This window comes from Podarcis raffonei, chromosome 7 (assembly GCF_027172205.1).
Source record: "Podarcis raffonei isolate rPodRaf1 chromosome 7, rPodRaf1.pri, whole genome shotgun sequence".
NCBI lineage: Eukaryota > Metazoa > Chordata > Lepidosauria > Squamata > Lacertidae > Podarcis > Podarcis raffonei.
Genome location: NC_070608.1, coordinates 1,707,521 through 1,967,225, shown reverse-complemented (window position 1 = coordinate 1,967,225; position 259,705 = coordinate 1,707,521). Strand labels below are relative to the sequence as shown.

The following is a 259,705-nucleotide window of genomic DNA, read 5'->3' as shown; positions in this document are numbered from 1 at the left end:
ACACTGACAAACTGGAACGTGTCCAGAGGAGGGCAACCAAAATGGTCAAAGGCCTGGAAACGATGCCTTATGAGGAACGGCTAAGGGAGCTGGGCATGTTTAGCCTGGAGAAGAGGAGGTTAAGGGGTGATATGATAGCCATGTTCAAATATATAAAAGGATGTCACATAGAGGAGGGAGAAAGGTTGTTTTCTGCTGCTCCAGAGAAGCGGACACGGAGCAATGGATCCAAACTGCAGGAAAGAAGATTCCACCTAAACATTAGGAAGAACTTCCTGACAGTAAGAGCTGTTCGACAGTGGAATTTGCTGCCAAGGAGTGTGGTGGAGTCTCCTTCTTTGGAGGTCTTTAAGCAGAGGCTTGACAACCATATGTCAGGAGTGCTCTGGTGGTGTTTCCTGCTTGGCAGGGGGTTGGACTCGATGGCCCTTGTGGTCTCTTCCAACTCTATGATTCTATGATTCTATGAGAAGAGAGAGTGCAGAAGCAGAGAAGAAAAGGGGTCAATACATAAAGGGGGATTATTATTTTATTATTATTATTATTACATCATCATTATTATTATAATAAAAATTATTGTAACATTATTATAAAATTATTATAACATTATTATTATAACATTATTATTGTTATAAAAATATTATTATAACATTATTATAATTATAAAAAAATTAAGGTTTCATATATATGGGATTTTACTTTCTTGGGCTCCATGATCACTGCAGATGGTGACAGCAGCCACAAAATTAAAAGACGCCTGCTCCTTGGGAGAAAAGCAATGACAAACCTAGACAGCATCTCAAAAAGCAGAGACATCACCTTGTCATCAAAGGTCCGTATAGTTAAAGCTATAGTTTTCCCAGTAGTGATGTATGGAAGTGAGAGCTGGACCATAAAGAAGGCTGATCGCCAAAGAATTGATGCTTTTGAATTCTGGTGCTGGAGGAGACACTTGAGAGTCCCATGGACTGCAAGAAGATCAAACTGATCCATTCTGAAGGAAATGAGCCCTGAGTGCTCCCTGGAAGGACAGATCCTGAAGCTGAGGCTCCAGTACTTTGGCCACCTCATGAGAAGAGAAGACTCCCTGGAAAAGACCCTGATTGTTGGGAACGATCGAGGGCACAAGGAGAAGAGGATGAGATGGTGGGACGGTGTTCTTGAAGCTACCAGCATGAGTTTGACCAAACTGCGGGAGGCAGTGGAAGACAGGAATGCCTGGCGTGCTCTGGTCCAACAATATATAATAAATGTTCATAAATGTACCAAGCAAACACGTACATAAATATATAAAACGCACGTCTGGAGCAGCACAGGAAGACAGTCCTGAAACCATTTTGACTCCCAAAACTGACCAAATGTTTCTCTGCAAGGAAGGAGGGGGTGAGGGAACCTTCCCACTGTCTCAGGAATTAAGTGATTACCATCTCAAAGGAATAGCCAGACTACCTGGAAAGGCAATCAGATAAGGCATTATCAGATTACCTGGCAGACAGGAAAAACAACATTCAAATTTCTGTTGTAGACCACCTTTTCTGTGATGTAGGTATGATGTTTCTGGGGATGGTCTTGGACTGCAGGGTAGGCAATTTAAAATGTCTATATAAGGGCAGGCACAACTTGGTTCTGGGTCCTCCTCCTTTCCTGTGTGTGAGGGGAGCACCCTGTTGCAACAGTTCAATAAAGATCAGGCTTACTAGCTGCTTTGCTTCTCAATGATCTCTGGTTGGCCTCTGTTATTTTCTCTGACCAATGGAGACCCTGCAAAGGACTCTATAAGGGCTCTTGGACACCCCATAAGCGAATAAGGGCAGATTTTGTTTACAACATTATTTAATCAATACAGGACATAGCATTTTACACTGATATACACCTAGTGGCCAAAACTGAGGAAACCTTTTGGGAAAAGTGTATTTCCGAGGTTTGATGGTTCATAACACCACTGTTAAGTTGTGGGCGAACATAGCAGACGACACAGCGATTTCTCCAAAGCAGCTCTTTATTTTGTTTTGCTTTTTTAAAAGATATTTATTAGGATTTTTAGAAAACAAGACAAAAATATCGTAACAAGAAAAAACATACAAAAAGGAATCAATAAAAAAGAAAATACAAAAAGGACAAAATACATAACAAAAATGCACAACAAACACACACAAAAAATAATTAAAAGCAAATCAATTTTTCAGATTTTTAGAATTCTCCTTAACTTGTTTCTCTGACCTCACACCTCCCCTTTTTGTATTCCCAATCACATCATTAATTCAGCAAATCCTTACCCTTCTTCTTTAAATTTAACTCAGTATTTCAACAAATTACACCTTTATACTTTCATCCATTATCAAACCATTTTTACGTATTCTTACTGGTCTTATTACTAAGTCCACTTAGGTCCAGTCCAACATCTTTTTAACATTCATTAATTTTACAATATTTCTGCAAATAGTCTTTAAATTTCTTCCAATCTTCTTCCACCGACTCTTCTCCCTGGTCACGGATTCTGCCAGTCATTTCCGCCAACTCCATATAGTCCATCACAAAGCAGCTCTTTATTTTGTAAGCTGGCAGAACTGAACAGCAAACAGCTCAGCCGGCCTGCTTTTATAGGCAGCCGGCTGTCAACATTGTAGCAACAACAACCCAGGGTTTCCTGCCTAAAATAACTGACGTGGACCTGAGTGAAAACTATCTACAGTATCCCTCTGCTGGCCCAGGGTGAAACTTCAGTACATAACAACCACTACATTCTTCATTAAATTATCTTTCCATTGATATATACTGTAATTTTATGGTTTTTTTTATTTTTTTAAAGTGGTGTTATGAGCCATCAAACCTCGGAAATGCTTTCTCCAAAAGGTTTCCACAATTTTGTCCACTAGTGTAAGCAGGGCATTTCCTTCAGCCAGAACTCACCAGAACTCAGTTCCAGCACCTCTCAGGTGGGTGCCAGGGCCATTCTAAGAGAACGAGGGAGGTGTTCGTGGTAAGTTCTGGCACCTTTTTTTCTACAAAGGTAGCACTGGATATAAGGGACAATTCTGTTACATACAGGGCAAGTGGCAACCCTAGCAGGGCCTTCACTGCAGCGGCTCCCAAATTGTGGAACGCCCTCCCTGCAGAAGTGTGCCTGGCACTGTATAACTTACAGTATAAGGGATGCAGGTGGCCCTGTGATCCAAACCACAGAGCCTCTTGAGCTTGCAGATTGCAAGGAGAGCGGTTCAAATTCCTGCAAAGGGATGAGCTCCCATTGCTCTGTCCCAGCACCTGCCAACCTTGCAGTTCGAAAGCACACCAGTGCAAGTAGATAAATAGATACTGCAGCAGCCGGAAGGTAAACGGCATTTCCGTGTGCTGTGCCACTCATCATGGTGTACTTTTGTGCCAGAAGTGGTTTAGTCATGCTGGCCACATGACCCGGAAAGCTGTCTGTGGACAAACGCCAGCCTGAAGCGAGATGAGCACTACACCCCACAGTCAAGTTTGACTGGCCTTAACCGTCCAGGGGTCCTTTACCTTTGGCCTATCTCTCAACATCCAAAAAACCAAAGTGCTGCACCAACAAGTACTAAATAACCCCTCTGTAGTGCCACAAATCCAACTCAATGGTGTAACATTGATAAATGTTGATCACTTCTCCTAACTGGGCAGTTATCTTTCTACAAGGGCCGACATTGATGCCGAAATCCAGCATCGCCTGAGCTCTGCAAGTGTGGCTTTCTCCCGACTGAAGTGGAGAGTGTTTGAGGACCGGGACATTCGCAGGGAAACCAAAATGCTTGTTTACAAAGTTATTGTACTACCAACCTTAGTGTATGCTTGTGAAACATGGACCACTTACAAACGCCATCTCCAACTCCTCGAAAGATTCCATCAATGGTGTTTCCGGAAAATTTTACACATCACTTGGGAAGTGTAAGTGATGTGTAATAGCGAACTAATGCCAGTGTACTGGAAGAAGCAAATATCACCACTGTTGAAGCAATGATTCTTCAACATCAATTTCGTTGGACTGGTCATGTTGTGCGGATGCCTGATTATTGTCTTCCAAAGCAACTGCTCTATTCCAAACTTAAAAATGGAAAGCGCAATGCTGGTCGTCAACAAAAGAGGTTCAAAGACTGTCTCAGGGCAAATCTTTAAAAATGTAGTATAAACACCAACAATTGGGAAACACTGGCCTGCAAGCGCTCCAGTTGGAGAACAGCCTTTGCCAAAGGTGTCATGGGCTTTGAAGACACTCGAACTTCAGGACACAAGGGAGAAACGTGCTAAGAGGAAGGCACACTTGGCAAACCCTCACCATGATCACCTCCTGCACAGAAACCCATGTCCCCACTGTGGAAGGACGTGTGGGTCCAGGATTGGCCTCCACAGTCACTTATGGACTAATTATTAAAACCGTGTTTATGGAAGACAATCTTACTCGGCTACGAGGGATCGCCACAGAAGAAGAATGATGAAGGTATTGCCCTGGCTTGAGGTGTATGTATTTAGGACCCACTTTATGGTTGTAAGTTGTTATACAGTGGTACCTCAGGTTACATATGCTTCAGGTTCCAGACTCCACTAACCCAGAAATAGTGCTTCAGGTTAAGAGCTTTGCTTCAGGATGAGAACAGAAATTGTGCTCTGGCGGCGCAGCGGCAGCAGGAGGCTCCATTAGCTAAAGTGGTGCTTCAGGTCAAGAACAGTTTCAGGTTAAGAACGGACCTCCAGAACGAATTAAGTACTTAACCCGAGGTACCACTGTAAATTGTTTTCAATACAGTTGTACCTCATGTTACGTCCGCTTCATGTTATGTTCTTTCAGTTTATGTCCTGCGGCAACCCGAAAGTACCGGAAAGGGTTATTTCCGGGTTTCGCCGCTCATGCATGCGCAGAAGCGCAAAAGGATGTCACGCACATGCGCAGAAGTGGCGAATTGCAACTCGCGCGTGTGCAGACATGCCGCTGCGGGTTGCACTCTTTTCATGTTGTGAACGGGCCTCCAGAATGGATCCCGTTTGCAACCAGAGGTACCACTGTATTGTGTTTTAATGCTGTAACCTGGCCTGGGCCCTTAGGGTGAAGGGCAGGGGAAGAAACAAACAAATCGTGATGTGATGACAATGGCGTGTACACTCCCCTTGCAGTTAGAAATGAGTTGTGTGTCTCCCAGTTTAGCCTCTAGGCTTGGCGTCCATCATAAATATCTGCCCAGGGGCTTCTTCTCCCCTGGGACCCTCCCCTCCACAGCCGCAAGCTCTTTCCCAGATCCAAACGTGCATTGCAAGGCAAGGAATGAGAAACGCTTAAAACGCACAGATTTTTATTTACCATTGACAAGACAGGAAACAGTAGGTTCCACACAAAGGAGCTACATCGGTCACCCATCGGTCTACCACAGCCTGCGTGACAGTTGCAGTGCCCAGAATCAGGGCAGAGAGATCCCTATACCTGGATTCTGGACAGCACTTTATGGATCTGGGGGCAGAACGACGGCACGGCTCCCAGATAAAACTCTTCGGAAAGAAGATGATGTTGAGAAGGAGAAAAGGGAGGGTTTGGCTGGGCTACTTCGCTGGACTCCAGGCACCAAATTTGCAGCAGCAAGGGAAAAGGACCAGAGTGTTGGTTTCTGTTTCCCTCACTGAGCTGCAGCTGGTAGTCTTCACAAGACTATGTTTTCATTCCACAGTTCAGTTACTGTTGGGTTCCCACGGGAAAGGGAGACTGGATGGTTTCACTGGTTTCCTGTTTCTTTGTTCTGTCGTTTCTTTGTTGGGAGTTACTCTCTGCTCTCACAGAGGCAAGATGTACATTTGTGTGTTCTCGGTATAGCTTAGAAATAAAGATAGCAATGTAGCACTAAACCTGCTTTATCCTTTCGTTTGCGGACTGGGATTAAACTCTGCTGGGCTCAAGGCAAGATGAGCCATATCAGCTCAAGGGCCGGAGCTGAATAAACTAACACACAGTGCATGTGTGGAGTCCTTGCCACTGAATTATCTACAGGCCAACCTCAGACATATTGGAAGGGGGAGAGGCAGGTCTTCCAATCAAAAGGCGCATTTTCCAGCTTGATTTGAGATCCAGCAGCACCTCTCTTTCAAAACCCAGCAGATGAGTTTTTGAAGGAAGGCGAGAAAGGGACGACACTTTCTTTCACCCCAAGGGCAAACAGTTGGGCCAGCTCTTCAAACATGAGATAGAAATTGAGCCATAGAATGATTGCGGAATTCGGCAGCAATAATATTATTGGCACAAAATGGAAGCAAGAAGAATTACCGACGAAAGAAGAATGGTGGATGAAATTAATGGACTATGCAGAATTAGATAAATTAACAGGAAGGATTCGAAACCTGCAGGACCAGAGATTCTTAGAAGACTGGAGTAAAGACTTGAAGTATTTGAAAAGCAATTGTGATAAACAGATGACGCTAGTAGGACTGCAAGAAGTTCTGTAAGGAGGATTATGTGAAATATTGCAAGGAAGACTATGAAGAGAATTATTAGTTAATGATAATTAAAAGTAAAAGAGAAACTAAGAAATGCAGAACAAGTGATAAAGAACGGAAAATCTTCAGAGGTTGTTGATGGAAGTCTAAAATATTGTATAAGATGTTATCTTAAATGACTGTTGGAAATGATATATTAAAAAATGAATAAAAATGTATGTGTATATATATATGTGTGTGTGTGTGTGTGTGTATAAATAAAAAGAAAGATTGTGAAATTCATTGGTGGACTTGAGTACTATGGCACCTGTCAGGCTTCAAGGAATCCCCTCCCCCCCCCCCGTGGCAGTAGATAAGCAGAACAAAGGAAAAGGAGTCTTACTACCAGTTAGAAACTTTAATAATCACAGCGAGAGAACGAAGAACCCATCTCCTAGAAATGGTGGTGCTCCCAATTAAGACTCCCACTGCCTTGCGTCCTTATTGTAATCTGAGCCTGTCCCCTCTGTGCTTTCTGTTTTGCCACTTTCTCAGCTCTTCTTGACCTTGGGGAAAGCGGAGGAATGCTTCCCAGAGACAGTGAATCTGTTAACCCTCTCTCCCCCAGTGTTTCTTCTCCTAGCTGTTCCCCATCCAGTATTTCCCAGCTTCTGCCTTCTGAACTATGTCCCTCTACAAACCACTGTTCCAAATCTATACTGTCATCATGCTCCTGGGAAGATTCAGTGTCTGGAGCAGGGGGAGGGGGGACTTCCACCATTCCTCCTCAGTGCAGCCCTCCGCATGGTCCCCGACAACACCCTGTGCGAGGCCAACATTTGACACCCCAGCCCTCTCACTGCCTTCCCAAAGGTGGGTAAGGAGACACCAGACTTTGGAAAGGAGGTGCAAGGGCTCTGGCAGAGTCCCAGAGCCCTTCCAGCTCCTTCCCAAAGCTGGGAAAGCACTAACTAGGCTTTTGGAAGGAGGCGGAAGGACTCTAAGCCACTGCCAGAGCCTCATGCGTCCTTCCCAAAGCCAAGCACCTCGGCTCAGCACCCAGTGTGGGTGCCCCACAAGCATAGCCCTGCAGAATTATTACACCTGATTTTGCTAAGCTGGAGCCGCTCTAGCTGTTCTGGACTACAATTCCCATCAGGCCCAGCCAGCTTGTGTCCTGCCCAGAGGGCTGTCTTAATATAAGTCATGCTAGTCTTTCCAGGGTCCCAAGCAGAGAAGCATCTTCCTTTTGTGGCCTCGCCAGCTAAGATGCTTTTAACAGGACACGCCAGGGACGAACCCCTGGTCTCTCACCCCTAAACTAGCAGCCTTCCTTCCCTTGATTTACCCAGCTAGGACTAGCTTTTGGTTTCTGAATTGGTCCCTTATTATTCACACCAGCGGTCAGACCAGTTGGGCACTGGCCCCAGAGACTCAGAAGGCCCCCTTCACTGGCCCTACGACCATTCCCTTGCCCACCCTCAGGGGGCATTGTGTTTCAAGTAAAGACGGCAAGTGGCCATCGTAGATGGGAACCAAGCCTAGCTGGAATTCTGCTATCTGCCCACCATCTAGACTCGGGTTGCGTAGACAGGTAAATAAACCATATATCGTAGAGACGCCACAGTCTCTGCTGTGCCCCATTTCCAAAGGAAGATCAAGCACACCTGCAACCCCTGGAAACGCGCACCGTTCGGAGATTGGGGTGGCGTGTCGAAATGCAATAAATAGGAGGAGAGGGAGAGGGGAGCCGTTGTGTGGGCATCGTTCAAGGCCATGCTGTGGGCATGGGTGGCAAAGAAAGTCCCCAGTCTTTGATTTTGAGGATTATGACAGCCGGGCCTTTGTCTGCCCACTCTCTAGTCTCTGGCGAAGGACAGCCCGGACCTCGCCACACCTGCAGGCAAGCGAGAGGTGCCCGGCTGCGCTCAAAGTGTGATTCTGTCCTCAAAGATGGAAAGCACCAGCAGGATGCCCCAGCCAGCCAAGAGTCCCACGTTTTGCAGGGCAAAGAGGAGCCATGGACGCTTATCTTTCACGTTCATCAGGGCCGGGAGCTGCGAACCAGAGCAGAGAGGGGAGATTAGCGAGCACCACAGAATGGGTCCCACAATCCCAGTCTCCTTGTGCCCCTGATTTCAGTCTAATTCTTTAACCCACCCCTTTCCCTTCCTCAGGAATTTGCCCGCAGAACACATTCATGCCTGCTGTTATGTACTGAGTTGAATAGGATCCAAACTGCAGCAGTCTGATTGGTCCTAGAACAATAGGATTCAGAATGCAGCAGTCTGATTGGTCCTAGAACAATGCAGCAGTATGATTGGTTGGCAGGAACTACCCAATCATGCTCCAGATAGAAGTGAATCCACAACCTGATTGGCTTACAGTAGAATTCCGGAATTAGCCAATCATGTGCAGTCCATTGTGTAAATAATGTATATAAAGCAGATACTTTGAGGGGACTTTCATTCATTCCTCCTCACCACTATGAGCTGAATAAAGAGCATGAAATCACTTCACGACTCTGAGTATATTTCACTGGCGACGAAGGTGGGATTCCGCTGAGCTGACTGCCACACGCAGCACCGCCACCTGCCGCACCGCTGCCTCGCACCGTGTATCCAGGCTTCAGCTCCGGGACACAAGGAACTCAGAATGGTAACCGACAACAGCTTCTCGCCATTCAACCCAGCATCTGGAGACTGGGAAGCGTACGCCTCCCGTTTCACCTTCCTCCTAGAAGCCAAAGGGGTCACCGACGAAGAAGACGCCAAGAAGAGGGCGATATTCTTCAGCGTCTGCGGAGAGGAGACGTTTGAAATCGCCCGGGCTCTCCTTGCGCCTGAAGACGTCGCTACTGTTCCATACAAAACAATAATGGAACAGCTGAAGGGGCACTTTTCGCCGCAGCCCTCAGTGGTGGCTCGTCGAAATGCCTTCTACGCAAAGCGGCAAGCCCCTGGGGAAACCATAACTGGGTTTGTGACCTCTCTCCGCCAAGCCGCCCGGTTCTGCAACTTCTCAGAGCTGGAGAACATGCTTCGTGACCGCCTCGTCGGTGGCCTGAAGGATGAGAAGCTGCAACGACGCCTCTACGCTAAGAAGGACCTAACGTTCCAGGTCGCTCTGGAGGAGGCCCTGGCAACGGAAGCTGCCGAGAGGTCGACGCAAGAGGCACGGCCGAGCCAGCTGTCCCAACCGAGGGTCCACCACGAAGACCTCAACGACGACTCAGGATCCGACAGGGAGGAGGTGCACCGAGTACAGCAGCGCACTCAAGCAGCCCACATACCACAGCTGCCTCGACGAGAAGGAGGGAACTGCGCAAGCTGTGGAGAAAGTCACGAGAGGAGGACCTGCCGTTTCCGCAACGCAGAGTGCAGGCAGTGCAGAAAATTGGGACACATCGCCCGGGTGTGTCGGGCTCGGCCCACCCGACGCCAGGCATCAGATGACCAATCCAAGAGCCCCAGGTCCCGGGGCCCAACGCACCAAGGCAACTCGACAGAGCTCACGGACTTCCAGGTATACCAGTTGCCCCACCCCAACGTAGAGAAAATTTATGTTGACGTACAGATAGAGGGGGCCCCATGCCGCATGGAGCTTGACACGGGTTCAACTCTATCCATAATCTCGGCAAGGACCTTAAGGAAACTGTGTCCTACTGGGGGTCCCAAACTCAGGCCGGCCCCATTCACCCTCCGGGACTTCCAAAAACGTAAGGTCCCCACAATGGGGGTGGGGACCTTCAGGGTGCAATACCGAGGGCGGACGCGGCAACTGGACTTGCTTGTGGTCAAGGGCCCCTACATTAGCTTACTGGGATTGGCATGGTTTGGACCACTGGGGCTAGCCGTCACCGGGGTGAACCACACTAGTTTACAAGTGGACGTGGACGCCATATGCAAGGAATTTCCGGGGGTTTTCGATGGGAAATTGGGACAGTATACGGGCCCCCCCATTGCTCTACAGCTTGACCCCGCAGTACGACCGGTCAGGCTCAAGGCCCGCCGGGTCCCGTTCGCCCTGAAACCCCGTATAGACGAGGAATTGGACCGGCTCGTGGAGCAAGGAGTGCTGGAGCCGGTGCCTAATGCCCCCTGGGAAACCCCAATCGTCACGCCCGTCAAGCCTAATGGTTCAGTCCGCATCTGCGCAGACTACAAATGTACCATAAACAAGGCCCTCACGGCCCATGCATACCCAGTGCCAGTGGTCAGCCATGTTCTTGCCACCCTGGCTGGGTCGAAAATTTTTGGCAAGCTGGACTTGGCCCAAGCATATCAACAGCTGCCAGTAGATGAGGCCACAGCAGAGGCACAGACGATTGTGACGCACAGAGGAGCATTCAGGGTAAAGCGGCTGCAATTCGGTGTCAGCGTGGCACCAGGCATATTCCAGAATCTAATGGACTCTCTACTTAAAGGGATTCCTGGCGTCACCCCCTTCTTCGATGATGTGTTGATTGCCGGGCCCACACCAGAGGAGTTTGAGGACCGCCTCCGCACCGTTCTGCACCGTTTCCAGACGGCGGGTCTCAAGGTGAAGCGGGAAAAATGTCTACTAGGAGTGCCTCAGGTGGACTTTCTGGGATTTATGGTGGACGCAGAAGGGGTCCACCCGACTGGGGACAAGGTACGGGCCATTTGTGATGCCCCAGCGCCCAAGAACAAGACTGAACTTCAGGCCTTCTTGGGACTATTGAACTTTTACCATTCCTTCCTTCCCCATAAGGCGGCGGTAGCAGAGCCCCTACACAGACTCCTGGACAAGCGGGCCCCTTGGGTGTGGGGCCAGCGCCAGGAGGCCGCATTCCAGGCAGTCAAGGACTTGCTTGTCTCAAACTCGGTCTTGGCACACTTCGACGAGAGGCTGCCGGTGGTGCTAGCATGCGATGCCTCGCCCTATGGAATTGGCGCTGTCCTGGGACACCAACTCCCGGATGGAAGAGAGGTACCGGTGGCATACTTTTCCCAGACACTCAACGCAACCGAGCGGAACTACTCGCAAATCGACAAGGAGGGTCTGGCAATCGTGAAGGGAGTAAAAAAATTCCATGATTTCTTGTACGGGCGGCCCTTCACCGTGGTGACTGACCACAAGCCGTTGCTTGGCTTATTTGCCCCTGAAAAGCAGACCCCCCAAGTGCTGTCTCCTCGCGTCCTCAGGTGGTCAATTTTCCTTGCCAGCTACCAGTATGCACTGATTCACCGTCCGGGGAAGGCGATGGGCCATGCGGACGCCCTCAGCAGGCTACCACTACCGGAAACAGGCCCCGACCCAGCACCTGCACAAGAGGTTATGAGCCTGGAGCTGCTTCCCGACCGCCCCATTCAGGCACAAGAAGTTGCACACCATTCCAAGAAAGATAGGGTCATCTCCCGGGTCCTGGACTGGGTGTGGAGGGGATGGCCCAGCAGCAGCCCCGGGCCAGAATTCGCCGGCTACACAACCCGCAAACATGAACTGTCGGCCCACAAGGGGTGCCTGTTATGGGGAAGCAGGGTCGTTGTTCCCCAGCCCCTCCGCAAAAGGGTCCTCACAGCCCTACACGAGACACACCCAGGGGTAGTAAGAATGAAGGCCCTTGCCAGGAGTTATGTGTGGTGGCCGGGGATCGACGGAGAGATAGAGGCCTGGGTCAAACACTGCCAGGCCTGCCAAGAATCCCGCCCAGATCCCCCAAGGGCCCCAGTCCAGTCCTGGGAGTCCGCCCGAGCACCATGGTCACGCCTGCATGTGGACTTCGCTGGCCCCTTTCAGGGGAAAACATTCTTCATAGTGGTGGACTCCTACACCAAATGGCTGGAAGTCGCACTGGTACCGTCCACTTCTACGTCCGCAGCCATCCGGGTACTACGCAGGCTGTTTGCAACCCACGGGCTCCCTGACACTCTCGTCTCAGACAACGGGACTGCATTTACGTCAGGAGAATTCCAAACCTTCACAGCGCAGAACGCCATCCGCCACATCCGTTCGGCGCCATTCCATCCTGCCACCAATGGCCAAGCAGAACGCATGGTGCGGACCACCAAGGACACCCTTCGCCGCATGACGCAAGGGGATTGGGAGTACCGCCTTGCCACATTCCTTCTAGCACAGCACAGCACCCCCAGCTCAACAACTGGCCGGAGCCCCGCCGAACTACTAATGGGTCGGCGCCTTGCAATCAGATTGGACCGCATTCACCCCGATAGAGCTCAGGATGAGGTAGTGGTGGGGGAAGGCAGGAACCCCCGGACCTTCGAGGCCCAGGACCCAGTGTACGCAAAGAATTTTGGGGCAGGCCCAACATGGGTACCCGCCACAGTCACCAGGGTCACTGGCCCCGTGTCGTACGAGGTGCTAACAGATGGGGGGCAATGCTGGCGCCGCCACTGCGACCAGATACGGCGACGATTCCCGGGAGAAAACCAGGAGGAGGAAAGGTCAGAGGAGTCCCAAGGGAACAGAGGGGCAGTGAGGCCCATAGAGCACGAGGGGCCAGCAGGAGAGGCAGAATCAGTAAATACAGAGAGGACCTGCGAGGCCGAAAGGACACCGGAACCAGAACCACGACTGAGCGAGCCGGTTGCGCCAGACCAAATAGCCCCATCACAGCCAGCATCCTTGGAACACGAGCCAGAACCTGAACCCCGGACCAGGGAACACCCCAGGCCGCAACGCACACGTAGGCCGCCAGCGTACCTCGAGGACTATGAATGCGACCTCCCGGGCAGGACTGGAACTTAGAGGGGAGGGGTGTTATGTACTGAGTTGAATAGGATCCAAACTGCAGCAGTCTGATTGGTCCTAGAACAATAGGATTCAGAATGCAGCAGTCTGATTGGTCCTAGAACAATGCAGCAGTATGATTGGTTGGCAGGAACTACCCAATCATGCTCCAGATAGAAGTGAATCCACAACCTGATTGGCTTACAGTAGAATTCCGGAATTAGCCAATCATGTGCAGTCCATTGTGTAAATAATGTATATAAAGCAGATACTTTGAGGGGACTTTCATTCATTCCTCCTCACCACTATGAGCTGAATAAAGAGCATGAAATCACTTCGCGACTCTGAGTATATTTCACCTGCCATCTATTGTTGGTGTACATCAGAGACAGTGTGGTGCAGTGGTTAGGGCATCATACTAAGACCCAGGAGACCAAGGTTCAAATCCACGCCTGGCCATCACAAAGCTCCCTGAGCCAGCCACTGCCTCTCAGCCTTACCTCCCTCGCAGGGCTGTTGTTGTGGGGATTAATTAAGATGGGAGGAAGAACCTTGTACGATACTGTACACTCCTTGGAAGAGAAGGTGAGATATAAACCAGGCAGAGGGCCTTCTCGGTGGTGGCACTCGCCCTGTGGAATGCCCTCCCATCAGATATCAAGGAAATAAACACCTATCTGACTTTTAGAAGACATCTGAAGGCAGCCCTGTTTAGGGCTCAGGGCAGCTAACACCAGGTATAAAAACAATTGATTAAAATACAACTTAAAAACAAGATTAAAGTACAACATTAAAACGCAGCCTCATTTCAGTAGAAACTCAAATCAAATCAAACCCTGCTCTTCCAGACCATTCGGGGTGCCGACTCGTCCTCAGGATTGTGGGTGCCCGCCGCCACAACGCGGATGTGTGATGGCACACGCGCTACATGCGGGCTTGTAACAGCGCACGTCAGCGTTGCGGCGGTCGATGGCAGCGGCTCCTCTTCTTCCTCCTCTCCACAGCCAGTGGAGGGGCTTGGACTCGGAGGCAGAGAGACTCGGGTTCTGTGTCTGTGCGTCCCCCAACCCCGGAAAAGGGTGGCTGGCTGTGGAAGGTGGAGCTGGACCGCTTCTCTCTCAGAGGCAGCACTGCTGCCGGCTGACTTGGCAACATTGACTTTGTGGTACCCGGACCCCAAAATTATATTCTTGTGGGTGCCCAAGCACCCATGGCTTCCTGGAGTTGACTCATATGACACCATTTGTAATTTTACATGCTTCTCTCATTTCCCCACTTACACGTGTTTCCCCTAAACTAGTAAAGGTAAAGGGGCCCCTGACCATTAGGTCCAGTCGTGGGCGCTCACCTCGCTTTATTGGCCGAGGGAGCCGATGTACAGCTTCCAGGTGATGTGGCCAGCATGACTAAGCCGCTTCTGGAGAACCATAGCAGCGCACGGAAACGCCGTTTACCTTCCCACCGGAACGGTACCTATTTACAGTCATACCTTGGGTTGAAGTCGCTTCAGGTTAAGCCTTTTTGGGTTGTGCTCCATGGCGACCCGGAAGTAACGGAGCACGTTACTTCCGGGTTTTGCCGCTCGCACACGCACAGAGCTCAAAATGACGTCACACGCAGAAGTGGCAAATCACGACTCGCAGATGCGCGGACGTGGGTTGAGTTCGCTTCAGGATGCAAACGGGGTTCCGAAACGGATCCTGTTCGCATCCAGAGGTATCACTGTATCTACTTGCACTGGTGTGCTTTCAAACTGCTAGGTTGGCAGGAGCGGGGACCGAGCAACAGGAGCTCACCCCGTCGCAGGGATTCGAACCGCCGACCTTCTGATCGGCAAGTCCTAGGCTCTGTGGTATAATAATAATAATAAGGTGGGAGAATGGTAAGAAAAGGAGAACAACTGCCAGGGGTAGAACTCTCCCTACTTACCATATCGCACAGGGCCACGTAGAGGAAGAGGCCAGTGGCCACGGTGAAAATCCAGGCCTCAAACTCTTCTCCCGTGGACACAGAAAGCGCGATGTAGAGGCCAATGAAGGCTGTGAGGGCGCTGAGGAAGTTGAGCAGCAACGCCCACTTGACGCTCAGCCCGGCGTGGAGTAGGGCGGCAAAGTCCCCTGCAAAGGTGGGAGGAAGATGGTCATTCATTAGCTGAGATTCCTGCATTGCAGGAGGCTGGACTAGATGATGTCGGGGTTCCCCTCTACGTCTATAATTCCATGATTCTACTAGGAGTGGCGGCAGTCGGCCAGGTATCACGCAGCCCGAAGGAGACACCCCGTCCCTATCATTTGGGGATGGAGGGGAAGCACCTGCCTTCAGATCCCTGCTTGGAAGCTGCCCAGGATCTACCTGCTAGGCAACACTGCCTTATCAGGAGCTTGCCAAGAAAAAAAGCACACCAAGAACTTTGGCCAATATAAATTTCAGTATTGGGAGTGGTCCCTACTCGCAAGTCAATAGTCAATTGTAACAAAAACTGATCCATTCAAAAGTATGTATTCTGACAAGGATTACAAACTCAAATAGTTTATACAGTGGTACCTCGGGTTACATACTCTTCAGGTTACATACGCTTCAGGTTACATACGCTTCAGGTTACAGACTCCGCTAACCCAGAAATAGTGCTTCAGGTTAAGAACTTTGCTTCAGGATGAGAACAGAAATCGTGCTCCGGCGGCGCGGCGACAGTGGGAGGCCCCATTATCCAAAGTGGTGCTTCAGGTTAAGAACAGTTTCAGGTTAAGTACAGACCGCTGGAACGAATTAAGTACTTAACCTGAGGTTGTATTGGCCTGAGTTCTTGGTGTGCTTTTTTCTTGGTATATTTAATAACAATAACTCCTACTTATTAATCAGGAGCTTGCAGCAGCCCACTCTGAGCGCTTGCCCTGTCGAACGGAAAAGCAAAATTGCGGCGTAGTTTTGCCACCATGCAGCATATCCTGGCTCAGCCTTCCCCATCCTGGTGCCCCTCAGATGCTGCGGTTCCTATGATCCACAGGCCGGCATAGCCAAAGGCACTAAGGCTGATGGGAGTTATAGTACAACATATATGGAGGGCGCCAGGATGGGAAAGACTGAGCACCCTGATCTCACAATGGCCAAGCAGATGCCCCAACGGGAAACCAGCGATCAGGATTCGAACACAAGACCCCTCTCCCCCTCCCTGGGGTTTCCAGCAACTGGGATTCAGAATTCATCCAAGTTGGCGGCCATCCCCGCCTCCAGTGGCGGGGAGTTCCACAGTTTAACGATGTGTTGTGTGAAGGACTTCCTTTTCATCTGCCCGCTGTCTTCCTCCAGTGCACAAAATTAAATAAACCCCAACCCTGCCTTCAGTGCCATGCAATGCCCAGCCCCTCCTTCCTCCTCACCGAGCTCGTGGGGCAGTTCGTGGCACAAGACAGCCAGCGAGGTGGCCAGACCCGTCTTCCAAGAAGAGGAGAAGGCGGCGCCAACGGCCAGTCCATCGGCGAAGTTGTGGATGGCGTCTCCGATGGTGATCATGTACGGCAGCATCCTCAGCTCTGCGGAAGGAGAAATGGGAGACATCAGAACCTCAGAATAATAGTAGTAATAATAATAATAATAATAATAATAATAATAATAATAATAATAGTAATGACATAGGTGTGGGGGTTTTCTGTACATGTCCAGGATCATTTCTTATGACTACCAGATGCCTGGACATGGATGTAGGTGGGTGTAGCCAATGCACACTGGGATCACAGTTCTGCAGCGTCACCACTTTGTCAACCAAGTGCTTGCATCTAGACACCGTAATAATAATAATAATAATAATAATAATAATAATTTATTATTTGTACCCCACCCATCTGGCTGAGCCTCCCCAGGCACTCTGGACTGCTTCCAACAAAGATTAAATATACATTAAAATATCCCACATTAAAAACTTCCCTTAACAGGGCTGCCTTCAGATAGCTTCTAAATGTCAGGTAGTTGTTTATTTCCTTGACATCTGGTGGGAGGGCGTTCCACAGGGCGGGTGCCACTACCGAGAAGGCCCTCTGCCTGGTTCCCTGCAGCTTCACTTCTCGTAGCGAGGGAACCGCCAGAAGGCCCCCAGCGCTGGACCTCAGTGTCCGGGCAGAACGATGGGGGTGGAGACGCTCCTTCAGGTATACTGGGACACAGAAGAGCTTCTGGGATCAGGCCAGTGGCTCTATCTAAGTCCAGCATCCTGTCCACCCAGTGGCCAAAAGGACCTAGGAATCTAGGCTGCCTCTGCACCTGGAGGTTCTATAAGAACATAGGAGCCTTGTTGCCGGCTCAGGCCAATGGTTCACCTAGTCCAGAAACCTGACCTCATAGCAGGACCTGAGAACAACAGTATTTTCTAACGGTTGTTCCCGGTTATCTGGTACTCAAGAGATAGACTGCCCCTGGGCATGGAGGTTCTGCTATGACAACAGACCTCCGTAATAGACCTGTTCTGACAGTGGCCAAACAGATGTCCCATCTGGGGAACCTGCCAGCAGGATTCATGCGCAAGAACCTTCCTGTGGTTCCCAGCAACTGGGATTAAGAAGCGTTACTCTGACAAATGGAAGCACTATGCTCCATCAAAAGCATAATGCTCCACACATTTGCCTAATTCAGCCAGCTAGCCCTGGGGTATTATCTAATGCTTATTTTCCTTAAACTGACTTCTGAATTTTGAATTTTATTGTTACAGTGGTACCTCGGCTTAAGTACTTAATTCATTCCGGAGGTCCGTTCTTAACCTGAAACTGTTCTTAACCTGAAGCACCAATTTAGCTAATGGGGCCTCCTGCTGCCGCTGCACCGCCAGAGCACGATTTCTGTTCTCATCCTGAAGCAAAGTTCTTAACCCGAAGTACTATTTCTGGGTTAGCGGAGTCTGTAACCGGAAGCGTATGTAACCCAAGGTACCACTGTATTCATGTTTTTATACTGTATTTTATGCTGCTTTTACAATTAAGTGTTTGAAATTTGTTGTTAGCCGCCCTGAGCCCAGTTTTTGAACCAGGAAGGGTGGGGTATAAATAAAAACATTATTATTATTATAATTCCCTTCTGGAGCCGTCCAAGTCGGTGGCCCTCACTGCCTCCTGCGGGTTCCATAGCTCAGCTCCGCGGAAATAAAGGCTTCCTTTTGTGTGTCCTCACCCCCTGCAGGACGCACAAAGAGCAGTGTGTGCGAAACACAAGCCCTGAAACCCTTTGCATGTTTCCTTCCCAGCTGGCAGCCTTCAGGCCCTGCGCCCTGCTGGAGGCGACATGTGCCAGAGGCAGCCTCTGGGAAGCAGGCAGAGAGAAATTCTACTTGAGCTGTCAGTGACCCTTCCCAAGCCGCCCTCCCTCCATGCTGGGGGATTCAGCCCGTAACACAATGCGCCGTTTGTTCTGAAAACGAAAGGGAACAGTGGCAGGAGTGGCCCAGTGGCCTAATGGATAAGGCATCAGCCTCCGGAGCTGGGGATTGTGGGTTCAAGTCCCACCTGGGTCGGCTAGCTAGCTTCTTTTGTTTTAAGAGAATTCTTTTTTCCCCTCCGAAAGGAGGGAATTTGCAGACAGGAAACCTCAGATATCGGAAATTAGGAGGAGGGTTAAATTAAGGTGGGAAGCTGGGCAGGTTTTGAGCGCCAATTCAGACAGCTTCTTGGCTTGAGGGGAACCAAAGGTGTGTCCGGGAAGCGAGGTCCCAGGTTTGGACACATGATTTGGGCCCATAGCTGTCAACTTTTCCCTTTTCTTGCGAGGAATCCTATTCGGAATAAGGGAATTTCCCTTAAAAAAAGGGACACGTTGACAGCTATGTTTGGGCCCCATCAGAAAGTGGCTGACAATCTAGGACAGCTCTCCTCATCCTGGTACCCTCCAGATGTTTTGGACGGCATCTGACAGGAGTTGTGGTCCAAAACATCTGGAAGGCACCAGGTTGGGGGAGACTGATTTAGGAAACAACAGAGATTTGCTTGCGTTGCAGAGTGATGGCGTTTCCAGCCCTCGAGACCGGCTTCATCAAAAAGGCTGGATACGAACCCCAAGAGATCTCACTGATGGAAAACTCATATAAACCCTACAGACTCTTGGAGTGGGGTATCGTTTTAGGGTTTGCGTTGGGGGTCAAGATTCCATTTTGCAGATGTTCGTTTTGCTGCTCTTGGGATCAATTCCCTGTGCCTTGATTTTTAGATCTTCTTATGACATGCGGGGATTGTTTGATTTCATCGTGCCCACTCTGACACATCGCTTAGGACTGCTTTGGTTACAGTTTTGTACTTGCGCAAATATTTCTGTGTCCGTAAGCTGCCTTGAGCGTGGTTTTAACTATGGAAAGGCGACATGCAAGTGAACGATTGTGATCATGGTTTTGCTCAGAGCAGGTCTTTTGTTTCATTATTACAACGGTTCCGTTTTTATAATTGTATTTCTGGTTGTTATAACCTGCCCTGGTGCATGGAAATGTTAGAAATCACAATCGTTTAATCAAAGCAGCTTCTTGAGGTTATGTTGTGAACCGTCCTGAGATTTACGGGTAAAGGGCGGTATACCAGTTTAATAAATAATAATAATAAGAAGAATAAATGCTGGACGTGTCAAGGAGAATCCCATCTGGTTGCTGGACAGGACATTGCTGTGCTCACCTCGACTGAGGGTCTCTTTCTTCCGCATCCGGCTGAAATCTGCCTCCTCAGCAGTCACCTATTAAGAAAGAACAGGCAGGTAGAAAAAGAGAATGTGAGATAGGCACAGCCTGCGTTCCACTTTGGGGCCACACAAAAAAGGCCCTGCTTTCTGTTCATTTTCTGAGCCCTCCATTTTATTAGTACAGCGGTACCTCTGGTTGCGAATGGGATCTGTTCCAGAGCCCCGTTCGCAACCTGAGCAGAACGCAACCCGCGTCTGCGCGGGTAGCGATTTGTCGCTTCTGCAAATGCGCATGGCATCATTTTGAGCGTCTGCGCATGCGCTAGCGGTGAAACCCGGAAGTAACCCTTTCCGGTACTTCTGGATCGCTGCGGGATGCAACCTGAAAAGGCTCAACCTGAAGCAAACGCAACACAAGGTATGACTGTAGTAGTATTAATTAAATTTAAAGAATCACCTACATACGAAAGCGCTAGGCAACTCATAGAATCGAAGAATTGCAAAGCTGGAAGGGACCCCAAGGGCCATTGAGTCCAACCCCCTGCAATGCAGGAATCTCAGCTAAATATTCTCTGATAGATGGCCATCCAACCTCTGCTTAAACACCTGCAATGAATCATAGAATTGGATCCCAATGGTCATCTAGTCCAACCCCTTGCAGTGCAGGAACCAAAGCCTGATCTAGACAATTTTGCTCCCCCTCGGAACTCAGCAAGGAGTTTGGGGATGAAGCTCAGAACTGACTGGCGCCCCCTGCTGTTGGGCTCCCTGCCGCCTGCCCTACCAATGGCTGCCAGTCACCAGGCAAGAGGCATTTCTGCACAGCCAGGTTTCAACATAATAAGCAGGTGCTTCCCTCAAAACAGAAGAGGCTTGTGGTGTAATGGTTAGAATGTTGGACTATAGACCTGGGAGACCAGGGTTCAAAGCCCCACTCAGCCAGTTGCTGGCCCTCATCCCAACCTACCTCACAGAGTTGTTGTGAGGGGGAAAATGGGGAGGGGAGAAACCATGTACAACATTTTGAGCTCCTTGGGTGGACAGGTGGAATATGAATGTGAGAAATTCTGCATCAGAGGGGGCTGGACTAGATGAGCCTTGGGGTCCCTTCCAATTCTGTGATAATAAATTTAAATTAAATTAAAAGATGAGTAACACAGTTCCACGTCCTCGCCTCCCCAAATAAATCATAACGTTTTCAAAAGGTTGGTGTAGTTTCCCCCCAGGTTGTTTTTTTTTTAAAGCATACATTAAAGAAGCAAACCTTGGGGGGAAAACTTCTCTCCTGTTTTGGAAACAGAACAACAGAGCGATCGTACTCTCAAGCTGATTTTAGAGGCCAAAATCACTACCCATTTTTGCTTTAGACTTTGGGTCACTGTTGCTTGTTTTTTCAATCAATCTTTATTATGGTCCAGAGACCCAACAAATCGTTACAAAGCAATGCACAATTCAGACAGCCTACCTCCAGGTTAAACAAGCATTTTGTTCAGACTTAAAGATAGGGATCGTTGGTTCTTGCAACCACCGATAAAAACTTTGCTACTGCTAACGTTCTAGCATTTGTCTGGACTTCCAATAGGAACCTGACATAGTGAGCCTCTGATTTTTCCGGGAAAGGTAATATCAGTTCAGCCCTGGCTTGCTCGTATTTCGCACAGTGCAGCAAAATATGTTTTATAGAATCAATGTCTTGAGCATCGATGTTTTTTATACTTCATTTCAATTTCAAATCTTCGAGGGGTGTGTGTGCATGCCCCACTGACTCAGACTGCTGATTCCTTCCACTTAAAAAAATAAAATAAAAATTAATGTGGGAATTAAGCAGCAGGAGCTTAACCCAACAGGGAGGCAGTGTGGAGCAGTGGAATAGGCTCCTGCCTTGCATGCTGAACGTCCCTGGTTCAATCCCTGACCTCTCCAGTTAAGAAGGCTCTCAGGTGGCGGGCGATAGGGAAAATACCCTTCCCTGCCAGAAAACCTGGGAGAGCAGCTGCCAGTCCGAGAAGACAATAATGGGCTCGATGCACCAATAGTCTGGCGCAGTGCGAGGCATTTTTCACATAGCCACATATTTCTTCCTGCACATCTTTATTCCACCTTCCACCATTAGGTGGGGCTGGAAGATAATGCTTGGGTTCTGGATAAAGGCATGGCACAGAACTGGGCGAAAGAGGAAGGCAGAAATTTATTTTTTGCGGCTGACTTTTTCTCTTGCTTTTTGCCGGAGATCACTCACAGCTCCTGGAATGCCGGGCTACGGGTGGAAACAGCTCTCTGCTCATCTCTGGGTATCTCAGAGTTCAGTGGCTCATCAAGACTTAACGTGAGTCAACAGTGTGATGCAGCAGCAAAAAAGGAAAAGGGTGGTGTGATAGGAATTTTGAGGTCTTAGATATATGTTCAATGTTCATAAGTGTACCAACCAAGCATGTACACAGATCAGCACAGGAAGACCGACCTGGAACCATTTTTGATTCCCAAACTGACCAAATGTTTTCTCTGCAAGGTCAAAGGAAAATGGAAAAGCCTCCCCATTTTCTTTTCCTTCACAAATCCTGTCTTAAGGGTATGTCTGTGTTTGAATAGCCTGTGACCTGACTCAGGAACTAAGTATTTATCATTACAAAAGACTGGCCAGGCTCCCCAGGGTATCCAATCAAGTAAGCATTAACAGGTAACCTGCCAGACAAAAGATAAACAACACACTCAGATTTCTGCTGTAGACTGCCCTTCCGTTATGTAGGTATGATGTCTCTGCGGGTGGTGGTCTTGAGCTACACCCCTTTTTGGGGATGAAAACGTCAAATCTTCACCAAGGCCAGCTATCCAGACTGGTCCTACGTGGGCCAGAAAAAAGCTAGGGAAGTCCCCAAATCGGAGTTCCATCACAGAAGGAGAAAGGAAAGATGGGGAGGGGATCAAGTTGATTCCAAGCCAAAGGCCAGGCGGAACAACTCTGTCTTACAGGCCCTGCGGAAAGAAATCAGATCCCACAGAGCCCTGGTCTCATGAGACAGAGCGTTCCACCAGGCCAGGGCCAGTGTTGAAAAGGCCCTGGCTCAGGTTGAAGCTAATCTAACTTCCTTAGGGCCCGGGACCACTAGGGTGTTGCTATTTATGGACCTCTAGAGGCTAGAAGGCTGATTGCCGAAGAATTGATGCTTTTGAATTATGGTGCTGGAGGAGACTCTTGAGAGTGCCATTGACTGCAAGAAGATCAAACCTCTCCATTCTGAAGGAAATCAGCCCTGAGTGCTCACTGAAGCTGAGACTCCAATACTTTGGCCACCTCATGAGAAGAGAAGACTCCCTGGAAAAGACCCTGATGTAGGGAAAGATGGAGGGCACAAGGAGAAGGGGACGACAGAGGACGAGATGGTGGGACATTGTTCTCGAAGCCACAAACATGAGTCTGACCAAACTGCGGGAGGCAGTGGAAGACAGAAGTGCCTGGCGTGTTCTGGTCCATGAGGTCACGAAGAGTCGGACACGACTAAACGACTGAACAACAAAGAGGCTAGGACTCCAACCAGGGGCTTCAAGTTGCAGGAGATGCCAACTTCATCAGGAAGAACTTTCTGATGCTAAGAGCTGTTTGACAGGGGAACAGACTCCTTTGGAAGTTGGGCTCTCCTTCCTTGGGGGTTTTTAAGCAGAGGTTTGGTGACCATTGGTCAGGGATGCTTTAGCTGAGATTAATGTGTTGCAGGGGGTTGAACCAGATGACCCTCGGGGTCCCTTCTAACTCTAGGATTCTAAGTATCCATGAGGACATTTCTCCTGGGTTAAAGGAACAGCCTTCATCTATACAACAGTGCAGTGTCGGGCAAGCTAGCACCTTCCAGATGTTTTGCACTACCTCTTCCATCAGCCCCTGCCCAAACATCTGGAGGGCATCAACTTGGCCAAAGCTGCTGAAATATACTTAGAGTCGAGAGTGGATGTCATGCTCTTTATTCAGCTCAGAGTAGTGAGGAATGGAAGTTCCTCCGAAATGTCTGCTTTATATACATTATTTACACAATGGGCCCCACATGATTGGCTAATTCTGGGATTCTCCTGTAGGCCAATCAGGTTGCGGATTCACTTCCACCTGGGGTTGGATTGGGTGGCTCCTGCAGACCAATTAGACTACTGCATTCTGGATCCTATTGTTCTAGGACCAATCAGACTGCTGCATTCTGGATCCTATTGTTCTAGGGCCAATCAGACTGCTGCATTCTGAATCCTATTGTTCTAGGACCAATCAGACTGCTGCATTCTGGATCCTATTGTTCTAGGACCAATCAGACTGCTGCATTTTGGATCCTATTCAACTCAGTACATAACAGCTGCCATGCAGACACTTATTTTTCTTGGGGTTCTTTTCCAGGACCTTGAGTAATCTTTGCTTAGCCTCTGACTCAACCCAGAAATGCACAAAACAACCCAGAGAGACTGAGGGCATCTCAGCAGCCAGGATGCCAATATCAGGTGGAGGCACGCAGGGCAGACCACTCACCAGGTCAGCGTGAGAAGCACCTTTCTCCTGCTTCCTCCTCTTCATCTCGTCTTGGTAGAGCTGCAGGGACATGCCGTGGTCGCACTGGTGCCCTGTGCTGTGCTCCTGGAGGCGGGAGATACAAGGGAACATGACATCCGGTTGGACCCGTGCAGTTGCTAGGCAACCCAGCAGGAGTTCAATCCCTGCTAATTTATAATTTGGCAGAATATTTGGATTATTTGATATGTAACGCGGGTGGCGCTGTGGGTTAAACCACAGAGCCTAGAACTTGCCAATCAGAAGGTCGGCGGTTCGAATCCCCACAACGGGGTGAGCTCCCATTGCTCGGTCCCTGCTCCTGCTAACCTAGCAGTTCGAAAGCACCTCAAAGTGCAAGTAGATAAATAGGTACCGCTCCGGCAAGAAGGTAAACGGCGTTTCCGTGCGCTGCTCTGGTTCACCAGAAGCGGCTTAGTCCTGCTGGCCACATGACCCGGAAGCTGTATGCCGGCTCCCTCGGCCAATAAAGCGAGATGAGTGCCACAACCCCAGAGTCGGTCACAACTGGACCTAATGGTCAGGGGTCCCTTTACCCTTTACCTATATGTATAATTTGGAATATTTAATGTGATTTGATTGGATTGTTAAAATGGAAAACTTAATAAAAATGATTTATTAAAAAAAAGGAGTTCAATCCCTGCTCATCAGCCGATGAGCAGGAAGTTAAATCTTGCTTTCTGCAGGGATCAAGTAGGCACCCCAGTTCTCCACAGGATTGAATCCCGCTCATCAGCTGACATCACCCACCCATCAGGGTTATGTCAGCTGGCGGAGAGGTCAGCAATTTATTTATTTTTAAAGGACTCGCTGGCCACATTGGGTCAATACTGCAGTGGCGGAACCTGGGCTCTCAAATTTCAGCGGCACCCTGTGCAACGCTAAAATCCCACCCCCCAACATCTTGCACTCTGTTCTACAGCAATCTTCTGGTGCCCCCTGCAGCAAGGCGCACAGTGCGGCTGCTCTGGTTGTGCTACCCAAAAAATGCCTCTGCAGATGGGCCTGCAAGCCAGAGGCTCCCCACTTCTGTGTCAGGTTACGGAGAAAGAATGTGTTACAAGCTCCTTTTGGCCCTGGATTCAGGGGTAAGCAAACTTTTGCAGCAGGGGGCCGGTCCACTGTCCCTCAGACCTTGTGGGGGGCCAGACTATATTTTGAAAAAAAAAATAACGAACAAATTCCTATGCCCCACAAATAACCCAGAGATGAATTTTAAATAAAAGCACACATTCTACTCATGTAAAAACACGCTGATTCCCGGACCGTCCGTGGACCAGATTGAGATGGCGAATGGGCCGCATCCGGCCCCCGGGCCTTAGTTTGCCCACCCATGATTTAGGGCATTGTGGGCGGTGCCGAGCAGAATGGGTGCCCAACTGAGACGATCCATAAATGAGAAGATCCATTTGTGGGTGCCAGATTTTGGCCTCGCTCAGGGTGCCATATTCCCCGTGATTGCCAAAGTCTGCCCCTGCCCTTTTCCGTTCCTCCTCCCCTCTGCTGCCAACAGCTAGCAGCCGATAAACGACCAACGCACCTCGTCGTCATCCGAGTGCCCCAGGAGGATGAAGAACTTTTCGAGGAGGAAGAAGAGGTAGAGCCCTCCCAGCACGGCCAGTAGCTTCCACAGGACGTTGTGGCCCTCGGCTCCGTGGGGGTCGTGGGAGTGGCCCTCGCCGTGGGAGTGAGAATGGAGACCCAGGAACTGCGGGCAGGAGAGCGGAGGCACAGATTGATTTGGGGCGCAGGGCAGAAGCTTCTGAAGACCACACATCCCTGCCTTCGAAACATGCCGGACTACAACTCCCATCCACACCAGCACCCATTGTGGCCATGCGATGTTGTCAGGAGAGCTGCCATGGTGGCTGATGGGAGTTGTAGTATAGCACCGGGTCTAGGGCACCAGATTGGGAAAGGTTGAATTGCAAAAGGAGGGAATTTTTTTATCACATGTGGTGGACGTGTAGTAAGGTAAAAGCTCACTGGCAAATGATATATAATCAGTCAAAGAAAATGTTTAAAAGTACATTTGTGGAAAAACCAGAGGCATTTCTGTTAGGTATAATAAGGAATGAGATCCTGAAGACAGATACAAAACTGTTTATGTATGAGACAACAGCAGCAAGAACTCTTTTAGCCCCAAAATGGAACCAATGGGAAATTCCATCTTTAGAGGAGTGGCAGACGAAGATGATGGACTATGCAGAATCGGCGAGGCTGGCCGGGAAAATTGGAAACCAGCGTGATCAAACTTTCCAAAAAGACAAGTAAATTTTTCAATATCTGAAGGACAATTGCAAACAATTAACAACGCTAGCAGGGCTGCCGTAAGAAAACTTGCAATGTTAAGGATTTGTACCTTTTTATGTTTATTTAAAAATTTGTGATTAACGGAAGGAGTGAAAAGCACCGTATTTTTCGCTCCATTAGACGCACCTGACCATAAGACGCACCTAGTTTTTAGAGGAGGAAAGGGGGAAAGCCCCGTTTTTTGAGGATCAGCTCACAGTTCTGCAGCTTCTTTAGGAAAGGAAAGGGAGCCGTTTGTATAATTTCCAGACAGATAATCTAATCAGCCAGTCACATGTCGCTCGGGAAACAAATGGCCTCCATCTGCAGAACATTCATCAATGGGGGCCTGGGCAAGGGGGTGGAAAGGGAGCCAGCGATCGACCACACATTCGCTCCATAAGACGCACAGACATTTCCCCTTACTTTTTAGGAGGGAAAAAAGGGCGTCTTATGGAGCGAAAAATACGGTAAATGGGATAATTTACAAATGCTATGAGGTAATAATGAATTATAGAAACCATGAGACCGGAGGGATGGAAGTTGAAGCTCAATTGAGCAGATATGTAATGAGTATAAAGGTGATAAAATCGAAACTTAATAAATATTATTTATAAGGGAAAGGTTGGATGCGCACACCTGCAAATAGATGCCAGCACACCTGCAAATGGATGCCAGCACACCTAGAGGCACACCTGCCCAGAGAGTGCAGCCTCAGCACAAACCAGAAACAGCCCCACCCGCCATGTGAACTGACCGTGGGGATGAGGTGCAGCATGGCATCCCCAGTGAGGGATCCCACCGCCAGGCTGACGAAGAGCTGGATCACGTACTGGTAGGCACTGATGCAGGTGGTGCAGAGGAGGACCACGATGCCAAACAGGGCACACAGGCAGATCAGCAGGGTCGCCAGAGAGCCGTAGATGTATTCTGGAAGAGGGGCAATGAGGAGTGGCGGGGAAAGAGTTAAACATTTCAGAAGATGACATCGTACGTTTCTGGGCACAATTCTTTTTTTATATATATAATTTTTTTATTAAATTTTTCCATAATATCTCCAATCAGACTGTAAACTCTTTCAGTATGCAATAACAGCAGCGAGAATATTGATGGCCCAAAAATGGAAACAAGAAGAACTACCGACTTTGGAAGAATGGAGAACAAAACTAACTGACTATGCAGAACTGGATAAATTAACTGGAAAAATCAGACTTCAAAGAGACCAGAAGTTCCTAGAGGACTGGGGAAAATTTAGAGAATATTTGAAAACTGTATGTGAGGAACAAACAACGCTAGTGTGTTTTAAAGAAGCTTTGTGAAATAATAAGGAATATTGCAAGAATGTAAATGAGGATAGAAAAATTTTACTTAAAGGCGATATTATAATTAAGGAATGTGAAGATAGAAATTTATCTACGGATGATTGTCAGAGGAGTTGAAGGAGGTTCAATAAGTTAAAATATGTGATTTGGAAAATTGTATGATTGGAGACGTTTCCGGGCACAATTCAAAGTGTTGGTGCTGACCTTTAAAGCCCTAAACAGCCTCAAAGGCCCAGTATACCTGAAGGAGCATCTCCACCCCTATCGTCCAGCCCGGACACTGAGGTCCAGCACCGAGGGCCTTCTGGCGGTTCCCTCCCTGAGAGAAGCAAGGTTACAGGGAACCAGGCAGAGGGCCTACTTGGTAGTGGCACCTGCCATCGAGAACCCACTCCTCCTCCATGAATTTGTGGCTATCCAAGTTGTGGCCGTTGTGGGAGGGAGTTCCACAGTCTTAACTATGCACTGTGTTAAGAAATGCTTTCTTTTATTCATCCCGAAGTGCGCAAGCAAGACCAGGACTCTCCCTGCTTGCAATTCCCAGTTGCTGGAGGTAGAGCAGAGCCATTGTGGAAGTGGAATATATTTTAGCCCCTTCCATGGCATGGCTCTCTCGACAGCTGTCAGTTACTGGGCGTCCTACACAGAAGCAGCCTTAGGACCTCAAGCCCAGACCTTTAACTGGACAGGTTCCTACAGGACTCAGCAATTTGTTTTCTAATCGGCTTAAGAGACCAGTTCCTTTTTAAGGGTGCGTGGACTCACTCTGCGCAGTGGTGAGCCGCCCGTCGTCAGGGGCGTTCCGGGGGGCAGAGCAGGCTTTGCTCAGCTGTTGCTGCACCAGCGCTGGGCTCACGCGGCTGAAATCAGGGCCGGAGATTCCTGCGCTTTCATCGATCCCGTAAATCTCAAACAGGTCACTGGGGCTGAGGCAGACCTGGAAATAAAGACATGCCCCCCAGATGAGTGAGCCACAAGGAGATGCCAAGGAGACTAGGGTTGCCAGTTCTTCAGATGCCTCGTTCTGCCCGGACACTGAGGTCCATCTCCCGAGGGCCTTCTGGCGGTTCCCTCCCTGTGAGAAGCCAAGTTACAGGGAACCAGGCAGAGGGCCTTCTCGGTGGTGGCGCCCGCCCTGTGGAACGCCCTCCCATCGGATGTCAAAGAGAAAAACAACTACCGGACTTTTAGAAGACACCTGAAGGCAACCCTGTTTAGGGAAGCTTTTAATGTTTAATAGGTTATTGTCTCTTATTTTAATGTTCTGTTGAAAGCTGCCCAGAGTGGCTGGGGAAACCCAGCCAGATGGGCGGGGTATAAATAATATTTTTTAAAAAAATTATTATTATTATTATTATTATTATTATTATTATTATTATTATTATTATTATTATTAATGGCCCCTATCACCATGCCTTTCGCATCCATTTGATCTGTAGCCATTGGAACCAGGTGATTCCTGTTATGTGTTCCATGGTCTGTTTACCTACCCATGGTCTGGAACAAGATTCTGAGCTCCTGTGTTCTGATTCGATATGTCCAATCACAGAACAGTTCAGGATTTGGGCCTCTGCCATTGGCCCTTGAACTCTGAGTCATGATTCGCAGCTTGGAAGTTTAGACCGCCAATCACATTGGGAGTGGGAGTGGCCCAGGCTTTCAGGAACGTATATAAGCAGTTGCTTTGCCCCTGTTTCCCAGTTATGTAGTTCAATAAAGGTTCTTGCTGTTATCTCTGTGCCTTGCTTTGTGAGACCCACCTACACTTCAATTCTAGAACCATAGAATTGGTTGGAAGGGACCCAAGAGGTCATCCAGCCCAGCCCCCCGCAATGCAGGAATTCTGTCACGCTTGACACATCAAAGAGGTTCCCTTGCTAATTTCTACAGGTCATCTGGCCTTGAATGGCACAGGAGCAGGCCAGACGAGCTTTTTCCCCCTGGTCAGATGGCAATGCTAATGGACAGACACACAAATGCACACAGACCCCTCGCCGCTGCCTGACAAAAACCAAGCTAGAATCAGAGTCCTGTTCTCCGTTTCTTGTCTAAGCGCTGACGAAACACATGGAGTGGGAAAAGAATTTCATCATCTGCCTCTGGGCTCTGCCCTTCATGAGAAAATCACCTGTTCCCAACATCACCTGATGCATGAAGGGCAAAGAAACACCCCTCTCCCCCTCCACACCATGTGGAAATTAATTTGGTTTTTATTTAAAAGCCTTCTTGTGCCAGCTTTCATCACGTCAGACGTTCATCAGACTTTTAAGTCAAATTCTCCTTTCCCTTGTGGAACATGAAGAGAAGGAGGGAGCCCTGGATCAGGGATGGGAAACGAACAAGCAACATGATTATGGTTGCTATCTAGCAGATCCATACGTGCCAACTCCCTGGGTGCCCAGGCACCCACACAATTCCCCATGAAGAGGCCAGGCATCCATAAATTTTGTTGCCAGGGCCATACACAGCATGGCACCCACAGATCCGGGCACCCATGGTTCCAGGGCCAAGCTGGCACTCCTGAGCAGATCCTACCAAGTGGTCTCTTTCTTTAGATGTTTGTGATGGGACAGAAAACACTCCTCACCAAGGAACACCAAGAAGACTGGAAGAAATTTAAAGACTATATTTATTATAAATATTGTAATATTCAAGATATGTAACCACTTGAAAGAAACAATTAGGCCTAGGATTAAAATGGAATTAAATTTATAAATAAGAAAATGTACGATAAGGAAAGCCATGTAATATGATTAGGACTGTGATATGGTCTTTTGAAACTCTGATATTGGAAACTGCTACATATAATTACTAAGAAATTCGGATGGAAGAGATTCGAGGAAGTCAAATACTATGTTTATGAAGATGGATGGTACTTAATTTTAATTAATTAAGTGGTAATTTGTATGTATCTTTTTTCTTTTTTCCTCCTATTTTTTGTTTGTCTTTATTATTGTTAATCTTTTCTTTTTTTACTATGTTTATCTACTGAAAATAATAAATATTAAGTGGGGGAGGGGAACGCTCCTCACCGTATCCCAGACGTTCGCGTCCTGCTCTCCCGTTCCAGGCAGACTCCGCCTTCGCCGGGCCACATTCTTCTCCGTTCGGTTTGCAAGGTGGTCCATTTCATCGCCATGGTGGTGGTCAGTGTCATTGCCGTGGTGATGGTCCTCGTGACCTTCATGGTCACCATGATCGTGAGGGTGATGGTCTTCGTGACCCTCATGGTCACCATGATCATGAGGGTGATTGTGCGTGGTGCCCTCGTGCGCATGGTCGTGGTGGCTGCCAAGCACGTGGCCGTCGTGAGGGTGCTCGTGCCCAGGTTCCCCGTGGTCGTGTCCTGCGTGGGACGCCTCAGGACCCACTTTGAGCTGCTCCATCAGTCTGGTCAAGCCTGTTGCAAACACAGAAGGGGCACTGATCTCACCAGATGCCCTCAGGATCTCTGCCAGGCGGATTTACCACCAACCCAACTCCTTGAGCTCTTTGCACGCTCTCTATCAAAGACTTACGGAGCTGGTGGCAGCAGCAGCACCAGCCGCCAAAGACTTTCAGGTTCATAGCCTTCAGCTGAGATCCTAACCCCCGCTTACCTGGGAATAAGGCCCATTGAATTCAACAGGACTTATTTCTTGGTGGACATGGATTAGAGAGACTGCGCTGTTAATTTCTCAATAGCACTCTCACAGAGTCCTCAGCTGAGTTTTTGGCATTTGCCTGTTGCATTTTGTAGCTACGCCACACCCAGGTGTATTTCCAAAGATGGATTGTAACTCACTCTACGTGGGGCTGCCCTTGAGACTGACCCAGAAACTCCAGCGGGTGCAGAATGCTGCGGCGAGACTCCTCACGGGGTCCTTGCCGCAGGATCACATTCACTCAGTGCTATACCAGCTGCACTGGCTCCCAGTGGAGTACAGGATCAGGTTTAAGGTGCTGGTTTCAACCTTTAAAGCCCTATACGGCCTAGGACCCTCGTACCTACGGGACCGCCTCTCTTGGTATGTCCCACGGAGGACCTTACGGTCTTCAAACAAAAACATCTTGGAGGTCCCGGGCCACAAGAAGGTTAGGCTGGCCTCAACCAGAGCCAGGGCTTTTTCGGCCGTGGCCCCGATCTGGTGGAACGCTCTGTCCCAAGAGACTAGGGCCCTGCGGGACTTGACATCTTCTGCAGGGCCTGCAAGACAGAGCTGTTCCACCAGGCCTTTGGCCAAGGCACAGTCTGACCCTCTCCTTTGGCAATTCTTCACAGAACTCGAGCCCAATGGTTGCCATGAATTTGATTTGAACTGATTTTAGAATGAATTGATTTTAGAATGCTGTATTATTTTACTGTTGTTAGCCGCTCTGAGCCCGGCTTCGGCTGGGGAGCGCGGGATATAAATTTTTTATTTTTATTATTATTAATTATTATTATTATATAACTAACCCATGAAACTCGCTGCCACAAGCTGATGTGGTGGCCACTAACCAAAGGACTCTAACCAAGGGCTTAAAGGGGCAAGGAAGGAGATTCCAACTAAATGAATAATATTATTATATTATTATAGGTGCAGGTGGCAGAGCTCATGTCACCCTCCCCCTTCCCTGTCCCCCCCCCCTTTTCCAAGGACTCCAGGAGTAAACTTTAGCGCAGGAGTCAGCAAAATTTTTCAGCAGGGGCCCGGTCCACTGTCCCTCAGACACACACGTCCTTCTCAACCCCAACCCAGTGCTGGTGAAATCTCCCAACACAGGGGGTTGGACTAGATGGTCCTCAAGGTCCCTTTGAACTCACAAATTCTGTGACTCTGTGATAAGGCAGATGGCTCATCCTCAACAGACACAGAAGCAGGAAAGTCTCGGAGCAAACCTTCTGTCTGTCTCAGGACCAAATAGACTCCCCTCCCTGCCGAAACCCTTGCCCACTGCCTTCCTCTCCCAGCACCACATTCCCCAACAGCGGGATGAAATGAGGCTGCTGCGCGCTTCTGCAAGCATGGCACAGAGTTTGAAAAAGCTGCAGAAGAAGACAAGAAGCTGAAGACTCAACCAACAGATCAAGAAATGCTGGATATCTACAGCTGTTACAGACTGTCCTGGGATGCTTGATTTCAAAGTCAAGGCCAAGTGGGACGCCTGGAATTCCTTGAAAGAAATGTCCAAAGAAGATGCAATGAAAGCATATATCTAAAAAGTGGAAGAGCTGAAGGAAAAAATATGGAATGCAATAAACCCCTTTCCTGCATGCCTTAAAATGGAATCGTGCATTACTCTACTAACTTAAACTGTGTTACACAGTTTGGCAGTGCCAAGACTTGATGCCACCTTCTATACTTAATAGCTGTGTAAATTTACTGTGTAAATTTACTAAAAGGGACGCGGGTGGAGCTGTGGGTTAAACCACAGCCTAGGGCTTGCCGATCAGAAGGTCGGCGGTTCGAATCCCCGCGACGGGGATAGCTCCCGGTGCTCGGTCCCAGCTCCTGCCAACCTAGCAGTTCGAAAGCACGTCAAAGTGCAAGTAGATACCGGTAAATAGGTACCGCTCTGGTGGGAAGGTAAACGGTGTTTCCGTGTGCTGCTCTGGTTCACCAGAAGCGGCTTAGTCATGCTGGCCACATGACTCGGAAGCTGTACGCCAGCTCCCTTGGCCAATAAAGCGAGATGAGCGCCGCAACCCCAGAGTCAGCCACAACTGGACCTAATGTTCAGGGGTCCCTTTACCTTTACCTAAATTTACTTCTAATGGTTTGCATAATAAACACTATCAAATTCAAAAAACAAACAAACAAAAACAGTGGGATGAAATTACCTGCCAAGGTGAGATTGTGGGTCTTGTTGCCGTAGAGCCCAAAGATGTACTCCACAAAGTAGTGCTCAGGGGGGAGGGCATGGAAGCAGCCCCCTGCCAGGGCATGGTAGGCAACGGCTGCCAGCACCCGCCCAGCAGGCTCCGAGGTTACTCGATTGGAGATCCGTGCACTGCTCTCCAGGATCTGGTCCACTCCTGCGCAGGGCTGGGAAGGAGAGGAGAGCAGGTCAGGCGACAGGCTGAGCCTCTGAGGCTGCTCAGCCAAGCAATTTATTTCACAGGATCCTAGAATTTTAGAGCTGCAAGGGACCCCCAGGGGGCATCTAGTCCAACCCGCTGCAAAGCAGGAATCACAGCTACGTATTTGTGCTTTATTTTGTAAGCCACCCTGACAGCCATGGCTGCAGAATGTCTAGAGATGTACTTAATTTAATGGCGAGACAGAGGAATAACAGAGGGTGGCAGTGGAGGAGAGAAGGACGTGAAAATGGAATGGAAGTGTGGGAATTTAGCGATGGGAGCAATAAGAAAAGCCTGTGTGTCTTGAGGCTTTTCTGTCTTAGCAATGAGGACTAGAAAGTTGGCCTTGTCGTATTTAACTAGCTTTTAACTGCTCCCACCTAGAACTTTATCAAGTTCGGTCTTCTTCCCCTACCTTGCTAACAAAGGCTAGGTGATTAACAGTAGAGAAGATCAGAGTTGCCAGCTCTCCCCTCCTTAATTATAGTGTGACAGACAGATATCCAACAGGTAAAACTTTACCCCATCAGGAAAAGCTTTCGCTGTCTAATTTCTATGCCACTGTGCAGCTCTCACAAGCACAGGAGGCAAGGAGGTAATGGCAGGGCAAGGAGAATGCTAGCATTTTAATTACGGTTTTCCTTTAACAGGCATCACCATTTATCAGGAAATTCGTCTTGGCAGCATCTCTCAAAAACATTTGACCTGGCCAGGTGAGAGTTGTAATCCAAAACACCTGAAACTCAACAACGTGGGGAAGACTGGTCTGTACATTAAGCTACACATGAATGATAAACTTATTAAAATTTTACAGTGTACAGAGAAATGTTTTGCTCTGTATCACAACCCTAGAACTCACGGACACCCCATGAAATGGAATATTGTCCGATTCAGGGCAGACGAAAGGAAGGCCTTTGTCCCACTGCACCCAGTTAACCTGTGGAACTCCCTGCCACAGTAGGCAGGGATGTCCACCAATCTAGATGGTTTTAAAAGAGGGTCAGAAAAATTCATGGAGGAGGAGGGCTATCAATGGCTCCACAGTTGAGAGGCAGCAATGCTCCTGAATCCCAGTTTCTGGAAACCCCAGGAGGGGAGAGTTGCCCTAGTGTTCGAATTCTGCTTGCTGGTTTCCCATCGGGTGATCTGGTTGGCCACTGTGAGAACAGGAGGCTGGGCTGGACACGCTGATGTTGGATTTTTCAGCTACTTTAAAAAGAGGCTGCATTTTAAATTGCATTTTGACCTGTGTTTTAAATTTCCCCCCCTTTCCTCCCCCCTCTATTTCCCCCCTATTATGTTTTTGTTGTTTTTGTTGTTTTTGTTGTTTAGTCGTGTCTGACTCTTCGTGACCCCCTGGACCAGAGCATGCCAGGGCCTCCTGTCTTCCACTGCCTCCCGCAGTTTGGTCAAACTCATGCTGGTAGCTTTGAGAACACTGTCCAACCGTCTCGTCCTCTGTCGTCCCCTTCTCCTTGTGCCCTCCATCTTTCCCAACATCAGGGTCTTTTCCAGGGAGTCTTCTCTTCTCATGAGGTAGCCAAAGTCTTGGAACCTCAGCTTCAGGATCTGTCCCTCCAGTGAGCACTCAGGGCTGATTTCCTTCAGAATGGAGAGGTTTGATCTTCTTGCAGTCCATGGGACTCTCAAGAGTCTCCTCCAGCACCAGAATTCAAAAGCATCCATTCTTCGGTGATCAGTCTTCTTTATGGTCCAGCTCTCACTTCCATACATCACTACTGGGAAAATAATAGTTGAATTATACGGACCTTTGTTGGCCAGGTGATGTCTCTGCTTTTTAAGATGCGGTCTAGGTTTGTCATTGCTTTTCTCCCAAGAAGCAGGCATCTTTTAATTTCGTGACTGCTGTCACCATCTGCAGTGATCATGTTTTTACTGTGATTTTATTGGTGTTAGCCGCCCTGAGCCTGGCACTGGCCGGGGAGGACGGGGTATAAACAAAATTTATTATTGCTATTACTATTATTATTATTCCAGAAGGCTCCTCCTTCTGTTCTTAATCCAGAATTGGGATGGGAGTAAATCCTGCCAGCAGATCCTTTCCCAGGCGTCACCTCTCTTACCTCATTTCTTTCATTCTCCTGGATGTTTCTCTGAACGGCCCCCATCAGCTCGGCCACCTTCTCTCGATCAGGCCCAGCGGGAGGATTCCCCTCTACGAATTCGCTCTGCAAAGTGCGGACCTTGACCACCCAGTCTCCGTCCGCCACTGCCCGGCAAGCTGCCATGGGGTCAGTGAGGTAGTAGACCAGGCCAGCGGAGAACGGCAACAGCTCTGAGGATGTGAGGTTGGCATCACTGGGAGTTTTTCTCTTTGTGAGTGTAAAAATATCCGAAGCAGAGAGACACTGGAAGGGGGAAAGAGAGAGAGAGAGAGAGAGGAGGGGGACAGTTTGTTATTTTTGCACAGATTTTTATGGTTTTCATTATTTGAATTTTTACTATTTCGGTCCCAGACTAGTTCCAGCCCACTTACAATATCAAGGAATTCATAAAACACGATAGGGATACATTTGAATTTGCAATTAGGTATAACCGGGACAATACAGATATAGCAACAGTTAAAAACATATAAATTAAAACTTAGTCACTAACATATAACCTAAAATTATCATTTAAAACCTTAATCATGATGATAGCATAGCTTGTTCCCTAAGTTTTCTGGCAATCGCACAGAATTTGGCTACCCTTAACATGATCTCAGGATCCTTGTCCTCTACCAGGGATTTTAGACATTGAAGTTCAGATTCATTTGGAGATTTGGTTTTCATTATTGTCTTTTTAAAAAATAAACCCTATGGTGTTTGTTCATTTTTCCTTTGCAAGCTGCCCAAATGATTCTGTTGATGGGTGGATACATTTAATAATAAATAAACGACATCTGACGCAGAGTGCTGTGTAGCTCCGAAACTTGCACACGCTGACATGAAAATAAAAGGACTTTTTGAAAGTAAAGCGGCCTCGAAGCTTTGTGGCTCCTCTGAAACTTCTGGAGGGCACCTGGTTGGGGAAGGCTGGATCAGGCCAAAGATCCATTGCACCTAGCGTTCTGTTTCCTGCAGCTATCAGCTGGATCAGGGCCTCCGAGATGCAGGGGAGAGAACATTAATAAAAGTGAACTTCTCGGGTGTTATCAGCAGAAGATAAGAGGTGAATGACTCACGTGGGATTTGAACCCAGCTCTGACTAGGCTGCTCAGAATGCAACTAGATGGGTCTGGATAGCAAGGGCTAAGACAAACCATGGAGTCCTTGCCTTTTGCCCTGGTGCTGATAAAGGATTGCTGAGCTGTTTGCAAAGCCTGGATAGGTAGTTTAGGAAGTCGCCAGTTGTTTGAAGCTATTCTGTCAGGTCTGGTTGGGGCCAGATGACATGAAACCCAGCCAGATGGGCGGGGTATAAATAAATTATTATTATTATTATTATTATTATTAGAGGCAGAGGCACCCCCTTTCCTCTTTTTAATTTGTTGCTGTTGTTTAGTCGTTTAGTCATGTCCGCCTCTTCGTGGCCCCCTGGACCAGAGCACGCCAGGCCCTCCTGTGTTCCACTCCCTCCTGCAGTTTGGTCAAACTCATGCTAGTAGCTTCGAGAACACTGTCCAACCATCTCATCCTCCGTCATCCCCTTCTCCTTGTGCCCTCCATCTTTCCCAACATCAGGGTCTTTTCCAGGGAGTCTTCTCTTCTCATGAGGTAGCCAAAGTCTTGGAGCCTCAGCTTCAGGATCTGTCCTTCCAGTGAGCACTCAGGGCTGATTTCCTTCAGAATGGAGAGGTTGGATCTTCTTGCAGTCCATGGGACTCTCAAGAGTCTCCTCCAGCACCAGAATTCAAAAGCATCCATTCTTCGGCGATCAGCCTTCTTTATGGTCCAGCTCTCACTTCCATACATCACTACTGGGAAAACCAGAGCTTGAACTATACCTTTTTAATTTAGGACAAGAAAAATCCAGACCCAGAAAACTCTGATCCCAGATGCCAGTGAAGTGTAGGTGGGTTCCCACAAGGCAGGGCACAGCAGTAACAGCAAGAACCTTTATTGAACTACGTAACTGGGAAACAGGGGCAAAACAACTGCTTATATACATTTCTGAAAGCCTGGGCCACTCCCACTCCCAATGTGATTGGCTATCGAAACTTCCAAGCTGCGAATCACGAGTTCAAGGGCCAATGGCAGAGGCCCAAATCCTGAAATGTTCTGCGATTGGACATATCAGATCAGAACACAGGAGCTCAGAATCCTTAGTCCAGACCATGGGTAGGCAAACTAAGACCCGGGCGCTGGATCTGGCCCAATTGCCTTCTAAATCCAGCCTGCGAATGGTCCATGAATCAGAGTACAGTGGTACCTCTGGTTGCGAACGGGATCCATTTCCCCCCCCTGATTGAATAAGTCAGGTGAGTGCAGGAATGCAGGAATTCAGTCACTCTTGACACGGCAAAGAGGTTGCCTTGCTAATTTCTACAGGTCAGCTGGCCGTGAATGGCATAGGAGCAGGCCAAACCTGGTCAGATGGCAATCCTAAGGCAGGCATCCCCGACCTTCGGCACTCCAGATGTTTTGGCCTACAACTCCCATGATCCCTAGCTAACAGGACCAGTGGTCAAGGATGATGGGAATTGTAGTCCAAAACATCTGGAGGGCCGAAGGTTTGGGATGCCTGCCCTAGGGGGATCTTGTTGCTTTTGATTATTACCCATTGAGGATTTATTCTTGAAAGAGGTGGAATGTAGCTATGTTCCAAATAAATTCGACCTGTGCAGGTTTTCTGCTACCCGCCTCGCTGCAGTATCGCTGCGCCGGCCGAAACTGCTATAGCTCTATTGTTCCAGGAATGAAATGCCTTCCTCCCTAAGGCAAGCATGCCTCGATTTGTGCCAAAGTGAATGGCACCCCAGGGGAAGGTGTGCATGATCACACCTGGAGCCTGACATTCTCGCCTGTGTACTCCCGAGCGTGACGCTGGCAGAGAGTACAAAGAGTCATTCTCTCTGTGTCTCTCGCAACCTGGCACACGTTCAACTTACGTCTGGGTGCCGGCATGTCTCCTCTGCTCTGTGAAATACGAGGCAGCAGGAAAAAATACCTCTTTGCACAGTGCGGGGTTGAACTGTGGAACTCTCTGCCACAGGAGGCAGCGATGGTTGACAACTTGGGAGGGCTTAAAAAGAGGGGTAGACAAATTCACGGGAGAGAAGACCTATCTATGGCATTTTTGTTAGGGATTTTAGGACAAGACCTGTCAAGGAAAACAAATAATTTATTCATGTATGCCACAACAGCGGCAAGAGTCTTGATAGCACAAGGATGGAAGAATGAAGAAACCCCGACAAAGGAACAGCAGCAAGAGAAGTTGATGAGCTATGCAGAATTGGCTAAACTGACGTACAAACTGCGAGATGAGGACAACTGTGACTTCAAGGAAGAATGGGAACTTTTTACAAAGTATTTAAAAAGACAACAAAATGAATTGGACTCCTTGGCAGGTTTTGAGTAAACATACACAAATTTAGTGCTTGGTAACATGGTAGATAGATAATATAAGGATGGAAATAATTTTATAATATGCAGAGAGCGACATGGGTTGAGAAATCAGAGAGAGGAGTTGAGGAATGTCTCGGTGGGGTTTGATGGGGAATGGGAAAAAAGGGGAGGAAATAATGAATACGATATGTTTTGATATATTGTTATGTTGAAATTGTTAATTATTTTTTTTAAAGATCCTGCTTACTGGTGTCCCACAGGCATCTGCTTGGCCCCTGGGAGAACAGGATGTTGCACTAGATGGGCCAGTGGCCTCATCCTGCACGTTCTGCTGATGTTCGCCAAGCAAACAGAAACACATAGTTCTTCAATGAGTCTCCCCACAGCCTGCGCCCAGCAGAATAGGAATTAAAAGGGGAATCTGCAAAAAAATATGGCTCTGCTGGGAGGGATGTCTGGAGGTTAGCATGGTCCATCCTAGCAGTATGTCTGCATCTGGAAATAAGATGCGGAGGTGACCGACAAGGGCGTAGGGAGGGGGGGTGCAGTGGAGACGGTCCGCCCCAGGTGCCATCCCAGAGGGGGGGTGACAACCCCCCCCGGGCGGATCGCACCGCCTTGCCGCTCCGGATGTAGGAGCGGCTAGCTGAGCCACTGGTGACAGAGGAGAAGAGCCTGCAGGATCAGGCCAGCTGCCCATTTAGTCCATTTGATGAGGAGGAACAGGATAGAGACAGCGCGGCAGAGTGATTAGAGCGTAGGACTTAATGTGCTTCACAGGGTTGTTGTGAGGGTGAATGGGAAGGGGGAGGATATTGTAACAACAACAATTTATTATTTGTACCCCGCCCATCTGGCTGGGTTTCCCCAGCCACTCTGGGTGGCTTCCAACAAAGATCAAAAATATATTAGAATGTCACACATTAAAAACTTCCCTAAACAGGGCTGTCTTCAGATGTCTTCTAAATGTCTGGTAGTTTTTCTCTTTGACATCTGGTGGGAGGGCGTTCCATAGGGTGGGTGCCACCACTGAGAAGGCCCTCTGCCTGGTTCCCTGTAGCTTTGCTTCTTGCAGTGAGGGAACCGCCAGAAGGCCCTCGGAGCTGGACCTCAGTGTCTGGGCAGAATGATGGGGGCGGAGACGCTCCCTCAGGTATACGGGACCGAGGCTGTTTAGGGCTTTAAAGGTCAGCACCAACCAGTGGCGTAGCGTGGGGGGTGCCAGGGGTGCCGGCCGCACCGGGCGCAACATCTGGGGGGGGCGCGAGTCCAGAGGGAAGGGACAAGTTCCTTCCTCCGCCGGGCTCCCCGCCACCACCGCCAGCCTTGCGCCCTAGCGCGCGCCCACCCCACCCCCCGCCGCCGCCGCTGCGGCTGCGCTCCACTCACTGCTCGCAGGAGGAGCAGCCGCTGCAGCAGCGGCTTCTAAGGCGAGAAGGGAGAAGTTCCCCAGAGGAGCTCGAGAGACCGTCCCGCCCCCACCAGCCCCCGGGCCTTGGGAAGCTGCGCTGCCGTCGAGGGGCTGCCCTGGAGGTCCCCAGCTGATCTTCCGGGGCAGCGGACGGGGCAAGGCGGCCGGAGCTCGGCGGAGGCCTTTTGTCTGGCTGCTCCACGTGTCTGCTGCCTCCTGCAAAAGGCCGGCAGGTCCTGCGAGACGGTTTGAGGTGCACCCCCCCCCCACGGGCCTTCGCCTCGCCTCGTTTTTCGCGCGAGCGGAGCTCGACGGGGCGCCCGCGGCGGAGGATCGTTGGACGAGCGGTTCCCACCTGCCGAGCTCTGCTTCGTCCACGCCTACCTAGCCTGCGTGTTTTGCTGTTAGGACTCTACCGCTCTGTGCACGTGGAAGGTGGGAGGCTGGCGATGGCGATTAGCCACCATGGCTGCGCTCTGCCTCCACAGCTGGAGGGAGGAATGCTGCTGAATAACAGTTGCAGAAAATCACGAGTGGGCGGGTGGTGGAGAGGGCCCTGGGGCTCACATCCCGCTTGCGGGTTTCCCACAGGCATCTAGGGGTCCACTAGTACAAATTACATTCATTTCCCTTCTGACACAGCCTCTCGGTTCTCACTCGGGGTCAAACTCTCAGTTCACCCCGAAATGCCTCACCAGGAGAAGAGTTCCTGGAAGCTGCGGACTTCAAGTCTCCCTCTGGACTTGCTTTTTATGGTTAGGCCTAAGGCAGATGGTACTTGCTGGGGTGCCCACAGTTGTGTCCCCTTCAGCTGCATTCCCCATTCCCATTTCCAGGTACAGCAGGTTTGTTGAGTTTTCCAGGGGGCCCAGAGGATGAGGAAAGCCCCCCTCCTTCACACACAGCTCTTTCTTCACCCTCTGCCCTCTCCTCCTCCATCTTAGATGCTGACTGCTGCTGCGATACCTTTTTATTGTTCTTTCCTTTCTTTCAGCTTGCCCACAGCATCCGCTTGCTACTAGCGTACACAGACACCCCCTTTGAAGATAAGTTTTACAGCTGTGGAGAAGGTGCGTATTGCTAAGCTTAGAACGTACCAAGCTCCTCTTAGTCAGAGTACTAAACACTTTTTAAAAGTTACTGCTTTATTAATAGTTTCCTGGTGGGGCAGAGCAGTGGCGTAGCGTGGGGGGTGCAGGGGGGGCGGCCGCACCGGGCGCAACATCTGGGGGTTAGGGTTAGGGGGCGCAAATCCACGGGTTAGGGGGCGCAAATTACTTGCCTTGCCCCGGGTGCTGACAACCCACGCTACGCCACTGGCACCAACACTTTGAATTGTGCTCAGAAACGTCTTGGGAGCCAATGTAGGTCTTTCAAGACCGGTGTTATGTGATCTCGGCGGCCACTCCCAGTCACCAGTCTAGCTGCCACATTCTGGATTAGTTATAGTTTCCGGGTCACCTTCAAAGGTAGCCCCATGTAGAGCGCATTGCAGTAGTCCAAGCGAGGGATAACTAGAGCATGCACCACTCTGGCGAGACAGTACGCTGGCAGGGAGGGTCTCACCCTGTGTACCAGATGGAGCTGGTAGACAGCTACCCTGGACACAGAACTGACCTGCGCCTCCATGGACAGCTGTGAGTCCAAAATGACTCCCAGGCTGCGCACCTGCTCCTTCAGGGGCACAGTTACCCCATTCAGGACCAGGGAGTCCTCCACACCCGCCCACCCCATCCCCCCAAAACAGTACTTCTGTCTTGTGCCCAAAGGTGGGGTTGTTGCTGGCACCTGTCTGTCTCAAGAGACAATGGAGTGTGCCTCCGGGGGTGTGACCTCCCTGGCATCTAAGCCTGGGCAGTGTGTCTGGAAGTCCTGGGCTGCCCAGGTGACAAGACATGCCCCTCCCTAGCTTTGCTGATCCAAAGGAAAGCGGAACAAGACATTTGAGACCAGCTTGGGTGCAAGAGTTGGCGGACGGAGGCATTCAAGGCACCATCCAACCGCCTTAGGGACTCCCCTCTGGATTTGTGGAGGGTGCCTTCTTTGCAACAGAAGGTTGCTGGGCTCTGGCTCCAGCTGAGCCTCCTGGAGGGTAACTAAGACAACCCAAACAGCTGAGGCCCTTTCATCCTTCTTTTGCAAAGGAACAGATCAAACGGGAAAGGAAGGGCCAGGGCATTTGAATCCTTTTGATGCGCAGGAGATGCAAAATAAATGCCTTTTAAAAATGGGCACCGCCCTAAACAGTTGCCTCCTCCTCCTTGATCCTGTTCCTAAACTAATCATCATCATAAAGGAATTTTCACACAGCCTCTGGGGTTTACCTGAGGGGGCCACACGGGTTTTTGCATTTGCTTCTAACAGGTGAAGAATTTCTGGTGAATGGAGGCTTGGGGTGGGAACAGAAGTGGGAAGAAGACAGAGCTGGTCATTGAGGGCAGGATGCAACCAAACGTTATGTGCAAGCCATAGGTGTAGCCAAGGGGGGGTCAGGGAGAGGCAGCAGCCCCCCTCCCCAGATCAAGTAAAACAATAGGAATACTCAACTAACTGCCCAACCACATCGGTTCTGCCCCCTAACACAAGTCCTGTCCCCCAAAAGAATCCTGACTGAGAGGGGATACAATAGCCATCATCAAATATCTGAAGGTCTGCCACATGAGAGATGGAGCAAGCTTGTTCTCTTTGAGGGCAGGATCTGAACCAACAGATTCAAATGGCAAAAAATGAGATTAACTAAACATTAGGAAGAGCTTTCTGACGGTAAGAGCTGTTCAATAGTAGAATGCTACGGAGTCCACCAGAAGGTGGTGGACTCACCTTCATTGAAGGTTGGAAAGCCATCTATCGTGGATGCTTTAGTTGAGATCCCTGCATTGAAGTGGGTAGGGCTAGACCCGCAGGTTCCCAACTGTACAATTCAATTATTCTATTATCTCCGCTTCCCTGTTTTCAAAGGCTGGCTCTGTGAAAATCTGGATCCTGGGGGTTCGGACTTGGTCATTCTGAGGTCAAGCAATGCAATGGTGGTTGGTTTCTTAAGAAACAGTCTTGGGTCTCCTTTCTGCTTGGAAGCTGTCACTTTTGATGGGCTAATGCCGTTTACTTCAACTCATTGATAGGAACAATCTGTGGCCATTCAAGGAAATGGACTTTGCGCATGATCAGAGATGTGCTTGTCCAGGATAGTAGCTGGGCCCAAAGTCTAACTTACATTCCAGAGATATCTGGGAGGAGAACATGGAGGAAATCCATGCTTTCCTAGTCCCTACTTTTCTCTAGGCTTAACCTTCCCAGAGGGATGCTGGTGGTGCTGTGGGTTAAACCACAGAGCCTAGGACTTGCTGATCAGAAGGTCAGCGGTTCGAATCCCCACGACGGGGTGAGCTCCTGTTACTCGGTCCCTGCTCCTGCCAACCTAGCAGTTCAAGAGCACGCCAGTGCAAGTAGATAAATAGGTCCCGCTCTGGCGGGAAGGGAAACGGCGTTTCCGTGCGCTGCTCTGTTTCGCCAGAAGCGGCTTAGTCCTGCTGGCCACATGACCCGGAAGCTGGACGCCGGCTCCCTCGGCCAATAAAGCAAGATGAGCGCCACAACCCCAGAGTTGGCCACAACTGGACCTAATGGTCAGGGGTCCTTTTACCTTTAGTGTGATGTAGTGGTTAAGAGCAGTAGATTCGTAATCTGGTGAACCGGGTTCGATTCCCCGCTCCTCCACATGCAGCTGCTGGGTGACCTTGGGCCAGTCACACTTCTTTGAAGTCTATCAGCCCCACTCACCTCACAGAGTGTTTGTTGTGGGGGAGGAAGGGAAAGGAGATTGTTAGCCGCTTTGAGACTCCGTAGGGTAGTGATAAAGCGGGATATCAAATCCAAACTCTTCTTCTTTACCTTTTTAACGTTCCCAGGGTCAGTTCCTCTGCAAGAATCTCTAAGAAGCTAAACAGCCTCTCAGATGTTTTGGACTATTGCTTCCATCATGTTCTGGCTGTCGGTGATGAGAGTTGTAGCGCTAAACATCTGGAAGGTGCCAGGTTGGGCAGGGGGCAGGCTGGTTCATGCCAAAAAAAGGTGAAGCTCAACTTCTCCACTCTGCTGGCTGCGGTGGTGTCTGAGGTGAAACACAACCGCCAAGCCTTTTTTGCAGGTTGAACATGATGCAGCAAAGTGGCTCCAGCAGAAAAAGAAACAGAAGTCCTTTGCACTGACCACATCATGGGGTGAAAGCTTCGAAGATGGAAGGAGCTAGGGAGAGCCTGACTGCTGGATCAGGTGAAAGCTCATCCACTGCGCTCACTGTGCTGGGCCCGGGGGTAACCCGAGTAACGCAGTCCAGGTCCAGTCCCGAATCCAAGGGTTTCACGAGGAGTCAGTCTGACAGGGCCAAGGCAGGAAACCAAGCTAGGTCAGGCACAGGATCACAGGCAGGTTCTAGCAAACAGCAATGTTGCTCCCGCAACCTGGGGCAGAGTCCGACAGCCTTTTATCTTTGTCGGGGCCAGTCCTGATCCCCCAGCGACTCACCTCCCTGTTTCGGCCAAAGGCGAGCACTCCTCCTGTGAATACTCAGGTCTCTCCTTCTCTCAGACCTCAGTCTCTGCAGCTCTGGAGATGTCGGTGGGTTACTAGACCCAGGGGCCCCCTCAGCCTCCCCTGACCCAACTGGTAGTGGAGCAGCTGTAAGTGATGGCCCAGCTAGAGGCAACGAGGTCATCCCCGCATCTGGAGCCAGGGCAGGCTCAGGGCCCTGACTTGGCCCACCTGGTGCTTGTTGCAGGGGAACCTGTGCAGACTGGGGCTCTTCAGGATCAGGCCCCAGACTTGGTTCAGCTACCGCCTGAGGCAAAGGATCCAGTGTGGACTGAGACTCCTCTGGCTCCGAGTCTGAGCCCGAGTCCCAGGCCATCACACTCACAGTGGCCAACCAGATGTCTGTGGGAAACCCAGAATCAGGATTCGAACACAACAGCCCTCTCTGCTCCTGCAGTTTCCAGCAACTGGCATTTGCAAGCATTGCTGCCACCAGCTGTGCAAGTAGAGCCTAGCCATTCTGGCTAGTAGTCCTCAATGGCCCTCTCTTCCTCCATGAATTTGTCCAGTCTTCTTTTAAAGCCATCCAAGTTAACAGCCATCACTGCCTCTTGTGGCAGGGAGTTCCACAGTTTAACTCTGTGTTGCCTCAAGAAGGACTTTCTTTTATCTGTCCAGATAAAAGGACCCTGCACAGTCCTTTGACCCTGTGAAATCTCCAGCTTCTATTGCCATCTGCGTATCGGCTATTAACTCTTTGCTGCCCACAGCCCTTGGGGAAGGGGGCCCTACTTGGCTTAAATCTGCAACGTAGCCTCTCCCCCTTCTTCAAACTCTGGATGTGGCCATTAGCTTTGCGGCCGAACCTTGCCCCAGCGGAGGTTGCCAACTGTTATTCTGACAGGGCTCTTGTTCTCTGAGCTAATAGCTGCAGTACAGGCAGAAATGTAGCAGATTATGTTTTAACTGGTGGGGAAATTAAGTGCGGGGAAATGCAGTGCAGTGTTTCCTCTGCATCGCTTCAGCCTGACGTGAAACTCTTAAAGCCCACAGAAGCAGTGGAAGTGAAAACTTTGGCAACCGTAGCTGCAGCCGAGATCCTGTTAACCAAGAGATTGACTGCAATCGTTAACCAATGCATTTTAGTATAAAAGAAGGTGTTTGATTAAGGCAGTGAGCTGTAGCCTTCCTTGGAGGTTTTTCCAGCAGAGACTGGAAATGGATTCTCCAACTGCAATTCCTGCATCACAGCGGGGTTGGACTAGATGATCGCCAGAAGTCCCTTCCAGCTTTGCAACTCTGCAATTCCATGATGATGAGGATACTTTGGGCTAAATTCTTTGGTCCAGCCAGGAGACACGGACATCGCCAAGGCAGCTCCTGTTGGCCCCGGTGAGCTCTTAACATTTTCGCATTTCGTTCTTTGCTTGGTGCTTTCCCCAGAGACACTGCGCAAAATGGGTGAGCACGAATAACAAAACATCTGTTTTTTAAAAATACCTTGTTTTTTGTCTAAAGCTATGATCTGGTGCCAGGGCAGGAGAACAGGGATTCACCCAGGAAGGGTTGTGACTAAGGGGCAGGAGGCCTGAGGGTTCAACCCCTGATTGCATCTCCCAACAGGGCTGGAAGAGTTCCCTGCCTGAAACTCTAGCAGACAACCCATTTCCTAATCTACTGGGAGGAATGGGGCCAGCCTGTGGTCTGGAAGTCTGTTAATAACTGACTGGATTCCAGGTGAGGCTGGAGGACCATTGAGAATTCTTACAAATATTGCCTAGCAAACTGTTCCAGGAATGTGAGACACGTCCTTCAGTTGACCAGCTGCCGAGGAGAGGCGTCTGGGCACGGGCAGCTGGGCGTTGCATCCTTTGCTGAAATCTCCTCATCTGCCCCATGGTTTTCCTGCATTGCGGGGGGTTGGACTAGATGACCCTTGTGGTCCCTTCTAAGTCTAAAATTCTACGACCCATTGATCCGAGTTCAGGAGCACCTGCTGTTCCTTCAGCTGATACTGTTTGCAATTTCTTACTACTTCTTTTTTGGAAAAAGCCCTTTCATTCATTTAAGAGCACGCCTGTGCCTGGGCTGTCAGCTGTTCTGTTAGACCAGCTTTCTCCAAAATCAGATTCTGGTCGCAATCCATCTGGACTGAGCACCACCCTGCGATTATGCTCTTATTAGAGAGCCCCATGCCCCCACCCTCACTTTACACATAACCTTATGAAAACAGACGATGAAGATAACTACACCTTTACCCTCTTTTTAAGACATGTTCTATGGCTTTGCATTGCATGGAGCCCACAGCGAAAAGTTGAAGGGATCCCTTCTCCTTCCTCAGGGATGTAGGAAGGCAACTCTCCCTATCTGCCAACAGTTTGCAGGCGAGAATGGGCCCCGCGTCAAACAACCTCATTGCAGGGGGTTGGACTAGATGGCCTCTGGTGGACCCCCATCCAGCTCTAGGATTCTATGCCCTTCCTGCCACACCAAGGATCATCGCCAGCCCTCATCCCCTGCAATTCAAGGGGATGGCTTCCCCCCAAGTTCCCTGAGAACTGGGGTGTTGGGAACTGTAGCAGAAAACTATAGTTCCCAGGATTCCTGGAGGAGGGAGCAAGTCATGTGCGCTTTAATATATGGTGTGGATCTGCTGGCAGCCATGTCTGTTCACATCAGCCTGGTTTCCACTGGTTTTAAAGCTGAAAGTTTTCTTTGGCTCTCTAGATCCATGATACAGCTGGGGAGAAAAACCTCCATTGTCCTGCAACCTGTTATTAAGTGGTTCAAAGTGAGTCTTGCCAGCAGGTGAAATAACATGCTAGGTGTTGCTGCGGCGCCTTAAAAGTCCACGCACGGGCATTTTACATGTCTCGCCATTCCTGGCAAAATGCACCCCCCCCAACACAGTTCAGAGGCAGAAGGGAAAGACAATTGGAGAAACTTGCAACTGTGAAGTGTCCCAGTGCTGTGCAGGGGGTTAAAATGTGGGAGAGACTGGGGTTCGAATCCCCACTGAGCCAGGGAGCTCATTACGGTGGCCTTGGAGGCCAGTCGCTGCCTCTCTCAGCCTAACCTACCTCCAGTGCCGGATTTACGTATAAGCTAAACAAGCTATAGCTTAGGGCCCCAAACAATTTAAATAAAAAACAAAACTGGATGTACATTTCCAAAATATAAGATAAAAAAATAAAAATAAAACCTACATACAGCAACAGTGTTTTGTGTTGTGTAGGCTCCTATTTGTGATGTGCAAATGAGAGCCAGTGTGGTGTAGTGGTTAAGAGTGGTAGTCTCGTAACCTGGGGAACCGGGTTCGTGTCTCCACTCCTCCACATGCAGCTGCTGGGTGACCTTGGGCCAGTCACACTTCTTTGAAGTCTCTCAGCCCCACTCACCTCACAGAGTGTTTGTTGTGGGGGAGGAAGGGAAAGGAGATTGTTAGCCGCTTTGAGACTCCTGAAGGGGAGTGAAAGGCGGGATATCAAATCCAAACTCTTCTTTACGATACCTATCAGGTCCATCAATTACCATATAACATATATTCAACACAAAAAACAGCAACAGTTTGTTGTTGACAAAGGACAGCTGGACATAGAAAGGGCCCCATTACCTTCAGTAGCTTAGAGCCTCATCAAACGTAAATCTGGCCCTGGCTACCTCACAGGGCTGTTGAGAAGGGGAAGGGAGCCCTATGCACTGCTTTGAGTTTCTGGGATAAAAGGTGGGATATCAATGCAATGCAATGCAATGCAATGCAATGCAATGCAATGCAATGCAATGCAATGCAATGCAATGCAATGCATCAATCAATCAATCAATCAATCAATCACAACCGTAAGATTGAACCCAGCACCCCGCAAAGACCAGTTAAAGCAGGAGAGAGAAAGGGGTTTTCCATGTGGCTAATAGGAACGGGATTTCTCCCTGGGTGCCTCCTTTTCCCACCCCTCCTCCCATTCTGCACCCAAAGCGAGCGAGGCCGGCGGCATCCCGTCCAGGCTGCCTGCCTCATCCTTCGGACCTTTGAACCCCGGCTGGAGTTTGACCCAGGCGAGCGGGAGAAGACTGCACACCTGCCGCCATCCTCTTTACCTTTTCACACGGCACTGCCGGGCACTGCACACGACCCACCGCAATATTTAACAGGGACTCCAGGGTGCCCTGGGGCAGAGCGCCTTCCTCGCCCGACGCCAGGAGAGTCCGCAGCTCCACCAGGGCCGGGTCCAGGCTGGCATCCTCCGTGCTGGGCCCTGGCATCGCCATCCCTGGCAGACAGAGCAGGACGACGACGACGGAGGCCGTCCAGGGGAGAGGTGTCATGGCTGGGTTGGCAAGGCTGTCTTCTGGAGACTGGCAGGTGTGCCTGCTGCTGGCTGGCTGCTTCTCCAAGACAGGCTTTGGGGCAGGTGCCCAGGTGCTGTAGACTCTCGGCTGCCCCGCTCCGCCGCTTGCGATGATTGGCTCAGGGTGAGATTGCCTCAGGTTAACCATTCCACAGAACCTGTCCAGCTACGCAGATCCCTCACCTTGATAGAGGGGCAGGTCTTGGCAAGCAGAGAGGCAGAGGCGGCAGACCCTGGCTAATCCGAGCTCCTGGGTCACCAGGAAAAGAGACGAGCAGCCAAGGCTCCAGCCAGGGAGGAAATGAGCCAGCTTCAGCCTCCAGCTTCTTGCCCAACCGTCCTCATGAGCTCACCCACCCAACGTCCCCCTTTGGGGTGGAAGGGATCCTCCGCTGTTACCTCATCCAGGCCACAAGCGTGAGGATGAGGAAGGAGGGAGCGAAGGCGTTTGGTGGGTCTTTTCACAACTGGCGCTCAGAAGATCCCCTTTCAGCCCAGAATGAGTCATTTTTTGTGTGTGTCAAACAGTTTGAAAGGCTCCTGGCTGGGTTCCAGGACAGAGGGACATCTAAAGTGTGTGATTTTCTTTTTCTTTTTGGGGGGTGTGAGTGTTTGGTTTGTGTGTGGATGTGTGTTTTTGTTGGGCTTTCTGTAAACATTAAAAGCTTTCCGGAGGATTAGTATTCCACAGCACATAATGAAAACAGAGTTTTGTGGCACCTTAAGGACTGACAAATTCATTACAGTGGTTCCTCGGGTTACAGACGCTTCAGGTTACAGACGCCACTACCCCAGAAATAGTACCTCAGGTTAAGAACTTTGCTTCAGGATGAGAACAGAAGCAGGCGGCCTCAGGTTAAGAACAGTTTCAGGTTAAGAACGGACCTCCGGAACGAATTAAGTTCTTAACCGGAGGTACCACTGTACAGTATCAGCTTTCGTGAGCCCACAAAAGCTTATGCCACAACCAGAGTGCCTTTAAGGCATCACAAAACTGTTGTTTGTTGTGCTAAGAGAGAGGGAAAATATCCTCACCAGAAGAAGACACTCAGCACATGAACTGAGTTAGTTTGCCTTTAGATCCTTTAAAAACACACAGACACGCAATCGGGGTAGGGAGTGCTTTGCACATGCTCATAGGGTATTGGCTCAGTGCCAGATTTTTTTTTCCAATACGAGAAGGTGCAACGTCATACGGGAAATTTTAAAAGGGTAATTGTTTAAACCTCAAACGCAACATTTCAGGTGGTGTAGGTTTCTCATCTGCAGGGGCTGCCAAAAAGGGAGAGATTGAGACATTGCTCAGGAAATAATAACAACAATAATAATTTATTATTTATACCCCGTCCATCTGGCTGGGTTTCCCCAGCCACTCTGGGCGGCTTCCAACAAAACATTAAAATACAGTAATGCATCAGACATTAAAAGCTTCCCTAAACAGGGCTGCCTTCAGATGTCTTCTAAAAGTCTGGTAGTTGTTGTTCTCTTTGACATCTGGTGGGAGGGCGTTCCACAGGGCAGGCGCCACCACCGAGAAGGCCCTCTGCCTGGTTCCCTGCCTCAAGGCACTGAGCAGGAGACAGCGCCTAAACTAGGAGCAAAGGGTGACTTTGAAGAAGTGGGCACCCAGCAGGATTCCACAAGTGCCCTTGGGGTCCCTCTCCTGCCTTGGGAACCCACTATTAAAAGCAGCCAAACAGCTGGTGCTTTAGAAATAAGAAATTATGTCTGGTTATGGCATTACGAGGAACAGTTATGCACCTGCCAATCTGCCTCTCCCTCTCCCATCATTCCAGCTTTGTTCTTCCTCCAAGCCCTCGGGGACTGAGCGCCCGGCATTCCTGCTCCGCCTAGCTTGCTCTAACCCCTAGAGGCCACAACCCTCTTTCCAGATGCTGGGAATGAAACTCAGCCATGCTGACGCATCTCCTTGCTCTTTCGCCACACCCCTGTTTTGCGGTCCTAAAGAGGACCCAGGAATGTCAAGGGCCAATTTCCTTGACTTTCAGGAGCATAAACAGCACATTCCTTGGTCACCCAGGGCATGTCCCTCCGGCTGAAGTATCCAGACAGGCAGCACAGAAGCAATAGGTAGGGTGTGAGAGAGTCAGTGCTGCCTAGTGGTTAGAATGCTGGATTAGGACCCCGGAGAGACTGGGGTTCGAATCCCCACTTGATCATGAAGCTCACTGGGTGACCTCAGGCCAGTCGCTGCCTCTCAGGTTAGCCTACCTCACAGGGTTGTCGTGGACTTTATGTTGTTCTCCTGCTTCTCACAACAACCCTGTGTGGTATGCTAGCCTGAGAGGCAGCGACTGGCCCAGGGATTTACCTGGCAGAAATCACAGGTGTGTGTCTTCACCTGCCTCCCTCTCCGGGGATATCAACACAGACTCCTATTTCACCTTAAAGACTCATGCGTTTTATCACAGCATAAGCTTTCCTGGACTGATGCTTGAAGTGTTATCCTGAGTTTCAGATATATTCGCTTTGGGAAGAGGGCATTGCGAGCAGGCAGGTCAGAGGGAATGAAAAGCAGATAAGAGCAGAGATAGAGTTAGTTGCGTAAGCAACAGGGGCAATACACAAAACATTAGTTGTTGGTTACGCAGACATCCTGGCATTGGAAAGCCAATTAGCACAGGTAGTGTGATTTCTTTTATATATATAAAAAAGACCCTATTGTTCTGATCCATTGCGCAAGTGGTAGCACTGAATAGGGATAATTATAGCATTTTTTCTTAAAAAGCAAGAGTAGCTGAGCTGGTTTGCAGGGCTGGGGAGGGGAATCTCAAAAAGTAAAACCTTCATTAGGGCTTGCCAGAAAGTCAACAAAACGTGGCAAGCTTCTGAGTGCAGCAGAAGTCTTCAAGAAGGTGGTATGATAGACATGTTCAAATATCTGAAGGGCAATAATAATAATAATAATAATAATAATAATTTTTTTAAAAAAAATTATTTATACCCCACCCTTCCTGGTTCAGAAAACCGGACTTGGGGCGGCTAACAACAAATTCAAAACACTTAATTGATGCAACAAAAACAACATAAAATACAGTATAAAACGTGAATAACAATAAATTCAGAATTAAAAAATCAATTTAGGGGGGAAATCCATCCAATAAACATTAGATGACCACCAGGGCTAGCTGGCTAAATTAGTCCTATTTGGGCCAGCGAGGAGACCATGGGAGAATTAGCTGTGGGATCCCAGAGCGGGTAATCTTCATAAAAAGGGGAGAGGGAGGAAAGGAAGGGGAATAAAAGATCAGACTAAGTTCAAATTGAAACCAGGCAGAATAGCTCTGTCTTACAGGCCATGCGGAAGGTAGTTAAATCCTGCAGGGCCCTAGTTTCATGGGACAGAGCATTCCACCAGGTCGGAGCCATCACTGAGAAGGCCCTGGCTCTGGTGGAGGATAATCTAACTTCCTTAGGGCCCGGGACTGAAAGTTGTTCCAATGGATTTAAATGACAAGGAAGTAGATTCCGACTATAGCAGGAAGAACTTTCCAACGGCAAGGGCTGTCAGACATTGCAGCTGGCTCCATTAGAAGATGGTGGACTATCCTTCCTTGGAGATTTTTAAACAGAGGCTGGGCGGCCATCTGTCCGGGGTTCTTTAGCGGTGATTCCTTCATTGCAGGGAGGTTGGACTAGATACCCCTTGCTGGTCCCTTCCAACTCTTTGGGGTCTTGTGAGTCAATGGATCGGAACTTGAGTATGCAGAACTTCAGGGAAATTCAACAATTTTGCAAAATCTTCCTGGGCATTACTATATATATATATATAGAATCACCTGTAGCAATTGTTTTACTGGTTCCACTCCACCCCCTGTGTGTGAGAGAGAAACGATTTCCCATGCACCTCCGCTTTCTGTTTATGTTTCAACGTCTATTTTCTTGTTTGATAAAGGCTTGAAGCTAAAATCTTTTCCAAGCCAAGAACTGAATGAGTCAGCATGGTGTAGCGGTTGAGCAGACTAGGAAGACACGAGTTCAGGTTTCACTTCTTCCAGGAACTTGCTGGATGGCCTAAGTCATGCTCCTGAGATTTCTCAGTCCCTCCCAACCCTACAGTTATTTTCTCAGCTTCCTTGTAAATGTGACTGGGCTTGTTTATTCATTCATTTAGAATCACAGATTGTAGAGTTGGAAGGGACCCTGAGGGTCATCTAGTCCAACCCCCTGCAATGCAGGGATCTCAGCTAAAGCAGCCATGACAGATGGCCATCCAACCTCTGCTTAAAAACCCCCAGGGAAGGAGAGTCCATCGCCTTCTCAGGATGTCCGTTCCACTGTCGAACAGCTCCTACAGTCAGAAAGTTATCTCCTTTCTTGTAACTTGAAGCCACTGGTTTGAGTTCTACCCTCCGGAGCAAGGGAAAACAGGCTTGCTCCATGCAGCAGCCTTTTGAGATATTTGGCTCTCCTAGCATCTTAAAAAGCAGAGACACCACCTTGCCAACAAAGGTCTGTATAGTTCAAGCTATGGTTTTCCCAGTAGTGATGTATGGAAGTGAGAGCTGGACCATAAAGAAGGCTGATCACCGAAGAATGGATGCTTTTGAATTCTGGTGCTGGAGGAGACACTTGAGAGTCCCATGGACTGCAAGAAGATCAAACCTCTCCATTCTGAAGGAAATCAGCCCTGAGTGCTCACTGGAAGGACAGATCCTGAAGCTGAGGCTCCAAGACTTTGGCCACCTCATGAGAAGAGAAGACTCCCTGGAAAAGACCCTGATGTTGGGAAAGATGGAGGGCACAAGGAGAAGGGGACGACGGAGGACGAGATGGTTGGACAGGGTTCTTGAAGCTACCAGCATGAGTTTGACCAAACTGCGGGAGGCAGTGGGAGACAGGAGTGAGTGCCTGGCATGCTCTGGTCCACGAAAAGTCAGACACGACTAAGCGACTAAACAACAACAACAACAACAACAACATCTCCTCTCAACCTCTTCTTTTCCAGGCTAAACATACCCAGTTCCTTCAACCATTCCTCATAAGGCAGGCACCCCCAACCTCCTGCCTTATGGCCTACAACTCCCATGATCCTTAGCTAACAGGACCAGTGGTCAGGGATGATGGGAATTGTAGCCCAAAACACCTGGAGGGCCAAAGGTTGGGGATGCCTGTCATAAGGCTTGGTTTCCAATTCCAGACCTTTCATCATCCTGGTTTCCCTCCTCCGCACACATCCAGCTTTCTGTGTTTACCGGATAGCTCAGTTGGTAGAGCAGCAGACCCTTGATCTCATCTCAGGGTTGTGGGTTCAAGCCCTACGTCGAGCAAAAGATTCCTGCTTTGCAGGGGATTGGAATAAATGACCCTTGTCATGGTCCCTTCCAAATTACAGTTCTATGATTCTAAAAGATGAGGATTTGGCAAGTACACTGACTTCATTTATATTCCACCTTTCAGCCAAGGGACTCATGGCAGCATTCATTCATTCATTCAGTCAGTTTTATTGCAGATAGCCAAGGGCTGCCGCAATGTACACAGAATCATTTAACAATTAAAAGAAAATATGCTGGATTAAGAAAAAAACTTACATCATTTATATTATAAAGACATTACCTACTCTAAAAAGAGCTATAAAAGTACCTTAATATACAGGTTAAGACATTAAACAATAAAATTTATAGGCTAAAATCATCACATAGCCACAAATATATTAAAAAATAATGTTAATTAATACAATGTGCAATTATATTAGGAATTTGGTGACAAAGATAGAATATAGCTTGATGTAGATAGGGTCAAATAAATTCATCTCCTTTACAGTTGGTGGCTATCTTGGCTATATAATTTGCTCTAATTTTCCTAGTGGCAGTTGCAAAGAGTGCTACACGCCAGGTCACATATCTGTGTCTGCAAGGAGATATAAAATCATTATATAAGGGGCAGCGCAAGATATAATGCATAAGGTCCTCTACTTCAGGACATCCCCTAATGCAAACACGTTCGTTTGTTGGTATGCAGCATTCATTAAATCAGAGATGGAAGGGACCCAAAGGTCATCCATTCCAACCCCCTGCAGCCCATTTCTCTTGTCCTCCATTTTATCCTCACAAGAACTCTGCAAAGTAGGTTAGGACTAAGAGGTGATGACTGGCCCAAGGTCACCCAGGAAAGCTTCATCGCTCACTGGAGATTCGAACCCTGGTCTCCCAGGACCTAGTCTGATGCTCTAACCACTACATCACATTGTCTCTCCAGCATCTGAGAATGTTCTGAAAGTGCTGTGTAACTGCTCAGGTTATAAATAGCTCCTAACGTACCAGCACAACAAAACAGGGTAATGGAACATTAAATACATGCAGATCCGGCAAAAGCTTTGGGGGATTACTGTAGAACCTCTTTCATCAGGTGCAAAACAAGAAACCACCATGAAAGCAGATTACACCATTATAAATCTGCGAGTCTTTGAGCCACAGGAATCTCTGTAGTTTTTGCTGCTCCCCTGCACACCTTCAAACTTACAGAAGAACCTGCAAGGTTGTTGGTTTTTAATTATCATTTTGACGCAAATTATAACCCTGGAACTTTGCCGCTATGCACTGATCTCACAGAAATCCTCCCTGACAATCTTGCTGTGTACAAAGAATGTCTTCTTTTCCTCTGCGGTTTAGGTTTGTGATGCTTAATGAGCAGAGCGATGTGGCCAAGACAAACAGCAAACAGAGATAGACAATCCATTCTGGTTTGGTAGCTGCAATCCTGGCTCCACACCCTTAAAGTTAATAACCGGAGGCTCACTTGGAGCAACAAGTCCCGCTTGCTCCAGGATTAGCCCACTCCTAGGGGCTCAGCTGTGCTAAGGGCTAACCAAGCAAGGCCTTAAGCCCCAGGTGGAAGGAGAATTGTCGTCCCAGCCTCCCTGCTTTGACTCTGTCGAGATGGCAAGGGGAATCAGTCATAAAAAGCAGAGACATCACCTTGCCGACAAAGGTCCGTATAGTTCAAGCCATGGTTTTCCCAGTAGTGGTGTATGGAAGTGAGAGCTGGACCATCAAGAAGGCTGGTCGCCGAAGAATGGATGCTTTTGAATTCTGGTGCTGGAGGAGACTCTTGAGAGTCCCATGGACTGCAAGAAGATCAAACCTCTCCATTCTGAAGGAAATCAGCCCTGAGTGCTCACTGGAAGGACAGATCCTGAAGCTGAGGCTCCAAGACTTTGGCCACCTCATGAGAAGAGAAGACTCCCTGGAAAAGACCCTGATGTTGGGAAAGATGGAGGGCACAAGGAGAAGGGGACGACAGAGGACGGAATGGTGGGACAGTGTTCTCGAAGCTACCATCATGAGTTTGACCAAACTGTGGGAGGCAGTGGAAGACAGGAGGGCCTGGCGTGCTCTGGTCCAGGGGGTCACGAAGAGTCAGACACGACTAAACGACTAAACAACAACAACATCACCCTTTCAATTTGACAGCTCATGAAGTTATCTAGCTTTAAAAATAATATAAAATCAACTCCTTTGCCAGTTTCTCCATTCCAAAGCTATTTTCCCCTTGAAAGGGACTCCAGGAAGTTCCCATAGGTGACAATTGCTGAGCTGATTGTTGGCCAAGGAAAGCCTAATTCCATCACCAAACTTGCCAAGGGGCCAGACATGCAAAGGAAGTTCTCTTGTACTTTGGGTGGTGGGACTTCAGAAGTGTTTGCCTATGCTAATCTTATACCTGAGTCTTGCCCTTCCATGTCTGCTTATACTAAACTTGTACCAAGGCCTTGTCTGGACATGTTTGCTAAAGTTAAACTAGTGTAACCCCTGTCTACCCCTCCCCTTTTGTGACATGTCAGTGATGTATCAATGATGCTGTATGAACTGTATTCTGGGATATGGTGGGAAAGTTTTAAAAGTCCTTGTCACCCCATCCTCAGGGTTCAAAATTCCTCTTTGAACCTGTTGCGCAACAAACTTGGGTCTACAGTTATTTGCTCCGGTTGGTGGCTGGACTCCTTCCTTTATTCCGCAGGGACCCGTGGGCTCTGCCCGACCAGCTGGGTGACTGAGCAGCCTCACACTTAGATTTTTCCGTAACAACACAGAGGAGAGGTCTATTGATGGCCATTAGCCCCCTATGCTCTGCCACCAGAGTCAGAGGTTGTATACCGGTATGTTTCTGAATGCCATTCGCTGGAAACGGTTGCCAAACTTTGGCACCAGTTTGGAGTGGACAGCGTTGGGTTTTGGGGCAATAGCTATGACCGTAGGTTTGAGCAGCAATTGCTCAGTTTGCAGGACGCTGCGGAATGTGGAGTTTTAACAGAAAAACAGTACAAAACAACTGCAACTGTTTGGCACTGGTTTGGAGGGGCCCCCAAATTTGAGGAGTTCATAGTTAACGTTGAGTACGAACCCCACATTTGATGTATCAATTGATCAGTTTTGTGGGGTGCTGCAAAACACAGGGTTTTCGCAGCAAAATGCTGCAAACAAAACAAAACAAAACAAAAACCCCACCTGCAAAACTTTGGACTGGGTTTAGAGAGGATCTCAGATTTTGGGGTTCGTAGTTAATTTTCTTGAAATAACCTCTCTTGTGATCGAATCACTGCCTCTCAGCCCAACTGACCTCACAGGGTTGTTGTGAGATTGGAAAGGAGAAGTGTGGACACCAACTTCCTTAGAGGAAGGGAGGATGTAAGTCATGAGAGATACTAACCCATTTCCTTAAAAGAATATATTAAACTCATTGACCCCTGCCCAATTTAAAATCTAAATAAAACCAGTATTATTGTTATTTTTAAGCTGCATGTTAAAACCTCTTTCTCTCTCTTCTACTCTGGGTGGGGTGGGGGACTAATTTCCCCACCCAGAGCAAAGTGTTCTGCTGCTGCTGCCATGCCTCTCCTCCTCCTTTTCCCCTGACCTTTGTCACGCACCTTTTAAGTTAACTTCAATATTTGCCCACTTTCTTTTCACTTGCTTCTCTGCTCCCATTCATGGAAAGGAACCTGAGCTCTTTCGACATAGAAAGGGCCCCTGGGATTGCGTCATCCTGGGTGGGGGGTTCCCCAGCGACTTCACTCCCGCCAGCTTCCTCATAGCTGGGATGCCTCAGGCCATACGGACCCAGAGGAGGAAGAACAGGATGTGTACCTGGGTGTCTGTATGGTGAGTGAGCAGATGGCAAAATCTGGGCACCGCTGGGTTCTCGAGGGCAGAGAGAGCCTGCCTAAAGTCTTTCTGCCTCTTTCATAACGCTATGGACACGCAACGAAACTGAATGCTGGAAGATTCAGGACGGGAGGCGGGGAAATGTAATTTGTTGCGCAATGCATAGTTAAACTGTGGAACTCACTGCCAAAGGAAGCAGTGATAGCCGTCAACTTGGGATGACTTTAATAGAGAAAAGTGGATAGAGAAAAATTTTCCTTCCTCTCTCATAACACAAGAACTCATGGGCATCCAATGAATTTGAATGCTGGGAAGATTGGGGACAGTTAAACTACACGGCGCCTCGTTAACCTGTGGAACTCCCTCCCACAGGAAGCAGCGATGGCCACCAATTTGAATGGCTTTAAAAGAGGGTTGGACAATTTCACAAACAGTAAGAGCTGTTAACAGTGGAACAGTCTCCCTCTCGTTCCTCAGAGGTTTTTAAGCAGAGGTTGGATGGCCATCTGTCAGGAATGCTTTCGCTGAGATTCCTGCATCGCAGGGGGTTGGACTAGATCAGGCACCTGCAAACTTAGCCCTCCAGATGTTTTGGGACTATAACTCCCATCATTCTTGACCACCGGTCCTGTTAGCTAGGGATGATGGGAGTTGTAGTCCCAAAACATCTGGAGGGCCGAGTTTGGGGGTGCCTGTTTGGGTCCCTTCCAACTCTAAGATTCAATGAGGAGAGGGCTATTGATGGCTACTAGCCAGGATGACAGGATGCGGGTGGCGCTGTGGGTTAAACCACAGAGCCTAGGACTTGCCGATCAGAAGGTTGGCGGTTTGAATCCCCGCGACGGGGTGAGCTCCCGTTGCTCGGTCCCTGCTCCTGCCAACCTAGCAGTTTGAAAGCACCTCAAAGTGCAAGTAGATACATAGGTACCGCCGGCTCCCCTGGCCAATAAAGCAAGATGAGTGCAGCAACCCCAGAGTCAGCCACGACCGGACCTAATGGTCAGGGGTCCCTTTACATTTACCTTTAGCCAGGATGACAATGTTTTGCCTTCATGGCTGGAGGCAGAAGGCTTCTGAATCCCAAGTCCTGGAAGCCACAGAAAGGGAGAGGGCCCTTGTATTAAAATCCTGCTTGTTGGTTTCTCACAGATTCTGGTTGGCCACTGTGAGAAGAGGATTCAGGTTTCGATGGGCCACTGGCCTGATCCAGTAATCTCTTCTGATGTTATTGCCAGCGTCAAGCATGAAGGTAAAGGTAAAGGGACCCCTGACCATTAGGTCCACCTGTGGCCGACTCTGGAGTTGCGGTGCTCATCTCGCTTTATTGGCCGAGGGAGCCGGCGTACAGCTTCTGGGTCATGTGGCCAGCAGGACTTAGCCGATTCTGGTGAACCAGAGCAGCACACGGAAACACCGTTTACCTTCCCGCTGGAGTGGTACCTATTTATCTGCTTGCACTTTGACGTGCTTTCGAACTGCTAGGTTGGCAGGAGATCACCTGCTCCCCATCTGCCCACTCAGCCGCTTCAAATGGTGTGGGAACTGGCCCTTTTACAGCTGCCACATGGTATCTGGATGGCGTTTGTAAGAACCTCCTCTTTTAGTGAGGCAGCATCTTTGGAACTCCCTGCTTCTTGACCCTAGGCAGGAGCCTTCACCACAGTCTTTCTGGCACCTGCTAAAAATATTTTTGTTGAGACGAGCCTTCCCAGATGCTTAGAAACCTGGTGCCAGTTTTAATCTGTCCCCAGCCTACTGTTGCCTTTACTTTCCTGAAAGTTTCACATTATGGTGTATTCATGGTGCTGGAGGAGACTCTTGAGTGTCCCATGGACTGCAAGAAGATCAAATTGATCCATTCTTAAGGAAATCAGCCCTGAGTGCCCCGTGGAAGGAAAGATCCTGAAGCTGAGGCTCCAAGACTTTGGCCACCTCATGAGAAGACTCCCTGGAAAAGACCCTGATGTTGGGAAAGATGGAGGGCACAAGGAGAAGGGGATGACAGAGGACGAGATGGTTGGACAGTGTTCTCAAAGCTACCAACATGAGTTTGACCAAACTGCGGGAGGCAGTGGAAAACAGAAGTGCCTGGCGTGCTCTGGTCCATGGGGTCACGAAGAGTCGGACACGACTAAATGACTAAACAACAACAACAACATCTGTATTTCTTGAACTTTTTCGTAAACTGCTTTGAGGGGGGGTGTTGTTGTTTGCAATCAAGCAGGGTATAATTTTTACAAAATAATGGAAATCCTATGGGTGTCGGCGGCTATACTGTCAATGTCACTGTGGCCTCGATTGGCAGCTGTCTCCTGCCCTGGTTGTGGGTATTCCAGAGTCCTCTGAGACCGGCTACTCTCCAAAGGAATGAGCTGGATTCTGCGGTCTCCCTTTGGTCTGATCCAGCAGCAGCTGAGTTCTTTTGACATTCTTAATGGCGACAGAAAGTTCCTGGAAAGCTTGTTTAGAGCTGCTGAGATCAGAGTGCGGACAGGCAAACCGAAGTCTAATACCTTGTCTTCATGCCAACTTCTCCCCTGCCTTGTGTGAGATATGATGAGGAAGATTGCAGGTTATATAAGAAGTTTCGGCTTGAATCACCTCTGAACTGTAGTCTTTGGCTGACCTCCAGAAGTTCTCCTTGGCTGGTGTGAGGTCAAGGAGCAAATTGTCCCTCTTCCTGCAGTGTTCCCAGATATCACCCTTCTCCAAATTACTGGAAGCGATGAAGATGTGGCCCCGGTGTGTGGCAGCCATGAAAAAGGCAAATTCCCATGCTAGGGATAATTAGGAAAGGAACTGAAAATAAAATATCATGATGACCTTATACAAATCTAGGGTGCAGTTGGAGTACTGTGTACAATTTCATTCGCCTCGCCTCAAAAGGGATATTGCATAGTTGGAAATAAATAATAATAATAATTTATTATTTCTACCCCGCCATCTGGTTGGGTTTCCCCAGCAACTCTGGGCAGCTTCCAACAAAATATTAAAATACAGTAATGCATCAAACATTAAAAGCTTCCCTGAACAGGGCTGCCTTCAGATGTCTTCTAAAAGTCTGGTAGTTGTTTTTCTCTTTGACATCTGGTGGGAGGGTGTTCCACAGGGCGGGTGCCACCACCGAGAAGGCCCTCTGCCTGGTTTCCTGTAGCTTTGCTTCTCGCAGTGAGGGAACTGCCAGAAGGCCCTCGGCACTGGACCTCAGTGTCTGGGCAGAACGATGGAGGTGGTTACGCTCCTTCAGAAAAGGAAAGCTTCAGAAAATGAGCAAGGGGATGGAGTGACTCCCCTCTGAAGAAAGGCTGCAGCATTTGAGACTTTTTAGTTTAGAGAAAAGTCAAGCAAGAGGCAACATGGTAGACATTTATATAATTATGAGTTGCATAGGGAAAGTGGATAGAGAAAAGTTTTTCATAACACAAGAACTCGTGGACATCCAATGAATTTGAATGCTCGGAAAATTTGGGACAGTTAAACTACACGGCGCCTCGTTAACCTTTGGAACTCCCTCCCACAGGAAGCAGTGATGGCCACCAATTTGAATGGCTTTAAAAGAGGATGAGAAAAATTCATGGAGGAGGAGAGAGCTATCAATGGCTCCTAGCCAGGATGGCGCTGCTCTGCCTCCACAGCTGGGGGGTAGCAATGCTTCTGAATCCTGGAGACCCCAGGAGGGGAGAATTGTTTGAGTCCTGCTTGCAGGTTTCTCTTTGTGGGATCTGGTCAACCCCTGTGAGAACAGGGTGCTGGACTGATCCAACAGGCTCTTCTGATGTTCTTACAAATCTCTAGAGAAGTTTCTGGTATCTCAGATAAGGAATTCTCAGCAGCGATTCTTGCTAAACCTTTCTCCTGCCTTTCCCCTGGCTAAAACTTCCATGCCATTCACTTAAAGTACATGGCTTCCCCGAAAGAATCCTGGGAACTGTAGTTTATCCCTCACAGAGCTACAGCTCTCGGCACCCTTAACAACCTATATGTCATGGTCCGGTTCATGGGCGACCGAAGTCCTGGCAGGGGATGTCAGGACCGGAGGCAAGATGGCAGGGTGAGAGCAGGAACGGGAGTCCAGAAACCAGGAGTCAGGAGCCAAGAGTCCGAGGGTCAGAGAGCCAGGAGTCAAGAAGCCAGGGGTCCGAGAATCAAGAAGCAGGGAGTCACGAAGTCAGCGGTCCGAGGATCAAGAAGCAAGGAGTCAAGAAGCCAAGGTTCAAGGATCAGGAAGCAAGAAGCCAAACACAGAAAGGCAGGGAAAATGTTGCTGTGGCAAAGAGCCGAAGGGAAATGCTGACCTTATATCCCTTCCCGGCTCTTGCCACCAGGTGCAATGAGTTACCAATTGGCCTCACCTGTGAGGTTGCACCTTGCCTTTTCATAACAAACTTAGGAAGGCCCCAGTCCTGCAGAGTCCTATTGGTCACAGGGCCTGGCTCCTGCACGGACACCTGACACTATAGCTGCTGGGTTTCTTTGGGGAAAGCAATGTGCCTTAAATATAGGGTGCGGCTGTGGTGTGGCCTGAAGGAATGGCCCCCTGTTGACCGTTCATTCTTCTCCATGCAATCTTCTTTTCCATGCATCCATTAATACCGGTAGCCCAGCTGATAAACTGCACAGCCCATCCATCACCAGGACATGTTGTTACCTCCCTGGGCTCAGCTAGGTCTGGCCTGGGTGGCAACGGGCACATGTGCCCTGGCACAGACACACAACTCAAAGCTGCTGCTGCTGCTGCCACCGCCAGAAGCAGCCAGAACATTGCCCCACTGGTGCTCACGGTCTCCAGATTACGCTGTGAGATGAAGCCAACAGCTTCGGCAGCGTTGGCAAGCGGATGCAGGATTCCTAGAGACAGTGACTTGCGGGAAGTTTCGGGACAGATAAAAGGAAGCATTTCTCCTAGCAGCGCATGTTTAAACTGAGGAACTCCCTGCCACAGGAGGCCGGGATGGCCTCCAACCCAGATGGCTTTAAAAGAGGATGAGAGAAATTCATGGAGGAGAAATATTGAGAATTGTCGGTAGGAATGTGGAAATATCTAAATTAATGGTTCTTATTAGCCTGAGTAGCACCGAGTTTGAAACAAAATGGGTAAATTTGATGGTAATTGCAGCCAGACAGGTTATAGCGAGTAATCGGGAAAATGCAGAAGAGCTAGGGGTGAACCAATGCAGGGAAAAACTGAAAAAATATTATAACCTTAGAATATCTAACTGTGAAGATATACAAAACGAAAGGGTTTAAGTTCAGTGAGAAGGAGGAGGATTGGTTTGAGAAGATATTGAATTATTTGAGCAAGTTTGAACAATTTGGGGCAATTAAAATGCTAAAAGTTAAATAAACCTTGTGGAGGGAGGAGTGTTAATGTATATAGAATTGTACATATGGTTGATTTGAATATGTTATTATCATGTATACCCAATGTATCAGCCACCTGGAGGGTTTCACTGTTTGTGTTTCGGTTGTTGGTAAAATAATAATAATAATAATAATAATAATAATAATAATAATAATAATTATTCATGGAGGAGGAGAGGGCTACTGATGGCTCCTAGACAGGATGGTTCTGCTCTGTCTCCAAAGTTGGAAGTAGCAAGGCTTCTGAATATCAGTTGCTGGAAGCTGCAGGAGGGAAGAGGGCTCGTTTTCAAATCCTGCTTGTGGGTTTCCAGTTGCCCACTGTGAGAACAGGGCACTGGCCTGATCCAGCAGGCTCTTCTTTGCCCTGACGTGCTTCCTGCACCTTATTGCCTCTCTCCTTCCCCAGGTGGGAGCCCTTTGCCTGCTGCCTGCCCCCCATTATCAGCTGTTGACGCCAGACTTTGGAAGAAGCACCGATAACACACCTCGTAAATGCAGTCATGGGGCTCAGACTTTACCAGTTGGTGGAGTTCAGTTGGCAGTCACCTGGGTGCAAAGATACCAGGAGCGTGGAATAAACAAACGGCACGGTCTGAGGCTCAGCGGGTACCTAGTGCACGAAGTTCAGCCTCTCTGAGCAGATTAGATGCACAGCTTGTTGCTGTTTAGTCGTATCCGACTCTTCGTGACCCCCTGGACCAGAGCACTCCAGGCATTCCTGTCTTCCACTGCCTCCCGCAGTTTGGTCAAACTCATGCTGGTAGCTTCAAGAACACTGTCCCACCATCTCGTCCTCTGTCGTCCCCTTCTCCTTGTGCCCTCCATCTTTCCCAACATCAGGGTCTTTTCCAGGGAGTCTTCTCTTCTCATGAGGTGGCCAAAGTCTTGGAGCCTCAGCTTCAGGATCTGTCCTTCCAGTGAGCCCTCAGGGCTGATTTCCTTCAGAATGGAGAGGTTGGATCTTCTTGCAGTCCATGGGACTCTCAAGTGTCTCCTCCAGCACCAGAATTCAAAAGTGTTATGTACTGAGTTGAATAGGATCCAAACTGCAGCAGTCTGATTGGTCCTAGAACAATAGGATCCAAAAGGCAGCAGTCTGATTGGTCCTAGAACAATAGGATTCAGAATGCAGCAGTCTGATTGGTCCTAGAACAATGCAGCAGCATGATTGGTTGGCAGGAACTACCCAATCATGCTCCAGATAGAAGTGAATCCACAACCTGATTGGCTTACAGTAGAATTCCGGAATTAGCCAATCATGTGCAGCCCATTGTGTAAATAATGTATATAAAGCAGATACTTTGAGGGGACTTTCATTCATTCCTCCTCACCACTATGAGCTGAATAAAGAGCATGAAATCACTTCACGACTCTGAGTATATTTCACTGGCGACGAGGATGGGATCCCGCTGAGCTGACTGCCACACACAGCACCGCAGCACCGCCACCTGCCGCACCGCTGCCTCGCACCGTGTATCCAGGCTTCAGCTCCGGGACACAAGGAACTCAGAATGGCAACCGACAACAGCTTCTCGCCATTCAACCCAGCATCTGGAGACTGGGAAGCGTACGCCTCCCGTTTCACCTTCCTCCTAGAAGCCAAAGGGGTCACCGACGAAGAAGACGCCAAGAAGAGGGCGATATTCTTCAGCGTCTGCGGAGAGGAGACGTTTGAAATCGCCCGGGCTCTCCTTGCGCCTGAAGACGTCGCTACTGTTCCATACAAAACAATAATGGAACAGCTGAAGGGGCACTTTTCGCCGCAGCCCTCAGTGGTGGCTCGTCGAAATGCCTTCTACGCAAAGCGGCAAGCCCCTGGGGAAACCATAACTGGGTTTGTGACCTCTCTCCGCCAAGCCGCCCGGTTCTGCAACTTCTCAGAGCTGGAGAACATGCTTCGTGACCGCCTCGTCGGTGGCCTGAAGGATGAGAAGCTGCAACGACGCCTCTACGCTAAGAAGGACCTAACGTTCCAGGTCGCTCTGGAGGAGGCCCTGGCAACGGAAGCTGCCGAGAGGTCGACGCAAGAGGCACGGCCGAGCCAGCTGTCCCAACCGAGGGTCCACCACGAAGACCTCACCGACGACTCAGGATCCGACAGGGAGGAGGTGCACCGAGTACAGCAGCGCACTCAAGCAGCCCACATACCACAGCTGCCTCGACGAGAAGGAGGGAGCTGCGCAAGCTGTGGAGAAAGTCACGAGAGGAGGACCTGCCGTTTCCGCAACGCAGAGTGCAGGCAGTGCAGAAAATTGGGACACATCGCCCGGGTGTGTCGGGCTCGGCCCACCCGACGCCAGGCATCAGATGACCAATCCAAGAGCCCCAGGTCCCGGGGCCCAACGCACCAAGGCAACTCGACAGAGCTCACGGAATTCCAGGTATACCAGTTGCCCCACCCCAACGTAGAGAAAATTTATGTTGACGTACAGATAGAGGGGGCCCCATGCCGCATGGAGCTTGACACGGGTTCAACTCTATCCATAATCTCGGCAAGGACCTTAAGGAAACTGTGTCCTACTGGGGGTCCCAAACTCAGGCCGGCCCCATTCACCCTCCGGGACTTCCAAAAACGTAAGGTCCCCACAATGGGGGTGGGGACCTTCAGGGTACAATACCGAGGGCGGACGCGGCAACTGGACTTGCTTGTGGTCAAGGGCCCCTACATTAGCTTACTGGGATTGGCATGGTTTGGACCACTGGGGCTAGCCGTCACCGGGGTGAACCACACTAGCTTACAAGTGGACGTGGACGCAATATGCAAGGAATTTCCGGGGGTTTTCGATGGGAAATTGGGACAGTATACGGGCCCCCCCATTGCTCTACAGCTTGACCCCGCAGTACGACCGGTCAGGCTCAAGGCCCGCCGGGTCCCGTTCGCCCTGAAACCCCGTATAGACGAGGAATTGGACCGGCTCGTGGAGCAAGGAGTGCTGGAGCCGGTGCCTAATGCCCCCTGGGAAACCCCAATCGTCACGCCCGTCAAGCCTAATGGTTCAGTCCGCATCTGCGCAGACTACAAATGTACCATAAACAAGGCCCTCACGGCCCATGCATACCCAGTGCCAGTGGTCAGCCATGTTCTTGCCACCCTGGCTGGGTCGAAAATTTTTGGCAAGCTGGACTTGGCCCAAGCATATCAACAGCTGCCAGTAGATGAGGCCACAGCAGAGGCACAGACGATTGTGACGCACAGAGGAGCATTCAGGGTAAAGCGGCTGCAATTCGGTGTCAGCGTGGCACCAGGCATATTCCAGAATCTAATGGACTCTCTACTTAAAGGGATTCCTGGCGTCACCCCCTTCTTCGATGATGTGTTGATTGCCGGGCCCACACCAGAGGAGTTTGAGGACCGCCTCCGCACCGTTCTGCACCGTTTCCAGACGGCGGGTCTCAAGGTGAAGCGGGAAAAATGTCTACTAGGAGTGCCTCAGGTGGACTTTCTGGGATTTATGGTGGACGCAGAAGGGGTCCACCCGACTGGGGACAAGGTACGGGCCATTTGTGATGCCCCAGCGCCCAAGAACAAGACTGAACTTCAGGCCTTCTTGGGACTATTGAACTTTTACCATTCCTTCCTTCCCCACAAGGCGGCGGTAGCAGAGCCCCTACACAGACTCCTGGACAAGCGGGCCCCTTGGGTGTGGGGCCAGCGCCAGGAGGCCGCATTCCAGGCAGTCAAGGACTTGCTTGTCTCAAACTCGGTCTTGGCACACTTCGACGAGAGGCTGCCGGTGGTGCTAGCATGCGATGCCTCGCCCTATGGAATTGGCGCTGTCCTGGGACACCAACTCCCAGATGGAAGAGAGGTACCGGTGGCATACTTTTCCCAGACACTCAACGCAACCGAGCGGAACTACTCGCAAATCGACAAGGAGGGTCTGGCAATCGTGAAGGGAGTAAAAAAATTCCATGATTTCTTGTACGGGCGGCCCTTCACCGTGGTGACTGACCACAAGCCGTTGCTTGGCTTATTTGCCCCTGAAAAGCAGACCCCCCAAGTGCTGTCTCCTCGCGTCCTCAGGTGGTCAATTTTCCTTGCCAGCTACCAGTATGCACTGATTCACCGTCCGGGGAAGGCGATGGGCCATGCGGATGCCCTCAGCAGGCTACCACTACCGGAAACAGGCCCCGACCCAGCACCTGCACAAGAGGTTATGAGCCTGGAGCTGCTTCCCGACCGCCCCATTCAGGCACAAGAAGTTGCACACCATTCCAAGAAAGATAGGGTCATCTCCCGGGTCCTGGACTGGGTGTGGAGGGGATGGCCCAGCAGCAGCCCCGGGCCAGAATTCGCCGGCTACACAACCCGCAAACATGAACTGTCGGCCCACAAGGGGTGCCTGTTATGGGGAAGCAGGGTCATTGTTCCCCAGCCCCTCCGCAAAAGGGTCCTCACAGCCCTACACGAGACACACCCAGGGGTAGTAAGAATGAAGGCCCTTGCCAGGAGTTATGTGTGGTGGCCGGGGATCGACGGAGAGATAGAGGCCTGGGTCAAACACTGCCAGGCCTGCCAAGAATCCCGCCCAGATCCCCCAAGGGCCCCAGTCCAGTCCTGGGAGTCCGCCCGAGCACCATGGTCACGCCTGCATGTGGACTTCGCTGGCCCCTTTCAGGGGAAAACATTCTTCATAGTGGTGGACTCCTACACCAAATGGCTGGAAGTCGCACTGGTACCGTCCACTTCTACGTCCGCAGCCATCCGGGTACTACGCAGGCTGTTTGCAACCCACGGGCTCCCTGACACTCTCGTCTCAGACAACGGGACTGCATTTACGTCAGGAGAATTCCAAACCTTCACAGCGCAGAACGCCATCCGCCACATCCGTTCGGCGCCATTCCATCCTGCCACCAATGGCCAAGCAGAACGCATGGTGCGGACCACCAAGGACACCCTTCGCCGCATGACGCAAGGGGATTGGGAGTACCGCCTTGCCACATTCCTTCTAGCACAGCACAGCACCCCCAGCTCAACGACTGGCCGGAGCCCCGCTGAACTACTAATGGGTCGGCGCCTTGCAATCAGATTGGACCGCATTCACCCCGATAGAGCTCAGGATGAGGTAGTGGTGGGGGAAGGCAGGAACCCCCGGACCTTCGAGGCCCAGGACCCAGTGTACGCAAAGAATTTTGGGGCAGGCCCAGCATGGGTACCCGCCACAGTCACCAGGGTCACTGGCCCCGTGTCGTATGAGGTGCTAACAGATGGGGGGCAATGCTGGCGCCGCCACTGCGACCAGATACGGCGACGATTCCCGGGAGAAAACCAGGAGGAGGAAAGGTCAGAGGAGTCCCAAGGGAACAGAGGGGCAGTGAGGCCCATAGAGCACGAGGGGCCAGCAGGAGAGGCAGAATCAGTAAATACAGAGAGGACCTGCGAGGCCGAAAGGACACCGGAACCAGAACCACGACTGAGCGAGCCGGTTGCGCCAGACCAAATAGCCCCATCACAGCCAGCATCCTTGGAACACGAGCCAGAACCTGGACCCCGGACCAGGGAACACCCCAGGCCGCAACGCACACGTAGGCCGCCAGCGTACCTCGAGGACTATGAATGCGACCTCCCGGGCAGGACTGGAACTTAGAGGGGAGGGGTGTTATGTACTGAGTTGAATAGGATCCAAACTGCAGCAGTCTGATTGGTCCTAGAACAATAGGATCCAAAAGGCAGCAGTCTGATTGGTCCTAGAACAATAGGATTCAGAATGCAGCAGTCTGATTGGTCCTAGAACAATGCAGCAGCATGATTGGTTGGCAGGAACTACCCAATCATGCTCCAGATAGAAGTGAATCCACAACCTGATTGGCTTACAGTAGAATTCCGGAATTAGCCAATCATGTGCAGCCCATTGTGTAAATAATGTATATAAAGCAGATACTTTGAGGGGACTTTCATTCATTCCTCCTCACCACTATGAGCTGAATAAAGAGCATGAAATCACTTCACGACTCTGAGTATATTTCAAAAAGCATCAATTCTTCTGCGATCAGCCTTCTTTACGGTCCAGCTCTCACTTCCATACATCACTGCTGGGAAAACCATAGCTTGAACTATACGGACCTTTGTTGGCAAGGTGATGTCTCTGCTTTTTAAGATGCTGATGCACAGCAGTCCAGTTTTTAAAATCATCTATCCTTTCAGGGAGTATTCCTAACTGCCCTCTTTCTCCATCCGCAAAGCCCAGTAGGGCTTTTCAGTAGCGCCACATCTGTGCAACAGCCAGGACAGAAGGCAGAGGTGGCACACAGAGATCTCTTTGCTACCGCTGGCAGATTCCACTTCTGCCCACTGGTGAAAGGCAAAGAGAAGCCTGCAGGTCAATGCCAACTCCCACCCAGCCATCCAGCCCAAAACAAAGAAGGTTGGCTTAGTTTGCTGGTTAATTAAGCCTGCTGGTTAATTAATTAATTTCAACAGGGGCAAATGCATGGTTCTACACTTACGCAGGAATAACCAGATGCTTCTTTGGCAATCCCTCGTAGCTGAGTGTTTTCCATAAACACGGTCTTAACAATGAGTCCATAAGTGACTGTGGAGGCCAATTCTGGATCCACACCTCCTTCCACAGTGGGGACATTGCTTTCCGAGTGGGAGTTGGTCCTGGTGTGGATTTCCCAAGCATGCCTTCCTCTCGGCACGTTTCTCCCTTGCATCCTGAGTTTGAGTGTCTTCAAAGCCCATGACACCTTTGGTAAAGGCTGTTCTCCAACTGGAGTGCTCGCAGGCCAGTGTTTCCCAGTTGTCAGTGTTTAAATTACATTTTTTTAGATTTGCCTTGAGACAGTCTTTAAACCTCCTTTGTTGACCACCAGCATTACACTTTCCATTTTTAAGTTCAGAATAAAGTAGTTGCTTTGGAAGACGATAATCAGGCATCCGCACAACGTGACCAGTCTAACGAAGTTGATGATGAAGAATCATTGCTTCAACACTGGTGATATTTGCTTTTTCCAGTACACTGGCATTAGTTCGCCTGTCTTCCCAAGTGATGTGTAAAATTTTTTGGAGACACAGTTGATGGAATCTTTCGAGGAGTTGGAGATGGCGTTTGTAAGTGATCCATGTTCCACAAGCATACAGTAAGGTTGGTAGTACAATAGATTTGTAAACAAGCATTTTGGTTTCCCTGCGAATGTCCCGGTCCTCAAACACTCTCCATTTAAATCGCGAGAAAGCCGCACTCGCAGAGCTCAGGCGATGCTGGATTTCGGCATCAATGTTGGCCCTTGTGGAAAGATAACTGCCTAGGTAGGAGAAGTGATTGACATTTTCCAATGTTACACCATTGAGTTGGATTTGTGGCACTGCAGATGCACAACTGACTTGGCAACAGTACATGTGAAAAGGATCTAGGCATCTTGGTGGACCACAAGCTAAACATGAGTCAAGAGTGTGATGCGGCAGCAAAAGTAGCTAATGCTATTCTAGGCTGCATCAACAGAAGTCTAGTGTCCAGATCAAAGGAAGTACGGTAATTGTACTGATCTAACCTGCCTTGGTCAGATCACAGCTGGAATACTGTGTCCAGTTCTGGGTGCCACAATTTAAGAAAGATGTTGTGCAAAGGAGGGTGTGCAAAGGAGGGTGACCAAAATGTCCAAGGGTCCGAAAACCAAGCCTTATGAGGAATGCTTGAGGGACATAGCTGTCAACTTTCAGATTTGAAAATAAGGGATCAGCATCCTCGCCTGTCCTGGGGACAGTCTATGGGATATCTAACAATCCGGGATAGCAGTGGGAAGCAGCAGGAATAAGGGAATTTCCCACAAAAAAAGGAAAGGTTGACAGCTATGTTGAGGGAGTTGGGCATGGAGAAGAAAATACTGAGAGGTGATATACATCCATCCATAATCGTTTTATCCATGAGAGGCAAACTAAGGCCCGGGGGGCTGGATCCGGCCCAATCGCCTTCTAAATCCAGCCCGCGGATGGTTAAGGAATCAGCGTGTTTTTACATATGTAGAATGTGTGCTTTTATTTAAAATGCACCTCTGGGTTATTTGTGGGGCATAGGAATTCATTCATTCCCCCCCCAAATATAGTCTGCCCTCCCCACAAGGTCTGACCGGCCCCCTGCTGAAAAAGTTTGCTGACTCCTGTATTATCTGTATGCTGCCTTTCCATAGTTCAAACTATGTTCAAGGTGTCTTGCAAAACGAACAAAATTACTAATTCCAAACGTAACAAAAGCAGTCTTGAACAATAAATAAAACATCAAGAAGTACACATGCAAAGTAAATCATAAGCTCTAAAATAAAGATACAAATAAGTAATTTGTATTACTTATTTCCCCCCCCCCCCCAAACAATACCCCAGCCCAAGCAGCCTCGGCTTCTGCAGCTGGAGTCAATCAGGGACCCATTCTTTCAGCCCAAGTGGGAAATGATTGTGCTGCCTGCATGCTGAGTAGAGCCCTTGGCTCTTTTAACATGCTCTTGAGAAACCAAAGCAGCTCTGCTTTCTGAGATTTCCAAATGCAAGGCAACTCCGGGCCTATATAAGTCTTAAAGAGCTCCTTCGCCATCTGGTGGACACTACCTGATGTGACCACTTCGGTCGGTTTGATTAGTACAGTGGTACCTTGGGTTACATACGCTTCAGGTTACATATGCTTCACGTTACAGACTCTGCTAACCCAGAAACAGTACCTTGGGTTAAGAACTTTGCTTCAGGATGAGAACAGAAATCGTGCTCTGGTGGTGCGGTGGCAGTGGGAGGCCCCATTAGCTAAAGTGGTGCTTCAGGTTAAGAACAGTTTCACGTTAAGAACGGACCTCCGGAACGAATTAAGTACTTAACCCGAGGTACCACTGTATTGTATTCACAATAGCAGTTAATACATTTCTGGATGACAATGAACACGTCTGCTACAATGTCTGAAGCCAGAGGTCCATGTTCAAAGATGCATCACACTTGCCACATTTTGTTTCTGCTTTTCTTTTTCAGAAGAGATTTCCTCCAAAGGACCGAATCTCAAGTTCTCAGTGCAAACGCCTTACATTTCCAACAGGTTGCCATACTTACTGCCAGGCATTGTTGATGGGAAGCTTGGCTTCTATTTTCCACCATGTGATAAACTGCAAGAGAAAAAAGAAAGTCGTCACTTGGTGCAGCTGATGCTATTAACAGGCTTACAACTACCGTATTTTTTGCTCTATAAGACTCACTTTTTCCCTCCTGAAAAGTAAGGGGAAATGTGTGTGCGTCTTATGGAGCGAATGCAGGCTGCGCAGCTATCCCAGAAGCCAGAACAGCAAGAGGAATCACTGCTTTCGCAGCGCAGTGATCCGTCTTGCTGTTCTGGCTTCTGAGATTCAGAATATTTTTTTTCTTGTTTTCCTCCTCTAAGAACTAGGTGTGTCTTGTGGTCTGGTGCGTCTTATAAAGCGAAAAATACGGTAACTCCCGCTGAACAGTCAAGAGAGAAGATCCCATTGAAGACATGGAGCTAAGCGGTCAGCACCCAGAGACAACCCATCCAGCCCCTAGTCCTGTTCACAAGCAGTGTCAGATTTACATAGAAGCTAAACAAGCTATAGCTTAGGGACCCACTCTCTTGGCCCCCCCCCAAAAAAATTCACTGTTAATATACTTCTTCTTAACTGTATTTCAGTTCCACAATGACTTAGATAAAATACATATTAGGTGATGTCTCTGCTTTTTAAGATGCTGTCTAGGTTTGTCATTGCTTTCCTCCCAAGAATCAGTCGTCTTTTAATTTTGTGGTTGCTGTCACCATCTGCAGTGATCTTGGAGCCCAAGAAAGTAAAATCTCTCACTGCCTCCATTTCTTCCCCTTCTGTTTGCCAGGAGGTGATGGGCCCAGTGGCCATGATCTTCGTTTTTTTGATGTTGAGCTTCAAACACTGTCCCACCATCTCGTTCTCTGTCATCCCCTTCTCCTCGCGCCCTCCATCTTTCCCAACATCAGGGTCTTTTCCAGGGAGTCTTCTCTTCTCATGAGGTGGCCAAAGTCTTGGAGCCTCAGCTTCAGGATCTGTCCTTCCAGTGAGCACTCAGGGCTTCAGAATGGAGAGGTTGGATCTTCTTGCAGTCCATGGGACTCTCAAGAGTCTCCTCAAGCTTAATTGTATTTCAGTTCAACAACTACTTTATTAAAATACATGTTACGTGCAAATGGCTTGAGATACCTATGAGGTCCATAAATGACGATATACTATCTATTCAAGCCAAAAAACAGGGGCAATTTGCTGCTGACGAAGGACAGCTGGACCCATAGAAAGGGCCCCATTCCCTTCAGGCGCTGAGGACCTCGTCAAGCCTCAATCCGGCCCTGCGGCTGGCCTACCTCACAGGCTTGTTGTGAGGGCAGAAACGTTCCTGCGCATGCGTGAGAGCTCCTTGGGAATAGAAATGCACAAGCAAGTAAACTGATAAATCCATATGAGGGGGGAGCGCGGCGGGGTCGGTCTAGATGACCCTGGTCGGCGCCGAACCCCTTTGCGCGAACGCGGCGCTGAGGCGAGGGACTACAGCGCCCACAATGCACCGCGCGCCGCGGCCGAGCCTCGCGAAGGGCCGGAAAGGCGGGCCAAGATGTTCTCAGTGCAAACGCCTTACATTTCCAACAGGTTGCCATACTTACTGCCAGGCATTATTGATGGGAAGCTTGGCTTCTATTTTCCACCATGTGATAAACTGCAAGAGAAAAAAGAAAGTCGTCACTTGGTGCAGCTGATGCTATTAACAGGCTTACAACTACCGTATTTTTTGCTCTATAAGACTCACTTTTTCCCTCCTGAAAAGTAAGGGGAAATGTGTGTGCGTCTTATGGAGCGAATGCAGGCTGCGCAGCTATCCCAGAAGCCAGAACAGCAAGAGGAATCACTGCTTTCGCAGCGCAGTGATCCGTCTTGCTGTTCTGGCTTCTGAGATTCAGAATATTTTTTTTCTTGTTTTCCTCCTCTAAGAACTAGGTGTGTCTTGTGGTCTGGTGCGTCTTATAAAGCGAAAAATACGGTAACTCCCGCTGAACAGTCAAGAGAGAAGATCCCATTGAAGACATGGAGCTAAGCGGTCAGCACCCAGAGACAACCCATCCAGCCCCTAGTCCTGTTCACAAGCAGTGTCAGATTTACATAGAAGCTAAACAAGCTATAGCTTAGGGACCCACTCTCTTGGCCCCCCCCCAAAAAAATTCACTGTTAATATACTTCTTCTTAACTGTATTTCAGTTCCACAATGACTTAGATAAAATACATATTAGGTGATGTCTCTGCTTTTTAAGATGCTGTCTAGGTTTGTCATTGCTTTCCTCCCAAGAATCAGTCGTCTTTTAATTTTGTGGTTGCTGTCACCATCTGCAGTGATCTTGGAGCCCAAGAAAGTAAAATCTCTCACTGCCTCCATTTCTTCCCCTTCTGTTTGCCAGGAGGTGATGGGCCCAGTGGCCATGATCTTCGTTTTTTTGATGTTGAGCTTCAAACACTGTCCCACCATCTCGTTCTCTGTCATCCCCTTCTCCTCGCGCCCTCCATCTTTCCCAACATCAGGGTCTTTTCCAGGGAGTCTTCTCTTCTCATGAGGTGGCCAAAGTCTTGGAGCCTCAGCTTCAGGATCTGTCCTTCCAGTGAGCACTCAGGGCTTCAGAATGGAGAGGTTGGATCTTCTTGCAGTCCATGGGACTCTCAAGAGTCTCCTCAAGCTTAATTGTATTTCAGTTCAACAACTACTTTATTAAAATACATGTTACGTGCAAATGGCTTGAGATACCTATGAGGTCCATAAATGACGATATACTATCTATTCAAGCCAAAAAACAGGGGCAATTTGCTGCTGACGAAGGACAGCTGGACCCATAGAAAGGGCCCCATTCCCTTCAGGCGCTGAGGACCTCGTCAAGCCTCAATCCGGCCCTGCGGCTGGCCTACCTCACAGGCTTGTTGTGAGGGCAGAAACGTTCCTGCGCATGCGTGAGAGCTCCTTGGGAATAGAAATGCACAAGCAAGTAAACTGATAAATCCATATGAGGGGGGAGCGCGGCGGGGTCGGTCTAGATGACCCTGGTCGGCGCCGAACCCCTTTGCGCGAACGCGGCGCTGAGGCGAGGGACTACAGCGCCCACAATGCACCGCGCGCCGCGGCCGAGCCTCGCGAAGGGCCGGAAAGGCGGGCCAAGATGTTCTCAGTGCAAACGCCTTACATTTCCAACAGGTTGCCATACTTACTGCCAGGCATTATTGATGGGAAGCTTGGCTTCTATTTTCCACCATGTGATAAACTGCAAGAGAAAAAAGAAAGTCGTCACTTGGTGCAGCTGATGCTATTAACAGGCTTACAACTACCGTATTTTTTGCTCTATAAGACTCACTTTTTCCCTCCTGAAAAGTAAGGGGAAATGTGTGTGCGTCTTATGGAGCGAATGCAGGCTGCGCAGCTATCCCAGAAGCCAGAACAGCAAGAGGAATCACTGCTTTCGCAGCGCAGTGATCCGTCTTGCTGTTCTGGCTTCTGAGATTCAGAATATTTTTTTTCTTGTTTTCCTCCTCTAAGAACTAGGTGTGTCTTGTGGTCTGGTGCGTCTTATAAAGCGAAAAATACGGTAACTCCCGCTGAACAGTCAAGAGAGAAGATCCCATTGAAGACATGGAGCTAAGCGGTCAGCACCCAGAGACAACCCATCCAGCCCCTAGTCCTGTTCACAAGCAGTGTCAGATTTACATAGAAGCTAAACAAGCTATAGCTTAGGGACCCACTCTCTTGGCCCCCCCCCAAAAAAATTCACTGTTAATATACTTCTTCTTAACTGTATTTCAGTTCCACAATGACTTAGATAAAATACATATTAGGTGATGTCTCTGCTTTTTAAGATGCTGTCTAGGTTTGTCATTGCTTTCCTCCCAAGAATCAGTCGTCTTTTAATTTTGTGGTTGCTGTCACCATCTGCAGTGATCTTGGAGCCCAAGAAAGTAAAATCTCTCACTGCCTCCATTTCTTCCCCTTCTGTTTGCCAGGAGGTGATGGGCCCAGTGGCCATGATCTTCGTTTTTTTGATGTTGAGCTTCAAACACTGTCCCACCATCTCGTTCTCTGTCATCCCCTTCTCCTCGCGCCCTCCATCTTTCCCAACATCAGGGTCTTTTCCAGGGAGTCTTCTCTTCTCATGAGGTGGCCAAAGTCTTGGAGCCTCAGCTTCAGGATCTGTCCTTCCAGTGAGCACTCAGGGCTTCAGAATGGAGAGGTTGGATCTTCTTGCAGTCCATGGGACTCTCAAGAGTCTCCTCAAGCTTAATTGTATTTCAGTTCAACAACTACTTTATTAAAATACATGTTACGTGCAAATGGCTTGAGATACCTATGAGGTCCATAAATGACGATATACTATCTATTCAAGCCAAAAAACAGGGGCAATTTGCTGCTGACGAAGGACAGCTGGACCCATAGAAAGGGCCCCATTCCCTTCAGGCGCTGAGGACCTCGTCAAGCCTCAATCCGGCCCTGCGGCTGGCCTACCTCACAGGCTTGTTGTGAGGGCAGAAACGTTCCTGCGCATGCGTGAGAGCTCCTTGGGAATAGAAATGCACAAGCAAGTAAACTGAGAAATACATATGAGGGGGGGAGCGCGGCGGGGTCGGTCTAGATGACCCTGGTCGGCGTCGGACCCCTTTGCGCGAAGGCGGCGCTGAGGCGAGGGACTACAGCGCCCACAATGCACCGCGCGCCGCGGCCGAGCCTCGCGAAGGGCCGGAAAGGCGGGCCAAGATGGCGGCGGCGCCTGCTCTGAGGCGGAGGCCCCGGCGGTGAGTCCTGCCCTGGGGGGGGGCGGCGGGAGGGGAAGAAATATTACCCTTATTATCGCTATTATCGTCATTATTTATTAAATTCCCGCCCCTTCCCTGTGAGGGATTGCGGGGGCTGGGGTCTTTCCCTCCCCCCTCTCCCCCCAAAAGATACTCCTTTCCCCCCATTCGCTTTGGGGTTGAGGGGGGCGCCCCATGGAGCTCAAAGTCCAAAGGCAGGCAGCCCCCCCGGGACACGCTTCTCTGCCCGTGTTCACACACACACACACACACACACACACCGGGGGGTGGACTAGATGTCCCTTGGGGGTCCCTTCATGGCCCTCCTGCCCCCCCTCAGTTCCATTATTGTATCCTGTGAGAGGCCTTGATCGGGGGGGGGGACATGCGCACTTCCTCGTTTTTTAAGGGTATGTGTGAGAGTTTTTCTTTTTAAATAATAATAATAATAATAATAATAATAATAAAATTTATTCTTTATACCCCGCCCACCTGGCTGGGATTCTCCAGCCACTCTGGTCAGCTTCCATTTTTTTTAGATCCAATTTATTAATTTTATAATAACCAAAAAAGATCACAATCAAAAATTTAAATCATTCGTCTTCATTGACTCCCCTCCACTCCCCCTCCTGGTTCCATTGTTTTATACTTATTCATGCGCGTTCGTCAAATCTTATATTCTTAGCTGTCCAATTTTACAGCCTTGTTCATGTTGCCACAAGTGACCTTTAGAAGTTTCATGTAAAAGCCTATACACAAGGCTTGCAAAGTATGCTTTAAACATCTCCCCCCTTTTTAAAAAAGAATCAGTGTCCTTTTTCTTTTTTTGGGTTTCCAGTGATCTAGTATGTCCTGCATATGGTTGCCATTAATTTGATTCTGAATTGATTTTAGAATGTATTTCAATTAACAGATTGTGATTTTATGTAATTTGTGTTACTTTTACTGTTGTTAGCTGCTCTGAGCCCGGCTTCGCCTGGGGAGAGCGGGATATAAATAAAAATTGATTACTATATTATTATTATAGTTCATTAATTTGTTTTGCCAATTCTCTTTTTCTTCTCTGTGAGTTTTTCTGATGGGGGGAGTGTTGAGTTTTTGTATCTGAGCCCCCCTTCCTCCTTCCCCCTATCTGCCTTTCTCTCCCCCCCAACAAGTTGGGGTGTAAACCTGCTTGTCAGTAGAACCATTGCCTCCCACCCCCCAAAATGGGGTTATTGTTTCTTTCCAGAAAGCGTTTCTTGGAGGTGTCTAAGCCATCTGCCCTGGATGCTTTCATTGAGATTCCTGCAAAGATGCTAGAATATTTAGAACTTGCGAAAATGACTGGGAGAATAAGAGGAGACTCAAATCAGGAAGTCAGTCAAGATAAGACAATATTCAAAGAATATCTTCAAAAGTACAGTCGAACCTCCGTTTACGTAACCCTCTGGTTACGTAAACTTTGGGATTCACGCGTGGCAAACCTGGAAGTATTTTACCAGGTTTCGCTGTGCGTGCATGCGCAGAAGCCGTCTGCGCATGCGCAGATGTGGTCCTCAGGTTGCGGAAACCTCGGGATCTGACCGGAACGGATCCTGCCCGCAACTGGAGCTACCACTGTACTGTGATAATGCAAAGCTCCTGACAAATTTTGATTGAATCTTGAAATATAAGGAAATTACAAAAGTCAAAATTTTCCTGATAAGTAATGGGAAAATAATAACGATGAAGTGTGTATAGAACAATAAGATGTAATAAGTGCAATGAGGTGAATCTGAAGTTACAGTGTGTGTTATGTTAAATGTGTAATGTTGTTAGTTAGTCTTTATGGGCTGCTTAGGTGTGGTTTTTTTGGGGGGGTCTATATTCGATGTAAATTGTTTTGCAAAAAAGAAAAAGAAAATAAAGAGAGATTCTTGCATTGCAGGGGGTTGGGATGGATGACCCCATGGGGTCCCTTCTGACTCCACGATTCCGTGATTCTGCCAGCATCTGCTTGCTTTGTTTCAGTTTTAAAAGCTCCCCCGCTGCCTATCGGTTAAAAACTCCCAAGTGGAGAAGTTGGGGCAGCCCTTGTCCTCCCCCCAGGTTCTCTGCAGAGGGAAGTGTGAGGCAAAGAAGGAATGCTCCAACTTCTTCTTGCCCCCCACTTCCTGCTCTCTTGTGGCAACTCAAGAGCCTGGGCGTGCTACCCTCCTCTGCTGTTAGAATGGCAAAGTTGGAAGGGAAGGGTTCCCCATAGGCCATCTAGTCCAACCCCCTGCAATGCAGGCGAAACAGATGACCACCCAACTTAGGCTTAAAAACACCCCACTGCTTTCCAAAAACACAGGCTTCTGTGTCTACACTGAAGGGGTGGCTTGGTATTGCTAAGGGAACCTGGTGAGCAAAACCCAGCAAGGCAGAGTGCCCTTGGTTGTAGGCAATGGCAGTAGTAAGGCAGGGCAAAAATCACACCTGGCTTTTCAGGATATTGCTAGAGAGAACAGCTGGCCGTGAATTACAAGAAAACCAAAGTCATGGTTTTCTCAAGAAACTATAGGGTCCCTGCATGGTAAAGGTAAAGGTACCCCTGCCCGTACAGGCCAGTTGTGTCCGACTCTAGGGTTGTACGCTCATCTCACTTAAGAGGCCGGGAGCCAGCGCTGTCCGAAGACACTTCCAGGTCACGTGGCCAGCGTGACGAAGCTGCTCTGGCGAGCCAGCACCAGCGCAGCACACAGAAACGCTGTTTACCTTCCCGCTATAAAGCGGTACCTATTTATCTACTTGCACTTAGGGGTGCTTTCGAACTGCTAGGTGGGCAGGAGCTGGGACCGAAAGACGGGAGCTCACCCCGCCGCGGGGATTCGAACCGCCGACCATACGATCGGCAAGTCCTAGGCGCTGAGGTTTTACCCACAGCGCCACCCGCGTCCCTGGGTGCATGGTGCGTGTACAACCAACTAATTGAGCAGGTCAAAGTTTTCAAATATGCTGGCCTTATTTTCCAGTCTACGGAGTCACAGGGAGCACACCAGAAATGTGCAAAAGAAAAAGCGCCCCAAAGCGCCAAAATTCTGACATGCTTTTTCTGCACAAAAGGTGGTAAACATATACCATCAGTCCTGGAAGTGTTCCAGGCTGAACCCCCAGCACAGCTATGATATGGGGCTGAGGTTTGGACAGGCATTCACCTTGGATCTTGATTCAAAACCCTGAAATGTGTTTTATATAACTGACTTTTTATTTCTATTCTTTGTATATCTTCTTGTTGCTTTATTGCTATGGCTGATGGCTGACGCAAATAAAGATTCATTCAATCACATCTCGCCCAGTCTCCCACTCCTGCTCTACCTTAAGATTTGCCAGCCTCACAAGAACTTCGTGACTTTGGCTAGCTCAGCTAGCCTCGAGTTCTTGCATATCTGTGTATGAGATGGCGCCCATTTCACAGATGACACAGTAACCTCTTCTGTGCTCTGCGTTGAATTGATTCAGACCTTGTCTTTAGGCACTAGTGAGTGAGTGGAGGGGCAGAAGGCTTCTTCCATCCTCTGCGTCCCATATGGAAGCCTAAAGGGGTGCCTTCAAACAGAAGCCCCAACCTCTACACTCGGGGCTGCTAGAGGGGAGGCTGGGCTCTCCATCCCTCCTCTGATAATCTCCCAGCTCACTAGTAACTTTGCAAACTTTTTTGTAAAGTTTTTTCATTTCATTTTATAATGTATCTCTTCTTTTTTGGCGATCCCTCGTAGCCGAGTAAGATTGTCTTCCATAAACACTGTTTTAACAATGAGTCTCTAAGTGATTGGAGGCCAATTCTGGATCCACACGTCCTTCCACAGTGGGGACATTGGTTTCCGGGCAGGAGTTGATCACGCTGTGGATTTGCCAAGCGTGCCTTCCTCTTAGCACGTCTCTCCCTTGCGTCCTGAGTTCGAGTGTCTTCTAAGCCTGTGACACCTTTGGTAAAGGCTGTTCTCCATTTGGAGCGCTCACAGGCCAGTGTTTCCCAGTTGTTGGTGTTTATACTACACTTTTTTAACGGAGAGAACAATTGTAACTGCAGATGAAAATTAAAAGAAGAAAAGCAAAAATCTACAATAGGCATGCAGAATGAGTACAATTCTTCTTCGTTTCATTTCTATACAGCTTTGTAGAAAAAAATCTCAATGTGGTTTACAGCCCATTAAAACATCAAATAACCCAGAATAAGACAAATTCATGCTTTGAGGAAAACCTTGCAGATCCTTCTCTAAGTGACATTTTGCTTTCCCCTTATTTATTTACCTGCTTCATTTATATAGTTGCCCCATAGCAGAAGTACTCTAGGAAGCCAGTGTTAAAATAATGACATCCAAGTAAAGACTATCAAAGTTATCAGATTATGAATATTTGTGGACATATTGACAAGACTGCTGAATAAAAGCCCATCCTCTTACCTCTCTTTAGCTACTTGGATTGTTGGTGAGAGACAGCTGAGAGGTAACTAAATACCTTTATTCAGGCTTACGGAACAATTTCCTATTGTTGCTTCACTATAGAATTCTTCTCAGCCAAGACGGTTTCTTTAGGTCCTAAGGAACAGGTATTTATTGCCTATAATCCACAATACGCTCTCAGCTTTTTTAAAAACTGCAGCTGCCAGTATCAGTGTATCCTGGTGGAGTTTAACAGAGCAGGATGTTGCTCAGGGTTTTTCTCTGGGGACTGTGCTACGACTGAAGTGACCCCAAGGGACCCCTCACCTCTGGTGCATCGCCAGGCAAGTGCTGTCGCTGCGTGTTTGTACAAGACTGCCAAAGTGTACAAATAGCTTTCTGCATTAAGTTTTCCGCATTAAGTTATCAGTGATACACTTTTCTAAAACATTTGGGGGTCCTTTAGCTGACCAAAATGGCATTTATCTCATTTCAAAGCTGTGGTTGAAATTGGTTGCCCAGATCCCTAGAAATGTGATCTTCATTTCTAGAATCATTTGAAATGTTCTGCCCTGAGCACAGGTAGCTCTTTGGAGGTTAAAATAGTTCTAAATTGTCGTGATTTCCCCCCACCTTCTAAACTGGAAAACGCTCCGGGGTTTGTTGGCACTGTAATCACAGCAGAGGCAAATGACAGTTCTGCCGTGTTGCGAATGAGGCTGGATCTAGGGCTGTGCCCTTGGCTGCATAATTCTGTGCCGTCCTTCCTCTCTGAGGAACAGCGCACTAAGATGCTGTGTGTCCTGCCAAGGTGGGTCTCTCTCTCTTTGTATCAGTGACAAGGCGTGGAGGGACAGGGGCTGCTTTGTTCTCCTTGGGGTGATTGTCAGGACTTTGGCACAGCTTTGGGTGACAGTGCGGGTACTTCGTAGCGTTGGCTGGTGGTGATTCTAGGATTTTGTGAGATAAAATGATGGCACGGAGTGACAGTTTCTCTGATGGTGTAGTGGGAAGGTCATCGCAGGATGCGGTTTTTGCCTCTAGAAAAAATTGTGCAAGGCAGGAAGGATTTTTAAAAAAATCTACCTTGAACAGTTCTAGGAAAATATCATTGGGAATTTCTAGCTGGGCATTTCAGAACTTTTTTTCCACAAAGAAAAGAACATGTGCTTATGGAACAAAGAATAAACCAGCCTTTTTTGAGCATAGTGTTGGAAATCTCTGTTACTGAAAAGGATGCAGTGATCCAAAGTCAGCTTTGATGAAGAAACATTAAAGTAAGGTATTCCTCCCCCCACCCAAGACTTTATTATTATTGCAAGCTGCCATTAATTTTCACTTTTACAGCTCCCACAATGAATATTTTAAATATTGCTGTTCTTTCTCTCCCTTTTCTCTATTCACATGATGTCTTGAAAAGAAAATGTATTTTGAGGATTTTTCCCCCCTGAAAAGGTGGCATGGGTGCACTGTTTAAATTGGGGCATTTAAACAAAAACATATTTTTTAATTCAGTGAAGGTTGTGATTAAAAGTCAGATAAGGCAAAAACAAAACCATAATTGGATGGAAAGCCAGTTAAACGCATGGCTGCTATATACAGATTGCTCTGTATTCTACATATGAGGTGATGCAGATGGCATGGCCTTTCCTAAAATAACATAGTTTTGTCTTGTAGCAAGTAGAGTGGAAAGTGTAGTTTTCCAGTCAGCTATCTGTCTGGGTAGATAGCAGATTGCACCTCTGTAATAATGAATATGTAGAGAAACCATATTTCCCCCCATGCTTGCTGTTAAGACAGTTTTGTAAGCCTGTTATGTAAGGTTACGGTGGCACTGGGATGAATCCTGGCCTCCAGAGTCCCAACTCCAACTGTCCATTAGTCCGTGCGATTTAGATACTGTCTCTGAGTGAAGAAGGGGGATTGGCGACAAGCTTTCCTGGGTACCATATGATGCACCCGTGCGTTAAGGGCTATGAACTGTTTGCTTCCCTTCTGACTGTTTCTTTTATAATATTTTTTATTAAACAATTTTTATATTAATACAAACAAAACATACATAAACAAGCAACAAACAATAACAGAACAAAAAACAAGTACCATTTCATGTCCTAATTTCTTAAACCTTACTTCCTCGACTTCCTCTTGCTTCCCGTTTCTGTATTCCAAGTTCTTATAATTATTCAGCGAATCTTCCCTTATTTTACTATAGATTTATGTTAATCATCCTTATTCTCTTTGTCTTAACCATTACTAATAGCCTTCTGACTGTTTCATTCAGTTAGTTCTTGTCTGTCACTCTGCAGTAAAAAAATAAATATATGTTGGGGTCACCAGAGCAGCAAAATCCTCACAGTTGCTGCAGATTCCAACCTTTTGATCCCAAAACTTCATATTTAGTTGCTCTGTAAGAAACATTCGTAGACTAAAGGAGGGCAGGTGTAGCTTGAATGCAGATGTAGTTTAAATGCTCCAGAACATGAGTACCTGACGAGGGAGTCTGCCGCATCGTGCCCATGTCGTGGGAAACATGAGCCCCAGGTAGTGGAGCATTTGACTGGATTTTAGATCATCAGAACAACTGCTTGTAACATACTCTAGTACAAGGTGCCCTATGGCCTAGATGCTGCTGAGCCATAAAATCCCTAATCTACTTCAGTCCATCTGAGTATCAGTTCTAGGATTCTCAAGCAGAAGCTCCCAGAAATTAACAGCTCAAGTTATTAGCTATTGCGTGAATATTTAAATCTTCTGCTTCCTACCCATGTGGTTGCATGTCCTTCTCACATGTTTTCGTTTTGTTTTGCCTGCAAAATAAATCTTTGAAAGGCCAGCAGTAGATGAAACACCACGAAATACTCCCCATCCGGTTTCTTTATGTCTCAGCCTAACTTACTTAGCAGGGTTGATGTGAGGATAAAATTATACAATTCATTGTACGCTGCCCTGTCAGATCCTTGGAAAAAGAGAACACACATTTGATAATGTTATTTTGCTACTAGTAATAGAACTTGTTGTAAGGCAGGTTTTGTTTAATGCACCTTAGTGTATTGTCTGTCCTTCACAGTCTGCTCCATTTCCACATTGCTCCATCCCACTTATTTTTGTGCAAGGCAAGATGTGGCCTCAGAGATACCCAACTGCATTTTCTAACCTCTGTCAGAGCAGCAATATTTTAAAAGAAATGTTTTAACTCTGCCTTTTATGTTTGGGGCAATCAGCAACAGCACATGGTCAAGCTAGCTAACTCATTTTACATATGTTCATGGGTTTTTTTTTGACCTTTGAGGTGTGCCAGTCATTAAGATTGAATTTTGATTATGGTATGGCCAATCACGAAATCAGAGGTATTAATTAAAGCCATGCTGCTCATAGACAGACAGCAGAAGTGTACCTACAAAAGCCAGGGAAGCTGTTACATAATTGACACCACCCACAGACATAGTTTCGCTTCCTCTGTTGTGTTCCTTTGCTTCTGTACGCGTGCCTTCTTCCCACAGTTGTGCAAAGAGGCATTTATCTTTTCGGTTTTGCCTCAAAGGGCAAAAAAGGCATGAACGTACATAAAATGAGCTAGCTAGCATGACCATGTGCTGTTGCTGATTGCCCCAAACATCAAGGCAGAGTTAAAATATTTCTTTAAAATATTGCTGCTCTGACAGACGGAAAATGCAGGTGGGTATCTCTCAGTCCGTCCATCCCCTGCCTACCTGAGCACTGTACAAGATCACATTAAGAAAGGAATGTCAGAGGGGATGCATGTTGATTGTGAGGGATGCAGAAAAAATAGTTCCTGTATAGAAAACTAGAGCATAATTCACTTCAGAGTTCTGCGCAAACTCCCCTGTGGCTATCAGGAGCTTCAGAAAAGCTGTGGCTGTGCCCTTGCTCAGCTCTTTTCCATTTCATTGTGCAGAGAAGGGAAGCATCCAGTTGAAGTGCATCCTATTTCTCGACTTGAAAGCTTCCCCAAGGCAAGATTTAGAAAGGTTTGCACCACTGAAATCTGGCACGTATGCCGTTGCTCCAAACCTGAAACTAAAATGTATTAATAACCAAATTTAATAGTGTTAAGCTTAATAATTAACATTAAAAAGGTAAAGGTACCCCTGACCATTAGGTTCAGTCACAGACGACTTTAGGGTTGCGGCGCTCATCTCGCTTTACTGGCCGAGGGAGCCGGCATTTGTCCGCAGACAGCTTCCGGGTCATGTGGCCAGCATGACTAAGCCGCTTCTGGCGCAACAGAGCAGTGCACGGAAACACCATTTACCTTCCCACCGGAGCGGTACCTATTTATCTACTTGCACTTTGACATGCTTTGGAACTGCTAGGTGGGCAGGAGCTGGGACCGAGCAACGGGAGCTCACCCCGTCGCAGGGATTCGAACCACCAACCTTCTGATCGGCAAGCCCTAGGCTCTGTGGTTTAACCCACAGTGCCACCTGCATCCCATAACTAACATTATTGGGCCTTATATCTAGGAGTTGGACGGTGGTACCCTAAACATGAGCAGTTTCTCTTTTCTAATAGAGTGGAGCCTGTTTAAGACTTCTGCCGCCTACCCTGTGATCTTGGACATGTTTACTTGGGAAGAGAATGCTATTAAATCCAGTGGGAGTTGCTCTCATGTAATTGTGTATCGGACTCCGCCTTTCGAAAGGTCTGGAGGCACATGGCACAGCTTCTTTGGAAGCTAAGCAGATTTGGCCCTGCGCACAGCCTGAGTGGAAAGACAGCCTGGCAGCCTGAGGGGAGCTGCTCTGAGCTCCTCCAAGACAGAAAGGGGCATCAGTGTAAGATCTGAATATTAACTCCTGGATGATCAGAGAGGGCCTCTTCTCCAGGTTCCCCATCACCCGGGGGCAGTAGTTGGTTGTCTGGGAAAAGGGCATTTTTAGCAGGGACATCCCAATTTTGAAATGCTCTCCCAATAGAGGATTTCTCCAGTGCCTACTCTGATGTCTTTCTGGAGCTGGGCAAAGAATTTTATATTTTCCCAGGTTTTTAGCTCTTGCTGATCTGTTTTGTTTTGGCCTTCATTTTATATCTTCATGCTGCTTTGAAAGATCTGCCTTGTTTCTGAATGTGAATTCTGATTGATGTATTTTATCAAAGTAATTGTGGAACTGAAATACAATTAAGAAGAAGTATATTAATAGTGAATTTGCAGGGGGGCAAGAGAGTGGGGCCCTAAGCTATAGCTTGTTTAGCTTATATGTAAATCCAGCACTGCTTGTGAACAGGGCTAGGGGCTGGATGGGTTGTCTCTGGGCGCTGACCGCTTAGCTCCATGTCTTCAATGGGATCTTCTCTCTTGACTGTTAAGCGGGAGTTAGTTGTAAGCCTGTTAATAGCATCAGCTGCACCAAGTGACGACTTTCTTTTTTCTCTTGCAGTTTATCACATGGTGGAAAATAGAAGCCAAGCTTCCCATCAACAATGCCTGGCAGTAAGTATGGCAACCTGTTGGAAATGTAAGGCGTTTGCACTGAGAATTTGAGATTCGGTCCTTCGGAGGAAATCTCTTCTGAAAAAGAAAAGCAGAAACAAAATGTGGCAAGTGTGATGCATCTTTGAACGTGGAGCTCTGGCTTCAGACGTTGTAGCAGACCTGTTCAATTCTATCCAGAAATTCATTTCTTCGAAATTAACTGCTATTGTGAATAAGCCTAGCAGTTAGAGGGCTTGAGTCTTAAGCTGCTAGGCAAATGTAGCAGTCAAAGTGGAACTCCCTCCAGTGCAGAGCAAAAACTGCTATTTAAATACTTAGCAGAAAATAAAATGGACACTTATCGGTAAAATCTGGCTAACTCTTTTTTTTATCAAGACATTCATAATAGAGAGGTCAAGAAATAAATATTCCCACAATTGAAACGAAAGCTTGATGAAGGAAATAACTGGTGCGCAGTTAGTACTGAGGTTCACAATCATGCAGTCTTTAGATGTGGCTGCTATAATTAAAACATACACAGAAATGGGAAATCCATTGTAATACCAGTAATTACTGGCCAAGATGGGCAAGTAGCTCAGCTACTTGTATTCTTGTGCTTCTTTATTTTCTTGTATGCCTGGGTATATCTCCCTTTAAAAATAATTTTTAAAAATCAGTCTTTATCTCTGTTTAAAAAAACATTTTAAAATTTTTAAGTTATTCAGAAGCTCCGGTCTGGGGGAGAAATGGGTTATCTCTCTTTAAAAGACAGACCGTTCATTTTCAAGTGTGGTGCCCCTTTTTAAAACACCTAGTTCAGTGACTTAGAAACATCAATACTTTTCTATTCAGATATTTCTAAGATGCTTTGTGTGTGAGAAGCCTTGATCCTTCTTGCAGAACTAGTGAAATACAATGGCCTTTGATTTCAATATTTTTTCATACTTTTGTGTGTGCACATGAGTACCACAACCTTTCCTTCTGTAGCTGGCATTGTGTCTTGGCTGTCTTTGACAATGGATTAGAAAGAGAGAGAGAGATCCTTTTAAAGTACGCTTTTCAAGTGTGAACAATGTATTCCTTTTATTGAGTGCAGCAGTTGATCAGCATCACTCAGGCTAGGAAGAGAAGGAGCTCTTTCAACATAACAAACAGCAACATGACATTGGCTATACAGCAGATGCAACATTGCAGAAGAAATGTTCTGTACTTCTGGAGCGTTGGCGGGCTGCTAAAGTGAATGTCAAGCTTAACGCTAATAGCATTTGGAGGTTGCTTGCATGGCTGTGGTGAGCTCTTTGCTTTCACTAAAATTGTATCAAAAATGATCTTCAAATAGATTTAGTTATTTATTTGCTGCTTATGTTCATACTCTTGCCTTCCTCCAAATGGAGCCAGGGAGGCTAACAGCAATTTAAACCATTCAAAACCATTTTCTCTCTCTATCTCACTCTCTCTCACACACACACACGAACACACACACACACGTATGTGTGTGTGTATATAAAAAGTAATAATTAAACAATTCAAACACTGAAGACAGCATCGGTTCATAAAGTACCCTCTCTTGATACACTGTACAATTAGGCACCAAATGCTAGCAAAACTAAATGTGGTTTTAGGCGATGTCACCAATAAGGGAGAGAATCTGATCACAGCTTTGTTCCATAAGAAGGGGCCTTAACTGAGAAGGCCCTGCTCGGCACCACCTCCCGGTAAACCTTGGCCATTGGTGACACTGAGCAGAGCCTTCCCAGCAGATCTCAAAACCTAGGCTGGGGAACAGTAAGGGAGAACCTCTTTTAAGTACCGAGGTCATATAGGATTTAGTATCCTGGAACCAATACCTTGAATTGGTTCTGGTGGCCAATAGGCAGACAGTGCAGAGTTCAGTGTATCAGCATTTTGCACTTATTGCAGCCTCTGGACCATCTTCAAGGGCAGCCCTATGTGTAGTACATTGCAGTAGTCCATTTTTTTAAAAAACGTGTAAGATGAGCATTCAGCCTAGGTCTCTTGGTTCAGGAGTATTGAAAGCCTGTGAATGCAACAAAGCAGTACATTACTGGTCTCAACTACAATAGGTTGTAGTAATAATCATGATGGAACCAGAGGAGGAGAAAGGTGGTTGTTGTTGTTTAGTCGTGCCTGACTCTTTGTGACCCCATGGACCAGAGAACGCCAAGCCCTCCTGTCTTCCACTGCCTCCCGCAGTTTGGTCAAACTCATGCTGATCGCTTCGAGAACACTGTCCCACCATCTCATCCTCCGTCGTCCCCTTCTCCTTGTGCCCTCCATCTTTCCCAACATCAGGGTCTTTTCCAGGGAGTCTTCTCTTCTCATGAGGTGGCCAAAGTCTTGGAGCCTCAGCTTCAGGATCTGTCCTTCCAGTGAGCACTCAGGGCTGATTTCCTTCAGAATGGAGAGGTTGGATCTTCTTGCAGTCCATGGGACTCTCAAGAGTCTCCTCCAGCACCATAATTCAAAAGCATCAATTCTTCGGCGATCAGCCTTCTTTATGGTCCAGCTCTCACTTCCATACATCACTAATGGGAAAACCATAGCTTTAACTATACGGACCTTTGTCGGCAAGGTGATGTCTCTGCTTTTTAAGATGCTGTGGCCCCAACTCATGATTCTTTGTGGGTGTCTGAGGCCCCACAGTTCAAAAACATCCCCAAATGCCAGTATATTTTAATCATGTTTTTTACTGGCTGCTCTATTCTGCAAGGCTACTCAGTTGTTACAACTTTTCATAGTGTCATTGTTTTGGAAGAGACCTGGGGGTTTGTCTAGTCCAACTCCCTGCTCAAAGCTAGGTCTGCAATGCAGAATGCAACTATAGCATCTGTGACCCATGGCTGCCCAGCTTCTGTTTAAATACTGCCAGCAAAGGGGGTTGGACTAGATGACCCTTGGGCTCTACAATTCCAACTCTACAATTCTATGAGTCTTAAGAGCCTCACACTGCCCCAGATGGCCTGTTCTTCTTCTGCTATATAGGTCTTAGCATTTAAAAGTCTCTCCTAATGTTCAGCTTCCCCATAGTTTTTATTCATTGGTTCTAGGCTTGTTCTCTGGAGCAACAGAGAGCAAGTCTGCTCCCTTCAGATACCTGAAGGTTTCTATCATGCCATCCCTTAATCTTACGTTCATCAAGAGAGCGATCTCAGGTATCTGAAAGGTTATCGTACAGAAGCTGCTGCAGCAGCAGGCTGCTATCTAGCCCGGAGCGCTATTTGATGCCTGTCCTGCTAGCAGCATTAAACAGCCAGCCCTCTGTACCAATGTGGGTGGCTGGGTTACAGTGTGTACCCGTTTGAATGACATATACAGTGGTACCTCGGGTTAAGTACTTAATTCGTTCTGCAGGTTCATTCTTAACCTGAAACTGTTCTTAACCTGAAGCACCACTTTAGCTAATGGGGCCTCCTGCCGCTGCTGGAGCACAATTTCTGTTCTCATCCTGAAGCAAAGTTCTTAACCCAAGGTACTATTTCTGGGTCAGCGGAGTCTGTAACCTGAAGCGTATGTAACCCGAGGTACCACTGTATTTCTGCACAGAACTGTATTAGCTTTATTTCTGCAAATGTTAATGCAGTTTTTTTATGGGTAGCATTTTGAGAGAGTTTGTTTTCTTTCTTTTACCCTACACTTACCCAGCTGTAAATAATAGGCTAAGCTTCTTATTAGGACAATGTCCTTCCAAAGGACAATGGAGAAATGTCCTTTCTCCATCTGTGCGTCTCATTACAAGGTGGCCAGGCTTAGTTACATGCATGTCAGGTGCACTGACCCCGGCCGTGTGGGGCCAGACGCTCTCTTTCATTTCCAGAGCTTGGCATTGTCGGTGCAATTGGATACGCGGCGTTCTCATGTGCAGGGTCCCTTGGCGCTTCTGTCACGTGCAGGGATAGCTAGATAAGTGTGTGCTGCCTGTTCCTGAATTTGACATTGCCGAGCCCGGGCAGGAGAGAGCCGGGGCTGCTAAAGAAAGGTGCAACTGCAGAACTGCCAGGAGGGAACAGGATGAAGACCTATGTGGCAGTTCCTGTGGCTGAGCAAGATAAGTCCTATGACTACAATCCTGAATGGGAACCAGGCCCGTGCGTGTGCCTTGGTAGGTGAATTTTTCAGAGCGCCTTCTCTCCCCCCTCCCTCCCTCACCCCTGTTCCGTTATTTTGCTGAGAAGGAGCATTGCTTTCTCTTGAAAGTTTGAAAAACATCTGTATACTCAAACCGTCCTCTTTCTCTTCTTAATATCTTCAGTGCATGCAGTTTGAGCAAACCCACTGGATTATTTCATAGTTGAAAGGGGGGGCAGTGTGAAAGGAGATGTTAACATGAGCCTCTTGTTCAAACGTGGAGTAAACTGTGCTGTTGATTTTACTGCAGATATAATTTCAAGCTGATTTTTGCTTGTTTCCCTACACATGTCTCCCCAGACACATATTCTCCAGGTAGATAAGTCTGTTCTTACTGTGTGGACCAGTTGCTGGCATGTACCATAACTGTATACACTTAACGTTGGCGTTGCTGCCTCCTTGCATGGTAGCATAGTGGTTTTCTTGGTTTGATCGAGTGTAACTGTGTGCTGAAATCTTGGAAATTTGACCAGTTGGAAGCTAATATTGCTTGCCCCATATTAGAGCGAAGGAATCATAGAATCATAGAGTTGGAAGAGACCACAAGGGCCATCGAGTCCAACCCCCTGCCAAGCAGGAAACACCATCAGAGCACTCCTGACATATGGTTGTCAAGCCTCTGCTTAAAGACCTCCAAAGAAGGAGACTCCACCACACTCCTTGGCAGCAAATTCCACTGTCAAACAGCTCTTACTGTCAGGAAGTTCTTCCTAATGTTTAGGTGGAATCTTCTTTCTTGTAGTTTGGATCCATTGCTCCGTGTCCGCTTCTCTGGAGCAGCAGAAAACAGCCTTTCTCCCTCCTCTATGTGACATCCTTTTATATATTTGAACATGGCTATCATATCACCCCTTAACCTCCTCTTCTCCAGGCTAAACATGCCCAGCTCCCTTAGCCGTTCCTCATAAGGCATCGTTTCCAGGCCTTTGACCATTTTGGTTGCCCTCCTCTGGACACGTTCCAGTTTGTCAGTGTCCTTCTTGAACTGTGGTGCCCAGAACTGGACACAGTACTCCAGGTGAGGTCTGACCAGAGCAGAATACAGTGGCACTATTACTTCCCTTGATCTAGATGCTATACTCCAATTGATGCAGCCCAGAATTGCATTGGCTTTTTTAGCTGCCGCGTCACACTGTTGGCTCATGTCAAGTTTGTGGTCAACCAAGACTCCTAGATCCTTTTCACATGTACTGCTCTCAGGAAGGAATTTGCAAAGGGGGAGAGGGAAGGCAACTGCATTCAGGAAAGGACAAATGTGCACTTTAAAATTAACATTTCTGAATTATTGAGTGGAGTGTTCTAGATCAGGGAACCTCAGGCCAGAGGTGGCCCTCCTAACCTTTCTGACTGGCCTTTGGAATGCTCCCCAGTGCTTTTGAGTTCCATAACTTGGGATCTGCCACAGAGAAGGCCCTGGCCTGCCTCCCTGCCAAATCAAACAGATCCTGAGCTTCTTTGATGGATTTTGCAAGCTGAACCTCTGCAGTCAGAAGTGAGCATGACTGAGCTCAGTGCAGCCTCTTCTCAAGAAACTCTGCATTGGGTTGCAGCCGTACTGATCCTAATGAATTGGTATTTTGCAAGGACAACCAACAGACTGTCCCTCCACATGTTCTTGGACTACAGCTCCTATCCTCTCTCACCACTATAGTAGTAGTAGTAGTAGTAGTAGTAGTAGTAATAATAATAATAATAATAATAATAATAATAATAATAATTTTATTTATACCCTGTCCACCTGGCTGAGTTTCCTCAGCCACTCTGGGCGGCTTCCAATCGAGTGTTAAAAACAATACAATAAATATTAAAAACTTTCCTAAACAGGGCTGCCTTCAGATGTCTTTTAAAGATAAGATAGCTGCTTATTTCCTTCACATCTGAAGGAAATAGGGTGGGCACCACTACCAAGAAGGCCCTCTGTCTGGTTCCCTGTAACCTCACTTCTCGCAGGGATGGAACTGCCAGAAGGCCCTTGGAGCTGGATCTCAGTGTCCGGGCTGAATGATGGGGGTGGAGACGCTCCTTCAGATATACTGGACTGAGGCCATTTAGGGCTTTCAAGGTCAGCACCAACACTTTGAATTGTGCTCGGAAACGTACTGGGAGCCAATGCAGATCTCTCAGGACCGGTGTAATGTGGTCCCGGTAGCCACTCCCAGTCACCAGTCTAGCTGCCGCATTCTGGATTAATTGCAGTTTCTAGGTCACCTTCAAAGGTAGCCCCACATAGAGTGCATTGCAGTAGCCCAAGTGGGAGATAACTAGTGTTGGCTGGGGATGATGGGAGCTGTAGTCTACCACCATCAGGAAGGCACCACGCTGGGTTCCTCTGCTAGATGCTGCTGCTGCAGGTCAGTGTAGCTGCTGTGTTTTTGGACTCTCTTTGGGAATGTGGCTGTGGCCACTTCCGTGATGAGCTCCTGCCCTTCAGAATTGACCACTGTGCCATTGGTGATCAGTTCAAAGAACGCAGACGTTAGATATTAAAATGCTGTTACCTTGGGCCCAAGCGTGTATCTTTGGCTGTTTTCATGCAAGTCCACCCATATATTCAAGAATCTCTACAATCAGTTCAAGGGATCACAGACTAGAGTCTGGCTCTGGCTCCAGGCTTTGAATGTAGCTTGCCAGGGAAAGATCTCTTTACAGATGAGTCCTGAGCAGGCTTTACACAGATGGATTCCAACTTGGGAGAAAGGAGGGATGTGGATATATTAACATAATGATGATGTGAGACCCATAGAGTTCTGTAGAGCTTACTCCCAGGTGCTGCAGCCTTAAGTTCAATTCAGCTGCTTTTTCTTTGTGCAGATCTTTCCCTCGCATATTCATATAAAAAGAGGAAATGAATATCTTGCATTTTTTCCTTCTGGTGAATTGGATACACTTTCTACCCATCTTTCCAAACTGAGTGTGGTTTTGGGAGCATGTGAAACCACTCCTTTGATTTCAAAGGATGTCCCCAAATTTTGTGTATGCTTCAGATCTCCTTGCTGTGCTTTGATTTTGTGTTTTTATCTTGTACTTTTATGCTGTGAACCACCCTGAGATCTACAGAGGAAGGGCAGAATGCAAATTTAATAAAAATAAATAAATAAATTTTGTGCACAAGCTAATAACTTCTGTATGTGGGGGTGTGTTGGGGGTGCATGCACACACTGCTTTTTTTACAGCAGAGACTTGATAATTGAAACACGTACATAATTATGTGTGGGCTTAAAAGTCACCACATCTATAAGCATCTTAAAGTCCATTGTGTGCCAAGCTGTATCTCGTGATCTAAAACTGGCTTAAAGCTGCACGGCTTCCCCCCCAGTGGTCATGATCTGAAAACAGGCATAGGCAAACTCGGTCCTCCAGATGTTTTTGGACTACAACTCCCATCATCCCTAGCTAACAGGACCAATGGTCAGGGATGATGGGAATTGTAGTCTCAAAACATCTGGAGGGCGAGTTTGCCTGTGCCTGATCTAGGATGACTCTGGAGAGGAGCCAGTTTTCACTGCTGCCCTTCATTCAGCTTGTGCATCCAGTTGCTGTTTTCCCCACTATTAAAACCATTGTTAAAATTATTGAAGCTACCTACGTCTGTGGGACACTTTCTCACAAAAGTGCGCATGTACCTGAGCCTGCGAATTGTGGATGTGGGTGTCATTGCGAGTGGTGATTCCATTCTGAAAAAAAGGGGTCCCACCTCCACAGAGTTTGGTTCTCATTTGCAGTTCTTGTTTTTTGCAGGAGTCTGCTGCTGCTGTGCTGCCTTGCGCCCCCGTTACAAGCGCCTGGTAGATAACATATTCCCCGAAGATCCAAAAGTAAGCGAGCTCTTGCAGTCTGTGTTTTAATTTGGGGTGGGAGATGGGGTTGTAGGGAGTTTTCGTGTTCAGGCAATTTTTTTTTTAATTTGTAGCTTTTGTTTAAAGATGTTAACTTGGTAAGGTTGGCCAGCTGGCCACTTCAACATTGTGAAATCACCCAGGTTGTGATGCTAAGTAAGATAGCTCTAGTTGTGGGTATGGATATAGCTGCACACGTTGTAGGAGTTTCACACAATTTAGTTTAAAATGTATGCTTTGCTTAGACTAGCCTCATAAGTCTCATAAAATCAACTGCAGTAAATATCAGTTTGTACAATACAAACCACTTAAATTTATCTTTAAAGTTGTTTCCTTGAACTCTCTCTCACCTGTGCAGGATGGCCTTGTCAAAGCAGATATGGAGAAACTCACCTTCTATGCTGTCTCTGCTCCCGAGAAGCTTGATCGGATCGGTGCGTATTTAGCAGAGAGGCTGAGCAGAGATGTTGTCAGACACCGCTGTGGGTAAGACTTCTGCTGACACCCACTTCAAATCTTGCTTCTCATTCCCCCCTCCCCCCAGTACTGGCCTCCTTTCCTGTGGCAAATGAGAATCACCCCAAGCAAGGAGGCTGTGTGATGTTTGTAAATGGGAAGAGGGTGGGTTCTTTCCCCCTCCCCACTTTTGGGCTTTCAGTGTGCCACAGAATATCAATAGCAGATAATATCTGTGCAGGCCAGCTGGTAGAGAAGTTTGTGAGCTACCGTGCCAGGGGGCTTTCCTAGCAGGCCTGTGCTCACCTTTCTGCATGCAGGTATGTCTTCATTGCCATGGAAGCCCTAGACCAGCTGCTCATGGCTTGCCATTCTCAAAGCATCAAGCCGTTTGTGGAGAGCTTCCTTCACATGGTGGCCAAGCTTCTGGAGTCCGGAGAGCCGAGGCTGCAAGTCCTGGGAACCAACTCGGTGAGTGAACGCTCCTTGGGTCCCCCACTTGGTTCTCCTACTGTCTGGAGTCAGTTTAGTTGCCCTGGCATGGCCTTTGGGGAGCCACACAGAGGATATGGCTAGGAAGAGGCACAGAGGAATGCAGTTACTTCCAAACCCCTGGTCGTGTGACCAAGCTGAAAAGGTTTAAGGTCAGTGAGAAAGAGGAGGATTAGTTTGAGAAGATATTGAATTATTTGAGTAGGTTTGAACAATTTGGGGCGATTAAAGTGTTAAAAGTTAAATAAACCTTGTGGACGGAGGAGTGTTAAGGTATATAGAAGTGTACATAGGGTTAATTTGAATATGTTGTCGTTATTGAATATGTATATTATTGAATATTGTATACCCAATGTATCAGCTGCCTGGGGGGGTTTCACTGTTTGTGTTTTGGTAGTTGGTAAAAATAAAATTAAATTTATTTTTTTAAAAAAAATCGTTTCCCTGGTGTGGCCTTTGGGGAGCTGCACAGAGGATATGGCTAGGAAGAGGCAGAGAGGAACGCAGTTACTTCCAAACCCCTGGTCGTGTGACCAAGCTGCAAGGCTGCATACCTTCTTCCCTGGTTATGATTCTGACTAGCCACAAGTCGTCCCTGAGCCTCCCCTGACTGCATACCATGAAATGGATTGTGCCCCTCTTAAAAATGAAGTGGGTGATTACTGGAGACAGAGCCTTTTCTGTGGTGGCTCCTCACTTTTGGCAGATCTTCCCTTCGAGGCCCCCTCTCTCATTTAGGCACCAGGCAAAAACATTTCTGTTTCCTCCAACTTTAAAGAACTGCTAACGTAAGCATCCTTTAATTTAGGGGTGGATTGCTTTCGCCCTCAGTTTTAATCTGGCTATTTAGTTTTGTTTTGATTTACCGTACAGTTTGTATACATGGTTGTTGTTGCTATTTTCAGTGTTCCTTTTGGTTTCCTATTACTATACTACCCTGGGAACATAAATCTGTGCTGAAGGTATGGGATATAAATTTAAAAATATTGGTGGGATAATGGTGGGTTCTTAAGCATAGAAGGGGGAATAAGAAACCTCCCAAACATCTGGTGGATTAAGGCAGGACCTGATCAATGACTCTCTCAGAGACACAAGAAACCCTTCCCTCTGGCCATGGTTCTTGTGGAAGGTGTGAGTTGGCTACTTAGAAAGCCTGCTGGAGATGTGGGTTTCCCTTTGACTAGCCTAGTACCTAGAGGACTGAGAAGAAGACCCTTTTCTTCCTGCTCATCTGATGCTCCATTAATATTCTTTGCTTGCTTGTCTTTGAGATTTTTCTGTGCCACCTGACAGGGCTAGAAATCCACTCTTTATATTTCTCCAGCAGATCTGTGCAAGCCTTTAAATAGAAGCTTAGCTTGCCCTTTATCTTCCAAGTGAAAGGTATTCTGTTCCCTCGTCATCACTGCTGCATTAGTGATGAGCCCTGAGTGCCTTCTGCTTTTGCACTCTCGACTGTCCTGCCTCTGATACCGTTTCACAGTAACAGAATCCAGTCTCCAAAGTGTAGGAGTGTATTGCAGCAAGCCTAGGAGTAGCTGAAACGGAGTCAAGAAAGTTTTGAGAGTCAGGCCTGGTCCGAGGATAGGGACACCCAACAGCAAAGTAAACAGGACCGATATGAGGATAAGGGTCTTGTGAGCCCAGGTTGGTTCAGCTCAAGTGCTGTATCAGGGATGCTCCAGGTCTGCCTTGGGTTACTTTTATGCACCGTATTTTTCGCTCTAGAAGACGCACCAGACCACAAGACGCACCTAGTTTTGGGAGGAGGAAAACAAGAAAAAAAATATTCTGAATCTCAGAAGCCAGAACAGCAAGAGAGATCGCTGCGCAGTGAAAGCAGCGATCCCTCTTGCTGTTCTGGCTTCTGGGATAGCTGCGCAGCCTGCATTCGCTCCATAAGACGCACACACATTTCCCCTTACTTTTTAGAAGGGAAAAAGTGAGTCTTATAGAGCAAAAAATACAGTATTTAAAATATTTACATCCTCTTTCAATTTCAACAAAATGTACAAGGAGCTTCCAAAACAACACAAAACCTCATTTAAAATTCAGTAAAACCAACATACCAAATCAATAACACAGCAGAATAGAGCCTAAAACAGCAAAGGTGCTACAAACAAACCAGTAGCTTTTAAAAAATAGACCATGCTACTTATTTAAAGCCTGGGTGCACAGAAGTGATTCGCTTCTAAACTGTGCCCAGGGAACGTGTCTGAAGAGGCTACTTCATAGCTAGAGGTGCAACCACAAGAATTGCCCCATTGCTAAGTGCCTGAGCTCCAGAGGTGAGGCAACTAGAGAAGGGTCCCCAAAGAAGAGAAGAACTACAGCGGTACCTCGGGTTAAGTACTTAATTCGTTCCGGAGGTCCGTTCTTAACCTGAAACTGTTCTTAGCCTTAAGCACCACTTTAGCTAATGGGGCCTCCTGCTGCCACTGCGCCGCCGGAGCACGATTTCTGTTCTCAGCGTGAAGCAAAGTTCTTAACCCGAGGCAATATTTCTGGGTTAGCGGAGTCTGGAGTCTGCAACCTGAAGCATATGTAACCCGAGGTTCCACTGTACTGGGTAGCATCCCAACATTTGCCCTAGCATACTAGATTCAGCAGCAGCAGGCTATCAAGTTACTAACCTGGTGGTTGTTTTAGAAAGTGAAGCTTGCAAGACATACTCCCTGTTGCATACTATTTACCAGGTCCTGGAGCGTTTCTAGAGAGTTGTCCTGATGTGGTAAAAATACCAGGTCTTGCCACATTGGAAGAAAAGTTTGCCAGAGGGAAAAGACCTGGGGAATTTTAAAGACAAGCGGCTGGCTGCCTTGCTCTGTGGGATTGAGATCTGTGCCTTTTGCTGCCGGTGCCCTGAAGGTTTGGGATGTAGGAAGAGAGGATTGCCCTCCTGGAAAGCCTTGCACCTGACCTCTTTCCCCACCAGAGAAAGAGGATGATGATGATGATAATAATAATATAGGGATAGCCAGTCAGAAATGCTTAGAAAAAAGACGGATGAATAACAGAAATGATTTTGCTGTGTTTCCACCCACTGCATACAATAAACTATGAATGGTGCTGCTTTCTGGATAATTTCAACTGTAGTCGGGGATTGGAGCATTTTGGGGCTGGGTGATGCCAACTTTCTGATTGCTTTGAAGCTGTACTGAATCCTCTCCGTTTCTCCTTCCTCTTCTGCAGTTTGTCAAATTTGCAAACATTGAGGAGGACACGCCTTCCTATCACCGCCGCTATGACTTCTTTGTGTCTCGCTTCAGTGGCATGTGTCACTCCTGCCACACTGACCCGGAAATACGGAACGAGTAAGTAACAATATGCGGCGAAGGGATGGGAGCACTTTCCGGTACCTGCTCCCTAAATTACCAGGCTACTGAGAATATCTGCGATGGCAAAGCCCAGCATCTTCTCCCATTCATGCTCTGCCAAGAACCGTCAATGGAGTTTAATTGATGTGCCCTTTTCAGAGAGTATCGAGTCTTTCTGCTGAGGCTTGCCGGAGAAGCCTCTGCCAAACCAAAATGCTCTTGTAGCTTAAACCGAGTACCCAAGAGTCCATGAAGCTCAATACACAAATGATAGTCATCTGAGATGGGCTGTTACCCTAGGGGTGGGGGCAAACATAAGTAAATAATAACCTGAGCCACTTTGCTCTGGAAAATGTATTCATCATGTTTTTGTCTCTTTGAGCATTGAACTGTTGGAGAGAACATTCTGCCAGCTGGAAGCAAAAGGGGATATGGAGAGTGCTGGTGGACTGGGCTGTTGTTGCTTTTTTGTAAGAACAAATGCTGTTTGATTGTTTAAATGCATATTCATAAACCAGCACTTTAAAGAAACACATAAGGTGGCTGGGGCACTAGAAGAAGGGCAGGAAGGATAAAACTGACATAGAAAACTGCTTTCCTTGCCAGGGGCAGGTATGCCCATCATTCGTTGAATGAGGTTAGGGTGAAACTGGGCGAAAAAAGAGAAAAAGTCATGCTGGCTCCTGTCTTTATATGCTTGAGTCTGGTCCGTGATGTCCTCCTCATGTGTCTTCATCAAATATATATGCCTGCATAGAGATATTTGCTCCTGGGTCTCAGTAATCAGATTGGCTAGCCCTGCTGCCTTTGGGCTTAAGCTCTGGGCTTTCCATCTTCCACAGAACTGTAGAGTTGGAAGGGACTCAAACCCCCTGCAGTGCAGGGATCACAGCTAAAATGCAGGGATCCTGCAGCTTTCCCTTCTATGAAAATGCCATTGTTTCTTGTGCCAGGATCCGAATTGCTGGAATCAGGGGCATCCAGGGGGTGGTTCGCAAAACCGTAAACGACGAGCTCCGAGCCACCATATGGGAGCCTCAGCATATGGACAAGATTGTTCCCTCGCTGCTTTATAATATGCAGAAGATTGAAGATGTCGACAGGTATGCCCGTCTCTTGAGGGGGGGGCTGGGCCCTTTGCTGGCCCTGAGGACAAGGAGAGGGGTTGGGTGTGGGCAGGAGGTGCTGTGGCTGCATCTTCTGTCATGGCAGTGAAGCACAATGTCAAAGCCTGGCAACCCTGTCCAAGTGTGTGTGTGCCTGTTTTTGCAGCCGGATTGGCCCACCCTCCTCTCCAACAGGAGGCGATAAAGAGGAGAACCCAGCTGTGCTGGCTGAGAATTGCTTCAGGGAGCTGCTGGGCCGCGCCACCTATGGGAACATGAATAATGCTGTGAGACCAGTCTTTGCGTAAGCATCTGTTTACTTATGTACTTCACTGCATTTTTACCCTGCCCTTCCTCCCTAAGGAGCCCAGGGCGGCAATGCTAATGTTAAATGTAAAGTAATAATGTAATGTTACAGCAATACAGCAACAATCAAAACATATTCAAAAACAATTAAGAGCAACCACATACACCTGCAGCTTGTAATTTCAAGGTTGGCAGGAACAGTATCTTTCAGCCATCAAATGCCTGAGTAAAGAGAAATGTTTTTACCTTTCCCCGGAATGTTAATGCCGAGGATGACAGGAGCACCACACCAGGGAGGGCTTTTCACAAATGAGGAACCACCACTGAGAAGGCCCTGCCATGGGTCAGTGCCAACTGGGCAAAAGCCAATGGCAGCAGCAGCAGCACCAACAGGCTCTCTCCTGCTGATCTTAGGGCCCGAGAGGGTTGTGCTGGAAATTTCCAGAATCCTCTAAGCGTTTCCTGGGGCAGGCAATGCCTTTGAAATAGTTGGCAAAACTCCCTCAAGGCTGGCTGTGGCTGCTGAAAAGTCCCTAGAACACTTTGTTTCCCTCAGCTGTTCTGATCTTCCATATTGCTATATAACCAGTGCTTTTTTTTCTAGGAGTACACGGGTACGCATACCCCTAAACATTTTGTGAATCTAATAAGTTTGGCCTCATTGAGGGGTAATATTTCAATATGAGTAGGAAAATGAGAATACCTCTCAACATTTTTTAAAAAGAAAACAAGCACTGTATATACCGCCTCCCCTGGTATGCCCTGCAGAGGACTTTAAGGTCCATGAATAATCATACTTTAGAGGTCCAGGGCCCTAAGGAAGTCAAATTATCCTCCACCAGGGCCAGGGCCTTCTCAGTGATGGCTCCGACCTGGTGGAATGCTCTGTCCCATGAGACCAGGGCCCTGCAGGATTTAACTTCCTTCCACAGGGCCTGGCTTTCAATTTGAACTTAGCCTGATCTTTTATTCCCCTTCCTTTCCTCCCTCTCCCCTTTTTATGAAGATTACCTGCTCTGGGGTCCCACAGCTAATTCTCCCCTGGTCTCCTCGCTGGCCCAAATAGGACTAATTTAGCCAGCTAGCCCTGGTGATCATCTAATGTTTATTGGATGGATTTCCCCCCTAAATTGATTTTTAATTCTTAATTTATTGTTATTCATATTTTATACTGTATTTCATGCTGTTTTTTGTTGCATCAATTAAGTGTTTTAAATTTGTTGTTAACTACCCTAAGCCCGGTTTTCTGAACCGGGAAGGGCGGGGTATTAATAAAAATTATTATTGTTATTATAATTATAATTATTATTTATTACTATATAACTGTCTGTGTCCCATGAGCCAAAAGCCAATCCTGAAGATGTACTTAACCAAAAGAACAAAAAGCAGCTTGGTGTAGTGGGCAGAGTACGGACTTTGACTGTGTCCAGTCCTCATTTAGGTTGGCTCTGAGCAGGTTGCTTAACCTGCTTTCCTGGATTAATATCAGGATAAAAATAGGATGGCCCTGTGTGTGCAGGATACAATACATATCCAAATAAAATCCCCCCACATTCAGCTTCAATAAGCGATGCTGTATGTGATGATATGGGATCGCCCCCTTCCTGCCTGTGCTCCTCAATTTGAATACATCAAGTTTTGCTTGCTCATCATCCTTGCTGGTTGAAATTCCAGCCAGCAAGCCAGATGGTGCAGCGACATTTGGTACAGCCATTTGCTGCTTAATACTCCTTGCATCCGCACAGCGGAGGACGGAGGATGCTCTGGAACAGCCAGTGGCTGTTGTGCTTCCGTGCTTTTCTTGGGCTGAGGACTTATGTGGCAGGAGCCCTTTCTTCATGGATAGAATGGGGAAGCAACAGCAAAGAGAGGGAAGAGGGCGGAGATGGAAGAGAAAGCTTTGTGGTTGAAAGAGGAGCCTACCTTCCAAGTCACCATCTTTAAAATCCCTGGCATGCAAGTAATGATCTGGAGGTTACTCATCAGCCAGAAGTCCTTACATAGTTTGACATTCAACAATCTCCTTTGCTTACATCAGTTACAAAGGGCAAATAGTTTGTGATTTGCCCCTTCTGATTTGCAGCCTCAATCCTTTCTTGGTCACTTTGTAGGAATATTTTGAAGGGGGAACCTGCAGTTTACATAATCATTCACTCCTCATAGCTCTTACACTAAGCACATGTTTTGTATTTGGACATCTGTACAAAAATGCTGGGACGTGGGTGGCGCTGTGGGTTAAACCACAGAGCCTAGGACTTGCTGATCAGAAGGCCGGAGGTTCGAATCCCTGCGACGGAGTGAGCTCCCATTGTTCGGTCCCTGCTCCTGCCAACCTAGCAGTTCGGAAGCACATAAAAGTTCAAGTAGATAAATAGGTACTGCTTCGGCGGGAAGTTAAACGGCGTTTCCGTGCGCTGCTCTGGTTTGCCAGAAGCAGCTTAGTCATGCTGGCCACATGACCTGGAAGCTGTACGCCAGCTCTTTCAGCCAATAAAGCGAGATGAGTGCCGCAACCCCAAAGTTGGCCACGACTGGACCTAATGGTCAGGGGTCCCCTTTACCTTTTTACAAAAATGCACCTGGAGAAGCATCCCTAAAAGTTCACCCCTCATTCCAGAATGCCCCAATTCCTTTAAATACAGTGGTTGCTTATGCCAGCTGCTGCTTCTTAGAGTAATGCGACAGCCAAACTAGGATTTGACATCCGAACAAGCCCATTGTTAAATGTTGAAATTGCTACAGGTGCTTAATAATGGTTTGTTTTTAACAGACATTTAGACCATCACAGACTGTGGGACCCCAATGAATTTGCTGTCCACTGCTTCAAAATCATCATGTACTCCATACAGGTATGTTTACCCTGTACCTATTTCATAGTCAGTCAACAATAATCCATTAAGACAAAGGAGGAAGTTAGGGCTGGAACCAGCAGACGCCCCTCTGGTTTTTCGCAGGGTCAGGCTTCTGCAACATTGGAGGGTCCATCATAATCGTTTCAGGGGTGTTCATGCTGGAGAATTTATCATTAGCATCTGGTTTCTGCCGTTTAACTCTCTTCTCTCAAGTTCCTGATACATATTTTGTAGTGTTGTTGAAGGTAATATGTCTTGAGTATCCTCTCATGGTGTGGCAGGTTAAAAAATAGTTTCTGTTCTAGCAGGGTTTTCTGTTGACTGTTTTTTCTGTCCCTCCATCTGTATGTTTAGTTTTATTTAACAGGATTTATATACCCCTTAATCTTCAAAATCTCTAAGCAGTTTACATAGTATTTGTTGTTGTTGTTTAGTCGTTTAGTTGTGTCCGCCTCTTCGTGACCCCCTGGACCAGAGCACGCCAGGCCCTCCTGTCTTCCACTGCCTCCCGCAGTTTGGTCAAACTCATGTTTGTAGCTTTGAGAACGCTGTCCCACCATCTCATCCTCTGTCGTCCCCTTCTCCTTGCGCCCTCCATCTTTCCCAACATAGTATTTAAAATACATAAATTGAAGGCAGCCCTGTTTAGGGAAGCTTTTAATGTTTGATGTATTACAGTATTTTAATATTTTTTTGGAAGCCGCCCAGAGTGGCTGGGGAAGCCCAGCCAGATGGGCGGGGTATAAATAATAATAATAATAATAATAATAATAATAATAATAATAATAATTATTATTATTATTATTATTATTATTATTTATAAATTACACACCCATTCACCTCCCCTGCCCTCTCTGTTTTTTAGTTTGATAGATATATCTGTTTTGCTTGTATCTGTTTTCAGTTATTTTTTAATTTATAGGTTGATTGTGAGCTACTCTAAGTGCCTCATACTGGGGTGGAGAGCTGGGATAAAATGTATTCAATATCGACAAAATTGAACTCACTGTAGGTGCCAGGTTTTAGGGAAATGCTGTTCGGAAACAGAAGGATAGATGAAAACATCCTAAAGATATTTGTTCTCTGCTGGACTGAAAATTAGTAGAGTTTGCTGTGAGGAGGAATTCCTTCCATCTGTTTTGAAATTCAAGCTCCCTTTACTGTGAAATTTAATTTCGTTCTTTCTGTTCCATCAAATTCGTCTTCAAAACCCACAGCGCCTTTTCTGGACCTCCAATGAATATTTTGTGTACCCTCCCCCCTTTGTGCTCTTTATTCTTCAAACTCTGTCATCTCCCACTTTTATTCAAACGCCTCTTTAGAGTGTAATACAGCCTGGCTTATCCACCGGGTTCTCTGAAGCACCCAACTCCGGTGGTGTGCAAATGTGCCTTGGTATTATCAGTTAGAACGGTCAGCTCTGGAGCCATAGCTGTAATTTTGAAGGGCTATAACGAGCTTTTGCTGTTTCCTTCCCCTTCCCAGGCGCAGTATTCTCATCATGTGATACAGGAAATCCTGGGGCACCTTGATTGCTGCAAACGAGACTCTCCCCGAGTTCGAGCCGGTATCATCCAGGTCCTTTTGGAGGCAGTGGCCATTGCTGCTAAAGGATCCATTGGTGAGACCGGCTAATTCAGGATGGCTTAAAAACCTGGTAGTTTTTGGAAGGGCTAGTTGGTTATGGAAATGTGGAATAGATAGTGTCATGTCTAATGCTGGTTTCCCTCCTCATATATCTACTTTCCCCCCGGTAGAAGAACAGTAGATTATTGGAGTTACTGGTTTTCCCCCCTTGTTTTTATTATGTATTTTGTGTTTTTGACTTGTATTTTAATGCTGTCCACTGCCCTGAGAATATAGATGAAGGGTGGTATACTACTACTACTACTACTACTACTATTACTATTATTAATTTATTTTATTTTTATCATTTTGTTATATTAAATATCATATTCTCAGAATCTCCTTTTGACAGCCTTGGGGCATGTGTGCTAAAGTTAATTTATCCCTTTCAAAGAGCTGTGACCGGAAGTAGCTGCAGTAAACAGAGGTGTGACCCAGCGTGCAAGGACTAATTACTGCTAATTGGTCTGCAGATAAAATGCAGGATCTGTAGGCGCAGAGAGAGAGAGAGAGAGAGAGAGAGAGAGAGAGAGAGAGAGAAGGCAAGTGGAAGTAGACCTGGCAGGAAGCCTCAGGCTCTCAGAGCAAAGGCAGGAGTCTCAGTGCGATCGTGAAGCAGGAGGGACAAGTGGTCCTTGGGGAAGAGGGTGAGCGAATGCCAGGATATTTTTGTGTGCGATAAATGGAGTCTCAGGAAGGGAGTCCTTGCGATGGAGCTTGGTGTCAAACTCACCACGTGGAAGATGTGGGGGCCACAGGATACCCAGATGGTAAGGATGTCCATGTTGCAGAAGAGGCACCCTGTGGATTCTCCTCGTTGTCTTTCCGTTGTTGACTTCTACACGTTGTTTTTTCCGGTTGGTGGGTGTTTTTAATTCAGCTTTTTCCAAAACGGAAACTTGGCGTGATAGCTTGCTGGTTTGTTGGTCTTCTTTTGACTCTGGTGCTCGCTTGTTGCGACAAACTGCTTTTGTTGTTTGATTTTTGTTGTTGCTCTGGAGTCTGAACTTAATGAGGAGTAAGAGGTGCAGAGTGTCCTCATTCTAAAGCCCTGGAACCTCTTGGCCAGACATCACGTTTTGCTCCACATGTGGGTGCTGGCATCTTTATCATGGAATTTGTACTTTGAAACATGCATGGGGCGGATTTAGGGATGTGCAAGCGGTGCGCACACACTGGGCACTGAGCCAAGGGCGCAGGGTTTTGGGAAGGGGGCACGAGGTTCTGACAGGGTCCTAAAGTCCTCCCACTTCCTTCCCAAACCTTGTTAGTGCTTTCCCAGCTTTTGGGGAGGAGATGAGAGGTCTCTAGGACCGTGTCAGAGCTTCGTGCCTCTTTCCCAAAGCACCTGCAACTTGTTTACCTCGATTTAGGAGGGCAGTGGGGGGGGCTTGGTAGGAGGGAAGGAGTCAGATTTTGGCCTTGCACAGGACACCAAGTCTGCCGCTGGATGCACGCATTTTAGAAACCCTCACCAAATCTGAAGGCAGTTCCTCCTGGCAGCTGGGTTCGCCTCATAGCCCCATCATAAAAGGTAAAGGGACCCCTGACCATTAGGTCCAGTCGTGGCTGACTCTGGGGTTGCGGCGCTCATCTTGATTTATTGGCTGAGGGAGCCGGTGTACAGCTTCTGGGTCATGTGGCCAGCATGACTAAGCCGCTTCTGGAGAGCCAGAGTAGCGCATGGAAACGCCATTTACCTTCCCGCCGGAGTGGTACCTATTTATCTACTTGCACTTTGACGTGCTTTCGAAGTGCTAGGTTGGCAGGAGCAGGGACCGGGCAACGGGAGCTCACCCCGTCACGGGGATTCGAACCGCCGACCTTCTGATCGGCAAGTCCTAGGCTCTGTGGTTTAACCCACAGCGCTACCCGCGTCCCTTTATAGCCCCATCATAGCTCAGTGGTAAAGGGGGGGGCCTCTGGCTTTGCATGCAGAAGGTCCCAGGTTCAATCTTCAGTGGCATTTCCAGTTGCAAAAAAGATTAGGAGACCAGGGGAAAACACACACTTTCAGGCCATCTCTCAACCCCACCCCATCTCAAAGCAAGACCCTCAACTAGGCTGGCCACCGCTGAGCTGTGTAGATAAGGAGCCTGGCCTGGTCTACAGCAGAGGGAAATGTGTTGGATTGCATCTTGAGGCTGGATACTGTTTGTGCTCCCTGATCACAACTGTCTGCATCCTGGCCCAGTTAAGAAGAGAGCGGTGGCCTCACACACGAAGCGGAACGCTGTGGGTATACAGGCATGTGTAGAGGGGCTCACAGACACCTGTTAGAACATGATAAAGGGTGTTTTTCAAATACTGCTGCAGACAAGATTTTATACTGTCATGGATGCTTTCATTGAGATTCCTGCATTGCAGGAATCTAGTCCAATGGGGTTGGACTAGAGGACCTTCAGGGTCCCTTCCAACTATGATTCTATACTCTGATAGGGAAGCTGCACATAGATATTGATGTCAGGAAAAACATCAAAACATTTTCCTGATGTTTGGGAGCCTGTCATGCAGTTCTTATATTTCGCTGGAAGTGGCCAAGAGTGGGCGGGGTATCATCATCATCATCATGTTCTGTATATGGACTTTATGTATTTCTCAGTTTTTATTATATTATTCGTGGTTATTTTATTGTTAACTGCCCTTGGATATTTGGAAAATAACTAGATCGCTTTTGCTTCTGACTTCCAGTTTTGTGAAAGTTCCCTGTCCTTGAAAAACGAGATTCCGGCTGATGTGTTTGTCGTCTTTTGCACAGGCCCAACTGTCCTGGAGGTGTTTAACACGCTGCTGAAGCACCTGAGCTTGAGTGTGGATTTTGAACTGGGCCAAGACTCTGATGGCAAAGGTAGCCTCAATAGCCGCACAAAGGAGAGCGATGAGAAGATCGTCCAGAATGCCATCATTCAAACTATTGGTGAGTCAGTCAGATATTCCCCCTTAGGTGGGTGTATGCTAGCAAAAAATTGAAATCCTGTGTTGCATTTTTTTGGGGGGAAGCTTCATGATGGAGCTGAGCTTTTGAACCCAGGTCCTCACCACAAGGACTGTAGCTTACGACACCAGCCACCACACTGGTTTCATCTTGCAAAGTGCTTAGAAGGACTTTCTACCAAGATGGGACGCAGTTCAGTGCTTCTGTTCAGTTTCGAGAAATTGGGTCATTTCACCTTGGGAATAACAGACATTTGTGGGGCTCAGAATAAACCTAGCCTTTCTAAGAGACCTCTCAGAAGAAAACCACAAGGGGAGCTGGCCTGGTCTGGGTGATCTTTCTCAGCTTATTAAACCAGCTCCTCTCCTCCTCCCCAGCCGTGTGCTGGCTTCAGTGCTTCATTTGTGGGGGTTTTTAAAGCCAGAGCTGCCTGTTACATCCAAACCAGGAAATTCAGGCCTAATGACTGTCTAAATGTCAAGATTAACTAACATTTAAAGCAGAATTTCTCGGTTTGGACATCAGGGAACACTGGAATGAAGTGCTCTGAGGCCCACACGGGAGGGGAGGAATGCTTGGGCCAGACTCTCATTCCCAGCTTCATAAACTGGGGGAGATTGTCCAAACCAGACAGTGACTCAGATTTGTTAACACAAGGCAGCCGTTATTTCAGAAGATCTGGTGGGAGGAAGACGGTGATGTGGACCCAATTTAATCCTTGAATTCTCAGGCCTTCTCTGTTTTATGAACAGATGGCCCAGCGTTGCCTCATCCTTCCCTTTTCCGTTCCGTAGGTTTCTTTGGCAGCAACCTCCCAGATTACCAGCGCTCCGAAATAATGATGTTCGTTATGGGGAAGGTCCCTGTGTTTGGGTCAGCATCTCAGACTGTGGACACCAGCCAGCTGGGGTTTGTACTTTTCCTCTTGCCTGTTCCAGAACTCTGGTGGTTCTTAAAACTGTGGCCTGCCTTTTGCGCTTCCTGCTGTCTTTGCAATTCCACTGGCTTTGAGGGAAGACGATCCCTTGGTGAACCCTTAGCTATAAATAAAAAACAATTAAGCACCTGCAATTGATCATTTTCCCCAGTACACACATACTAAGTATTTGTTTCAGGTGTGGGAATGAGGATTATGGTTGATCCAAAGTCCTCCCAGGAAAAAATAATTCCGAAAGCAGGGAGAGAGGTGGCACTGCGTAGCCATCAGGTCTGGGAGTTCCAGACTCCAGGGGTGGCTGCCTGCAGAAGGAGAATGTGTGAGATTGCTTAAGATAGGAGGTGATCTGAGGGTGACAGAATCGGATGAGCATGGCTCACAAGCCCATGAGGTCTTAGTTCACTGAGGATTGTCTCTGGTCCTGCCTTTCCCGACAGGCTTCCTGCAGAATTGCCCCAAGAACCAGAACAGTCATGCAGGAATGGTGAAGGAGGTCTTAGGGAGTTTGCAAGATGCATGCCCATAAGTCATTCTTGCCCTTACTTGTTGCCTCTGGTCATTTTCTGACTCCTTCCCATGGCATGTGTCAGCAGCAGCCCTGAGTTTGCACGTGTGACTTATCAGTTGGTCCGTGTGTATCTCAGTGCTAGTATGGCAGGAATGGCCCTTCAGGGCATTCTGTCACTCCAGGTATCAGCGGGCAGGAAGTGGTTGCCAGTAGTGAATCATAGCAGGAGATTAAAAATGGGATATTATGCCTGCCGTAATGAACTTAGCTGGAATGTAAGCAGAAGGCATCTGGGACATGCCTCTCCTCTCTTGGAGTTGACTCCTGGAATGCCATCCGGCAGGGAATTACAAAAAACGTTGCTGCTCGCAATGTTCTTTGCCAGTCTGTTCTGTATGCCTCTGGGTGTGGTGTGCGTTGCTTGAGAGATGGGTCTGGTAGAGTGTTTGCCACAGAGTTATGGGGACTTGCCCAAACTAAGTAGCCGGCTGTGGCTCTGGCTGGAAACAACAGCAGAGGTGCAGCTTGCACTCAAAACATGCACAGTTCTAGTGCGTGAGCTGGATCACGGAGCCATATTGATCTAAAGTACAGCTCTTTTCTGCTCCCATCCAGGGATTTGGGAACCAGGAGGATTCAGATCATGTTGCTGCGGTCTTTGCTTATGGTAAGTCTGATAATGGCTCCGCAGAGGAGTATGGTGTGTGTGTGTGTGTGTGTGTGTGTGAGAGAGAGAGAGAGAGAGAGAGAGAGAGAGATGTGTCTGTTTTCATTGGGACACACGGTCTCTAGGCTTTTGTCATGGAGTAGGATGCATGGATAAGTTAAAATATTTCGATTTCATTTCAGCTGTGGGTGAGAACTCTTGTTTTTATTATTTATCTATTACCCGCTCTTCACCCAGAATTCCCAGGGTGGGTTGCAGTACCGAAACGCAACATTAAAAACAACTTTAAAATGAGGTGGGTCCTAAAAACGGCAGGTGGTGCTGTGGTCTAAACCACTGAGCCTCTTGGGCTTGCCAATCAGAAGGTTGGTGGTTTGAATCCCTGCGACGGGGTGAGCTCCCGTTGTTCGGTCCCTGCTCCTGCCAACCTAGCAGTTCGAAATCACACCAAAAAGTGCAAGTAGATAAATAGGTACTGCTCCGGCAAGAAGGTAAACAGCATTTCTGTGTGCTGCTCTGGTTTCGGTGTTCCGTTGCGCCAGAAGCGTCTTAGTCATGCTGGCCACATGACCTGGAAAAACTGTCTGTGGACAAACGCCAGCTCCCTCGGCCTGTAAAGTGAGATGAGCGCCACAATCCCAGAGTCGTTTGTGACTGAACTGGACTGAACTGTCAGGGGTCCTTTACCTTTTTAGTTAAGAGTAGAATCTCTCCCACCAACTGCCCCACAGCTAAATTCACCATCTTGTGGGGCATCTTGGGCCAACATGAGGAAGCATGTCCACATGGCCAGTCAGTCACCGAAACTGAGGGCCGGGTCACACAGAGCAGATTTCCAGGTCATGCGAGACGTTGAACAGGTGGTGAGAAGGCACCTGCTAGTTGTGCTCCCATACTCTTCCACAAGTGCAGCTCACCTGTGGGCCTTCTTCTCTTGTTGGATCGCAGCTCCCTTCAGCCCTGACTGTGGGCCACACTAGGTGGAGCTGTTGGGAATAGAAGAAGAGAAGAGTTTGGATTTGATATCCTGCTTTATCACTACCCGAAGGAGTCTCAAAGCGGCTAACATTCTCCTTTCCCTTCCTCCCCCACAACAAACACTCTGTGAGGTGAGTGGGCTGAGAGACTTCAGAGAAGTGTGACGAGCCCAAGGTCACCCAGCAGCTGCATGTGGAGGAGCGGGGAAGTGAACCCAGTTCACCAGATTACGAGTCCACTGCTCTTAACCACTACACCACACTGGCTCATCCAAGATCCAAGATCAGTTGCAAGAGTGTTGCAGGGTAGCCGCCTCTGCCCTGCTGTTGATTGACGGATTATATTTCTATGCCGCTTTTCATTCACATAAATCACAAAGCAGCTCTCAAGCAATAAATAACAATAACATAATAGAAAATCATATCGAATAATTAGCAAATAATCAGTAAAGCAATAGCAATCTATAAAACACTATTAACAAAACAACTTTTTTAAAAAACCAAACAGCGTAATTGCAACAAAAGTCATGCTATGTGTAAACAGCAAAATATGATCCATCCTTAGGTATCTGGATTCACTGTGCAAACTGCTTAGGTATATTTGAACTGCTGCTGCTATTCTGAATATTGTGGATGAGCAAGAACTGCGTCAGTAACACTTGCTGTGTCTTGAACCCCTTGTCAGGTCACCTCGGGGTACAATGCCAAAAGCATCATGACTGTTCTCTCAGCCCCGTTCCTGGATCCCCTGCTGTCCTCTTCGCTCACGGAAGACAGCGAGCTCCGGCAGCTGGTTCTGGAAATACTACACAATCTTATTGACCGGCACGACAACAGAGCAAAGCTCAGAGGAATAAGGTAGGACACCAGGGGGGGGGTGAAACCAAGCAGAAATGCCACTTTGCGTTAAACAGCCTCAGGAAAATGCGGTGATGATCGGCGCAGTTGCCTCAAAATTAACCTGTGAAATGGTTTTGCTGTATATAAACTAGGGCTGCAGTATTTTGACAAAAAGGTGCCTCTGAGATTGCAAATCCTACCTTGAGAGTTATTTCCCTGTTTGCATGTATCGTCAGAAGGCAAGTAATTGTCTTTAGAACTTGTTCCTTTTCATGTGCAGATGCAAATTAATTGATTTAATCAAATCATCAGCTGATGCTTACACAGTGAATCAGTGAAGAGTTCTTTTAATTAGGTGTTAGACCTAACAGGGGGTTCCCACTGCCTCGCTTTCTCTTGTGCTCCTTCCAGAAAAAATATGGAGAGTCACAACAAGAGGGGCATTTCAGGAGTGCTTCCCCAGGGGAACTTGACAGGCAATTGCAATTAACATCTTTTCAGCTCCTTGCAAAGATTTTTGTTTTTGCTCAGGCTATTGAGCGTTGATACTTCAGCTCTTCTGCTGGAGCATTTTTCAGTTGGCTAACTTTACAGTGATCATGCTTATGATGATGTGATGTTTCTAACTTTTCCAGCATGACTACTTTTGTGGTTCTTTGTTTTAACTTCTGTGCATTTTTGTTTTTGAATTATAAGTCACTTTGAGACATTTTTTGTTTAAGGGGAATAATAATAATAATAATAATAATAATAATAATAATAGCAGCAACACAAATGCATGCAATCTCACTAAGTGTCATGTTGTATTAGCAATCTGTGTTCTATTCTGTATTGCTTTTGGTAAACATAGTTTCTTCCGTCTTCTTCCTTTGAAGAGGACAAATTCTAGAGTTGTGCCAGAATTTTTCATATAGGTATTTTCTTAAATGAACGCTTGAGTATGTGACAAAAGAGAGATGATCAGAGTTGTTCATGACCCACCCTATTCCCGTGACTATAACTTGTTTTAAACTGTTTTTAATATTAAAATTTAAATTGCTGTAACCTGTCCTGGGTCCTTATGGTTCTGAGCGGGTAAGAAATGGAAATAATAAGTTGATGATGATAAATTGTGAATTCTCTGGAATTGAACACAAACTTGGAAAAGATGGGGGGGGGAATTATAACTTGCATCTTCGTCTCAACACACAATGATGATAATATGTTTAGGGTTTTTTGAAATTAAGAATTGTGTATTTGTTCCATATCTAGAATAATACCTGATGTGTCTGATCTGAAGATAAAGCGAGACAAAATTTCGCGGCAAGATGTGAGCTTCATGAAGAAGGTAATTGCAAGAAGCAGGAAGCTTTTCCTTTGCTGAGTTCCTTCTGCATCCCTTAAAATACGTTGTCATTCTCTCACTGATTTGCTCTTACCTTCGAAAAATCCTCCCTACCTGCTGCGTTTCCTGAGATTTCCCTCTCCTTCGCAGCACGGCCAGCAGCTGTACAGGCACGTTTACATGGGCTGCAAAGAAGTCGACAACGTGCATAAGAACTTTGAGCTGCTCTACACGTCTCTTGCTCTGATAACGATTGAACTCGCCAACGAAGAGGTGGTGACCGACCTCATCCGCCTGGCCATTGCCTTGCAGGTATGTGCGGCAGGAAGAGATAATAATAATAATAATTTATTATTTGTACCCTGCCCATCTGGCTGGGTTTCTCCAGCCACTCTGGGCGGCTTCCAACAAAGATTAAAAATACATTAAAATGTCACACATTAAAAACTTCCCTGCCTTCAGATGTCTTCTAAAATCCCAGGGGGGGTGTACTTTGGCTGGAAACACGAGTTGTGCACGATCCAGAAATGTCTTCAAGCAGGTGTGTCGGTGCCTTTCAATGTTCTCCCTCTCCTTCCCCCCACCTTAAAGGATACTGCCATCCTGAACGAGGATAACCTGCCAATGTCTCACCGCTGCAGCATCATGGCGCTGGTCGCCGCGTACCTCAACTTCCTGAGTCAGATGATCGCAGTGCCTGCCTTCTGCCAGCACATCAGCAAGGTGCGCAGTTGTGCCTTCCTTCCGTCTTCCTACCCTGGGATGACCAGTTTCCGCATTCTTGGGGGGCATCTTATTTCTGGGAGAAGGGGCAGCAGAAAATGTGGCTTTTCTTGTTCTTTGGAGTTTTAATTTTGTACACTTCCCTGGAATTAATCTGATGGACAGGAAGTACAGTGGTACCTCAGGTTAAGAACTTAATTCGTTCCGGAGGTCTGTTCTTAACCTGAAATTGTTCTTAACCTGAAGCACCACTTTAGCTAATGGGGCCTCCTGCTGCCGCTGTGCCGCCGCTGCATGATTTCTGTTCTCATCCTGAAGCAAAGTTCTTAACCTGAAGCACTATTTCTGGGTTAGCGGAGTCTGTAACCTGAAGCGTATGTAACCTGAAGCATATGTAACCCGAGGTACCACTGTATATAGATATTTTGAATGAACGAATATTAATATGCTTGCTGCATAATACAGCCCCTTCATAATACTGCATAAAGCTCTGTAAGAGAGTTGGCCCCATCAAGTGATGATCACATTGTTGTGGATCACATTCATGTGTAGAGGCTTGCCTGCTCCCTTCGTCTCTTGCAACACTTTCCCCCCTTCCTGTCAGCAGACACCTCAGGACCTTTCTGTCTTTCTCTTTAGGTTCCCACCTGATCAAACCTCCTTTTAAATCCTTCACAGGGAAGAAAGGCCATCAAGCTGTTCAACGTGCAAATTGAAAATTGCACCTTGACAAATTTGCATGTTTGATGATTTTTTCTTCCCCCTGAAGGATCATGTTCCTGCTTGTTGATAGTCCTGTAACCCGTCTTCCAGTGCATCCAGCAAAATCAGCTTTTTGCGAACTGTTAATGATCTCCCTGCAGAGAGAAACGAATCTGCCTCTGCAGTTCAGATTTTGTTCTTTTCTGCGGATGGTTTAATTTTATTTTTTTGTGCTTTTTAGGTCATTGAAACCAGAACTGTGGAAGCACCGTACTTTTTGCCAGAAACCATATTCAGAGACAAGTGCAGGTAAATGTTGCATGTTTTGTTAGTAGTGGAAATTTTGCATTGTGGCCAGTTGGTTGACTTTTGCAACAAGATGAGGGAAATTTAATACCTAAAGTGAACACTGAGTCTCCATGTTAATTTGCTGTTTCCAGTGCCTGAGTAATAATAATAATAATAATAATAATAATAATAATAATAATAATAATAATAATAATAAATTATTATTTATTTATACCCTGCCCACTCTGGGCAGCTCCCAACAGAATTAAAAGCACAATAGAACATCAAACATTAAAAACTTCCCTAAACAGGGCTTCCTTGAGTGGTTTCCTAATTTATTTATTCTCTCTTGCTACATTCAAATGATGTGATAGCTTGAAAAGCATACAGTGTGAAGTGGTTTAAAATTTGCTTATGACAAATTTGTTAAATTTGTTTATGACAATGTTGATTGATTGGAGGGGGAGGGGACGGAATATTGTGAAGAGAGGAATGGGGTTAGTTGGAGGAGGGCATGGCTGGCTGGCTGGCACTCTGAGCGTTCCCCTCCTTCCGATCCCCTGAGCTGCACATCCCACTTGCGCCTTCTTAATTTCTTGCCTGAACTCCTGCACTTTTGCTCTCGACAGTCTCCCCAAAGCCTTAGACAAGGACGACAAGAACTTGTTTTTCCTGACTCACAAGATTGCGGAATCCTTGGGCGGCAGCGGATACAGCGTGGAGAGGCTCTCTGTGCCTTACGTGCCCCAGGTGACAGGTGAGCGGTTGCGCAGTTCTGATTGTGGCGCCTGCTCGTTCATCATGCTTGTGTCTCACGTCCGGCTGGTCACCTGCCTCTTGCCGTGAGCATCAAATAGGGGTGCAGGCAGAACTCCAATTTCTGGAGGAGTAAATGTGGTTTGTTTTTTCTTTTGCTTCTGGAGCTTTTCACACTCTTAACAATCACAGAGTGTTGTACAGAGTCAGATCTATGGTCCATAGGACTAAGTCTCCCTACACGGACTGGCAGCAGCTCTCTAGGGTTTCCGGCAGGTTTCCCCCCCTAACTTTACCGGAGATGCTCAGAATTGAGCCTGGGACCATCTTCTTCCAGCCCTTCCTTGAAACCTGGTGCAACTGCCTTATCTTTTCAAAGTGATAGTTAAGAAATATGAAGTTACATCTATTGCAAGGCCGCCATCCACTTGTGGGATAATGCCATGAGGAGCCAGTGTGGTGCAGAAGTGCCGGACTAGGACCTGGGAGGCCAGGGTTTGAATCCCCACTCAGCCGTGAAACTCACTGGGTGGCCTTTGGGGTCCATCACTGCCTCTTAGCCCAATCTACCTCACAGGGTTACTCTGAGGATTAAATGAGGAGGGGGAGAGTCATCTACATGCCACCTGGAGCTCTTTGAAAAGGAGGAATAGAAATTCAATAAAACAACAACAGCAGCAGCAGCAGCAGCAACAAAATTTATTATTTATACCCTACCCATCTGGCTGAGCTTCCCCAGCCACTCTGGGTGGCTCCCAAAAGAACATTAAAAACATGATAAAAGATCAAACATTAAAAATTTCCCTAAACAGGGCTGCCTTCAGATGTCTTCTAAAAGTCAGATAGTTGTTTATTTCTTTGACATCTGATGGGAGGGTGTTCCACAGGGCGGGCACCACTACCAAGAAGGCCCTCTGCCTGGTTCCCTGTAACCTCACTTTGCGCAGTGAGGGAACTGCCAGAAGGCCCTTGGAGCTGGACCTCAGTGTCAGGGCAGAACGAAGGGGGTGAAGACGCTCCTTCAGGTAAACTGGGCCGAGGCCGCTTAGGGCTTTCAAGGCCAGCACCAACACTTTGAATTGTGCTCGGAAATGTACCGGGAGCCATGCTGTCAGAATCCTCTCCCCCTCATCCTTCCTTGTTCCGGGGGCCTTTCCTTTCCTCTGTCCTGCACAACTTGTCCCCTTGGATTAGTAATTGCAGGTGCCCAGATTGTGATTTAGATGGGTGCTTGACGATGGACAAGGGGGTCTGCCTCCCATCTAGGTCAGTGGTGTGAACTTTCCAAGGGGTCCCCTGGTACAGCTGGGCGCGGGGGGGTGGGGTTCTCTTCTGTAGGATGCCTTGCAGGCCAGAGCAGTAACTCTTTGGCCTCTTGTGACCACCACCCTTCCTGTCCCAGCCATCTGTCACATCCGTGGCTGCCACTCAAATTATTTTAAAACTTGACCCTGAGATGCACCGTAACTGCCACTAAATGGTCACTAAATAAAACTACATGTTAGCTTTGTCAGAATGTAGAAAATGGCGAAGAAGTCAGTAAGCTCAATGGGCTGTCTTCAATGTTAGTCCTGCCCAGAGTTGACCCATTGAAATGAATGGATTTAGCTAAAGTAGGTCCATTTATTTTAATGAGTACTCTCAGTAGAACTTAGTTGGCTACTGTTTCAGAAGGGGCCCTTCCTCCTCCTCCACAACGAAAAAAAGGCTCTTTCTAAATTTTATTTTGGATTGTCCGTGTCTGCAGATGAAGACCGGCTGTCCCGAAGGAAGAGTATTGTGGATACTGTATCTATTCAGGTGGACATCCTCCCTGGCAATGGCACAGAAGACAAGGTGAGTTTATTCTCTGCCAGGTTGTGCGATGAGTCTTAAAGGAACTTCTCCCTTGCCCCTCTCATTTTAGAAAGAGGGCAGAATAATTTTGTGCTGTCCGTGATTTAGAGTCTTGCTCCTGAGGCTATGTTGACAATGCAAATGTTCTGTGGTTGGTGTCATTCTTACATTTAATTTCTTTGACCTCACAACTGTTTGAACAACCCTCTACTTCAGAATTTTAGACCCCTGACAAGTAAAATTCTTGTTCTGGTGATATGCAGTTTTTAATTTTTAATCTCAGCTGCTCAACTTCCTACTCTCTGTCACACACCCCCAACACCCAGACTTGCCACCAAATAATGACTACCTATAAACAAGCTGATCTGTTCCAAATTTTGCAGAAAGTCACGAGTCAACAAGAACAAAGAATTGCATCCCCCACCCCCAAATGGTTCAGTTGCTTATGTGGTTTAAACAAATATCTGATCTTTTCTCCAGGTTAACACGGAGGAAATTACCTTTGAAGCACTGAAGAAAGCTATAGGTGAGATTGCCCTCAGTTCCCTGTGAAGCTAGCTTTCTCCCTGCATTCCCCTCCAGCAGGCATTGGCCCTTACCAGACAGCCTATGATTTGAAATTAAGAAAAGATCTTCGTCTAGCATTTTGTAAGGAAGATTCTCTGATTGCAACAGCCGCCTGCTGCAATTACTTGAGTGCTTTCGGTGTTATCAGAGATTCCTGTTGAATCATGTCAGGCAACGTGAAGGTGTGAAAATATCGTTACACATTTGATACCATAAGGAGAGTCCTGCTAGGTGAAACCAAGGATCTCTCTAGTGCAGCATATTGTGTCCCACAGACCTGAGCCCAGCAGAGCTCGCCCCACTCAGATCACCCAGAACCGGCATTCAGGGTCATCTAGTCAAAACCTCTGCAATGCAGGAATCTTCTTGCCCCAACATGGGACTCGAACTCTCAACCCTAAGCTGAAAAGTCTCTTGCTCTACTGACTGAGCTACCAAGGCGGCCATGCCTGTCCTGAACCTTCAGCTTCATTAGGCAACCCTGTTGGGTTCCAATGTTTTGCGAAATAAGACAGTATGAAATCGCTTTGGAAAGACCAATATCTTAGATTCTGACTTGGACCACTTTCATCTCTCATAATAAACATCTTTACTCAAAACTTTCCTAGTAAATACATGCATGCAAGTGCCTCAAAACCACAACATTTATTCAAAGAGCATGAAGTGCGTAGGATGGAATTCTAGGTGCCCACTGAAGAATCTCTCACAAAATTGAACTTGAGTGACAAAAGCCTTTTGGCAGGTGCTGATAAGCTTACCCCTGAAGGAAGCCTGCACAGTTTGTTGCCCACCCTGTCAAATGCAGCCCATGACTCGCCACACACTGTGGCCCAACAAGTGCTTGACAGAAGCCCTGGTTTTGCAGTCCTAGCCAAGCAGGAGAACTAGGAAGTTCAGGAATCCCCGATGGGCTGTGCTCAGCTGGATTGCCATGTATTTTGTACATATTTTCCTGTTGTGAACCACCTTGAGATCTTTGGATGAAGGGCGGTATACAAATTTAATAAACAACAATAATTGCTTATGTGTTGTGCTAGTCTTCCCTAAAGAGTCTCTGGCAGTTACTCCATTTCTCTCTTTCCCTTGCCAAAGATAACACTGGTCTTGAAGAGCAAGAGAAGGAGAAGAGGCGCCTGGTGATTGAGAAGTTCCAGAAAGCTCCCTTTGAAGAGATTGCAGCCCAGTGTGAAACCAAGGTGAGCCCAGGGATCGGGATCTTGCTGTGTGAGCCATAAGGAAATCTGTAGAAGAGGAGCAATCTTGGAGTACGAAAACCTTTTAGGAGTAAAGGGCTTGGAACAGACTTCCTACCTAAAATCTGCTAGATGACCTTGGCTATTACACCAGGTGTCAGGCTTGAGGGAATCTGATCCCTCCCACGGTGTCAGCCAAGAAGCAGATAAACAAGAAGAGTTCTTACCAAGTGGTTTATTCAGTATTCACAGAGAGAGAAGAAGGAATGTGGTCTCTCTTAGATAATGGCGTTGCTCCAAGTAAAGTCCCACCCTCTCAGTCCCTCCTATTCTACGTCATCCCTGTGCCGGCTGGAAACCAAATGGTTTCCAGAGAGTGGTAGGGGATGTTTTATCCCATGTTGATGGCCTTTCAGCTGATTCCCTGGTGACCCGTTGGAATGCGGAGTTAACCAAGGCTATTGACTGTCTGGCTCCAAAGTGCCCTCTCCGATTGCATGGAGTCCGGACAGCCCCGTGGGTTTTCCGCGGAGCTGAGGGCGATGAAATAATCGCTGAGACGGCTAGAGCACTGGTGGCGGAAAACTCATTCTGAATCTGACCGAACACAGGTTAGAGCTCAATGTCGAGCCTACCAAGTGGCGACAGCAACGGCAACGAGGACCTTCTTCACCGCCTCCATTGCATCTGCAGAAAACAGCAGCAGGAGAACTCTTTCATTAAGAGTTCATTAATAATAATAATAAAGTTATTATTTATACCCTGCCCATCTGGCTGGGTTTCCCCAGCCACTCTGGGCCAGCTCCCAACAGAACATTAAAAACACGATAAAAAAATCAAACGTTAAAGTCTTTCTGCCTCTTGAGGTTTCTGTTCTACTACCCTCAATGCATGCTGGGTCCTTGGGGACAGGTAGGAATACTTTCTAAAGACCCTGAGTCTGTCAACTGTCTCTCCCCAGCTGCTTCTTCCTGCTGCTCTCCCAATATTTCCCAGCTTCTCCCCTCTGCAGCCTCGGAACTATGACCTTCTGCAAACCACTGCTCTAAATCTATACTGTCCGCCTCTTCTTGGGAAGGTTCAGGAAGAGAGGGTGGCAGCCCCCACCATTCCTCCTCAGTCCAGTCCCTGACACCAGACTTTTCTGTGGTGCTGTAAGATCTGGGGGAGGAGGGCTTTGAGAGGTGGCCTGGACCAAAATTCACTCTGAACCATCTCACCTGTCATTGAAACAGGGTGTCTGGTCCCTGCAAGAGAATTGTGGCCCACAAATTTGTGGCCTACATGAGGGCAGGGTGGGGCTCTATGCTGGTTTCCTTTCTGGCTGGCTGTAGCGTTCCCATAGCAAGGAAGGATTGGACTCTGATTAGTAAAATACACACGAGGCTTGACCAGCAAGACTCTGGGAGGGGTGCGTATAATAATAATTCCTTTCCACTCCTCGGCCCAGGTCGTTTTATTCACAAAAGAGCTTTTTACACAGTGTTCGTAAGAACCAATCAGATTTCCTCTGAGCATTTCAAAATCCCCACATGGGACAAAGTCAGATCAGAGAAATTCTTTTAACTACAAAGAAACTATTTCCTACTTGAGCATGCATATGTAGTTCAGAGTAAATAAAAGAGGAAGCAAGGAGGAATGCTTTTAGGAAACCCCGGAGGTCATAAACAGGCAAGGAAAGAGTATGTACTATCTCCTTGTGAACTCTCTTCCTACCTAAGGATTAAACTACATCAAAGCTGCATACTATCTTTATGGCTCAGGATGCCCGATAAAGCAACTGGCCTGTGTTTCAGAATGCTTATACGTGCCTGTCAGGCGTAGAGAAAGCAAATGGCAGAGGTGGAGAGGCCTGTGGGATTCGATCAGAAACTATTGTCAGTGAATCAAACCCAGTCAACGCAATGCTTTCATTGCGGACACAATGGCTTGCTTCATTTTTCATAATTCCTCATAGCAATCCCACCTCACCCCTACAGCTGGCTAAACTGGAAGCATCCAGAGGGCAGAACACAAACTCCCCATTAAAAGTTCAGCAAACGCATTGCGAGACAGTTTGGCCCCTGCTTGGCCAAGTGCTTGTATGTGTGCCTGAGCTCTTTCTTTCCTGGGCTCTGTGGCCTGGAATGACACAAAACCCCGTTTTCTCCCCTGGAAAATCCCAGGCTCCAGAAAGGGAAGCAGATGGTGCAACACTCCTGCACAGAATACTTTCCGATAAGTGTCTGTTTTCTCCCTGCAGGCAAACCTCCTCCACGACCGGCTTGCTCAGATCTTGGAGCTCACCATTCGGTAAGGGAAATGGCCGGGGCTGGAGGTGGGGAAGGGGTCCTATCCTGGAGACACGGGGGGGGGGGTTGTGGTAGTAACCAGTGTTGGGCATAGTGTTTCTGTGGCCAAAGGTGCCGACCTGTCTCTGAGTGGTAAGGAAATAAAGCTACAGGCACACAGCAGCTTCCCATAAGCGTTACATAAGCTCTGGTTATCTGTCACTTGGACTACTGCCATGCGCTCTATCATGCGCTCTATCTAAAGAAGATTCCACCTAAACATTAGGAAGAACTTCCTGACAGTAAGAGCTGTTCGACAGTGGAATTTGCTGCCAAGGAGTGTGGTGGAGTCTCCTTCTTTGGAGGTCTTTAAGCAGAGGCTTGACAACCATATGTCAGGAGTGCTCTGATGGTGTTTCCTGCTTGGCAGGGGGTTGGACTCGATGGCCCTTGTGGTCTATTCCAACTCTATGATTCTATGGGGTTACCTTTGAAGGTGACCCAGAAACTACAACTAATCCAGAATGTGGCAGCTAGACTGGTGACTGGGAGTGGCCACCAAGACCACATAACACCAGTCTTGAAAGACCTACATGGGCTCCCAGTACATATCCAAGCACAATTCAAAGTGTTGGTGCTGACCTTGAAAGCCCTAAACGGCCTTGGCCCAGTAGATTTGAAGGAGCGTCTCCACTCCCATCGTTCTACCCGGACACTGAGGACCAGCTCTGGGGGTTCCCTCCCTGAGAGAAGCCAAGTTACAGGGAACCAGGCAGAGGGCCTTCTTGGTGGTGGTGCCTGCCCTGTGGAATGCCCTCCCATCAGATGTGAAGGAAATAAGCAGCTATCTTATCTTTAAAAGACAACTGAAGGCATCCCTGTTTAGGGATTTAGGGAAGCTTTTAATGTTTGATGCATTACTGTATTTTAATATTTTGTTGAAAGCTGCCCAGAGTGTGGCTGGGGTATAAATAATAATAATAATAATAATAATAATAATAATAATAATAATAATAATAAATTACTATTACTACACTTTCTCGGGTAATCAGCTCCTGCAAGGGAGGGCCTCCATGATTGGGACCCCTGATTTGTCACTAGCTGGCACACGCCAGTGCTGTCCTCCTAGGCAGCTCCTCATGTTACTCTGGTGCCAGGCTTGCTGCAGGAGCACTGCGCTGCCAGAGAAATGTGGGAAGCCCAGAACCACATGATTGACATCTCCTCCCCATCATGGGGAACTGGGTGAACAGAGGAGTGGCTGCCCCAGCATGCCTTGGGGCTCCTTGCAGTTGAAAATGGCTCCTACCATTATGGACCAGAAAATAATTTGAATGGGTGATATGAATGGCGTAGTCTCCCTGGATATGGACAGAACCATAAAGAGGATGTACCTCCGCTTACATATCCCTCTGGATACGTAAACTTCGGGATGCTAACACGGCAAAACCAGAAGTATTTTTTCCGGGTTTCGCCGCGCACACATGCGCAGAAACGCTTTATGCGCCGTGCGCATGCGCAGAAACGCTAAATCGCGCCATGTGCAGAAGCGGTCCTCCAGTTGCAAATTCCTCGGGATGTGGCCGGACCTCCAGAATGGACCTTGTTCGCAACCGGAGGTACCACTGTAGATGGATAATGGTAAAAGATGCAGCAAATTTAAACTTAAACATGGAATCCATGGAGGGAGGGAGGAAGTCCAAAGGTTCAAAAGAACCTTGTATTTTAATGTTTGAAATGGTTGTGTTTTATATGTATAAAATTATCAAAAACCCTATATAAAAAAGAAAATGGCTCCTACAGCGCCAAACCGACTTGACATGGAAGATTCACACTCTCCATTTACTCTACTAAAACAAAAACCATGACCAGTGAGATTTGTCCCCATCCCTTCTTCTCTCTTTATGATCTTTAGGAAGCAGGCCTGAAACTCATCTGGTTCACTCAGCTTTTGTGTCTTGAGCTAATTGGGTCCATGTTGGGTTCTTTGGGTCTGTGTCTTGCCACAGTTCCCTTACGGTCCTGTTGTGTTGCTTTGTTGAATTGCTTTATGGATTGCTAGCTGCCTCGGGGATCAGTTTGACAGAAAGGCAGGATAGGCAATTCAAAAATAAGTAAGGCAAGGAGAATATCTCACAAGAGAGCCTTTCTTGATCTGGCTCTGTGTCCTGAGAAGGCTGGTGTTCTCCACTAAACTGATTCTATTTTTTTAATTATTATGATTAGTTGCAAACACATAAATACATCAAATATACATAAATACATACATATACATAAATAAAACTAAAAAGAGAAATAGAGAATATAAAAAGACGAAACAGAACAAAGAATAAAAAACAGAAAAGTAAATAACAAATTTCAAAAAGAAAATAATAAATATAAACATTTTCATTTCAACTTTTACATAGGGAGTTCAAGCCATTTTTAAAACAGCTTCAGCTTGGCTCCTTAATTCATATCTTGACTTCCCGCTATCGATGAACGTACTTAGGAAGTCATTCCCCCCCCCCCAGATAACTGTATTCAAATGGTAAATCTTGGAGAGACAGTCTGACTGATAGTCATGAAACCGATTCTGATAGCTGAGACGAGACAAAACATGCTGTGAGATCTTAACCCTCTTTTAATGTCTCCTTTGCAGCCCTCCTCCCAGCCCTTCTGGGACGCTGACCATCACGGCTGGACACACCCACTATCAATCCGTTCCGGTCTATGAGATGAAGTTTCCAGATCTTTGTGTGTATTAAAGAGTCTTCTGGCCTCTGCTGGGCATTATTTCACATTCAGAGCATGTTGTGTAGAGTTCCAGACGAGCCTCGAGCTCAGCCTTGCCTCTTCCCTCTATCACATTTTAATAGAGCTTTCAGACATAGCCCTGGACTGGGGGCCGTTGGGCTGGTGCCCACATCACAAGTTTCTTACCCTGATCATTCTGCTCTTGAAGTTAAATCTCTCCTTTTCAGAGTAATTCACACTCTCTTTTTTTCCTCTCTTTGGCGTAAAAAGAAAAATGTTTACAAGTGTAATACGGTCTCTTTTGCCAAATCGTTTTGTGTTTTGGAGAATTTTAGACTAGGAGCTACAGGCTCTGTGGCATCTGCACTGTCTCGATGTCGTAGGATTAACTGGCAAACTCTTTGCTGGCTTGTTTACTCTTTGGCTTCTTTCAGCACAAGAACCTCGGCACCTTAAGCAATGCTGGGTAGACACGTTGCTAGTCGTAATCCCATAATACTAAACCACAGGCCTGGGGGTGACCCCTTGCCCCTTCTCCAATCACAGCAGCAGATCTGAATGTACCATGCCTTCCTTGTGGTTCTTTGCACATGTGATTTCCCACATCACAAGCCTTGCTGTGGCAAAGAAATGCCTCTTTCTGTACAAGCACCAAAACCTTGAAATATTTTTGATGTCTTAAATGTGTCTAGTTCATGCCCTGTGCTTTTTGGGGGGAAACATATTTTTCTGTGTTGCTTTTAGAGTACCTAAACGAGACAAATAGATACATAGACATATATATATTTGGTATATAGCGTAAGAGATTAAGGGCATTTTCAAATGGTAAATAGTTTTTTGTTTTTGTTTTTTAACTCATTCTGTTTGAAATTGAAAAAGAGAAGCTGGTTATTCCTTGAAATATTTCTGTAGTATAGTGGTATAGCCTTTTAGTGATATTTTGTCAACTGAAAGAGAAAAAACAAAATGCATGGATGGAGCTTCCTGGAGAGGTTAGAATTTTTATTGCGTGCTTCCCCTCCCCTCCATGAGAAGTCGTTGCATTTTAAAAATGCACCAACTTCCATCTGCTGTAACTTCATTGCTACGTTTTCCTCCAAGGATAAAAAGTGTGAGACATTTGGCTCCCTTGGCCTTTATATCCCTGCATGCAGGGAGGAGCACTTAACACCCATCACAAAAGAAACAGGCCAGATTTTCTTATGCCCAACTCACAATTTCAGTTTTGTTGAAAAAGCTGAAAGACATCTGCGCTGCCCGATTGCGCCGCTCAGTGTGAAAACAACAGCTTGGGGCTTGGCCAGATCAGCATTTGAGCATAAAATTGGGAAGGTGTGGAGAGAGGTTAGCTTGACGGTGTACCAAACGCTGTTTTCGTTTTGCTTTTTAAAAAAACGAAGTGGGAGAGGGCAGGGTCTTCCCTACCAGCTTTTTTAGTTTGTCAATCTTGGGAAGCACTCGCCGGGCTCAGGCAGGTAACCAAGCCCTTCTTTTCAGTTTGACAGCGCAATCACAGCTCTTAGCGGATGACGAAACAGCCTCTTTCGTACAGCATTCCCCTGTGATTGCAGCTGCTCCACCCTTCCGCCCTGCTCAGACCACAGGCGCCAGCGCCCCTCATAGCACGTGGTGCCGTTTTCTTGACGCCCTTAGCTTCCACTTTTTGGTTTTGGAAGGTAAGATGTCTTGGCGTCTGATGTCATCAGAGTGGTGTCTTATTTGAAGACGAAAGTTAATCTGACGTCAGTGCGCACACTGAGATCATGCACGCTGCTGCTTTTTTTTCTATCGTGTGACTGCTTTTGTACAAATATATATAAAAATATAAAAATAACAGAATGCTGTTTTGATTTGCACTCATGCAGTCGGTGGATCGAGGTGCTAAACACACCCAGCCGCTTCTCCTATCAGCTCTGCATGCAACAGATGCCTTGCACCTCATGTCATATTTGCTTTGAAGCCTCACCTGAGTTGTTTTCACCTGCCTGCCTTTGGTGTGTTGCCTAGTGGGCGTCTGCATTCCCCAAAGCAATGTTGCTCTTGCTCAGCATTTAACAGGGGAGGGGGAGAAGCAAGCAAGAGCATTGATCTTTTGAGGCTGGGCTAGCTGCAGATGCAGAACAGCTGCCATGCTGGGTCCAAAATGTTCATTCCACTGTGAATTGTACAGGCCTGGGAAAGCAGTGTCTTAGGCACTGCAGTGCCTTGGTCACTGAGACGGGACGGATGGTTAAGACAACTATCGCTAATTTTGTAACGGTTCCTTTTAAGTCAATGAACTTTGGAGAGTGTAAGACACAAAGGCCATGATGTGCTTGACCAGCTGTGCTTGTGGGAACAGTTTGGCACTGTTCAGATGTTTGCCACTGCTGGCATTTGTTCGTATTCTACCTTGCACCTTGGCGTTTCAGCTGACGACGTGTAAAAGAATGTTTAGCATTTCATAGCAATTTAGATTTAAGGTGTAAACGAAAGCTGTTATAACGGAGGACGGTCAAGAGAACAACCGAATTGTCTATTTTACTGATGCTTGGATATATATTCTGCGCACTCTGTAATGAGCCATTTGACTAAATGTAAGAACACTGTGATAATACTGTGCAATCCACATGTAAGCAATAAAATAAACCAAGTAAGTGCAAGCAAGGCTTTATTTTTCTTTCCCATGTGTTTAATTGGTTTGTGGATAATTGGGTCACTTTGGGGTGCAAATATAAGCTTTTTTTGCATGTATCACAAAGTGCAATAAACTTAAGGTAAAGGTAAAGGAACTCCTGACCATTAGGTCCAGTCGTGACTGACTCTGGGGTTGCGGCGCTCATCTCGCTTTATTGGCCGAGGGAGCCGGCGTACAGCTTCCGGGTCATGTGGCCAGCATGACGAAGCCGCTTCTGGCGAACCAGAGCAGCGCACGGAAACGCCGTTTACCTTCCCGCCAGAGTGGTACCTATTGATCTACTTGCACTTTGACGTGCTTTCGAAGTGCTAGGTTGGCAGGAGCAGGGACCGAGCAACAGGAGCTCACCCCGTCGCGGGGATTCGAACCGCCGACCTTCTAATCGGCAAGCCCTAGGCTCTGTGGTTTAACCCACAGTGCCACCCGTGTCCCTGTCTTACATGGAGGCAATAAGGTGAAACAACTGCCTCAAAAGCATACGAGGCAAAAAAACAATTTTGGAAACCTTGGAAGGACTGTAGCTGAGGGGCAGGGAACATAATAATAGCCCTCTCCTCCTCCATGAATTTGCCCAATCTTGTGGGAGGGAGTTCCAGTGTTTAATTCTGCCCTGTATGAAGGACTTCCTTTTATCCGAAACAAACAAACAAAATTCCTTCCAGTAGCACCTTATAGAGACCAACTAAGTTTGTTATTGGTATTGGAACTTTTTCTAGTCACTTTCTACATATCAAGCATAGTTTTAAGAACTTCTGTCATTCAGTGCCAAATGCTGCAGCCTTCCTTTATGATGCAGTCATTCCATCCCCCGGAACAGAGGCCAAAAGTTACTGAGCTGCTTTTTTTTTTGCCCAAAGTTGATGTCTTTTTTGGGCAAACTAATGCCGTTTTTGAGCTATTTGTATGTGTTACAGGAATTCTAAGGTCTCATATATATAAATCATATGTATGTATGTATGTATTTGCCTTGTAGATTTATGAACATAAGTATATAAACCACGTCTGAAATAGTAGAAGAGAACAATCCTGAATCCATTTTGACTCTTCCAGCCACCTCAAAAATTCTCTGCTGTGGGAAGGAAAAGCTCCCCATTGTCTCTTTGCTCACAAATCCTGTCTTAAGGGTGTATTGTGTATGAATAGGGTGAGCCTGTGACCTGGATTCTGGAAGTAAGTATTTAGCTTCTCAAAAGGAATAGCCAGGCTGCCCAGGTAAAGCAATCAGTGACCATTATCAGGTATCCTGGCAGACAGGATTTCTGCTGTAGACTGCCTCCTTCAGTGATGTATGTATGATGTTTTGGGGGTGGTCTTGAACTACAGGATGGGCAATTTCAAAAGTCTATATAAGGGCTTGCGCACCATTGTTCAGGGCTCTCCCTCCTGCGTGTGGTGAGAGGACCCTGTTGCAACAGTTAATAAAGATCAGGCTTGCTTGCCACTTTGCTTCTCAATATTCTCTGGCTAGCCTCTGTTATTTTCTCCTACCGATAGGGAACCCACTTAAGGACTCTATACGGGCTCTGGAATACCCCATAAGCATAGCTGGCAACTTTTCCCTTTTCTTGCGAGGAATCCTATTTGGAATAAGGGAATTTCCCTTAAAAAAAGGGAAACGTTGACAGCTATGCCCATATGGGAAAGGGAGCGGTATTTTTCTTATAACATGGAAAATTGGATCATATCATCATTATCCACTTTACCGCCTGTCAACTTCCTTCCCTCCCGCCTCATAGCTTTCAAAATTACCCTTTATATCATTGCATTTGTACGTTTTCCAGTTCTAATTACACTCATTACAAAATGGCTCAAAATTTAAATAAAAACAGAAAGGTAGAAAATTTCTCATTACGAGTCTTCAGACACCCCTGCTAGTGATGTCGATTGCTTACAGTAAACTTTCAAATGTCGTATAAATTTACTCCAGGCCTTTTGGAATGCTTGATCACATTTAACAGATTTCCAGGGATCCTGTATGCCCGGGAAAATCCGGACACATGGCAACCCGCCTCCTGGGTCATTGGGGCGACTCTTTTTTCCCTTGAGCCTCTTCCCCTTCTGCATTGCAACATCCCATTTGAGCGAGTCGTTCAGAACCATACGCCCAAAAGCTGCCCTTGGCATGGAATGGGCGTTGGCGCCCTAGTCAGCTTCCTTCCCCGCCATCCCTAATAATAATAATAATAATAATAATAATAATAATAATAATAAATTATTATTTATACCCTGCCCATCTGGCTGGGCTTCCCCAGCCACTCTGGGCGGCTTCCAAAAAAATATTAAAATACTGTAATACATCAAACATTAAAAGCTTCCCTGAACAGGGCTGCCTTCAGATGTCTTCTAAAAGTCTGGAAGAAGTTGTTCTCTTTGACATCTGGTGGGAGGGCGTTCCACCACCGAGAAGGCCCTCTGCCTGGTTCCCTGTAACTTGGCTTCTCGCAGGGAGGGAACCGCCAGAAGGCCCTCAGAGCTGGACCTCAGTGTCCGGGCAGAACGATGGGGGTGGAGACGCTCCTTCAGATATACTGGGCCAAGGCCGTTTAGGGCTTTAAAGGTCAGCACCAACACTTTGAATTGGGCTCAGAAACGTACTGGGAGCCAATGTAGGTCTTTCAAGACCGGTGTTATATGGTCTCGGCGGCTGCCCCCAGTCACCAGTCTAGCTGCCACATTCTGGATTAGTTGTAGTTTCCAGGTCACCTTCAAAGGTAGCCCCACGTAGAGCGCATTGCAGTAGTCCAAGCGGGAGATAACTAGAGCATGCACCACTCTGGCGAGACAGTCTGTGGGCAGGGAGGGTCTCATCCTGCGTAGCAGATGGAGCTGATAAACAGCTGCCCTGGACACAGAATTGACCTGAGCTTCCATGGACAGCTGTGAGTCCAAAATGACTCCCAGGCTGCGCACCTGGTCCTTCAGGGGCACAGTTACCCCATTCAAGACCAGGGAATCCCCCACACCAACCCGCTCCCTGTCCCCCAAAAACAGTACTTCTGTCTTGTCAGGATTCAATCTCAATCTGTTAGCCGCCATCCATCCTCCAACCGCCTCCAGACACTCACACAGGACCTTCACTGCCTTCACTGGTTCTGATTTGAAAGAGAGGTAGAGCTGGGTATCATATCAATAGCAGAGACGAGCCTCGCCCGCAGCGAACCCGGAACCACCACGTGCGTGCGAGAGCTCTAGCCGTCATAGATCTATAGCCCGAAACGCGCTCTGGGGCCGCCAGGCCTGACTAAACGATTGCCGAGCCCCGCAGAGGGAAGGGAGCGCGCCGAGCTATCGATCGGAGGCGGGGCGCCATTTTCCCGGAAGTGGGGAAGGAAACAAAGCAGCCGGAGCCGGGTAAGGCCTTGAGCTTCTGTGGGGGGCAGCCCTTGACGGGGGGGGGCGAGGTTTGAGGGAGAGGGCGCTGGGGGGGCTGGTCCTCGGGGGGCCCTTGTGGGGATGCGGCCCCCGCCCGCCTCTCTCTTATTTGGGGAGGGGGGCGCCATTGCTCTTTCAGACCTGGGGGGGGGGAGTGGGTCCCGTGGACGCCCCCCCTCAGCTGGGGCAGCTTCCCCCACGGCCAGGACGCCCCTTGGCTCTCCGTGGGTCCGTCAGTCAGGATCCCCCCCCTCCATCCCTTCTCCTCTCTCTTCCCTCCTGCCTGCCTGCCTCCCTCACAGGGTTGTTGTTGCTGCTGGGGGGGCAGAGCTGGCCTGGTCTTGTGATAGGAATTTTATGGTCTTAGATATATGGTAATGTTCATAACTGCACATACATAGATCAACACAGGAAGACCAACCTGGAACCATTTTGATTCCTAAACTGACCAAATGTTTTCTCTGCAAGGTCAAACTGGAAAAGTCTCCCCATTGTCTCTTTCCTCACAAATCCTGTCTTAAGGACACATTTAAGATATGAATAAGGTGTGAGCCTGTGACCTGGCCCAGGAAATAAGTATTTTACCACTACAAAAGAATGGCCAGGCTCCCCAAGAAATCCAATCAAGTAACTTGCCAGACAGGAGATAAACTGTGACAGGAGAAAAACAACATTTAAATTTCTGTGATGTAGGTGGGATGTATCTGAGGGGTGGTCTTAGGTTACACCCCTTCTGTGATGTATGTGTAATGTTTCTGGGGGTGGTCTTGATCTAGAGGATGGGAATTTCAAAAGTCTTTATAAGCCCTTGCACAGCATTTTTGGGGGTCCTCTTCCCCTCCTGCGTGTGAGGGGAGCACCCTGTTGCAACAGATCAATAAAGATCAAGCTTACTAGCTGCTTTGCTTCTCAATATTCTCTGGTTGGCCTCTGTTATTTTCTCCTACCAATAGGGAACCTATGTAAGGACTCTATATGGGCTCTTGGATACCCCATAAGGGAAAAGGGCATATTTTTATTTACAACAGTCTGAATCACCTCTAATAATAATAATAATAATAATAATAATAATAATAATCATCATCTTATTTATACCCCGCCCTCCCCGGCCAGAGCCGGGCTCAGGTAAAATTACAGTAAAAACATAATGGGGACCACGACCCAATTTAAAATACAGGTTAAAATGCAGCCTTATTTTAAAAGTAGCCCATAGATATAATAATATATAAGATGAATAATAATAGTAATAGTAATATATTTATACCCCGCCCATCTGGTTGGGTTTCCCCAGCCACTGTGTGTGGCTTTCAACTGAATATTAAAAACAACACAGCATTGAATATTAAAAACTTCCCTCAACAGGGCCGCCTTCAGTTGTCTTTTAAAAGTAAAATAGTTGTTTATTGCCTTGACATCCGTGGACGCCCCCCCCCCCCAGCTGGGGCAGTTTCCCCCACCGCCAGGACGCCCCTGGGCTCTCCGTGGGTCCGTCATCCGTCCGCCAGTCAATGGGCCAGCCAGAATGCGCCCCCCCTCCATCCCTTCTCCTCTCTCTTCCCTCCTGCCTGCCTGCCTCCCTCACAGGGTTGTTGCTGCTGCTGCTGCTGCTGCTGCTGGGGGGGGGCGGAGTTGTTAACCAAAATACAAATAATGGCAAAAGAAAAAGAAGCTTCAGAATGAAAATGAAATCTCTCAAACAATATCAAATTACTTGCCATTCTTACTAAACCTTTCTAATCGATGTAGTCAAAAAGTCTTCAGGAATGCCAAATGTTTTGTCACGTTTGCTCTCTTCAAATGCAAACTTCCGTTTCGCCCAAGATTTTGCTGCAAAGATATTATCAGTCCATCTGTTGGCTGCTTCCTTATTTTATTTATTTATTTATTTGCTTGCTTGACGGATTTCTTCAACAATATCTGGATCACGTTCTTTGTATTTATCTATTTCTGCCTTTAATTGGTCTCTCTTCTGACAAAGGGCAGTAAGTTCCTTTATGAGTGCCGCACGTTCTGCAGTGTCTTGGCGCCCAATTTTTGATTTCTCAATGGTTTCTTGTAAGCTTTTTTTTCTTTTGGCTATATTTTGAGAACTGATTCTGCAGTTCCTCCAGTTTAGGCTTTCTTGCATGAAGAGCTTTACTTGGAAAAGCCCAAAAATAATTTGAAGTCCCAATCCTGTCCGTGTCCACCATGCTATCATCGACTAAGCTCTGTAAGACCTCCTTCACCGACCTAGCAGTGTTTCAAAAAACATTTCCATCATCCGTATTCTCTTCTCTTCAACACTCAGCCCCCTTTTCTTTGACATGTCTCTTCATTCCCTCCCCGGATGGCGGGAATTTGAGTTTGAGGGGTGAAAGACGCGGACGCTGCTCCGCCCCCTCTCTCCCTGGAGAACTGGCCTGGTCTGAATCACCTCAATTAATAATAATAATAATAAATTTTATTTATACACCAGCCGGAGCCGGGCTCAGGGCTGCTAACACCAGTAAAATTACAGCATAATAGGAAAGACAGCAACCCCAATTTAAAATACAGGTTAAAATGTAATTTAAAATGCAGCCTCATTTTAAAAGTAGCCCATAGATATAATAATATATACGGAATAATAATAATAATAATAATAATAATAATAATAATAATAATAATTATACCCCACCCATCTGGCTGGGTTTCCCCAGCCACTTGGAATACAAAATCAGCAAATGAACAAATGTGGAGGGAGGTTTAGTTGTGACTTCTTACCTGCTCTTATCACAGGCACCTTGCGTGTTGGAACTTTGGATCTCAGCTGCGGACCTCGGAGGAAGAATGTTTCATGGAATCCCAGCTGCCCCTGGGATGGGAGGTGAGTCCAGTCCTGCTTTTGAGCTAATTCTGGGGTGGCCAGAGCAAATGCAGGGACTTCTTGGACCTTGAGTTCTTGATATGCAGGGGTTTTTGTGTGTGTGTGAAGTGTTTTTATATATTTCATTATAAAAATATGTATCAATCGCCCCTTCACATATAATATCAAGGCAGTGTACAGCAAAATGTGTCAGTGTGATAAAATATTAAATACCATCAATATGAGATACAGTGGACGCTTGGGTTGCGAACGTGATCCATGCGGGAGGCACGTTTGCAACCCGCAGTGCCGTGTCTGCGCATGCGCGGGTTGTGATTCGGCGCTTCTGCACATGCGCAAAGCACGATTTAGCACTTCTGCGCATGTGCGACCGCCGAAACCCGGAAGTAACCCATTCCGGTACTTCCGGGTTTCGGCGGGTCTGTAGCCCAAGAAAACGCAACCTGAAGCAGCTGTAACCCGAAGTATGAGTGTAATCCTAAAAGGGACTTGCGCAACCTGAAAGAATTTATAAACAGCTGAATAGGTGTGTTGGCATAAGATCCTGAAGAGATGCCTAAAAATAATTGGCAAGGATTCTGTGTATATAACCTGTGTGTCAGGCATGGTGTCTCCAAACCCCACTGATCTTGAGCTCCACTTCCAAATTCTTTTGTGTTCTGGCATAAGGCAAGGAGGAGAGGGCAATCTGTGGCTGTTAACCACGATGGTTATACTCTGCCTCCAAAGTCAGAGGCAGTTGCTGGAAACCGCAGGAGGGCAGAGGCTCTTGTGCTCAAATCCTGCTTGTGGGTTTCCTGGAGAACTTTTCTCATGTTCATGGCAGCAGTTTGGGAGCAAGCCGGTCTCATGTATTTCCACCTTTTTGTTTTTCAGCCCCAGCGAATAAGCCGGAACTATACGAGGCAAGTGATGCTGTTTCCCTTGTGGCTTAGTGGCAAGAAACTCCTTTCAAATGAGGCACAGGGAGTGGGTTGGGGAGGGGGAGTTGCAGTATTGCGGGGAATTTCAGGCACTCCCCAGATTGCAGGACTGCCAGCCAGAGCGCTCCTGATTTGGGCAGGACTCCCCTGGCGAACTACCCTCGCTGCTCCTTACAAGGGCATTTGGGGGCCTCCTAGACTTGAAGGTCCCCGATGCCCCAACTCTTCTCTCGTGTGGTGCAAAGATTTGGTGGATCCAATGTCACTCTCCTTTCCCTTGCAGGAAGTAAAGTTATACAAGAACGCCCGGGAGCGAGAGAAGTGAGTACTTGCCCCAATTATACCCAGCTCTAGTGTGTGTCGTTGCAAAGGACATGCTCAGTGATGGCTCAGGCCACACCTCTGTTCAACTCCTGCTCTGATTACCTGCTCTGAGTCCCCATAGCTAATTCTCCCCTGGCCTCCTCGCTGTCCCAAGTAGGACCAGCTAGCCATGGGGATTAGGTAAAGGTAAAGGGACCCCTGACCATTAGATCCAGTCGCGGCCGACTCTGGGGTTGCGGCGCTCATCTCGCTTTATTGGCCGAGGGAGCCGGCGTACAGCTTCTGGGTCATGTGGCCAGCATGACTAAGTCGCTTCTGGCGAACCAGAGCAGCGCACGGAAACGCCGTTTACCTTCCCGCCAGAGCGGTACCTATTGATCTACTTGCACTTTGACATGCTTTTGAGCTGCTGGGTTGGCAGGAGCGGGAACCGAGCAACGGGAGCTCGCTCCATCGCCAGGATTCGAACCGCTGACCTTCTGATCAGCAAGTCCTAGGCTTTGTGGTTTAACCCACAGCACCACCCGCGTCCCATCAGCCCTCGGGATTATCTAATGCTTATTTCCTCTAAATTGATTTCTGAATTTTATTGTTATTCATGTTTTTATACTGTATTTTATGCTGTTTTTACAATTGAAGTGTTTTTTTCATTGTTGTAAGCCACCCTGAGCCCGGTTTTTGAACCAGGAAGGGCGGGGTATAAATAAATATTTATTATTATTTATTATTATTAACTCTCTCTGCCTGGGAAGGGGCTTGATTGACAGGAAGGGGGAGCGACTTTTGGAGATTCCGCAGTCGTGGGAGTGGTCTGAGGGGCTGAGTCTTCTTTAGGAAAGCAGTTCATAAGATATCAAATTCTGCATTAATTGCTGTTGGGAAGGATTTGGAAAGTAGGGTGGAATGCACCATCTATTAATCATCCTTCCTCTTACTCACTTGAGTAAGTTGGGTGTCTAGTTTAGCAGAGTTAAAATATGCTATTCTGTGCTGCATTAGCACTGGAACTTTGGAGAGAGCTGTGGAGCTTTCTCTAATTATCCAGGATGCCTTGGGAATCCTGCCTTGTTTAGTCCTCTGAATAAAATAACAACACAGAAGTCTGTAGCATAAGAGCATATAAATATTGTTTCCCGACATAAAATTGCAGACTTGATTCAGGTAGAAAATAGCAGTGAAATAAGGCGGGCAAAATATATAGTGGAATCTCGGAAGTTGAACATAATCCATTCCGGAAGGACGTTCGACTTCCGAAATGTTCGAACTCCGAGGTGTAGCTTCTGATTGGCTGACAGCTAGGCTGTTTGCAGATCAGAAGCTGCGTCAGATGTTTGGGTTCCAAGGAACGTTTGAAAACTGGGACACCGGCATCCGGGAGCCGAAACATTCCAAAATGGAGGTGTTTGGGAACCAAGGTTTGACTGTATTACAAAATTACAAAATACATGGTTTAGGTCAAAGATGGGGTTTGTGCTTTGGGGGAGCACAGATCCTGCATCCTTTCCCTATGGCTGCATAATGAGAGAGTTTTCCTCAGGTGGGAGGAAGTGACGAGGATTGTTTTCCTATTGTTATCCTTTCCGCCTGGGCAAGCAGAGGATGTGACCTCACACAGAGTGCCCTCTAGGAATTTACAGGGAGCGCCATGTGTCTTAACCCTTTGCTCCCCTAGCAACTGTGGAATTTTATATTTTGAGTGCCGTGTATTACCCCACAAATGCAGGAACCCTTGTCTGATGTGAGAGGTCCGCGTGCCCCTATGCCCCCCCCAAGGCTCCTGGCCTCTGTCAGAGTCTCTTTTCTCAGAGGGAAACGGGTCAGGGTGCAGCTGGACCTCCCTAATTGACTTGTTTAACTTTGCTTCAGATACGACAACATGGCTGAGCTGTTTGCTGTGGTGAAGACGATGCAGGCTCTGGAAAAAGCCTACATCAAGGACTGTGTCACCCCCAACGAGTGAGTTGACAGGCACCTGGAGGGATCTGAGGCAATGCCACTCTGGGTTCAGAGAATTGCCGGGGAGGAAGGGCCACAGAGGGCCACCTGATTCAACCCCCTGCAATGCAGCTCCCTCAAGAGATCTGTAAAAGGGGAGAAGAGATCTGGGGCAGCATTGCTTAATTCAGGAGTGGAGCAGGGCAGCGTCAGTCATGGGCAGCTGTTAAGTTTGTGGGTCGTAAATCCTTTGACCCACCGAGTCCGCTGCAACGGCACTGCAATAAATCTGAACTTATTGCCACTCCGACAAACTTCAGTGGCGCCCACACGCTGCCACTCTTCTCAGTTGCCGGATAATAGCAGAGTTCACATGCAGCGTAAAATGGCTTGTCTGTGGCGACGTGGTGTCTTCAATAACTCGGCCCGACACCAGTGCTTCTAATCTAACACTATTTAGAAGCACAACAAACAGAAAAGAAAACCTACAGAATCTAGCTGCATGTTCGCAGCTTTCTGCCTCTAACAAAAATGAAACTACCTTGCTCACATTCTCAGACTGCTCTCTGCAGCTCCCAGAGAGCATAAGGTAAAGGGACCCCTGACCATTAGGTCCAGTCGTGGCCGACTCTGGGGTTGCGGTGCTTATCTCGCTTTACTGGCTGAGGGAGCCGGCGTACAGCTTCCGGGTCATGCGGCCAGCAGGACTAAGCCGCTTCTGGCGAACCAGAGCAGTGCACGGAAACGCCGTTTACCTTCCCGCCGGAGCGGTACCTATTTATCTACTTGCACTTTGACGTGCTTTCGAACTGCTAGGTTGGCAGGAGCAGGGACCGAGCAACGGGAGCTCACCCCGTCGCGGGGATTTGAACTGCCGACCTTCTGATCGGCAAGTCCTAGGCTCTGTGGTTTAGACCACAGCGCCACCTGCGTCCCCCAGAGAGCATAGATCAAAGGAAAATGCCCGGGTCATGTGAGCCATGCACCCAGTGAATAAGAAAGCTTCCTGTCCAGAACCACCACCACAGCAGCTGTGGAGAAAAAGGGGCAGGGCTAACGGTGGATTCCATGTGGCCCCCTGTCCTTCCAGGTACACTGCAGCTTGCTCCCGCCTCCTAGTCCAGTACAAGGCAGCCTTCAAGCAGGTCCAAGGCCCGGAAATCAACTCCATCGATGACTTTTGCCGTAAATTTCGGGTAAGCAGTCGATGCTGAAGGGGGACGTTTGCATGGGCGGCATTGAGCGGGGAGTGGTGTCCTCTGGTCCCAGCTGTGCAGCCAGATTCTCATCCCTGGGTGCAAAACCTCTGCTCCTCCACCCCAGAGTGCAGATGAAGCGGCTTTTTCCAGCTCCTGACCCGCCTAGCTGTCCTCAAGGGGATCGAGACCATGGCTGTGGGAGCCTGAGGGGATCCCTGTGGAAAGTTGTGGCTGATCTGTTTCCCTCCTTTGAGCGTCCCTGTTTCCTTTCTTCCGTAGCTCGATTGCCCGCTGGCCATGGAGAGGATCAAGGAAGACCGGCCGATTACCATCAAGGACGACAAGGGCAACCTCAACCGCTGCATTGCAGACATCGTGTCGGTAGGTGGGCGGGGGGAGGGAGGGACGACCTGGAGCAGAAAGGCGTCTCTTGGGGGTCCTTCTGCCTGATGCTTCATGGACCCGAACTGAAGGGTAATCCTCATAGAACTCTAGCCCAATGGTTGCCATTAATTTGGTTATGAATTGATTTTAGAATGAATTGATTTTAGAATGTCTTTCAGTTAATTATTCAATTGTGATTTTATGTAAACTGTGTTACTTTTACTGTTAGCTGCTCTGAGCCTAGCTTCGGCTGGGGAGGGCGGGATATAAATAAAATTTTATTATTTTATTATTATTATTATTATTATTATTATTATTATTTTCCCCTTGCAGCTCTTTATCACAGTGATGGACAAGCTGCGCTTGGAGATCCGGGCAATGGATGAGGTGAGTGAGAGGAGGGGTGCTTCTACCCAAAGTCGCTGCCCTCCACAGGCCAAGGTTGGTCAGGGTGCTGCTGTGAGCACCCTCCTCCCTGCTGGTTTGTTATGGGGTGTTAGATACTGCATGCTTTCCAGCCAAACTACGGGCACAGATTTCGTTGTGAAATGGGCAGCAGTTGATAGGATCCTGTCTCTAGGTATAATCACAATGACGGTGTCCCCAAAAGCAGTGTATAAATCTTACGAAATACTCCCTACATGTTCACAGCTATCAGTGTCTGGTACCATCCTCTCCCTGCCTTTTGACACTTGAGATGAGTGTTTTTAGGACATATTTCTGTAATTTTGCTTTCACCCACCCTTAGGACCTTGCTTATTTATTTCATTTCGTTTATAAAAAACATTTATATCCCACTAAAGAATAAAAATATACCCAGAGGCGGTTTACAACATTAAAAGGATAAAAGCCATGCACAAAAAGTGAGTCCATGTCAGGGGAAAAGCTGGGGTATATATATATAATAATAATGAAGTGGTGTTTTTTTTAAAGCACCAATAAACCGTGGTGGAAGGATGAACTCTTAAATGGCTGCATTGACCTGGCAGAATAGAACAGTTTTCAGGCATTTGAAAGTTGGCACAGAAGGCACCTTGGGATGAAGGGAGGGGAAGAAATTGTCATAATAGCGATGCTAGTAGGCAGTTGCAGGATCAGAAGCATTATGTCCCTAAGGGATGCTGGATTAGAGAGGTCTTTGGCCTGATCCAGCGCAGGGCTCTGTCTATATCCTCTCCTTCATTGGATGGCCCTCTGTCAGCAATTCTTCAGTTTAGATTCCTGCATTGCAGTGGGCTCCACTAGATGACTCCAGATGACTCCTGGGGCCCCTTCTGCCATCCTGATTCCATGGTTTGAAGCCCGTTTTTCACAATTTCCCTATACGCTTAGCCAGCATGAAAATTGCTTGGTGTCCTGAGATCAGCAACTGCACCTGCCTGAGGCCAAGACACTTCCTTGAGTGCTTTGTGGCTTGGGAGAGATGGCGGGAGGTTGACCAAGGAAGGCTGCCAAGTGACCTTCCCTCTCCTTCTCCTCAGATCCAGCCTGACCTCCGAGAATTGATGGAGACCATGAACCGCATGAGCCACTTGCCCCCGGACTTCGAGGGGCGGCAGAAAGTGAACCAGTGGTAAGCATTTTCCCCATAGAATTAGGAACTCTGGTTTCTCTCCTCTTACCCTTTTCGATTATTCTAAAATGAAATGGTTGTCTGGTGGGGTAAAAAAGGGACCCAGACCATTAGGTCCAGTTGTGACCGACTCTGTGGTTGTGGCACTCATCTCGCTTTATTGGCCGAGGGAGCCGGTGTACAGCTTCCGGGTCATGTGGCCAGCATGAATAAGCCGCTTCTGGCGAACCAGAGCAGTGCACGGAAACGCCGTTTACCTTCCCGCCAGAGCGGTACCTATTTATCTACTTGCACTTTGACGTGCTTTCGAACTGCTAGGTTGGCAGGAGCAGGGACCGAGCAACGGGAGCTCACCCCGTCACGGGGATTCGAACCGCCGACCTTCTGATCGGCAAGCCCTAGGCTCTGTGGTTTAACCCACAGCACCACCCGTGTCTGGTGGGGAGACTGCAGCAAAGGCAGCGCCTCAAAGCTGTAGCTTTTCCATCCCAGGTGGGTTGGTGGAAACGCCTGAGGCCTTTCCGTGCGGCTTCCAAACCTCCCCCAGCCTGAGCTCACTTTTCCGCTTGGAACAGGGAAGAGGCCAGAGCCATCTGCCTCTCTTATGGCCCGACAGAGGCATTTCCCAGAAGAGGCTTCTCTTTCCTCCCCCCGGTATATTGTGGAGTCGCGAGGAGGAAGGCAGGATGAGAGGGGAAGAGACAAGATGCCCCTTCTCTCCCTCTTGCTCATTCCGCTCTAGCGCTTGATGCCTCTTGCTCTCATTCTAGGCTGCAAACCCTGAGCGGCATGTCGGCTTCGGACGAACTGGACGACTCTCAAGTGCGTCAGATGCTCTTTGACTTGGAGTCTGCTTACAATGCCTTCAATCGCTTCCTGCACTCGTGAGGAGGACGGGCTTTGGGCCTCGTCGACAGAGGCCACATCATGCGGTTATAGAGCCATTGTGCCAGGAATGAAAATGTACATTCCTCCCATTGTCCCTCTGAATGCGAGGACTCAAGTTTCCCCTCCTTTGGGGTGGGAAAAAGAAACTCCCTCTTGTTAATGTTAAGTTCCATGGCTCTCCTGTTTTCTCATTCATTGCATTGTATAGTATTTGTGTCCACTTCTCTAAGGGGGTGGGGAGGGAGTCTAATAATGCACCACGGAAGGCGGCAAACAACTGACAGCTAACTCTCTTTGCCACCTGAAGGGGGTCAGTGGTGGGGCAGGTAATGCCTCTGTGGTGCTTGTATTTATTTGAGTGTTGCTTTTGCCTCAGAGAGGCAGACTCTAGCAGTCTGAAGCAAATAAAAAGTCTTTCTACCTTCACAAATGGTGGCCTTATTTCTTTGATTCAGAGGGCTCTTTTTTCACCCAGAGGTGACTCCAATACTCCTCTAAAAATTGGGACTTATTTCCCTGGTCCCGTATCCCAAATGAGCTTTCAGAAATCAGCAGCTTCTGACTTCTTTCCGTAGCACAAAGCTCAAAACACACAAGGCCTGGACAGCTTCCCCACCCCTGTGGCTCCACTGCCTGCCCATTCGAGACCAGCAACAAAGACACAGGACAGACAAAACGAGGGACGACACAGCATCTTTGTGTTGCGAGGCATTCAATAAATATTGGAAATCACATCACAGAACTGCTGGGCAGCGCAAGCGGGGAGAGAGCAGAAGACCCTTAGAGCAGGACAAAGGCAGCCGCTTTTTCCATACCAATAATCCTTTTTCTCAGCCACCACACCAAACTCAGAATATAATTCAGAATGGGAGTTTTGAGTTGGTCCTGTTGGAGCTCTGGATGCACCTGTGTCGGGCAGGTGTCTAGTCCCACCCTAAGCAGTGTAATGCCAAGCTATCTCCCTTGAGAGAGAGGACAGACACCCCTCGCTTTCATCTGGTCCATCAGCGGCCCTGGACCATGCCAGCTTACAGGAGCCCAGGAGCTGCCTTTTTAAGTCCACGGCCGCACTGAGCACCGCGATCCCAGACTGCTGGAGCCTGTGAAGTGTTCCAGAGGCGGCTTCATGGGTGAGGCCAACAGCACATGGAGAAGCATCGTGTCCTACAGGCAGTGGCAGAAGAGTTTGTGATGCCGTGTGACTGAGTGGAGGGAGGTGCCCGGCGGGCCACGCCACAGCTCCGCCACGTCCCGCTGGTCACTCCTGCTCAGGTGGCGAGTGCAGAGCTGCAGCTGAGAGACGTTCGCAGAGAGCTTTGTCCATGTCACGCTGTCCAGCGGCCCCCTCACAGAGCAGCCTAGGGAAGGAAGGAAGGAAGGAGAAGGACTGGAGGACCCTCCTTGGTCCAGAATGCAGCAGCTAGACAGGTGACTGGGAGTGGCTGCCGAGACCATATAACCCAGTCCTACATGGGCTCCCAGTACATTTCCAGGCACAATTCAAAGCATTGGTGCTGACCATGAAAGGCCTAAATGGCTTCGGTCCAGTATACCCGAAGGAGCATCTCCACCCCCATTGTTCTGCCCGGACACTGAGGTCTAGCTCCCAGGGCCTTCTGGCAGTTACAGGAAACCAGGGAGAAAGCCTTTTTGGTAGTGGCGCCCGCCCTGTGGAACGCCCTCCCACCAGATGTCAAAGAGATAAACAACTATCTGACTTTTAGAAGACATCTGAAGGCAGCCCTGTTTAGGGAAGTTTTTAATATTTGATATTTTAATCGTGTTTTAAATAGTCTGTTGGGAGCCGCCCAAAGTGGCTGGGGAAGCCCAGCCAGATGGGCGGAGTATTAATAATAATAATAATAAATTATTTATACCCCAATCAATACAGCATTAAATATTAAAAACTTCCCTAAACAGGGCTGCCTTCAGATGTCTTTTAAAGATAAGATAGCTACTTATTTCCTTCACATCTGGTGGGAGGGCATTCCATAGGGCAAGTGCCACCACCGAGAAGGCCCTCTGCCTGGTTCCCTGTAACTTGGCTTCTCGCAATGAGGGAACCACCAGAAGGCCCTCAGAGCTGGACCTCAGTGTCTGGGCAGAATGATGGGGGTAGAGACGCTCCTTCAGGTATACTGGGCCGAGGCCGTTTAGGGCTTTAAAGGTCAGCACCAACACTTTGAATTGTGATCAGAAATGTACTGGGAGCCAATGCCGATCTCTCAGGATATTATTATTATTATTATTATTATTATTATTATTATTATTATTACTTTGAAAACTGGGCTCTCAGACTACAACAGTCCAGCCACATCCCACAACTATGGCTCAGGTTCCTGAAGTTTTAGCTTTAGGATGCACTGAGGTGAAGCTCAGATTACTTAGCCTGCCCTTCATCAAAACAAAGATCCTCCTGCTTTTTCCCTGATCACACCCTAGTTTTCCGCATTCTAATTCCCTTTAGACAAAATAAATTTTGCTTTTGGTTTATTGGACTGATGTCAAGAGGGGTGCATGAGAAAACCACAGGATTGCAGGCAAAACAACAGACCGAGGCTAATCCAGCTGGGCCACCCAGAATCCATTGCCCTTCAGCAGTTCTGGAGGGGAGGGGCAGTCAGGGGCGGCCGATAAAAAATGGCTCCAGCACTCACCAGCCAAGCTGAGGAACTGGAGGCCCCGATTCCTTTCCTCGAGGGCAAGTAGCAGCGTCCGAAGACCAACAATGCCGATTTCAGGATTTGCTGACAAATCCAGCGAGACTAAAGGCAGGCAGGTAGGGAGGTGGCTGGAGAAAGAGAACCAATGTCAGGAATGGATGGATCTGGTTGCATTCTGCTCATCTGCGCTGAATAAGTACAGAATTGCGGAGTTGGAAGGGACTCCCAAAGGTCATCAAGTCCTACCCCCTGCGAGGCAGGAACCAGTTATCTATGAGAAAAAGTGGGAGACTAGGAAGCCAGACTCTGGAACCTCCAGGGGCCACAGAATCACAGCTAAGGAATCTCTTGATGGCCATTTAAAAACCACCACCTTCCAAAATGTCAAAACAGCTCCTCCTGTCAGAAACGAGAGCTTCCTCAATCAAACCACACCTGGGAAATGTTTTGCTCAGAGTACCAAAAATGGAGGTGAGGAGCCCTTTGCCGCTGTCAAGAATGCCCAGAGATATGGCCAAGGTTGACCCTCCCCACTGTGGAAGACACCCACCCCCTGCCAAAGGATTCAAAAAAGCACAGGACCCACATTCCCTCCACCCACCTAGCCAGCTCCGCAACAGCGTCATCGTTGAGGTGATTCCCAGAGAGAGCCAGGTGGTTGAGAGCACAGCCTTCCTGCACAGAGAAGAACGAAGATTCAGAATGCGGAAAATTAAGGCCTGCGAGTGTCTGGATCTTCTCCAAGACCTAGTCGGGTGGGGAAACTCAAAACGTGTCCCATCATTTCCTCACACAGTGGAGAAGCCAGGACAGGGGTCAGCAAACTTTTTCAGCAGGGTGTTGGTCCACTGTCCCTCAGACATTATCAGGGGCCGGACTATATTGGACGGGGGGGGGGGGGGAATGAACGAATTCCTATGCCCCAAAGATAACCCAGAGATGCATTTTAAATAAAAGCACACATTCTACTTGTGTAAAAACACCAGGCAGGCCCCACAAATAACCCAGAGATGCATTTTAAATAAAAGCACACAGTTTACTCATGTAAAAGCATGCTGATTCCCGGACCATCTGTGGGCCGGATTGAGAAAGCGAATGGGCCGGATCTGGCCCCTGGGCCTTAGTTTGCCTGCCGATGGTCTAAACCAGGGGTCAGCAAACTTTTTCAGCCGTGGTCCGGTCCACTGTCCCTCAGACCATGTGGTGGGCCGGACTATATTTTGAAGAAGAAGAAAATGAACGAATTCCTATGCCCCACAAATAACCCAGAGATGCATTTTAAATAAAAAGACACATTCTACTCATGTAAAAACATGCTGATTCCTGAACCATCCGTGGGCCGGATTGAGAAGGCGATTGGGCCGGATCCAGCCCCCGGGCCTTAGTTTGCCTACCCATGAGCCAGGCCTTCCTCCTCCCCTGTCTTTCACCAGAGCACAACGGGTCATCTGGCTGGGCTGAAGGCCTGAGGTCCCCCAGGACGCTCGCCTCCCTGCTGGCACCTGATCAACGTACCTGCGCCAGGTACCTGGCCACGGCGTCCTGCAGAGGCTGCTGGTCCCCTGGCCTGGCGCCCACGGAGCTGATGTCCAGGTGGGTGAGATTCTCGGAGGGCAGGCTCTTCAGGAGCAGCTCCAGGGCAGAGGAGCCCAGGGCGTTGTGGGAGACGGTCAGCCGCCTGAGGTGCACGGCTTCTGAGGGGAGAGAGCGCAGGAGGAGTTGGCAGAAGTCGGAGAAAGCAATACAGGTGGAAGGGACCCGTGCGGCCATCTGGTCCGATGCCCCGTGATGCAGGGACCACAAGAAAACAAAGTGGGAGGTAGCAGGAACCTCCAAGGGCCGCAGGAAGAAAACACAGTGGCTTCATTTCGACAGGAAAACACCACACATTGTCATGTTCCGTCCCCAGAAGAGAGACACTCAGGAATGCCCTCACACAAATCAGCTGAGCACAGTTTGCTTATGTATAGAAGCATTTCCATCCTAGCATTTCACAGAATATTCTGACTGCTGTACAATGTCATCGTATTTTTTGCTCCTTAAGACGCACCTAGTTTTTAGAGGGGGAAAGCAAGAAAAATATATATTCTGCGCAGAGCATGTAAGCGGCTCTCGCTTCTCTTGCTTTAAAGCAAGCAAAGTGAGAGCCGCTTACATGGCTTCTGTTCCGCTTTGCACAGCTCTCACTTGGCTTGCCCATCCTTCCTCCTGCCTCGCTGTAAAGTGCGGCAATGCCAGAGCAAGAGAAGGAGGAGGAGACACTGGGACAGGTGCTTTGCTTGCTTTACAGCGAGGCGGGAGGAGGGATGGGCAAGCAAAGAGAGAGCTGTGCAAAGCGGGACAGAAGCCATGTAAGCGGCTCTCGCTTTGCTTGCTCCTGTCTGTCCCTCCTCTCACTTTGCTGGGAAACCAGCAGAGCAAGAGTGATAGCTGTGCAGCGCCTCTTGTCCTGCTGGCTTCCCAGCAAAGTGGGATGAGGGACGAAAGGGAGCCCTTACACGGAGCCCCTTCCGTCCCTCGGAGGCAGCCTGTCTGTCCCTTCTACCTGCTGGGGGGAAAGCCAGCAAGAGCCACACACACGCTCCGCGTGGCTCTTTAAAGGGAGAGGCACCCACCTGCATTCGCTCCATAAGACACACACACACATTTCCCCTTACTTTTTAGGAGGAAAACAGTGCATCTTATGGAGCAAAGAACACGGTAAAACAGAAAGTGCTTAAAAAATAAAAATACAGATAAGGTGACCGGCTCATCGAAAATAAAATAAGGGCTGCAAAGGTCTTCAAGCACAAAAAGGCTCTGAGCCACATCTTGTGGGACACCCGTGTGTGTGTGTGTGTGTGTGTGTGTGTGTGTGTGCGCATCATATTGTTTGGGTAAGTGTAATGTTCAGTTCCCAGCAAATCTGTCTGCCCCTCCATCTCCAATATTTATTTATTATTTATTTTTGCATTTACATCCTACTTTTTTCTCCAAGGTGCTCAAAGCAGCACCTTTTAGGGATTTGAACCCTAAAAGTCCCTAGCAGAGAGGAATGGTCAAATTAAGCTGTTGGATTATGCTGAAATTGCAAACTGATTGGAAGACTCAGGAACCAAGGAGACCTGAACTTCAATGAAGAATGGGGAAATTTTATAATTTATCTAGGAGATAAACACATGATAGCACTAGCAGGATTTTTATAACACTTGTAATGTAACAAATATTATGGACAAGACGGAAAGATATAAAATGGGGATTGTGGGGAAATATGCAGTTAAAAAGGTGTACAGTGGGAAGTCCAGAGATTTGTAGAAATCCTCATAGAACTCTAGCCCAATAGTTGCCATTAATTTGATTCTGAATTGATTTTAGAATGAATTGATTTTAGAATGCGGTGTTTACTTTTACTGTTGTTAGCCACTCTGAGCCCGACTTTGGCTGAGGAGGGCGGAATATGAGTAAAATTATTTTTTTATTATTATCATTGTATCATTATTATTATTATTAGTATTATGTAATTTGGATTGTTATGAATTAATATTTGTAAAACCAAATAAAAATTATTATGAAAAGAGTCCAACACTCTTAAGGACTACATCCTATAGGCCAACAGAATTAACTGTGCAAAGCCAAGGCAGATCAGACTTGCTTAACTCATCCTGATCTCCCTCGCGGTCCCTTCCAACCTGACCGTTCTACGAAATCTAGCTCTACTGGACCTGATCCCTGCTGACAGCCGACGCTCTTTCCTGCTCCTCTTACCTTTCAGGGCATTGGCCAGCAGGAGGCGGTAGTGCTGCAGGAAGGCGGTGGTGAAGCCGCAGGCTTGCAGCCGGAGCGTGCTCAGGACCGGGCAGGCCTGGACCAGGGAGGCAAGGGGCTGGGTGCTGCCGTCCCCCAAGGGGTTCAGGCTGAGGTCCAGCTCCTCCAGGTTCTGAAACGACAAGGGGTGTGGGTTCGAGTGGGACAGTGGCAGAGGGAGGGCTAATAATAATAATAATAATAATAATAATAATTTATTATTTATACCCTGCCCAACTGGCTGGATTTCTCCAGCCACTCTGGGCGGCTTCCAACAGAATATTAAAATACAATAACCTGTTGTATTGTATTGTTAAAATACAAGCCACTTGTCATCAGATTGAGGGCAGAAAGAAGGAGTTAGAACCCCGAGATGGGATGTCTCACACAGGACCTGAAAGGTCTGCATGAATCTCAGCTTCCTATTTTTAAAATAGCAACAACAATAGCAATAGCAATAGTAATAATAATAATAATAATAATAATAATAATAATAATAATACAGTTGTACCTTGGATCTCAAATGCTCCCGAACAATCAAAACCAGGAATTGAGTGTTCCCGAAATTTTTTCGGAAGCTGAATGTCCAGCTTGGCTTCCAATTGGCTGCAGGACACTCCAAGTGGAAGCTGCGCCTTGGAATGCATTCTGTTCGAGAACCAAGGTACAAGTGTACTTTTATCATTTCTATGCCCCACATCTGCCTGGGTTGCCCCAGACACTCTGGGCAGCTTCCAGCAAAATAGAAAAACACAACGAGACATCGCACATTAAAAACTTCCCAATACAGGGCTGCCTTCAGATGTCTTCTAAAAGCCATATATTTGTTTATCTTACCAGGCTTCTAGTCCTCATGGTGCAAGCGTGGCATTTGCACATGGAGATGGCTCCTCCGCTCATCGAGCGAAGATCTGAAGCCTTGTGGAACTCCCAAGCCCGAAAACCTTTGCCCACCCTCTTCCCATCGTCGTTTGGGCTCCATCCTTGGCCACACTTCGACATCTTGCCCCCCCCAAGAACCACAGCCCTTCCAGGTAGGACAGGGCACCCTCCCGCTTCCCAGCTCCTCTGCCGCCCCTACCTGGAAGGTGACGGAGCCGGCAAGTCCTGCGGTCAGCCTGCGCAGCCCCTGGGGGCCCAGCCGGTTGGCCGAGAGGTCCAGCGCCTCCAGGCCAGGGAGGGTGGCAACGGTGGCCAGCAGCTCTTCCGCCGAGTCGTCGCCCAGGCCTGCCCCGGGGAGGCACAGGCGCCGGATGGAGGTCTGTAGCTTGAGGGCACGGAGGAGAGGCGTCAGGTGGAGGCGGCGCAGGGCCAGGCCCGGGACGTGGAAGGACGGACCCGATTCCTGGCACTCCAGCAGCTGCAGGAGCAAGCGGTGCTCCCCTGCCAGCCGGGGGGAGAGAGAGACACACACACACACACAGGGCACCAGGCTTCAGTCAAGGCAAAAGACTCACAAACCAAGCCTTCAGTGTCATTGGGCCAGTCCTGCGGAACTCCCCGCCACTAGAGATTCGGCAGGCCTGCTGAAATCATTTCTATTCTGCCAGGCCTGTGAAGGCAATTTGGAATGCAGCCGTTCACAATGGTTAACCGACATCTGATTTCTTTATGGTTTTAATGTATGGTTCGGAACTGGTCTGTGACCGTAATAATAAAATGCAATTCAATTCAGTGTATGGTTTTATGCTTCTATTGCTATAAGCAGCTTTGATAGGGGTTTTTTAAAGAAATGATATAGCAGTATGCAGATATTTTTACAGATGCAGAATAGCTCAGTGGGTAAAGCATGAGACTCCTAATCTCCCTGCGTCGTGGGTTCGAGCCCCATGCTGGGCAAAAGATTCCTGCCTTGCAGGGGGTTGGACTAGATGACTCTCGGGGTCCCTTCCAACGCTACAATTTTGTGGAAAAGCCAGCATAGCCGTCACAGCAACTGGCTTACGGAAAAGGGGAAGGTTCCTCTTTGAAAGCCCTTTGGGAAGCAGCCCCTTCTCTGAGCCCAACAGGACAGAAGGCGCTGCATCTGAACTGGGTCAGAGCAGCATCAGCAAGATGCCCGCAGCCTCCTGAGGACACCCCCCCCCAGAACCCATCTGCCAAGAGAGGCAAGCTCTGAAGGACGCGGGGGGGCTCAGCGACACCAGGCCCCTCCGCAGGGGAACTTGGGCTTACCCACAGCCAGGCTCTGGCAGGCCTTGCGGTACCTCTCCACAAGGGGCGGCAGGTCCCAGGACTGCACTTCGGCCAAGACCTGCCGGGGGGGGGGGGGAGAGAGAGAGAGAGGTGTCAGCAGGGGGGGGGGGTCAGCTGGGGCCCAAGGAAGGTGGAACTCCAATGGGAACACCTTTCCTTTTATTTTTATATATATATATATAAAGGTAAAGGGACCTCTGACCGTTAGGTCCAGTCGCGGACAACTCTGGGGTTGCGGCGCTCATCTCGCTTTACTGGCCGCAGGAGCCTGCGTTTGTCCGCAGACAGTTTTTGTGGCCAGACAGGTCATGTGGCCAGCATGACTAAGCCGCTTCTGGCGAACCAGAGCAGCGCATGGAAACGCCGTTTACCTTCCCGCCGGAGCAGTACCTATTTATCTACTTGCACTTTGATGTGCTTTCGAACTGCTAGGTTGGCAGGAGCAGGGACTGAGCAATGGGAGCTCACCCTGTCGCGGGGATTCGAACTGCCGACCTTCTGATCAGCAAGTCCTAGGCTCTGTGGTTTAACCCACAGCGCCACCCGTGTCCACGTGTATGTGTGTGTATGTGTGTGTGTGTGTGTGTGTGTGTGTGTGTGTGTATTATTAAATTTTATATTTTACAATTTATAGTGCTCATTTATCCTTAAGGTATCAATGACTTCCCTTCTTCTCTTTCCAACGGTTCATTTTGCATATCATAAATCCCTGTGTATTGTTACAAAAACTATACCATTCAGTATTCCATTACTCCATCCATCTAAACTTATTTACACTGTTGAATGTATCTCAACGCTGCCAACGTTTCCAGCTGTACACAATTATTTCCCATATATTCAATAAACGTTTTCCAAACATTCCATTGTTGTGCCCGTAACCTCGGTTTAAGGTGCCATTTAGCTCCTGGCTTTCATATCTCAGTTTCTCAGGGGAGATATTAACCTGCTTCCTTGCCATCAAAACCTACAAACGCCTCAAAACAGCCCTTAACAAGAGCACAGGAATCTGGCTCCTGCAAAATCCGACCACTGGGCAATGCCCTTCAGTGCTGCCCACACTGACAAGCAGCTGCTCCCCAGGATTCCTGGCAGAAGTCTCACCTCGTCCTCCGTGGAAGATTAAACTGAGGACATTGTGCCTGCAAAATGGGTACTCTGCTCCCCTGTCACCCCCCAGACAGACTCCCCTGCCCTCAGCTGGCAGCGACCGCGCACCTCTTCGTTGCTCTGCAAAACATCCACGATGCAGTCCTGGGGGGCCAGGAGGGCCCCCTCCTTCTTCAGGGTCAGGCGTGGCAGGAGCCCGCAGGTCTGGTAGTAGCGCTGGGAGGCCTGATCCGCCAGCCAGGACACAGGGCGACTCTCGCTGCAAGGAAGGAGGAGAGGGGCTGCAGTAGGAAGACACCCCCCCTTCCCTATATTCCTGGGGGGGGGCATATAGTGGGAGGCTCTGAAAAGCCCCACCTCCGGCAAGGATTTAGTCTCCTGCCATGCAGCTCTCATCCAAGCAGTGCAGAGGGAAATATTATTTGGGGGTGGTTTGAGGACAGCAGAAATATCCCACCCCCTGCCTCCCCAATTACAGATGTTTCCAGGGCCGGATTTAGGTTTGATGAGGCCCCCAGCTCTTGAAGGTAATGGGGCCCTTTATACCGTATGTCCAGCTGTCCTGTGTCAACAACAAATTGTCACTATTTTTTGTGTTGAATATATGCTATATTTATGGACCTAATAGGTATCTAAAGCCATTTGCGTATCACAAAACATGTATTTTATGAAAGCAGTTGTTGAACTGAAATACAGTCATACCTCGGGTTACAGCTGCTTCAGGTTGCGTTTTTTTGGGTTGCGGACTGCCGAAATCCGGAAGTACTGGAACGGGTTACTTCCGGGTTTCGGAGGTCGCGCATGCGCAGAAGTGCTAGATCACGCTTTGCGCATAAGTGCCAAATCGCAACACAGACGCAGGTTGCGAACGCTGTGAGTTGCAAATGTGCATCCCGCACGGATCACGTTCGCAAACTGATCGTCCACTGTACAATTAAGAAAAAGTATATTAATATTATTATTAATTTTTTTCATTTACTTTTTTGGGGGGCCCCCAAGAGAGTGGGGCCCTAAGCTATAGTTTGTTTAGCTTATACGTAAATCTGGCACTGGACGCTTCCCACGGTGCTCATGTGGAGAGTTTTGAAGCTGCTTCCACAAAGACAAGGTCTGGCTTAGACCCAGAGCTCCGATTGGGCAGCTCAGCGAGGGAGGAAAGGGCCAAGGAAGCCCTGGCTCTCTCACCTGTGGGGCACGGGGATGAGGAAGACGTTGTCTTGCACCCGAACTCGCACCCGGATCGGGGGTGGGGGAGCAGGGAGCTGCAGAGAACAGGGGAGGAGAAAGAGAATGAATTATATTATTACTGTCACAGACCAGTTCCGGCTCACTTACAATATCAGGAAAATCATAAAACACAACCAGAATACATTGAATTGCAACTGAGTATAACAGAGACAATTCAGGTACAGCAGCAGTTAAAAACATATATTAAATCTTGATCACTAAAATATAACCTAAAATTGTCATTTAAAACCCTAATCATTTTGGTAGTACAGCTTGTTCCCGAAGTTTTAGGGCAGTCGCACAGAATTTGGCCACCCATGGTATGATCTCTAGATCCTCGTCCTCTACCAATTGTTTTAGACATTGACATTCAGACCCATTTGGAGATTTTTGTATAACAGGAGCAATAAATACGGAGCGCATATCCCTGGAGAAATGGCAGTGTAACAAGACATGAGAGACAGTTTCTGCCTTCATCAAGCCGCAGAGTAACCAAACGGGTTACTTCCGGGTTTCAGCGCTTTGTGCATGCACAGAAGCGCCAACTCGCGACCTGCACGTGCACAGATGCGGCACTGTGGGTTGCGAACGTGCCTCCCGCACGGATCACGTTTGCAACCTGAGTGTACACTGTAATGGTGTTATGACAGCGGCAGCTTTATTCTCCATTCTCGAAGGAATGGAATTGGCCTTTTCACAGCAAATTGCAACTTCTCCCAGCAGCTGAGTCGCTCTGCTCTGCGGTGAACAATGCAGAAAGGAGCAGTTGGGAAGCCAGATTCCGTGTCAGACGCAGGAACGGCCATAGAGAGGGAAGGAGGATGGGCCCGATCCCAGAGGAGTGCTGGCCTCTCACGGCCCAGGGAAGCGAGCCAGTTTCTCACAGTGCCACTGCAAAATGAGCATGCCAGAAAGGAACCAAGCCAGACCCGCTTCCCTCCCCACCCCTGGAAACTCACATGTGTTGGTGCCGAGGGGGGGCTCTCCCCACGCCCAGGGGTTCCCCCATTGACGTGGCTGCTGCCCCCTGCCCCGTGGGGGATGCTGGCATCTGCCGCACACTCTGGGTTCTCCGCCGCCACCACGCCGGCCCCTCGGAGTCGTCCCAGTGGAGTCCTGTCGACAATATGGGTGAGGCGACTCTGCCGGACCCTCCTCCTCCTCTTCTTGGTGGCCTCGGGGGGCTGGCGGGGAAAGCCCCCGTCACTCTCGCCCCCCAGGCTCTCCTCCGACTCGGTCCCAGACTCGTTTACTGGGCTGTGGCGGCTCCTTTTGCGGGAGGCGAGATTCTGCCCCAGGTCGTCTTCCAGCCAGTCGTCTCCTACGTACTCCTCTGGGGGGATCAGGGCGGGCCCAGCGGAAGACTTGGGGCGTTCAGGGCTGGGCAGGGGACAGGGCTTGGCTCTGCCCACCCCGCGAATGGCAGCCCGGTACTCGGCCGGGGCAGCTAGCCTGGCCTCCCGCTCTAGGTCCTGGCCAAAGAGACGCTGCCTCTTCTTGACCGGCCTCAAGGGACTGATGGCGTTGTCCTCCTCAGCCTCCCTCCAGCTCCTCTGGGGACTGGGGGACTTTGGGGCAGGATCCAGAGGGCAGGGGGCCTGCGGGGACTCGGAGAGCTCTGCGTCAAACAGCTGGCTGGCCGGCGGCTCTTGGGGAGGCTGAGCCTTGGAGCCTGGAGAGGCAAAAGCAAAGGCGTCAAGTTCACAGCCTTCTAAGGGAAAATCTTATGAAAATGTACTATAGATGGTACTTGGCCCCTGTAAAACTAGCAAAAATAAATAAATCATATAATAACAAGTGCTGGAGATGTAAGGAACAGAGAGGAACATACTACCGTATGTGGCGGTCCTGTCTAGAGATACAAAGATTTTGGAATATGATTTATGAAGAGATAAAAAGGTAAAGGGACCCCTGACCATTAGGTCCAGTCGCGGACGACTCTGGGGTTGCGGCGCTCATCTCGCTTTATTGGTGCTGTGGGTTAAACCACAGAGCCTAGGGCTTGCCGATCAGAAGTTCGGCGGTTCGAATCCCCGCGACGGGGTGAGCTCCCGTTGCTCAGTCCCTGCTCCTGCCAACCTAGCAGTTCGAAAGTACGTCAAAGTGCAAGTAGATAAAGAGGTACCGCTCCAGCGGGAAGGTAAACGGTGTTTCCGTGCGCTGCTCTGGTTCGCCAGAAGCGGCTTAGTCCTGCTGGCCACATGACCCGGAAGCTGTACGCCGGCTCCCTCGGCCAACAAAGCGAGATGAGCGGCCAACCCCAGAGTTAGTCACCGCTGGACCTAATGGTCAGGGGTCCCTTCACCTTTACCTATTATTATTAAGCAAACGGCCCCTTGAGGGTGTCCCCAGGAGCAGGCCCCACACCCCTTGAGCCTCAGGAACGAAGCACAGACTCACCTTGCTCTGCCAGGGCTCTCCTGAGCAGCCCCTCCATGGCCTGGCAGTGCTGGCGTGTCTCTCGGTCAAGATCCCTGCCGTAGAGATGCACCCATGCCTGGAGGGTGCCCAGCGGGGTCAGGCCCTGACAACAGAAACGCAGGGAGGGTTGGCCCCAGCAGAAACAGGAGCCCAGCCAGAAACCTCTCGCCACCTCTGGGCTGCACCCATGAAGCCCGGTGGGCTTGCCACCCCCTTCCCTGTAGCGGGAGCAGACCCTGAAGCTGCCAGGATGCCAAGCGGCCAATGCAAGGCCACTCTCCCTAAGCCAAGGGGAAGGGGAGCTGTGAGGAGGCAGGGGCCTGTTAGAAACGTGGGTCTGCACACTTCCTCTGAAGGAGAGGTTTTTAGCCTGGGGTTACTCCAGGGTCCTTTGCTGTCACTTGAGGCTCAGGTGGCCTCAGTGGCCCGGAGTGCCTTCCATCAGCTTCGGCTGGTGGCCCAGCTACGCCCCTATCCGGACAGGGATAGCCTAACTACTGTTGTCTATGCTCTGGTGCCCTCAAGGTTAGATTACTGCAATGCGTTCTACGTAGGGCTGCCTCTGAAGACGGTTCGGAAACTTCAGCTGGTGCAGAATTCAGCGGCCAGGTAGCTCACTGGAGAAAGACGTTTTAAGCATATTACACCGAACCTGGTCTGACTGCACTGGCTACCAATTAGTTTCCGGGCCCACTTCAAAGTGCTGGTTTTGACCTATAAAGCCTTAAACGGCTCAGGACCGCAATACCTCAAGAACCGCCTCCTTCCATATGAACCTACCCAGACCCTGAGATCATCTTCTGAGGCCCTTCTTTGTGTGCCTCCTCCTTGAGAGGTCAAGAGGGTGGCAACACGAAAACGGGGCCTTCTCTGCAGTGGCTCCCCGTCTGTGGAATGCTCTTCCCGGGGAAGTTTGCCTGGCGCCTTCATTATACACCTTTAAGCACCAGGCAAAAACATTCCTTTTTAACCAGGCCTTTGGTTGATTTGATCGACATCCTATGCCCTTTTAAAATGTGTGTGGGGGGGTGTTTTGGGGGGGTGTTATTGATTGTTGTTTTTGTTCTGATTATATATATTGTGATCTTTTCTGTGAACCACCCTGAGACCTCCGGGTATAGGGCGCTAAATTCAATAAATAATAATAATAGGCTGTGCACTGCAGGTTAACCCTGTGCCCCCCAACCTGCAACATTGGGGGGGCACGAGATGGGGGGGCTGGGCTTCAAACAAGACGGTGCATGTATCCTGGATGCAGGAGGTGGCCTTTGGGCCCTCGATACCCTGACCCCCTCAAGAATTAGGGTTCCCCTGAAGAGAGCTCCAGTAGGAGACAAGGAAGTGAGGAGGAGGGGGGGAGGGAGGGATGGAAGCAGCTCAGGGAGGCTGCTCAGTAAGCCTTCCTGAGAAGGCAATGCCCACAATTTCAAAACTTGGGATTTGTCAAATGCTGCCCCCCTCCAAAAACTTTGAAGGCAGAAACCACGACACCAGTAGGAAAGGGCTGGAGCCCCACCCCAAACAAGGCAGCCCTGTTCAGGGAAGTTTTTAACGTGTGATATCTTACTGTATTTTTGGTTTTTATGGAAGCCGCCCAGAGTGGCTGGGGAGGCCCAGCCAGATGGGCGGGGTATAAATAATAAATTATTATTATTATTATTATTATTATTATTATTATTATTATTATACCAGGAGGAAGGGCATCGCTGGAAGAGAGGCAGTGTGAACCACATATTTATACAACATCAACCAATAAAGTTTTCTGTGGTTCTTTTAATTGTCTTTTTTTGCCACTTTTCGACCTTTTCGAGGTGACGAATCCCTTTTCTTCTTCTTTTCTTTTTTGTGATTAATTTTGTTTTACTTACCTTTACTGTATCATTGTATTTTAAACTAATAAAGATTTATTAAGGGGAAAAAAGGAAGAGAGGCAGTGTGGCGCAGTGGTTAGTGATGGGTATACAGGCAATGAATAAACTGCCCCGGTGCCTCACCTTGGCATTCCGCAGCACCACAGACGCACCCCTGTGGATCAAGAGCTCAGCCACGTCGAAGTGGCCGCAGTTGAGGGCGTCGTGCAAGGGGGTGATGCCCTCACATCCAGGCCCCCCCGGGTCGTCAATGGCGGCATTGTGGTCCAGAAGAAAACGCACAATCTCTGGAGGAAGAGGCGAGGGGGTGGTCATGTCCAGCGCAGCCCCAACTCCGCCGTCAAGGGGAAAGGTTCCTGGGCGCAGAGCACCCGCTTTCCGCCCCCCCCCCAGGAAGCCCCTTCCCCTGTCCCAGCACTTACCCAGATGGCCGTGGTTGCAAGCCTCGTGCAGGGGGGTCCAGCCGCAGTAATCTCGAGGGTTGATAGGGTGACCCTGAGGCAGAGCGGAGAAACGTACGGATACTCAGGGGGTCAGAAGTTGGCCGGGGCCTCTTCCTTCGCATCGCACCCGGCACCTGCTCCCCGCTTCCCTCTCTCCAAAAGGGGGGGGAGGAGCCTCGCATGCCCCATGTGACAAAAAGAGAGGGAAGAAGTTTCTACAGACAAAGGAGCTGAACCCCATGGGCCTGAGCCAGGATCTGGGGAAAGCTAGTGGCAGGGACCAGATCACAAGAGCTTGCCCTGATTCTGTCTGAGGGCATCCCCATACGATACAATAATCTTTCTTGTCATTGTCCCATACAGAACAACGAAACTGACAAAATCTACACCAGACATTCAAAATCCAACAAGCAAACTATCCCAGCCTGGTTAGCCCCCTAAAAAGTCAGACACCCCATAATTAAATACAATATATTCCCACAGAGACTACCTTAAAGGTAAAGGGACCCCTGACCATTAGGTCCAGTCGCGGGCGCTCATCTCGCTTTACTGGCCGAGGGAGCCGGCGTACCGCTTCCAGGTCATGTGGCCAGCATGACTAAGCCGCTTCTGGCGAACCAGAGCAGCGCACAGAAACGCAGCTTACCTTCCCGCCAGAGTGGTACCTATTTATCTACTTGCACTTTGATGTGCTTTCGAACTGCTAGGTTGGCAGGAGCAGGGACCGAGCAACGGGAGCTCACCCCATCACGGGGATTTGAACCGCTGACCTTCTGATCGGCAAGTCCTAGGCTCTCTGGTTTAACCCACAGCGCCACCCGTGTCCCTTGCACTACCGGGGTGTGCACTATTCCACACAGCACCACCGCAGTCCCTGCCCGCTTTCCCTTTATTATGTCCAGCCAACCCGCCCCAGCAGCTCACCTTCTTCACACAGAACTGCACCTGGCGCAGGTTCCCGTCTATGCAGGCGCGGTGCAGCAAAGTCTCCCCACGCTCGTTCCGCTGGTTCCACTGGGAGGAGGGAGATGCAACAGAGGAATACCTGAAGGAGTAGACCTGAAGGAGCCTCTCCACCCCCATCGTTCTGCCCAGACACTGAGGTCCAGCTCCAAGGGCCTTCTGGCAGTTCCCTCCCTACGAGAAGCGAGGTTACAGGGAACCAGGCAGAGGGCCTTCTCGGTGGTGGCTCCTGCCCTGTGGAACGTCCTCCCATCAGATATCAAGGAAATAAACAACTATCTGACTTTTAGAAGGCATCTGAAGGCAGCCCTGTTCAGGGAAGTTTTTAATGTTTGATGTTTTATCGTGATTTTAATATTCTGTTGGAATCCACCCAGAGTGGCTGGGGAAACCCAGCCAGATGGGAGGGTATTAATAATAATAATAATAATAATAATAATAATGAAATCAGTAACTTTCCCCCAACTACCCACCCCAATTTCCAAGACAGTGAAGCCAAAGGGAGAAGATGTACGTCTGACTGTGTTTTTATATTTTGCTGGAAGGTGCCCAGAGTGGCTGGGGGAACACAGTCAGATGGGCAGGAGACAAGTATTCTAATATTTCCAATAACTGGCTTGCTGACACCAGTCCCCTCGGGAGGATCACCTGCTTAGTTTATTCACTTGCTGACTACAAAGCATTTCTAAACCTCTTCATATTTAAAAATCTCTAAGCGGCATGCAAAAATGATGAAAGCAGGTACACAGTATCTGGTGAAACAGGATTATAAAAACAAGAATCCCATGACAACAGGCTTCGATCTTAGGGGATCAGGGAAAGCAAAAAGAGGCGTCTTCACAAGACGTCTGAAGCAACTGATGGATGATGCTTCAGGTAAGGCAAGAGAGAAAGGAATCCCACAGGGAAGAGGCAATGGCAAAAAGGCCTGCTTCCAGCTTCCTGCCCTGAAATATTCTGTTTTATGATTATGATTGTTATTTATTACCTGCCCTTCAACCTGGGGTCCCCGGGTGGGTTACAACAATTTAAAATTACAACATTAAAAACTATTTTTTTAAAAAAACTAACAATTGCAAAAAAGAATTACAGCCGATAACAGCAGTAGCTTCTAATAAAAAGTAACAGACGTCCGTGCAATTGCTTATATTAGATTTACCGTATTTTTCGCTACATAAGACACACTTTTTTTCCTCCTAAAAAGTAAGGGGAAATGTCTGTGCGTCTTATGGAGCGAATGCGTGGTCCCTGGAGCCGAATTGCCCAGGGGAGAAAAGCAGATTGTGCTTTTATTTTAAGAAAGAGGGAAGGGGGCGTTGAAACAAAGCCCCTGAGCAGCTGATCAGCAAGCGATCGGGAGGGAGATAAGGGACACTAGCGACAAAGGAGGCTGCCTGGGAGTGGGGAGGTAAAAGCCCATGGATCCTCAGGATTTTTGCATTGTGTCACCCCAAATTCACCATCAGATCACATAGCATGTCCATGGCTACAGCCTGCACCCAAAAAATCACGCACTCACTGTTTCATGGGTCCGCAATGGGGCAAAAACATGGTTACAAAGCACAGATCCACATGGATCCTCAGGAATTTTGCATTGGGCTGCCCCAAACTCACCGTCAAATCACATATCTGAGGCCACAGCATGAACCACACAAATCATACATCCACTGTTTGGTTCAGAATATTTTTTTTCTTGTTCTCCTCCTCTAAAAACTAGGTGCGTCTTATGGAGCGAAAAATATGGTAGATGTCCAGCAACTGGCATGCAGCAGCATCGCTTCTTCCAACTCTGGAGGGAGGGCAGAGGCCCCTGGCCATGGCCAGCTCTCTCCTCCCCCATGAAATGGTCCAATCCTCTTTTAAAACCCACCCAAGTTGGTGGCCATCCCTGCATTCTGTGGGAGCGAGCGCCACAGTTCAACTACGCCCTGACCTCTGGGCATCAGAGTTAGCTAGCCCCATGGAGCTGAGTGGACTGGGGCCCTTGTATACCTTGTTGAGCCTGCGCCGTCCAGGGACCGTCTTGTTGTAGCCCTCCAGGTCGTCCTCTCCGCCTGGAAGAGAGGGGAGAGTCCCAGAGTCACCGTCCCTGAAGCAAACCATGCCGTCCACCAAGAAATGTACATCGCCAAAGCAACACCGGTCTCCTGTTTGCCCTGGACAGCCAGCAGACAAAAGGTCCCCTACCCCAGCCTATCATAGCTACCAGCAACAAGTCTATCCATTTCACACACACAAAAAAACCTTTTAACAAGCCAGTCCACTGGCAATGAGTTCCACAGGCTGTGACGCATGTGCCAAGCACTTCCATCCATTTGCCTTAAGTCCTTCCCCATTCAAGGCATAGGTTTAGGAGAGAATGATTTTTGATTGTACAGTGAACCCTCCAAATACAGTACGAACTTAATTCTTCCTGGGGGTCCGTATTTACCCCAAAAAGTCTGTATCCAGAGGCACCGCTTCTGTGCACATGCGTGGCATAATAGAGTGCTTCTGCGCACGCGACGAAACCCGGAAGCATACACTTCCGGGTTTGCCACATTCGCAACCCAAAATTATGTTACCCGAAGGTAACACCGTTTACCTTCCCGCCAGAGCGGTACCTATTTATCTACTTGCACTTTGATGTGCTTTCAAACTGCTAGGTTGGCAGGAGCAGGGAATGAGCAACAGGAGCTCACCCCGTCGCGGAGATTCAAACCGCTGACCTTCTGATTGGCAAGCCCTAGGCTCTGTGGTTTAACCCACAGCACCACCTGCATCCGTAACCCGAGGTACCACTGTATGTATAGACCACCCTTCCCTGCAAGGAGCTCCACATGATTCTCTCCCCCGCCCCAATTTTCTCCTCACGACAACCCTGTGAGGTAGGTTCGGCTGACAGGCAGGGACTGGCCCGATGTCACCCAGTGAGTTGCATGGCTGAGTGGGGATTTGAACCCCAGTCTCACGAGCCGTAGTCCAACACTGTAACCAACACACGCCATTACCCACTGGTAGCTCCACCCTGAATGCACCCTGACAGAAAGGAACAGTGCTCAGCTGGGGCCCCTTCTCCAGACCCTGTGCTCTGAGGAAGCCAGGCTGGGAGCGGAGAGGCCCAACACAGCCGCCCCAAACTTCTCCAGGGCTCATCGAGGGAGAGAAATGCAAGCATCACCCATAAGCCTCCTCCCAGTATACCTGAAGGAGCGTCTCCACTCGCATCATTCCCACCCTGTGAGAAGCCAAGTTACAAGGAACCAGGCAGAGGGCCTTCTCGGTGGTGGCGCCTGCCCTGTGGAACGCCCTCCCGTCAGATGTCAAAGAGAAAAACAACTACCAGACTTTTAGAAGACATCTGAAGGCAGCCCTGTTTAGGGAAGTTTTTAATGTGTGACATTTTAATGTACAGTGGTACCTCTGGATGTGAACGGGATCCGTTCCGGAGCCCCGTCCGCATACTGAAGCGAATGCAACCCGCATCTGCGCTGGTCGTGATTCGCCGCTTCTGCGCGTGACGTCATTTTTAGTATCTGCACATGCGGCGAAACCCGGAAGTAACACGTCCCGTTACTTCCAGGTCGCCGCGGAGCGCAACCCAAAAATGCTCAACCTGAAGAAAATTTAACCCGAGGTATGACTGTATTTTTAATCTTTGTTGGAAGCTGCCCAGAGTGGTTAGGTAAACCCAGCCAGATGGGTGGGGTACAAATAATAAATTATTATTATTATTATTCTCCCATAAGCCATGTGGGCAACCCCAAGCTTTGCTCCCACTCCCTCCCAGGAAGCGCCCTTTGCTCCCACAATTTCCTCGTCTCTCACCGCTATCGGAGAGCTCCAGGTCGCTCTCTTCCAAGGGCTCACTGCCCTGGGCCTCCTCCTCTTCGTCCTCTTCCTCACTGATCTCCCCATTTGAGCGCCAGCCCCGGGAGCCACAGAGGTCCTGCAGCCTGGCTTGGGTGTTCGACGCCTCGGGGCGACCGCACCTCTGCTGGCAGGCGTGGAAGTGGCGCAAGACCTGGCGCTGAGAAGCATTTGTTTGGGGGTTAAAAACAAGAGTTTGATCCAGCCTCTAATCTCACTTTTAGTTTTCAGGGTAAGAAGCAACGACAGGCATTCAAATGTTTGTGTCCAGGCTTGCTGATGTTGCTTGAAGTCAACCCATTTCTAACCAGCCCTCAAAGACTCTCTTTGAGGCAGTGGAGAGTCAGTCTGGAAACCAAATTTACAGCTGGAAGGGACCCTGAGGGTCATCTAGTCCAACCCCCTGCAATGCAGGAATCTCAGCTCAAGAATCCATCAAATCTCTTCTTTAAAACAGCCAATGTACATCTACCAACCACCAGGGGTGTCCATTCTGCTGTCAAACAGCTGTTACCATCAAAAAGTTCTTCCTAATGGTTAGTCTGAACCTCCTTTATCATTTGAATCCATTGGTTCAGGTCTTACTCTCCAGAGAATGAGAAAATAAGCTTGCTCTACCATCCGTGCGGCAGACCCTCAGATATTTGAAGATGGCTCTCTTATCTCCTCTCCTTCTCCTCTTTTCTAGGCTAAACATACTCAGCTCCTTCAACCTCATCAGGCTTGGTTTCCAGACCCTTGACCATCTTGGTCTCCCTCCTCTGCACACCTTCCAACTTATCAATATCCTTCTCAAAATAGGCTGCCCAGAACTGGACACAGAACTCTACTTTCCCAAGAACAATTGGGAACACACTTTAAGGCTCCCTCCTGTTCGTTGACATATCACATCGGGTGTGAGACAGGGGAGCTAGCTTCAGGGGAAAGCAGGTGAGCGAGATTTAGGGGGAAACCGTCTCCTAGGTCAAACCAGGACCTAACTAGGCTTGCACACTGAAGGCTCCTGACAACAAGACCAGAGAGAACAGTGAGATTGTTTCCTTCTCATAGGCACCAATGGCCCACTCTGCAGAAAATTGAATTGCTGCTCCCCTGTGGAATCAGATCTGTCACTCTCCTCCCTGCCTATAATTAAATACTATTAATAATAATAATTATTATTAAATTTGTATACCGCCCTTCATCTGTAAATCTCAGGGCAGTTCACAACACAAAGATACAATATAAAAAGAACAAAATTTAGATAGCAATGAACAATAAATATTATCTGGGTAGCTTATAAACAAGAAACCATTTTTTAAAAATAATACAGTATGTAGTATTTAAAATAAATGACAAGCATTTTTAAAAATTGCCAATTTCTCCCTCTTTACTGGCATAAATGGTTTAAAAGATTAAAACTATGCTAGGCCGTAGACACCCAAGATTAGCTAAAAGTGCAATTAAAAAGCCGGGTAAATACAAGGGTGATCTTCACCCTTGTAATCTTCTCACTGGAAATTGTTTCTTGTCTTGCTACCACTCCTATGAAGTTTTGCTGATTGGCGTTTTACTTTTGTACAGTGACGTCTATTTAAATCCGTCCACAAACAGCATTGGAAACATAGGCTAAGCTAAATAAATAAGTATTGCCTCCATTTATGGGAAAACTGATAGGTTGACCCAGTGCCTCTTGAAACATATGGCTAAGCCTCATGTTATGATGCTATCCTACAACAAGCTGTGATGGGAACGCCAGCACTTTCCTCCATTCCCAGGTTTCTGATTGGATGGGGATGCGTGGGAAAATTGTCCTTGCCATGTTGCAGGATATGATAAACTATCACATAGTTGTTGCATGGATGCTATTACAACTCAGTGTATGAATACTACGAAGGATCCACGCTAATACCTTTAGTATTGTGGCGTCATCCAAACCCCACTGCCGGCCTCACCTGCAGCTTGGCGTCGCAGGCCTCCTCTGCGTAGGAGAGAGCCGTCTGGAAACATCTCTGCAGCTCTTCGTAGCTCTCCTTGGCCTCCTCCTTGGAGACAGCGATGTTCAGCCACGTCTTCCCCTCCTGGCCATGGAAAGAGCAAGCTGAGTTCCAGGAGCCGTCTGGCTTATCCGCCCACCAGTTCAGCAAGTTTATCTATTTATTTTGGAGCATTTGTACCCCGCTCTTCAGCCACAAAGGCTCCCAGAGCAGCTTAAAGGTAAAGGGACCCCTGACCATTAGGTCCAGTCATGGCGGACTCTGGGGTTGCGGTGCTCATCTCGCTTTACTGGCCGAGGGAGCCAGCGTACAGCTTGCGGGTCATGTGGCCAGCAGGACTAAGCCGCTTCTGGCGAACCAGAGCAGCGCATGGAAACGCCGTTTACCTTCCCGCTGGAGCGGTACCTATTTATCTACTTGCACTTTGACGTGCTTTCGAACTGTTAGGTTGGCAGGAGCAGGGACCGAGCAACGGGAGCTCACCCCATCGCGGGGATTCAAACTGCCAACCTTCTGATCGGTAAGTCCTAGGCTCTGTGGTTTAACCCACAGCGACACCTGTGTCCCTCATAGCAGCTTACACACCATCAAAAGAAATTAGCCCCTATCCACAGGCTTACAAACACTTTTAAAAAACAAAAATCGCACGACACGCAAGGAGAAAGGGACAAGGAGGGAAGAGGAAAAACGAAAGTCAAAAATTCAGACGCCAGTTTCTAAACAGCTGTTCCTACAATGCCCAGCCGGCATGGATCAGGAGCAGGGAATGTTTGTTTGGCATCCAAGTAGGAGAAGTCCTGAACAGCCTCGCTTGGCCCCATCCTCGCCCTGCTCCTAGCCTGCCGTCCTTACCTCCAGAGGGTTCCCCTTCCGCAGGGTCAGTTCGGCCTGGTAGTGTTTTATGGCCTGGGCATGGTCCTTCAGGTCTCCAAACGTAGCGGCCAAGGAAACATGGATCACAGCCAGCTCTTGGTCTGGGCGCTTCAGAGACCGAGCATGGCACAGCTGGGAAGGAAAAAGACAAGCCCAAACTGCCGTGGCAAAGAGGCCCAGGGCACCCCGCAGCCCATCACTGACCTTGAAAGCCCGAAACGGCCTCCGTCCTGTATACCTGAAGGAGCGTCTCCACCCCCATCGTTCAGCCCAGACACTGAGGTCCAGCTCCGAGAACCTTCTGGCGGTTCTATCATTGCGAGAAGTGAGGTTACAGGGAACCAGACAGAGGGCCTTCTCAGTAGTGGCGCCCGCCCTGTGGAACGCCCTCCCTTCAGATGTGAAATAAATAAGCAGCTATCTTATCTTTAAAGACATCTGAAGGCAGCCCTGTTTAGGGAGGTTTTTAATATTTAATGCTGTGTCGTTTTTAACATTCAATTGGAAGCCGCCCAGAGTGGCTGGGGAAACTCAGCCAGATGGGCGAGGTATAAATAGGTAAAGGTAAAGGGACCCCTGAGAATTAGGTCCAGTCGTGACCGACTCTGGGATTGCAGCGCTCATCTCACTTTATTGGCCAAGGGAGCCAGCGTACAGCTTCCGGGTCATGTGGCCAGCATGACTAAGCCACTTCTGGCGAACCTGAGCAGCGCACGGAAACGCCGTTTACCTTCCCGCTGGAGTGGTTCCTATTTATCTATTTGAACTTTGACATGCTTTCGAACTGCTAGGTTGGCAGGAGCAGGGACCGAGAAACGGGAGCTCACCCCTTCACAGGGATTCGAACCACCGACCTTCTGATTGGCAAGTCCTAGGCTCTGTGGTTTAACCCACAGCGCCACCTGCGTCCCATAATAATAATTGCAAGCCTGTGCCAGAGCTCTGGGAGCCCTCAAATGCCAAGTCCGTCCAGCTGGCAGCTCTACAACCTCTCCTCTTCCAGGTCCTCGCCCCAAGGCCACCCTTAGCCCCAGGAGGTGCCTCACCTGCTTCTCGTAGGCCTCCAGAGACCGGCGATAATCCCCCGCCTTGGAGAACAGATCGCCCAGCTGCTCGCAAAGCCCTAGGGCTTCTCGCAGGCTGCCGGCTGCCTCTGCTTCTTCCAGCTCCTGCTGCAGGCGGCTCACTTTTGTGGCTGCCAAAGAGAAAGAGAGAGCCACGAGCTGTGAGGTCATGTGCGCCCGGGTGCCTGGGCCCAGGGGAAGCCCCCAAGGGAGCGGCGTTGCCACTCACCGTAGCGCAGGCTGCGGCAAACACTCTCCCGCTGCGGCGGCTGCTGGGAGCCCAGGCGATAGGCTTTCTTCAGGGAGCGCTTGGCTGCCACAAAGTCCCCGAGGCTCAGCAGGACCTGTGGGGGAAGACGGAGGGTCAAGCGGGGAAGTTGCTGGGGGTGGCCGAGCTCACTCTCGAGAGAGGTCACCCAGGAGTGTAGCAATCAGATGGGATTACTATGAGGAATTATAAAATATGCACCAAACCATTGTGTCCGCAATGAAAGCATTGCATTGACTGGGTTTGATTCATTGACCATAACTTCTGATCAAATCCCACAAGCCTCTCCTCTGCATCTCTGGCCATTTTCTCTGCTGTTCATTATCTACGCCTGACAGGCACGTATAAGCATTCTGAAACACAGGCCAGTTGCTTCACAGGGCATCCTCAGTACATAAAGTTAATAGGTTACTTTAATGTAGTTTGTTAATCTTTAGATAGAACTTAAGGGCCAGGAAGAGAGTTCACAAGGAGATGGTAAATACTACCCATCCCTCCTCTCCTGTTTATACTACCCATCCTTCTGTGGCGTTCCCAAAGCAAAGGAAGGATTGAACTCTGATTAATAAGAATACACACAGAGGCTGGAAGCAGCAAGACTCTGGGAAGGGTGCGTACAATAATCTCTGTCTCTCCACCCCTCGGCCCAGGTCGTTTTATTCACAAAAGAACTTTTTACACAATGTTCGTAAGAACCAATCAGATTTCCTCTGAGCATTTCAAAAAACCCCACGTGGGGACAAAGTTAAAGATTCAAACTACAAAGAGCTAATTTCCTATTTGAGCATGCATATGTAATTCAGAGTAAATAAAAGAGGAAGCAAGGAGGAATGTTTTTAGGAAACTCCGGAGGTCATAAACAGGAGTAAAAAGAAGAGGACGGAAGGATGGCAAGGAGATAGGTAACTTTATCACCTTCCTGTGAAACTATCTCCAGGCCCTAAGATTAACAAAATCAAGGAAGGGTACATCAAAGAAACTGCCTACTATCTTTTATGGCCTAGGATGCCTGATGCAGCAACTGGCCTGTGTGCGTGACTTGTCAAACAAGAGATATAGGACAGGGATGCAGAGGCGTGGATTGATCAAAAATCATATCAAAATGGCTTAAACCCAGTCAACACAATTACTCCATATTTGTTATAATTCCTCATAGCTATCCCACTTAATCACTACATCCTTCCTCTCCTGCTTATTTCTGTTTATGACCTCTGGAGTTTCCTAAAAGCATTCCTCCTTGCTTCCTTTTTATTTACTCTGGACTACTATGCACGCTCAAGTAGGAAATAGTTTCTTTGTAGTTTTAACTTTAACTTTAATGTGTTAAGTTCATGCAAATTGGCTCATCAATAGAGACATATGCAAATTACTTGTTGACATCTGGCTCCAAATACAGTTATTGTCATGATACTCAACTTTGATTCTCACTGCTCTTAGCGCTCCTTTTTCACACAGAGTAGATTCTGTATGTACATAATTGGGAAAGCCAGAATAATAGACATGAGCAAGGTTTTATACGAATGCCTTCCTGTGTCATCGTGCATTGTACCATTGGAATTGTTGGAAGAGGGACCCCAAAGTTCATCTAGTCCAGCCCCCTGCAGTGCAGGAAACATGAGTTCAGCCCTCAAATGATTCACAAATATGATTCAGGGGCAGAAAGGTGTTATTGGATTGTTTTTATTTTATATATTTTGTGGTTTTGTATTTTGCTTTTGTGCTGTGACCCACCCTGAGACCTCCGGGTATAGGGCAGTATATAAATTCAATTCGTAATAATAATAATAAAATGGAAGATATAAACCATGTGGCTTCTGCACCAATAATTCACAGTCCATGTTAAAAGGATGGAGGAGAGAAGAGGCTGAGGACGAGATTCTGTGCTTGCAAGAAAGAAGAAATTGAGGGCATAGCACTGCTCCAAACAGGTGCCAGGAGGAGACTGGGGACACCTCATCCCACTAACATGAGAATTAATGGGAACCACCTTTGGAGAATGGATCTGATGCAATTCAACCAGGTAGGAGCATCTCACACACAGAACCCTGTCTAACCCTGGCACTCACCCCCACCACTCAAAAACCCCGGTAACGGTCGTCTTTTAGACGGACAACTCGCACCGCGTCGCCGTTTCCCTTCGCAGACAAACCGGAAGCCCAATGGGAACCATCTTTGGAGAATGGATCGGATGCGATTCAACCAGGTTGGAGCATCTCACGCACAGAAGCTGCACACAGCCGCTTCCCCAGGCATCACACGCACCCCCATCCAGGCCACCGCAGTCCCTGTCCCCAGGCCAGAGGAGCTGGAAAGGTGCCTGCCCCACCTCTGCCCCCCTCACCTGGGCAATGCTCGCACAACACTCGCTCTCCATGTACTTCTCCTTCATCTTGCAGGCGCATTCCCGCGCCCTCTCCAGGCAGCGCATGGCCTTCGAGTGCTCCCCTTCCCGCAGGTGGATGTTGCCCAGGTTGAAGTATGCCCGGTAGAGGTCTTCGTGCAGCTGAGTCTGCCTGAAAGAGGAGAAAAAGAAAGCCTTTGACAGCTGCCCAACAGCTGCTTTGGACTACAGCTCCCATCAGGCCCAGGCAGCACAGTCACATGACGCGGGGAGATAGCGAAAGCACAGCACATGTGCTGACGGGGGCGGGTGGGAGATTACCAGTGTGTAGCCGATCAGTTCAACTCCTCTTAGCTAGGAGGAAAGACAGCTTGTGAAATTAGCAGGGAGATGTTTGGCAGGGAGAACGGACGTCCAATAAATATACAGAGAGGAAAGTTTTCTAATTCAGCACCAGGAACATAAAGAGCCTGCTGGATCGGGCCAATGTCCCATCTAGTCCAGCATCCTGCTCTCACAGGGGCCAACCGGACGCCTTTGGGAAACCTGCAGGCAAGATTTGAACACAAGAGCCCTCTCCCCTTATGTGGCTGCCAGCAGCTGGTGCTCAGAAGCAGAGCTGACTTGAAAGTTCTCTCCTCCATAAACTTGCCCATTCCTCTTTTAAAGCCAGCCAAACCTCACTGCAAGAGTAAGTTTCATAGTTTAGCTACATGTTGCATGGCTCTGCAAAACGCCCACATGACAGGGCCCTACACTTTTTTGTTTTTTGGGGACAGGAGGCGGGCAGGTGTGGCAGACTCCCTGGTCCTGAATGGGGTAACTGTGCCCCTGAAGGACCAGGTGCTCAGCCTGGGAGTCATTTTGGACTCACAGCTGTCCATGGAGGCGCAGGTCAATTCTGTGTCCAGGGCAGCTGTTTATCAGCTCCATCTGGTCCACAGGATGAGACCCTACCTGCCCGCAGACTGTCTTGCCAGATTGGTGCATGCTCTGGTTATCTCCCGCTTGGACTACTGCAATGTGCTCTACGTGGGGCTACCTTTGAAGGTGACCCGGAAACTACAACTAATCCAGAGTGCAGCAGCTAGACTGGTGACTGGGAGCGGCCGCCGAGACCACGTAACACCGGTCTTGAAAGACCTACATTGGCTCCCAGTACATTTCCAAGCACAATTCAAAGTGTTGGTGCTGACCTTTAAAGCCCTAAACGGCATCGGCCCAGTGTATCTGAAGGAGTGTCTCCACCCCAATCGCTCTGCCCAGACACTGAGGTCCAGCGCCAAGGACCTTCTGACAGTTCCCTCATTGAGAGAAGCCAAGTTTCAGGGAACCAGGCAGAGGGCCTTCTCGGTGGTGGCTCCTGCCCTGTGGAACGCCCTCCCACCAAATGCCAAAGAGATAAACAACTACCAGACTTTTAGAAGACATCTGAAGGCAGCCCTGTTTAGGGAAGCTTTTAATGTTTAACAGAACACTGTATTTTAATACTTTGTTGGAAGCCACCCAGAGTGGCTGGGGAAATAAGATGGGAGGGGTATAAATAATAAATTCTATTCTATTCTACATAAAGGTCAGGGGGAGGAGGAGAGCCCTAAAGCCCACAAGGCGCAGCCCAGCCCTTACTCAGAGATGTAGATGCTCTTTTTGATGTAGTAGGCATGCTTGGCCGGGTTCTTCAGGCTGTCGTAGACCAAGCCCAGGTTCAGGTAGAGTCGCGCCCTCATCTCGCTGGCCTCCCGCTGTGGCACTTCCCCTGTGAGAAGGACGCAGCCTGCCTTTACCCCTTGCAGGTCGCAACCCGTACACAATCCTCCTCCCAGGGGCCGAGAGCGTGGCCCTTCGTTCAGCTCACAGCACCCGCTGTTTCAGCATCCGCCAAGGCAACCTGAAGGCCCGAATTCTCAGCAGAGAGAGTCTCAGGATCAGGCTCTCTCTCAGCTCCCTTCCCGCCTCTGCCAGAGGTACCTTCCAGCTGCTCCTCCAACACCTGTAGACTCTTCATGAAGGCCACCTCCGCCTCCTGCAGGGCCTCGCTCGAGGGGTCACTTTCTGCCATGAACATGTACGTGCGGCCAATAGTGGCCCAGGCCCTCTGCTGCTCAATGGGGTTGCAGAGGGAGCGGGCCAGATCCAGGTGGCGGCGCTGGTGCTGGAGAGAGGAACACAGAGGGGAGGGTCAAGGCCAGGTCCCCCGGCAGCATCCATCCCCAGTCCCACGAGAGAACTGGAAGGGCCTCAGAATAATGCTTTTCCTTCTCCTGGTCCAGGCCCCCACCTCCAAAGCAACAAAGGAGTTGGGAATGTTTTTCAACCCAAGGGCCACATTCCCTTCTGGACAACCTTTCGGGGGCCATGTGCCAAGTGGGCAGGGCCAGAGGCCAAAGTGGGTGGAGCCATTCATGCTCATGTTACCTTTGTACTGTAGCTTAATTGCTACACACACTCATGCATTCCTCTCTATCCTGCATCCAGGAAGCAAGAAACTCAGAGGAACGCAGCAAAGGGATTGATTTACTGTTGCAATAGTTTATGGCTTATCAATAGCAAGGTCCCTGTGGTGAAATACAGATGAGACGTCCTGTGACTGTGGAGCAAAATCATTTGGGGCTTTTATTTTTAAAACTGAACTTCACCTGTAAATCTCAGGGTAGTTCACAATATAAAAACACAGTATAAAAACACAAGTACGTACATAAGTTTATCTGATTTGTGTCCTTTGTTCGGATCTACAGACCTCCATACAGTGGACGCTCGGGTCGCGAACGTGATCCGTGCGGGATGCGCGTTCAGAACCCGCAGCAATGCATCTGCACACGTGCGGGTTGCGATTCGGCACTTCTACACAAGCTCAAACCGCAATTTAGCACTTCTGCACATGCGCGACCGCCGAAACCTGGAAGTAACCCTTTCTGGTTTCAGGTTTCAGCAGTCTGTAACCCAAAAAAACGCAACCTGAAGCATCTGTAACCCAAGGTATGACTGTACAGTCATACCTCGGGTTGAATATGCTTCATGTTGAGTGCGTTTGAGTTGCACTCTGCGGCAACCCAGAAGTAACGGAGCGTGTTACTTTCGGGTTTTGCCGCTTGCGCATACGCTCAAAATGACGTCATGCGCAGAAGCGGCGAAAAGTGACGCGTACATGCGCAGACATGCCGTCACTAGTTATGTTTGCTTCTGGATGCGAACGGGGCTCCGGAATGGTTCCTGTTCCCATCCTGAGGTACCACTATATAGTGTCATGTGATCAACAGGATTTCAAATTTAGGATACTTTGTAGTTTGTTGAACTGAAAAATCTTTTTAAAAAAAAACAAACAAAAGCTCATACCAATAACAAACTTAGTTGGTCTCTAAGGTGCTACTGGAAGGAATTTTTGTTTGTTTGTTTCCACTATGGCAGACCAACACGGCTACCTACCTGTAACTTGAAAAATCTTTGGCACAGTTTGATTATAAATAACAGTTTCAAAGTAGTTCTTGAAGGAAGCACCACTTTAAGTGATTTTATTTGTCAAAACCGGGGGGCTTAAAGCGGCGATTTCTGGAAAGAGCTTCCACCCTCCGGACCCCCACCCCCTCCAGCCCTCGCACCTTCAGTGCTGCTTCATAGCTCTCCAGCTCAGCCAGGCACTCCCCAATTTTCCGGTGGGCCACAGCACAGCCGATGGCATCGTCAACACTCTCCAAGAGACGCAGCTCCTGCCGGTGCTCCTCCAAAGCCTCCTCAAAGCGCCCTGCCAGGACAGAAGGGTCAGCGGTGGGCCTTAGACGGCAGGAAAAGCAAGTGCCAGGAGCATGCTATTGCGCCAAGGGGGTGGAGGGAGAAAAACGCATTTCACCAGTGCTTTTCTCCCCTAGGTGCGCCAGAGCAGCTTGGGGGCTTGCTCAACTGAGCGCCGGGAGTCTTCTGCACCTCAGCTGAGCAGCTTAAGGGACTACCACCTACCGTATTTTTTGCCCCATAGGGTGCACCGCCCCATAGGGCGCACCTAGTTTTTTGGGGGGGGGAAATAAAGGAAAAAAAATTCTTTCCCCCCGCCCCGGCACAGGGCTTGCGCGGGGGAAGCCTGAGCTTCTCCTGACTCCAGCCCCCAGAACAGCCTGCTATGCGCAAGCCTAGGGAGCCGCGCCGGTCTCCCCAGCCTTACGGAGAGCTGCATGAAGCCCGGGCGCGCTCTTAGGTGCGCCCCAGGCTTCGGAATGCAGGCAGCTCTGCGCAACCCTTGGGAGACCGGCGGTGTGCACCGACCCCTCTCGCTCTCCAGACTTCAGTGAAAGTCTGCATTCGCCCCTTAGGACACACACACATTTCCCCTTCATTTTTGGAGGGGGAAAAGTGTGTCCTATAGGGTGAAAAATACGGTACTTAAAGTAGCTGTTGAAAGCTATTTCGAAGTCTGGAAGCCTGTACAGGAGGACACTCACCATGACGGGCCAAGATTCCTCCCAGCTGGTTACAGAGGGCTGCTTCCTCCTTCAGGTCCCCCTTCCGCTGGGCTTTCTCCTTGTCCTTCTGGAGCTCTGAAGGACAGCAGCAGCAGCAGAAGACCCATTAGTCTCGTCCCCACGGTTAGAAAACATGGATATTTACTGTGTTAATCAAATGCAAGAAGGGCTTTTACACTCGCCAGAAGCTAAGCTCTGCCCTCGCCGGTCCTGGAAGGAGCCTTTAAAAAAGTCCCATATGCTCAGAGACTTTGCGCCTGTTCATTGGGGGAGAGAGGAAGCCCAGAGCACTTGTTCTTTAGATGTCCCCTTTATGAGGAGGCAGCGCTGAGGGCCTTCTGGCGGTTCCCTCATTGCGAGAAGTGAGGCTACAGGGAACCAGGCAGAGGGCCTTCTCGGTAGTGGCGCCCGCCCTGTGGAACGCCCTCCCACCAGATGTCAAAGCGATAAACAACTACCTGACATTCAGAAGACATCTTAAGGCAGCCCTGTTCAGGGAAGTTTTTAACGTGTGATATTTTACTGTATTTTTGGTTTTTATGGAAGCCGCCCAGAGTGGCTGGGGAGGCCCAGCCAGATGGGCGGGGTATAAATAATAAATTATTATTATTATTATTATTATTATTATTATTATTATTATTATTATTATTATTATGTAGTGAGACCATTGATCCCCTGCTGGTGAGGCTCGGTGACCTCCCGGAAAAGCAAAAATTTGACCTTTTCCTGTTAGGCAAAGATCATAAGATGACCCGGATGGTCGCCAGATTCTGTGTACAGATCTGTAGGCGCAGACCAGCCCCCTGACCCAAACTAGCTTGTTAAGAAAATCCCCAAACTCTGTTCCATGGGTGACTCTGGGTCATCTCTCTGTGGTAGAGGACGAGATGGTGGGACAGTGTTCTCGAAGCTACCACCATGAGTTTGACCAAACTGCGGGAGGCAGGGGAAGACAGGAGTGCCTGGCGTGCTCTGGTCCAGGGGGTCACAAAGAGTCGGACATGACTAAACAACTACAGATAAACCCTTGGTTTACCCCAGGCATAGGCAAACTCGGCCCTCCAGATGTTTTCGGACTACAAGTCCCATGATGCCTAGCTAACAGGACCAGTGGTCAGGGATGATGGGAATTGTAGTCCCAAAACATCTGGAGGGCCAAGTTTGCCTATACCTGGTTTACCCCCTCTGATGGTGGTGAAGGGGGGGGGGCAGACTTAAAAATGAGTTAAATTATGCAAGCTCCCACTTCTTACCCCCCCCTGTAATCCAACCCTCCTCTCCCCCCAAATCCCTCCCCCCCCCAGGTAACACTCTCCCTCCCTCAACCCCTCCAGGCAGGGGTGCCCACTTGAATAAAATGGGGGGGTTCTAGTTAAAACCTGCCCCACATAATCAATCGCATGACGTGGTGCCCCCCGACTTAAATGGAAATGCCCATAAACTTGGGGGGTGTCCTTGAATATTATATTGGGGGGCGAAGGACCCCCTGAGTTGGCCCCTCCCCCTCTCCCCTTCAGGCAACTCTCTCCCTCCCCAACCCCTTCAGGCAGTTGGGGGGGATTCCTGTTAAGCCCTGCGCTGCATAATTGATCACATGACAGGGCGCACCCCCATGCCCATCAACTGGGGGGTCTCGAATATTTTATGACGGGGGAAAGGCCCCCTGAGTTGGCCCCTCCCCCTCTCCCCAGGACGCCCCCTCCCCCTTCAGGTAACTCCCTCCCAACCCCTCCCGGCAGAGGTGAATAAACGTGAATAAAATGGGGGGTTTCCCCAGTTAAGCCCCCCCCACATAATCGATCACATGACTTGACGCACCCCCCCATTCCCTCCCCCAACCCCATTCCCATCAACTGCAGGGTCTCGAGTATTTTAGGAGGTGGGGCGAAAACCTCCCCCCCCCCACGTTCAGGTAACTCCTCCCCTCCCCCCACCCCTCCAGGCAGGGGGGCCAACTTGAATAATATGGGGGGGTTTCCCAAGTTAAGCGGCCCCCCCGCATAATCGATCACATGACGTGGAACACCCCCCCATGCCCATCAATGGGGGGGTCCCAAATATTTTATGAGGGGGCGAAGACCCCCCTGGGCCCCCTGAGTTGGCCCCTCCCCTCTCCCCGGGACGCCCCCTCCCCCCTTCAGGTAACTCCTCCCCTCCCCCCACCCCTCCAGGCAGGGGGGCCAACTTGAATAATATGGGGGGGGTTCCCAAGTTAAGCGGCCCCCCCGCATAATCGATCACATGACGTGGAACACCCCCCATGCCCATCAATTGGGGGGGTCCCAAATATTTTATGAGGGGGCGAAGACCCCCCCGGGCCCCCTGAGTTGGCCCCTCCCCCTCTCCCCGGGACGCCCCCTCCCCCCTTCAGGTAACTCCCTCCCCCCCCCACCCCTCCCGGCAGGGGGCCAACTTGAATAAAATGGGGGGGGGTTCCCCCAGTTAAGCCCCGCCCCGCATAATCGACCACATGACGTGGCGCACACAGCCATGCCTGCGGGGGGAGTTCCCTAATATTTTATGAGGGGGCGAAGACCCCCCGGGCCCCCTGAGTTGGCCCCTCCCCTCCCCCTTCAGGTAACTCCTTCCCTCCCCTCACCCCTCCCGGCAGGGGGGCCAACGTGAATAATATGGGGGGGTTTCCCAAGTTAAGCGGCCCCCCCGCATAATCGACCACATGACGTGGCGCCCCCCCCTGCCCATCAACTGGGGGGGTCCCGAATATTTTATGAGGGGGGCCAAGAGCCCCCTGAGTTGGCCCCTCCCCCTCTCCCCGGGACGCCCCCTCCCCCCTTCAGGTAACTCCTTCCCTCCCCCCACCCCTCCCGGCAGGGGGGCCAACGTGAATAAAATGGGGGGGTTCCCCCCAGTTAAGCCCCGCCCCGCATAATCGACCACATGACGTGGCGCACACAGCCATGCCTGGGGGGGTCCCTAATATTTTATGAGGGGGCGAAGACCCCCCCGGGCCCCCTGAGTTGGCCCCTCCCCTCCCCCTTCAGGTACCTCCCTCCCTCCCCTCACCCCTCCCGGCAGGGGGGCCAACTTGAATAAAATAGGGGGGGTTCCCTCAGTTAAGCCCCGCCCAGCATAATCGACCACATGACGTGGCGCCCCCCTGCCCATCAACTGGGGGGGCCCCGAATATTTTATGAGGGGGGCCAAGACCCCCCTGAGTTGGCCCCTCCCCCTCAACGCCCCCCTCCCCCACTCACGGCGGATCTCTCGGTCCCGCGCGCCCCCCATGGCCGCCGCCGCCGCCTCCTCTTCCTCGTCTCTCTCTTCCCTTCCGCGCCAAACTCCCGCGCGCCCGGAGGGCTCCCCTGATTGGCCGGGCCCTGGCGCGCTCCCATTGGCCGAGCGCCGCTCAACCGCGCGCCGCTTCCTCCTCTTCTTGGCCACGCCCCAAAGAGGCGGAGCCCGCTCAGCTGCTGCTGCTGGCTCCGCCCCCCCGATGCTCCTCGGACGCCTGGCTCTCCTGCCTGATTTCCCAGAAGGGGGCATGGGGGGGGGTTGCTGGTTACGAGCTGCCCCAGGGCCGGATTGGGGTTGGATGAGGCCCTAAGCCAGGGATCAGCAAACTATTTCACCAGGGGGCCAATCCACTGTCCCTCAGACCTTATGGGGGGCCGGACTATATTTGGGGGGGGGGAATGAACGAATTCCTATGCCCCACAAATAACCCAGAGATGCATTTTAAATAAAAGCACACATTCTACTCATGTAAAAACACGCTGATTCCCGGACGGTATGTCCAGCTGTCCTTTGTCAACAACAAATGGTCGCTGTTTTTGTGTTGAATATATGCTATACCAGGCACCCCCAAACGTGGCCCTCCAGATGTTTTGGGACTACAATTCCCATCATCCCTGACCACTGGTCCTGTTAGCTAGGGATGATGGGAGTTGTAGTCCCAAAACCGCTGGAGGGCCAAGTTTGCCTGTGCTATACAGTGGTACCTCAGGTTACAGACGCTTCAGGATACAGACTCCGCTAACCCAGAAATAATACCTTCGGTTAAGAACTTTGCTTCAGGATGAGCTAAAGTGGTGCTTCAGGTTAAGAACAGTTTCAGGTTAAGAACGGACCTCCAGAACTCCAGTTCTTAACCCGAGGTACCACTGTGCAGTAATTTATGGACCTAAAGCCATTTGCACATGCAGAATGTAGGCACCCTACCTATACATAAATGAGCAAACCAGTGATATTTTGGGGAGCAGGCTAGCAGGCAGGACTCATTACTTACGGTACATCACAGGAGCCTACACAACACAAAACACTATTGCTGTATGTAGATTTTATTTTATTTGTTTTTTATCTTATATTTTGGAAATGTACATTCAGTGTTTGTTTTTTCTTTAAAAAATTTGGGGGGCCCCCCAAGAGAGTGGGACCCTAAGCTATAGCTTGTTTAGCTTATACGTAAATCCAGCACTGAGCTGCCCTCTGGGACTTGGCTTGTGGGGAGAAATCTCCATAGCAAGTAAGCAGACTCCAAGCATGGCAGAAGGGCCCAGGGGTTAGATCCTGACATTCTGAAGGCATCGGAAGGCAGCCCTGTTCAGGGAAGTTTTTAATGTGTGACATTTTAATGTATTTTTAATCTTTGTTGGAAGCCGCCCAGAGTGGCTAGAGAAACCCAGCCAGATGGGCAGGGTACAAATAAATTATTATTATTATTATTATTATTATTATTATTATTATTATCCCCGCCCAACCAGAAAGCAAGGCAGGGTGGACTGGTGAGCAGCCGGTCTGTTTCTCAGTCTGGCCTACCTCGCAGGGTCGGCATGAAGATGGAACAAGGTTCTGTGCACAGCCAGGGATGGACCTGCCTTCCTTGGAATTCCAGCAGGCAGCAGGGAGAGAGATGGAGCACAGCTGGGAAAACACCCTCCCCCTTTATTAACTTTGCTAAAGGTGGAGTTGGATGAGCAGCAAAGACAGATCCAGCTCTAGTCTGCTCTACAGGGACAGCTGCCCCGCTTCTGCCTTACTCTGCTGCCCTTTTGCAGCTGGAAGTCTCTTAAGGGCATGCTGGGACATGTAGTCCTGCTAAAGCGTAGGCACCCCGTGGAGACAGAGTGGTCAGTTTCTTCTATCAAGCGCTGCTGAGCAAGCGCTATGGGGCAAGCTCAGTGACAGCAACTGAAGCCCTTTGGCTGCCGACACTTGGGATCTGAATGTAGTGCTTTCGGTATGGAGAGGGCGAGAGATGCCACACGTCCTGATGAATCATAGAATTATAGAGTTGGAATAGACCACAAGGGTCTTCGAGTCCAACCCCCTGCCAAGCAGGAAACACCATCAGAGCACTCCTGACATATGGTTGTCAAGCCTCTGCTTAAAGACCTCCAAAAAAGGAGACTCCACCACACTCGCCTCCAACAAAAAGCGGACAGTCCTCGTGGAAGCTGCGCAGGGCCATCAACTGCAAAAAGTGCTTCGTATTGTGTTGCAAGGCTTAGGACAAGGAGCGTGGCTTAAGGCTATGGTGTGAGATTCAGAGCAGGGAGGTTTGTAGCTGTTTCTGAACCTCTTCTTCACTGGACCAGTGAAGACCAGGCCACTGACCCACCCAATATCCTGTTCTCGCAGTGGCCCATCAGAAACCCTCAAGAAGCATCTAAGCTCAAGAGCCCTCTCCCCTCCTGTGACTTTCAGATTCACAAGCATCGCTGCCTCCAGCCATCTTTGTGTTCTTATTTCTATTATGAATTTTGTGTTTTCATATTGCAATTTTTTGTTATGAACTGCCCCGAAATCAGTGGACAAAGTATAGTCTACAAATTTAATAATTGTAATAAATAATAATAATAATCCTGGTTGGTAGCCATTGACGGCCCTCTACTTCATAAATTTGCCTTATCCTCTTTTATAGCCATCTAGGCTGGTGGCAGGGACACGGGTGGCACTGTGGGTTAAACCACAGAGCCTAGGGCTTGCCGATCAGATGGTCGGCAGTTCAAATCCCTGCAACAGGGTGAGCTCCCGTTGCTCGGTCCCTGCTCCTGCCAACCTAGCAGTTTGAAAGCACGCCAGTGCAAGTAGATAAATAGGTACCGCTCCGGCGAGAAGGTAAACGGCGTTTCCGTGCACTGCTCTGGTTCACCAGAAGCGGCTTAGTCATGCTGGCCACATGACCCAGAAGCTGTACGCCGGCTCCCTCGGCCAAGAAAGCGAGATGAGCGCCACAACCCAAGTCAGCCACGACTGGACCTAATGGTCAGGGGTCCCTTTACCTTTACCTTTAGGCTGGTGGCAACTCAGTATGCTTTGCTGTGGCTGGACTGGATTGCACCCAGGGAGATAATGGAACAATTGCCAGCATTGAGCTATATAAACAAAGTCTTCATGCAGAGGTTTGCCAGGTAGTCAGGGCTGCAAATCAATCACTCAATCCACCTTTATCCATGTTTATTCAGAAGTCCCACTGTGCTCAGATTACTCCCACATCAGTGTACATACAATCACAGCCTGCATTTATCAAGGGCATAAAGCCCCTTTCCTAAGGGAGAAAGCTATAGAGGTTGGGGCATTTTGTTTGGCGAAAAGGAGAAGGGAACCTAGGTTAGAAACCTGAACATATCCACCTGCTTAAAAGCCCTACTGAACTTGGATGGACTAGTGAACAAGCGTAGGATTCTGATGCAGAGATGCTAAAATTATGAAGGTTGGGGAATGTTATTAAGTTATATTCCACCTTCTTGCCAAAATGGCTTCTCTGCAGAATAGAAAGGGTTGTTCCCTTTCATTCTGTCACTCACGCGCAATTCAAAATAGAGGTTATCCAATGAAACTGACAGGCAGCAGATTCAGGAAATGCCTCCTTCACCTAATGCAGAATTAGTTTGTGGAATCTGGTGAGTGCTGGACAATTCCTACGCCATTTTCAGCTGAGCAGCAATGAATACCACATACCTGTTACCTGATCGTGTCAGGTTACGGCAGCAGGGAAAACTTGGACCATTGCAACTCTGTTCTCTTTTAACATAAGGCTGGTTAACAAATGTTCTGGTGGGCTGAATGTGTGGAGACATACAAACAGGTCTAACCATCACACTGTTTAGACCTTTAACCTCCCTCTCCAAATTGTCCATCACCTCTCTAAGTACCATATTTTTCGCTCTATAGGGCGCACCTGACCATAGGGCGCACCTAGTTTTCAGAGGGGGAAACTCGGCCAGTCAGTCCCTTCTCCCTCCTTGGGGAAAAGCCCCCAAGAGCGGCGCGCTCTTTAAAGGCTGCACGGCTCCTGCGGGCTTTTCTACGAGGTGGGGGAATTCCCCCACTTCATAGAAAAGCCCGCAGAAGCCGTGCAGCCTTTAAAGAGCGCACGGTTTTTGTGGGAGGTGGGGGGAAGCGCTGCTCTCCCCCACTGCCAGCCTCAAAACCAGGTCGGGGAGCCGCGCGAAGGTGTCGCGCGCCTTCCCGCTGCCCCCCGAGCCTGTGGGGCTGGCGGTGGGGGGAAGCGCTGCTTTCCCCCACCGCCAGCCTCAAAGACCAGACTCTCCTGGCTTCAGCGAAAGCAACGCGAAACCTCCGGAGTGCAGGCTTTGGAGGCTTCACGTTGCTATCGCTGAAGCCAGGGAGCCTGCATTTGCTCCATAAGACGCACACACACTTCTCCTTAATTTTTGGAGGGGGAAAAGTGTGTCCTATAGAGCGAAAAATAGTACTACTGCCTCTGGGGACTCTGAGGTCTCGCAGCTAGCAGGCACCATCGTAGTTCCCTCTAATGGCAAGCTCAGGTGGCTGAGTACAAACACGTGTGGGGCTGCTAAAAAAACCCCACCCAGTTGGTATCAACACACCCAGGTGAATTCTGAGGGATGCAGAAGGACAAATCACTTTAAAAAAAACGAAAGAGGGGTACCCCTTTCCCACTTTTTTTTAAAAAAAAGCTCAATTAGAACAGAACCTGCTTACTGGTTCCCAGAAGCCACAGAATGCCGAGTGCTGGGTGGAAAAGAAAAAGCAGGAAAGGTTGAATTGGCCGTTTTAAGGTACGTCTTGCTCAGTGGAGTCATAAAATTGTAGAGTTGGAAGGGACCCAAAATGTCTAGTCCAACCCCGTTTTTGCAGGTCCCTTGTTCTCTGCATGTGTTTGAAGGCGATTTACGCCAGGTGCCATACATCCTAGAGCAACCTTTCTCAACCTGTGGGTCCCCAGATGTTGACTACAACTCCCATCACCCCTAGCTAGCAAGGTCAGAGCTCAGGGATGATGGGAGTTGTAGTCCAACATCTGGGGACCCACAGGTTGAGAACCGCTGTCCTAGAGGAAGCTGCCTTGACTCAAGTCAGCAGTGGTCTACTGAGTAGCCCAATGTTGTTTCTTGTCTGGCACCAACCTTCCAAGTTGATTTCCACTGCTAAGAGGTTTGCTCTCCTGATGCACCTCCCCTCAGAACCCTCCATGCATTATTCCCAATATCCTGGCTGGGCGCTTCTGCTCGGTGAGCCTCACTCACCCCAGAAGGGGGAGAGAAGAGTCTTGCAAGGTGAGTCTATTCCCTGCGCTTCGCTTTCAACCTCCAAAAAGTTGCAGGCGAGGAATTTGAGTGAGCTTGGGATAACCAAACATGGGAGTTTTTTCCACTAACAGGGCATCTTGTTTGTGTAAAACAGCAAGTTTAAATACAGAGAAGTATTTGCTGACCACCATCCTTATATGTTCCCTTCCCAAGATTTCAAACCACCCACTTTTGAGTCTGGGCCACTTTAAAAAAAATATATATTGATGAACACTGGCCAGGGGATGTAAAGGTAAAGGGACCCCTGACCATTAGGTCCAGTTGTGACCGACTCTGGGGTTGCGGCGCTCATCTCACTTTACTGGCTGAGGGAGCTGGTGTGCAGCTTCCGGTTCATGTGGCCAGCATGACTAAGCCGAGCAGTGCACGGAAATGCCGTTTAACTTCCTGCTGGAGCGGTACCTATTTATCTACTTGCACTTCATGCTTTCAAACTGCTAGGTTGGCAGGAGCAGGGACTGAGCAACGGGAGCTCACCCCGTTGCGGGGATTCGAACCGCCGACCTTCTGATCGGCAAGTCCTAGGCTCTGCGGTTTAACCCACAGCGCCACCCGCGTCCAAGGGATGTACAGACCCTGAATTAATGCAGAATTAATTCCTGCATTGCAGGGGCTGGACTAGATGACCCCTGGGAACTCTTCCAACTCTACAGTTATATTTTTCTAATTTAAAAAAAAAATTAAATTTTTCTATTTTTCTATCACAAGTGTGAGAATTCCTCCCAAACATGCCGCTTTCAGCCACACTTGTAAACTGTCCTGTTATTTGAAAGAATTGCACACGGCAAGAAGGGAATTTCCTCTATTCCGCCGTCCAGGCCCCAATCCTTCCCCATACATGGGTGACCTTGCAGCAGTGAAGTTCATTTTTTACGACACATCTGAGGACAGAAGCTGTCATGCAGCCGCTGACGGTACACAGCAGGTGCATCATCTCCTTTTCTAAAAAGGCAGCATAAAGCAAAGCAGGGAGGGAAGAGTAGAGGGGAAAACATCTGCCGGGCAAGCTGAGGAGCCCAAGGTCAGCTCCTGGCATAGTGTCACTGCGAGTCCAGGAGTGAGCGGACTCAATCTTCATGTGCTGAAGAGATGGTATAGCAGCTCTAAGCATTCGTCCCAGTGAAACCCGTGTCGAATGTTACAATATGGTATGTGCAAGATCTTGTCAGCACGAGATCAAGTGCATCCGTCTGGGGAAGTGTGCATATGCAGAGGAATGCATATATAATAAGAATAATAATAAATTAACAATTCTTATTCACCCTCAATGTTCAACTCCTGGTGCGATGTTGGCTGGGACAAAACGTCTGCAGCAAAGAGCCAACTTTGACCTCCCAAAGCACTTTCTCAAAAGGTTATCCTCCTCGCCTTGCCTCCCTCTTTGAAATCTTTGCTCCAAACAATCCAGCCAGTTAGTGAATGGAACAACTCAACTATTGAAGATAAAAAAGGAGTGTTATTTGCAGTCTATTTACAGTGCCCAGTAGTCGTCTGGGGGATGGGCCTTATTGTTTTTTGTTCTTGTTTTCATCACATATTTTGTGCTTTTGTATTGTCTTTTTATGTTGTAAACCACTCTGAGATCTGCAGATGAAGGGCGGTATATGAATTTAACAAATAGTCTGCCGCTTTGAATGGGGTCACTGCCTTCTAATAAAGTTAAAATAACCCGTTGCTTCATAAAGTTTGGCAAAGCAGCTAACGATTACTTTATTATTTCAGCCAGGACAGTTGCCCAGCAGGCTGCACAGGGACGGTTTTTCCTAAGTGGCCACATACAGTGGAATTTCAGACCTGATCACAAGTGGAAGAGCGTTGACACAACCCATGCCAAAGCCCTGGGACCATAGCAAGATCAAGACTTACAGAAGAACTCACATGGATAGTGGGTTGCATGCCTGCCATGGACACGGCCAGCCCACACCTGCTTGCCCATGCTCATACAACAGGCATAGGCAAACTCGGCCCTCCAGATGTTCAGGGACTACAACTCCCATCATCCCTAGCTAACAGGACCAGGGATGATGGGAGTTGTAGTCCCAAAAAATCTGGAGGGCTGAGTTTGCCTATGCCTGACATACCACCCCTCTTGCTGCAGCGGGTTTGCAACTTCCTGGCTAGACTACTGCATCCCTCTCTGCATGAAGGCACCCTCCATTATAGAGGGCAGAAACAGGGCATTTGGCATAGCACACAACCCTTCCTTGTATGAATTTTAATGCTGTGATTGAAAAGAGGGAGGGGTAAAAGGATGCTGGCTACTTTTGTGCTGAAATACTTGAGACGAAGTATTGAGGTCCTGAAGGTGAAGCGTTTGGGGTTAGGAAAGAGGCCTCAGGGGGAATTGCTGCAGAAACTGCTGCCCATTTGGTGTGGACAACTGTGGTCTAACGTTCTGCTTACACCGCCAGCCTTCTCAGTGAGCAGGAGTTCAGAAAACCTATTTCCAGATAGCGAGAGCTTCTCCTATGGTGGTTAAGCTTTGGGATATGAGCTGCATGCCGCATGCAATAAGCACAGGCCCCTGTTCACCCTTTGGAAGGGACCGTGCTCACCCCAGTCCCGAGTTCAGTTCCGTCTTGGTAAAGAAGCCACGCTTGGGTCAAGCACACACACATACACAGACAGCCATGGGTTGGCAATACTTTTTTTTTTTTTGTTTCGTTTAAACTACATTACATACAGAAACTTCAAACAAACGCAGACCAGATAAAGGAACAAAAGAAATCATTCCCAACAACATTTAAAACCGTCCCTCATTTTTTAAAAAGCCATTTCGGTATCATGTGTAGTGCTCGCAAAAATGGGGAACGACACAAGGTGGGACGGGCGGCAGCGGCAGAAGCTTATGGCCAGGTGCCCCCAAAGCTGTTATGCTGGAGCAGCTGCAGCCCCCTGCTGTGGCCCCTGCCCCACATCTCCTTGGCCAGCCCGCAGGGTGGAGAGATGGAGGGGGTGATGACAGAAGTGGCAGCCTTCCGTTATACAAGCACCTGGAGACTGACACTGCCCTTCCCACTTTCTTCTGGTTTCAAGCTGGAGCTTCCAGTTGGATTCCAAGGTCCAACAGAGAACCCCTCTTTCTTTCTTTCTCTCTCTCTCTCTTTCTCCACAAAAAAAGAAGAAGAAAAGATCAACAGGAACACAAATAATGAAAAATCAGGCCAAGTACAACGGACATACCATCTTGCAAACAAACCATTAGTTTTCTTTTAAATTATTTTAATTCTACATTCGCTAGTTAAATAAATTACCCACAGTGAATACTGTAAGGAGGTTTGTGGTCTGCCAGTCCTTCAGGCCCTGGCATGGATAAGCATGCTACAATCTTTAGGCGTCTAGCACAGAACTAGACAGATAAGGCTCAGCTACCAAGTAGAAGTTGGACAGAGTCCCGTAGTGAGGACAGGGCAACCAGGAGGAGGAGGAGGAGGAGGTGGTGGTGAGGCAGGGAGGATGAGAATGAAAGCAGGGAAACAAAAATGCTGGCAGTGGCAAGCCTGGCAGGGAGATATGTCCAAGGAGAACCCCAATCACACAAATGGTTCCCAGCAGAAGACCAGAAAGTCTTAACACGCTTCTCATGTCAAGCCCTGGGAAGACTTCCTCAGCTTCCACTTTCAAAGTGCTTGTCCTTCACTACATACAGACTCTTGGGGTGGCCACAGTTGCTCTCTTCATTTCAGGGGAGGGAGAGCTCTGTAGCCAATTCCATCCCTCGCTTGGCTCTCAGGGAGAATTAACCACTGCCACGATGCGATCATGCCTAAACAATAGCCTCTCAAGAAACAAGGAGGGTCCCTTCTGTCCCATGAGCCACTGCTGTTCCGACACATTGCCCCCTCCCCCCCAGAAATACTGGAGAAGTCAGAAGCTTGGCAAATAGATAATAGATTCTTGCAATAACCGTTGGGAGGGGGAAGAACTGCCTTCAATTATACAGGATAAAGGGAAATGATGTCTACCCATAAACCGCTCCCAATGGGTAACTTCCAAGTTAGCTCTTTGCCACTGGCTAGACTGAGATGATCAGCCACTAACTGTCTTAGCAGAGGAATCTGCTGGGGAAGGAAGAATGTGGCACCTGGTCTCTTTTTAGGAGGTAGATGCCAAATGTATTGAAGTGTCTGGATGGGAGAACTCACACCCAAGATACCCCAACTCTGGAAAGGAGCCGAGAGGTACAACTACCAGGCTACAGCTTGTTTGCAGCACAATTCAACTGCACTTCATTAAAGTTACTACATCACAAATTCCTATAGACCTCCGCTCCAGTCGTCAGTAGCCAACTCTGTCTCCTCTAGTCCTAACTAGAGCAAAGGGTCTCTTTTTTTAAAAAAAAGCAGCAACAGGAGACATACAGATGACCCAGTAGAAAAAGTCCACACATGGAAGACTCCATGGGTAGCATTCAACTAAGTTTTAGAAGAGACCCACTGAAATTAAAGGACATAACTAGGTTAGACCTATTAATTTAAACAGGTCTGCTCCAAATAAAACAAATTTGAATACCATCCTATGGGAGGACTGCCCAATCCTCAATCTCTCAAGTGCATTCTGAAAATATTGACAGGTGTTCTCTGGTAGGATCCAAAGGGAGGGAGTGGAAGAGGCTCCACTCGGTTTGCCATGTTCTGAATCTCAAGGATCAAGCCCATTTCGCTTCCCACACCCAAGTGGGATGCCAAGCAAACCCCCTCTTTCCACCGGTGTTCCTCCAGACACTTCCATCTTTTGGGAGAGAGGTACAGTACTGCCTATTGGACAAGATGGTTCACAATCTCATCTTCCTTCACTTCCCATCCCCAGGATTGTGTTCCGTTTCTTACCAGAGGGGTCTGAAGTCCTGCTAAGAACACCTTCCTCCTAACCACCACGGTAGCTCTTCCAACATCCGACCAGTAAGCGCTACTCCCAAAGATGCTCTTGCATCCAAGTTACATGACTGCATGCCAAACATCAGGGTCTGGGAAGCTCTGGACATAGGCATCATCAGCACTTTTATTTTCCATTGCTAGCCTCTGTGGGAACTGATGTTGCCTTTTCAATCTACATGAGGACGAGGTCTGAGTTTTCCTACGGCCTTCCAGAGACGGGCTGCAGGAAAGGCAGGCCCATTGAAAGCATTCCTTCTTCTGCAGTTTCCTAGTATATCACTTCTACTCATAAGTTAAGGTTAATGCTGAAGCCAGTCCCTGGAAGCATGACGAGCAGATTTCTAACCTCTGCATTAGTGTATACATAAGCTCCTTCTACAAGTAAAACTTTTGGTGTGTGCATTTATTTCCAGAGCAACCACAGTACACGAGTAAAGTAGGGAAGAACTATTTCAAGTCTAGACCTGCTCCAGTTTAAGGATTAAGTGATGTGCAAATTCTGGCTATTATTTAGAGGCCGCAGTCTTGAAATCTGCTCCACAATAAAAGGATCCATGAGCTTTAGTTCCCTGCCATCCACGTCAGGACAAACTGCAAGTTTCCTCAATCCACATGTTCTGCACTCGAGTCCAGAGACAGCCTCTTCGTTCCAAATACCTGAGAAAGTGCTCAGTGCTGGTTTGCATTCCCAAATACAAGGAAGACAGTTGCATGCACACACAGGCATCTAAGGGGCAGTCTTGTTCCAAGTGTTTTGAGCAAGTGTGCTGCCCTTCACAGACCATTTCAAAGGCTGATCTTGCAGGCTGCCAATTCTCAAAAGCGCCCATTACAAGAAGTTGCCTGGAAGGGGGGCTTTAGCATGCAGCCTGCTTTGTGGAGATCTTAAGAGCTAGTTCCTGGTTCAGAGTCCTTGCAATTAAAACACCTTAGGGCAAGAGAGACATAATTTTGGCTTTGGCAACCCTCAACTGGTAAAACAAAAACAAAAACCCTGCCTAGTTGGTCAGTAATTCCTAATCACCAGCTAAAACAAACAAACAAGCCACAGCTGTATGCATGTCTGAAAAGCTCTTCCTCTGAAGCTCACAACTGTTTCAGATATTCCATATATCCCACCCATGCTGTTCAGGAAAGAAATTCTGCCTTCACATTCCCATCAGACAGGACTGATATAATATGGGGCAACTCCTTTGCTGAACAGTTTAACATGCCATCAGCTGGAACATCCTGCTAAACAGCTTGCCAACCTTCAGTTCTCGTTATCCCTGGGCACTTTGCTTTTTCTAAACACATGCTAAGACATTCTCCTACTCTGGGACTCCCAAGAGCATGTGGCCTGCTAAAATGAATGTGGCCCAGGCAGTCACCAGGAGCTTTTGCTGCCCTGCCAGGACAAACACAAGACAGGTGTCTACATACCTGGCATGGCACAGTGTGCAGCTGGTGGGCCGCACATAGCTTGGTGGGTCACAGTGACAACAGACCAGCCTACTCCTGGGACATCGCAGACTAATTCCCCACATTTCTAAAAACGCTTCTTTGACTATCACCTGCCACCACTATGACCAGGAGGCTGAAGGGAGAAAGGAGGACATTAAAACTGGGGGGGGATGGGGACTGCTTTGCTACCCTTTTAACAGCAATAAGTCCCAAGGAGGACAGCACCTGCAGCAAATTCTCACGTTTTAAAAAACATACCTGATCCAATTAGTCCATATAAAGCATACATTGCCACCAAAAGTAGCTTCCTTTAAATAAAAAAATGGCATGAGGATGAGGGGGAAGGAGTCAAAAGGAGAGGGAAGAAAATCATCTTGGATGTGCAACGTAACCTATTAGTTCCTCATGATACAGTCTTCATCCACCACCAATTCCCCCCACCCCAGTTAAAAATATGTTTAAGAGCATCAAGCAAAATATCCCTGTAGATCTCGTTGAAATTTGGTGAACGGCCACGCTATCCTCATCCATATATCTATATATATATATATTACATACATAAAATCACATTGTAAAATTGCATAATTACTAGAAGAGCCTGTTAACTCATTTGCACAAGAAAGAAAGAAAGATTTTTTCAAAGTATTGGGAAAGTTCCCAAAACAGACAGAATAAATCACCCTGCATTCCGAGAAGTCTGCACTGATTTAGGTCAGTTCTATGTAGGTTCCTATCTAGTCTGTCAAGATCTCAAGCCTGATGGTGGGGGGACTGGGGTGGAACAGAAGGAACAGGGCAACGCCGGGACCTCTCTGGATTCTCTCCTCGCGAAGTGCAATTCAAGCCATGTTGAGGATGCTACTTCCTGCCGGAAAGGAAGAGCCAGCAACTTTTCCATTTGTCATCATTAACCTTCTATTAATCCTGACTTCATTTCAAACGCTTCTTCACCAGCCAACAGCTCAACCGTACGGAAAAAGCTGGGAGAGGGGGGGGATGATTTGAACTACTGATACACAAATGCAAGATTGGTGAGCCCGCTACTCATTCATGCCACAAAGCACCCAGTACGCTATTATCTCCCCTCTCTACAGAACTTGTTAGAATGTGGCATTTTAGCCTAGTTAGAAGGAGCCTGGCAAAAAGCCCCTTGCCTGGGTAGGGCGGGGGTCTCTGAAGATGACTTGGTTATCTGAGAATCTCCCATTTGTTTTATTCCAGTAAATCGAAGACAGAACCCATCACTTCCAGATTCTACCCAATTCTTGCTAATATTATTCAAGCCAGAATGTCTCCCCACCAGGGCAGGAGGACACAGTGAAGGACCTTAACTCCGCCACCCAACCGCCCTGACACTACATTGTGGAGATCACACACAATCATGACACAGATGCAGCCTTTTCACAATGTATTGATTGGTGGTTGCCAGCTTGACGCTCTCAAGCCTCGTCAGTACCCTGCACCGAGCCGGTTCCCCAGTCGCCTGTTCCTGGCAGAGATGGAGAGAGAGACGAGGAAGGTAGCGGCCGCTCAAAGCTGTTGTATACCACACATGCAAAATGTTCTCTTTAAAATAATCAAATAACTGTGGAATCATAAAGGGGTCGAGGCAGCCGTTCGAGGTAACTCTGGTTCAGTGGTGCACGCTTTTTCTCTCTCGCCCTCTCATTCTCTCTCTCGGTCACTCCTGGAAAAGCCAAGCTTTGCTCTACGCTTACTTCTGTATCTGGAATATAAAGAGACGCAGGTTGATGTTCTTGGCTGCCAGCAATTTGTTACATTCCACAGAGTCTATGATGGGGAGCGGCACGTAGTCCGTTTCGTTGTTCTCGTTGGTAAAGACAAAGTGATAGATCACAGGGTTGATTTTCACGTCATCGTAAGGTCCTTTGAGCAGCAGGAACGAGCACTCCATGGGGGAGTTGATCTTGCTCTTGAGAATGAGCTGGAAGGAGAGAGTCCGCTTGCACGACAAGTTAGGGTTTCGTTCCGAATCGTTAACTCGAGCCTTCAATACCCAGGTCTGGTTCAGCACCGTGAACCGCGGAGTCTCATAGTAGAGGCGGGTGATGAAGTCATCTGTTCGGTAAGGACGGAACTGAACCTCTGCAAGAGAGCGAGAAGAAGGGGGTTGGGGGTGTGTGGAAGAAAGGAGACACACAGTTAAACCAGAGAAGTTGGCAGCAGAAAAAAACAAAGCTCAAGTTACCTGTAGCTACTGTGAGGGGCCTTCTTTGCCAGGACGTAAGGAGACAACAAGGGTGAGAGTAGCCATTCAGAGCTAGTTAGGGGGAGAAGCAACTTGGCTTCTTGGAGGGAAGGGAGTAGGGAAGAGGAGAAAATGAGATAAAACATCAATGCATTTTAACACTTAAAAACCACTACACAGTTTCATCATTGCTTAAGTTTGCGGGTGGGGGGGGGGGAGGAAGAGAAGTGGCAGGGAAGCTCAAATGTGAACAATGCAACCACTGTTACTACGAAGCTGCCTGTCTGGAGCCACACTGCCTGAAGGAACCCTGTGGGAGCGGCAGGAGTAACCAATCCAAAAATCACCACTCAAGGATGGGAGGCGTCTGGAAGCAAGAGGATTTCTGCTCCATGTTCGTTTATCGCAGGACATGAAAGGTGCTATCACCGAAGCATCTTCAAGTCTTCTGGTCTTGCCCTCCATTCATTGCACGATGCTGCCCCACTGAATAAGGAGCATTTCCTCAAGAGGCCACCAGCAGCGGCTTGTGGCGCACAATCACATCACAGCTCTAAAATTCAGACTTTAGGTCTAAGGCCAGACCCTTTGCAGCACCACACTGGAGGCCTCTTCAAGTACCCGATTAAGAATTCTTGGGCCACTGACAGGCAGCGAAGCCAACTCATGCGCCATTCAGAATTGTAGGGGAAAGGCCGCTGGTTCCAGATTCATTAGGAGTGTCCATAACAATATACGGGTGCATAAAAACCAAGTCAGACAATGCAGTTCATGTAACACAGCACCTTTATTTTATTGGCATTAACGATACAGATCTGTAGATGGCACAGTTACGTATCACCACAATGCAAACCAAGAAACAGGGAGTGGGGTGGATGAAGAAGAAAGCCTTCAGGTTTTCACACAGTGCAGAAAATCCTCGGGTTAGATACATGAAAGACAGAGAACAGCACACTGAATCACTGAAAGCTCTATCCAATTTAGCACAAGTCCAGTGTCAGTCTCTTTAAACCCTTCTCCAGCAGAGTCCACAGTGCAACGAAGTGCTGTGTTTTGTTCAAGTATATCAAGATTGTTGGCTCAGTGTTTTAAAAGTCTTTGGTGTACAAAACCCATGGAATCTCACAGAAACTCAGGGACAGGGAACCTCTGTGTACATTTTTGCATTCTTCGGTGTTTCCGGGGAACGGCAGCAACACCTGGACAAAGGAGGTGATGGAGTTATTCAAGCCACACAATCAGCCCGACTCAGCACTTTTGATCTCTCCGTGTCAAGCAGTGACAGCCTCTCTGGACAGAGGCCGCCTCTTTTCTAAAGAAGAGGAAGATCTCCACCCCTCTTCTCTCATGGGCAGAGGCTGCCCAGTGTTCAAGGACACTGGGCAGGTGAGCGCTACCCTCAGCAGCCAGCTCTCAACCTGTGCAGGTTGAACCCACCACCCTTGCCCTCAGCACTGCCATGCGGGCACTGCCTAGCTCTTCAGTAGAGCCATTTCCTTGCGGTTCTCAGATCTGGCACCACCAGGGTGTCCAACTGAACTGTCTGCCACCCCCAATTCCGGCTGCTTTGCCCGGACAACAAGGAACTTCTCAGGAGGGAGGCATCTGGCCACCTTGCTCCACATCCCAAGTTCACCAGGACTCTTATTGTCGCTTTGCTTTTTCAAGCTCCAAGCACCTTTTCTAACTTAGCCAAGACAAGCAAAATCCTCTTTGCAGGTTGCAGCACTTCCTGGGGCAACAGAGAAAATCCACTACTTCTCAGGACTGGAGACAACAGGGTAAACTCATTCAGGTCCTCTCTGCAGGAAAGGTGAACATTTACAGCAAAACAAAGGAGGTTTCAGTATCTATTTTCCCACCCCCAATCAATAAACAGTGATTTTTCCACACATTATGCTGAACATGTTGCCAAGCCTACTTCAGGAGTCATACCAACGGAGTCAGAGGCTTACCTGGAAAAGCAGTTTAGTTCTATCACGATAAAATGACAGCTTCCTCCCTAACCTTGAAGATTTACCTTTATGGTTCCCCCACTTAAGGGGGAAAACACTTTGCTGCTAGGTCAAGAAAACCAGGAAAGGGCTCCACATCAGGAAAGGATGACAATGTTTCAACCTCTTTGGAAAAGGGGTTGGATGGAAAACTCCCAAAGTTTTCAAAATATGTATAGCAACCACATGAACAACCAACTGTCAGAATAGTAATCAAAACTTAAGCTGGAAGGTGCAATAATACTTCATTTCGCAAAGAATAGATTTCATGTAGAGTTTACAACCTAAGTAACATGGATATTAATACACCAAATTCCCAACCAAACTGGATGACTGACAAAGGGCAATCAATATTAAAACACTGTCCCGTCCCCGTCCCCCAGCCACTGTCCCCAACCCCATACAAAGCAGCAGAACCAACACTGGTTTTAGGCCTTAGTCTGAGACCTGGCTCATCAGCCCCACAAATGCAACTACAACGCCTTACCTGGAGCTATGAAAGGTCCTTCTTCCACGCGACATCAATGCTGCACAGTGGAATAATCAGCAAAGAAGAATGCCAAAGAAGCAGTCAGTTCTGCTCAAGAAGATAGCCTCTGAGCGCGTGGCTCAGGGACCAGAAGCTGTGCACAGACCGTGCAGCTTGTGACACACACACACACACACCCGGTCACTTTTCTTCCCAAGCCCTCAGCATCATGTAAAACATTTCACACACACACACACACACACACACACACACACACAGGTTCACCCTTAAACCTGAACTCTCAAGTGGACAAGGAGGTTTCCTGGGGCAGACATTTTGTGCTGCAGCCCTGTCTGATCAGCAAAGTCTCGCTCTTCTGATCTAGAGGAACAGTTGCTGCATGTTTATTTAATGAAAACAAATTAATAAATGTTGCATGAGAGAAACACGACTATCAATAGACAAATGGCACTAATGTACCAAGGGGAAAAAAGCAAAGAATAAGCAACCCAGCATCAATCACAAAAGCTCTTTTTATCTATAGCCTGATCAAATCCCAGCAATTACCTGTATAGCCAATCTTCTCGAAGCTGAGCAGGCCAAATATGCTGTTGTACAGCTGCATCTCCTTTTTATGCGTTTGGTCCATTTCATCCAGAATCTCCATCAGCTCATTCCCCGTCTTTGTTGGGTGTGTGCACTCTGCCTCGTGTACGGTCAACTCGTGGAAAGGGCCTTGCCAGGGGCACCCAATCCGCTTGTACTTGCACCGAGTAACTCTGCAGGCGGAAAGGAGGGCAAAACTCAAATGAGCAGCTATTTCAAGTAGGATGCCAGGGCAGATGGAAGTGGGGTAGGCACACTGCGCAGCAATGCTCGGGGCAAAAAGTAGCCCCCCAAAATGACACACAACCCTTGCTATGAAAGATTCACAAACTACCAGACCCCCTTTTCTCCCCCAGGACAGCTGCACTGACCATAGCTTCCCAGCACAGATGTTAATAACAGGTATCAGAACAGAAAAGCTGTGCCTTCATTGCCAGGATGGGGCTTGTTGATAGGACACAAATAAAATGTTTCATCACTGAAGAACAAGACCAGACATTTTAAGTCATCTCATTACATTACCATTCCTCTCGCCCCCGTAGCCAAGGCAAGGCCACTGGTCTTTATACCACCTGCTCTGGCACCCTAAATCATGAGCTGCCAACCTTTTTGTACCTGTGTGTCAATTTCAAAACTGGAGAAACCGTCATGAACAAAGACACTGCCTATTTACTCTGGCATTTGGCTTTTAATTGGGGCCCTCCAGTATGATGATACCCTAAACCTTGTATTGGCTTTCATCTTGGGCAGGGTAGAAGTCATCCTTTTGGTGTTATTGAAGTATGAACACTTTTAATCATTAATGTTCTTTCATCTTTTCGATCTTATTTTAAATTTTTTGTATTCTGCATGCATTTATAACTGTAAGTTGCTTTGAGGCATTTTATGTAGTAAGCGACATAAATGCTCATCATCATCATCTTCATCACTACCCTACAGTTTTCTATGGAACCGTAAGATGGGTAGCGCGCGTGTGCACACACACACACACACACATCAAGAGTGTTCCTGCAAAAGATTTGTACAATACATATTAAGCACAGAACCCCAACTTCACTGACAACTAGAGGGAGTGCCCCTTTTTCCTGTCGGCACCATTCCTGCCCATCCCATAACATCATAGCAAACTGCCTTGGATTCAACAGCAGCTCTTTGCTAAATGGCAAGAAGAGCCCTTTACCTGTCCTGGCATTCTTCTTTCTGATGCCTCTCCAAAAGAGAGCGAGGAAACTGACGCATGCAGAAGCCACACTCCGACGGCAGCTCGCTCACTGCTTTCTCTACGGCAAGATTTCGGCAGCAGAGGCTCTTGCTGATCTCGCAGCGACAATTTGGGCAAGTGGCTTGCTCCTCTTTCAGCCGGGCATCTGCCAGCAGGTGGATGAAGCACCCAGCACACATTAAGTGACCGTTTGTACACTGCGAGAAAAAGGAAAACCAGAACTTCAGAGGTTTTCTAGAACTGCAGAAGATTCACTCAATCCCTGTGCCATGTTTGAGTTCTACGTAGCTTATGTCATTTATACTTCCATTCTTCCTTGCCTACATACTAATGCTACTAATACTACTAACAATAATTTATTATTTATATCCCGCCTAGCTGGCTGGGTTTCCCCAGCCACTCTGGGTGGCTCCCAATCGAACATTAAAAACACAATACGGTATTAAACATTAAAAACTTCACAGTGTGGTGTAGTGGTTAAGAACAGTGGACTTGTAAGCTGGTGAACCGGGTTCACTTCCCTGCTCCTCCACATGCAGCTGCTGGGTGACCTTGGGCTAGTCACACTTCTCTGAAGTCTCTCAGTCCCACTCACCTCACAGAGTGTTTGTTGTGGGGGGAGGAAGGGAAAGGAGATTGTTAGCCACTTAGAGACTCCTTAGGGTAGTGATAAAGCGGGATATCAAATCCAAACTCCTCCTCTTCTTCTCCTCCTCCTCTTCTAAACAGTTCCTCATTCAAAAAAAAATTTCAATTCTCTACACTTAAAAAAAAATTTTTTCTTTGCTCAAGAAGCCCCTTCATTGCATTCCTAAGTAAAAATACAAAATGAAGGGGGTGCCACCTCTAGTGAGAAAAAGAGGAGGGACGGAAATGACTTAGAATACAGTTCTCCTCTCTATGTAAGAAATCATGGCCCAAGGCCAGCATACTTGCTTCAGACCCAGCCACTCTGCAAGCTCAAGGAGGTCAAATCATTAGGTGTTCCAGAGCAAGAACCCAAGAAGCATTCCTTTCAAACATGCGGAGGACCATGTTCTCAGCCCACCACACAACTCAGGGACCTGAAGGTGATTTTGTAAGCTGCAAATGAGGTGAGAAAGACTGTACAACACTGTCCAAAAATAGTTGTGCCTTCAAATCGGCCAAATACATTCAGGCTAGGCAAGCCTGCTGTCCTCAGGCAATCAGTCTCAACAGGTACAGTTTACTTATCAAGTCACCAAACATACAGCTGGGAGTCATCTAGTCAAGTGCAGAACATTCGATAACAGAGGTGCCTCTTTTATCCACATTCTTTAATTTCTTGCCAACTTAAAGAGTCCCATCTCAAGTGTGTTTATCCTCCCATTCATTCAGATATAGCCCATCCTCAAAGAAGAAAAGTGATCTGCATAGACCACCCTACACTTCAGTTGCAATCCAAAGACACACTTCTTTAGGATGAAACCCCAGTGAACACCGAGAGACTTATTTCTGAGTGAATGTGAACAGGACTGTGCTGTAAGAGACCTACCTACAGGAGGTTGAGACAATTCTAGAAGAGGCTGTATTCTACTACTGCTTACTACATACATATTTAGCAGTTTCCAATCTGAGCCTGATGAGTTTGTGCACATGGATAAAATCCCACTACTCAGAATTTGAGGGCAGGTTTGCAAACCACTACAGTGAGTCTAGGCAATAATCTATTTAATGTACCAGACTGATATACAATCTTTTCTTCCAAGGAGCTCCTTTCACTCGGTCACTATTTTATGCTATTTTCATATCACAGCAAGGCTAATGCACAAACATCACTATATTTACTTTTCTGCCCTAATGCAAAACCAGGTGAAGAATAACAACCAAAAGAACATCACTGAATCATCCCTTTATGGGGCTTTTAATGAACAAGGCTTTGGCCTCGGAAGCACAATTGTGCGCTGCATTTAACAGACCTATCTTTCCAAGTCCTCATGAGGAGGAGGTGGCCTGGGAAACAAGAGCCTGGTTTTTCCCGTTTATTCTCACTCAAAACACCACATGGTGCTTCATAACCCTAATTAGAGAAAAACAGAGCAATTATACTTTAGCATCAACACAGGAAGTGGCTGTCAGTAACAGCACCTACAAGCTAGGATGGTGGAGTCCAAATGCTGGAATGCTACCTATAAATCTCAGCCAATAAAGAGGGGGGGGAGGCATGAAAAGCCATAGATCATCATTTCACTGCCTCTTTCACCAGTCTGTCTCATGTCACATACAAGGCTAAGTGTAAGTGCAGTTATATACGAATGCTGGACGGAAGAGACCAAAATTATTCAGCATCCGGCCAACTGCTTCCATCTTGGATTCCTTTAGCCTTCCTTCCTTCAGACTCATCAACATCTGCTGGCACTTGTGCAGAGATATCAGAGGTGTGTGGTGCCTTTTACATTACTAAAAAATAAAAAAATAAAAAGCAAACATACCTGAACTCTGCATTTTCCTCAGCCATACCCCCTCCCTTGGGAGATATTTCTTACTCTTGGGATTTATATACACCACTTGATTGTAAGAAAACCTCTAAGGCATTGTTAAGTCTACAACTGCCCTCATCCCTGACTACTGGTGAGGCTGCCTGGGGATAATGCAAGTTGTAGACTGACATTTGGGGACTCAACACTGAAAAACACTGCTTTAGTCTGAGCAACTTCAGCAGGCATCTCCCTCTGGCTCAGTATCGTTGCTGGTCAATTTACAGGTCTCTTCTTCAAGCACAGATAGAAAATAAATAGCTTAGACCATGCAAGCATTGTAAACTCTGCCTGCCCAGGATCACTGCTAACCCTGAAGACACCACGCAACAGCTCTGATGGATGAGATTCCACTAATATACTCGTGACAGAAAAGACAGATATCTTTTTGCCACCACCATAAAGGGAACCTCAAATGGGCTCCAGATTCAGTTAGCTCTCCATCATTGTCTCCCTAATGTTCTACAACTCCCAGAACAGAAACTTGATTTTTCTTTTCCTGTTAGGAATGGAGGGCCCCACCTTCCTCCTGTGCAAGGAGCCATTTCTCCTAAGTAGGTAACATAACAGAAAACACCCCAAAGCAGTAGCTCCAAACCAAGTGGTCTGTAGGCTGAAGTAAAATGAAGGCATAACACCTGCAGGACAAATACAAATAAATAACTCTGTGCAGAGGGGCTGAATATTCACAACACCATGTTCTGCTCAATTTAAAGACCAATATGAATTCCCCTGACTGTATTGGCCAGGAATTCATTAAAGAGAGCGAAACTAGAGCAATAAGTCAAAATCCTCCTTGGCACCAAATATACATATCGCCACACACTCTGCCTTAAACAGGAACACTGGTGTAGCAAAGATTTCACAAGTGACCTGTAAACAAAGCCTCTATGTATTTGCTAACACCATTTCTACATTGCCAAATAGCAGGCACTCTCTGGGTGGTTCACAAAACAGGTTAAACAGTGGCCCCTTCAAATGCTGTCAGTCTACAGCTCCCATCAGCATGGTCAATGATCAGGGATGATGGGAATGATAGTCCACCAATATATCAAGGGTCATGGGTTAGCCACCCAGGTTAGAACCATAAAATACAAGGATAAAACCAATGTGAAAACAGCCACAGAATAAAGCCAAAACAAAACCAACAGTATTGCAAAGATCTTTTTTTAAAAAGGCAACCCATTTTTAAAACTGAAGGACTAAAAAGCTTGGGGAAATTAAGAAAGGTTTTCATCCGACAGAATCATCCAGAAATGGGCCTCAGAAGACGATATTATGGTACATGTGGGCATATATGGGCGGAGGCTGGCACTCCTTGGCCACAACCTGTTTTTGACTTTAATACCAGCATTATGAAATGGGTCAAGGAATGGGCAGCCAGTGCAGATGACAGAGCATAATATTAACCATCATGATGCCTATTTTGAACCAACTGAAACATCTGGAGGGTTTTTTAAAGGCAGCCGCACGCAGGACGCATCGCAGTATTCCAAAATGTTGATGACAGAATGCGGGTAATGGCGGCAACGCCGTTTCTATCAAGCTGATCTATCAACCACAGCCCTAAGACGATGAGAGAAGGCCACCTATGTATCCAGCAACAGTACAGTGGTACCTCTGGTTACATACTTAATTCGTTCTGGAGGTCCGTTCTTAACCTGAAACCTGGAGCACCACTTTAGCTAATGGGGCCTCCCACTGCCGCTTAACCACCAGAGCACGATTTCTGTTTTCATTCTGAAGCAAAGTTCTTAACCCGAGGTATTATTTCTGGGTTAGCGGAGTCTGTAACCTGAAGCGTATGTAACCTGAAGTGTATGTAATCTGAGGTACCACTGTACTAGGTCCAAGAGCACCCCCAAACTACAAACCTAATTCTTTAGAGCAGGGTTGGCTAATGACCCCATTGGCCTCCAGATGTTGCTGGACTACAGTGTGGACCGAGTCTCCATTTACTGACCCTCATTCAGTATACTACATTAAGTTAGCAGGGTGGGCATGATGTCATTCATCCAAGGATTCTCAAAGAGGCATCTAGGCTAAGGTTACCAGACGTCCCCGTTTCCCAGGGACAGGCCCCGGATTTACAAATCAGTCCCCATACAAAATCCATTGGAGTTGAAAAGTGTCCCCAGATTCATTGAAAAAAATCTGATAACCTTAATCTAGGCAATCATCAGACAATAGGTATGGGGTTTCTACTAATGAAAGAGTAAAGAAGGTCAAGTATATTGCAGAGGCACACAACCTCTTAACAGGGTGAAGTCACCAGGGACAGCATCACTAACAGAGCCAGGCAGGATCTGACATCACAGTATGGCTGGGGGAAAGCAGGGGCACACAATAGCTCTGTTTAGGCCACCCAGGTGTAGTCAGGGGTTTCAGTGTGGAAACCTCGGGTTCAAACTTCACTCAGATGATTTCAACAAGTCACTATCCCTTGGCCCAACCTACCACATAGAGTGCCTAAAATGCCAGCTGTAGGCTACTTGGAGAAAGGGGAGGGAGGCAAGTAGCATAAATAAATCTGTTAGAGAGCCCCTTGCCTTTAGCTGCCCCTCTTCATTTACTAATCAACTGCACTTGGGCCTGGAAAGAGATTGTGGCAGCTGGAAGGCCTGGGTATACAACAAACTGGGACAGGAAAATGGGGTATAAAACACACACACTCCAAGGATAGATGCATCATGCCAAGAATTGGACTGATCAAAGTAACATGTCAAGGAGAGGCTGACTACATTCGTCTATCAAGACATATTCCCTTCAGACACTCATGCAAGGTTACAGATGCTTCTGGCAGCCTGAGAGACCTTTCAGTCACCTCCTGGAAGTTCAGTCTAAACCCTGAATCCATCTACCTGGCAGCAGAGCAGAGCACAAGAGCTGCGGCAGACAGGCAGAATTCCTAGAAACATTTCAGAGAAAAATGATGAATGCAATATGATCGTGAAACGCCCAGTCCTGACAAACTAGCCTCTCAACAAGCCCACACAGCTGCCAAGGCCTATGCTTACTACTGTAGCAAACCCTGAGTTGGGGAAGGGAATAACTCAGTAGAAGTGCTTCTGCCATTTCCTAAGCTGAAGGCACTCAAGAAACCTCTCCCCTCTTTTTCTGAGTCTAAACAACATCTGTAGGCTCCTGCAGCATTTAGGCAGGGGCTCAAACTCCTATTCAGTGAAAGAATCAACAGATACACTGGACTATAATAGGCAAGTCTCTCAGCCTCAGTTCTGCTGCCTGCAAAATATGCCATTATCTGCATACTGTATTTCTATTTGCAACCACCTAGCTCTCAGGACTGCTGTGAATACAAAACAATCTTCCAAAGCATTTGCACATCATAGTATGAGTTATATAAATGGCACTTATTACACAATTCTTTCTGACACTGAAGCTCTTCGGGAAGGGCGAGTTTTCCTGAAGACTCAAAGCATTCAAGCATTCAGCCAGGACTGTAACCTGCAACAAATCTGTTTACACTCTCAGGGCATAGCCCCTTCCTGTTTCTAAGCTGCTTCTTTTGAACTATGTTGCACAATTTGCATGGGAAGGAGCTTTGCAGTAAAACCCTCTTCCTCTCCTCAGCTCTGATTGCTCCACAATCTGGGCACTGGTCGTCAACTGGTGGGTCAGGACGCCCTGTTTCTAAGCCGCTGCTTTTGAACTATGTTGCACAATTTGCATGGGAAGGAGCTTTGCAGTAAAACCCTCTTCCTCTCCTCAGCTCTGATTGCTCCACAATCTGGGCATTGGTCGTCAACTGGTGGGTCAGGACGCCCCACGGCTGCATTGCGACTTCTTCTAAGGTGGGAACACACAACAGCAACAGCAGCAGCATATAAATATATGGTAAACAAGCAGTTAAAAAGAGACTTCCCTAAATGTACGGTTGGACTAAAGATGGGTCCTGGGTCTGAAAAGGCTGAAGACTTCTGTTCCAGGGCAACCAGATCTATACTGTGAAGTAGACAAGACTCCAGGGCTTTCAGACAGGCGAGGGAGGAACCTATTGCATGAACTGTTACCACTGAGCTACGGCTCATCCCCAGTCTTCTCAAATGAAGCTGCAAGAATACATTCCTGGGCTTGGAGCAGCCACAGACAACTTTGAACTGACCTTTCCAGGAACGCTGCTTCCTTTTGTAACCTTTAACACAAGTAGCAGGCTTTCTTAAACGCCTTCCTCGGTACCAGCCGCCATCCTTTGCTGCTTAGGTTACAATCCCCCCAGTGTGCAAGAGAACACCAGCTTTTACTTGCTTCCCCAACTGTATGGAAAATGTTGTATGGAAAAGGGTGGAAACAACTATTTACAAATCTGTGACACTCAGTTTTGAGGCTCAAACCACAGAATGGCAAAATGAGGCAATTACAGTCATAACTCGGGTTGAATGTGCTTCAGGTTGAGCGCTTTCGGGTTGCGCTCCGCAGCAACCCAGAAGTAACAGAGTGCAGTCACGTCTTACGTTCTATTCAGGATGCAAACGGGGCTCCGGAACGGATCCTGTTCGCATCCCGAGGTACCACTGTATTCTTAGTTTAGTAAAGGCTTTGTGTAAATATTTTATCTAAAGTTGTAAACATCAAATAATTGAAAAAGAACAACCAGAACTAACAAAAAAAAACCAATTATGTCATAAATCAGGAATAATAGGTCAGCGGGTCCTGGAACTTTTCCAGAATTTATTATAATTACTTGTGTCCTGCCTTTCAGGATATTTGAAGGTGGCTTACAAACAACATCTAAATGCATAAATAAACAAAACGACAAAAAAATTCAAGACATAAGTCTACAGGATCCTGCAGTTGGTGATAGACAACCTTAGAAAGGAAGGCCAGTTAACTTTAGCAGGTGGGCTGATGGTACATTGGACAGACTGGCTCCCAGCCTCTGTCCTTCCAAGAAGACAGCTGGTAGATCGGCTTTGAAAGTGCCACAACTTTGGCACCATGATCATAAACTTTAAGATTCAGCTTCTAGTCATCCTTCTCCTGACCTGCCACAGCTGGGATGGTAAGCAGAGTGTTTATTAGTTCTCACCTAGCAGGGGTGTGTGTGCATGTGTCATGTGGGGAGAGACAGCCTTTGAAGGTCACGGATTTTCAAGATCAAGACCAGCACCTTGAACTGGGTCCAGAAACAAACTGAACAGGCTGACTATATGCACATCTCTCAGTATCTGAGACGAGCAACTGCATTCTGTATCGGCTGAAGCTTTTCAATTATCATGGAGCCTCATATGACTGCAACAACCACTGGACTCCAGACACAGATACTGTATTAACACAAAATGCTTCCATTATTGTCACTGCCAGACTTTAATTGCCTGTGTGCTTCTCCTCATAGCGCTGGAACCAACAATGATGCTTTTCTTCCCTGGGATCTTGAGCTTGTTTTCAAACTGGTAAAGCTATCACTAATCTTGCTCTTCCAAAAATGAAATGCAATTCCTGCCCTGTTTTTCGGCAAGGAATTATGGAGATGGCACGTCTGACATCTCCTTATTCTACAGTGAGGCAGCGAACACTGCGCGGATATTATTAGGGCGCAACCACCAAAGTGTAACATCACCAAGGCGATGACCTTTGCATTTAGGGACTTAACTAAGCCAAGTCACATGCTGCAAGTCACATGTTCCATGCTTCTGGTTCACACTTGGCTTCTTTTAGCTCGAGTCCTTGTTCTGCACCAATTAAGTGCAAACATTGGTGGGGGGGAGGACAGGGGAGAGAACAGGAGGCTTTCATGCAGCTGAACAGCCAACAACAGAGGCACAACTGGACATAAGTCCATTTGATTGTTGATTTGTTTGCACAGATTGCCTGAAGAGTCCTCTGTGGCTTCTTTACCCTAAAATGTTTGCAGGAATTAAATGGAGCACAAAAATGGGGGGAACGAAGCAGGTTCTGATAATGCAAGCGCTAAACAAGCACTTTAAGGGAACATCTTTGCAAAACAGGGAAGGGGGTTTCTCCAAGCTTTGGTGGACACTGCAGAGCTCTTCATTACCAAAACAGAGAGGCAAAAAGCATCATCTGGTAGCAGTACCTGAATTTATGCATGGAGCTCAGGAAGCCCAGAGCATTCTCTTGGTCAGAACAGCAAGGCACATCTGTCAGCCAAAACAACACACCAGACTTCCTCCCCAGCAAGAGGATCTGGGACTCTTAAAAATGTCCATACAACTTCTCTGGCCTCTCCATTTCTGATCAGAAGTCCAACAACATCCCTTAACTTCTTTGAAAATAAATGCCAACGCTTAATTTTGTTGAGATGATTTTAGTACCTTGCAGCTAATTCTGAAAGTTTTGTGTATTTGTAAGGTGTGAGGAACTACTTAGAAGTTATAGTCTGGATGTTCTCATTTAGGTACAGGAGGTGGGGGCTTGGTCTGGCATACCTTTGGAAGAAGGTAGAAAGGAAGAGAAGAGAAGAGAAGAGAAGAGAAGAGAAGAAGCAAGCCACAGTTTTAAAAGTGAAGAGATAGTAAGTATCTCTAATTCTGTAGAGAAAGACAAGCAGATCTTTCTCATACATATAGGAAAGTAGGAACCCAGTCCCTGTAAAATTCACTGAACCTGTAGGCTAAATGAGGTTCTCTGAACCTTTCCCAATCTTCTCACCACTGTCCCTTAATGTGTCTCTACTGCCTCTCTTACTCACTCGCTGGATCACCACCAACCTTACTGTATGCATGTGAAACATGGACCACTTACAAACGCCATCTCCAACTCCTTGAAAGATTCCATCAACGGTGTCTCCAAAAAAAATTGCAAATCACTTGGGAAGACAGGTGAACTAATGCCACTGTACTGGAAGAAGCAAAGATCATCAGTGTTGAAGCAATGATTCTTCAAACATCAACTTCGTTGGACTGGTCATGCCTTATGATCGTCTTCCAAAGCAACTACTCTATTCCAAACTTTAAAATGGAAAGCGTAATGCTGGCGGTCAACAATAGAGTTTTAAAGGCTGTCTCAAGGCAAATAAAAAAAAATGTAGTATAAACACCAACAATTGGGAAAAACTTGCCTGCGAGCGCTCCAGTTGGAGAACAGTCTTTACCAAAGGTGTCGTGGGCTTTGAAGACACTCAAACGCAGGACGCAAGGGAGAAACGTGCTAAGAGGAAGGCACGCTTGGCAAATCCACACCGTGATCAACTCCCATCCGGAAACAAATGTCCCCACTGTGGAAGGATGTGTGGATCCAGAACTGGCCTCCACAGTCACTTATAGACTCATTAAAACCGTGTTTATGGAAAACAATCTTACTCAGCTACGAGTGATCGCCAAAGAGAAGAAAGAGACTGCCTCTCTTTTATAGCTGTCAGGCTGCTCTCCTTCCAATACTCATGCACACATTCACTAGGTATAAAGACAGCAGAGAGGAATTCTCATATGCAAGCAAAGTATCTTAAGGAATCACAGCTGATGAGACTTGCAGAGTCAGTGGCAACAAGAAGAATCAACACACTGAGAAGTCCTATCCAGCACTTTGAACATTACCATTAAACAGAGTCAGGAGATGGTGGTTTCTTGAACCTGACCTCAGGGCAAAGGGAGTCCCTGTAGATGAGTGGAGTTGTACAACGGTTCACTCCTAGTTCACCATTTACATCCCAAGAACTCTCACTCCTAGTTTACTACACTGGTACCTCGGGTTAAGAACTTAATTCGTTCTGGAGGTCCGTTCTTAACCTGAAACTGTTCTTAACCTGAGGTACCACTTTAGCTAATGGGGCCTCCTGCTGCTGCTGTGCTGCCACCACACAATTACTGTTCTCATCCTGAAGCAAAGTTCTTAACCTGAGGTAATATTTCTGGGTTAGCGGAGTCTGTAACCTGAAGCGTCTGTAACCTGAAGCGTCTGTAACCCGAGGTACCACTGGACTTACATCCCACCCTTCCTCCAAAACACAGGGGGAAGGGAAGCTCAGAGCAACAATTATGAGCAGAACAAGTTATACCACAGGCTGAAAGATCAGCAGCTAAACCTGCCACCCAAGAGGCTAAATTAATGAGTCAGGAGCAAGCAGCACACAGGAAGAGGAATGAGGTGACCCTGCCCAAACGCTGGATAAATGGAGATCTCAGACAAAGCAAAACAAGGTGGGCGTGTCTGATTTGTGGAACTAGATAATTGTTTCCATTTTAGGGATTTCTCCAGCATGGCTTACAGAAATACAGCATAATGGGAAGAGGGAAATGTATGTACCTTATCTGATGGACACTCACTCTGTGCAAGACAGTGGGAAGAACAATGCAAGAAAATACACCACAAGCACATCTCTCCGATTCAATTGGTTACTGCCTCCCTACTTCTGTACTTACCTGCCATGATGCTGGCTATTCCGCCCAGAATATGCACTGAAGGAGGGGCGGGGGGGGGGAAGAGAAGGGGACTGATCCACACCACTATTTGACCAGTCAGGCAAGAAAAATAAGCTAAACACCTTAACTTAGGAGACAACCCACCCGCATTATTATTAATAATAATAATAATAATTTATTATTTATACCCCGCCCATCTGGCTGGGCCTCCCCAGCCACTCTGGGCGGCTTCCATAAAAACCAAAAATACAGTAAAATATCACACGTTAAAAACTTCCCTGAACAGGGCTGCCTTAAGATGTCTTCTGAATGTCAGGAATAATAATAACTTATTAAGTGATGATCCTTAGAAAGCGCGGATTTAACATCATTTTTTAAAAAGTGTGGTTTTCTCTCCCTCCCTCCCCTATTTCAAACATTTCCTTGCATTTCTCCCCTCATTTTGAAAAGCTCCTAACCCAACCCAAGGGCAGCAGAGACTACAAGTTTGAAACGAGCGAAATGAGATGGGCGGCTCAGGAGTCACAACTGACACGGGCCGTTTCATGATGGGCCAAAGCTCAGCAGCACATGCCTTGCATGCATGAATGCAAAAGGTCCCGGGTTCAAATCCCCATGGCAACTGCAGGTAAGGCTGGGAGAGAGTCCTTGCTGCCTGCCATGCCTTTCCCAACCTCGGGTCCCCAGCAACTGTTGGACTACATATCCCATCATCTAGGCTATCTATGCTGGCTAGGGAGCTATAGTCCCAACAACCCCCGAGGTTGGGAAAGACGGGTGGAGACCCTACTGAGCCAGGTATGGGCCTGGCTCACGACAAGGTCGCCGCTGCCTGCGTTCCTGCGCATTCCCGCTTACCTTCGCGTTCACACGAACACCTGCCCCCAGGTAAGCCCTTCCCGCCCCGGGGCAAAAGGTTCAGCGGGATGCAACCGCTGTGCGTGCCTGCGAATGCCACCATTGCGGAGAGAGGGGAACCCGGCACGTGGGAAGGGGACCCGTACACGCGTGTACACGTGTAGAAGGATGACTCGGGTCGCACCTGGTAGACGGAGGCCTTGGGCAGGTCGAGGCACACGGTGCAGCAGAGGACCGAGTAGAGGCGCTCCTCCAGCTTGACGCCGCCGCCGCCTCCCTCGGCTCCGCCCGGCAGCTTCAGTCGCTTCTTGGGCGGCGCGTCGGAGTCGCGGTCGCCGCCGGGCTCGGGCTGCCGGACAAGGCCGCCGCCGCCGCCGCCGCCTCCCCCCGCGCCCGCCCCGCCAGCCCCGAGCGGCGGCCCCGGCTCCTCGGCGCCCCCCGGGCCAGGCCCCGCCGCCTCCCCCAGCGCCAGAGGACCCCCGGCGCCCGCCGCCACCACGCCGGCCGCCGCCCCGCCGCCGGGCTCGCGCTCGTCTGGCCCCGACATGGCGCTCTGGCTCGGCCGCGGCTGCTCAGCCCGCCGTCCCCAGGCCCGCCTCGGCCGCCTCAGACGCCGCCATCTTGCTTGGGCCGCTCCGCTCCTTCTTCCCCCCGCCCGGCTCCTCCGCCCGCCCCCTCGCCCACACGACCGGCCAATCACAGCCACGGGGCGTCGCGGCCCGCCGCCCGTCAATGGCGCGACGTAGGCGGGCGACGAGACGGGCAGCCTCTCCCGACCAATCCCGTGCCGGCGCCCCTCAGAGACGGGACAAGGCTCCGGGAACGCCCCTCCGAAGCAGCCAATCGCCCCTCGCGTGGGGCGGGGCTACGCGCCGCTGGGGCAGCACAAAAGACCAACTCGTCCGAGCGACGCTGGACTCGCTTTCCCAGAAGCCTCCGCCGGGGTGGCCAACGGCCAGGGAAAGCGGGAGTTGTAGTCCTCCGGCGTCTTGAGACCCGCAGCCTTTCCCCAACCGGCTGTTTGGGGCGACGACTCCTGTCAGGCCCACCTCGCAGGGGCTGATGGGAGTTGTAGTCCGAAAGGTGTGATGCTGTAACAGCTGAGTTAGGTCTGGGAGAGCCCGGCTGGGCTTCTCAGGGCAGGGAAGCAGCTCTGCAATTTGATGCATGAGAGCTGGGGACATTTGGCTCCTCAGATATTCTGCCCTGCAGAGAAGCAGAGAATAGACCCACTGACTTGTAGGGACCCCAGGGGTCATCTAGTCCAACCCCCTGCGATGCAGGAATCTCAGCTAAAGCATCTGTGGCAGATGGCCGCCCAACCGCTGCTTAAAAACCTCCAAGGAAGGAGAGGCCACCACCTTTTCGACAAACAGCTCTTACTCTAGTTATCTCCCGCTTGGACTACAGTGGTACCTCGGGTTAAGAACTTAATTCGTTCCGGAGGTCTGTTCTTAACCTGAAACTTTTCTTAACCTGAAGCACCACTTTAGCTAATGGGGCCTCCCACTGCCACCGCACCACCAGAGCACGATTTCTGTTCTCATCCTGAAGCAAAGTTCTTAACCTGAAGCACTGTTTCTGGGATAGCGGAGTCTGTAACCTGAAGCGTCTGTAACCCGAGGTACCACTGTACTACAATGCGCTCTATGTGGGGCTACCTTTGAAGGTGACCCGGAAACTGCAATTAATCCAGAATGCAGCAGCTAGACTGGGGACTGGGAGCGGCTGCCGAGACCACATAACACCGGTCTTGAAAGACCTACATTGGCTCCCAGGACGTTTCAGAGTACAATTCAAAGTGTTGGTGCTGACCTTTAAAGCCCTAAATGACCTCAGCCCAGTATACCTGAAGGAGCGTCTCCACTCCCATCGTTCTGCCCAGACACTGAGGTCCAGCTCCGAGGGCCTTCTGGCAGTTCCCTCGCTGCGAGAAGTGAGGTTACAGGGAACCAGGCAGAGGGCCTTCTCCATAGTGGCACCCACCCTGTGGAACGCCCTCCCACCAGATGTTAAGGAAATAAACAACTACCTGACATTTAGAAGAAATCTGAAGGCAGCCCTGTTCAGGAAAGTTTTTAATGTGTGACATTTAAATGTATTTTTAATCTTTGTTGGAAGCCGCCCAGAGTGGCTGGGGAAACTCAGCCAGACAGGCGGGGCTACAAATAAATTATTATTATTATTATTATTACTACTACTACTACTACTACTGTCAAATCTCCCTTCCTATAACTTGAATCTGGGGATTTGGGTCCTCCCTTCCAGAGCAGGAGAATTTGTTCCATCCTCCATATGACAGATGTTATAAGAAAAATACTGCTCCTTTTCCCTTATGGAATATCTACAAGCCCGTACAGAGTCCTTAAATAGTTTCTCTATCGGTAGGAGAAAATAACAGAGGCCAACCAGAGAATATTGAGAAGCAAAGCAGCTAGTAAGCCTGATCTTTATTAAACTGTTGCAACAGGGTGCCCCCTTCACACGCAGGAGGCAGGAGAGGAACCCAGAACAATGCTGCGCAAGCCCTTATATAGACATTTGAAACTGCCTCCCCTGTAACCACCCCGCAAAAAAACATCATACATACATCACTGAAGGAGGCGGGTCTACAGCAGAAATCCTGTCTTCCAGGACACCTGATAATGGTCACTGAATGCTTATACCTGGGCATCCTGGCCATTCCTTTGAGATGGTAAACAGTTTAGTTCCTGAATCTCTTACATATATTGATAGTTTGCTCAGCTTAACAGATACTTGCCAGACTGTATTTGAACAGGGAGGTGTAAGCTCCTACTGTCCAAAGACAACCAGAAAGCTTTTCCCATTTCCTTCCTCCTTGCAAGGAAATATTTGGGAAAGTCAAAATGCTTTCAGGATTGCTCTCCTCTACTGTTTCAGACACTATACTTATGCATGTGTGTTTGCCTTGTACATTTATGAACGTATGATTTATATATATGACACCTTTGAATTCCTATAACAACAGCCCTTCAGATATTTGAAGGTGCCTCTCAGTCTCCTTTTTCCCAGGCCAAACATACCCAACTCTCTAAAATGTTCCACATAAAGGGATGAAGAAATGCCTCCTTTGACCTGCCCTGGATTTTCCAACCTTCAGCTTCACAAATTCAATCAGGCAACCATTTGCCATCACCTACCCGGCACCAGGTGTGTGTACTCTTCCAAATTTCCAACTGTCACAAAGCCTGGCTCCTAGCTCTTTTCCATGCGATGGGCGTAATGAATGGAAAGGGTCTAAGCCCCCAATGCCTTGTTCAGTGGAGGGCTTGGGGCTGAGTCCTTTGTATTGCCTCCTCTTACCTTTATCTGTGTTACCTAAAAAGGGAGAGGAATTCATATCCACCTTCCTTAGTTTCTGCAACAAAAACGGAAGCCCTCCAAAGGAACTGGAAGTCAGAGCAAAAAAGCAACAGGGTGGTAAGGAAGAGAAACATTTATTTGTCGTACAATTTTTGGACCTCCCTACAGGGGAGAAGGGGTGGGTTTGAATCTCCAGGTGGGCAAGTACGCCTTTATTTATATTTATTTATATTAAGAAGACTATGAGTGCAGCTTGCAAGCTGCAGCCTGGCAGGATAATTATCACATAAACTCTCTGGGATCTGCCCCCTTCCCCTCTCCCAATTAACCTCCATCTCCAGGGCTCAGTCGTAAGAGGGAGAATCACCAGGACCCAGCCCTGTGACATCACCAGGGGATGCCCTCATGACATCAGCACAAGCTTCCCCTAAGTCTAAGGTTTGGGTCCTGGAATCTCAGGGTCTAGGATGCTCACGGCCAGGCAATCCTATTCAGACCCTACTGTTCCTTGTTCAGAGAAATGAAGATTTAGGTGTTTTACCTTTTCTGTTCTTAGGCTTTGCCTTTTGCTCCTATGTGCAGTACAAACAAGAAACAGGCACTGTACTGGGTTTTATTTTTGCAGAAATCATTGCAGGCAGAAATCAGAGGAAGCTGTTGCCTCAGATCTGACATCTCCAAGCTGAGAGATTTCTCCAGCTGTTGATTTCTACCTGTCATCATGCAGCCACGAAGGCACAGAGCCCTTGCCTTTTACGAAGTAGCAAATCAAAGACAATTAGGGGCCTCCCAGCATAATTTTAAGCATGTTTACTTGGATTTTCAGTGAGACTGCTGAGTCATTCTCTGGCCGCAAAAGAGGAAAATGTCTCTCTTAATGCCATACTATTGCAAAGCACCTCCTTCCTCAGAAGGTCATTGTTGCATACCTCAAATGGAGCACAAAGTCATTGCTTAAGTATTCTGCTGTCTCCAACATGCTAGAAATGCAGGTTTATAGGGTGGGATTCAATGTCACGCTGTGATCAACGTTCTGCCTCCACAAGCATTTCAGCTCACCAGATAGAGCCATCCCTGTGCGTGCTGTTCCAGGGATTATACCGACTCCCCCAGAGTCAATTTTGAGGGGGATGTCCCATTGCACAAGCTGAAGTCTGCAGAACATTGCATGCATTGATGATGCTAGCTTAAATTTGATAGCAACAACCTCAGCAGAATTTGTGTCAGCCCCTTTCATAGGAAGAAAGGGCATCTCAGAAGTGACATGTCTCTCAAGTGATGGGAAGGACAAAAATCTGCTATTTACCGTATTTTTTGCTCTATAAGACGCACCAGACCATAAGATGCACCTAGTTTTTGGAGGAGGAAAACAAGAAAAAAAATATTCTGAATCCCAGAAGCCAGAACAGCAGGAAGGATCGCTGTGCAGAGATCCCTCTTGCTGTTCTGGTGTCAGTGATAGCTGCGCAGTCTGCATTCGCTCCATAAGACACACACATATTTCCCCTTATTTTTTAGGAGGGAAAAAGTGTGTCTTATAGAGCGAAAAATACGGTATTATTCTTGTTATGGAATAGCTGGAGGCTGCCATGATTCTGAATCCCAGTTGCTAGAAACCACAAGAGGGGAGAGGGTAATAATAATAATAATAATAATAATAATAATAATAATAATTTATTATTTATACCCTTGTGCTCAGGTGCTGCTTGCTGGCTTCTGGTCAGCCACTATAAGAACAGGATACTGGATTAGCTGGTCCCAATTTGGCCTGATCTTGCAGACTCTTCTTAAGAAGAGAAAGTGTGGAATAGGAGGAGGAGACCAAAGGCCAAAGGTTGCACCCTCACACATACACCCCCCCCCCAGATCCCATAGTAGCTCAGAAGCCGCAGTTCCCAGAAGTTGGTTGCCTGTCCACAGTGGGGTCAGTTCATCAGCTCGGCATCGTGTAAGAAATGGCCCACAGGTCTCCAAAGAGAAGCATTACTGGAGGTGAAGCGAGGGAATATCATTGGCCCACCAAGGTGACTTCCAGCCAAGGGTACCAGCGCCACAGCAGAATATGCTGCAGAGACTCTTCAGGTCAGACACAGGCGGCTGCTATAGCCCAGCCGTCTCCGAGGAAGTGGCAAATGTCCCGATCCGATATGCGGCAAACGCACGGAGAAAGGCTACCTGAGACCAAAGGCTACCTGAAGCATCCTCTAAAATGCTGCGGCAGGAGGCTCTCCCACGCTCAGCATCCACATTGGCCGTAGCCTGCATCTTGCAGCGGGAGATGGAGGCTGCTGTGCTGGAATTCGTTCCTGAGGAACAGCCTCTCCAGCATCTCCTGCAGGCTGCGCTCCACGTTCTCACCTGGAAGAGAGGAGGAGAGAAGGAAGCCTGGGCCAGGTTGGAGGAGGAAGAGGGAGAGTGAGAGAGGAAGAAGGCCAGGGAGTGGGCAGGCAAGTCTCCTGTTTGCACTTATTCTGATTATTACATGTATATATAGGAAGAGTGGCAAATGAAATTAACAGACTCTGCAGAATTAGAAAAAATGACAGGAGGGATTTGAAACCTGCGGGACCAAAGATTCTTAGAGGGCTGGAGTAAATATTTGAACTATTTGCAAAGCAATTGTAACAAACAGATGACGCTAGTAGGACTGCAAGAAGTTTCGTAAGGAGGATTATGCAAAATATTGCAAGGAAGATTGTGAAGAGAATATTAGTTAAGGATAATTAAAATTAACAGAGAAATTAAGAAATGCAGATTAAGTGATAAAGAATGGAAAATCTTCAGAGGTAGTTGACGGGAGTCTAAAAAATTGTATAAGATAAAAATGAATGTTAAATAACTGTTGGAAATGATATGTTAAAAAATTAATAAAAATGTATATATATAAAAAAAAAGGTGCCGAGTCTGTGGATGAAGGTGAGGTAAGAGGGAGGCTCTTTGATGGACTGGAGGTGCCACAATAATAGCAGCGCTGTTGGCACAGACCGGTCTCTGCCCCTCCCAATGTTCTGTGCCAGGAAAGCAGACTGCTGTATTACTTAATATTAGCAAAGCGCCCTTCTCTGCCGGTGCTTGCCGGTCCAGAAATAGAACCTGCTGCTGCGCACCCATTCATTATCTCAACCCCCTGAGAGATGCACGTTCCTCCAGAGAAGTCTGGCTGGCGCGCTTGCAAACCACCACCCCACCTCTACCTTCCTCCGCCTGTCAGATTGGCTTGAAGGCCCTTTGTGACCTTGCTTGGCGGCTGGGCGGATAATTAGCGCCTACCCAACCTGCTGCAAACCCCACAGCTTCACGCAAGACTGGCGCAAGCTAATAAATGCTATTTAAAGCAAGGTTGAGCAACCGGCAGGCTTCTGCCTAATTGCATGCTGGGGTCAGGGGAAGGAGCCCAGAGGAGAAGAGGCAACAGTGTGATGCCGCAGCAAAAGAAGCTAATGCTGCTTTAGGCTGCGTCAGCAGAAATCTGGTGCCCAGATCAAGGCAAGTAATACCGTAGTTCCGCTCTGTTCTGCCTTGGTCGGACCACACCTGGAGTCCTGTGTTCAGTTCTGGGCACCACAATTTACGAAGGATGTTGACAAGCTGGAACGTGTGCAGAGGAGGGCGAATGAGGTGATCAAGCTCAGGCATAGGCAAACTCAGCCCTCCAGATGTTTTGGGACTACAATTCCCATCATCCTAGCCACTGTGATCCACGCCACGGTCACCTCCAGACTGGATTATTGTAACTTGCTCTACGTGGGGCTGCCCTTGAGACTGATCCAGAAACTCCAGTGGGTGCAGAATGCCGCGGCGAGAGTCCTTACGGGGTCCTCGCTGCGAGATCACATTCCCCCAGTGCTATACCAGCTGCACTGGCTCCCTGTGGAGTATAGGATCAGGTTTAAGATGCTGGTCTTAACCTTTAAAGCCCTATATAGGTTAGGACCCTTGTACCTACGGGACCGCCTCTCCTGGTATGTCCCACGGAGGACCTTACGGTCTTCAAACAAAAACATCTTGGAGGTCCCAGGCCACAGGAAGGTTAGGCTGGCCTCAAGCAGAGCCAGGGCTTTTTCGGCTGTGGCCCCGATCTGGTGGAACTCTCTGTCACAAGAGACTAGGGCCCTGCGGGACCTGACATCTTTCCGCAGGGCCTGCAAGACAGAGCTGTTCCACCAGGCCTTTGGCCAAGGCACAGTCTGACCCCCTCCTTTGGTAATCCTCAGAACTCTAGCCCAATGGTTGCCATTAATTTAAATTTGATTCTGAATTGATTTTAGAATGAATTGATTTTAGAATGCATTTCAATTAATTGATTGTGATTTTATTTAAACTGTGTTACTTTTATTGTTGTTAGCCGCTCTGAGCCCGGCTTTGGCTGGGGAGGGCGGGATATAAATAAATTATTATTATTATTATTATTATTATTATTATTATTATTATCCCTGACCTCTGGTCCTGTTAGCTAGGCATCATGGGAATTGTAGTCCCAAAACATCTGGAGGGCCGAGTTTGCCTATGCCTGATCAAGGTTCTGGAAACTAAGCCTGATGAGGAGCGGTTGAAGGAACTGGGTATGTTTAGCCTTGAAAAGAGGAGACTGAGAGGAGATTGGATACCCATCTCCAAATATCTGAAGGGTTGTCACATGGAAGATGGAGCAAGCTTGCAGCATTCGAACCAATGACTTCAAGCTATGAGAAAGGGGGTTCCAATTAAACATCAGCAAGAGCTTTCTGGCAACAAGAGCTGTTTGACAGTGGAACAGACTCCCTCAAAAGGCGATGGTGTCTCTTTCCTTGGAGGTATTTAAGCAGAGGTTGGACAGCCATCTGTCAAGGACTTTTAGCTCCAATTCCTGCATTGCATGGGGTTGGACTAGATAATAATAATAATAATAATAAATAATAAATTTTTATTTATACCCCGCCCTTCCCAGTTCAGAATGCCGGGCTCAGGGCAGCTAACAACAAATTTAAATCACCTTTGACCATTGGAGGTCCTTTCCAGCTCTAGAATTCTATGCTTCCATGATTAACCTGTTCATTTGGACTCTGCTAACCTCGCCCACTTTGGCAAAGAGCAGATCAGACACAATGGACTCAGGCGGATGCCAAGCACAGCCCGCTCTCTGTGTCATTTTGTGCCAGCTGCCTGGGGAAATTATGCTGACTCTCGGTGACGATTTTACGAGGCTGACTTGGCATCTTTGAAAACGCCCGCCCGTCAGCAGAGTAAGAAGCTAAAGAACCTGGGGAAGGAAGAAAAGGAAGGAAGGAAGGAAGGAAGGAAGGAAGGAAGGAAGGGGAGCCTCAGCAGATGTGGAAACAGAAAGCTGCTGTAAATGGAAAGCTCTAGGAGGCATCAAAGAGAAGCAGCCAGACAATTGTCAGAGGCAAAAGTGCGCAAAGCTGCAAAAGTAAATTTCACCATGGTACTTGCTTCTTTTGATAATAATAATAATAATAATAATAATAATAATAATAATAATAATAATAATAATTTTATTATTAGAGACTCTCCCTAGGTCATATCCCCTCTATAAGAAGAGCCTGCTGGATCAGGCCCATCCAGGCCCACAGGCAGGATCCGAGCACAAGAGCAACTCTCGCCTCCTGTGGCCTCCAGGAACTGGTCTTCCAACTGTGGAGGCCAAGCAGAGCCAACCTGGCTAGCAGGAGGGACAACTTGGCCCCATGACCGCGGGTTCCCAGGGCCACGGGTGCTTTGCAGTGTGCACGGCCCCAGCACCAAAATTTGCTGGTGCCTGGCCCCTTCATGAGGAATTTTGTGGGTGCTTGGGCACCCAGAGAGTTGGCACCTGTGCTGGCTAGTACCCATTAGTATCCCTCTCCTCCTCCTCCTCCTCAATGAATTCATTTAACCTTCTTTTACAGCTGCCCACACTGGTGGGCATCACTGCCTCCTGCTGTGGGAGGGAGTTCCATAGTTTAACTCTGCACCACGTGGAGAAATAATGTCTTTTACCTGTATTGAATCATCCAACACTCAGCTCCCTCACCAGAGGGAGGTGCATGCTCTGGTTATCTCCCTCTTGGACTGCTGCAATGCGCTCTATGTGGGGCTACATTTGAAGGTGACCCGGAAACTACAACTAATCCAGAATGCGGCAGCTAGACTGGTAACTGGGAGCGGCCGCTGGGACCACATAACACCGGTCCTGAGAGATCTGCATTGGCTCCCAGTAGGTTTCCGAGCACAATTCAAAGTGTTGGTGCTGACCTTGAAAGCCCTAAACGGCCTTGGTCCAGTATACCTGAAGGAGCATCTCCACCCCCATCGTTCTGCCCAGACACTGAGGTCCAGCGCCGAGGGCCTTCTGGCGGTTCCCTCCCTGTGAGAAGCCAAGTTACAGGGAACCAGACAGAGGGCCTTCTCGGTGGTGGCACCCGCCCTGTGGAACGCCCTCCCATCAGATGTCAAGGAAATAAACAACTATCTGACATTCAGAAGACATCTGAAGGCAGCCCTGTTCGGTGAAGTTTTTAATGTGTGACATCTTAGTGTATTTTTGGTCTTTGTTGGAAGCCGCCCAGAGTGGCTGGGGAAACCCAGCCAGATGGGCGGGGTACAAATAATCTATTATTATTATTATTATTATTATTATTATTATTATTATTATTATATTATTATTATTATTATTATTATTATTATTATTATTATTATTATTATTATCATCCCTGGCCTCAGCCGTTGCTCCCAAGCCTGTGACCCCTGCAATGTTGAAAGAAATGTGGCCCCCGATAGTCCGCCACCGCCGTCCCCCGTTTCAAGCCCCTTCCTGCTTCTTCTGTGCTTGGTGGGTCAGTGGAATCGCTGCCCCTGCTGTTTACACCAACCTCACTTGCATCACCCTCTCTCTCAGCTCAGCCGTAAAGACGAGGCGACCCTCCCCTCCTTACCTGTCTTGGCCGACACCTTGAACCTGCCGGACGCGCCGTGCTCCACTGCAAACCTCTCAGCCTTTTCTTCAGGGACGCAGCTCTCCAGGTCACTCTTGTTTCCCAGGAGGAAGAGATTGGCTTGGCGGGGGCGAGGGAGAAAGAACAGGAAGATCTGAGAACAGGTGCTGAGGCTAAAGGCTCTGAGCCCCTGGCAGGGCAGGAGGTGGCCAGTTCATGTATGGTGGAAGGATATTTGCAGCTCCAACATTTGTTAACAATTTTGTTTGGGCCAGCAGCGTTTTCAGCTTCTGAGACTCCTGAGATAAAGGTAAAGGTAAAGGTACCCCTGCCCGTACGGGCCAGTCTTGCCAGACTCTAGGGTTGTGCACCCATCTCACTCAAGAGGCCGGGGGCCAGCGCTGTCCGGAGACACTTCCGGGACACGTGGCCAGCGTGACATTGCTGCTCTGGCGAGCCAGAGCCGCACACGGAAACGCCGTTTACCTTCCCGCTTGTAAGCGGTCCCTATTTACCTACTTGCACCCGGGGGTGCTTTCGAACTGCTAGGTTGGCAGGCGCTGGGACCGAGCAACGGGAGCGCACCCCGCTGCGGGGATTCGAACCGCCGACCTTTCAATCGGCAAGCCCTAGGCGCTGAGGCTTTTACCCACAGCGCCACCCGCGTCCCACCCGCCACTCCTAAGATACTACTGGTTAAATTTATTAAAACAAAAAACCACCACCCACAATGACTTTTTATAGCTATTCCTGGTTCTGTTGGATCTCTCAGCGGCTTTTGACACCATCAACCATTTCATCCTTCTGGACCGTCTAAAGGGGCTGGGAACTGGGGGCACTGTTATACGGTGGTTCCGCTCCTTCCTCCTGGGCCGTGTTCAGAAAGTGGTGGTGGGGGATGAATGTTCAGACCCCTGGGCTCTCACTTGTGGGGTTCTGTCCTCTCCCCCATGCTTTTCAACATACACAGACTGTCTTGCCAGAGTGGTGCATGCTCTAGTTATCTCCTGCTTGGACCGCGCTCTACGTGGGGCTACCTTTGAAGGTGACCCGGAAACTGCAACTAATCCAGAATGTGGCAGCTAGACTGGTGACTGGGAGCGGCCGCCGAGACCATAACACCAGTCTTGAAAGACCTACATTGGCTCCCAGTACATTTCCAAGCACAATTCAAAGTGTTGGTGCTGACCTTGAAAGCCCGAAGCGGCCTCGGTCCAGTAGACCTGAAGGAGCGTCTCCACCTCCATTCTTCTACCCGGACACTGAGGTCCAGCACCGAGGGCCTTCTGGCGGTTCCCTCACTGCGAGAAGCCAAGTTACAGGGAACCAGGCAGAGGGCCTTCTTGGTAGTGGCACCCGCCCTTGGAACGCCCTCCCAACAGATGTCAAAGAGAAAAATAACTACCAGACTTTTAGAAGACATCTGAAGGCAGCCCTGTTTAGGGAAGCTGTTAATGTTTAATAGGTTATTGTATTTTAGTGTTCTGTTGGAAGCCGCCCAGAGTGGCTGGGGAAAACCAGCCAGATGGGCGGGGTATAAATAATAAATTATTATTATATTATTATTATTTGTTATCAATTTGACAGGCAGATGTTAAGAAATGATTGGAAAAAAGAACTTGTGGTTGCTGTGTTGCCTAGGCAATGGGAGAGTGTTTTCACTTCTATAGCAAAGGTATATGACTTAAATTGTGGCTTATACAACAGAAAATAATATTTTGAATTTCTTGAACTCCACTATGTTTGTATAGAAAAGGACTGCCTAAGACTGAATTTTGTTGGAAATGTAATAAGGATAATGCTTCTTTAAAACATATTTTTACAATGTCTTATACTTATTAAGATTTGGGAGAAAGTAGTGGATTATATGAGGGGCATGGGTGGCGCTGTGGGTTAAACCACAGAGCCTAGGACTTGCTGATCAGAAGGTCGGCAGTTTGAATCCCCGCGACAGGGTGAGTCCTGGCTCCTGCCAACCTAGCAGCCCCTGGAGGGCTGAGTTTGCCTATGCCTGATTTAGGACAATGCTTCTCGGAGTGGCCAATACTGCCTCCTGGTGGTCAGTGGGATTACCTAGGGCAGGCTTTCCCAAACTTGGGCCTGGAGGTGTTTTTGGGACTACAATCCCCATCATCCCTGACCACTGGAGCTGCTAGCTAGGGATGATGGGCGTTGTAGTCCAAAAACAGCTGGCGATGGCAGGTTACAGCAGGGAGGTGGAAATGACTACCACCGTAGGACTGGATCAAGTTCATCTGTTTTACTGAATTCATCAACCAAAATACTTTTAATTGAATAAATGTGCCATGCATTGCGACCCTTGGTCAGGTGTGAGTGCAGGAGCCAAGCCCTGTGACCAATAGGACTTTGCAGGACTGGGGCCTTCCTAAGTTTGTTCTGGAGTGGCAAGATGCGGCAGCACAGGTGAGGCCGATTGGTAACTCACAGCACCTGGTGGCAAGAGCTGGGAAGGGATATAAGGTCAGCATTTTCCCTTCAGCTCTTTGCCACAGCAACACGTTCCCTGCCTTGATGCGTTTGACTCCTTGACTCCTTGCTTCTCGACCCTCGGACCCCTGACTTTGTGACTCCTTGCTTCTCGACCCTCTGACTCCTGACTTTGTGACTCCTTGCTTCTCGACCCTCAGACCCCTGACTTTGTGACTCCATGCTTCTCGACCCTCAGACCCCTGACTTTGTGACTCCTTGCTCCTTGACCCTCAGACCCCTGGCTTCGTGACTCCTTGCTTCTCGACCCTCGGACCCCTGACTTTGTGACTCCTTGCTTCTCGACCCTCGGACCCCTGACTTTGTGACTCCATGCTTCTCGACCCTCGGACCCCTGACTTTGTGACTCCTTGCTTCTCGACCCTCGGACCCCTGACTTTGTGACTCCTTGCTTCTCGACCCTCGGACCCCTGACTTTGTGACTCCTTGCTTCTCGACCCTCGGACCCCTGACTTCGTGACTCCTTGCTTCTCGACCCTCGGACCCCTGACTTTGTGACTCCATGCTTCTTGATCCTCTGACTCCTGACTTTGTGACTCCTTGCTTCTCGACCCTCGGACCCCTGACTTTGTGACTCCTTGCTTCTCGACCCTCGGACCCCTGACTTTGTGACTCCTTGCTTCTCGACCCTCGGACCCCTGACTTTGTGACTCCTTGCTTCTCGACCCTCGGACCCCTGACTTCGTGACTCCTTGCTTCTCGACCCTCGGACCCCTGACTTTGTGACTCCTTGCTTCTCGACCCTCGGACCCCTGACTTCGTGACTCCTTGCTTCTCGACCCTCGGACCCCTGACTTTGTGACTCCATGCTTCTTGATCCTCTGACTCCTGACTTTGTGACTCCTTGCTTCTCGACCCTCGGACCCCTGACTTTGTGACTCCTTGCTCCTCGACCCTCGGACCCCTGACTTTGTGACTCCTTGCTTCTCGACCCTCGGACCCCTGACTTTGTGACTCCTTGCTTCTCGACCCTCGGACCCCTGACTTTGTGACTCCTTGCTTCTCGACCCTCGGACCCCTGACTTTGTGACTCCTTGCTTCTCGACCCTCGGACCCCTGACTTTGTGACTCCATGCTTCTCGACCCTCGGACCCCTGACTTTGTGACTCCTTGCTTCTCGACCCTCGGACCCCTGACTTCGTGACTCCTTGCTTCTCGACCCTCGGACCCCTGACTTTGTGACTCCATGCTTCTTGATCCTCTGACTCCTGACTTTGTGACTCCTTGCTTCTCGACCCTCGGACCCCTGACTTTGTGACTCCTTGCTCCTCGACCCTCGGACCCCTGACTTTGTGACTCCTTGCTTCTCGACCCTCGGACCCCTGACTTTGTGACTCCTTGCTTCTCGACCCTCGGACCCCTGACTTTGTGACTCCTTGCTTCTCGACCCTCGGACCCCTGACTTTGTGACTCCTTGCTCCTCGACCCTCGGACCCCTGACTTTGTGACTCCTTGCTTCTCGACCCTCGGACCCCTGACTTTGTGACTCCTTGCTCCTCGACCCTTGGACCCCTGACTTTGTGACTCCTTGCTTCTCGACCCTCGGACCCCTGACTTTGTGACTCCTTGCTTCTCGACCCTCGGACCCCTGACTTTGTGACTCCTTGCTTCTCGACCCTCGGACCCCTGACTTTGTGACTCCTTGCTCCTCGACCCTCGGACCCCTGACTTTGTGACTCCTTGCTTCTCGACCCTCGGACCCCTGACTTCGTGACTCCTTGCTTCTCGACCCTCGGACCCCTGACTTTGTGACTCCATGCTTCTCGACCCTCGGACCCCTGACTTTGTGACTCCATGCTTCTTGATCCTCTGACTCCTGACTTTGTGACTCCTTGCTTCTCGACCCTCGGACCCCTGACTTTGTGACTCCTTGCTCCTCGACCCTCGGACCCCTGACTTTGTGACTCCTTGCTTCTCGACCCTCGGACCCCTGGCTTCGTGACTCCTTGCTTCCTGACCCTCGGACCCGTGGCTTCTTGACTTCTCTGACCTTGGATTCTTGGCTTCCTGACTTCTGGCTTCTGGACCCCCGTTCCTGCTCCCACCCTGCCATCTTGCCCCTGGTCCCGACACCCCCAACCGGGACATCGATCGCCCATGAACCGGACCGTGACACGCTTGGGGTACCGTCCTGCTCAGCAACCCTATGATTCTGCATCTGCGTGTCAGGCTGCTGATAAAGGCACAGGCGCAGAGGCGGAGGGGGGAAAGTGGCCACCGACCCCTCTGTGTACCCTGGGACTCTCACTTACCATCCGCACAGTACTGCCTGGCCAGGTACAGCCAGTGCAAGAGGCTGTCAAAGGAGAGAAGGTGCTGCAGGCTGTACACGAGGAGCACAGCATCCGCGTCCCGGTAGTAGCTCCTGCTCAGGGACAGGAAGCGCTCCTCCCCAGCCGTGTCCCACAGGGAAATCTGCGCAGGTCGAAAGAGCAGGTGGTTAGAGCGCCGAACAGGGGAACTCCCTGCCGCAGGAAACTTAAGAGAGACTGACTGGAACCTAGAGGGAGATTCATCTGGGTTTTTGTGATGGCCTAGTCAGGTAGGGTCTAGGGACGCGGGTGGCGCTGTGGGTTAAACCACAGAGCCTAAGACTTGCCAATCAGAAGGTTGGCGGTTCGAATCCCCGCGACGGGTGAGCTCACGTTGCTCGGTCCCTGCTCCTGCCAACCTAGCAGTTCGAAAGCATGTCAAAGTGCAAGTAGATAAATAGGTACCGCTCCGGCGGGAAGGTAAACGGCGTTTCCGTGTGCTGCTCTGGTTCACCAGAAGCGGCTTAGTCCTGCTGGCCACATGACCCGGAAGCTGTACGCAGGCTCCCTTGGCCAAGAAAGCGAGATGAGCGCCACAACCCAAGTCAGCCACGACTGGACCTAATGTTCAGGGGTCCCTTTTAGTCAGGAATGACATGGCCCTCTGTCGTTTTTCTTTTCTGCAGACCCTGTCAAGATCTGGGCAATGGCTGCCTCGGAAAACAACTTACTCCTTAACTTAAACAAAATAATAATAATAATAATAAAAATTTTATTTATACCCCGCCCTCCCCAGCCAAGACCGGGCTCAGGGCGGCTAACAACCAATAATAAAAAGAAGTTGATTAAAATACAACTTAAAAACAAGATTAAAACACAACATTAAAACATTAAGATTATTGTGGGCTTTAGGAAATGTAAATTGAATATTCAGCCACTTATTATTGAGGGGAAGTGCATGGAACAGGTCTTGGTGTTTCGGTTTCTGGGAATGGAGTTGAGAGATGACCTAACCTGGGGAGAAAACAGCAAAGACCTGGTGAAGAGAGCACAGCAGAGGTTATATTTTCTGAGAATCCTCTGGAAAAATAATCTCTCAAAGGACCTGTTGATGGCATTTTACCATTGTACTGTTGAGAGTGTATTAACTTACGGTCTGTGTGTGTGGTTTGGGAGCTGCACAGTCAGGGGAAAACAATGCTGTCCAGGGTTGTAAAGACTGCGGAGAGAATAATTGGGTGCACTCTTCCCACCTTGGATCAAATCTGTGCTTCCAGGTGCCATAAGAAAGCTGCAGAGATAGCGCAGGATAGTGCGCACCCCGGAAATGATCTTTCAGCTTCTGCCTTCTGGAAGAAGGTCCAGGGTTATAAAGACTAGGACTAGCCGGCTGAGAAACAGTTTCTATCCAAATGCGATTTTTGTTTTAAACGTAGTGTAAGGTAGTCTCTGGGGGAGTATATTGTATTTAATTATGGGGTATCAGAGTTTTTAGGGGGCTAACCAGGCTGGGATAGCTGGGATAGCAGGCTTGTTGGGTTTTGAATGTCTGATGTAGATGTTTTCAATTTCATTGTTCTGTATGGGACAATGACAATAAAGATTATCGTATCGTATTGTATCGTATTGTATCGTAAAAGGGTGTCTCTGTGACAGCTCATGGGTTTTGGAATTCCCCAAATGGCGTGCCTGGCACTTTTCTTATGCAGCTTTCAGCAAATGCTGAAAACACACCTCTCTGCCCTGATCTTTGACACCTGAGATGTGTGTTTTCAGGACCCACCCAATTCCTGTGACTGCGATTTGCTTTCACTGTTTCTAATTCTGAATTTCGAATTGTTGTAACCTGCCCTGGGGTGTGCAGGTGAAGTGTGGGAAACAGAATAATAGAACTGTAGACCCCAAGGGTCATCTAGTTCAACACTCTGCAATGCAGGAATCACAGAAGGAGGAAAAGGAGGAGGAGAAGAAGAAGATCTTCACCCGTCAGTGCTAGGATTTATTCAGGACTTCAATGCTGAGAGTTCGAAAAGTTGGGTGCCATAAACGTGGAAAATTGCAGTCAAACTGTACATGGGTACTAGTTGGTACATGAAGGGGTTAAGACAATAGAGCTGTGTTCCTAGACTCATGCCCCTCTTCTCTGATGAGTGAAGAAGCCTTCTCTTCCTGTGCCTCACTTTTTCTCCACACCATGTAACCCACCAGGTGGGATGCGTCGAAGCCATGTCCAAAGCTTTGAACCTGCGTTTGGAATTATATTCTGTATTTTCTACCCTAGAGGATTCTGCCTGCGTTCTCCATGCTGCTGTTTGGATAAATGCATGAATCGGACCTTTGGAATGTTTTGTAAGTACCGGTAAATCATTTTAAAGTTACAGTGGACGGGTTGCGAACGTGATCTGTGCGGGATGCATGTTTGCAACCTTCAGCAGTGCATCTATGCACGTGTGGGTTGTGATTCGGCGCTTCTGCGCATGCGCGAAGTGCGATTTAGTGCGTCTGCACATGCGCGACCCCCGAAACCAACCCATTCCGGTACTTCTGGGTTTCGGCGGGTCCCTAACCTGAAAAAACTCAACCTGAAGCATCTGTAACCCGAGGTATGACTGTACTTAACAGTGTGTGGTCTGTTCATTGCAAGAAGGGTGGAAAGAGGGGGACGCTTTGCAAGTGGGCTAAACAGGATATGCAAAAGGTTCAATTCGTAGAATCACTGTATTTATCAAGCTGGAAGGGTGTCCAACTTTGTGAGTTTAAACTCTGCTGCTGGGGGCTCCCTGCCACTGGAGAGCGTGTTAAGCCCCAAATTTTGAATGTAGGCACACCCAGCCGGTTATTTTATTATTCGCCACACACAGACATGGGTCACAAGACCCTATATCCCCATCCTCCATGACAGAAACAGCCCCCCTCCTTTCTGAGAGGGGAATGCAGAGCAGCATGCAGGAGAATCTCAGCTTCCACAGCAAGCAATGTGGCCCCCAGGAAACTGAGCCCCGATCTAGGTTTCAAACGGAAGTGATCGAAGGGAAAGTGAAATTACTGAAGGCTGCATACAGCATACTACAGTGGTGCCTCGCAAGACGAAAAGAATCTGTTCCGCGAGTCTCTTTGTCTTGCGGTTTTTTCGTCTTGCGAAGCAAGCCCATTAGCGGCTTAGTGGATTAGTGCTATTAGCGGCTTAGCGGGCTTAGCGATCAGCTGTTAAGCGGCTTAGTGGATCAGCTGATAAGCGGCTTAGCGATCAGCTGTTAAGCGGCTTAGCGGATCAGCGGATCAGCTGATTAGCGGCTTAGCGATCAGCTGTTTAGCAGCTTAGCGGCTTAGTGGATCAGCTGTTTAGCGGCTTAGCGGATCAGCTGATAAGTGGCTTAGCGGCTTGGGAAAAAGGGGGGGGGGAGGAAAAAAACCCTGCAGGAACTCGCAAGAGATTTTCGTCTTGCGAAGCAAGCCCATAGGAAATTCGTTTTGCGAAGCACCTCCAAAACGGAAAACCCTTTCGTCTAGCGGGTTTTCCATCTTGCGAGGCATTCGTCTTGCGGGACACCACTGTATTAGAATGGGAGATGAAGAGGTAAAATCAGTTATGATTAAATGGGCACAAGATGTAGGTCACATCATTATGATGGAAGGTTGGGAAAAATTATGGAAAACTGATTTAAAATGTACAGATTGTTCCCTGTTGAAGGAGAATTACATGAAGATGATGTACAGATGGTACACAACACCAGTGCAGCTAGGGAAAATGTATAAAACTAGTTCAAATATATGTTGGAAGTGTAAGGAAAAGGGGGGACATTCTATCATATGTGGTGGGACTGTAATGTAATAAAAAAATGGGAAATGATATACAATGAATTGAAGAAAACGTTCCATCTAACATTTGTTAAAAAACCTGAAGCATTTTTGTTAGGGATTGTAAGGAAAGATCTGCCAAAAAAGCTGAAAAACATCTTCATGTATGCGACTTCATGTAATTGCACAAGGATGGAAGACTGAAGAAACCCCAACTAAAGAATCATGGCAAGAAAAATAGAGGGACTATGCAGAACTGGCAAAACTGACATATAAGCTACGGGACGAGGATAACTGTGACTTTAAAGATGAATGGGAACCCTTTACAAAGTATTTGAAGAGGCAACAAAATGAACTGGGCTCTTGGCAGGTTTTGAATAAACATTCACAAACTTTTCTATTGATGATAATCAGCTAAAAAGTTTAAGGATCTATACAACTGTGTAACATGCAGAAAACAGCATTCTTAGAGAAACCAAAGACTGGAACTGAGAGAAGCCGGGGGTGGGTGGGTTTTGTGTGGGAGGGTAGGGGGAGGGAGGAAAAATGGGGAAAAAATAAGGATATGTTTCTGGATAATGTTTTGTTTCAATTTTGAATAATTTTTTTTAAAAGGAAACTGAGCCCCTGCCCCTCTCGGAATCGTAAGAGGGACCAAGCCATCAACTCCCATCCTGCATAAGCCCAAGCACCCGTGAGCTTACGAAGGTGCATAGACCCTGTTGTTTCTCCCTCTCCCTTTCCCCCTTTCATGAGGCAGGGAGTTCCAGAGGCAAGCCAAATGAGCTGCCTGGGAAGTGGGCCCTTACCTGGACCTGGCAGTTCCTGCTGTTGAGCTTCAGGGGCAGGGTTTTCTCGCACGTGTAGCTGTGCTGGCCGGGCGGGTGGTCTCCCTCCAGGAAACGCCCCAGCTTGATCCGATGGAAGAGTGCGGTCTTCCCCACCCCAAAATCCCCCAGGAGGATCATCTTGAACCTGGGGCTCCTCGTCCCTGCCATGGCTAGGTTTCTTCACCAGCAGCAGGTGTGGAGCACACCTGACGGGCAGAGATGCTCCTTGCCAAGCGAGAGAAGGAGACCTTGAAGTCGCGGCTCAGCTGTGGGGAGGAGGAAATGTGGCCGGTTTGTTCAAGGAGGGGAATAGGTGTTTGCTTTCTCTCCCTCTTTTCTGGAGAAGGAGGGATCCAGTACGCAAACACTTCCCCGTTGCTGGAAGTGGCAAAGCCCAGATCCAGATGCCAGCTAGTTAGAAGAGTTCGGCCCAAGTTGGATCACCTTAATTTCCACATTTCTAAAAATTTTTTAATAATAATCTTTATTAATTTAAATTACATATACAAAGAATTTACAATCTCATACTACAAAAAGAAAATTAAAGGAAAAAGAATTAAGAAAAAATATAAAGAAAATACAGAAAGAAGAAAAAGCAGATTTATGTGCATTAAAAAACTTAATCTTCCTAATTAATACTTAAATAAAAAAGACTTCTGACAAAATGAGTACATTCTCATTGTACTGTTTATACTGTCATCGTTTCCCCCCCGCACAGTTTTATATTGTTTAATATTGTTCCCGTCTACTCCACAAACGGTATTTGTTGTGTTTACAAGTATCGCTCAGGTTCTGCTAATATGGTGTAGTGGGTACAATATGATCTTATATAATCTTTAAATATTCTCCATTCTCCAAATATTTTCTGGTTCAATACTCTTCTAACTCTTCCCGTCAGTTTTGCTAGCTGTAAATATTCTAACATGAGTATCTGTGATTGTTGGTACTGTTTCGTTTTTCCTACTTCCCCGCCCCAAGAATTCTTGCTGCTGTGGTGGCACGCATGAACAGTGGTCTTATGTCCTTTTTAATTTCTAGTGGTAAAATGCCTAAAAGAAAGATCTCTGGTTTGTTTGTTTTTAAAGTGAGTCATGGAATTGTAGAGCTGGAATGTGAACCATAGAGTCATTCAGTCCAGCCCCCTATAATGTGGACCCACAAAGGGGACACAGAAACTGAAGGATGACTACTTATATGCATTGGACTGCTTCATTCAGTATAGTTGTTATGTACTGAGTTGAATAGGATCCAAAATGCAGCAGTCTGATTAGTCCTAGAACAATGCAGCAGTCTGATTGGTCCTAGAACAATAGGATCCAGAATGCAGCAGTATGATTGGTCTGCAGGAACCACCCAATCCAGCTCCAGGTGGAAGTGAATCCACAACCTGATTGGCCTACCGGAGAATTCCAAAATTAGCCAATCACGTGGGGCCCATTGTGTAAATAATGTATATAAAGCAGATACTTTGGGGGAACTTTCATTCCCCCCTCACTACTATGAGCTGAATAAAGAGCATGAAATCCACTCTCAACTCTGAGTATATTTCAATGGTGCTGGCCTTGAAAGCCCTAAATGGCCTCGGTCCAGTATACCTGAAGGAGCGTCTCCACCCCCATTGTTCAGCCTGGACACTGAGGTCCAGCGCTGAGGGCCTTCAGGCAGTTCTCTCTCTGCAAGAAGTGAGGTTACAGGGAACCAGGCAGAGGGCCTTCTTGGTGGTGGCTCCCACCTTGTGGAACACCCTCCCATCAGATGTCAAAGAAATTGACAACTATCTGACTTTTAGAAGACCTCTTAAGGCAACCCTGTTTTTATGTTTGATGTTTTATTATATTTTTAATATTTTGTTGGAAGCTGCCCAGAGTGGCTGGGGAAACCCAGACAGATTGGCTGGGTGTTAATATTATTATTATTATTATTATTATTATTATTATTATTATTATTATTATTAATAATAATACAGTGGTACCTCTGGTTGCGAACAGGATCCGTTCCGGAGCCCCATTCGCAAAATGAGCAGAACGCAACCCGCGTCTGCGCGTGCCACGATTCACCACTTCTGTGCATGTGTGAGACATCATTTTGAGTGTCTGCGCATGCGCGAGTGGCGAAACCCGGAAGTAACCCTTTCTGGTACTTCCGGGTCACCGTGGGACGCAACCTGAAAACGTTCAACCTGAAGCAAATGCAACACAACGCATGACTGTAATAATGATCATCATCCACATCAGTGCAGGATTACTTCTCTGCAGAGCCACAACAGGTGTAAATGTGAAGATTAAAAACCACCTGCTGGCAAATGGAAAAACAAACAAAGGCTTCTGCCAGCGCCAACTTAGCATGACATTCAGCGCAGATTTCTTTAGCAAACATTGAGGCGCATTCAACAGAAAGGCATAGCAGGCAAAAACGTGTACAGAAAAAGATCTGGCTGATTAAATAGCACACATGACCTTTTTTTAAGTGAAACTCAAATTTTGGCTACCTTTTCCATGGGGAAATAAACGCCCCCTTGCCAGTGGAAGCGCAAGGAGGGCCGTCAACATGTGGTTCCTCCGCAAGCGGGAGCATGAAGGTTAGGAAAGTTGTGCGGAGGTAGGGAAAGGGAGGATAAGAACGTAAGAATCCGCTGGATCAGGCCAGCATCTTGTTCTCACGGGCCTGTAAGACAGAGCTATTCCGCCTGGCCTTTAATTTGAATTCAGCCTGATCTTTTATTTCCCTTCCCTCACCCGCTCTGAGACCCCACAGCTCATTCTCCCCTGGTCTCCTCACTGGCCCAAGTAGGACCAATTCAGCCAGCTAGCCCTGGGGATTATCTAATGCTTATTTCCCCTAAATTGATTTTTGAATTTTATTGTTATTCATGTTTTTATACTGTATTTTATGCTGCTTTTATAATGAAAAGTGTTTTAAATTTGTTGTTAGCCACCCTGAGCCCGGTTTTTGAACTGGGAAGGGCAGAGTATAAATAAAAAATTGTTATTATTATAAATAGGTACGGCTGCGGTGGGAAGGTAAACGGCGTTTCAGTGCGCTCTGGTTTCTGTCATGGTGTCCCGTTGCACCAGAAGCGGTTTAGTTCTGCTGGCCACACGACCCGGAAAGCTGTCTGTGGACAAACGCCAGCTCCCTTGGCCTGAAAGCGAGATGAGCGCTAAAACCCCATAGCCGCCTTTGTCTGGACTTAACCACCCAGGGGTCCTTTACCTTGACAGTGGACGCTCAGGTTGTGAACGTGATCAGTGCGTGGGGATGCACGTTGGCAACCCGCAGCATTCGCAACCCGCAGTGGCGCGCCTGCCGCATGCGGGTTGCGATTCGGTGCTTCTGCACATGCGCAAAGCGCGATTGCTGAAACCTGGAAGTAACCCGTTCCGGTGCTTCCGGGTTTTGGTGGGTCTGTAACCCGAAAAAACGCAACCTGAAGCGGCTGTAACCTGAAGTATGACTGTACCTTTTTACAGCCTAGAACTGCATTAACTTTTTTTGTCTAGAATTGCATTAACCTTTTTTGCTGCTGCATCGCACTGTTGGCTCACGTTAAGCTTGTGGTCCACCAAGACCCCTACATCCTTTTCACATGCCAAGCTAGGTGTCCCCCAACCTATATGTGTATATCCAGATTAGTCCTGCCTATGTGTAGAACCTTACAGTTGCCCCCACTGGTATTCAGATCCGTGGTCCAAACACCAGAGACATACCCACAGCCCGGCCATGAGAGCACCCCCCTTCTGCCAGGGGGAGGGGCAGCCTGGCAGAACCCCATAAAACAGGGCCAGAAAGAGGCACCCCCATCTCAACCCAGCTCCTCCACCAACTGGGACATGGAATGTCTTGCCAGGGCAGCTGCTCCTGTACCTTGTCTGTCCTCGCGAGGCCAGCCGAGTCAGCCGCCCACTTGACCAAGAGGCTTCTTCCTCTGAGGGATCTGCGGAGAGATCATCGCCCTGCCAGTCACATGCCAGTCACAAGGCCAATGTCCAGAGAGGGCCGTCTGTTCTCCTTCAGGAGCTCCTGAAGAGGCCTTAAGCCTCCGGGGGTGTGGTAAGAGGTTGGCACAGATGGCCGCCCTTCCCTGACCCAGCCTAGTTCCCTGTCTCCGACGGGAGATGGCAAGAAACAGGGCAAATGTCGCGCACTCCGCGCATCAGATCTTTATTTGCCTCTTTATGTGGGGCTGGGGTTTGTTTGTTTTCTAGTTTTACAGCCGCGAGAATTCTTCGTCTCTCCTCCGAGCTCAGAAACGGCGCGTTTGCGAGCCGTGAAAGGCAGGCGCTTGAAGCTCAGCCAAGGCCCTTGAGGTTGCCTGGAGTGGCAAGGGAAGGAGGCAGCTGGCAGACTCATCTGGGGAGACCGAGGTCCCAAGCGGCTGTTTATTAGGGTACCCCGTCCTCCGTCACTTCTGTGCTTGGAAATCTGCACTGGGAGGACATTGTCGCAGGTGAACTGGGAAGTCTGTATTTCATATATGCTGCCTTCTCCTCTAAGGAGCTCAAGGTGGAATAATAATAATAATAATAATTTATTAGTTATACCCCGCCCATCTGGCTGGGTTTCCCCAGCCACTCTGGGCAGCTTCCAACACAATATTAAAATACAATAATCTATTAAACCTTCCCTAAACAGGGCTGCCTTCAGATGTCTTCTAAAAGTTTGGTAGTTGTTTTTCTCTTTGGCATCTGGTGGGAGGGTGTTCCACAGGGCAGGCGCCACCCCTGAGAAGGCCCTCTGCCTGGTTCCCTATAACTTGGCTTCCTGCAGTGAGGGAACCGCCAGAAGGCCCTTGGAGCTGGACCTCAGTGTCTGGGCAGAACGATGGAGATGGAGACACATACATGGTTGTTCTCCTCCGCACAACAACCCTGAGAGGTAGGCTGAGCTGAGAGGCAGTGACTGGCTCAAGGTCACCCAGTGAGTGTCATGGCGGGGATTCGAACCCTGGTCTCCCAGGTCCGAGTTCGAAACTCTTACCACTGCGCAACCCTCGTTCTGTTTTCAGTGAACGCAATGTTTACCTGTTGACTCCCTACCTGGCAGGAAGACCCATATGAGAGAGGCTGCGCATGGAGCCCCAGGACCCTCTGATGTAAATCTCAGGACAACTGGTGACCCGTCAGGGTCAAGACAGCCGCCCACGTTTGATGGCCCACCAGGAGGAGCTGTGAAGGGAATACCTGGCTTTTTCTTTTTCTGCTTGGCTGGTCAGTCCTGGGCAGGCTATAGGAGTACTGTTTTGGGGGGACAGGAGGCGGGCGGGTGTGGAGGACTCCCTGGTCCTGAATGGGGTAACTGTGCCCCTGAAGGACCAGGTGCGCAGCCTGGGAGTCATTTTGGACTCACAGCTGTCCATGGAGGCACAGGACAATTCTGTATCCAGGGCAGCTGTTTATCAGCTCCATCTGGTGCGCAGGCTGAGACCCTCCCTGCCCCCAGACTGTCTCCAGAGTGGTGCATGCTCTGGTTATCTCCTGCTTGGACTACTGTAATGCGCTCTATGTGGGGCTACCTTTGAAGGTGACCCAGAAACTGCAATTAATCCATAATGCGGTAGCTAAGCTGGGGACTGGGAGTGGCCGCCAAGACCACATAACACCGGTCTTGGCTCCCAGTACGTTTCCGAGCACAATTCAAACCCTTGGTGCTGACCTTGAAAGCCCTAAACGGCCTCGGCCCAGTATACCTGAAGGAGCGTCTCTACCCTCATCGTTCTGCCCGGACACTAAGGTCCAGCTCTTAGGGCCTTCTGGCGGTTCCCTCACTGCGAGAAGCCAAGTTACAGGGAACCAGGCGGAGGGCCTTCTCAGTGGTGGCGCCCACCCTGTGGAACCCCCTCCCACCAGATGCCAAAGATAAAAACAACTACCAGACTTTTAGAAGACATCTGAAGGCAGCCCTGTTTAGGGAAGCTTTTAATGTTTGATGTATTACGGTATTTTGATATTTTGTTGGAAGCCGCCCAGGGTGGCTGGGGAAGCCCAGCCAGACGGGCGGTGTATAAATAATAAATTATTATTATTATTATTATGGCTGACAAGAGGCACGCGAGCCCTTTTAACCAGCAGTCTGCTGGTTTCACAGCTGTGACACACCTAGCACCTTTGTAGGTTGCTGCGACAAAATCTTGAGTTAATAACTTCCACCCATTGCCATTCGGCCTGGCTTCCTGAGCAGTGCACCCAGGAAAGTGCCGAGGGACAGGACGAAGGAATCCAGTGTTGCTCTTTGGTGTCAGAAGTGGGATTTCCGACATTCGCAGTGCGAGGAGGCGCCTACCACGCTCCAAGGACGCAGCAGTCCTTGCCCATCTCTGCCAGCTCACTAAACCCAGCAAGCTCTGCGAAGGAAGAAGCTGGCTGCCTGAGATGGGCAGCGCACAGGACCCCTTGCTACTGATCTGTTGTCTAAGGTTGTTAATAGAGAACAACTTAAGGTTTACGTACAGAGATTGCAATTGGGTTGAACCACAGGTTACACGGAAAGGGGGAGGATGTTAGGATATAGTTCCTCCTTAAAAGAGTCAGGCATGATTGTTGTGTGTCACATGCCTGTTTACTCCCAGCACTGTTCTCGCTGGGAACTTCCGTTTTGTATATAGCTTTTGTTCCTGCTGTTTCCTCGACACGGATGCAAGCAGTCAGGTTTCTCCTTTGTTCTGACCTACGTTGAATAAAGCTGTAAATATGCTCTTCTGTCTGAATCTTCCGTTGCGTGCATGAGTCTTGGAATGTGTCTGAGGCTCATGTCGCTAATTGGCTGATGCTGTTTCCACGGGAGACCGGTGATCGTCCGGAGACGACGATGAGGCTGCCTGATGCCTCTGTCTCCCTGGCAGTATCCAAACAGGCAGCAACCTTTCCAGAGTCGTAGGCTCCCTGAAGACTTTCCTGGAGGCCATTTCCCAAGCCTCTTTGCGGCACCCAACAGACATGGTCAGCCTTTCCTCTGCCTCACCTAATGCTGCGATGGCCCCACTGCCCGTCAGACCCCCTTGCCCGCAGTCCCCACCCCCTCAGTCCAGTTCTCGGTGCTGCGCTTGCAGAGCCCGCCGCAAAGTCATGTTTGCCAGCGCCATGAGGCAGCAGACAGCGTCCTCTTTCCGGAGCACCAGTAGCCGCCGCAACTGGGTCCCTGCCAGCACCCCAGCTGCGCCCACCAAGAGGCTGCCCGCAATCCCGCAGGCGTTTCCGGTGAAGATGGAAGCGATCAGGACACTGATGGAGACCACCGAGGTGACGGAGTGGGCCACCATGGCCTTGCCTTCCTCGGAGAAGGAGCCCCAGCTGCCGGCCAGCAGCAGCAGCAGGGCGCCCCCCAAGAGGGCGTTCGCCGTGGCATGGTCCCCATTCAGCCAGTGGAAGCCAAAGGCGAGCAGGGGGAGCCCCACCACTGTGGAGACCCAGGCGTTGTCTGGGCTGTGGCGGGCAGCCTCCAAACCGAGCCCTGGAAGGGCGGCGAGGTGGGTGGCCGTATCCAGGAGGGGCACAAGGGCCTGGAGGAGAAACCCGGCAGAGGTCCCGCGATTGATCTGCAAAGAGAGGGAGGAGGTGGAGAAAGGAGCTCAGATAATAATAATAATAAAGGTAAAAGGTAAAGGGACCCCTGACCATTAGGTCCAGTCGCAACCGACTCTGGGGTTGCGGCGCTCATCTCGCTTTATTGGCCGAGGGAGCCGGCGTACAGCTTCCGCATCATGTGGCCAGCAGGACTAAGCCGCTTCTGGAGAACCAGAGCAGCGCACGGAAACACCGTTTACCTTCCCGCTGGAGTGGTACCTATTTATCTACGTGCGCTTTGGCATGCTTTTGAGCTGCTAGGTTGGCAGGAGCAGGGACCGAGCAACGGGAGCTCACCCCGTCTCGGGGATTCGAATCGCCAACCTTCTGATCGGCAAGTCCTAGGCTCTGTTGCTTTATCCACAGCGCCACCCGCGTCATAATAATAATAATAATAATAATAATAATAATAATAATAATAATAATTTCTTATTTATACCCCGCCTATCTGGCTGGGCTTCCCCTGCCACTCTGGGCGGCTTCCAACAAAATATTAAAATACAGTAATGCATCAAACGTTAAAAGCTTCCCTAAACAGACTATAGCAAATGTGTTGGTAATTATATTTAGCCGTTGCAGCTTCTCAGCTTGGTCTCTGCAAGCAAGAACCCGCCCAGTGACCCTTGTGGGCAACACAAGAGGAGGAGCGAGCAGCAGACCTTTGCACATCCCGGAGCGCAAAGCCCTGTTTCCACATGCAGATTTTACATTTGCCAGGTGTGCATGTGCAAATAATAATAATAATTTGGCAGGTTCCAGGTTCCCTGTCACAGAGAGCAATTATTGGTCAGCCTGAATCCAAAACCCCTCTCTAGCAAAGTTCAAGCTATGGTTTTCCCAGTAGTGATATATGGAAGTGAGAGCTGGACCATAAAGAAGGCTGATTGCCGAAAAATGGATGGTGCTGGAGGAGACTCTTGAGAGTCCCATGGACTGCAAGAAGATCCAACCTCTCCATTCTGAAGGAAATCAGCCCTGAGTGCTCACTGGAAGGACAGATCCTGAAGCTGAGGCTCCAAGACTTTGGCCACCTCATGAGAAGAGAAGACTCCCTGGAAAAGACCCTGATGTTGGGAAAGATGGAGGGCGCAAGGAGAAGGGGACGACAGAGGACCACATGGTGGGACAGTGTTCTTGAAGCTACCAGCATGAGTTTGACCAAACTGCGGGAGGCAGTGGAAGACAGGAGGGCCTGGCGTGCTCTGGTCCATCGGGTCACGAAGAGGCGGACACGACTAAATGACTAAACAACAACAACAACAGCAAAGGCCCAGCACCCAAGAGGACAGGCCAGCAAGCAGAAACACCAGGCGACTCCCCAAATCAAGCTCCACCCCTTTCTTACCTGGAAGGTTTGAACAGCGGAGCCCAGGGACACGACACACAGCAGGAGGTTGGAGAGCAGACCGGTCACCTCATCAGGCCAGCCAGGTATTGAGGCTGAGGCTCTGCAAATGAAGGCAGAGAGAAAGAGGATTATTTCACGCCTCCTTAGAATCAAAGGGACCCCAAGAGTCATCTAGTCCAAGCCCCTGCAATGCAGGAATCTCAGCAAAAGCATCCATGGAAGATGCCCATCCAATACAGTGGTCCCTTGGTTCTCAAACTTATTCCGTTCCGGAAGTCGGTTCCAAAACCAAAGCGTTCCAAAACCAAGGCGCGCTTTCCAATAGAAAGTAATGCAAAATGGATGAATCCGTTCCAGACTTTTAAAAACAACCCCTAAAACAGCAAGTGAACATGAATTTTACCATCTAACAAGACCATTTATCCATAAAATGAAAGCAGTAAACAATGTACTACAATCACAAAAACAAAATAAAAAGAGCCACAAAAATGCAAAATAAATAGCAAAAACACTCAAAATGGAAGCGTAACACTCAAAATGGAGAACGTTCGGCTTCCGAAAAGAGTTTGCAAACCGGAACACTTCCTTCCGGGTTTGCAGTGTTTGGGTTCCAAGTTGTTTGAGTCCCAAGGCGTTTGAGAACCAAGGGACCGCTGTATCTGCTGAAAAACCTCCAAGGAAGGAGTACAATACAGTGTGCCGCTGTTTCGGTGCTACCGTCTCCCCAGGGGCAAAGACGTTTCTCAGGCAGGAATCGACACTCAAGTACCGCAGATGGCAAACCACCCAGTCTTGCAAGTGTTAAAGCATGTCTGTATTTTGGGCTAATAAGTTTGTGCAGATATGAGGCCAGAGAATCAAAACGGAGAGGTGGAAAATGAACATACCAAGGGCAGAATTTCCTTATAACACCCAGGTTGTTCTGATGCTCGATATCTTTTAGACGTTGACCAATTAGACGGTTTGCTTTAGTGGGGCCCAGAGTGAGTAGGTGTGCTGGGGATCATCACCCATCCCAGGGCGCTCAACCACTGACACCATGTCCTTTCTTCTATCAGATCAAAATTAATGAGTGCTAAAATGTCTTGAGTAATGCAAAATAGAATTGCAGCGACAAACAATTGGATATGGGAAAAAGGATTTAAAGGAAGTGCCATAAGTAAATAAAATTAGGGGTTGCTGGAAAGATTTAGAACAAGGATGCAGAAAAAGGAGGTATGGGGAAGTCGCTGAAAGAAGGTTTAAGGAAAAGAAGGTTAAGAAATTATACATGTGTATATGTTTGTTTGTTTTTGTATTGTTTTGTATTGTCATTTAATATGTGTTGGAAAATTAATAAAAATTTATTTAAAAAAAAACAAAATGAGCAGATAACAGCAAAGGTTGCTAAGTTCATAGCTGTATTGCAACATTAATAATAAATAAATTAAGTGCAAAAAGTAAAAAATAAAAAGTTTTATCTTATCTATCTGTCTGTCCCAAGGGAGTCTGGTTCCACTGTTGCTCTTTGTAAGGCAGCCAGCGGCCAGCCCCAGGGGTCAGCTGATTTGCTTCTCAAACACTCACTCTGCCATGGCGACTTTTGCTCTGCGAAGGAAGGAGCGTGCAGGTTAAAGAGCCCAGGAGTCAGGATGAGACACGGCTGCTGCGCGGGCATCCAGCTACAAGACAATGAATCGGCATGTCAGGTGTCAGAGGCGAAGTTCTTGCTTTCTGCATCTCCTAACCAGGAGGCAATTTCAGACAGGTAATCAAGTATCCAGCACTTCCCCCAAGATTGAGGGCAGGGGCAGGCAGAGGATCAGCCTGAACGCTGCTCACCTGGGCTCAGCCGTGGGGCTGAAGTTCATAATCAAAAACTGATAACCTCAGGTGCCTGGTTAGAAAGATGGCGGCATATTTCTAAAGCAGGAAAAAAACCAGACTTTTAATGAAAAGTTGGGCAAAGGGTAAAGCAAAGGTGCTGGATTTTGTGGTCATTTGGGTGTGATATATATCTGGTTCCATAAACTCACCCCTAGCGCTTCCTATCCAGCCCTATAAAAAGTCTTACTCAGAATAGCAGTGTGCAGTGAGGAGGATAACGACACACAAAAATGAGAAACAGGTACCAATTATTGTGCATTTATTCAAAGGCCAATTAAAACTATTTACTTTCTTCTATTCCTATGTTATGTATTTTTGTGTTTCCATGTTGCAAACTGCCCCGTGATCCTCGGATGATGGGCAGCAAAGAAATTGAATGGACAAATACGACAAGACTGATTCGACACAATGGATGAACTTGACCTAGATTCTCAAAGTCCAGCAATGCGTCTCACGTCCAGCGCTCTGCTGACCGCTCCCTTGCCTCTTAGTGTGCCCCCCTCTCTGAGAACCCCACTTTGGGAGCCGCTGGTGTACATGAAAAAAAAACAAAACCTCTAGGGTCTGAGTTTGCAGTTTTCCTCCTCCCTCCCTGCCCCTCTTCCTTTTGTGTTGCATCTCCTAAATTGCGAGTCTGGGACCCCATGCCTCTTAGCACGCCCCCCTCTCTAGAGAACCCCACTTTGGGAACTGCTGGTGCACATGAAATTTTAAAAAAAACACCCTCTAGGGTCTGAGTTTGCCTTTTTCTTCCTCCCTCCCAACCCGTCTTCCTTTTGTGTCATGTCTCCTAAATTGCGAGTCTGACCGTTTGAAAGTGGTGCTGGGGCCCCTTGCCTCTTAGCGCGCACCCATCTCCGGAGAACCCCACTTTGGGAACCGCTGGTGCAAATGAAATAATAATAATAATAATAATAATAATAACCCTGTAGGGTCTGAGTTTGCCTTTTTCTTCCTTCCTCCCAGCCCCTCTTCCTTTTGTGTTGCATCTCCTAAATTGCGAGTCTGACTGTTTGAAAGTAGCGCTGTGCCCCTTGCCTCTTAGTGCACCTGGCTCTCCAGAGAACCCCACTTTGGGAACCGCTGGCGCACTTGAAATAATAATAATAATAACCCTCTAGCATCCGAGTTTGCCTTTTTCCTCCTCCCTCCCAGCCCCTCTCTCTTTTGTGTCGCGTCTCCTAAACTGTGAGTCTGGGACCCCTTGCCTCTTAGAGTGCCACCCTCTCCAGAAAACCCCACTTTGGGAACCGCTGGAGCACATTAATAATAACCACCCTCTAGGGTCTGAGGTTTGCCTTTTTCCTCCTCCCTCCCGACCCCTCTTCCTTTTGTGTGGCGTCTCCTCGACGCCAAGTTCCCAGGCAGCGAAAGTCCCGCAAAAGAAAAGAAAAGAAGGGAGGAATGGGCTCCCCCGGCCTCCATTTGCCCAGCCCGGCCCGCGCTTCCCTTCCCTCGCCCTACCCGGCCCGTTTCTCCCCGGAGTCCGCCAAGTGCCCGACAGCCTAGAGCGGCACGTCGAGAGGAAAACCGGAAGAGGAAGGCGCCATAGAGTGCACCAGGCTAGAGAGACAGGAAGGAACCATAGAGACTTCCTTTTCCCAGCAGGGGAAACAAAGCCACTTTGGGAGGTTTCGCCACAGCCAGGAGAGACTCCCGGCCTTTCTCTTGACTTGTTTTAGAAGAGGCTTCTTATTTTGCTAAAATAACTCTTCTTGGATTGGGCCTTCCTAGGAAGGGCAAGGAAAAAGGGCAGCGGCTTCAACCGTCGCTACTGGGCAGGCGCGGTCGGGACTGAGCACGCGCAGTAGCACCCAGCCCTAGAGGAAAGGGAGCGTTGCTGCGACAAGAAACTTAGGGCGCCCAATCAGGAAGATGCGTTTGTCTTCCTTGGGTGTTCTAGTGTTAATAATAATAATAATAATAATAAATTTTAGTGTTAGGAGAGAGGGGAAAGCTGCAGTCCAGTTTGCACGCTTTACCTGGGAGGGATTCCCGAGGAAGTCAACGGGACTTACTTCTGAGTAGACCTGCCCCAGATTGCACTGCTCAAAAAACTGCACCGGCTCACTGCCTGCCGTAAGGAAGTGCAATCCTGAATTACCAAAGATAAAACGAACATTAACACGAGCAGCTCGCTAGGAATAACTCCCCTTCCTCCCCCAAAAATACGGAGAAAAAGCTGGCGATTGTGCGTTCCTCGGGGCAGGGACCTTTGCCTGGGTCATCTGCCTCTTTAACACGGGAAAAAAGGGACCTGCTGCAAAAACATGTTAATATTTAAGCTGGGGGTGATCTGGCTACGAGCACAGTTATAATTTTCATTTGTTCGTGCGGTATGCATATTGGTGCTTTTATACCGTCAACCCCCTATGGCCTTCGGATGCAGAGATTTAGTTAACTGTGCTGCTCTTGGTGGAGTACACAGTAAAAAACAAAACATAAGAACAGTGCTTTTTTCTGGGGGAACGCAGACCCTAATAATAGTAGTAATAATAATAATAATAATAATAATAATAATAATAATAATAATAATTTATTTACCCCGCCCATCTGGCTGAGTTTCCCCAGCCACACTGGGCTGCTCCCCTAAACATTTGGTGAATCTTTGTACTTTTGTCCATTGAATGCATTAATTTCCCCCGATCTGAACGATAAAACGGTGATTTTCTTGAGTCAAAACGAAAAGTATACCCCTAAACATTTTTTTAGGAAAGTATTGCGTAAAGAATGGTTTGGAGACTTTCAAATGGAAAGCACCGCGCGGCTGCAAGAACAGGGCTCTCTGCACGTGCTCAGAGGCACTCTTGCAAGCAGCTGGGCGCGCCCCTTTCCGGCCCAGGATCGCTCCCGCTTCCAGCTGGCCGGGCTCCTCCTCCCGGTCCACCCCGAGGAAGGAAGGGCGGCGGCGGCAGCAGCAGCGCGCAGAGCCGGAGGGTTGCGCACGGGGCTCCGGCCATGGGGATCTCCAGGCTGGCCGAGCTGATCCGGGAGCAGGCGCCGGACGCCGTGAGCTCCGTCCAGCTGGAAGACTACCGGGGTGAGCGCTGCCGCCGCCGCCGCCTTTTGCGCCCATCCTGGATCTCCCAGACTGCAGGCATCCCCAAACTGAGTGCTCATCTGTTATGGAACTACAATTCCCATCATCCCTGACCACTGGTCCTGTTAGCTAGGGATGATGGGAGTTGTAGTCCCCAAACAGCTGGCGGACTGAGTTTGGGGATGCCTGTCCCAGAGGATCCCGGCCATCTCGGCCGGTTGGGCTGGATGATGACCTTTGGGTCTTTGGAGCTGGGGGCTCCAGTTGTTTTGGAACTATAATTCCCATCATCCCTGACCACCGGTCCTGTTAGCTAGGGATGATGGGAGTTGTAGTCCCAAAACAGCTGGAGGGCCAAGTTTGGGGATGTCTTTTACCAGAGGATCGCGGGCATCTCGGCCGGTTGGGCTGGAGTCTCTTGTGCAAGTTAAAGCTTTGCCAGGGTGGGGACAGCATCTCCTTACAAAACTTCTTGAAGTCCTGCTAGCGTAATTTGTTGATTATAGTTGCTCTTCAAATAATTCATATACAGTGGTACCTCAGGTTGTATACGCTTCAGGTTACATACGCTTCAGGTTACACACTCCGCTAACCCAGAAAGAGTGATTCAGGTTAAGAACTTTGCTTCAGGATGAGAACAGAAATTGGGCTCTGGTGGCACGGCAGCAGCAGGAGGCCCCATTAGCTAAAGTGGTGCTTCAGGTTAAGAACAGTTTCAGGTTAAGTACGGACCTCTGGAACAAATTAAGTACTTAACCCAAGGTCATTGTACAGTCATATCTCGGGTTGAATGTGCTTCGGGATGAGCACGTTCAAGTTGCGTTCCATGGCAACCTGGAAGTAACGGAGCGCGTTAAATGACGTTGCGCATGCGCAGAAGCAGCAAAAAGCGATGCACGCGTGCGCAGACGTGCCGTCGCTGGTTACATTTGCTTCTAGATGCGAACGGGGCTCCGGAACGGATCCCGTTCACATCTAGAGGTACCACTGTACTTCTTCCAATCTTCTGAAAATCTCTGGTCCCACAGGGTTTCGGATCCTTCCTGTCATTTTGTCCAGTTTTTTGCAAGGAGAAATATATGAAGTGTTAAAAAGTAGAAAATGATGGAGATGTTGGTTATCAGTTTGAAATGTGATAGGGAAAATAAGAAATGCATACTAAGAGATTAGATTGGGAAATTTTCAGACAGGACTGACGAAAGTTAAAAAAAATTGCATAAGATGTGAAAATATGTTTAATTATTGTTGGAAATGGTATGTTAAAAAACTAATAAAAATTATATAAAAAAGGGGAACAGCGTCTCCTGTGCAACTGTGGGAGCTGGAGCCGAACTAGGGAACTCGCTGTTGCAGGAACTTGGATGGGTTTAGAAGAGGGTTGGACAAATTCAGGCTCGGCCTCCGCAGCTGGAGACCGTAAATGCTTCTGAATCTCAGAAACTGCAGAGCTCTTACGCTCAAGTCCTGCTTGCTGGCTGAGGCATCTGGTTAGCCACTGTGAGGTCAGGATCTGGACTAAATGGGCCACTAGCCTGATGCGGCAGACTCTTCTTAGGTACTTAGAACTGAGTCTGAGGCTGAATCTGAGCATGTGCAGAGTGCCTTTCCCACCAGCCAATTCATAGCCCCTTGCTCCTGCACCTAAAACACTCCCCTGTGCTCTGGCTTGGCCGTGTGGGGCGCACAAGCCTCATGTATGGGGTGCATGGCGTCCGAAGGGAGAAGTGGGTCTGTCTGGGAGTCTGGAGCCAGAATTTCTGACCGATGGAAAGGTATTATTTATTTCGTCTGTTTACATCCCACCACTGTGGGGCTCAGAGTGGGGTACATGGGGTTCCCTGTGGCTTTCCTGCCCCCAAGCATCCCTACTTGTCCTTAGACCGTCTCCTGGAACAAGTATTCTTATTTTATTTTATTTCCTAAAAATTATATTCTGCTTGAAAAGCTTTGTCTGCCCACTTTTCCCATTCCATTCCTAATTTTTATAAACTTCTATGCTGTCACCTCTCTAAAGTCTCCTTTTTCTAAACTAAGATGTCCCAAATGCTTCAGTCTTTCTTCAAAAGGGAGTCTCTCCAGTCCCTCCATCATTTTGGTTCTCCTTTTCTGAATCTTTTCTGCAATCTCCTTTTTGAGGTGAGGCAACCAGAACCATTCCTCTCTGCCTTTCCTTCCTCTCAGCCTAACGCTACCTCACAAGGCCATTGTTGTCATAGGAATTAAACAAAGAGCGGCAGAACCATGCATACGCCACCTTGAGCTCCTCAAAAAATAAAAATGTGGGATAGAAACAGAACAAGCAAATACATACAAAGAATAATGATTAAGTTCTTTTCCCTCCTGCTTGGCTCAGGGCGTGTGGTGGCGATGGATGTCTCCGTCGCTTTTTACCAGTTCCGCACGGCTATGCCAAAGATCTTCAACCGCCATGGGGAAAATATCAGGTGAGAAGCTGCAAGCAAGTTTAAAAAAAGAATGTTTGTTGATTTAAAAGCATTTGTAAGCCACTTAATACTAATAAACTGTTGAACTGATTTTATAATGAATTGATTTTAGAATGCTGTATTATTTTACTGTTGTTAGCCGCTCTGAGCCCGGCTTCAGCTGGGGAGGGCGGGATATAAATAAAATTTTATTATTGGTGATCCCTCGTAGCCGAGTAAGATCGTCTTCCATAAACACGGTCTTAACAGTGAGTCCTTAAGTGACTGTGGAGGCCAATTCTGGATCCACATGTCCTTCCCCAGTGGGGACATTGCTTTCTGTGCGGGAGTTTATCACGGTGTGGATTTGCCAAGCGTGCCTTCCTCTTAGCACGTTTCTCCCTTGCGTCCTGAGTTCGAGTGTCTTCAAAGCCCAGGACACCTTTGGCAAAGGCTGTTCTCCAACTGGAGCGCTCGCAGGCCAGTGTTTCTCAGTTGTCGGTGTTTATACTACATTTCTTTAGATTTACCTTGAGACAGTCTTTAAACCTCTTTTGTTGACCACCAGCATCACGCTGTCCATTTTTAAGTTCGAAATAGAGTAGTTCATGGGTAGGCAAACTAAGGCCTGGGGGCCGGATCTGGCCCAATTGCCTTCTAAATCAGGCCTGCGTACGGTCTGGGAATCAGTGTGTTTTTACATGAGTAGAATGTGTCCTTTTATTTAAATGCATCTCTGGGTTATTTGTGGGACATAGGAATTCATTCATTTCCCCCCAAAAAATATAGTCCGGCCCCCCACCAGGTCTGAGGGACAGTGGACCGGCCCCCTGCTGAAAAAGTTTGCTGACCTCTGGAGTAGTTGCTTTGGAAGACATATACACACACTCGACTGCGGAACTGGCACACTGCATGTGCCACAAAATACCCATAATAGTCATTCTGCATTTGTAAGAACTCTCTCTTTTAGTGTAATAGCACTTTGGAACTCCCCGCCTATTGATAGCAGGAAGGTGCTGTCACTGAACTCTTTTCCGCACCAGCTAAAAATATTTTTGTTTATGCAAGTCTTGCCAACTGTTTAGAAAGCGGGTGTGAGTCTTAATCTGCTTTTAGCCTATTGCTGTATTTTAACTTTTCCAAAGTCTTAACTTATTGCTGCTCCCCGCCCCCCCCGCAATTGATGGCTTTAATGTTTTATATTCTTTCCGTAAACCGCTTTGAGATGTTTTGCAATCAAGCGGTTTTCATAAATAAATATATAAATATCATTAAAACAACAATACACCGTGGAACTAGTAAAACAGTTGGTTTCAAAGCGTATAAAAACAGAGGTTCAGGTTGTCAAAGCACATCTTCTGGGTTAGGAAAAGCCTGTTGCCCCCAGTACAGGGACATTAGTGAAAAACGTTCAGGTCACCGCCCTGTTATATTTTGCAGGGTGTGGTTCCAAAGGTAGAATTTCCCCAGGTGATCTCAGCAAGTCTTTCAGGTATTTCAAGTTTTTGTGCCCTCTCACTTTTGCTTTAAGCGGGCTGTTTCCTGGGCAATTACTGTTCCAGCTCGTTGTCAAACTGATGCCCCCAGTTTGCCAGTGTGAGATCTATGGCTCTTAGACAATCTAAGGGTCTTGGTGGTTTGTGTGATGTGGCAGCAAAAGCAGCTAATGCTATTCTAGGCTGCATCGATGGAAGTCTAGTGTCCAGATCAGGCATAGGCAAACTTGGACCTCCAGATGTTTTGGGACTACAACTCCCATCATCCCTGACCACTGGTCCTGTTAGCTAGGGATGATGGGAGTTGTAGTCCCAAAACATCTGGAGGGCCAAGTTTGCCTATGCCTGGTCCAGATCAAGGGAAGTCATAGACCACTCTATTCCGCCTTGGTCAGACCACAGCTGGAATACTGTGTCCATTTACGGGCACCACAATTTAAGAAGGATGTTGACAAGCTGGAAAGTGTGCCGAGGAGGGCAGCCAAAATGATCAAGGGTCTGGAAACCAAACCTTATGAGGAACAGTTGAAGGAGTTGAATATGTTTAGCCTGCAACAGAGGAGACTGAGAGGAGATAGGATAGTAAAGGTAAAGGGACCCCTGACCATTAGGGGTCGTGGGTGACTCTGGGGTTGCGGCGCTCTTCTCGCTTTATTGGCCGAGGGAGCCGGCGTACAGCTTCCGGGTCATGTGGCCAGCAGGACTAAGCCGCTTCTGGCGAACCAGAGCAGCGCACGGAAACGCCGTTTACCTTCCTGCTGGAGCGGTACCTATTTATCTACTTGCACTTTGATGTGCTTTCGAACTGCTAGGTTGGCAGGAGCTGGGACCGAACAATGGGAGCTCACCCCGTCGTGGGGATTCGAACCGCTGACCTTCCAATTGGGAAGCCCAAAAGGTTCAGTGGTTTAGACCACAGCACCACCCGCATCCCTTACCTTTTACCTTCTAGGCTGCATCAGCAGATGTCTAGTGTACATCCCACCTGAAGTCCTCTGTCTAGTCCTGGGTACATTAGTTTAATATTATTATTATTAACAAGTTGGAAGGTGTGCAGAGCAACCAATATGATAAAGGTTCTGGAAACGAAGCCTTATGAAGAGTGGTTGAAGGAGCCAGGTATGTTTAGCTTGGAGAGGATGAGACTGAGAGGTGCTAGGATAGTTATCTGAAGGACTGTCACAGGGAAGAGGGAGCAAGCTTGCCTTTTGCTGCTCTGGAGGGTAGGACTCGAACCCACGGCTTCAAGTCACAAGAAGGAGATTCAACATCAGGAAGAACTTTCTGATAGTAAGAGCTGTTTGCCAGCGGAATGGACTCTCTTGGAAGGTGATGGACTCTCCTCCCTTGGAAGTTTTTAAGCAGAGCTTGGGTGGCCATCTGTCATGGATGCTTCAGCTGAGATTCCTGCATTACAGGGGGTCAGATTAGATGACCCTAGGGTCCCTTCCAGTTCCATGATTCCCCCGCTTCCTTCTGGTCCATTCCCCTGTGATGGTGATGCACACCTGCACTGGCAGGGCTTGAGTTTGATTTCTGCCCAGGTCTCCCTGCTCACTCCTGTCTCCTTTGCATCCCTGCCCCCTTCCGTGGGACTGCTTTACTTTGCCTTGCCCCCTGCCCCCTGCTCACACACTGCCTCCTCTTCTGTTCCAGTTCCCTGCGGGGGCTCTTTTACCGGACGATGCATCTCCTGGAAAACGGCGTCAAGCCCGTCTTCGTGTTTGATGGGAAACCCCCAGACCTCAAGGAGAGAGTGGTTCGTAAGAGGGGTTCCCGGGTGGGCTGCGAGGGTGAAACCAAAACACTGACCCCCCAGGCCTGGCTAGAAGTGCAGGGGGAGAGTCTCACCGACAAAGGCAGGGACCACAATGACCATGGAGAGGATTAGAAGTCTCTCCCCCCCATTCACCCCATTTTCCTATTGTGGCCTGACTTTGCCACATTTCAGGCTGCTGTTACTCTGCAACTGCACATCATCACCATCATAATTGATTATTTATACCCTGCCCATCTGGCTGGGCTTCCCCAGCCACTCTAGGCGGCTTCCAACAAAATATTAAAATACAGTACAGCCATACCTCGAGTTGAACGTGCTTCAGGTTGAGCGCTTTCGGGTTGCACGTTACTTCCGGGTTTTGCCGCTCATGCATGCACAGACGCTCAAAATGACGCCACGTGCATGCGTGGAAGCAGCAAAACATGACCCGCGCACGCACAGATGCACTGTCGCGTCTTATGTTCCATTCAGGATGCGAACAGGGCTCCGGAACGGATGCCATTCGCATCCCGAGGTACCACTGTAATGCATCAAACATTGCTAAGGCTGCACTTTGACGTCCTGTCAACCGGGCCTTCAAAGCACAGCATTGCCTGATGTCACTGTGACATCAGGCGATGGACGGGTGGGACTGCCCTCCTGTCAAATTTGTCCTGCCAGGAGATAACAATGTTTTAGGTACAGGTAGGTAGCCGTTTTGGTCTGGCGTAGTCAAAACAAAATAAAAAAATTCTTTCCAGTAGCACCTTAGAGACCAACTAAGTTTGTTATTGGTGTGAGCTTTCGTGTGCATGCACACCTCTTCAGATACCAGAAGAAGTGTGCATGCACACTGATATAACAACACAAAAGCTCATACCAATAACAAACTTAGTTGGTCTCTAAGGTGCTACTCTAAGGAATGTTTTAGGGACCTGGGGAGCTGCCTTCTACTGAAATCAGACTTTTGGGCTAACTAGCAATGCAGCCAGACGGGTGTGGTATAAATAATAAAATCAGCAGCAGCATGTCTGTGTTGTCTCCACTGGCTGGCAGCAGCCCTCCAGGGTTAGAGCACGGGGTGTCCCAAGAATTAGAGGGCATTTGTGGGCTCCAGGAAAGGGAGAAGCAGTTCTGCATAATTCTTCTTTCTGTCTCCGCTCCCCTTGCAGTTGGCGAAACGCGCCGCAGTCTCTGGAGCCAAGAGGAAAGCTGCAGGTAAGACTGTCTCAGACTCCCCTAGTTGGGGGTCACTGCCCCTTTTATTGGTGGGCAGTTGGGGCTACGGCAGGGAGAGCCCCGCCCCCAGACCCTCTGAGCCCGGCTTCGGCTGAGGAGGGCAGGATATAAATAAAATTTTATTTTTTATTATTATTCCTACGTCTTTCAGATCCTGTTGCAGACGAGCCCCCGCAACGGCTGCCGAGAAGAGACTCCGAGAGGCTGCTGGGTTACTTGGGGGTTCCCTGTGTGCAGGTACACAATGTCTCCTGCGTCTCGGGGTTGGGATAGATGACCACCTGGGGTCCCTTCCAACCCTACAAATCTATGCTTCCGTGTTCACATATTTACATCCAATGCGGCATATTTATATACTTATATGCGAGGGAACTTCTCTTTCTCTCCCCCCATAGAATCACAGAACTGTAAAGGGACCCCTAAAGGTCATCCAGCCTAACCCCCTCTCCCCTCCTCCTTCCCTCCCTTTCCTCTCCCTCTTAGGCGCCAGCTGAGGCAGAAGCGACATGCGCAGCTCTGGTGAAGTCCGGGCGCGCCTGGTGCACGGCCACGGAGGACATGGATGCGCTGCCCTTCGGAAGCTTGCGTCTCCTGCGGCACCTGAACGCCAAGAACAGGTGAGTGTGTCCTGGACGTGAATGGAAGCGGTAAAGACTCTGGGCATGTGCAGAGTGCCTTCCCAGCTCCCGCAGGTCGGAGGCAGAGAGCAGGTAGGAGGGGTTTCTGGGGGGCAGAGTGTGTCCCTTCCAAGCAAGATCAAGGCCTGAAACTCATTGTGGAAGCTGGAGCATAGTGGATTGTTCTGGGCTGGGCGTTTGTGAGGCAACCTGAGTTAAGAAACAGAAGAAGAGCTTGCAGAACCATCTATTCCAATATCCTGTTCTCTCTCTCTCTCTTTTTTAAAGGTTGCAACACTGGCTTACTAGTCATTAATATTACTTGCAGATTACAGAACATTTTAAATAGAATAGAAAATAAAATTGTGTCTATGTTCCCACAAGCTTTCTGAAATGCAAATTCATGGGAAACATGAACATGGACATTGACTTCCCTTTAATTCTGAAGAATGATGATTACAGATGGAAAACAGTAGACAAGAACATAGAGGAGTTTCTCCCTTTTTATAATGCTGTCTGTATGTAATTCTACCTTCGCTTTCCCACCTGCCATCATCAGTCTCCCTGTGGTCCTTGTTTTCAAAAGTGTTTTTATGTTCTGTTTTTATGCGCTATCCTGTTCTCACTGGGGCAGCATCTCACACCAGCAGGGCTGGCACAAGTGACAAAATGCTGTTTGGCACTCAACGTCTGCAAGAGATGCTATGGCTTTGGTGCGCGCAGGTTTCCTACTGTCAAAACGGTCCGCCTGCCGGCTCCTCCACAAAAACTCTGCTTCCGACCAAAAATATGAAATAAAGTCAAACCATATTTGCAGGCAAAAAAAATTAATTAAATTTCAATGGGTGTGTGTGTGACAAGAAATTTTCTGCCCCGGCTACCACCTGACCTTGCTACGCCACTGCCCACCAGATGCCCGTTATGGGAAACCCGCAACCAGGATTTGAGCAAAAAACCCACTCTCCCCTCCAGCAATTGGTATTCCGAAGCATCGCTGCCTCCGACTGCTAGGAGCCCCTGATAGTCTTGCTCCTCCTTGTGGCAGTGAGTTCCACAGTTTAACTGTGCGTGGCACGAAGGAATTCTTTTATCCGTCTTGAATTCAGCTTCATCGGATATCCTGTGAGCTGCTAGAGTTATGAGAGAAACTTTTCTGTATCCTGTAATGGGGGCAGATTTCGAAACAAAACCATCCTTCTGTCTCTCCTTTCCGCCTTCTCTGGCCCTGTCACAATAGCTGTTTCCTCTCCCGGTTTCTCAACAATCTGAGTTTCGCACTGTGTTGCAAACGTTGGCTTCCTGTTGCTCCTTCCCAAGGTGGCTGACAAATCAGCCGTTTTTTTTTTTAATTATCTATATTTTTTTTTTATTTTTCTTTTTTTTCTTTTTTCAGCCGCGGTAATGAAGCCGCAAACTCTTACTTGAGTAAACCAGCAAGAACTACAATAGCAGAAGTCAGTAAAACCTTTATTAAAATGGAATAACAGCAGACTGGAATCAAGAAGGTTTTTTAGTGATCTTCTGAAACCTTGCAAAGTCATTACAGTGGTACCTCAGGTTAAGTACTTAATTTGTTCCAGAGGTCCGTACTTAACCTGAAACTGTTCTTAACCTGAAGCACCACTTTAGCTAATGGGGCCTCCCGATTTCTGTTCTCATCCTGAAGCAAAGTTCTTAACCCGAGGTACTATTTCTGGGTTAGCGGAGTCTGTAACCTGAAGCGTATGTAACCTGAAGCGTATGTAACCTGAGGTACCACTGTACGTATATCTCTTGCTCCCCTGGCATGTTAAAAAGTTGGTGAGTCTGAATAACCTGGTGCTTTCTAGGAATGACACTTTTTCATGTGGTGTGTGTAATGAGTAGCCAATAATAATAATAATAATAATAATAATAATATTTATACCCCACCTATCTGGCTGGGTTGCCCCAGCTTCCGATACATAGAAACATAATAAGACATCGAACAATACAAACTTCCCGATACAGGGCTGCTGTGGTGGATGGTGCCACTGAATGGGACAGGGAGGATCATAGAATCATGAAATTGTAGGGACACCAAGGGTCATCTAGTCCAACCCCCTTTTTATATAATAATTTTTATTTGTTTTTTTTTAAAAATATAAACATGCAACAAACATCCATTCAAAATCCAAGTCCTGAGATTACTCTGAATCTCCTGACTTCATCCCTTCCATGCGTCCTAGTAAAAATAATTACAACTGCATGTCAATATTTATCCAGATATTTTTCTTTCTAAATTGCCCATGGTTTCCATAACTTACAAGTGTGTTTAAAATCCTGCCAATGTTTTAACCTGCTTGCAATGGTCTTGTATATAAATTATGGACTTTCCCCATTTTTTAAAAAAAGTTCTTGTCTTCTCGGTTTCTGAGCTTCCCAGTTAGTTTCGCCATTTCGGCAGAGTCCTTCCTCTTGATTTGCCATTCTTCCCTGGTAGAATTCCTCTTCCTTCCAGAGTCCAGCCCCTTGGTGTCACAATGCAGGAATCTGTGGCCGGCCGTTGTGCAGTGAGAAATCGGGCCGACTTTGTTCCCTGGGGTTGTAGTGAATTCTGTGTGGTTTCTTTTATGTCCTCTAGAGACCTGGAAGAGATCTCCTTGCCGGTGGTTCTGCAAAAGCTGGGCTTAACGCAAGAGCAGGTGAGGAGACAAGGGCGTAGCAAGGGGGGGTGCGGTAGTTGTGGTCTGCCCCAAGTGTCCCCACTCAGGGGGGGGGTGACAAAATCGTGGCCGGCACTCACTGCGGGGTCTGCAGCGCACCCGAGCCACGCATCTTGGGCGCCTGTGTGCTGGGCCCGGGGTTAACCCAAGAAACGCAGTCCAGGTCTGGTCTAGAATCTAAAGGATCCGCTGGGAGTCGGTCCGACAGGGCCAAGGCAGGACACGAGGCAGGAAACCAGGCAAGGACAGGCACAGGATCTCAGGCAGGATCTGGCATACAGCAGTGTTGCACCTGCAACCTGGGGTGGGGTCCGACAGCCTTTTATCTTTGTTGGGGTAGCGGCCGGTCCTGATCCCCCGGCGACTCACCTCCCTGTTTTGCCCAAAGGCAAGCACTCCTCCTGCGAGTACTCAGGTCTCTCCTTCTCTCGGATCTGAGTCTCTGCAGTTCAGGAGATGTCGGTGGGTTACTAGACCCAGGGGCCGCCTCAGCCTCCCCTGACCCAACCGGTAGTGGAGCAGCTGTAAGTGATAGCCCAGCTGAAGGCGACGAGGGAATCCTCACATATGGAGCCAGGGCAGGATCAGGCCCCTGACTCGGCCCAGCGGGTGTTTGTTGCAGGGGAACCTGTGCAGACTGGGCCTCTTCAGGATCAGGCCCCAGACTCGGTTCAGATGCTGCCTGAGGCAAAGGATCTGATGCGGACTGAGACTCCATCCTATGAGTGCCACACACCCTGTGCCTGTCGGACTTGCGTTCGACCGAGCGAGTCCTCTAGTTGAGTCCTCCGACATGATTAACGACTTGAGCCTCTGATGAGGCTCCGAGCATGTTCCCATTACGCAGAGTATCCAGCACAGGGAAGGACGAGAAATAGGAGCTACATGCTAAGAGTTTTACTACTAAGCTACGCAGCCAGAAAAGAAATATATCCTCTCTCTGTGAGAGCAGTGAGCACGTCTAAAAACAAAGGAACAGGAAACCAGTAATAGCAACATCCGTCTCCTGTCTTCCGTGAGACTTCCAATAGCCTGGAAGCTCTGGAATGTAAACAGAGTCTTGTGACTCCAAAGCACTGCACAGTGGCAACAAACAGAAACCAACAGTGCCGCTCCTATGGGTGCCTCCCATCCCTCCCTCTAGGCGCCGTGTGCCCCGTCCCCATGGGTGCCGTGCCCCCCGCCCCTATGGGCACTCTGCCCTAGATGCCTGATAGGCTTCCTCTGCCACTGTGAGGAGAGGCTGGTTCTGCAGAAACAGAACTGGGAGCACCTTTGAAGGTGACCCGGAAACTGCAATTAATCCAGAATGCGGCAGCTAGACTGGTGACTGGGAGCGGCTGCTGACACCACATAACACCGGTCTTGAAAGACGTAAACTGGCTCCCAGTACGTTTCTGAGCACAATTCAAAGTGTTGTTGCTGACCTTGAAAGCCCTAAATGGCCTCGGTCCAGAATACCTGAAGGAGCGTCTCCACCCCCATCGTTCTGCCCGGACGCTGAGGTCCAGCACCAAGGGCCTTCTGGCGGTTCCCTCCCTGCGAGAAGCCAAGTTACAGGGAACCAGGCAGAGGGCCTTCTCGGTGGTGGCGCCCGCCCTGTGGAACGCCCTCTCACCAGATGTCAAAGAGAAAAATAACTACCAGACTTTTAGAAGACACCTGAAGGCAGCCCTGTTTAGGGAAGCTTTTAATGTTTAATAGGTTATTGTATTTTAGTGTTTTATTGGAAGCCGCCCAGAGTGGCTGGGGAAACCCAGTCAGATGGGTGGGGTATAAATAATAAATTATTATTATTATTATTATTATTATTATTATTATTATTATTATTATCCTGCTGTGCCATGTGATGCTGGTGTCTTTCTCCTTCCTCTCCTATCCTCTCCCCATCCCTTCCCCTTTCCCAAATGCAGTTTGTGGACCTCTGCATCCTGCTGGGCTGCGATTACTGCGAAAAGATCCGGGGTCTGGGCCCCAAGAAGGCCTTGCCACTGCTGCAGCAATACGGGAGCATCGAGCGGGTCCTGCGCTCTGCCCACAGCGCTCAGGTATAATAATAATAATAATAATAATAATAATAATTATTATTATTATTATTATTATTATTATTATTATTATTATTTCCAGAGGCAGCCTCGCTTGTGAATCTCCGTTGCTGGGAACCACAGGAGGGGAGAGGGCTGCTCTTGTGCACGGATCCTTCTTGCAAGTTTCTCCAAGGCAGGGTGCTGTACCAGATGCAGAGGCAGTGTTAGGGTGGCGCAACCGGTGCGCCCACACTGGGTGCCACATGGCGGGGGAGCAACACCAGTGCTGTAGTGCGAGAGGGGTGCCAAAACTTAGCGTTGCACTGGGCGCCTCTGAAATTTGAAAGCTCAAAGTCAGCTAGACAGGCCGCCGGCCTGATCCTGCGCACTGTTCTTTATGTTCTTAAGATGGTTCCTGTAGCCCAGGGGCCAGCAAACTTTTTCAGCAGGGGGCCGGTCCACTGCCCCTCAGTCCTTGTGGGGGGCAGGAATATATTTTTTTTGGGGGAAATGAACGAATATGCCCCACAAATAACCCAGAGATGCATTTTAAATAAAAGCACACTTTATACTTGTGTAAAAACACCAGGCAGGCCCCACAAATAACCCAGAGATGCATTTTAGAAGACATCTGAAGTTCACGGAAGTTTTTAATGTGTGACATTCTAATGTATTTTTAATCTTTGTTGGAAGAGTAACTGGGGAAATCCGGCCAGATGGGCCGGGTACAAATTATCATCATTATTATTAATAATAATAATTTTAAATAAAAGGGCACATTCAACTCATGTAAAAACACGCTGATTCCCGGACCATCCGCAGACCAGACTTAGAAGGCGATTGGGCTGGATCCGGCCCCCAGGCCTTAGTTGGCCTCGCCTTGCTGTAGCTGCTGCAGGCTGCAGCTCAGGGTTGATGGGCGAAGGGCAGGTAACTTTCTTTCTTACAGGTTAATGCTGAAAATCCTCCTCTCTGCAGAAGCACCCGTTGCCCGAAAACTGGCCCTTGGAGGAGACCCGGCAGCTCTTCCTGCAGCCCGAGGTGGCCGAGCCCAGCCAAGTGGTGCTAGAGTGGCAGGAGCCTGACGAGAAGGGGCTGCTACAGTTCCTGGCACATGAGAAGCACATGGCGTGAGTAGTGGTGTTGAATTCTCGAGCATGATCTTTTGGAGAATATTCCCGATTAATGAGAATATTAGAGAATTTTCATTTAAAACAGAATATTCATTTTAATGCATTGAAAACGATAGCATTTTAATGCATTGAAAACGATAGCATTTTAATGCATTGAAAACGATATAATTAGTTAATATACATGTTTATTCATGGGTAAACTTGTTCAGATGGCAACCAAAGACTGTACAGGTACTTTTATTCAATGGGGCAAGGCAGTGAATTCACATTCTTTGATTTTTCTGCCCCTGTAGCTCACATTTCAGAACTGCCAATGGTGAATGACACAATGCCCAGTAATGTAACTGGATAAAAAAAAAATCATTATTCATTCCTTACACTGGCAATATCACAGCTTGACTTATTATTTACTAGATTTTTAAAAATATGGGTTGTAAAACTGGTTCTTACATTAGAATTTACAGTTTGTGGAGAATGTTCTCTGGAGAATATTCTAGCAGGGAATATTCTCGAGGATATTCTCCGGAGGATATTCTCACCTCACATCACAAGATGTGAGTGTGGCTGCTCTTGCAAGGTGCTTGTTTGGCTAATAATAATAATAACAATAATAATAATAAAAACGGTTTGTACGCTAATGCAATTCTGGTTCTAAACGCGGCATAAGGGGTCTCTGTAGTATAGTGTATTTTAAAATGGGGTTTTAGAGTTTTTAGGGGGTTTTGAATGTTTTATGTAGTTTTGTAGTAGTTTTATGTAGTTTTATGTAGTTTTGTGGTAGTTTTATGTAGTTTTGTGGTAGTTTTATGTAGTTTTTATGTAGTTTTATGTAGTTTTCAATTTCATTGTTCCACAAGGGACAATGACAATAAAGATATCGTATATCGTATATATCGTATATCGTAATAATAATTTATTTATACCCCGCCACTCTGGGTGGCTTTCAACAAAGTGTTAAAATACAGCGGTCTGTTAAACATTAAAAGCTTCCCTGAACAGGGCTGCCTTCAGATGTCTTCTAAAAGTCTGGTAGTTGTTGTTCTCTTTGACATCTGATGGGAGGACGTTCCACAGGGCGGGCGCCACCACCGAGAAGGCCCTCTGCCTGGTTCCCCGTGACCTCACTTTTCATAATGAGAGAACTGCCAGAAGGCCCACAGAGCTGGACCTCGGTGTCTGGGCTGAACGATGGGGGTGGAGACGCTCCTTCAGGTCTACCGGGCCGAGGCCGTTTAGGGCTTTCAAGGTCAGCACCAGCACTTTGAAATGTGCTCGGAAACGTACTGGGAGACAATGTAGGTATTTCAGGACCGGTGTTATGTGGTCTCGGCAGCTGCTCCCAGTCACCAGTCTAGCTGCCGCATTCTGGATTAGTTGTAGTTTCCGGGTCACCTTCCAAGGTAGCCCCACGTAGAGCGCATTGCAGTAGTCCAAGCGGGAGATAACCAGAGCATGCACCACTCTGGCGAGACAGTCCGGTGGCAGGTGGGGTCTCATCCTGCATACCAGATGGAGCTGGCAGACAGCCGCCCTGGACACAGAATTGACCTGTGCCTCCATGGACAGCTGTGAGTCCAAAACGACTCCCAGGCTGCGCACCTGGTCCTTCAGGACAGGCGTTTTGGGGTCTTCGTGTAGCAAAGGAAGGAGCGAAGGGAGCATATGTTTCTGGACTGCAACTTCCATCAGCCAGCACAGTTTCTGCTTTTGCACATGCTCCGAACTGCGAAAAAGGCCAGTCTCTTCTTTGCTCACTTTCCCCAGCCTTCCCCTCTATTTCCCTTGAATCTCCTGCCTTTCTCAGAAGGCAGTGGTCTCTCCTTCCTTGGAGGTTTCTAAGTGGAGTTTGGGTGGCCATCTGTCATGGATGCTTTAGCTGAGATTCCTGCATTGCAGGGGGTTGGACTAAGGACCCTCAGGTTCATCTTCCGACTCTACAATTCGGTGATACTTTTTGACGTGAGCTCCTGTTTCACAGTGAGCGTTCGGTTCGCAGCCGACTGGAGAAGTGGCGGGCCGCCTGCCTGAAGAGAGCCCAGCCCCAGTCACCTGGCCCCATGAGAAAGGGCAGCAAGAAACAGCAGAGGATGGTGGAGTTCTTCCAGGTCAAGAAGCGGCCGCACAAGGTGAGGAGGAGAGGGAGGAGTTGCCCCTGGACCTTTGCAAGGCCAAAAGAGGGAGGGAGGGAGGGATGGGTGGGTGAGGCAAAGGAATGGCCAGAGGGGTCACTGTCAGTGCTGTGATGGAGCAAAATAGCCTAAATTCTTCCCCCAAACGGGTGCTCAGAATCGGCTCTGGGTCTTTTTTGGGTGGTGAACTCACTCAGAGAGTCAGCTCAGCATTCAATGGCAGGCAGCGGGGCATACCACATTTTTTGCTCTATAGGACGCACCAGACCATAAGGACGCACCTTGTTTTAGAGGGGGAGAACAAGAAAAAAAAATTCTCCCCCTCTCTGCCCAGCGCCCCCCTTCAGCGAAGTGGCAGGAGGCGCTTGCTTGCTTTCTTTATTATGGCCATTGGCCCATCACACGACAGTTTCCCATACCAACATAATGTACTTAAACCTCCAAATTTAAAACCGCCTAGACTTACAAAAAACAGACAAGAACCAAAGCAAAACAAAAACAAAAGACCAACATCATACATTACAATAAATTTGTAACATAAACATCGCCCTCTACTCATAAATTAGTAGAAGACATCAATGGTGAAATCACCTAATTACATCCTAAGACATAGATCATAGTTTAAAGAGATTATCCGAGCCGCACAGGAGTCCGTTTCTCTTCTTTAGGGATAGGACGCTGATCAAGAATCTGGCAACCATGAGTGATCTTAGGGGGTCATCATCATTTAGTAGATATCTCAGTTTGGCTTCATTCGTATCATCGGCAATTCCCTTTAGATATTGAGCAAGAAACTTGCTCCTGGCCGATGAGTGAAAAGCACAATCAAAAATGATGTGATGCAACGATTCCGGTGCCCCACAATTACAATCACATAAGAGCGATATCTGTCCATTGGAGAATCTATTTCTCAGCACGTTCGATGGGAAGGTGTTGAATCTTGCCTTTACAAAGGCATATCTATGGGCAGGAGGCGCTGCACAGAGAGGGGGAGATTTTTTTTTTCTTGTTCTCCCCCTCTAAAACAAGGTGCTGCTCAAGGTGCATTCAGTCGCCTACAGGCGGCTACCTTGGAAGCCTGGAGAGCGAGAGTGGTCGGTGCGCACTGACCCCTCTCGCTCTCCAGGCTTCAGTGAAGGCAACTCGAAGCCTCCAGAGCGCTGTGGGAGTTTCTGCTGTGCTCCGGAAGCTTCGGGTTCCTTTTGACATTCTCTTTGGGGCTGGTGGGGGGAAGCCCCCCGCCAGCCCCAAAGAGCAGGTCGGGGAGCAGCGGAAAGGCGCACAGCCTTCCGCTGCTTCCTGAGCTTGTGGGGCTGGCAGTGGGGGGAAGCGCTGCCCCCCAGCCCCAAAGAGCAAAGAAGCCTTCTGCCATAGAGGCGTGCAACCTCTCCAGCCGGGAGAGGCTGAACGGGACTATGGCTTCTTTAGCCCCATGCAACCTCTCTGGCAGGGAGAGGCTGCGTGCGGCTATGGCAGTACCCCCACCTCCCGCAAAAGCTCACAGGAGCCACGCACCCTTTAAGGAGCGCACAGCTCCTGTGGGCTTTTCTATGAGGAGGGAGAAGGGACTGACTGGCCGCGTCAGTCCCTTCTCCCTCCTGGGGAAAAGCCCGCAAGAGCCGCGCGGAGCTTGTGTGCGGCTTTTGGGGGCTTTTCCTGCCTGCCTCCCCCCTGCCTTTGCTCCATAAGGCGCACACACATTTCCCCTTACTTTTTAGGAAGGGAAAAGTGCATCTTATGGAGCGAAAAATATGGTAATTGGCTGGAAGAAGGAACAAAATGGCTGGGAGGTTGCCTGCTCTTGGTGGGGTTACGCTTCCTCTGAAGGAGCAGGTTCGTAGCTTGAGGGTACGGTCATACCTCATGTTACGTTTGCTTCAGGTTGCGCGTTTTCAGGTTGCGTCCTGCGGAGTGCCGGAAGTAACGGAAAGGGTTACTTCTGGGTTTCGCCGCTCGTGCATGCGCAGACACACAAAATGACGTCATGCACATGCACAGAAGCGGCGAATTGCAACCCACGCGTGCGCAGACGCTGGTTGTGTTCTTTTCACGTTGCGAGCAGGCCTCCAGAATGGATCCCGTTTGCAACCAGAGGCACCACTGTACTCCTGGGTCCTTTGCTGTCGCTTGAGGCTCAGGTGGCCTCAGTGGCCCCGAGTGCCTTCCATAAGCTTCGGCTGGTGGCCCAGCTACGCCCCTATCCGGACAGGGATAGCCTAACTACTGTTGTCTATGCTCTGGTGACCTCAAGGTTAGATTACTGCAATGCGTTCTACGTAGGGCTGCCTCTGAAGATGGTTCGGAAACTTCAGCTGGTGCAGAATTCAGCGGCCAGGTAGCTCACTGGAGAAAGACGGTTTGAGCATATTACACCGATCCTGGTCCGACTGCACTGGCTACCAATTAGTTTCCGGGCCCACTTCAAAGTGCTGGTTTTGCGGAAGAGCGATGTCAATCAACATCTGATGATCTCCTTCTACCGGTCCACAATAGAAAGTGTCCTTTCATACTGCGTCACGGTGTGGGACGCTGGTTTGACATCATCTGATAGGAAGTGCCTACAGAGGGTGGTGAATACAGCACAAGATATTATGGGCTGTCCCGTGAATCCGCTGGATGAAATAGCAGAAGAACGTTGCCTCAGGAGAGAGGAAAATTCTCAGGGATGGTTCACACCCTGGCCGGCACTTTCTTGATCTCCTGCCCTTGGGCAGAAGATATAGAAGCAGGATTAGTCACACCAACAGGGTGAAGAACAGCTTCTATCTGTGGGCTGTTAGGCTGCTGAATGAAAAGAGAACAACAGGGCAACTGGCTTTTGGGTTTGGTGGGTGTGCGCCAGTAAACGAGGGGAATTAAGACTTCTAAAAGTCTGGTAGATGTTCTTCTCTTTGACATCTGATGGGAGGGCGTCCCACAGGTCGGGTGCCACCACCGAGAAGGCCCTCTTCCTGGTTCCCTGTATCTTTGCTTCTTGCAGTGAGGGAACCGCCAGAAGGCCCTCAGCACTGGACCTCAGCATCCAGGCAGAATGATGGGGGTGGAGATGCTCCTTCAGGGATACTGGGCCAAGGCCATTTAGGGCTTTCGAGGTCAGCACCAACACTTTGAATTGTGCTCGGAAACGTACTGTGTTTCGCTGTGCAGTTATCTTCCTTAGTGGATTGTGCAAACCCCTATTCTTAATGCAATTTGTAGACTAGCAGACACTGGGGGGGGGTGTTGACCCTAAGAAGTTTGGGAATCTGCTCCAAGGTGTCCTGGGCATCAAAGGAAGTAATTATGGCATGCTTTGTCCTGTGAGTTCCTGTCGAAAATGCCTCATGGCTGAGTTGTGCCCCTTATATCCTCTCAGCAGATACCGAAACCCGGCAGGAAGAAGATGAAGACCCAGGAACAGCCAGGAACGGCAGTGGAGACTTGAGCAAATAGCTCCCTTTTTTGCTGGCTTGCAAGGGCCGCAGTCAAGGAAGTCGTTGGAAGTTGTTACCTGGGTGTTCAGGCTTGCTGGCACCCTCAAGATTTCATTCATTCATTTAACAACATTCGTATGCCCCTAAATTCTCAGATCACAGTGATCTTCAGGAAACTGGACCCCTTCTATCCTCTCCTCTGAGCAGGTGGCTGCCTGCCCTTTGACATTTCCCTTTCCCTGACCTTGCTGTCTTTCATACCAGACTCCTGCCATTGGCGTTTTCGAGTTTTCTTCATTGCTTCTGCATCCCCATTGCAGCCTGCCTGGTCTGTGGTGCCCTCTCCGCTTCTTATAATCCCGCAGGAAGATTCCTTGCCTCAGCCTCTTTCTCATATTACAGAAATAAGCCAATTCAAGATGTCACTGCAGACAGAGGTGTCATTCTGAATTCTGGCTGCTGTCCAGTTCTGTGGTTGTTTGAGGCATGCAGTCTGTTGGGTCAAAGGCGGAGGACGGACAAGAACAAGACCCTGGACAGCTCCAGCGGGCTCTTGTGAAAGTTTGTTGGGTCGTATATCTTCTGACCCACTGAATCTGCTGCAATAAATTTGATTTATTGCCACTCCGACAAACTTCCAATGGTGCCCACATGCTTCCACTCCGCACGCTGCCACTCTCCTCAGTTGCTGGATAATAGCAGCGTTCACACACAGCAGCAAATGGCTTGTCTGTGTTGATGTGGTGTCCTCAATAACGGAGCTCGTTATATGCTTCTAATCCAAAACTCTTTGTTTTGTAGCACTCAAAACAGAAAAGAAAACCTGCAGAATGTAGCTGTATGTTCACAGCTCTCTGCCTCTTAACGAAAACTACACGACCTTGCTAACGAAGCACGGATCATGTGGGCAGTGCGCCCAGTTGATAAGAACACTCCTGGAGTGTTAACTCCTGACAGTCCACTCTGCTGCCTGAAATGTCCTGGCTAGTGCCAGCGGAAGCCTAGCCTTACCCAGGCAGCCAAGAACGATTGGCAAGGACTCCTACTCTGAACCAGATAAGGGTGGCAAGGCTGTGCCCTCCAGCTCAAAGGGTCCCAGGTAATGTTCCCCATCCCCGAGGAAGCAGCTTGGACCGAGGGCACAGAATTGTAGATGGGGAAGGGACCCCTAAGGCTCATGTAGTCTAAGCCCCCTGCAAATCAAGAACCACAAGCCCAGGGTCTTTGCCACTGGACTCTGGGCCTCCTGCCCCTTATCTCCTATTTTCTAAATTTACATTTCGTTCTTTTTTTACTTTGCTTCCAGGGTGGTTTTCCTTCAGAAAGTCAGCCTCAATCTGCCACTATACATACGTATGCGTCACAGGCCAGTGCTGGGAGCAATTTGAAGGACCTAGCAATGTCCTTGAACTGCAAAGTCCTGACACAAACCAGACGTTTTTGCAA

At 48.5% G+C, this 259,705-nt stretch overlaps 8 protein-coding genes, 2 long non-coding RNA genes, 1 other non-coding gene and 1 pseudogene across 17 annotated transcripts; 4 read left to right on the top strand and 8 right to left on the bottom strand.

Annotated features, from left to right (window-relative positions):
• Window positions 1–6,820: 6,820 nt before the first annotated feature.
• Window positions 6,821–73,341, bottom strand: SLC39A4 (solute carrier family 39 member 4). 3 transcript variants are annotated; one of them, XM_053395096.1, is made up of 13 exons: window positions 73,282–73,341; window positions 36,055–36,339; window positions 33,731–33,935; window positions 31,151–31,327; window positions 30,960–31,108; window positions 28,693–28,864; window positions 27,363–27,535; window positions 25,854–26,021; window positions 24,275–24,379; window positions 19,767–19,824; window positions 16,509–16,661; window positions 15,061–15,248; window positions 6,821–8,474 (listed from the first exon to the last, which is right to left on the bottom strand). In XM_053395096.1, the coding sequence occupies exons 1-13, from the start codon at window positions 73,324–73,326 to the stop codon at window positions 8,346–8,348; spliced, it is 2,007 nt and encodes a 668-aa protein (XP_053251071.1). In that variant the 5' UTR covers window positions 73,327–73,341; the 3' UTR covers window positions 6,821–8,345. The 3 variants fall into 3 exon arrangements, with proteins under 3 accessions (XP_053251071.1, XP_053251070.1, XP_053251069.1); XM_053395095.1 differs by lacking the exon at window positions 73,282–73,341 and adding an exon at window positions 49,514–50,524; XM_053395094.1 differs by lacking the exon at window positions 73,282–73,341 and adding an exon at window positions 49,514–50,526 and having other exon boundaries at window positions 30,960–31,327.
• Window positions 18,553–18,625, top strand: TRNAR-CCG (transfer RNA arginine (anticodon CCG)). Its single transcript has one exon. It is a non-coding gene; the product is annotated as a tRNA-Arg (tRNA).
• A 4,558-nt stretch (window positions 73,342–77,899) lies between the features above and the next one.
• LOC128416974 (protein EFR3 homolog A) lies at window positions 77,900–125,271 on the top strand. 2 transcript variants are annotated; one of them, XM_053395092.1, is made up of 25 exons: window positions 77,900–78,017; window positions 87,802–87,854; window positions 92,283–92,297; window positions 95,721–95,797; window positions 96,177–96,304; window positions 96,595–96,745; window positions 99,959–100,080; window positions 101,037–101,186; window positions 101,356–101,493; window positions 104,266–104,344; window positions 105,833–105,968; window positions 108,732–108,890; window positions 109,703–109,817; window positions 110,969–111,020; window positions 112,683–112,855; window positions 114,089–114,164; window positions 114,312–114,473; window positions 114,753–114,884; window positions 115,828–115,895; window positions 116,504–116,631; window positions 118,378–118,466; window positions 118,947–118,992; window positions 120,126–120,229; window positions 122,469–122,518; window positions 125,138–125,271. In XM_053395092.1, the coding sequence occupies exons 2-25, from the start codon at window positions 87,845–87,847 to the stop codon at window positions 125,241–125,243; spliced, it is 2,466 nt and encodes an 821-aa protein (XP_053251067.1). In that variant the 5' UTR covers window positions 77,900–78,017; window positions 87,802–87,844; the 3' UTR covers window positions 125,244–125,271. The 2 variants fall into 2 exon arrangements, with proteins under 2 accessions (XP_053251067.1, XP_053251068.1); XM_053395093.1 differs by lacking the exon at window positions 92,283–92,297.
• Window positions 125,272–131,152: 5,881 nt separating this feature from the next.
• On the top strand, window positions 131,153–141,488 carry VPS28 (VPS28 subunit of ESCRT-I). 2 transcript variants are annotated; one of them, XM_053395086.1, is made up of 10 exons: window positions 131,153–131,260; window positions 134,042–134,129; window positions 135,006–135,038; window positions 135,340–135,373; window positions 137,243–137,332; window positions 138,402–138,507; window positions 138,790–138,891; window positions 139,228–139,281; window positions 140,376–140,467; window positions 141,238–141,488. In XM_053395086.1, the coding sequence occupies exons 2-10, from the start codon at window positions 134,093–134,095 to the stop codon at window positions 141,353–141,355; spliced, it is 666 nt and encodes a 221-aa protein (XP_053251061.1). In that variant the 5' UTR covers window positions 131,153–131,260; window positions 134,042–134,092; the 3' UTR covers window positions 141,356–141,488. The 2 variants fall into 2 exon arrangements, with proteins under 2 accessions (XP_053251061.1, XP_053251062.1); XM_053395087.1 differs by lacking the exon at window positions 131,153–131,260 and adding an exon at window positions 133,743–133,749.
• Window positions 132,825–133,727, bottom strand: LOC128416971 (meiotic nuclear division protein 1 homolog; annotated as a pseudogene).
• LOC128416973 (uncharacterized) lies at window positions 134,229–229,396 on the bottom strand. The gene is made up of 2 exons (XR_008331366.1): window positions 228,262–229,396; window positions 134,229–135,478 (listed from the first exon to the last, which is right to left on the bottom strand). It is a non-coding gene; the product is annotated as an uncharacterized LOC128416973 (long non-coding RNA).
• TONSL (tonsoku like, DNA repair protein) lies at window positions 142,320–176,196 on the bottom strand. The gene is made up of 26 exons (XM_053395083.1): window positions 176,067–176,196; window positions 172,831–172,926; window positions 171,997–172,139; window positions 170,369–170,552; window positions 170,027–170,156; window positions 168,401–168,572; window positions 166,021–166,135; window positions 165,774–165,922; window positions 164,707–164,859; window positions 163,813–163,938; window positions 161,837–162,038; window positions 160,022–160,083; window positions 157,991–158,080; window positions 157,046–157,118; window positions 156,747–156,910; window positions 154,732–154,855; window positions 153,291–154,003; window positions 152,290–152,366; window positions 151,213–151,363; window positions 149,977–150,055; window positions 148,883–149,184; window positions 147,763–147,934; window positions 145,534–145,712; window positions 144,620–144,693; window positions 144,013–144,146; window positions 142,320–142,713 (listed from the first exon to the last, which is right to left on the bottom strand). Exons 1-26 carry the CDS (start codon window positions 176,095–176,097, stop codon window positions 142,520–142,522), a joined length of 4,089 nt encoding a protein of 1,362 aa, XP_053251058.1. The 5' UTR covers window positions 176,098–176,196; the 3' UTR covers window positions 142,320–142,519.
• ZFTRAF1 (zinc finger TRAF-type containing 1) lies at window positions 184,018–206,550 on the bottom strand. Its single transcript, XM_053395084.1, has 4 exons — window positions 206,088–206,550; window positions 194,167–194,405; window positions 192,948–193,159; window positions 184,018–189,814 (listed from the first exon to the last, which is right to left on the bottom strand). Exons 1-4 carry the CDS (start codon window positions 206,448–206,450, stop codon window positions 189,423–189,425), a joined length of 1,206 nt encoding a protein of 401 aa, XP_053251059.1. The 5' UTR covers window positions 206,451–206,550; the 3' UTR covers window positions 184,018–189,422.
• LOC128416972 (uncharacterized) lies at window positions 190,686–192,941 on the bottom strand. The gene is made up of 3 exons (XR_008331365.1): window positions 192,399–192,941; window positions 191,596–191,719; window positions 190,686–191,116 (listed from the first exon to the last, which is right to left on the bottom strand). It is a non-coding gene; the product is annotated as an uncharacterized LOC128416972 (long non-coding RNA).
• Window positions 211,079–229,482, bottom strand: LOC128416970 (ras-related protein Rab-19-like). The gene is made up of 5 exons (XM_053395090.1): window positions 229,391–229,482; window positions 225,506–225,792; window positions 220,899–221,061; window positions 216,139–216,258; window positions 211,079–211,585 (listed from the first exon to the last, which is right to left on the bottom strand). Exons 2-5 carry the CDS (start codon window positions 225,692–225,694, stop codon window positions 211,464–211,466), a joined length of 594 nt encoding a protein of 197 aa, XP_053251065.1. The 5' UTR covers window positions 225,695–225,792; window positions 229,391–229,482; the 3' UTR covers window positions 211,079–211,463.
• Window positions 229,483–232,243: 2,761 nt separating this feature from the next.
• TMEM276 (transmembrane protein 276) lies at window positions 232,244–237,802 on the bottom strand. Of its 2 annotated transcripts, none has more exons than XM_053395088.1 (4): window positions 237,764–237,802; window positions 236,000–236,094; window positions 234,431–234,533; window positions 232,244–233,057 (listed from the first exon to the last, which is right to left on the bottom strand). In XM_053395088.1, the coding sequence occupies exons 2-4, from the start codon at window positions 236,005–236,007 to the stop codon at window positions 232,542–232,544; spliced, it is 627 nt and encodes a 208-aa protein (XP_053251063.1). In that variant the 5' UTR covers window positions 236,008–236,094; window positions 237,764–237,802; the 3' UTR covers window positions 232,244–232,541. The 2 variants fall into 2 exon arrangements, with proteins under 2 accessions (XP_053251063.1, XP_053251064.1); XM_053395089.1 differs by lacking the exon at window positions 237,764–237,802 and adding an exon at window positions 236,255–236,861.
• Window positions 237,803–239,135: 1,333 nt separating this feature from the next.
• On the top strand, window positions 239,136–258,893 carry LOC128416965 (flap endonuclease 1-like). 2 transcript variants are annotated; one of them, XM_053395081.1, is made up of 11 exons: window positions 239,136–239,339; window positions 241,693–241,783; window positions 244,915–245,017; window positions 246,190–246,235; window positions 246,408–246,493; window positions 246,740–246,873; window positions 249,476–249,536; window positions 251,471–251,605; window positions 252,563–252,714; window positions 254,696–254,843; window positions 258,202–258,893. In XM_053395081.1, the coding sequence occupies exons 1-11, from the start codon at window positions 239,258–239,260 to the stop codon at window positions 258,268–258,270; spliced, it is 1,107 nt and encodes a 368-aa protein (XP_053251056.1). In that variant the 5' UTR covers window positions 239,136–239,257; the 3' UTR covers window positions 258,271–258,893. The 2 variants fall into 2 exon arrangements, with proteins under 2 accessions (XP_053251056.1, XP_053251057.1); XM_053395082.1 differs by having other exon boundaries at window positions 239,137–239,339; window positions 258,205–258,893.
• Window positions 258,894–259,705: the final 812 nt, after the last annotated feature.

What these genes read in the sequence shown, in the direction of transcription:
- SLC39A4 (XM_053395094.1), bottom strand. Translation starts at nt 49,912, where the DNA reads ATGGTTAACCTGAGGCAATCTCACCCTGAGCCAATCATCGCAAGCGGC. An exon ending in TGCTGCACCTCATCCCCACG is followed by an intron (nt 26,022 to 27,362) that starts GTCAGTTCACAT and finishes TCCTGCCCGCAG; the next exon opens with TTCCTGGGTCTCCATTCTCA. An exon ending in CGAACTGCCCCACGAGCTCG is followed by an intron (nt 15,249 to 16,508) that starts GTGAGGAGGAAG and finishes CCACCTTTGCAG; the next exon opens with GGGACTTTGCCGCCCTACTC.
- VPS28 (XM_053395086.1), top strand. Translation starts at nt 134,093, where the DNA reads ATGTTTCATGGAATCCCAGCTGCCCCTGGGATGGGAG. An exon ending in GACTGTGTCACCCCCAACGA is followed by an intron (nt 137,333 to 138,401) that starts GTGAGTTGACAG and finishes CTGTCCTTCCAG; the next exon opens with GTACACTGCAGCTTGCTCCC. An exon ending in ACTTTTGCCGTAAATTTCGG is followed by an intron (nt 138,508 to 138,789) that starts GTAAGCAGTCGA and finishes TTTCTTCCGTAG; the next exon opens with CTCGATTGCCCGCTGGCCAT.
- TMEM276 (XM_053395088.1), bottom strand. An exon ending in CCGCTGTTCAAACCTTCCAG is followed by an intron (nt 233,058 to 234,430) that starts GTAAGAAAGGGG and finishes CTCTCTTTGCAG; the next exon opens with ATCAATCGCGGGACCTCTGC.
- LOC128416965 (XM_053395081.1), top strand. Translation starts at nt 239,258, where the DNA reads ATGGGGATCTCCAGGCTGGCCGAGCTGATCCGGGAGCAGGCGCCGGAC. An exon ending in GCTCTGCCCACAGCGCTCAG is followed by an intron (nt 251,606 to 252,562) that starts GTATAATAATAA and finishes TCCTCTCTGCAG; the next exon opens with AAGCACCCGTTGCCCGAAAA. An exon ending in TCAAGAAGCGGCCGCACAAG is followed by an intron (nt 254,844 to 258,201) that starts GTGAGGAGGAGA and finishes ATATCCTCTCAG; the next exon opens with CAGATACCGAAACCCGGCAG.
- ZFTRAF1 (XM_053395084.1), bottom strand. Translation starts at nt 206,450, where the DNA reads ATGTCGGGGCCAGACGAGCGCGAGCCCGGCGGCGGGGCGGCGGCCGGC. An exon ending in AAAGAAGAATGCCAGGACAG is followed by an intron (nt 193,160 to 194,166) that starts GTAAAGGGCTCT and finishes TTCCGCCTGCAG; the next exon opens with AGTTACTCGGTGCAAGTACA. An exon ending in CGAGAAGATTGGCTATACAG is followed by an intron (nt 189,815 to 192,947) that starts GTAATTGCTGGG and finishes GCTCTCTTGCAG; the next exon opens with AGGTTCAGTTCCGTCCTTAC.
- LOC128416970 (XM_053395090.1), bottom strand. Translation starts at nt 225,694, where the DNA reads ATGGCAGGGACGAGGAGCCCCAGGTTCAAGATGATCCTCCTGGGGGAT. An exon ending in CAGGCAGTACTGTGCGGATG is followed by an intron (nt 216,259 to 220,898) that starts GTAAGTGAGAGT and finishes GCCCCCGCCAAG; the next exon opens with CCAATCTCTTCCTCCTGGGA. An exon ending in CAAGGTGTCGGCCAAGACAG is followed by an intron (nt 211,586 to 216,138) that starts GTAAGGAGGGGA and finishes CCTCTCTTCCAG; the next exon opens with GTGAGAACGTGGAGCGCAGC.
- TONSL (XM_053395083.1), bottom strand. Translation starts at nt 176,097, where the DNA reads ATGGGGGGCGCGCGGGACCGAGAGATCCGCC. An exon ending in GTTGTGCGAGCATTGCCCAG is followed by an intron (nt 166,136 to 168,400) that starts GTGAGGGGGGCA and finishes CTTCCCCCACAG; the next exon opens with GTCCTGCTGAGCCTCGGGGA. An exon ending in CTGCCAGAGCCTGGCTGTGG is followed by an intron (nt 149,185 to 149,976) that starts GTAAGCCCAAGT and finishes CCCGGCTGGCAG; the next exon opens with GGGAGCACCGCTTGCTCCTG.
- LOC128416974 (XM_053395092.1), top strand. An exon ending in GCAAAGCTCAGAGGAATAAG is followed by an intron (nt 112,856 to 114,088) that starts GTAGGACACCAG and finishes TTCCATATCTAG; the next exon opens with AATAATACCTGATGTGTCTG. An exon ending in TCTGCCAGCACATCAGCAAG is followed by an intron (nt 114,885 to 115,827) that starts GTGCGCAGTTGT and finishes TGTGCTTTTTAG; the next exon opens with GTCATTGAAACCAGAACTGT.